General features: G+C 44.2%; 4 protein-coding genes across 14 annotated transcripts in view; 3 read left to right on the top strand and 1 right to left on the bottom strand.

Annotated features, from left to right (window-relative positions):
* Positions 1–926: 926 nt before the first annotated feature.
* LOC123755297 (zinc transporter 6) lies at positions 927–71,230 on the top strand (the record flags this gene model as incomplete). The annotated part of the gene is given in 7 exon segments (XM_069327907.1): positions 927–969; positions 14,584–14,766; positions 15,299–15,442; positions 21,770–21,889; positions 34,861–34,963; positions 50,326–50,595; positions 66,499–71,230. Coding segments are annotated over 7 exon segments (1,514 nt in total), but the record flags the coding sequence as incomplete, so codon positions are not given.
* A 4,491-nt stretch (positions 71,231–75,721) lies between these two features.
* Dhpr (dihydropteridine reductase) lies at positions 75,722–132,269 on the bottom strand. Its single transcript, XM_069327913.1, has 6 exons — positions 131,997–132,269; positions 119,082–119,184; positions 95,533–95,619; positions 84,943–85,083; positions 82,746–82,938; positions 75,722–76,992 (listed from the first exon to the last, which is right to left on the bottom strand). Exons 1-6 carry the CDS (start codon positions 132,078–132,080, stop codon positions 76,893–76,895), a joined length of 708 nt encoding a protein of 235 aa, XP_069184014.1. The 5' UTR covers positions 132,081–132,269; the 3' UTR covers positions 75,722–76,892.
* Positions 132,270–132,763: 494 nt separating this feature from the next.
* Positions 132,764–189,415, top strand: Kcmf1 (Potassium channel modulatory factor 1). Of its 11 annotated transcripts, none has more exons than XM_069327911.1 (9): positions 132,764–132,978; positions 138,251–138,418; positions 143,565–143,704; positions 147,437–147,544; positions 150,119–150,213; positions 153,749–153,938; positions 173,500–173,601; positions 175,227–175,519; positions 182,939–189,415. In XM_069327911.1, exons 1-9 carry the CDS (start codon positions 132,963–132,965, stop codon positions 183,576–183,578), a joined length of 1,752 nt encoding a protein of 583 aa, XP_069184012.1. In that variant the 5' UTR covers positions 132,764–132,962; the 3' UTR covers positions 183,579–189,415. The 11 variants fall into 11 exon arrangements, with proteins under 11 accessions (XP_069184012.1, XP_069184009.1, XP_045593732.2 ...); XM_069327908.1 differs by having other exon boundaries at positions 175,206–175,519; XM_045737776.2 differs by having other exon boundaries at positions 132,765–132,978; positions 153,749–153,845.
* A 14,111-nt stretch (positions 189,416–203,526) lies between these two features.
* LOC123755300 (Myosin binding subunit) overlaps positions 203,527–244,497 on the top strand; it is a 358,923-nt gene continuing 317,952 nt past the window's right edge. Inside the window, exon 1 of the mRNA XM_069327906.1 lies at positions 203,527–203,851. Within this exon, the coding sequence (XP_069184007.1) occupies positions 203,603–203,851 (249 nt within the window). The 5' untranslated portion in view covers positions 203,527–203,602. The remainder of the gene's footprint in view (positions 203,852–244,497) is intronic.

Below are 244,497 nucleotides of genomic sequence, written 5' to 3'. Positions count from 1 at the left end.
CCTCCGCTCCCCCCTCCTCCTCTTTTCCCCCCCCTTCTCCTCTCCCCCTCCTCCCCCTCTCCCCCCCCTCCTCCTCCTCCTCCTCTCCCCCTCCCCCCCTCCATATGCCAAAAAGTCATCAATAAAGGTAAGCTATAACTTGTACATACTCTAGTATAAAATGTGTGTGTATATTATGAATGAAATGTGTTTTGAAGTTAATATTTTTGGGAGTGTGGAACGGATTAATTGAATTTACATTATTTCTTATGGGAAAATTTGTTTCAAGTTACGAATTTTCATGTTACGACTCGTCTCTGGGAACGAATTAAATTCGTAAACGGAGGTAGTACTGTACCACCATATTCCTAGCTGGTGACGGTGGAATTGTCAGCCATTGGCACTGCTACTAACTTCAATAGTTTGTTCTCATCCACAAAACTAGGTTTTCCCTAATGTTGTGGTTGATCTCTGATCCTCTGCTTCCCTAGCCTCATAGCCAGATTCTAGTCCTAGTTCCCAGAAGGTGAGGGATGGTTATCTTGAGATGATTTCGGGGCTTAGTGTCCCCATGGCCCGGTCCTCGACCAGGCCTCCACCCCCTAGGTAGCAGCCCGTAGCAGCTGTCTTAACTCCCAGGTACCTATTTACTGCTAGGTAACAGGGGCATCAGGGTGAAAGAAACATTTTGCCCATTTGTCTCCGCTTCCACCGGGGATCGAACCCGAAACCTCAGGACTACGAATCCGAAGAGCTGTCCACCCAGCTGTCAGGCACCCTCAGAGGTTCTCAGAGGCTTGGTGTGTTGGGCTAAGACTAGGTCGCACTAGAGGGGGAGCTTGGGAAGCTACTGGGGCCCACTATAAAAGGGTAATTCATTACATGCAACATTTGGTTTCTTTATACTGGTAGGTCTGTTTTAACCAAATTTCTTTTGCTCTTTACAGCACTTTTGGCATACACATACCTGTCATGGTTCAGTCTCTTGAGGTAAGTTAGCTCTTTTTCTGTTCTTAATAATGTTCTATTAATAACTACTGTATTGCAATATAGTTATTATATAAGGAATATTAATATTGTCTCTCAAGATAGAATTTATATAGAATTTTATTCCTGTTAATCTTTATTGAATCTCTTTTTTTTTTTACTTGACATCTGTATTCTCTTGTCTAATTACATTGATTTTTTGTATTTCTTCTCTTATTATTTTATTGTAGTGTAATTTTAGTAATTTTGCCAGGTTTATTTTATTACAAATCATATGTCTTATTTTTGTATTCCATTTACATCTCAATATGACTACAGTATCTTTTTAATTTGAATTTTTATTGTAATTTACTGTCACACACCATCCCCATATTTATTTATTTATTTATATATATATATATATATATATATATATATATATATATATATATATATATATATATATATATATATATATATATATATATATATATATATATATATATACATATATACATATATACAGAGCACCACTTGGTTTCCGAACCTCTTGGGGACAAGACCCGTCGGTTAACATGTAAGTTCGTATACGAGAAATAGAGGGGAAAAATAAACTAGAAATGTAAAAAGAAATTTTTCCGAAAAATTTATGAAAAAAACTCTAGGGAAAAAAATCGTCAGGTTCATGGCGTAAATGCGACCGTGTTTTGTTTGTACTCATCAATAAGTGAAGTCCTGATCCGCTTTATAAAAGTCCTTAATTGTTCCTAACTGATTATTAAGACGTCTGGCAAACATCCTCTGGATGTTTCCTGCCAGCCTGCAGGCACATCCTGCCTAAAATATACGATGATGTACTGTACATTTAAGAAACAAATCTGGGTCACAGGTCTGTGGAGTGTGGTTAGGCTTACGGAGTCAGCCGGTCCCTCCCCCACCACCAACACACCCCCCCCTCTCCCCCCACCACCGACACACCTCCCCCTCTCCCCCCACCACCGACACACCTCCCCCTCTCCCCCCACCACCGACACACCTCCCCCTCTCCCCCCACCACCGACACACCTCCCCCTCTCCCCCCACCACCGACACACCTCCCCCTCTCCCCCCACCACCGACACACCTCCCCCTCTCCCCCCACCACCGACACACCACCCCCACCCCCCACCCCAAACCCATACACACACACACACACACTCTCAAAGGTCACGTGGTTCACAGTTCACTTCAACACCCATATATCGCTTCCTGCCTGCCTGCCTCCTTCCCACCCTGCCAGCCTGCTTCCTTGCCAGCCTGCCTCCTTCCCAGCCTGCCTGCCTGCCTCCTTCCCAGCCTGCCTCCTTCCCAGCCTGCCAGCCTGCCTCCTTCCCAGCCTGCCAGCCTGCCTCCTTCCCAGCCTGCCAGCCTGCCTCCTTCCCAGCCTGCCAGCCTGCCTCCTTCCCAGCCTGCCAGCCTGCCTCCTTCCCAGCCTGCCAGCCTGCCTCCTTCCCAGCCTGCCAGCCTGCCTCCTTCCCAGCCTGCCAGCCTGCCTCCTTCCCAGCCTGCCTCCTTCCCAGCTTGCCAGCCTGCCTCCTTCCCAGCCTGCCTGCCTGCCTCCTTCCCAGCCTGCCTCCTTCCCAGCCTGCCAGCCTGCTTCCTTCCCAGCCTGCCTCCTTCCCAGCCTGCCAGCCTGCTTCCTTCCCAGCCTGCCTCCTTCCCAGCCTGCCTTCTTCCCAGCCTGCCTCCTTCCCAGCCTGCCTCCTTCCCAGCCTACCAGCCTGCCAGCCAGCCTGCCTGCCAGCCTGCTTCCTTCCCAGCCTGCCTCCTTCCCAGCCTGCCTGCCTGCCTCCTTCCCAGCCTGCCAGCCTGCCTCCTTCCCAGCCTGCCAGCCTGCCAGCCAGCCTGCCAGCCTGCCTGCCAGCCTGCCTGCCTGCCTGCCAGCCTGCTTCCTTTCCAGCCAGCCTGCCTCTCCCCCTGCCATCATGCTAATGGGTAGTGTGTGTTAGGCTTATCTTCGGGAATGAGCCGGTCTCGCCCCCACCACCAACAAACCACCCGCCCCCCTACATCCCATCTCTCAAGGTCACGCGGTTCAACCTCGTGACTACCACTCACTCCCTGCCTGCAAGCTAGCCTGCCTGCCTGCAAGCTAGCCTGCCTGCCTGCCTGCCTGCCTGCCTGTGCCTGCCTGCCTGCCTGTGCCTGCCAGCCTGCCTTTCCCTCCCTAATTCTCACTACTTCCATCCCTTCCTGCCTACCTCCTAGCATCTCTCCCTACCTCCCCCTCCCTCTTAGCATCTCTCCCTACTTCCTAACATCTCTCCCTACCTCCCCCTCCCTCCTAGCATCTCTCTCCCCCCTCTCTCACTGATTCTCCCCCCCCCCTCATTCATACTGCCTCCCACCTAAGCTCCATCGTCCATCCACCCACCAGTCAGCCATCACTGACGCAATGGGTGCATTTGGAGCCAACATGGTGCACAGATGTTTCTTGATTGTGCAGATATGTAAAACAAAAGCACAGAATGAACATTCCAGCCTTATGGCAATTCAAAATAATAGGAATAATAGGCCGTGAATCTGTGAAGTCACAGTGGGCAAACTGGACCATCGCCCACCCACCACCACAAGCCGGCGTGACGCTTGGTGGACCCCTTCCTACCCGAACTTTGTTCGGGTAGCATGACTCCCCAACCCCAATCGGGAAACTGGAAGTTTCGGATAACTAAAGTTCGGAAACCAAGTGGTGCTCTGTATATATATATATATATATATATATATATATATATATATATATATATATATATATATATATATATATATAATAAATAATACACACACACACACACACACACACACACACACACACACACACACACACACACACACACACACACACACACACACACACAATAGGTTAGGCAAGGAAATTCAACTGGAGAAACAGCTTTTGTCAGCACAGATGGAGGAAGTTACACAGGGAATAGAACAGTGCAAGAAAGATATGCAACTCACTTATGCACAAGTGGCCAAGGAGAAGGAAAAAATAGAAGAAACAGTGAAGGAAGTCAAACACTGCAGCAACCAAGATAAAACAAACATTAGGCTAGAAGTGAGGAAAGAATTGGCATCTAACCCGAAGTTGGTGCAAAACACAGTTGATCGGAGTAAGTCCCTGATCATTTTTGGCTGCAAAGAAAAGGCGATAACATCTAGGTCAGAAAGAGCTGTAGAAGAAGCTAAAGTAGTAGATAAAATTGTTGGCCTCGTGGAAGGTCTTACAAACAGAGAGAATGTGTGCGACTACAGGAGAATAGGCAGGTACGTAAAAGGGAAAGATCGACCTTTGAGGATCACCCTAAACGGTGCCAAACAGATGGAAGAAGTACTAAGGAATGCTAGAAAATTGCAAAGGGATGAGGATGGGAAAGGGTGGTCGTTAAGACGAGATCTTTCAAAAGAAGATAGAGATAAGCTGAAACTGAACCTCGCCGAGGCAAAACATTTAAATGAGAGCAGGAATGAAGAAGAAATAAATTCTTTTTTCTACAAAGTGATAGGGGTAGGCAAACCAGTAAAGTGGTACATAAAGACAAACCAACAAAATCAATAGAGAGAGGGGGAGTGAAGAATAAGGAGAGGGGGAACAAGTTCCTGAAGATTGCATACACCAACATAGATGGAGTGAGATCGAAGATACTGGAGTTAAGTGATGTAATACAGCTGCAGACACCAGACATTGTTGCACTCACGGAGACAAAACTTGAAGATGTAATTTTAAATGAGGTCATATTCCCAAGGGGCTACTCAATTTGGAGACGGGACAGAAAAATTAGGAAAGGCGGTGGCGTTGCTGTGCTGGTAAAAGAACACCTAAAGGTGAAGGAAATAATGACTGCCAATCCACAAGAAGTTGACATAATAGCACTAGAGATCTGCTATGAGGATGATAAACTAATGATGATAAATGCATATAGTCCACCGCCAAGCAGCACGTGGTCAAAGGAGGAGCTGGATAGTAAACGTGAAGGTCTTATAACAATAATGAGAGAGATTATAGCGAGAGCGGATAACGATAGATCACGACTGTTGATAGTCGGTGACTTCAACTTGAAATCCATAGACTGGGAAGCATATGAAGCTAAAACAGAAGATTTTTGGACCTGTAAATTTGTAGACCTCATCCTGGAAACATTCTTGTATCAACATGTTAAACAAGCTACGAGGATGAGGGAAGGGGACGTTCCCTCCATGCTAGATTTGATATTTACCAGGAAGGAGGAAGAGATATTTGACATTCAGTACCTTCCTCCCTTGGGTAAAAGTGACCATGTCTTTTTGGGAATAAAGTATGCAATGCGTTATAAGCTGGAAGAAAATAAGGAGGTTGAAGCAGTTGAAAAACCAGACTTCAGGAGAGGACATTATGGTGACCTTAGAAATTTTTTTAGTGAGTATAATTGGACAGGCGTGATGCTAGGCAAGGAAGTGAATGAGATGTATGGCAAGTTTTGTGAAATATATGATAAAGGCACAAAAAAATTTATACCAAAACAGAGATGCAGAACTAGGAAACAGGATTGGTTCAATAGAAATTGCGAGAGGGCTAGAGACCGAAAGACACAAAAATGGAATCAATACAGGAAGAGGCCGAACCCCCAAACATACCAGCGATACAAAGATGCGAGAAACAACTACACGGCAGTGAGGAGAGAGGCAGAAAGAAATTTTGAAAAAGGGATTGCGGACAAATGTAAAACAGAACCAGGTCTATTCTATAAATTCATAAACAACAAATTGCAGGTAAAGGATAATATTCAGAGGTTGAAAATGGGAAATAGATTCACGGAAGATGAAAAGGAAATGTGTGAAACACTAAACGAAAAGTTCCAAAGTGTGTTTGTACAAAATGAAATCTTTAGGGAACCAGATACAATAAGAATTCCAGAGAACAACATAGAACACATAGAGGTGTCTAGAGACGAAGTGGAAAAAATGCTCAAGGAGCTCGGTAAGAACAAAGCAGCTGGCCCAGATGGCGTTTCACCATGGGTTCTGAGAGAATGTGCATCTGAGCTCAGCATTCCACTTCACCTGATCTTTCAGGCATCCCTGTGTACAGGAATCGTAGCAGACGGGTGGAAACAGGCTAATATAGTTCCAATCTACAAAAGTGGCAGCAGGGAAGACCCCCTCAATTATAGACCTGTATCATTGACAAGTGTAATAGTGAAAGTATTGGAAAAACTAATCAAAACTAAATGGGTAGAACACCTAGAGAGAAATGATATAATATCAGACAGACAGTATGGTTTTCGATCTGGAAGATCCTGTGTATCGAATTTACTCAGTTTCTATGATCGAGCCACAGAGATATTACAGGAAAGAGATGGTTGGGTTGACTGCATCTATCTGGACCTAAAAAAGGCTTTCGACAGTTCCACATAAGAGGTTGTTCTGGAAACTGGAAAATATTGGAGGGGTGACAGGTAAGCTTCTATCATGGATGAAAAATTTTCTGACTGATAGAAAAATGAGGGCAGTTATCAGAGGCAATGTATCAGAATGGAGAAATGTCACAAGTGGAGTACCACAGGGTTCAGTTCTTGCACCAGTGATGTTTATTGTGTACATAAATGATCTACCAGTTGGTATACAGAATTATATGAACATGTTTGCTGATGATGCTAAGATAATAGGAAGGATAAGAAATTTAGATGACTGTCATGCCCTTCAAGAAGACCTGGACAAAATAAGTATATGGAGCACCACTTGGCAAATGGAATTTAATGTTAATAAATGTCATGTTATGGAATGTGGAATAGGAGAACATAGACCCCACACAACCTATATATTATGTGAGAAATCTTTAAAGAATTCTGATAAAGAAAGAGATCTAGGAGTGGTTCTAGATAGAAAACTATCACCTGAGGACCACATAAAGAATATTGTGCAAGGAGCCTATGCTATGCTTTCTAACTTCAGAATTGCATTTAAATACATGGATGGCGATATACTAAAGAAATTGTTCATGACTTTTGTTAGGCCAAAGCTAGAATATGCAGCTGTTGTGTGGTGCCCATATCTTAAGAAGCACATCAAAAAACTGGAAAAGGTGCAAAGACATGCTACTAAGTGGCTCCCAGAACTGAAGGGCAAGAGCTACGAGGAGAGGTTAGAAGCATTAAATATGCCAAAACTAGAAGACAGAAGAAAAAGAGGTGATATGATCACTACATACAAAATAGTAACAGGAATTGATAAAATCGACAGGGAAGACTTCCTGAGACCTGGAATTTCAAGAACAAGAGGTCATAGATTTAAACTAGCTAAACACAGATGCCGAAGAAATATAAGAAAATTCACCTTCGCAAATAGAGTGGTAGACGGTTGGAACAAGTTAAGTGAGAAGGTGGTGGAGGCCAAGACCGTCAGTAGTTTCAAAGCGTTATATGACAGAGTGCTGGGAAGACGGGACACCACGAGCATAGCTCTCATCCTGTAACTACACTTAGGTAATTACACATACACACAAAAGAAGGTACATTGGGTTTATGAGAGTACATAGCATTAAATGTTTTTATATTCTTGTAAAGCCACTAGCACGCATAGCGTTTCGGGCAGTGAACCACTGTCTGAAATATAATTCTAATTAGAATATCCTTAAAGTCTTCTCCATTCTTATTCTATGCAAACTACCATTGACCCTGAGTTAAATTTGCTATCACATATCTACAATAACCAGTACATTGATCATCAATATTGCAGTTACTACACAGTGCACCTTGCAAAAAACAAACTCCAAAATAACTCCAGCCTATCAGTATTTGTGAGAGTATGGTCTCTCAAGATTCTCCCACAGCTGACATGAATGGCTCATTGTAGTGCACAGTGCACTGCACAAATGCACAAAGCCTCTCTCTTCTTACCCTGGATGGAAACTGTCATGTCGGGTGTCTCCAGGATGCCCACAAATTCAGGAATACTTGTATCATGCAGAGGCTGCTGTATGCCCAAGGGGAGAATTAGATAAAAGAGGAATTAAGCATTCATGCCATAGCCAGGGATTACACAGCTTGAAGATGCCAAGGCATGAGAGAGGGGATGACAGTGAGGTGAGAGATAAGCTCTGACCTCTGGGGTCAATCTCAACTGGCGCAATGAAGAATAACAACAGTGACGTGGTCATGACGTTATTCTTCTACCCATCGTGTAATAATCAATATTATTGGTTCCGGCACCTACGCTGCAACACCATTGATCACTTGGTAGACCTGGTGTTTGTCCCCCAAGGAATTGTGCATCCCTTTGCAAGATTATTCTCGTAAGGAACTTCGTGCGTGATTGACGTGTCCGTCTGTATCGGCCAATAGACAGAACACCGTTCGTTCTTCACCATCAAGTTAAACTTTGCGTTCTGCTCGATATACCAGTGCTAACCTGGAATCGCGACAGTGACTATATTGTTTAGAAATCTTCTAGTGACAAAAGTCTGTGAATCAAAATAGCGAAACAGACTGGTATCAGGAAACATCTGTGAGATCGAGATCGTCTGTGGGTAACTCATTGGTCTAGAGTGAACTAAGTGCCACCGCTTAAGTAATCTGTGTGTGACTTTACCATCGTGTACCTTCATGGTACAATATAACCGTAGCCGCCGCTGCCGCCACTCATTCCAGAGAGTGTAACCAGCCGTTAGCTGCCCTGCCATCACTGTACTACGCGATGTCACTGCCCGTCACACCCTATATTCACGCACCAGTGCCATCAGGAGCGTGTGTTTTATGTGATAGACATACAGCACGCCCTCCTGCGAGTACCCCGCCATGTCAAGTACGGTCGTGTTGGGAAAGCCTGTCATCTGTGTTCTCACATTGTAATGAGTGAATCCAGCTGTCAGGCCACCTACGAGGTCTTGCATGAATGAGCATGAGTGAGTGAATGGGAGAGGTACCTATACCTGTAAGTACAAGATCTTGTTTCTTTATTGTCTGTCTTTGTGTTGATCTGAGTGGTCAACCACAGTTCTCACCTTCTACACATTTGACACAGGTATATATAGGTGGAGACCAAGATACCTGACGGTGTATGCGTCTTTATCTGTGTGGTATCATGACATTACACTTATCTGTGAATGTGAGCTTCACCGACATCATACATTTAGTTAATGTGTGACATAATTATTGTGCATGATGATTTCCTGTCCCATTGATGGTGCCATTGTTGATTTATTTTGCATCATCATTATCCGAGTATCCTGTTGGAACTCCTGTGACCCTTTGCACACCGGCAGTTAGGTTTGCCGTGTTAGTAATTGGCTGTCAGTTGTGTTAAGTTAGGTGTTTCTCCACGAGTGGATCAGAATTGATTAGTTAGACGTCAAGAGTCTTACTAATGTGATAATAGCCTTGCTGATGCCAATCTAAAGTAAATCAAGCATCCATTGCATTAATGGTTAAGTTTGTTAATAAACTACTGTTAAGCATTATGCAGTGTTTCCGTTGAACCACTTCTGAATACTGCCATTACATAAGCCTTCAGCCCCAGGTGTCTTTAACACCAAGTTCCCTATTATTCACTAAATTATAAATGTGATGAGGATCATAGGAGTCCCTTGAAGTGTTTCAAGTATTGAGGAGATTCCCACGACCAATGTGGATCAGGACCAGGTGAGGCTAGTCTGAGAAGAGACCGTTATCCCGTTTTGAGTACTGCTCAGTACTGTACTCGCTTTCCCCTTCAGAGCAGGAGAGATTGCTGAAATAGAGGGAATACAGAGAACATATACGACATGCGTAGACACGATAAAGCACCTAAATTATTTGGATCGTCTCAAAGCCCTCCAAATGTACTCACTAGAAAGACGACGAGAGAGATATCAAATAATATACACGTGGAAGATACTGGAGGGCCAAGTACCAAATCTACACAGTAAAATAACAACATACTGGAGTGAACGATATGGAAGAAAATGCAGAATAGAACCAGTGAAGAGCAGGGATGCCATAGGCACAATCAGAGAACACTGTATAAACATCAGAGGTCTGCAGTTGTTCAACACCCTCACAGTGAGCATAAGAAATATTGCCGGAACAACCATGGACATCTTCAAGAGGAAACTAGATTCTTTCCTCCAAGGAGTGCCAGACCAACCGGTCTGTGGTGGATATGTGGACCTGCGGGTCGCTCCAAACAACAGCCTAGTGCCACCAAACTCTCTCAGATCAAGCCTGGCCTCGGGCCAGGCTTGGAGAGTAGAAGAACTCCCAGAACCCCATCAAGCAGGTATCAACCAGGTAATATGTAGCCATCAATAACATAACTTCCCCCACTCTATCATTAACAGTAGGAGTGCGACTGGGCAGCATCTTAGGACCTATCCTATTTCTTATATACATCAATGATTCGCCAAATGTTTAACATTCTTAAACCTATAATATTTGCTGATGATACTACCTTCATCTATTCTGACCCCAACCCCCACACATTAAATAACATTGTCAATAATGAATTAAAAAAAGTCCACTAATTTTCGATGTCACCCAACAAACTCGCACTAAACATAGAAAAGACCTACTACATTTTATTTGGTAGTAAATCATCAAATCAAATTCAACTTCAGATAGATAATGTTAACATTAGCAATAAAGTTGAGGGAAAGTTCTTTGGCCTATACATAGACAAGAGACTTAACTTCAGCACCCACATATAGCACATAGTCAAAAAAGTCTTAAAAATGGTCGGTATACTCTCTAAAATCAGATATTATATTCCCCACTCTGCTCTCCTCTCATTATACTATGCGCTAATCTATCCCTATCTTACATACGGTATCTGTGCATGGGGTTCAACCATTGCAAGTTATCTCGAGCCCATCATCACACAGCAAAAATCTGCTATCAAAACTATGACAAATTCTATCTTCAGACAACACACAGCCCCTCTGTTTAAGTCCCTTAACATTCTAAACATAAAATCACTCCACACATTCTCATGTGCTATTTGCATGTACAAAACCTTGTTCCTAAATACTTATCTTGATCTGAAACTTTTCCTTCATAGGTGTAATAGAACCCATGAGCACCACACTCGAAATAAGTACAGTGGCACCTCGACTTACGATTGCCCCTACTTACGATAATTTCGAGTTATGATGTAAATTTCATCGAAAAATGCGACTCGACATCCGATGGCGTCGTCGACTTGCGATATTTGTTGGTACACGTTCGGGTCGACCGAGCGCGTGGTTCCCGGTCACGCGGTCGACCTGCCTCAGTTTACTACAGCTGCCCACTTAGTGACGATCGTGCCTATAAGAAATTTCGCTTTTGTGGTGACTTTTTGCATTTTGAACATTAGAGAAATTATTATATATCACGCCATGAGTCCCAGGAAAGTCAATGGTAAGGCTCAACATATGAGATCCCATGTAAGGATGACCATAGAGCAGAAACAAGAGATCATTCATAAATATGAAGATGGTGTGTGGGTTGTTGGACTGGCTAGGCAGTACAACAAATCTCAGTCAACGATATCCACCATACTGGCTAAGAAAAAGGATATTATGGGTGCTAAAGTGATGCATCATTACAGACAAATGTTAAAATGAAGGGAAAAACAAATGTCTCTTGACAAATTTGTAGTGAGACAAACAAGCACTGAACCACAACCAGGTCCTAGTGGTATTCAGGCAAAACGTAGGAGAGAGAGTACCCCAGAGAAAACATCACTGCCTGATGTGATAATGGAAGGGGACTCCCCTTCCAAACAGTAACAACTCTCCTCCTCCCCACTCATCACCATCTTCCATCAAGAGCCCTCCATAAAGGTAAGATAAATTTAGGTACTGTATTGTAGTTAGAAAAAAAATATTGTATTCAGTATAAAATGTATTTGTATGTTAATATTTTGGAGGGTGGGGAACGGATTAATTCAAATCCCTTTATTTATTATGGGAAAAATCGCTTCGACTTACGATATTTCGACTTACAATCCGTCTCTGGGAATGGATTAGCATCGTAAGTCGAGGCCCCATTGTATCTGATATTCCCAGAGTCAAGCTAAATCTATGCAAACACTCCATGCAAATAAAAGGACCAAGTCTATGGAACTCATTCCCTGATGAATTAAAAAAAATTTCAACCTATGCCTTATTCAAAAGTAAAATTAAAAAGTACCTAATTTCATCCTCATAGCTTCTCACCTTGTGCTTCAAACTCACTGTATCTTGTACTGCCCACTTCCCCAATATTAGTACTTAAGACATATCTCTCTATCAGTGTAATCATCTCTGTCAATTTATATTGTAGTTATTTGTTGATATAAAACCTTTTCATCTTACCTGATATATTAGATTAACCCTTAAACTGCGCAACGCGCCTGCAGGCTCACGTCTGGTTTGCGCAACGCGCCTCCGGGTATTTGTATTTTTCACGTTCCATTCAAAACTCCCGCGGCTACATGGGGTTCACATCAGCTTCCTCAGGGCTCTTGTAAACAGACGCCATCTTTAAAAAAAATCGTGGTCCACATTCCCGGGTGTGGGAGCCTCAGTAGTGTGTGAGCAACCAAGGCTGGCGCTCGCAGCATGAGCGCACAGCACTGCTGTTCAGCATGTGACCACAGCATCGCCTAATAATGTCAAAATATATATATAACTTGTATTATTTAGCTATGATAGTGTTATATTAGAGCCTGAGTGTGATAATGACTGGGTACAAGTTCAAATCTCCGTGATTCTATGCTGTTCACGATGTTCACAGCGCTAGCCACAGCACCACAGCATTATTTCGTTCATCTAGGAATCTTCAAATGATTCCTTAGGTTCCTTTTCAAAATAAACGTGTGGTCAATTATTCATTTACAGGAATTAGTGACCAGGATTGTGATAATAGCAGGATTGTGGTTATAATTAGCGTTGTGCGTAGTATTGTGGAAGGAGGAATTTCGATGAGGGAGGGAGGGAGGGCGAGAATTGAGGTAACCTCATCGTGTGTGTGTGGCTGCCACTCTTGCTTTGCTCACCATACTAGCTTAGTTGTTCACTATGGGCAACACATATGTACATGGGTATATATAGTGTGTGTATATAGTGTAAGAACAGCAACAGGAGAATGTTGAGAGGAGCTATTTTGGTGAGGGAGGTGACGTAATCGTAGCGTCGTCTGCTGTGTGATTTTTCATGCAGTGTATGGTGGCCACTGTACTGTTTGGACACAATACCGGCTTACTTGCATAGTTCTGGTAAATAAAACATGTAGATAGGTATATAGACCATGTGTAATAAGAACTATAACAATATGGTGGGAGGAGCAATGTTGGCGAGTAAGATGTTGGAGTGAGGGAGACTGACTGGGTGTGGCTGCTCTCACTCGAGGTGTTCTGAATGTGTTCATGGCCAAATGCTCCTATTGGACCATACGAGGCAGCTGCTATTGGCCCATACGAGGCAGCTGCTATTGGCCCATACGAGGCAGCTGCTATTGGCCCAAATGAGGCAGCTGCTATTGGCCCATACGAGGCAGCTGCTATTGGCCCATACGAGGCAGCTGCTATTGGCCCATACGAGGCAGCTGCTATTGGCCCATACGAGGCAGCTGCTATTGGCCCATATGAGGTAGTTGCTATTGGCCCATACGAGGCAGCTGCTATTGGCCCATACGAGGCAGCTGCTATTGGCCCATACGAGGCAGCTGCTATTGGCCCATACGAGGCAGCTGCTATTGCCCATACGAGGCAGCTGCTATTGGCCCATACAAGGCAGCTGCTATTGGCCCATACGGGGCAGCTGCTATTGGCCCATACGAGGCAGCTGATATTGGCCCATACGAAGCAGCTGCTACGCTGTGTTCTGAATGTGTTGATGGTGAATGTATATAATGTGTGACAGTGTATAGTGTGTAAATAGATTGTATATATACACAAATTAGCATGATACATAGTAAATATGTGCTGCATATGTGTACTCAAGTTTCATGCACGTAACACAGTGTCTACGGACAGTACGGATGTTGTACTGCGATATTATAGTGTACGTGTTCATTATACATTGGATTGGCACATAAAAACAATGAAAATGTATTTGGAAAGGTGCGCAAAAAATGAACGAAAATATATTCGCGGCAACTCGCGCGCCCCGCCCCGAGCGCCCCACCGCCCCCGAGAGCTTATGGCACAGGCGCACGGGGAATGATGACGTCACGCCCCAACTTCCGGACCCCATAGCAGCCAAAGTAAGTACAATTTCGACTTTTTTTTTACATACCCATACTGAGGGAAGGGTTTTTGACACTTTAAAAAGAAAAAAGAATTTTTTCCAGAGAATTTATTTCCTGCGCACTGCGGGGGTGTCACATTTGGAGGCAACGCAGTTAAGGGGTTAAGGACCTGCCTGAAATGCTGTGTGTGTTAATGGCTTTGCAAGAATGTAAAAATACCAATCTTATGTAATCTCACCAACCCATTGTACCTTCTTGTCAATAAATTATTATTATTATTATAATTATTGTTATTATGCAAAATACACATTGCAGCACCTTGTAATCATTGTAATCTCTGCAACTATTCATTACATCACTCTACGAGCCATGAAATACTTGGCTTGATTGGCTACGATTAAAATACCTCCAGTTTTATGTTTTTGTTCCTTCTGTGCAGTTTGATTACCTGCCTGGTGTGTGTGTGGGCAGAAGGTCAACGTGCATCTCATACATTCACATATGGCTATTTAAGATGTGAGGCCCTTGCAGTATTTTCTTCTGTCACTCTCTCTCTACTTGGTGCAGTTATCATTGTTAAAGAAAGCATTGAGAGATTATTTGCACCAGAAATGGTTCATACGTAAGTACAGTACTGTACTTCAGTGTTGTGTGAATATTGTTCCGATTGAGGGACTTCATACTCGTTTAAAATGTTGCTAACTTGTCAGTATCAAATGCAGTTGCTCTACAGGGGATTTCAGGGTACCTATAATGCTTATTCCATTCTCATTATACATTTGTTTTCTCTATCAGTAAAGTTTAGACATGCAGACTATAGCATGTATTATTAGGTCTGTAAAAGCAAGAGTTCTTTACAATATATGCACATTATTTCCATGTACAGATCTGAGATAGATAAGTGGAGTGATGTAGAGACAGAATATTACTATTAAATTTTATTCCTTTAAGACTACCTCTCATTGATCAATTGGGACTTCACCAAATATGTTGGGCAGAGTTTTCTGGTGTACAGAGACTTAATTTTGTTATTTAACCAGATAAGTAAAAAAATTAATACTTAAACTGTATGTTGTATATATTGGTCATGCTTTATTAATCATTGTTATTTAATTATTTTATTTTCAAAATAAACAAAAAAGTAATTCTTTCAGAGGAATGTTAAGTATTGGTGGTATGATTGGTTTGGTGCTGCACCTGGGCATGACCAGCCTGGCCCACAACCCTCCTCTTACACAGGTGTTGAGAGCGTCCCAGTCATCACTTCTTCAAGAGCATGTTGCTGATATGTGCCAGAGGTTAGCAGCTGAATCAATGTTTGAGCTAAATATTAATTAAAGATTTGAGGGAGCAGCTTTATTTCTGGAATAAAATGAAAGACCTACGGTTTCTGCATGGATAATATTTATTCAATAAATACAGATTATATTGGTTAGCAATTACAGAAGATTCTTTATCTTCTGATAATTGCTCAGTCATAATTCTGATAATTTATCTTTATCGGACCCTCGCCGCCAGGGGCAGTGGGGTCCGTCCTTCCATTATGCTCACAGCACGGTGCAAGAGTTGGCGGTGTTTTGGCTGTCGCTTTTGAGGGTTTGGGTCACACGGGGGCTCCATGACCTGGCTCCATTCGGACTGTTCTCCAGTGGTTCATTGTCTGAACTGCGGGGGGATTCCTTTGGTCCTTGCCTCTTTGGGGCTGGTTGCTTCAAGTGGCTCGCCTGCTGGTTTTTGGCTCTCCATACGGTTCATATCCGGGGAGTGTTCAGTATCCTGGCGGACGGCCTGTCTTGGTTCATTTCCCTGTCCACGGAATGGATGGTTGACCTGACTCCTTTCGTTAGCTCTGCCGGACGTACGGTCTCCTGATCTACGTGGTGCCCTCCCGACTGTGGAGCCTTCACGGTGGACGCTTTTCGGCAGAACTGAGTGAGGTGGTACCTGTACTCTTCCTTTCCCCGGTCCAACTGTTGCTTCAAGTTCTGGCTCCTTGAGGTTACCTTGAAATGTTTTCGGGGCTTAGTGTCCCCGCAGCTCAGTCATTGACCAGGCCTCCTCGTTGCTGGATTGGTCAACGAGGCTGTTGGATGCAACTGCTTGCAGCCTGACGTATAAGTCACAGCCTGGTTGATCAGGTATCCTTTGGAGGTGTTTATCAAGTTCTCTTGAACACTGTCAAGGGTCGGCCAGTTATGCCGCTTATGTATAGTGGAAGCGTGTTGAACAGTCTCGGGCCTCTGATGTTGATAGAAGTTCTCTCTCAGAGTACCTGTTGCATCTCTGCTCTTCAATGGGGACATTCTACACATCCTGCTATGTCTTCTGATCTCGTGTGATGTTATTTCTGTGTGCAGGTTTGGGACCAGCCCCTCTACTGTTTTCCACATGTAAATTATTATGTATCTCTCCTGCCTGCGCTCAAGAGAATACAGATTTAGGCATTTCAGTCGGTCCCAATAGTTTAGATGTTTTACTGAGTGGATTCTAGCAGTAAAGGATCTTTGCACGCTCTCCAGTTCAGCAATTTCTCCAGCTTTGAAAGCGGCTGTCATTATGCAGCAGTATTCCACTCTAGAAAGCACTAGCATCTTGAAGAGTATCATCATTGGTATAGCATCTCTAGTTTGAATAGTTCTTGTTATCCTACCTGTCAATTATCTTGCAGTTGTGACGGCTACTTTATTGTGTTCTTTAAAGGTAAGGTCTTCCAACATGAGTACACCCAAGTCCTTTACATTGCATTTTTGTTATATGTTATGATTTGACTGCATTTTGTACGGGGTTTCTGCTTTTATACTTGCATCTTTTTCCATAGCACAAGAGCTGGAACTTATCTTCATTAATTATCATATTATTTTCTGTAGCCCATTGAAAGATCTGATTTACATCTGATTGGAGGTTTGCTGTGTGCTCTCTGTTGTCTACTCTCATAAAAATCCTAGTGTCATCTACAAAGGATGATACAGTGCTATAGATTGTGTCCTTGTCTGTGTCCAATATGAGGATGAGAAAAAGTACTGGAGCAAGCACAGTACCCTGGGGGGACTGAGCTCTTTAAGGTTGATGGTCCGGATTTCATTTTGTTGACTATTACACATTGGGTTCTATTAGTCAGGAAATTGTAGATCCATCTGCCTATTTTTCTGGTAATTCCTTTTGCACGCATTTTATGTGTAATAACACCATGGTCACATTTGTCGAAGGCTTTTGCGAAATCTCAGGCTCAGTTGGAGTCTTACCATGGGAGAGTTGTCTTCATGGCCCCATGGTGGCCGGCCCAGCCTTGGTTTCAGGTGCTGCTTGCTCAGTATGCGAACCTGGGGCGTTTTTCACGGCTCCGCCTCATTTTAGCAGGTCAGACCGGTCCGGTACGTGGCTTGTTCAGGCTTCTCCTCCACTCTTCGCGTCCAGTCTTTCTGATGCAGGTTTATCACCACTTGCATGGTGATCAGGTGGCTTCGTTGATGGTGCCCCACCTGAGAGCTTCGTCTCTGCGACAGTATGAAGTTTTCTGGCGTTCTTTCAGCCATTTTCTCTCTCTCTCTTCGTAGGTTGTCTTCTATTTCTGATTGGGTTGTCTTGTACTTTCTTTCTTGGCTTTTTTTCTGGACCGTTATCCGATGCAAAATAGTGTCACTTCGTATTGTGCGTGCTGGCAGAGCCGCTCCAGCTTGCATTTGGGGTGAATGTCTCTTCCGCCCCATTCCGTAAGCCTTCTGATTCTTTTTCACCTCCGGCTTGCTCATGCACTGCCTGGCCCATCATAGTCTTTGGACAGATTGCTCTCCTTTCTCTATTCTCCTGGTTCATGGTGGCCTCTTTGGTTCAGGATTTTTTTCCAAGGGTTTCCATATAGTCGTAATGGCTTGGCACTTTCTCCTGATAGTTCCCTTTCCTTTCCAAGGGTCTCTTTCTGTTGGCATTGGCCTCTGGGGGTTGGGTTGGTGAGCTTCATGCTCTCCTCATGGACAGGGGTTTCTGCTATTTTCGTCCTGGTAGTTGATTTGTTCGGTTGCAGCCTTCTCCTTCTTTTCTGGCGAAGAACGAGACAGCCGCTTTCTGGAGGGGTCCTTGTGTCATTGATGCTTGGTTGGTCTAGCCAGCCTGCAGTCTATCCTCGTGCCCATGACTTACATAAGTTTGCTGCTTTGGTTGCCGTCTTCGGCAATATGTCTTGGGTTGATATTCGGGCATGGGGATTTTGGAGGTCGAACGGGGTCCTGGCTGCCAGGTATTTGGTGAACATTCCTGATCCTGGGCATTCGTGTGTGTGTGTGTGTGTGTACTCACCTAGTTGTACTCACCTAGTTGTGTTTGCGGGGGTTTAGCTCTGGCTCTTTGGTCCCGCCTCTCAACCGTCAATCAACTGATATACAGATTCCTGAGCCTACTGGGCTCTGTCATATCTACATTTGAAACTGTGTATGGAGTCAGCCTCCACCACATCACTTCCTAGTGCATTCAATTTACTAACTACTCTGACACTGAAAAAGTTCTTTCTAATGTCTCTGTGGCTCATTTGGGTACTCAGTTTCCACCTGTGTCCCCTTGTTCGCATCCCTCCACTGTTGAATAGTTCATCCTTGTTTACCCGGTCGATTCCCCTGAGGATTTTGTACGTTGTGATCATGTCCCCCCTTACTCTTCTATCTTCCAGTGTCGTAAGGTGCATTTCCTGCAGCCTTTCCTCATAACTCATGCCTCTTAGTTCTGGGACCAGTCTAGTAGCACACCTTTGGACTTTTTCCAGCTTCATCTTGTGCTTGACAAGGTACGGGCTCCATGCTGGGGCCGCATACTCCAGGATTGGTCTTACATATGTGGTGTACAAGATTCTGAATGATTCCTTACACAGGTTCCTGAACGCCGTTCAGATGTTAGCCAGCCTCACATATGCCGCAAACATTATTCTCTTTATGTGGGCTTCAAGAGACAGGTTTGGTGTGATATCAACTCCTAGATCTTTCTCTCTGTCTGTTTCATTAAGTACATCATCTCCTATTCTGTATCCTGTGTCTGGCCTCCTGTTTCCACTGCCTAGTTTCATTACTTTGCATTTACTCGGGTTGTGTGTGTAATTACCTAAGTGTAATTACCTAAGTGTAGTTACAGGATGAGAGCTACGCTCGTGGTGTCCCGTCTTCCCAGCACTCTTTGTCATATAACGCTTTGAAACTACTGACGGTCTTGGCCTCCACCATCTTCTCACTTAACTTGTTCCAACCGTCTACCACTCTATTTGCGAAGGTGAATTTTCTTATATTTCTTCGGCATCTGTGTTTAGCTAGTTTAAATATATGACCTCTTGTTCTTGAAGTTCCAGGTCTCAGGAAGTCTTCCCTGTCGATTTTATCAATTCCTGTTACTATTTTGTACGTAGTGATCATATCGCCTCTTTTTCTTCTGTCTTCTAGTTTTGGCATATTTAATGCTTCTAACCTCTCCTCGTAGCTCTTGCCCTTCAGTTCTGGGAGCCACTTAGTAGCATGTCTTTGCACCTTTTCCAGTTTGTTGATGTGCTTCTTAAGATATGGGCACCACACAACAGCTGCATATTCTAGCTTTGGCCTAACAAAAGTCATGAACAATTTCTTTAGTATATCGCCATCCATGTATTTAAATGCAATTCTGAAGTTAGAAAGCATTGCATAGGCTCCTTGCACAATATTCTTTATGTGGTCCTCAGGTGATAGTTTTCTATCTAGAACCACTCCTAGATCTCTTTCTTTATCAGAATTCTTTAAAGATTTCTCACATAATATATAGGTTGTGTGGGGTTCACGTTCTCCAATTCCACATTCCATAACATGGCATTTATTAACATTAAATTCCATTTGCCAAGTGGTGCTCCATATACTTATTTTGTCCAGGTCATCTTGAAGGGCATGACAATCGTCTACGTTTCTTATCCTTCCTAGTGTGTGTGTGGCTTGGGGTCGCAGGTTGCAGCCGGTTATCTAGACTTCAAGTTGATGAGTGAATGACGGCTGCCTCCCGGGTAAGTCTCTCTCTTTTCCTCATCTTTGGTTATGTAACTCCAGGGAGCCAAAGGGGGCTCCCCTCAGAAAACCAGCGTTGAATGTAATGAAACGCCATTTTCTGGGTGAGCCTCCGGGAGGCTCCCTGGCACCCTCCCTCCCTCCTGTCGACATTTTTTTTGCATTGTTTTGATGCTAAGCCTTCGAACTGGAGTTTCTGGATTGCTGGTGTGGAGGGTCTGGTGCTCCCCCCTGCCCCTTCGGGTTTATGAGGGGGGCTGCATGGACGAGCAATGCGGCAGCGATGCGTGACGTTTGCGTGTTTCCTTGAGATTTGTGGAAGTTTTGACTGTTCGGTTTTCGGTCGCAATTTTCTTACCATGTGGGGTCTGTTTTGTTATGCCTACCTTTCTGGGTGCCTAACCCCAGTTGATGGCAGATTAGGAAAGCCCCCATCCATGGGGGTTTTTCAGGAGCTATTGCTTCCTGTGCCTCTCTCAAGGGACCAGGTTCTGGCTCGTGGTCCCCGGTAGGCTGAACTCCATTGACTAATGCCCTAGTCTACTATATCGCTTATTAGCCCGATAGCTACAGGGAACCGAAGGGGCTCACCCAGAAAACGGCGTTTCATTGCATTCAACACTTTTTTTTTTTTTTTTTTTTTTTTTTTTTTTTTTTTTTTTTTTATCCATTTTGTCATTATTATTTTACCTAATTAATTTATATGGCAAGCATACTCCATCCTTGGGTTTCAGTTAGAAAGTTTTAAATGAGTAATAATTTGCAACTGCATTATAACCCAGTGGCAAGTCACCTGTTGCAAAAGTCACGTCACATCCCAAGGACTATTCACCTTCCATGATCAGGTCTGTCCTATCTACCCTTTTCCATGTAATTCCTCACTTCTTCAAATTCAGCCTAATGGTAAACTGATGCTTCAACAAGTTTTCTCTCACAACTTTTCCATGCTCTATTAACTTTAATTCCCCTGTGATGACTCTTCACTAACTTCTTTTCTATTTTAATGATTCTTATTTGTGTGTGTTGGCTAATACTAAGTCAAATATTATTTTCCTGTGTTATCTCCATATGTTATATATGCACTATGCAGAAGCACTCAACAAATTCTAAAAAACTTATGCTTCTCTATTTCATGTTTGTTAATCAAGTTTATTCTTTTAAAATTTGAGTTGCCAAGAATGCAAACAGTATAGATATTTCTTCCCAGATATGCCTTCTTCCATTCTGTCAAAGTTTGGTTCCTATATGTATAAGACTTTCAATAAGTTATTATTATTTTCAATGAATTCTATCCAAATAGTTTGCATCTTGATTTTGATTTCCTCATTGGCACTACATTGTTAAATTTTTTCTGACATACCTTGCTTCTTCCTCTTCTGTATTAGCTTGAAGTGTTTTGAAAAGTTCAGCACAACAAAGGTCAGCAGCAGAACAACTTTTCCTAAAACCATATTATCCTTCTCTCCCTTCTCCCTCTCTCATCTTCCCTTTCCCCTCCTTCCCTTTGACCTTCTCCTCTTCTCCATAATAATCTTCTCTTTCCCCAGTATCATTCCCCAGTTCTTTTTTTATTTTAGCCAACGAATATGTTTTCCATAATAATAATGTAATCATTTGTTTCAGTCTCTGCAACTATGTTCCAGCTTTAACAAGAATCCTTCTACCAAGAGTGGATCCAGTTGTTTTAATATCAATTGCTGGATTTCTAGCAATATTAACAGATCATCTAATTCTTCAGATGTAGTAAGTTGATTATTTTTGCCTAATAAAGCATGTGTGTGTCTGTTTTGCAAAATCCATAGGAAAATGACTTGGACAGTATTACATTTTAAGCATAATCCTCTGGTTTCAGTCTATACTACAAGGGAGAGAATGTCTATCTTTGTTCAAAATTGGATGCCCCACACTTGGGGCTAGATTCTCCCAAAATGGCATTGGTGTCTGGGATACGGGATGAACATAGGCTGGTTGAGATTGCAAGAATTCAAATGGGAACAGTGTGCCAGGGTCACATTTAGACCGTCACAATGATTTTTGGCACTACCTGCCGGCTATACAGCTAAATATTTTCAAAACAAACTTTTTGAAAAAAAATCTTTAATGACCTCCGCCTGTCATCCGCCTGCTATTATTCACAGATTTCTGGAAAATTAACTTAAATTTCCTTCTGTCAATAATTTGCCCTTACTCGCATAAAACAGATAATTCTTCCACATCTTCAAAGGTTTCTCAAGTAACTGCCCTTTATTAGAGTAAGGAGATAAACTTATCTTTTCTGTGGGGAGCCCCCATCGGCTCCCTAAAGCTATCCAAACTGGTATACAGTAGTGCTATATTAGTTTGGGATCATCAGTCACAGGAGTCCTTAACCTACCGGGAACCAGGAGTCAGAACCTGGCCCCTTAAAATAGGTGCAGGGATTAATGGCCTATGAGCACTTTACATTTAAAGTATAGTATGTCATAATTGCCATCGACCAGGAAAAGCACCTAGAAAGATAGGCGAAACAAAACAATCTACAGTCTGGTGAAAATTGAGACCTACGTCTGGAAAGAGCAAAAGAACTTTCCCAGAAAGAAAACAAACAAGCAATACTTCATACGACTAGCACTCCCGGTCGTTAGTGCTCCCCCTACCTCCTCCCCCTCCCCAGAGTGGGGAGGGGGTGCCGGCAGCCCACCACTCCAGTCACCTCTGGCCTTAAATTCCTGTTATGGAATTTCGTCCTGTGTGACTGTTCCAGCTGTGTGTGTGGTGTAGTGTGGTGGCCAGGTGTCTTAGTGTACAGGAGCAGCATGAGCCTAGGTGCTCATGTTAGTACTTCACCTTCCTACGTACGCACTTAGGGAAGTACGTCACCTTCCCTAGGTGCTCTGTTTGTACTAACTACCCTTGCATGTCAGGGTCATCTTCCCTGGGGCGTTAGAAACTCGCTCCCTGTTTAAGACTGACTTGCTTGAGGTTGTATTTGCCCTTGGGGTGCGTCGGGGGTCTTGGGGCTTTCCGTCTTGCTCTGGGTAGTAGTGTGTTTTTGCTGGTTGGGGCGCATTGCGGCTGGCGCAGTCAGCTTTACTTCCAACACGACGGCTGATGTTTCTCTCTGACTGCTAGTTTGCTAGCTATGTGATTTTGGGAGCTTTGTTTTTAACTTTCTGCCATTTACGCCTGTGTGAACAGAGGTGGTCTGATTAGCCACTTAATAGACATGCCTAGATTTGTGGTGGTAGTTTTCCTCGGTTGCTCCCGAGGTTTCATGTCTGCTGAAACGGATTGCCTGCGGTTGCCTGCTAATAGACAGGGTTCTACCGGCTTAGCTGGCCCCAGTGCCTGGGCTTGCTGTAGGGCTCATTCACTCTACAGGACCTGGAAAACCCCTGTGGGCTCAGTCGTAGCATGGATACTTCTCCCGAGCCCACTCCCGCCTTGTGTCAGGTTGAAGGTTTTTCGTCTCCCCTGCCTCAGGGAGACGGTCATCTGTACTGTCTCCGTCAGGCTGCCAGTGGGGTTGGGGACACCTACGACCCAAAGTCTTGTGGGATTAGTTTCCCGCTTGTACTTCACATTCCTCGTGAAGTACACGAGTGTTACGGCCCTACTGGGACGCAACCGGGTTCTTCTCTGATGGTAGTAGAGTTTGGGAATCCGGTCCCAAGTTAGTAGAGGCTTTCAAGGGGTGAGCCCCGTAACGCAAGTTACAACAATAGGGGAGGTATACAAGTACACTAAATTATGAGAATTTTCCTTCAAATATATTTGCCACCACCATATATATATATATATAAAACAGGTCACACACGGGGATTATAACTACACTTATATACAGTTCCGTCTTCCTCCGAAGACACTGGATATTTGGCGATGCTCACTCTGGGTAGCCCTGGTTCTTTCTTCCGTGGCCCACGATGAATCCACGCTGACTACCCCGAATCTACCCTGGCCACAGGCCAGCCAAATCAGTCCCACTGGATGCTTCGTCGTGGAGGCCTTCAACCACAATCCAGCCTGTAGCTGGCAGGTACCGATCAGCTCCGCTGTATAGGCCACTCCACGACCGATACTAGGGTTGCGAGCCCTAGCCAGGAGCCTCGTGTGACTCGCTGGTCACTCTCCTCATACAGCACCCCAGTGGGTGGTCTCTTCCACCAGCCAACCCCGGGTAAGGCGATTCCCGACACTGCCAGTCTTTAGGCAGGCTATTATACTCTCAACAGAGTTCGTCCGGGGGTGGCTCACAGCTTCTTCAAAGCAGACTGGTGAAGAGACCTTGGCTGCCTTGGGTAGACTGCCCCATCGTCCAACACTGCAGTCCCAGGTCGACTCTGAAACCAGACACGTCATCAGTACTGGGGACATGACCTGGGGCCACCAGGAAACATCACTTACAGAAACGCCCACCTACTTAAAGAGTTAGTGCTTTTTCGGCCCATTTGCTTAGATATAAGTGCTTATTGTACCTGATTTATATAAACCAGACACGTCATTAATACTGGGACGCTCTAGGGAACATCGCTCACAAGCTTAGACAGAAACGTCCACCTCTTAACTCCATAGATGGCGTTCACTGTCTAAGCACTACCTCACCAGAGGTCAGCAGCGGCTACTCCACTAGTCAATTAAGACGGGAATCCAGCGCCTATTGCCGGCATATCCTGTCACCACTAGATGGCGTCGTCCATTTGGAGGGGGTTTCGGGAGCGGACTCTCAGATGGCGTTGTCGTCACTGCTCCATGCTCCGACGATGGACTCGGGTCCATAACAACGAGGAATGCACTTGTCGATTGATCTCAGGGATCAGGCAGCGGCTGTGTTGCATGCTCAGTTCTCATTCTTGCAACGGGTCAGGTTGGTTGCCTGGTTGGAGACTGCAGAACTGCCACGCTTGGGTTTTGGTGGCATTGGTCGCTTCGGCCGTGGTTCAGTCTGTGCCCCCTCTTCCTTCCCAGTTGGGTGTTGTTCGCCCTGCTCCCCCCTGCCCCCTGCTCCCAAATGTCTTTGGGTTTCAGAACCCTGTCGGGGGCAGGGTTAAGTTTGAGATGAGGCTCTGGTGACTTCAGGGGCTGCTCCTTCCGATTTGGCTGCAGAGGTGATTGAGTCCATTTTCCCGCCGGTGCTTCTGGGTCGAACCAGCAGATTCCTTTCTTGGAAGTTTTTCCCCCTGGACTCCGCCTTTTCTTCATGGGTGGCGGGCATGGATGGGGGCCTTTGTCTGGAATTCCTGGGGCTCTTGAGGAGTCCACTTGGAGCTCTTGGGCTCCTTTTGACCCTGCTTGGGCCCTTGTGACCTCTGGACAGGTCGGGTGGGCGGCCAGCCAGCCAGCCAGCCAGGCAGGCAGGTAGGCGGGCGGGTGGGTGGCTGGCCGGCCGGCCAGGTGGACGGCCCGGCTGACCCTGCTCGGCTACTTCCTCCCCATCCCCAAAAAGTGGAGAGGTGGATCTAATTACAGTATCGAGGTTTTTTCCTTACAATACAGATCTTGAATTTCAAATTTTTCAAATGTCTTATATGAGTCTAGATGAAATACTGTATACCTGTTGCAGTAATCATGTACAGTGTCAGACCTTTGCTGTTGACCTAAAGATATAGCATGACTGACTATAGATGATCTGACAATAGATAATACTTGTGAGGACTTTGAGAGATGATGTACTGTACCTGCAAGTATAGATGATGTCTCACTGGATTATACTGTAGATGAATATTGTAACAGGTATACAGATATACTGTACTACCAGGGTATTAGTATTACAGTTGGGTTCATTCTTGACCCCAAAATTGAGAATTCTGGGATTGAATCCCGAGCGGGACAGAAATTGTTGGGCACATTTTCTATCGCCTAATGCTCCTGTCCACCTATCAGTACATAGGTACCCAGGAGTTAGTCAGCTTGTTACGGGGGTTGCATCCTGGGCAGGGCCAGTAAATCGACTCTTTGGGGGGTGAGACCTTCATACAAGTCTAACATGGACTGTATGTATAAACTGGCTGCCTTTCCCTCGACACAATGAATATCCTATTTAAGCTTGTGTGAATGCCTGGGTCCTTGGTATATTAAAAACATAACATATAGCATAGTTTTGTTTATTATAACAAACCTGCTTTTACTCCCTAACATTATTTAAATTCATAGATTGTTCCTAAAGTTATTAATAATAATTTCTGGGGGGAGCCCCTGCGGCTCCCCGGAGCTATCCATGGCTGATATGGATATCCTAACTACTTTGCATCAGTCGATGTGGATGGAGTTCTAGGCCTACCGGGGACCACGAGCCAGAACCTGGCCCCCATAGAATGGAGCAATGGCCCATAGAATGCACATGTGATTTGGAGCATTCTATATCTGCCATCGACCGGGACAGGCACCCAGAAAGGTAAGTGCCCCAAAACAAACCCCTATTCTTGTTAACAACAAAATTGACAAATGAGTGGACAGAACTCCCCCCAAAAAAAAACAAGCAAACCAGCATGACGTCACACGAGCCGCGCTGCATGTCTGCGCAGCTCCCCCCTCCCCGGGAGGGGGAAGGGGGAGCCCCAGACCCCTGAGCCGGCGATCCACACCCCAGTTCCTCGGCTGATGGGATAGTGCATGGTCGTGTGGCTCCAGCTCCAGTCTAGTTTCAGTGCTGTGACTTGTTTTCAGTGCTGCTCTTACGGTGGTCGTGTGAGCTGGGAGTAGTATTGTCAGGTACTCGGGCTGCATGTGCTTAGGGTCACCTTCCCTGAGTGCCCTGTAAGTACCACCCTTGGGGCTTGGGGTTGCCTTCCACAAGTCACCTTGGGTCTACCTCTGTTGGCTTTTCGCTGCTTGGCGTTTAGCCGCCCTGAGTGTTTGGGGGTTTTCCTCCCTTGTTTACCTTGGGGTAAATGGTAGTCATTGCACTGGTGGGGCGCAGGGTACTGCGTAGCTAGTTTTCACCTATAACAGCGGCTGGCTCTGTTCCCTCTGGGTACGTTGTCCACTTAGGTGGTTTTTCTTTTCTTTTTCTTTTTGCCTGGTGGGGGGGGGTCTGCCTTGTTTTTCCCTTCCCTTATATTAGGGTCGTTTGTGTGGTGGCACCCCCAGCCTTGCCCTCGCGAGTGGACACGTCCCGTGGGTTCAGCTTTTAGCAGATTGCTTGGTAGTTGGGACGCCGGTTAGCAGTGCCCTGCCTGGGATAACCCTTAGCAGACCCAGTCTAGGGGCCCTGGGAAACCCCGCAGGGGCTCTTGGGTCCGATGGAGGAGACCCTTGCGTCTCCTCTCGCTGTGTGCAAGTTTGAGGGTTGCTCTGTGCCCTTGTCTCAGGGTGACTCATTGTTTTTGCCTCCGTCATGCTGCCTGTTGGGTCGGTGACACATTTGACCCTGAGTCCTGCGAGCTGTGTTGCTTGTTTGTGACTCAATTCACCCAGTCTGCTGACGAGTTACTTCGGGTGCAGGCAGCTCGTGCGTTGCATGGTAGGTTTAGGTTATTGCAACGCGCGCGGGTTCTTGCTTCCCCGGACGCCCCGCAGCTGCCCCGCTTTGTGTATAGGGACCCTGACTTGGGGGTGTTGGTCGCTTCGGCCTTGATTCCGTCCGCGCCCTCTTGTTCTTCCTCTTCGGTGGTTCATTCTGTCCCCCCCCCCCCCCTGCTTCCGGCCCCTAAGCGTCTGAGGGCTTCGGGGTTGGGTGGGGTTTAGCGGTTTCTGAGACTTGGGCAGTTTCAGGGGTTGCCCCGTCCGGGGGGGGGCTACAGAGGCATTCGAGTCTGTCCCTCCGGGCGATGCTCCGGGGTCTGACCAGTGGGCCCCTTCTCTTCCGGAGCTTTCGGCTGCCCCGTCTTTTTCTTGTGAGGCCGGGGCTTTGGAGGACAGCTCGGCCCCGGGGCCTGGTGTGGAGGCTCCTGGGGTTGGGGAGGAGCTGACTTGGGGCCTTGGGCTCCATTGGACCCCGCCTGGATTTTCCGTCCTTCTGAGCGGGGCTTACTGTTGCAAGGAGTGGGGTTTTCCTTTCCCCCCTCTGCGTACGATTTGGACTTGGGTTCTGCTCCTCTCCGGGTTTGGTTCCGTGTCCCTGTGGGCTCTTCGGTTCCGTCTTTCCGGAGGTTTTCGGCTTCCCGCATCTCTCCAGACATAGCCCCTCTACACAAGGGAGGGAGCAAAGCATTGGCAAAAAATTATAGACCAGTTGCACTAACATCGCACATCATAAAAGTATTTGAGAGAGTGATTAGGAGTCAGGTCACCAATTTCATGGAGACCAATGACCTTCATAACCCAGGCCGACATGGATTTCGAGCGGGAAGATCGTGCCTCTCACAGCTACTTGAGCACTACGACAAAGTCACCGAGGCATTAGAAGAGAAACAGAATGCTGATGTGATATACACGGACTTCGCAAAGGCCTTCGATAAATGTGACCATGGCGTGATAGCACACAAAATGAAGTCAATGGGAATAACCGGTAAAGTAGGACGCTGGATACTCAGTTTTCTGTCAAACAGGACTCGGCGAGTAACTGTCAACCATATAAAATCTAGTCCAAGTGCAGTGAAAAGCTCTGTACCTCAGGGTACAGTCCTTGCACCACTGCTTTTCCTTATTCTCATATCAGATATAGACAAAAATACAAGTCACAGCTTCGTATCATCCTTTGCAGATGACACAAAAATCAGTATGAAAATTACCTCGGCTGAGGACATTGAAAAACTTCAAGCTGATATTAATAAAGTTTTCGACTGGGCATCAGAAAATAACATGATGTTTAACAGTGATAAATTCCAGGTACTCAGGTACGGTAAAAATGAGGACCTTAAACATAATACAGAGTACAAAACACAATCAAATGTACCCATAGTAGGAAAACAGCATGTAAAGGATTTGGGAATAATAATGTCTGACGACCTAACTTTTAAGGAGCATAACCAAGCAAATATTGCGACAGCCAGAAAAATGATAGGATGGATTACGAGAACTTTCAAATCCAGGGATCCCATCACAATGGTTGTACTCTTCAAGGCACTTGTGTTGTCCCGTCTTGAGTACTGCTCAGTACTCACTTCCCCCTTCAAAGCAGGAGAGATTGCTGAAATAGAGGGAATACAGAGAACATATACGGCACGCATAGACGCAATAAAGCACCTAAATTATTGGGATCGTCTCAAAGCCCTCCAAATGTACTCACTAGAAAGAAGACGAGAGAGATATCAAATAATATACACCTGGAAGATACTGGAGGGCCAAGTACCAAATCTACACAGTAAAATAACAACGTACTGGAGTGAACGACATGGAAGAAAATGTAGAATAGAACCAATGAAGAGCATAGGTGCCATAGGCACAATCAGAGAACACTGTATAAACATCAGAGGTCCGCGGTTGTTCAACGTCCTCCCAGCAAGCATAAGAAATATTGCCGGAACAACCGTGGACATTTTCAAGAGGAAACTAGATTTATTCCTCCAAGGAGTGCCGGACCAACCGGGCTGTGGTGGGTATGTGGGCCTGCGGGCCGCTCCAAGCAACAGCCTGGTGGACCAAACTCTCACAAGTCGAGCCTGGCCTCGGGCCGGGCTTGGGGAGTAGAAGAACTCCCAGAACCCCATCAACCAGGTATCAACCAGGTATCTCCGTCTGAGGTGCGGTCGGCCTTGGCGGTTTCCCTCCTGCGTGACCCGGAGTACGCCTCCATAATGGATCCTTCTTCCTTCAGGTTTAGATCTTCATGTCCTTACTGGGTTCGTTATGAGGTTCCGGGGTCGTCCTGGCTTGCAGACTGCCCCTTGTTTTCGCTGGATGCTTGGGACTCGTTCTGTCGAACCCGCACGTTTGAGTGGCACGAGGCGTTGACGGAGGTCCAGGTTTACCTGGGGGGCGATTTTGAGCACCTTAATGAGTGTCTTTTTGCTCCTGCCCTTCTGCGGGACGTTGGTGCGGTGCAGCTCCATGTGCAGGTTCCTTCCCTGTCGGCTGCTCTTGTGGCGGAGGATTTGCACGCTCGTGGCTTTTTGGCTTTGGTCCTGCGTTTCTTTTCCCTCCTGGAGCTATCTGTGGATTGGCTTGCGGAGGATGTTGAGGCGCTTGGGGCCGTTCCGGGGTCTGATGCCTTGGTCTCAGCTGCTCGGGTGTCGTCTGCCATGTTGAAGCTTTTTGTGCCTATCCTGCGGGAGGCGTTGCTGTGGTTTTTCGCTGCGAGCTTCGCGTGTCGTCAGGCGGTCCTGACTTCCTCTTTGGAATCCGCTTGGGCCCTGGTTCTTAGGTTGTCTTCTCCCTTTTGTCCTCTGCTTTTTGAGGCTTCTGCGGTAGAACGTTATATTCAGGCGGCGGCTTCCTCTTGCCGCCCTATGTCTGAGTTGTTGGTTCTCCGGGGGAACCGGGGGGGTTCCTTCCCGGCGGGGTCATACGAGGGCACGCGGTTCCGTTCGTCGGGGTGGGCCACAGGTGTCGGGTTCGGTGCCGGTGCCGCCTGCGGTCCCATCTGTGCTTGGTCGGCGCAGTGTTCGCTCTTCGCGCAGGTCGGGTTCTCATAAGGGGCAGTGGCCCTTTCGCGGTTCGCCCCATTGACAGGGTGATGAGGGGGGAAGCTGTCTCTGTTCGCTCATGCCTGGTCTCACGATTTGTGGGCTTTTCGGGTCGTTTGTCGCGGCCTGAGGTGGCGTTGGGTGGCTCCGCCTCCTGCTGGGGATTCGGGGCTGACGGGGCAGGTTTCCTCTCCTGCGCTCCGTCAGGTCATCTTGGAGTGGGTGCGCTTGGGCGTGGTCGAAACGACTCCGTCCCTCAGGTGGGTTTCTCGCCTGTTTCCAGTTCCGAAACGGGACTGTGCGGACCTGCGGTTCATTCTGGACTTGTCCCGTCTGAACCCTTGGGTTTCTTGCCCCTCGTTTCGGATGACCACTCTGTCCCAGGTCCGGCTTCTGTTGGAGCCAGGCTCTTGGATGGTGTCCCTGGACCTCAAGGACGCGTATTGGCACGTCCCTATTCATGTGGGGTTCCGGGATTGGCTCGGTTTTGTTGTGGGGCGTCAGTGCTACTGCTTTCGTTGTCTTCCCTTCGGGTTGAACCTGGCACCTCGCGTGTTCACACGCCTTACCTGGGTCGTGGTGGCCCGTCTGCGTCTCTTAGGTGTTCGGGTGTTGGCTTACCTCGACGACTGGCTGGCTTGGGCTCCCAGTCGGTCCACGTGTCTGCTTGCCAGGGATTTGGTGCTTTCCCAGCTTGCCGGGTTCGGGTTCCTGGTGAACTGGCGGAAGTCCCATCTGGTGCCCTCCCAGGTTCGGTCCTGGCTGGGTCTTGTGTGGGACTTTCGGACCGCTTCCTTGTCTCTTCCTCCGGAGTCTCTCCTTCGGCTGCGGTCTCGCCTGGGTCTGTTTCTGGGGGGCTCCCGGGTCACCTGGGTCACCCGGCGGTTGCTCGAGAGTTTGTGCGGCAGCCTGAACTTCGCGATGTTGGTCTACCCGCCGGGTCGGGTTTGGCTTCGTCGGCTGTTCTGGTTCCTTCGGGGACGTCCCTTCCGCCTCTCTCGCGATCGCTGAGTTCGACCCCCGGGGGCTTTGTGTCGGCTGCTGCGTCGCCGGCTTCTTCTTCGGGTTTTTCGGGGTTCAGTGCCTTGGCGCCTACCCGAGCCCTCGCTCGATGTGTACACAGACGCGTCGTCTCTAGGCTGGGGTTTTGTGACCAGTGCTCACCAGGCCGGCCAGGGACGGTGGGGTCCGTCCTTCCGTCGGGTCCACAGCACGGTGTGGGAGTTCGCGGCGGTATGGTTTGCGCTTCGGAGGATTCGGGTTGCCCGCGGATCGACGATCCGGCTCCATTCGGACTGCTCCCCAGTGGTTCATTGTCTGAACCGAGGGGGTTCGATGCGGTCCTTGGCTCTTTGGGGTTGGTCTCTTCGGGTGACTCGTCTGCTGAGTTCTCTGGGTTTGGCTCTCCTGGCGGTTCACGTCCAGGGGGTGTCCAACGTCCTGGCAGACGGCCTGTCCAGGTTCGTTCCCCTGTCCACGGAATGGACGGTCGATGCCGGCTCCTTCCGTTGGCTCTGCCGGACGTTCGGGCGCCCGGAGGTGGATCTCTTCGCGTCGGCGTGGTCGAGGCGTCTTCCGGTTTACGTGGCGCCCTTCCCCGACTGCGAGGCCGTCGGGATCGATGCCTTTCGGCAGGACTAGTCGAGGTGGGGGTTCCTGTACCTCTTTCCCCCGGTTCGGCTGCTGCTCCGGGTCTTGGCTCGCTTGGAGACTTACCAGGGTCGTGTGGTCCTCTTGGCCCCTTGGTGGCCGGCCCAGCCATGGTTTCAGGCGCTGCTTGCTCGGTGTCCGAACCCGAAAGTTTTTCCGCAGCTCCGCCTTTGTCAGGAGATCGGGCCAGTCCGGTACGAGACTGGTTCGCTCTTCTCCGCGAGTCTTCGCGTTTGGTGTTTTTGACTTGCGTTTATCACCATCTTTATGATGAGCAGGTGCTTTCCTTGTTGGTTTCTCACCTGCGAGTTTCCTCTCGGCGGCAGTATGAAGTTTCCTGGCGGTCCTTCCGGTTCTTTTTGACCCTTCGTCGTTGCTCCTCGCTTTCGGTTCGGGTGGTGGTGTCCTTTCTCTCTTGGTTGTTTCAGGACCGTCATCTGATGCCTAATACTGTCGCCTCGTATCGTGCTGCGCTGGCAGAGCCGCTTGCTTTTGGTATTGATGTTACTTCTGTGCCGTTTCGCAAGCTGTCTCGGGCGTTGTTTCACCTCCGTCCTGGTCCTTGGACAGAGTGCTCTTCTATCTTTCCACTCCTCGTTTTGTGGTGGCCCCTTCGGTTCAAGATTGCTTTGCTAAGGCTCTTTTTTCTGTTGGCATTAGCCTCTGGGGGTCGCGTAGCGGAGCTTCATGCTGTTCTCCGGCGCAGAGGTTTTTGCTCCTTTGGTCGTGGTCTTCGGTTTGTTCGTTTGCAGCCATCTCCCTCTTTTCTGGCGAAGAATGAGACTGCTGCTTTCCGGAGGGGTCCTTGGGTTGTTGATGCGTGGTTTGTCAGGCCGGGGGTTCACCATGTGTTGTGTCCGGTTGCGGCCCTCCGCCGTTATCTGCGCGCCACGGCTTCAGTGTCCGGGGACGCGCTTTGGGTTGATCCGGTTTCCCTTCTTCCCTGTTCACGGGTTTGGGTCTCTCAGGTCGTCCGCAGGGTTATTAAATCCAGCCAGCCTGTGGTCTATCCCTGTGCCCATAACGTTCGTAAGTTTGCTGCTCTTGCTGCCGTCTTCGGCAATATGTCTTGGGCTGACATTCGGGCATGGGGATTTTGGCGGTCGAACAGGGTCCTGGCTGCACGCTACCTTGTTAACGTTCCTGGGCCCAGTCGGGCCTGTGTTGCCTTAGGTCGGCAGTTGCGGCCGGTGGTCTCGGCTTCGTCTTGAGATGTGGAGCACCGACCGCCTCCGGGTAAGTGCCCTTGGTTTTTCTTGGTAGTCTTTGGTGAGGTAGCTCCGGGGAGCCGCAGGGGCTCCCCCCAGAAAACCAGCGTTGAATGTAATGAAACGCCATTTTCTGGGTGAGTCCTGGAGGCTCCCTGGCATCCCTCCCGCCCTCCGGTCGGCGGTTTTTCGCGGTTTTTGATGTCCAGCCTCAGAACTGGGTTGTGGATCGCTGGCTCGGGGGTCTGGGGCTCCCCCTTCCCCCTCCCGGGGAGGGGGGAGCTGCGCAGACATGCGGCGCGGCTCGTGTGACGTCATGCTGGTTTGCTTGTTTTTCTTTTGGGGGAGTTCTGTCCACTCATTTGTCAATTTTGTTGTTAACAAGAATAGGGGTTTGTTTTGGGGCACTTACCTTTCTGGGTGCCTGTCCCGGTCGATGGCAGATATAGAATGCTCCAAATCACATGTGCATTCTATGGGCCATTGCTCCCCTTGCCTCTCTGAGGGGGCCCAGGTTCTGGCTCGTGGTCCCCGGTAGGCGTAGAACTCCACCCACATCGACTGATGCAAAATAGTTAGGATATCCATATCAGCCATGGATGCCTCCGGGGAGCCTCCGGGATTCGCCCAGAAAATGGCGTTTCATTACATTCAACGCTGGTTATTTAAATTTAAAAAATATAGCTGAAGTAGTAGAGGACTTGACTTCGTCAGGTCAACAATTTCTTCTGAGTGTATATAACTTCTAAAATTTATTTGCTGCCATATTATAGACATAGACGAGATAAAACACCTAAATTATTGGGATCGTCTCAAAGCTCTCCAAATGTACTCTCTAGAAAGGAGACGAGAGAGATACCAAATAATATACACATGGAAAATACTGGAGGGTCAGGTCCCAAATCTACACAGTAAAATAACAACGTACTGGATTGAACGATATGGAAGAAAATGCAAGATTGAACCAGTGAAGAGCAGAGGTGCCATAGGCACAATCAGAGAGCACTGTATAAACATCAGGGGTCCGCGGTTGTTCAACGTCCTCCCAGCGAGCATAAGAAATATTGCCGGAACAACCGTGGACATCTTCAAGAGAAAACTGGACGGTTTTCTAAGAGAAGTTCCGGATCAGCCGGGCTGTGGTGGGTACGTGGCCCTGCGGGCCGCTCCAAGCAACAGCCTGGTGGACCAAACTCTCACAAGTCGAGCCTGGCCTCGGGCCGGGCTTGGGGAGTAGAAGAACTCCCAGAACCCCATCAACCAGGTATCAACCAACCAGGTATTATACAAAAAATATGATATTGTAAACTTAAAATACATATAAATATATATATTTTGATTATGCAATAACATATTTGTACTTTATTCCTTACAGCAACTATCAAGCAGCAGATAGTGTGGCAGCATTAATCATTGCCATCCTCACCATCACCACAATGTTTCCACTGTGTGTGTGCTCGGCCAGCATACTGCTCCAGGTACTGTACTAACGTACTGTAGTTTGTAAATGTATTCTTGGAAATATTAGGTACAGGTGATGGTACTACATGGGGGATGCATTGCTGGAAAATACTGGGTATACGTTCTGTGGAGGGCTCATCTGGAAATTCCCTGCTGCTAACTACCAGGGGCCTGATTCACGAAACAGTTATGCAAGTACTTACGAACATGTACGTCTTTCCTCAATCTTTGATGGCTTTGATTACATTTATTAAACAGTGTACAAGCATGAAAACTTCCCAGTCAACTGTTGTTGTTATTATAAACAGCCTCATGGTACTTCGGAGCTCATTAACTGATTAACAATTGTAAACAAAGCCGCCAAAGATTGAGAAAAAACGTATAGGTTCGTAAGTGCTTGCGTAACTGCTTTATGAATTGGACACTAGAGGTCAAAATTTGGACTCATTTACTTCCTTCCCTAACATTTACTTCCATTTACTTCCTTGCCTAACAATAAATCTTTCCAATCAAATTCATTAAAGATCTTGCCAGGTTCCCCATATTGTTCTCTCATGAAATCAAGGTTTTCAATTGTTTAATTTTTTTCCCATTTTCTTCTAGATTATAACATATTGCATATTTGATTTCCAAAAGGACATGGTTGCTCTTGTCCAATGGAGTAAGATACTGAATGTCAAATAATGTCAAATATCTCCTTCTTTTGTAGTAAAGACCAAATTTAGCATAGAGCATACTCTTATCACAACATAATTACTTAGGACGAGAGCTACACTCAAGGTGCCCCATCTTCCCAGTACTTTGTCATGTGATGTTTTGAAACTACTGATTGTTTTGGCATCCGTTGCCTTCTCACTTGATTTATTTCAATTTTGTGTTTTTCAATTTTTTAATTTTTTGTCTGTTGGGTGTTACTATGGAAGTGTACTTCATATTCCTCTGTATTTACTTGCCACCTTCCCCTTTCCCCCGAGGATGGGGTGCCACTTGCTCCATGTGATATTAGCCAAGGCACATCAGCTTTTTGATGTCAGTGTTGACAAGTTGCTCCGGGGAAATTTATTTGGGTTCATGTAAATCACTTGTACTGTATCTACATTTTCCAGTTTCTTCCTAGCATCAATATGACTGGACAGGGACAGTTTGAAAAGTTTCCTGCCTTACTTGGTGGGGAGTGTTAACCTGCTCTGTCTGTGGAAGATTGTATCTGGAAGTGGGATGGATCTTATTTTAGGAAGTGACTGAGTTGGATAGCTTAGAAAAGTTATATAAATTTTTATTGATAATACTGTATTTGGTTAACTGACCGTAACTCGCACTCAAATTTTCTACATCAACTTAGCAGTTAGTAAACTTCACAAAGTAAGAGAACTTTTATTTTTGGCTATATTTCTCTTAATTATGTGTATACTAGAAACATTAACATTATACAGATGCTAAAGGATGCAAGAAGGGGATGGGAGAATACATTATCATGTGATAGTGCCATTTTGAGCCAGAAATGGTGGTGATGGAGGCAATGTGGATCCCTTTCACCCTTCCACACCCAAAGTCACTAATAGTGAGGTTTGTATATTCTGCACATTTATGTGTAGTATTTTTATCTAAGAACTCGCATACAAGTTTTGAATGTGTGTTGCTGCTACTAGACACAGGTAAAGGTTGAGGGAATCAATTAACAGAAATTAGTCGGTAAGAACAGACATGTTGTCCTCTTGTTTTCATATATGTAGTGTACTGTGCCGTAAGTGTTTTATTTAGCCTGTAAGAGTTGAGATTACTGTACATGAATACAGAAGTGTAAAACAACTATAGAGATGTATTATAGCCATCCCAGCACCAGTTCCTTCAGTCATCATTCAAATGATCATGTCTACATGACATCATGACATCATAGAAATTTTGGGGTCAGTTTTTTTTCCATATGTGTACAAAAGGTTATGATAAAAGTTCTTTGCATCCCATATTATATATTTGCTTTATATACTGTACCATATAATGTACATAGTTCTTGACAGTTGATATTTGCATACCCTCCGTTATCTTCGGCATCCAACTATCTCTGTTTTAATTGATAAATTTAATGTTTAAAAACAGCTTTTAATATAAGATATCTCTGTAAATTCTTTTTCATTTCTGCAAGTTTTGGAGGAATTTCTTCATATTAATAAGCATAGACATGGGCAATGATTCGTTATATTTACTAATATTGTATACTGGTACAGAGCACCACTTGGTTCCTGAACTTTAGTTATCCGAAACTTCCAGTTTCCCGATTGGGGTTGGGGAGTCACGCTACACAAACTAAGTTCGGGTAGGAAGTAGTCCGCCAAGCTTCACGCCGGCTGATGTTGGGGTTACCCTACACGAACCAAGTTCGGGTGAGGAAGTGGTTTGCCAAGTGTCGCACCGCCGCGTGGTGGTGGGTGGGTGAGAGATGGTTTAGTTTGCCCACTGACCGTGTCGGGCACCACTACTCTGGTGCCTGCTACCCTGTGACGTCACAGATTCACGGCCTATTGTTCCCATTGATTGAATTTGTCACAAGACTGGAGTGTTCATTCCGTGACTTTGTTTTACATATCAGCACAATCAAGGAACATCCGTGCACCATGTCGACTCCAAATGCACGCATTGTGTCAGTGAAAGCATCTACAAGCGGGTTACATAAAAGAAAGAGGTCAGTGATGACATTTGAGAAGAAAGTTGAAATAATTAAGGTGGAGAGCGGTGTCCCGAGAAGTATCGTGTGCGCTGAATATGGCATTAGTAAAAGTACTGTTTTTGATCTTCTTAAGGCTAAACCTATAATTTTTTACTATTTCTCTAGAAGTGAAAGTGATAAGGCCATATGAAATAGAAAGGTAGTAAGTAAAGCAAAGGTGGAGAGTGTTGATAATGCAGTGTGGGAGTGGTACAAACAGAGATGTGAGGTGATGAAGAAGCCAGTGGCAGGCTGGCTGCTCGTGGAAAAGGCGTGTGAATTTCACCAAGCAATGAAAATTACTCAAAAGTTACAGCGAGTATGAAACTAAGGACATGAGAAGTCAGTACAATTTGTATATGAAGTTTTTAAAAACAAGAGCCAAGGGAATGAAACAAATGTCAATTAAAGAGTCTTTTGCAATGGCTTCCAAGAAAGCTCGCATTGCATCACCTGCACCTGACTCATCGCATGCTGACCCAGTCAACCCCAACAACTTCAACATCCACCACCACCTCTTCCATGTAAATAACTATGCTTCATCAACATCGATCATCAACATAAGCGGATCAGGATTTCAATTATTGGTGAGTACAAACAAAATACGGTCACATTTACGCTATGAACCTGTCGATTTTTCCCCTAGAGTTTTTTCATACATTTTTCTATTTTTTTTTCTCCATTTCTCGTATACGAACTTACATGTTAACCAACGGGTCTCGTCCCCAAGGGGTTCGGAAACCAAGTGGTGCTCTGTACAGTGCATCCTCGCTCTATCAAACCCCACTCTAACAAATTCACGGATGATCCGAACAAATTGTATTCGGAAAAAATTATTCGGTGGAACATTCAAATGATTGATTGGTCGAGGTGTGTTCGTTCAAGCGGTCACTGAAGCCGCGATTCATCTAATTAAACTGTAAACAATTGTAGTGTTTTATTTTAGACTTACCCATTGTATCCAAGGAGGAAGGGGGATACAAGACACTCCGTACATTGACAACATCGCACACTAATATTTTTACCACTTCGGACACCAGCTTTCGACGTTTCGCATATGTGTACGTGTTCCATATAAAAACGACAATATAATGCTATTAGCAATTAAAATCTTATACTTAACAGGCATATAGTTATTAAATGAAATTTAGTGATGTAATAGACATAATCCGGAGTTGGTAAGGACGCCGCCCGCCAGCGTAAACACAACACACCCGAATGCCCACAAACACGATACAACGCACAAAACACAACACTTCTGTCAGTTTTTGGATAAACTCCTTTTATGTTTATTATGTGAGAGTTATACTTGTATAAAATGATAACTATTATAGGTAAGCGCCTAATATTTAATATTAATCAATAAAAGCGAAGTCAGAAGCCACACGCCTGTCTGTACATGTCTTTTGTGTAAAAGTATTTTGGGCGCTCATGTACTTGTGCGCTAGCTGGCATTCACAACTGTTCTCGCCTACAAGCATTAGAATTTAACAAACGAATTTATTTATTCATTTATATACAAGAAGAGAAGGCTACCCTTGAGCCTATAATATTCATCTGATCACTGGTCTCCCATTTGGTCCTCATTGCTTTATCTTACTATTATTGAATGTCAATAACCGTATTATGCAATTTCAATTTCTTCTATTTCTTTCTTTATTATGCACCCCATACCCATCCCGTGGGCGGTGGTGTAAAGGATTACAGAGGCACATAATCGGTTCAGGAACTGAACCCTCTAGTTCGTTTAGCTAAGCAAATAACAATGTTTTATTATTATTTATATATTATTATTATTATTATTATTATTATTATTGTTTGACGCTAGTTACAAAATTATTAATGTTGTATACACATGTACTACACAAGAGGCTCACAACAGTCACTATAAAAGGCACTTTACATCTATAGTGAGTCACACAGTTACTAGTCTTGCTCCTCACCCACCCAACTGGGCGGCAGCTTTACAGTCATGTGCTCCATACCCACCCAACTGGGCGGCAGCTTTACAGTCATGTGCATGCATTACCTACAGTAAGCAAATTTTGGATACTTCGCTAAGATTTCGGGCAGCACATCATTATGAATGAAGTACTTACACATTTCATTATGCAACTTTAATAAAGTTGTCCTTCAGCATTTTGTGGTGTTCAGCTACCCTTATCTTTTGTATGTTCCTCACATTACCAGTATACACAAACATTGACATGTAGGGATATAGACTCTCAGGTAAGTTAGTAATTTAAATGCTCAGTAGCAGTCCTAGGCGTTCAATCCCCGACCGCCGTCCAAGTGGTTTGGCACCATTCCTCCCCATCCAATCCCAAATCCTTATCCTGATCCCTTCTCAGTGTTAAATAGTTGTAATGAACAGGCACTATATATTATATATACATTATATATATATATATATATATATATATATATATATATATATATATATATATATATATATATATATATATATATAATTATGCCAGTATAATCTAATAATATATACTGGTCTAATAAAATAATTAGACCAGTTAATACTCTCACTCGTTGTGTTAGCATATGTTAGCTTGATAAAACTAACTGTTCATTGTTGAGAAATGTGTTAACAAACAATATATCTGACTTTATCAAGACTGTAGCTTGCTTAGCAAAAGGAACTTTATTAAATTTGGGTTCAGTTTAATTACCTCTCAATGGATGAGTAATTGGGGCATAATAAAGGAACTAAGCTCATAAAATGAAAGATGGGAAAGCAACATTAGAGAGATAAACTCGAGAGACGTTTTCATGTTAACCCGAAAATTATTTGAGGAGCAAGACGGACTGCGGGTCAGGCAATTGGTCTTCATGCTATCGTTATGGGGGATCAGCCATTACACGTGTTAATGACTCTTGTATAGTTGTGTAGTTAAGGACAACAGGGTAAAGGGGTAATGGGCATTGTGGTTGATTGTTCTACCTGGGAATCCTCCACTGTTTTATATCTTATGTATGTATGTATGTACTCACCTAGTTGTGTTTGCAGGGGTTGAGCTCTGGCTCTTTGGTCCCGCCTCTCAACCGTCAATCAACTGATGTACAGATTCCTTAGCCTACTGGGCTCTGTCATATCTACATTTGAAACTGTGTATGGAGTCAGCCTCCACCACATTACTGCCTAATGCATTCCATTTATTAACTACTCTGACACTGAAAAGTTCTTTCTATAATCTCTCTGTGGCTCATTTGGGTACTCAGCTTCCACCTGTGTCCCCTTGTGCGTGTACCACATGTGTTAAATAAATGTATGTATGTATGTAGGTAAGGAGAGAGAGAGAGAGAGAGAGAGAGAGAGAGAGAGAGAGAGAGAGAGAGAGAGAGAGAGAGAAAGAGATGGAGACCGAGATAGAGAAATAGATATAGACAGAGTCAGGGAGAGAATGTTAGACACAGAGACGGATAGATAAGGATATGCAAAGTCAGTGAGAGAATGACAGAGATAGAGCGAGGAAAGAGACAGAGAGATAGGCTGACACAAAGAATGGCAGAAACGAGGAGAGGCAGAGACAGAGGGGGACAGGGACAGGCGGACAGGGACAGGAGCAGAGGGACAGGGACAGACGGACAGGGCCAGAGGAGGGACGGGGGAACAGAGGGGGGGGGCAGTGGGACAGGGACAGAGAGGGGGACAGGGACAGAGACAGAGGGACAGAAACACAGAGACAGAGGGACAGGGTCAGAGAGGGGGACCGGGGGACAGAGGGAGGAGAGGGGGGCAGGAGACCAAGAGAGAGGGGACAGAGGAGAGACAGGGGATAGAAAGAGTGGGCAGGGGGAACAGGGACAGACAGAGAAGGACAGGGACAGAGGGACAGGAACAGGGGGGCAGAAAGGGCGGACAGGGGGACAGGGGGCAGAGATAGGGACAGGGGAACAGAGACAGGGACAAGGGGACTGGAGGAAAGGGAGGGGGACAGATGAAGGACAGCGGACAGAAAGAGTGGGCAGGGGGACAGAGAGGTACAGGGGACAGAGAGAAGGACAGGGGGACAGAGTGACAGGGGGGGACAGAGTGACAGGGGGGACAGAGAGAGGAACAGGAGGACAGAGAGGAACAGGGGGACAGAGAGAGACAGGGGGACAGAGAGAGGGACAATGGGATAGAGAGGGACAATGGGATAGAGAGGGACAGGGGGACAGAGAGATGGAAAGGGGGGACAGAGAGGGGGACAGGGGGAAAGGGATCGGGGACAGAGGACAGAAAATGTGGGCAAGGGGACAAAATGAGGGACAGGGGGACAAAGATGGACAGGGGGACAAAGATGGACAGGGCGACAAAGATGGACAGGGGGACAGGAGGAAAGGGGGGAGATGTATGAGGGGGGATTGTTTGCGAGAGATGGAGAAGGGGTATTTAGAACGGTAAGTTAGAGAGGGGGCAACTAAGGCGCATCATTGAAAAGCAAATGAGCATCATTGCAATAGCAGGAGCCACGCACATCTTCAGCCTGCGTTGTTGAGACATTGTCAATTAAGCGGTGTCCAATAACAGTATCTTCGGTATTTAAGCGATACCTTAAAAAATACTGGAAATATTGAAAGCTATTAATCCAGATATTAATCCCCTTGTGCAACGTACACAAGAGGCAACAGCTTCTAGCTCTGCAAGCGGCAATATAAAATAGAGAATAGGCGATTGTTTTCACTCATAGTGTAATAAACCCACGGACCCACCCACCCGCTGAAGCCGTAAATACCAAGACATTACTTCCGTTTAAAATTTAGCCGGAATAATCCTCAGGTATGTGGAGGATGTGGGAGGCCTTTGATCAACCGCCGACTTCCTGCCCCGTCGACGGGGCCATCAGCCCTCAGTCTGCCCTCAGCCAAATTCATGTGAAACATGTATGTGTGTGTATTAAATATTTTAATTTATTATTTCTAAGATTTAGCTGTTAGCTCTTGGACCCCGCCTTTCTAAGCGTCTGTTGTCTAATGTACCGACTCTCGCCCTCTTTTCCTCCATCATATCTAAACAACATGTATTTTTATCTAACACACACACACATCCCCAAGATGCAGCCTTTAGCAGCTTCCTGACTTTCAGGTTCCTATTTACTGCAAGGTGAATAGAGGCATTAGTGTGTGTATGTTTGTGTCTGTGTGTGTGTGTGTGTACGTGTGTGTGTGTACGTGTGTGTGTATGTGTTTGTGTGTGTGTATACTCACCTAGTTGTGGTTGCGGGGGTTGAGCTCTGGCTCTTTGATCCCGCCTCTCAACTGGCAATCAACTGATGTACAGATTCCCGAGCCTACTGGGCTCTATCATATCTGCATTTGAAACTGTGTATGGAGTCAGCCTCCACCACATCACCTTACCTTGAGGTGGTTACCTTGAGGTGCTTCCGGGGCTTAGCGTCCCCGCGGCCCGGTCGTCGACCAGGCCTCCTGGTTGCCGGACTGATCAACCAGGCTGTTGGACGCGGCTGCTCGCAGCCTGACGTACGATCCTAATGCATTCCATCTATTAACTACTCTGACACTGAAAAAGTTCTTTCTAACATCCCAGTGGCTCATTTGGGTACTAAGTTTCCACCTGTGTCCCCTTGTTCGCCTACCACCCGTGTTAAACAGTTTATCTTTATGTACCCTATCAATTGCTCTGAGAATTTTGTAGGTAGTGATCATGTCTCCCCTTACTCTTCTGTCTTCCAGTGTCATGAGGTGCATTTCTCGCAGCCTGTCCTCGTAACTCATGCCTCTTAGTCCTGGGACTAGCCTATTGGCATACCACTAAACTTTTTCAAGCTTCGTCTTGTGCTTGACAAGGTGTGTGTGTACGTGTGTAACACACACGTACTTATGTGGTACGTGTGTACTACATAATTGTAAGGCGTTTGCTGAATTAGAAAAGTCGGCTAGCAGTTCACCCTTAACGACACAATTAACTCGTTACATAAAAAAATACGTGGCTGTGCAACAGTGTGTGGGAATTGGGGAACTGGTGTGCATTTAGACGACTGGTGAGGACCAACAATGACGTAGAAGGATGGCACCAGCGTCTGAATCAAAGGGCAGTGAGGAACAACTTGGCTTTATATATTTTAATCCCCTTACTGTACCGTGAGGCGTCCCTGGTAACCTTGCAATACCAACTGGTTTCTGGTCAAAAGCTAAAGTCTAGTCGCCGTGTAGCGAGTAGATTATCCCAATAATATACTCGCTCCAAATATAGTGTTAATATTCCTGTCAACCTTTGGAGATGAATGAGGTGAGGCATTGCTCGGGCAACACCTCACCGTGTTGCCCGGGCAACGCCTCACCTCATTCATCTCCAAAGGTTGACAGGAATATTAACACTATATTTGGAGCGAGTATATTATTGGGATAATCTACTCGCTACAGCCACAAGGGCAATAAAGAGAAACATGAACATTTGTGGAAGCTTTGGGACCGTTACGAGGAAAAACAGATAAGCACCTCACAGTTCCTTAAGGAATGTTCGCGTTTTATCCCAGGAAGTGCCTGAACTAGAATTAGAAAACAGCAGTCTGTTTACTGGTTGTTATTTAACTTAAGTTAGTTGTAAATGATAATGTAAAAATAGCCACTGAGAACTGATGAGTTGGCCAAGACTTTTGCTCGTAAAGAGGGAATTGATTGCCAACTTGGACTGCCTTTGAGCAGCCTGAGGGCAGCAATATCCCAGGAACATCAACTAAATTTCGGAGACTTGAGGCAAAGTTAAATTCACACCAGTTACTCCATCTATCATCATTCTATTATGCAAAAAGAACCGCACGTCTATAGGTCATCCAATAATGTTAGCAGACTTCTAGACCACTGCTAGCCTTATGCTCGGCTACAAGTACCTGTGGGAGTTTGTAACATCTGCTGATGTAGATTTGACTAAATGTAAACTCTGTCAGCAGAACTATTCGCATACTTTGCGTCATTATATAATGGAATGTGAAAAAATCGCGGAATTTAGAGATAACACCATCAATAGTGTCCAATAAATGTGTAAGTACTTCATTCATAATGATGTGCTGCTCGAAATCTTAGCGAAGTATCCAAAATTTGCTTACTGTAGGTAATGCATGCACATGACTGTAAAGCTGCCGCCCAGTTGGGTGGGTGTGGAGCAAGACTAGTAATTGTGTGACTCACCATAGATGTAAAGTGCCTTGTATAGTGACTGTTGTGAGCCTCTTGTTGATCACTTGTGACACAAAGATTATTGATGTGTGTATTTGTGTAGGTGATTAGATATGTATGTGTATGTATATATGTATACGTATATATATATGTACATGTATGTATGTATGAGAGTGTGTACATGTATATATAATATTAAAAATTTTGTAACTAGCGTCACAAATTGTTATTTGCTTAGCTAAACGAACTAGAGGGTTCAGTTCCTGAACCGATTATGTGCCTCTGTAATCCTTTACACCACCGCCCACGGGATGGGTATGGGGTGCATAATAAAAAAAGAAATTGAATTGAATTTTTTTTATTTTTTTGCAGGGATATTCCTGCGCGGGCCCTAAGCCTCTGGCTGGCCCACTAAGTGTTGCTTGTTTCTGTTTTACATGGGTGGAGTATGAGTATTTATGACTCGTATGATCGCTTCAGTAAGATTTTGCCATATGTGTTTAACAACTTCTTCTGCTCTGTTGAATCTAAGTTGAAATCTTAATGGGTTTGTGACTGTGCACTGTGTTAGATAATGTTCCAGTGGTCTGGCGGGCATTTCTCCACAGTGTTGACATTTCCTCTCATCTTCCGGAACCTGTAAGCCTATTTCCCATGCACATGGGTATCCAAGCCTGATGCGATGTAAGTGTACTTCTGTTGTTCTACTGCTCCCTTTCATCAAACTAAGTGGTTCATAGTTGGTTGAATTCTTGTACCATGAATTGAATTGGTCTGATTAAGACTTTATGACCATGTAATCTATGTTTTGCTCCACTACTTACTGGTTGAGTATGGGGTGCATAACAAATAATAGCCTCCTTCGGGGGCGCCTTGTTTCTAAACGTGTTAGTCTTAAATCCTTTAATCTCAAATCTTGCTACAATGTACCTCTTAATATATGTTATGTACTCTCGCAACCCAATGTACCTTCTTGTATATAAATAAATAGATTTCAACTGTAAGGGGGTATGGTTTGCACCTTGTTATTCTAATAATGGATAAATAATTCTAATAATGGAAGCGCTAATTATATGAACAAGTGCCATATATTTATTCAGACGAGAACAACAGCGAACACAAACCAGCGCATATACGAACGGAATGGTTTGTATGTACAAACTTCTCAGTGAACGAAGTTGTTTCTAGCCCGGTATCCGAAATTGCAGTATACGACTTGACCAGTCCCCAGGAAGGGTTGTGGGATGACAAAATGGTGTCAGGGGAGGCAGGTGCTGTCAATTGTAGGGGCTGGTGTCAGTGGTGGGGGATGGTGTCAGAAGTCTGGTGGTGTCAGTGGTGGGGGGATGGTGTCAGAGAAGTCTGGTGGTGGAGGATGGTGTCAGAGAAGTCTGGTAGTGGGAGGTGGTGTTGATGTCTGGTGGTATCAGTGGTCGGGGATGGTGTCAGAAGTCTGAAGGAGTCGGTGGTGGGGATGGTGTCAGAGAAATCTGGTGGTTTCAGTGGTGGGATGGTGTTAGAAGACTGGTGATGTCAGTGATGGGGGATAGTGTCAGAAGGCTGGTGGTGTCAGTGGTGGGGATAGTGTCAGAGATGTCTGATGGTGGGGGATGGTGTCAGAAAAGTCTGGTGGTGGGGAATGGTGTCAGAAAAGTCTGGTAGTGGGGGATGGTGTCAGATCGGTGGTGTCAGTTGTGGGGGATGGTGTCAGAAGTCTGGTGGTGTCAGTGGTGGGGGATGATGTTAGACGTCTGGAGGTATCAGTGGTGGGGGATGGTGTTGGAAGTCTGATGATGTCAGTGGTGGGGATGGTGTCAGAGAAGTCTGGTGGGGGGATGGTGTCAGAGAAGTCTGGTGGGGGGGATGGTGTCAGATGACTGGTGGTGTCAGCGGTGGGGGATGGTGTCAGATGACTGGTGGTGTCAGCGGTGGGGGATGGTGTCAGATGACTGGTGGGGTCAGCGGTGGGGGATGGTGTCAGATGACTGGTGGTGGTGGATGGTGTCAAAAGATCAGTGGTGTCAGTTGTGGGGGATGATGTCAGAAGTCTGGTGGTGTCAGATGACTGGTGGTGGGGGATGGTGTCAGAAGTCTGGTGGTGGGGATGGTGTCAGAAGACTAGTGGTGTCAGTGATGGGGGATGGTGTCAGTGGTGGGGGATGGTGTCAGCGAAGTCTGGTGATGTCAGTGGTGGGGGGGGGGGGTGGTGTCAGAAGACTGGTGGTGCCAGTTGTGGGGGGATGGTGTCAGAAGTCTGGTGGTGTCAGTGGTGGGGGATGGTGTCAGTTGTGGGGAAATTGAAATAAGTTTATTGATGTAAAATACACACAAAGGGATGAGGTAGCTCAAGCTATTCTCACCCCGTTCAGTACATCGTGTTAATACATACATACACACACATCACAAACAATAAACATATTACCAAACATTCTGAGAGATAAACATACACATTTCCTCCTTCACAAGTAGTATGGTATCAGACGTACACACAAATACTTTTATGACCTAGGTATACTGTATAGACAATTTGCAAGAGACATGCAGATAATTCAACAAAAAATTACAGTCTTGGTGCAAAATTCTTATTTTCTGACCAGGGGGAGAAAGATACTGGCAGTATGGGGCGTTAAAGTTTATTGAAGATTAAATTCTGCAGAACATGTAAATATATAAAGTTCACATAAAGTAAGTAATTATATAAAGTTTATATTAAACACGGTTTATATTATAGACTTAACAAAGTTGATATTATATAAAACTTAATATTGAACATGTAAATATATAAAGTTTCAAATATAAATTAAGTAAATATATAACGTTTATATTAAAATATATAAAGTAAATGTATAAAGTAAATATATAAAGTAAGAATTAACAGTAACAATTCCAAGGACTAGATTTAACTTAAAAGGTACACCCGTAGTAAGTATGAGACCTTAGCCTATAGTGACATGGAAACTAATTCTGCAGAAACCTAAAGGTTAACTGGTACTAGAATTAAGGCCGAGTGCAAATGTGTAGTAATTATATAACACTAGGATATAACAGGCAGGACACAAAGAATAACTAATAAGTGAGAGACCACATAACACGTAATGTACCCGGCCAAGAGGCCGTAAAAGACTTCCTATATCTCTCAAGAATATCATCAACCTTTCCTTTGTGACACATCCAGGTTATTTGCTCAGGAACAGTCCTTATCTCAGTGTTTCTATATACATTAATCAACGGACAATCAAGAACATAATGGGCAAGGGTGTGAGACCTTAACATACCACATAGTTTACACTTCGTGTCATTATCATGAACATCTATCCCATATTCCCAGTAATATTTGTACCCAAGCCTGAGCCGCATGTACACAGTCACTCCAAGCATTTCTCCTTTTACCATAAGTGAAATGGGCTTAGCTTTAGCTTTGATGTCCAAAGAGCTTGGAAAGGATGTGGGAGGAAGAAGGATGGGGCGGTGTTTTGACTCATACATGTAGTGTTGCATGGTTTGACTTCTCTCATACATTATATCTCTCCTCTCCACTCCTGCCTGTGCCTGAATATTTCTGATTTTGCTTCGTATTTGTCTCATTGAGTTGTGAGGAGGGTGTCAGAAGGCTAGTAGTGTCAGTGGTGGGGGATGGTGTCAAAGATGGCTGGTGGTGGGGGATGGTGTCAGAAGACTGGTGGTGTCAGTGGTCCGGCCCCCTAATAATAAAAACTAATGTGCATTATACGTAATTATTTATATATATATATATATATATATATATATATATATATATATATATATATATATATATATATAATATAATATAATATAATATAATATAATATACACACACTCAAAGAAGGTACATTGGATTTATGAGAGTACATAGCATTGATGTATTTACATTCTTGTGTTTACATTTTTGCCTGAAATGCTATGCGTGCTAGTGGCTTTACAAGAATGTAAAATCATTATTATTATTAAGTACTTTCTTAACCCCAATGTACCTTCTTGTATATAAATAAATAAATAAATTCTTGTAAATCTACTAACACGCATGGCGTAATATAAACCATGTGCTTTAATACACTATTGTACTGTATAAATTGCATAAAAACTTCCAAACAAACTCAATATACTAATTATAACAAAAAACAATAATATTTTCAATAAAACCATTTGTAAGAGTGAATATTGAGGTTAAATGTTGAGTGTGTGTGACTGTGTACAAGACGGTCAGTGGTGTTGTGAAGGCGTGGCCGGCACCACGTGCTCCTCCTCCGCCACTTGGTGTAAATAAACAACACGTGGGGCTCGCCCGCCAAGCATATCCCTGATCAATTTGACCAATTTTGACTGTTTGCACTCAGTCAATCTGTCAAGATGGCACAGAGCAGCATTCATGGTAGTGAAGGTGTAAAACGAAACAGAAAATATTTGTCAATTGATCAGAAAATTGACTTGATAGAGAAAGCAGAGCGTGGATACTCTGTCACTAGACTGGCCCAAGAATTCAACATTGGTAAAGCTACAGTTTGTGATATAACAAAGCAGAAGGATAATATTAGGAAATTCGTTGCTGATGATCCAGGTTATGTTGAATTATCTGATGATGAGATTATCCAGACTGTTACTGGTAACGCTGACGAGGAAGTGAAAAAGAAAGATGATACCGTGTTACCTATTTCATATGCCACTGCATTACAACACGTTGATAATCTGCTCGATATGATTGCTGTAACTGATGATGAAGAGTTGGCAGATTATTATATACACCTAAAGGGCCTGAAAAATATTCTAAAGCAGAAGCTCATTAAGAATAAACAAACCAAGATTCAAAAGTCTTTGGTACGGTTTGACAGTAGGCCTACAGGCCCAGCAGCCAGCACTAGCCAGAACCTACCTGGGAGTGCTAATTGAGTTGCATAGCACAGTTCTAATGACAAAATGTACAAAGTGTTGCTTAAGTGATATAAGTGTACTGCAGTAGTGTGATTTTAGTGGTATGTACTTTATGTACACACTATAGTGGATAATGTACATTTGTTAGAAAAGTTACTGTTCTTTAAAGAATTTATACTATTCATGTCGTGTGGCACTGTCAGGGTATTGAGGCTAACAAAGTCTGCACTACACAACTCGACTGGTAATGTAAGTACAGTACTGTAAAGCGCAATAACAATTTATTTCATTACAATACAAATTCTTTAAGTTTTTCATGAGGCAAATGTGTGCTGGCATATGTATTAATGTGGTATTAATATAATTTTGGGGGAGAAGGGGGGGTTGTTAGGGGCAGGACGGATGTAACGAATTCCTCAATAGAATGAATTGGCTTCGTCCCATATAGTTCATTCAAGCGAGGACACACTGTATATATAATACAGGAAATGCTTTTAATTTGGATGCACATTACTGGAGTATTGGTTACATTTAAACCAAATTATTATTTTAAAATCTTTGAATAATTGATTCAGTACTTTGGGTGATGCATGAAAGATATGGAAAATGGATAGTTATGTGATTGATTACCTTATGATACATTTCTTATCTTTACAGACCACCCCAGTTAGCATTTTTGCTCAGCTGGATAAATGCTTACGTGAAGCACTTACCTTGGATGGAGTTTTAGAATTTCGTCATGAAACTTTTTGGACACTGGGTGTGGAAAGTCCACGCTGTAGAGTATCACAGCTATGTAAAGATCCCAGTGGGTTCATACTAACTGGCAGCCTTCATGTAAGAATTCGTCGTGATGCTAATGAGCAAATGGTGTTAGCTCATGTAAGAGAAAGAATATCCCCTTTGGTTCCATTGTTGACAGTGCAGGTTAGTGTATCTTGTTCTTTGCTTACTTTATTTTTTGTGGACATGGAAAATATAAGTAAATTTTGCACTGTTCCTCAGAAGTAGAGAGTATAGTAAATTTTAATGTAACCTTATTAACTCTTCCTCATATCACCAAAGATAGTTAACATCCCTCTAGAAAAGAGAAGTTACATTGTCAGGTTTGCCTCCTGCCTCATCTTTTATCAATTCCATTTTTTTTTGTCTTGTTCTCAGGCCTCCCCTCGTAATTTCCTTTGAACCAATCTTGTTTTGTAGTTTTGCATGTTTAATATGAAAATTGTGTTTTCATCATATATATCTTGCAAAACTTCGCATACAACACATTTACTTTGTTGCCTAACAAATCTTTCCTATCAAATTCATTAACAAAAATTCTAAATACCCCATAGTCTCCTCTCTTGAAGTAATTTTTTTTCATCTGTTTCATTTTCACCCTTTTCCTCGGGATTATGACGCATTGCGTATTGGATTTCCAATAGCACATGTTTGCACTTGCCCAGTGGAGGAAGGTACTGAATGTCAAATATCTCTTCTCTCCTGGTAAATTTGAAATCAAGAATAGCTGGTGCATACCCTACTCTTATTCTCATAGCCAATTTAACTTATTGATATTATACAGTACATGAAAATCTCCGGGATGATGTTTACGAATCCAATTCTCTTCACATTTTTTTCTGACCGAGTCCTGTAGCACTTGGGCAGGCAAGGACCAAATGAAGTTGACTTGTTTCATCTGGTTAAATTGTTTTCTTGTGCATTGGGTTCATGCTACTACAGTATGATAACACTTTACATATGTCTAAAATAAAAGCCATTTCTGTGGGAAGCCCCTTCGGCTCCCTGGAGCTATCTGGCTAATAAGTGATATATTAAACTAGGGCATTAGTCAATGGAGTTCAGCCTACCGCGGACCACGAGCCAGAGCCTGGCCCCCCCTCAGAGAGGCACAGGGAGCAATGGCCCTTGGAAACCCCCCAGTAGTTGGGGGAATTCCTTATTTGTCATCGACTGGGGTTAGGCACCCAGAAAGGTAGGCATAACAAAACACACCCCACTTGGTAAGAAAATTGCAACCGAAGACTGAAAAGAGAGAGGCAGAACTCCCCCAATTCCTAAGGAAACGAGCAAATGTCACACGCCGCCTTCGTGCCACTTGTCCGGACAGCCCTCCCCTCCCTGGAAGGGGAAAGGGAGGGCTGGTATAGGGTATTTTGCAGGATTAACAGGCACGGAAGGTCTGGGGCCCCCCCCCCCCAGACCCTCCACACCAGCTACCCAACCTCATTATCAGGTTGACAATGAACTTAAGGCTACCTGACCTAAGTGCCCTGTAAGTACTACCCATAGGTGCTAGGGTTTTCTTCCCTTGTGCCTTCGGGACGCCATTTCTGTAGGGGGTTTCTTACTGCTCAACATTTACCCCTGCCCTTAGGGCCAGCTGGGGTCTCGTGGCTCTTGTTTGGCCTTGGGTAGGGAGTGGTATTGCTGCTGGTTGGGGCATCAAGGTGTTGCGTAGCCAGCTTACATATGCAGCAGCCAGTTCCTATTTCCTCTGGGGACGTTGTACTTTTGCGGGTTTTTGTTTTTTTGTTTTGTTTTCTTTGCCTGGTGGGGGTCTACCTTGTGTGGCTGTAGGACTGCTTATATGAATTTGATGGCTCCGTGCTAGGTCCCTGTAATTGTACACGTTGCAGGGGGTTTCAGTGGTTTGATCATCCCCCGTGTTAGCTTTTGGGTCTAACCAGTTAGCAACACCTTGCCGCTTCTGTATATTATTACCTCAGTCTTGTGTTCCCAGGGCAGCCTTGTCGTGTGTATGAGACTGGAGTACTTTATTATTACCTCAGTCTTGTGTTCCTAGGGCAGTCTTGTCTTGTGTACGAGAGTGGGGTACTTCTGTATATTACCACCTCGGTCTTGTGTTCCCGGGGCGGTCTTGTCTGGTGTACGAGACTGAGATACAGTACTTCTGTATATTATTACCTCAGTCTTGTGTTCACAGACTGTGGTCCTTGTCTTGATTTCATTATTTTATTATGGGCACTGATTTTGTACCTAGCGACCTTGCTCTGAATGAATGACATTCAAGCTGCAGAAAATATAACAGATATTAACACGAGCTCGGAAGACATTGAAAGAGAAATTGACAATATGCCCAGGCACTCGGCTCCTGGGCCTGACTCATGGAATTCAATATTCATAGAGAAATGTAAAGTACCAGTAGCGTGAGCACTCGGCGTAATATGTAGAAAGAGCCTGGATACAGGGGAGATACCAGCTGCACTTAAATCTGCAGATATAGCTCCTCTGCACAAGGGGGTAGTAAAGCCTTGGCAAAAAATTATAGACCAGTTGCACTAACATCACACATAATGAAAGTTTTTGAAAGAGTGATTAGGAATCAAACTATTAGTTTTTTTTTTAAATAATGAGCTACACAACCCAGGACAACATGGATTTAGAGTGGGCAGATCCTGTCTGTCACAGTTATTCAACCACTATGACAAAATCACAGAAGCTCTAGAAGAAAAGCAAAATGCAGATGTTGTATACACAGACTTTGCAAAGGCATTCAACAAATGGCACCATGGAGTGATAGTACTCAAAATGAGGTTAATAGGAATAACTGGTAAAGTACGACGCTGGATACTCAACTTCCTGTCGAACAGAACACAACGAGTAACAGTCAATCAAATAAAATAGTCCAAGCGCAGTTAAAAGCTCTGTACCTCAAGGTACCGTCCTTGCACCACTGTTGTTCCTTATTCTCATATCAGATACAGATAAAAATACAAGTCACAGCTTCGTGCCATTCTTTGCAAATGACACAAAAATCAGCATGAAAATTACCTCTGCTGAAGACATTGAAAAATTATAAGCAGAAATCAACAAAGTTTACGATTGGACAGCAGAAAATAACATGTTTAACAGTGATAAATTTCAGGTACTCAGGTACAGCAAAAATGAGGATCTGAAACATAATACAGGGTACAAAACATAATCGAATCTGCCCATAGTAGGAAAACAGCATGTCAAGGATTTGAGAATAATGATATACGACAATCTAACGTTTAGGAAGCATAACCAAGCAAATATTGCGTTGGCCAGAAAATGATAGGATGGATTACGAGAACTTTCAAATCAAGGGATCCCATCACAATGGTTGTACTGTACTCTTCAAGTCACTTGTGTTGTCCCATCTCGAGTACTACTCAGTACTCGCTTACCCCTTCAGAGCAGGAAAGGTTGCTGAAATACAGGGAATACAAAAAACACATACGGCACGCATAGACACGATAAAGCACCTAAATTATTGGGATCGTCTCAAAGCTCTCCAAATGTACTCACTAGAAAGGAGACGAAAGAGATATCAAATAATATACACGTGGAAAATACTGGAGGGCCAAGTACCAAATCTAAACAGTAAAATAACAACATACTAGAGTGAATGATAAGGAAGAAAATGCAGAATAGAACCAGTGAAGAGCAGAGATGCCATAGGCACAATCAGAAAACACTATAAACATCAAAGGTCCGCAGTTGTTCAACGTCCTCCCAGCGACTGTAAGAAATATTGCCGCAATAACTGTGGACATCTTCAAGAGAAAACTAGACTTGTTTTCTAAAAGAAGTTCCAGACCAACCGGGATGTGGTGGGTATGTGGGCCTGCAGGCCGCTCAAAGTAACAGCCTGGTGGACCAAACTCTCACAAGTCAGGCCTCAGGCCGGGCTTGGAGAGTAGAAGAACTCCCAGAACCTCATCAAGCAGGTATCTGTATGCTCGTCTAGCTTCCTAGCCTCTGGCACCTGGTATCTTGGACCTTATTATGGCCCACTTAGCTGTGGGGCATATTTTTATTTTATTTTTTTTTTTTTCAATTACAGTACTGTACTACCATTGTGTATCTTATCTGCCAACAAATGCGGTAAGTTGCCCCAGCCCCCTTTGGTTTTGTTTCTGGGTGCCCTTGGGCTCCTCAGATTTGTCTTTCCTGAGGTTTTCTACCTCTCGGCTTTCTCCTGCAGAGGTTCCGAAAGCTCTTGCACATACCACCTTCGAGCCCCAGTTTGTGCCTCTGTGTTGGATCTGGTTTTGTTTGAGTTTGGTTCCTCTGACACTCATCGGGTGCGTTTGAGTTTGGTTCCTCTGACACTCATCGGGTGCGTTTGAGTTTGGTTCTGGTGTCTTCCTGGCTGGCAGCCTGCCTCAATGACAAGTTGGTGTGAGCTCCCTGCCAGTCTGCTTGTCTGGTGATCTGGCTCCATTCAGACTGCTCCTCTGTGGTTCATTGTCTCATAGGAAGGGATGGGTCTCTTCGGTCTGTGACTTTGGGGCTGGTTGCTTCTGGTAGCTCTTCTGCTAAGTTCTTGGGGGTTTAGCTCTGCACGTCATTCACATTCAGGGTCTGGCCAACGTCTTGGCAGAGGGCCTGTCGCTCTTCATTCCTCTTTCCACAGAATGGATGGTCAATGTTGCCTAATTCCTTTGGTTTTATCAGGTGTACAGGCGCCTGGAGTTGGACCTCTTCACTTTGGCGTGGTTTTGGCATCTCTACTTGAATGTGGCACTGTTTCCCGACTGCGAGGCCCTCGCGGTAGACGCTTTTCAGTAGGACTTATCGAGGTGGGGGTTCCTGTACCTCTTTTCCCCAGCCCACCTATTGCTCTGGGTTCTGGCTTGGCTGGATTCATATCAGAGGTGAGTGACTCTATGGTAGCTGGCCCAGAGTTGGTTTCAGGCACTGGTTGGTTGATGTCTGAACCCTGGCATTTCTCTGCGGCTCAGTCTCTTTCAGCATGTCAAGGTTCTGTTTGTTTGGTCCTGGTAGTTGTTTTGTTCCTTTGCAGCCTTCTTTTTTTCTGGTGAAGCATGAAATTGCTCACTTCTGGAGGGGTCCGTTGATTGTGGATGCTTGGTCGGTTAGGCTGGGGGTGTGTCACATGTTGTGTCCGGTAGCAGCTTTATGCTGCTACCTGCAGGCCACTGGTTCTGTGATGGTGGACGCTCTTTGGGTGGATTCGGTTTCCTTGGTTCCCTGTTTCAGAGCTGGTGTGTCTCAGGTTGTCTGCAATGTCAAGTCTAGCCGGCCTGCAGTCTACCCTCATGCCCATGATGTTAGGAAGTATGCGGCTTCTGTGACAGTTTTGGCACCATGTCTTGGTTTGCCATTCGGGCACGGGGATTTTAGAGGTTGAACAGGGGTCCTGGCTGCCAGGTATCTTGTGAACGTTCTGGTTCCCTTCCGGTCGTGTGTGGCTTTGGGGCGCCTGTTGTGGCCATTTGTCTCTTCCTAGTCTTGAGATCTGCATTGTTGCTGCCTCCTGGGTATGTCCCTCTTTTTACTTACCTTTGGGTAGTTAAGTTAGCTTCAGGGATCAGTTGGGGCTTCCCACAAAAAACCAGTGTTGAATGTAATGAAACTCCATTTTCTGGGTGATCCCCGGAGGTTTCCTGACACCCTCCCTCCCTCCGTTTGGCGGTTTTCATTGTTCAAAAACTGAAGTGGTGGGCTGTCAGCTCCCTGTTCCCCACCTATGGGTGGGGGTATCACTAATGATCAAGAGTGCTAGTTGATGAAGTGTTGCTTGTTGGTTTTTTTCTAGGGGAGTTACTTTGATCTTTTGGGATGTAGATGGCACAGGTTATCCAGACAGTGGTCCATTTTGATTCACCTACCTTTCTGGGTCCTTTCCCGGTCAATGGCAATTATGACACACTTTAAATGTAAAGTGCTCATAGGCCATTACTTCCTGTGCCTCTGAGGGAGCCAGGTTCTGGCGCGTGGTTCCCGGTAGACATAAGGACTCCTGTGACTGATGACCCCAAACTAATATAGCACAACCCTCCAGGGCTCACCTAGAAAATGGCGTTTCATTACATTCAACGTTGGTTTTCTGTGGGGTGCCCCTACGGCTCCCTGGAGCTTATCGGGCTAATGTATGTTATATTAAACCGGGACATTAGCTAAGGAGTTCAGACCTACCAGGTACCAGCACCAGAACCCGGCCCCTTCAGAGAGGTTTTAGGGAGCATGGCACTGGAAAACCCTCTTGTGGTTGAGGTTTTCCTTATCTGCCATCGACCGGGGTCAGGCACCCAGAAAGGTAGGCATGACAAAACAAACCCCACATGGTAAAAAACTAAAACAAAAAATTAAGAGAGGTAGAAACTCCCTACACTCCCAAGGAAACAAGCAAACATCACACTTTAATGCCGCGCCGATCGTCCGCGCAGCCCTCCCCGCCCCGAGAGGGGAGCCCCGGACCTACCGCGCCGGCTGCCAAGCTTTAATTCGTAGGCTAATGTCAACCGGGATAGACGCTTCTCTGGCCTCAGTTTCCTAGGCGGTGTTTGATTTGTGTGGCGTTCACTGCCGTGTGTTGTGTTGTGCGGTGGCCAGGAGTACCTCATCAGTGCCAGGGCTGCATGCGCTTAGTGGCTGACTTCCCTAAGCGCCCTGCGAGTACTGCCCTTGCATAACAGGGTTATCTTCCCTGGGGCGTTCGGGAACAATTCCCGTAGAGGTTCTTGCTGCTCGGCATTTGCCTCGCCCTTGGGGCCAGCTGGGGCTTGGGGCCCTTGTTTGGCCCTAGGTAGGGATTGGTATTGTGCTGGTTAGGGCGTCAAGGTGTTGTACAGCCTGCCACCTAAGCGGCGACCGGATCCCGTTGCCTCTGGAGACGGTGTTCTTTTGCAGGGTTTTTCTTTTGTTTTTATTTTCAATTGCCTGGTGGGGGTCTGCCCAGTGTGGCTATAATTCCACTGGTAGTGTTTGGCGGCCCTCTGCTAGGCCCCCGTGATTGTACACGTCTCGGGTTTTCAGTGCTATCCCCAACCGGTTTAGCAACACCTTGCCCGGGCTTCCCGTAGCAGTCAACCTACGGGCCCTGGAAACCCCTGTCTGGGCTCGGGGGACCATTGAATGTGTCTTCCGGGTTCCAACCTGTCTTGTACGGGATCGTTGGTTGTTGTACCCTTGTCTCCGGGTGACAGTTGCCACTTTTACCTCCGTCATGCGGCCTGTTGAGTCACTGACACCTTGACCCGGAGTCTTGCGAGAGATTTTCTCTGCTTGCTCTCCAGTACTCTCCTGATGTTATTACTGTTCAGAGTACAGGCGGCATCCGTGTTGCAAGCTAGGTTAGGTTGCTGCAACATGCTAGGTTGGTTTCCCACTCGGATGCCCCAAGGCCGTCCCGTTTTGGTTAGGTGCTGTTTGCCCCTTTCCCTCCCTGTTCCCGGCTCCGGACCATCTGCGGGTTTCGAGGTCGGGGCTGGGTTTAGTTGGGGCTGAGACTCGGGCGGTTTTCGGGGGCTGCCCCGTTCGGGTTGGGGGACGGAGGTTCTCGAGCCGGTTCCTCCTGCCAAGGCTTCTGTGTCTTACCAGCGGCCCTTTCTTGCTGCCTTTCCCATGGACTCTTGCTTTTCTTTAAGGGCGGAGGGCTTGGAGGACGGCTCTGCCCTGGGGCCTCTGTTACTGGTTCCCGGGGCTGTGGGGGATGCCTGCTAGCAGTTCTGGGGCGGTTTGCCCCTGCCTGGGTTTTCTGCTTTTGGGCGGCCTTTTTTGCCCATCCAGTCTGCTTGCTTCCCACTTTTGCTGGCGTGTTTTTGTATCTTTAGCGTCAGTCACAGCCCCTGCTGGCGGCCATTTTCGTCTGCTGGTTTCCCGGCGTGGCCACCAGGGCGGTGTTGCGGTTTGTTTACATGCAACTGGGTGTGCGAACGAGCTTCTTGGGTGAATTTTCACCTTTTTTCAGGGGTTTTTATTCTCCTGTTGTCGTTTCTTTGCTTTTCTGGTGTTTTCTGCCCGTTTCCTGTTCCTCTGGGAACGTCTGAGTGTTGATTTTACACCGGGTTTCCCATTTTTGTCAGTTTTGGGTCTGGGCCTTGGGCTCTGTCCTTGGCTGTTATGCTTGCTCCCACACCTTGTCCTTCGGTTTTCAGTCTGTTATGGCATTTTCCCAGGGGGTTCTGTCTGGGGGCTGTGTTTTGTCTTCTGTGGTGTTTCTTCGCCGGCAAAATGTGGTGGTTTGGCTTCCCCCTGGTTCGATTCCGGGTTCCTTTGGGTTCTCTGGTTTCGTTCCGGAGGTTTCTTCCTCTTCGGCCCCCTTTGTGTGTTCTGGGGGCTTTGTTTCCTCGTGTGTGACCCGGTGGTTTCTGCCTTCTGGAGTTCAGGGGTCTTCCTGGCTTGCAGATTGATCTTTTTGGGTCTTGGCACGTGTTGTGGTCGTGCTGGGACTTTGAGGTTTTGTCAAGCTGGGCCTTTAGATGCAGTTTTGTGCCTTTTTTACCTGACCGGCGAGTGCTCTGCCCTCTGGTCGGCGGCTTGTAATTTTCTTTTCAAGTGTGTGTGTGTGTACGCATGTACATGTGTACACTGTGTGTGTGTGCACATTTGTATGTGCATATGCGCGTGTATGTCACATACGTTGTGTGTATGTGTATATACATATGTATATATGTGTATGTGTCCCTTTTTCTTTCGGAAGGGGCTCTGTTCCCTTCTCTGTTGATGGGGCGCTGGGGGAGCAGCTTGCTCTGTTGACTCTCGGATGGTCCTGCTGTTGGTGGGCTCTTTTGGTTGTCTTCTGGCCTCTGGTGGCGGCGGTGGACGGCTTCTCCCCTTTTCGGGACGGTTCAGAGCTGGAGGGGTGGGCTTCTTTCCCTGCACTTTGTCATGTCATCTTGGTGGGTGCGTTGGGCGTGGTCGATCCGCCCCATCCTTCTGGGGTTCCCGTCTGCTTTTTGCAGACATGGGCCTTCGAATCTGCGGTTCTTCTGAACTTCTTCAGTCTGCGCCCTGGCTTCTATGCCCTCCTAGGGGGGACTGTTGTCTCCTGTCCGGCTTCTGTTGGGGCTGGGTGCCTGGTTGGTGGCCCTGGACCTCCAGGTCAATTATTGGCACTTTTTTTTTTTTTTCATCTTTACCGGATCTTGGTGCCCTGTCTGAGTCTGCTTGAGATTCGGTTTCTGGCCTACCTCGACAACTGGCTGGTGTGGGCTCCCAGTCGGTCCACTTGTCTGCTCGCCAGGGGTGTGGTTCTTTCCTGATCGCCGGGTTTGGTTTCCTGGTGATCTGGAGGCCATTCCATCTGTTTCCATCATGGGTTCAGACCTGGGCCTTGTTTAGGGCTATTGGGCCACTACTTGTCTTTCCCTCCAGCAGTGTTACTGTGGCTGTGGTCCTGCCTTCGGCTGTGCATGAGGGGGTCCCGGGTTGCTCGAGCGGTTGTGCGGGAGTCTGAACTTCGACGTGCTGGTCTGCCCGCGGGGTCGGGTTTGGCTTCGGCGTCAGTTTGGTTCCTTCGGAGACTCCCCTTCCGCCTCTTGCAATCGTTGGGTTCGTTCCTCCGGGTATCTTGTGTTGGTGCTGCGTCACCAGCTTCCTCTTTGGGGTTTTCGGGGTTCCGTGCTTTGGCACCTCCCCGAGCCTTCGCTCGATGTGTTCACGGACGGGTCATCTCTCGGCTGGGGCTTTTGTGACCAGTGCTCACCAGGTTGGCCGGGAATGGTGGAATCTGTCCGTCCGTTGGGCTCACAGCACGGTTCGGGAGTTCGTGGCTGTCTGGTTTGCACTTCGGAGGGTTGTTTGGGTCACTCGGTGCTCTACCATTCAGCTCCATTCGGACTGTTCTCTGGTGGTTCTTGCCGGAACCACAGGGCTTTTCTTAAGTGTTGACCTTTGGGGTTGGTTCCTTAGAGTGGCTCGTTTGCTGGATTCTCGGGGTTTGGCTAACCGTGAGTTTCATGTCCGGGGTGTGTCCTGTGTCCTGGCGGGCAGCTGTCTCGGTTCATTCCTCTGTTCGCGGATTGGCTAGTCATCGCCGAATCGTTTCGTTGGCTCTGCTGGACGTATGGACTCCTGGCCATGGACGTTCTTCGCGTCGACGTGGTCTAGGCGCCGCCCATTTTATGTGGCGCCCTTACTCGCCTGCGAGGCGTTCACGTTGGATGCTTTTCGGCAGAACTGGTAGAGGTGGGGGTACCTGTCCCTCTTCTCCCGGTCCAGCCGTTGCTTCGGGTTCTGGCTTGGTTGCAGCCCATTCCCACGAGAGCAGTCCTTATGGTTCCTTGGTGGCCTGCCCAGTTTCTTTTCAGACGCTGCTTGATAGGTGTCCAAACCCGGAACGTTTTCCCGCGGCTCCGCCTCTTTCGGCAGGTCGGATCGATCCTGTACGTGACTGGTTCGGCTTTCTCCTCGGCTTTTTGTGTCTGGTATTTTGACGCGGGTATCACCATCTCTGTGGTGTTCAGGTGGACTTGTTGACGGTGTCCCACCTGCGAGCTTTGTCTTGGCGACAGTATGACGTTCCTGGTGTTTCTATGCACTTTTTCTTGCTCTTTGTACGTTGTCTTCTCTTTCGCATCGGGTTGTCTTTTCCTCTCTTGGGTTTTTCTGGACTACAGTTATTTGATGTTTTCTTTTTGTTGCCTCGTTTTATGCGGTGCTGGCGGAACCACTCCGGCTTGTGTTCAGGGTAGAAGTCACATCTGCCCCATTTCGTACGCTTTCTCGTGTTTTGTTTCACCTCCGGCCTGCTCATGCGTCACCTGCGCCGTCCTGGTCCTTGATCAGGGTGACTTCTTATCTTCTCCTCAGTTTGTGGTAGCCCCTTCGGTTCGGGTTTCTGCTCTTTGGTACTGGTGGTAGATTTGTACGTGTGCAGCCTTTCTCCGTCCTGGCGACGGTCGAGACGGCTGGTTTCCGGAGGGGTTCTTGGGTTAATAAAGCTTGATTGGTTTGGCCGGGGGTGGGTCCTGTGTTGTCCGGTTGCGCTCTTTGCAGTTACCTGCGTACCGTGTCTGGGGATGCGCTTTGGTTTGATCCGGTTCCCTTCGTTTCCCGGTTTCAGGGCTCGGGTCTTCCAGGTCGTCTGCAGAGTTTTTCAGTCTTCCAGCCTGCGGTCTGTCTTTGCGCCTGGGCTGTTCGGACATTTGCAGCTTTTGCTTCTGTGTTGGTGACGTCTATGGCTCATTTCGGGCGCAGGGAATTGAGGGTCGCACAGGTTCTTGGCCGCCCCTTCTTCCTGTGCGTTCTTGTTGCCTTGGTCGCAGGTTGCTTCTTGTTGTCTCGGCTTCGCTTTGCGGAGTTTGTGGCGGCCGCCTCCCAGGTCAGCCCTTTCTTTTCCTTCTCTTTGGGTATGAAGCTCCAGGGAGCCGTAGGGGCTTCCCACAGAAAACCAGCATTCAATGTAATGAAACGCCATTTTCTGGGTGAGCCCCGGAGGCTCCCTGGCAACCCTCCCTCCCACCGGTCGGCGGTTTTTTCACGTTGGTTGAAGCTTAGCTTCCGAACTGGAGCTTGGCAGCCGGCGTGGTAGGTCCGGGGCTCCCCCCTCCCCCTCTCGGGGCGGGGAGGGCTGCGCGGACGATCGGCGCGGCAGTAAAGTGTGATGTTTGCTTGTTTCCTTGGGAGTGTAGAGTTTCTACCCCTCTGTTCGTTTTTTTGTTTTAGTTTTTTACCATGTGGGGTTTGTTTTGTCATGCCTACCTTTCTGGGTGCCTGACCCCGGTCGATGACAGATAAGGAAAACCCCAACCACAAGGGGGTTTTCCAGTGCCATTGCTCCCTGAAACCTCTCTGAAGGGGCCAGGTTCTGGCGCTGGTCCCTGGTAGGTGTGAACTCCTTAGCTAATGTCCCGGTCTAATATAACATACATTAGCCCGATAAGCTCCAGGAAGCCTCCGGGGCTCACCCAGAAAATGGCGTTTCATTACATTCAACACTGGTTTTTTGTATGGCATTCTGGACTCTTCATTCTGTGGTTCTGGGCAGAAAACTTTGTAACTTGACATTGGCCTGTTGAGCACCGTGGTGAAGTCTAGACGAATTCTGTTTGTACTTTTATCAACCCCAATAATAATTCCTTCTGTTTTTGTCATTCACCCTTTAGAGCTTAGGCTCAGTTCCACCCTAGAGCATGTGAAACCTGTCATGCAACTATGGCTTATTGAGACTAAGCCATAGTCTCAATAAGATGCTTACTTAGCAGCTTCAAAATTGAGAGCTTTTGTGCTCAGCACTAAAGGTCTCGGTTTACAGATTGTCTAGGTCATCATAGGTCATATCGTCATCATAGAGGAGATGGCCAACCTTATCCATTTGACATGAATCAAGACAGTACAGATAGAGCACTGCTTAATAACCTCTAACATAACACAATCCTCTTACGCAATCTTTTTCCACCACTACACACTCTGTATTGTCTTCAGTGAGGTGAGAGAACTTTGACTTCCTGAATCAGGCCTTGCTTTTTCCCCCCAATTCTTTCTTGGGAGGTGTTTTCCAGGTTTTGCCTTTGCTGAAGCATCACATTACGACAAGTTCATGGATTCTCAAGAACTGTCCTCCATGTTGGGAATAGAGATTACCAAGTGATGAGTAAACTGGCTTTTTCTTCCATGGCAGCAGCAACCGAGGCTCGGTCAAAAATATTTGCACCCGTCTCATAAAACTGTTCTCAAACTTCTTCACTGCACATCTCGTTAGCAGGTGCTCGATTTCGGCAGTCCACCAGGACTGGGCAGAAAAGGACAGTCTCTTTATTGATTTTCACACCCTTTTACTTCTTGAATGGCAATACAGGGTAGAGTGGAAGCTTAAGAGACACAGTGACTAGTCTTGTAAGACACTGAAGATTAATTTGACTCGCATACTTGCAGGAAATACTACCAGCTATAACAAGTGCACAAGTGTCTTACTGTATGTCATTTGAGAGAATGCTTGGTAATTGCCCCCCAGTTAGCAGATGCCTGGCTTTCAAAGTACCAAAGGAGCTTTCTGGTATTCCAGCCTATGGAAATTTTGAACCAGTTAATGGAGGTTAGGCATTGATGTATGTACAGGTATAGATGGGGTGACCACAGGTCATGGCTACTGTAAACATGCTCCTATTGCCCTTTTCTTCCAGAAAACTCAGACACCAGTGCTATCTAGGATTTTGTCATTTCAAACCTGTAGTGGAATCCTGCACAAAATGGATCAAATCCAGGGTTTCGGCCAGTATCCAGAAACACACACACGGGTAAGAGTACCAAAGTTAAACAAGATTAAGAAACAAGTTTAAATGTAACAAAGGAAAAAGAAACCCCTCTACATTTCAAAACACCAACCAACAACACAGGCACCAACTCGGGGGCATCCAAGCCATTCTGACACTGCGAAACCCCACCTACAAGCGGAAGCTTCGTCGGTATGAAAGAGGTTGTCTACACCTCATGAACAAAGGTCTGGTTAGGGAAGGGTTGTGTTGGGCTTAAGGCCCATCAATTCTTGGAGGGATATCAAAGCTGCCAAAAAAAAACTGGCCAACCAGCAAGGATACATAGAGCCAGTGCATAGTTCACAATGTATGTAACTCCTCACAGGTCCAGATTCGACCTCTACATGGGGTACGGCTCAAACCAAAACAAGTTACGACTTACGGAAAAGTGACCAAAGCAAGGGAATGCAAACAAAACCCAGAGGCAGCCCAGTGAAGGAAGTGATGATAAGCAGCAAATATGATAAACTGTAAACACCCCAGAAAAAGCACAAACAATGTGAGTAGGCTGGGTGGGTAGGTTCATAGCCAAACTACACCAGAGACCCAAGGGGCTTTCTAGTTTTAGCACGAGCAAGCTGAAAAAGTATCACCATATGTGATGAATGCTTTTCAGCAAACACTGAATGCAACATAGGAAGAACTCTCCTTGCAGTCTCCGTGGTGTAGTGGTAAGACACTCGCCTGGCGTTCCGCGAGCGCTATGTCATGGGTTCGTATCCTGGCCGGGGAGGATTTACTGGGCGCAATTCCTTAACTGTAGCCTCTGTTTAACGCAACAGTAAAATGTGTACTTGGATGAAAAAACGATTCTTCGCGGCAGGGGATCGTATTCCAGGGACCGTAGGATTAAGGACTTGCCCGAAACGCTATGCGTACTAGTGGCTGTACAAGAATGTAACAACTCTTGTATATATCTCAAAAAAAAAAAAAAAAAAAAAAAAAAAAATGTAGCTGAGGAGTGTGGCAGTATGCCACAAATAGGCAGTGTGCCACAAGCCGAGCACGTGTACATACTGTGTGTCCCCCAAACAAAAGAACCTCGTCTGCCCCAACCCCAGAGCCTTCCAAAAAAAAACCTTGTGCTACCCAGGCGGACCCTTCAAGAGGAGAAATGCCTTTAAGGAAGAGACACCTAACCCTCCCCCCTCCTCTTGGGTAAACAACTTTGGTCAAGCAGGATCAGTACCACCAAGTGCCTAGGGAAGGCAACCATAAGTACTTGTAGCTCAAGGCAAACAAATCCATTCAATAGTGAGGCTTAAAAAGGATGCACATGAACTTAGCACCAAAAATGGAACAAACACCGGGGGAGCCGGTCGGCCGAGCGGACAGCACACTGGACCTGTGATCCTGTGGTCCCGGGTTCGATCCCAGGCACCGGCGAGAAACAATGGGCAGAGTTTCTTTCACCCTATGCCCCTGTTACCTAGCAGTAAAATAGGTACCTGGGTGTTAGTCAGCTGTCATGGGCTGCTTCCTGGGGTTGGAGGCCTGGTCGAGGATCGGGCCGCGGGGACACTAAAAAGCCCCAAAATCATCTCGAGATAACCTCAAGAAGATAACACAAGCACAAGCTCTCAAAGTATACAAACTCCTGAAGGACAAAGTCCAAAGGATAGCCAACACTTGTCTTGAAAAAGCAGGACTTGGAAGGTGGCAATGACATGAGCAGTAGTGGACAGGTCCCACGGCGGGTGAATGGCTGATCAGTTGTCCCTTGGCGGACCTCAAGCTCCCAGAGCTGCCACCTGGTGGGATGGGGCACAACTAGCAGGGGTAGTGACATGTACTGTGTTCATAATTGTCAGGGGGTGATGACATTTTCTTTGCTGTTGTCTATTAAGGTTTGCTCTTCCTTTCTGGTGGCTTTTCCCTCTTGGTTTGAGTGATCTAGTATCCCCTGCTCCTTGTGACCCTTTGAGTGGACTAGGTTATGGCCTCTTTTTCTATGGTATGTTTTCTGTGACAGTACATGAGTTTGTAGCAGTATAGATGACACTCAAGCCCGTCAATCTTTTGTGGGGCTCTGCATTCCATCTACATGTGGATTGTGCTTTAGGTGTCCATTGCAATAACAGTGATGGTAGTATACATTCACTTCCTCTGTGGGTATGGACACTGAGGATAGTCTCGCTTCTGGCTTCTTCAGACTGTCATCAGTGCAACTTGGATTCAGAATGTGTCGAATGTTTTCAATGAAGTTGACCTGTTTGCCACAACTTGAAATCAACAGTTTCCAGCCTATGTGATGCCATTTCTGAAACACAAAATTTTCATAGTGGATGTATTTTTCCTGGACTGGAGTCAGTGAGGGTCATACATACACCACTTTCTTATACTTCAACTGTAGTTTCACATGGTGGAAAGGTTAGAGACCTTTGAAGACCATGTCCTGGCTATGTGGTATCAGGTCATGTGTGTATACAATTTTTAGAAGATATAATTAACTGATTTCAAAATTTTGCTAAGTCTCCCCCAGGCTGCCCTAACAATGCATTAAAATGTTTTTAAAGTCTGTCATCAGGGGGCTACATAACTCAGTGAAATGGTCAGACTTCATCTTGTTTGCAATGGTGGAAACATTTCGATGCGAGTTCAAAATTTGTATGTCTATTTTACAGACTAAAATATATCTGCCTTTTTGTACTAGGAAATAAAAATGTATAAATTTGAGTTAGAATATTTCTGTGAGTCATGCGCATAGATAAAAAGTTATAATTTTTCCTGCAAACTTCTTGCATTTCATTATTGGACTTAAAGATCCAGTTACGGAACTATTCTTTTCCCTGTAGTGTCTTACAAAGGATGATTTTTAAGTTGATGGCTTTTCCAGGTCTTCAAGGATGACTGGACACGTAGTTCAACCACTCTGCAGCTTTTGAACGACTCAGCACGAACTTTAGCCACTTCGCCTACACACTCGCCGCACTATGTCAATGTTACTTACCCCCAAGTTTATGCACCTAATAAAACTCCTGGAGGTAGCTCCTCTTTGCAAGCTCAGGCAATTTATCCATCCCTTCCATTCACTCCATATTCCCCTTCAGTAGCTCAGGGACAAGGAACATACAGTTCACCTTCCCTCGTGTTGTCTCCCAACATCCCTGAAACTTCCTTTGTTCAAAATTTTACTGAAGAAATCAACAGGAATCCTTTAGACATGAGAAGTCCCATAAAGCATGATCAGAACCATATAGAGGAGGAATTTAACACATCAGTTTCTGGGTTATATGGGAAATTGAATTCAGAAGGTTGCAGAAACTCTCCTGCCTGGTTAACAGGAAGATTGGGAAGAAACTCAATTAGTTTACAGGACTGGAGATCTGAGAATAAAGCATATTTAGGTAGGGAAGTTCACAGTCAAAAAACATCTCCATATTATGTGAATGTAGATTTCTCTAGCAGATCAAGTATGTTGTGTACTGCCAAAGAAATGTCAGAAAATAGTATTAGTAGTAATAATGTAAATCACAGTCCAAGATAATATTTATTCTTAGGTTAGCATTTTATATTTTGTATGGTAATGTATTTTACAAGTCCCCATAATTGAATGGGTTTCCTTTATATTCATTGTACCATTGTTGTATGCATTTTGTAACGATGATACTGGTTCCTGAGTAATTAAGGTTTTAATTTGTAAACAAAAGATGTGAGTATATGATATATAAAGGGGTAGAGCTGTACTAGTTCAAAGCAGGTGGAGTGATTGCTGCTGTGTGCGCATGTATCGGAATCATGGTAATGACCATCGACCCCTCTGTATAATACTGCAAGTGCAACTTGCTTCACTCTAGGCCAAACAAAGAAAAGATACACTGTACATTTTGTATTTTTCTTGTTCTTCAAGTACTGTATTTTTATTACTAGAAGTTACAATACAAAATAAATATATATATATATTGACAGCAATTTTTAAAAGCAAAGATGACATTTTTTCTCTATCCCCACTATTGAAACTATTTAAATACTGTATTTTATAAAAGGTACAATATACACATTGTTTGAATTGGTCTCACTGCAAGTGATTTAAAATGTTCATGTAATTATGTTTTGTACAAGAATGATATTTTTGTGTGTTCAATATTTCTCATTAGCAATTAAACATTTTATTGACATTTTAGTTGCACATTACCCAATGTTGCTCAGATTTTATGACAATATAATTTAGGTTTTTAGTGATAGTATTACTGTATATATGATATAAGCCCAGTTCACACTCAAATAATGCTATTTCTTGTCCTGCTCAGTTCTTGAAAACAAATTTGTTTAGTTAAGTTTGTCAATTTTGTTGTGCTGGAAGGACAGGGTATCTGAACTCATTGTAGCAATGGTTTCCTATTAGGATATATTTACTGTTCTTACTTTCAACATTTATTATCTGTCCAAGTTGTAAAAAGTAGCAATTTGTTTGCTGAAGACACGTGTTTGATGCTACGTCTTCCTTGTCTGGCATACAAATGTTAAACTTGGTAACTTAGAATCTGTGGATGATTATATGCTGCAGTATTTGAACCTGGCTTTTATTATTTGGCATACAAATATAATTTTGTGTTAACTTAATATAAAGATAAACTTGAGCATGCTGCATGACTTGGTAGATAATGTACCTGATAGTTTATGCATGTGTATCTGTATTTATTTGTGTACAATAATTTTTACCTGAGAATGTTTATGAAGAACTATTTTCATATTCTATGCCCACTTAGGAGTGTAAATTTGTTTAAACCTTAAATATAAAGCATTGGAAGTATATTTTTAATCTGCAAACCAAAATAAATCTTTACCCCCATGTTAGTACCTGTGGGTGTCCAAACTTCATTAGTCTCTGGACTGTTTGCTCACCCAAACAAAATCTTGAGTCTGTATTAAGTTTTTCTGGTATGTAATTACCGAAGTGTAGTTACAAGATGAGAGCTACACTCCTATTATTCCATCTTCCCAACCCTCTTTACTATATAACTCTTTGAAACTACTGACGGTTTTGGCCTCCATTACCACCTCACTTACAGTGTTCCAACTGTCTACCACTGCAAAAATGAATTTTCAAATATTTTTTAGGCAGCTTCGTTCATTTAGCTTAAATCTATGACCTTATTCTTGAAATGCCAGATTTCTAGAATTCTTTATAAATTTTGTTGATTCTCGTTATCTTCTACTTTTGGGCTATTTAATGCCTCTAACCTCTACTCGTAGCTCTTGTCTTACAGTTCCGGAAGCCATATAGTTGCATGTTTTTGCACCTTTTCCAGTTTGTTGATGTGTGTCTAAATATATGGGCACCATACAACCACTGCATATTCCAACTTTGGTCTCAGAAAGGTTATGAACAATTTCTTTAGTATTATGCCATGTGTGTACAGTATTGTATTTAAAAGTACCGAGTAACTGAAATTGGAAAGCATAACATTGGCTTCTCGCACGATGCTCTTTATGTGGTCCTCGGGTCATAATTTTCTATTTAGAAGCACCGCTAGATCACTTTCTTCATCAGAATTCTTTAAAGCTTTTTCACATAATTTGTAGGTTGTGTGGGGTCTATTTTCTCCTATTTCACAATCCATAATGTGGCATTTATTCACATCACATAAAATTCCAGGTCATCTCAAAGAACATGACAATCATCTAAGTTTCTTTTTTTCTCTAGTATCTTAGCATCATTAGCAAACATGTTCATATAATTCTGTCCTTTTTCTGGTAGATCGTTTATGTAGACAGTGAACATTACCAGTGCAAGAACTGAACCCTGGTGGTACTCCACTCGTGACATATCTCTAATCTGATACATTGACATTACTGTCCTCATTTTTCTGTCTGAAAATTTTTCATTCATTTTAGAAGCCTCCCTGTCACTCCTCCAGTATGCTCCACTTTACAGAACAAACTCTTATGTGAGTGAACTATCAGGGGAAAGTGCCAAGCTATTACAACTACATAACAGGGAAGGGAGTCAGTATAAGGATTTGAGATGGGACGGAGGAAGGAATGATACCCAACCACTTGGACAGTCGTGGATTGAACGGCGACCTGCATGAAGCGAGACCAAGATTTTTTTTAGATCCAAATAAATGCATTGAAACCATCCATCTCCTTACTGTAAAATTTGTGGCTATCATAGAAATCATAGTGGCTATCTTATTGTGTCTGGTTGTCTGAAAATTTCATTCTGTACAAAAACACTTTGGAACTGTTCGTTTAGTTTTCACACATTTTCTTTTCGTTCTTTGTGAATCTCGTTCCCATTTTCAACCTCTGAATGAGTGGCAGTTTGTTATAGGAGCTGCTAGCCACAGCTTCCCCACACTTGCTGCCAAGTGTATGACTCCATCAACCTTACACTAGAATAATCAGCAATTAACGAAGGTTTCATAACACAGTGTCATGTTATTTTCAATTTATTTATGACCGAATTCTGAACATTCATTAAATAAGAGACAAAACTAGAGGTTTCTTGCTGTACAATAGTGACACAGTCCCTCCATTCAATGTTGCCATGAGCCCCCACTGCTCTGAATTTGTGTGTGTATGTGAGCTATGCTTGTGGTGTCCCGTCTTCCCAGTATTCTTTAATATAACGCTGACAGTTTTGGCCTCCACCACCACCTCACTTAACTTGCTCCAACCGTCTACCACTGTTTGCAAAAGAAATCATTCTAATATTTTTTTGGCACCTGTTTCCTTATCTTGAATCTATAACCTCTTTTTCTTAAGGTTGCCAGTTTCAAGAATTCCTCTTTGTCAGTTTGGTCAATTCCTGTTATTATTTTGTAAGTGGTGATCTTCTAACTTTGGCATATTTAACGCCTCTAATATCCTCATAACTCGTTTTTCAGTTCCAGAAGCCATATTGTAGCATGCCATTGCACCTTTTCCAGTTTATTAATGTGCTTCTTGAGATTTGGGCACCATACAACTGCTGCATATTCCAGTTTTGGTCTCACAAAAGTCATGAACATTTTCTTTAGTATTTTATCATCTATGTAATTAAAAGCTATTATGAAGTTGGAAAGTGTAGCATATGCTCCACACACACGGTGTCCTTTATGTGTTCCTCTGGTGACATTCTACTATCCAGAACACCCCTAGATTTTGTTCTTTGTTAGTGTGTGTGGTACTAGACAAATCAAGAATATCATTGTTGCTGAAACACCCAAACATTTTTTGGATGTTTCAAACACCTGAGATTACTAACATAGGGGTAAAGGAGAGAACGCACACTAGAATTGCAATGTACAGTATTCCCAATGAAAATGGGATGCAGTGTGATAGAAACTTGCTCATTATAAATTATAAAAAAATGATCAAATACTCTACTGTCTTCCTAGAAACTTTAGCCAGAACTTTAAAGATAAAAAAAAGTATCACAGATCAGGATTGGATCTTCTGGTTGAAAGAGTAGTTTAAAAACAGAACCCATCAAGATTTAGAGCATGCTTGAATCTTTCACTAATGTCTTAATCATTCTTGTAGCACTAGATATTTTACAGTTTAATATCAGTAGTTTGTGTCCAATATTTAATGTTCATGTGTAGTGTAGTGTAGTGCAGTACTAAATTTTTGTTTTTTTACTACTAGTTTTATTTAATGCTATGCCTAGAATCTGCCACTGGGCAGTCTGCTCCTTTTTCCTCCATATTGTCCTTGAATGAATACTATTGTCTCAAACTAGATTGTTTTCCCCTTTCATGTTTCCACTCCAGCTTTTCTGTTGCTTATGCTTATCGAGGAAATTTGCATTTTTTCACAGTCAAGCATTCTTTCTAAAGTATTCAAGACATGGAAGCATTAGAAATGTGTGTTTGGGGCTGGGTAACGTACAGGAAGCTGCCCCATGTTGGAAGTAGGGGTAATGGAAGGAACAGGCATCAAAAGTTGCAATTACTGACAAGTTCATAGATAATGTGTGTTTCAATTATATGCTAATGGGGAAACACTGGTGTTATACCAGTGCTCAGCAGGGGGTGACATGTTTTCTTGAAGCTTTATGTACAATTATCATACACTTCTCCTTCATATATTCCTCTTACCAGCATATTCCCCGACATTGTCCATTCATCAATACCTGGAGAGGGTTTCAGGAGGAGTTCTACTCCCCAAGCTCCATTAATGTTAAACATGATTACAGTGAAAGACGATGGTGATTTTTTTTGTGTGTGTGTTCACCTAGTTGTGTTTGCAGGGGTCGAGCTTTACTCTTTTGGCCCGCCTCTCAACTGTCAATCAACTTTTTTTTTTTTTTTTTCTCCGCACACCACACCCCAGGAAGCAGCCCGTGACAGCTGACTAACTCCCAGGTACCTATTTACTGCTAGGTAACAGGGGCATTCAGGGTGAAAGACACTTTGCCCGTTTGCTTCTGCCTCGTGCGGGAATCGAACCCGCGCCACAGAATTACAACTCCTGCATGCAATCCACCAGGCTACGAGGCCCCCTCTCTGTGTGTAAGTAATATATATTAAATGTATAAATATATTTTATTAAATAAATATATAATATATATATATTATAAAAAATAATGATGCATTTGTTAGCACATAAATTTATTTTATATTTTACAGAAAGAATTTAGTCCAAATTGGAAGGAAATGAGTAGGAAAAAATAATTCCACACAATATTGTGTTGTACACCAAATGATAGTTTTGACTAGCAGGACTTCTCATACCATTTTAGCTGCTGGCAGAGGAGTCTGGTACCACTACAAGTGCAGATTCTGGTATAAAAAATAATTAAAAGAACAGGTTTTGGAATTCAGTCAAATCAAAATATTTGTAAATGGTTATGTATTTATACATACACCACATTTTAGTGCATTGTTTCCACAAGAGAAAATCATAATAGTGTTCCTCCGCAAGGAAACGAGCAAACGTCATTAAAGGCAGCGGTGGTTTTGGTGGTTGCAATGGGCTAGGTTGGTTGGCTGCCCGCTCGGATGCCCCTGGGCTGTCCTGTTTTAGTTTTAGGGACCCAGACCTGGGGGCGTTGGTCGCTTCAACCTTGGTTCCATCCGCACCTTCGGGTCTTTCCCCAGTGGGTGTGGTTCTCCCTGCTCTCTTTCCCCCCTGCTACCAGCTCCCAAACACCTGATTGTATCGGAGTTGGGGCAAGGTTTAGTTGGTGATGAGTCTCTGGCGACTTCGGGGGCTGCCACATTTGAGCCTGATCCACATGCCGAGGCTTCTAGGTCCTACTGGCAGACCCCCTTCTTTGCTGCCTTTCCTCAGCCCTGGGGCCTGGCTTGAAGGCTCCCAGGGCTGGGGAGGAGTCGCCCTGGGGAACTTGGACTCCCTTTGATCCTGCTTGGGTTTGTTACAGGGAGCTGTAACAGGGATTGTTACCTTCCCTGTATGAGTTTGATTTGGGGTTGGCTCCTCCCCGGGTTCGGTTATGGGTTCCTTGGCTCCTCCTTTCTGGAAGTTTTCTGCCACTCGCTTCCCACCAAAGGATGTTCTGGAGGCTCTTGCGACTTATTTCCTGTGATACCTGGATTGTGCCTCTGTGATGGATCTGCCCTCGTTTGAATACGGTTCTTCCCCGTATTTCGCTTCTTTTCCCTTCTCGTGATGTCCTTGGATTGGCTTGGGAAGGATGTGGAGGTGTTGAGTGCCGAGTCTTCGTCTGGGGCGCTGGCATCGGCTGCGCTGTTGAAGCTGATACTCACGAGACTTACCTTGAGGATTTTTTGCCCCACTGCTGTTTGCAAACCTTTTTAAAATATGGTCAATATGTCTAATGTGAGTCTTAGAACACATTGCTACTTCTCTTCCTCTCAATTTGGCTTTCGTAAGTGTCATAGCATAACTGATATCTTAGTGGACTTGGAGGTTTGCAGACATCCTTTGTTGTCTTTCTTTTTTACCAGAAAAATGCTTGACACCACTAAGAGAATCAATATTTAATTCAAACTACTGTACATTCTTTTTGCATTCAGGGAAATCTGCTCCTCCAAGTTTCTTCACCAGTCATTCGTTTAAAGTGAGATTTGTTACTACTTTCTCCGACTCAATATGAAGGCGTTTCCCAAGGTAGTGTTCTGAGCACTACTCTTAGTTGCCCTAAATGGTCTCTCTAGCATTTACTCGGCTCTTTGTTGATTATATTTCTGCTGTTGGGGTGATGACTTCCCCTTTTCTCCAACACCAACTTGCAATTGGAGCCATGTAATCCTGGACCACCATTCATAGCTTCAAGTTCTCTGATGTACTATGACTGTACTCAAAAGCAGGTCATATTTTGTCATCCCTTTATGGTAATCCCCCTATATGAAGATTCTGCTAAACTTTCGGGGATGATCTTTGACACTCATTTGTCTTGGTTGCCCCATATACCCCGCCTCCAAGTTGAATACTCTAAGGCCTTTACCTAATTATATGGGAAGGACCCCCTGCCAGATAAATCAGACATTTGGAAAGCAGAATTCTTACCGGGGAAGTTAAAAAACGACTATACTATATTTACAATATTTTGTACTATAACCACCATAATTCTTATTTCCCCACACACACACACACACACACTATAAATCAAAAGTATAATTTAAAAGAGAAACTGCCGCTTACTTTGTTGTAGTTTGTCTTGTGTGATACTGTAGGTCTTGGAATGTGTAGTTCTTGAAAATTTTGTAACCTAATCTCCAGTTATCTTAATTTCTGTTCAGAAATGGCGAAGTTTTCCAGAAAATTATCTGAACCCGATTTTGGCCAGATTACCCAAATATGTATTCGGTTCAGCGGGCTTCGGGTGACCAAGCTCATACAGTACTTTGTGGCGAGCTTAGATGCACTAATTGCACTATTGTGCTATCTGCACTGCTATTGATGACTGCTTACTCCTCTGCCTCTTCCTTCAACCCTTTTGCAATCTTGATGCTCTGCACCATACTGGGTTATGCCTCAGCTCTTGGTACCTTTCGTCCATCCCGTACCCAAAACTTGTACAGTATGTTGAAATTGGTGTCCCGTCTGTACAGAATAGTCTTGATTGTTAGTCTTCACTGCCTTGCAACATCCTCACACTCACTTGTGCCGTGTTTTCACTTAACTCTCCTGTGGGCCCTGTTTCCTTTTTCTGTACGGATATCTCAATTACACTTCCCTCTTGGTTCATACTTGCAATCTCTCCTTATGTTCCATTCTTGTCCCTGTGAAAGATGTAACTTGTAAAGTTTTGCTTTCCCTTTCAAGTCAGGCTTCTATGCCTCCTAGTGAAAGTTTGCTGGGTTTCCAGCAATATTGGTACAGTATTGCCTTAAATGAGCAAGATGATGCTGCTGCTAAGGCGGCTAGCCTCACTTGTATTTTCCTCTGGCTGTGAGCCAAGGTTACCTTCCCAGACGTCCGGCTTGTGTTTGTCTTGCTCAATCATAGTCTCTGAAGGGGTCAGGTTCCTCCTTTACAGATATGCTCTTTTTGAGTCGTTGTTGTCTCTTCTGGATAACGCATGTCTGTAAGACTTGTTGATAGCTCTAATTTGCATATTTTGGTGCCTTGCACTTTTTTCAGTCACAGTTTTCACTTAGGGTCAGTCATTCTTCCATTCCTTTGGCTTCCCGTATATGGTAAATAGGTTAGGATAAGGTGTATAATTTGCAGAGTGCTTCCCTAGCATCTGGCACGCCTACCTTTTTGTGTACTGGTCTGGTCATTTAGTACCTGATGGCCCCAGGAGATCTGCACTGTTAGTCAAGTCAAGGTGAATACTTATTGTTCCAGATGGAAGCATTTTCTTATCCCCCATCCTAGTACGAGTTAGACTCTTCTACAGGTACCATATCATGGCCTGAATACACTTTTCCTCTGCAGATTTTAAGGTTTCCCAAACTAAATCTAGATAGAGGAAGGCATTTGCTACAGGAAGCCACACTCAACTGTCCAGGAGTGGTATGCATAACCTCCCCTCATCCTTGCTAGGCCGTGTCAGTGAAGGGAAATCGAGGAAAAGTGGAAGCAGATAACACTGCTTTATCAACATCTGTTTTAAGAAATTAAAACAAATTGCACACAATATATTTTCTGTATAATAGCAAGCCGACTTGATTTCGTGGATTCATGAAACAAACAAATATATTTTTAAATTATATTTCGGTAACAATTTAGATATTTGGAATGTAAAGCTGTGCTGAATACAAATTAGTTTTTACTCGTAAGCAGGTATACTGTATATAATGTTTTGAAGCTATCTTGGATGGTGTTGCATAGACTTTTTGGGTCCTTGGTACATAACATTTCAGATTTAATATTCTAAAGTACACTAACAGGAAATGTGAAAAACCCAGATGTGTATAGGGAAGCACACAGAGTAACACACCCAAGTTTTTACAATTCAAACTAGTATACAATGTTAAAAAAACATTGCACTAGATGCATAAATTGTAATGGATGCCACGCCGCCTAAAAATACAAGGCATTAACAAATAATTTCATAACAAAACTTTATATACAAATAACTTGTATAATTGCACAAATAGAGTAAATATTCCATTGATTTCTTGCATTATTAGGGAAGCACATTACTGTCCTTTTCTTTCATTGCTGGAAATATGACTGCACTTTTTATTCTGGTAAGTAATTATCAAAATAAGGCACCAAGCCAGGAAGGTTAATTCTGGTGAAAAATGACAAGAAATGCAATTACTGCAGTGCTAAGTATCCTTTATGTTTAGAAATAACATCCATGAATATTAAAAATGCCAGTGGGTTGCTACTTACCACTTACTACTAGTGGGTTACACTTACTACTAAAAAAGTGATACCATTTGTCATTTTTATTTTGCTCTTAAAGATCAATACTAGTATACTGTACAGTGAATAAAGCATTTTTAACTTTTTGTTGATCTAGGAAGCACTTTCATTGGTTTACCGTCTTCTTGTTTAGTCAAAATATGGTATAAAAATATAGTAATCTGTTACTCTGAAGCTAGGTAATTACATACAGGACTCATCACCTTAACTAGACCATCATTGCACACTTTCATCCTGTATGTTGCACTGAAAATATTTGCCAATACAATATGAATATTTACTATACTGTATTATTTAAGCAGCAAGCATCAGCACTTGCACAATAAAGAACAAAAGCTAATTGCCAAAATATTTTAAGCACTTAAAAACCAGACTGTCGCAACTTTAAAAACTAAATACAACTATTAAAAACTAAACCCTGGAAACATTTGCAGTAACAAAAAACAATCTAAAACATTAACAAAATTCCTCGTCCCATTATGTGACAAAGACTTAAGCCACAACCAAGTCTGTCTTGTTATCCTTGGTGATGAGCTGCACAAGACTGCCAGATGCTGGTCGGTCACTCCCAGTTGTCCACTTGTGGAGGAGCCTGTTTGCAAAAGTATTATTAATTTTAGTAATAAAATTTATTAACTCTTTTAAAGAGTGGGTTATTGTCATATGTTGATCGCTGGATTAAGGTGACCATCACAAAGAAAAGGCACAGCAAATATGACTGTCGATTTTCAGTTTCATGCACATGAGGAGGAAGCTGGGTGAAGGAGCTACAGAGATCATGGAGATGCAATTTTGCCAATTCGTCATATAGGGGTGAGAGGGTTGTGATGTTAAAGTCAAATGAACAAATCTACAAGGGCCGTCAAACAAACCACGTGAATTCGTGGTTCGAATCCACAAGGGATTCGAACCTACGTCTGGGATGATCTCGGACGTAGGTTCGAATCCTCATCACGGCCCTTATGGATTTGTTCATTGATGCATCACGTTATTGTGATTTCTGTGTGTAATAAAGTTAAATGGTTCATACATATTCGCTTTAGTTTTCACAATGTGTGGAATAATTCAATTCATATACAGTACACAAAAATTACAAATGGTGATTGACCCCTGGGCTGCTCGTGATTATAGCCTGCAATACGCCCAGGTGCAAGAAATAAAAAATCCTCTTAGAAGTGTTTATTTGTGTTCCCTGACCACGTAAAAAGTAAAAAAAAAAAAATCGTAGGCGACATTTTGGCTGCAATAGTGTGAGGAAGACTGGAAAAATTGAGGCGTTAACAGAACAATTGTCAGAGGCAGTCAGCTCCTCCCGAACTGTCAGGTGGGAGTTGCCACAAAGATATCCTAACCTAATTATTTCATCAATGTCTCTGATTTGTTCTTTGTTTTTTTGCAGTAATATTTAATAGTGTGTAGTGCGATATATTTATATAATAAAATGTGTGAATCATCGCTATACTCAAAATTATGGTGTGCTTATTAGTGACTCAATTATTATGTTCATATAACAATAAACAAATAGTTTTGCTGTTATTATGCTATATACACAGGTTATGTATAAGTATCTGCATGTTTTGTTCACCATAACAAACCACTAAGTTGGTATGGCGAGCTAAAACAACGAGGAGTGGCTGCCACACACCAGCCAGCCAATGCCACCGTCTTTCCTCCTTCAACAGCTCACTCACCACCATTCCTATTCCACCAAACAGTTTTTGCTTTTATTCACTATATACAGATGTTATATATAAGTATCTACGGGTACATGTTTTGTTCACCATAACTGTACAACTAAGCTGGTATGGCGAGTGCAGACAGTAACAGAGGTCGCACCACAGTCAGCTGAAGCTGCCTCCCTCCCTCGCGCTTTCAAGGCCAAATGCACTAACATTCCTCCAACATACTGTTTGTGGTGTTATTACACTGTATACTCACATTATATGCAAGTATCTACATGTTTTATTCACCAGAACTGTTCAACTAAGCTGATATGGTGCCCAAAAAGCATAGTGGCCACCATACACTTCATGACAAGTTATGCAGATGCCACCACCTCCTTTACTAAAATGGATCCTCCCAACATACAGCGTACTCCTTTTGCTGTTATTACACTATATACTCATGTTATATATAAGTATTTACAACTGTGTTCACCATAGCCAACCACTAAGCTGATATGGTGATTCTAGACAATAACAGGTGGTCACACAGTGTTAGCAGACGATGCTACCTCCCTCCCTCCCTCAGTATTACTCATCCCACCATACTATGCACAGTGCTAATTATCACAACAATCCTGCTATTATCAGAATCCTGGTCATTTTTATCAGTCAGGGGGGAATTTTTCTTCTGTAATACTATCATCACTAAATAATACCAGTTACATATATATTTTGAAAGTTTTGGGCAATGCTGTGGTCACGAGCTAAACAGCAGTGCTGTTAGTTCATGCTGTGTACATCAGCCTTGGTTGCTCACTCAGTACTGAGGCTCTCACACCTGGTTATATTGCCCACAATTAAAAAAAAAAAACATCTATTTATAAGAACCCTCAGGAAGACGATGTGAACCCCGTGTAGCCACGGGACTTTTAAATCTTACATAATACTCCCAACTAATCATAGCTGTGGTGTGTACTTCCGCAACAGTTACTCACCCGAGCTATAGATGTATTGGGCAGTTTAAGTCTTAAGTACTATATACAGGCCTATAATGTAATCTGGACACATATATAGTGAATAAATTTGTTTCTGGCACAGCTCAAATGAAGTGTCTAGCATGGCACAGCTCAAATGAAGTGTCTAACAACCCACACCTTTGCTTTTCTTTGCTATTCTACAGGATAAGAAGTGAAAGTGTATTTAAAATAACAAAACTGTAGTAATACTACTCTTCTGAAGGAAAGGCAGCATAAAGATTTTTACCAGAAAAATGACAGAAGACAATGCCACCAGCAGATTGCAACCCATCCACAAAATGAGCACTAGCATGTGAATAGCAGTAAAAATATTTTAGGAAAAGGCTTTTCAGAACAGTAGGGAAAGTATAAGCCTACACAATATAGATCAGGGCTTTATAAAATTTAAGAAGCAGAATTCTCCATGGGGGTAAGGTAGGCACAATATGAGGGGAACACTTTCTAGATGTAAACAAACCTGCAAGGTGGCAATCCTTTAGGAAAAGGCCGTAAAGTAAACAAGGTTTTCAATTGGGGTGATGGTACAAGCATGAATGGAAGCTTTGTAGGGTATTGAAAATAATACTGATCACTGTGGTCTTATAGCAACAAAACACCACTTTCTACATATAAGCTCTGGATTGGGGAAGAACAAAAGGCTCGAGACATGATCTGTAGTCAAGTTTCGATGACAGCAACAAAGGAGCATATAAATGGGAGTGTTAATCTATTCACCCCCCAGGAGGTGTGTGATGAGACTTTAATATGGTAAGGCCTTTGAGCATAAAGTTCACAGGCAATAGACATGTGATGTCCAAGGCAGAATGGTATCGAAGATTAAGAAACAGTTTCACATGATCTTCATAATTATTGACTTCTGTAAGTGGAGTGCAATCAGTGGATATCTTTCTTAGCAAGTCACAGCACAAGTTCTCGTAGTAGAGAACTTAAGTTAGTTAACTCAAAGAGACAGTTAACCCCAGCAGAGTATCACAATCAGTATTTTCTACAACATTTATCAATGTAAAATAATCACGGTTATTTATTTCAGTCAAATCAAGTGACACTGTAGGCACAAGCTGCACAGCAGTGTTATGAGGTGCTGCAGCAAGTGCTACCCATGGTCACCCTCTCAATAACAAAGCCCTCATACCAGGAAGGGTGACCACTTTTTTTTTTTTCCCAAGATGGCACCTGTTTACTGGAGGCCTGAAGAAGAAAACGTGAGCCCCATGTACGCAGGGGAATTTTAAATATTCTGCGGTACTCTAAATTATCTTTGACTTGCACAGTAGGACAAGATATGGCCCATTTAACATTTGGTAAAGGTAAAGGGCAACCAGTGCTTGAAATACTGCCTTGGGGGATGCCGTCATATAGGTAATGAAGCAACCTGTCCTCTTAAAAAGAACGTCGCTTTTGGCCGTTTGCCCGTATGGCCGAATATGGACGTAATTTGAAAATAAAAAAAAATTGAAAATAAATTTGGGATTTTTTTTTTCAACAACAGTAAGTTAAGGGTCCTCTGATAGGTTAGGTGGGCAGGAAATTCTCATAAAGTTTCAAAACAGTATGAAAAACGTTATTAGAAAGAATCCTTTTCTAAGCTTCCCGAGTAAGTCGGACGACTCAAACAGAAAACGGAACAGTACGTCACTTTTGTGAGTGGATTTCATTTCAAATTACGTCCAAATTTGGCCATAGTGCACATACGAGCGAAAAGTGACGTTATTTTTAAGAGGACGGGTTGAATGAAGTGGCAGAGAAAGCAGTCCCTAGATGGATGCAATAATATAAATGAGAGTAGTGTATGTTAAGATTATGGAAAGCTTCAAAAGACAGTATGACAAAGATTATAAGACGGGACACCACGAGCACAGGTCTTGTCTTAACTACACTTAGTTAAGCACACAAACACACACACACATTTAATAAACACAATTTAGATATACCATGAATGCACCTAAATATTTACACCGAAACAGAGATGGAATACTAGAAAAGACTCTCTGGCTCTCTCTTAAAAATATTAACAGAGGGTCAGAGAGTAAATTAAAAAAATTAAAAAAAAAATGGAATTAATATAGGAAGAGACCTAACCCAGAAACATTCCAGCAACACATAAGCAAGTAACTACACAGCAATAAGAGGCAGAAAGAAACTTAAAAAAAAGGGGATAGCAAAAAATTTAAAACGGAACTCAAACTATGCTATAAACTCTAAAGCAAATTACATGTCAAATATAAAATCCAAAGAATATAATGGGAAACAAATTCACAAAGAATGGAAAGTAAATGTGAAAATCCTAAACCAACAATTCCAAAGTGTATTCTTGCAAAATGAAGTTTCCAGCAAAACCCCATTATGCAAAAATACTAATGATATATATTGTATGAGAATTGCATAGGAAATAATAGTCACTAGTAGGGGCAATACCCAAAATACTGTACTAATAAAAATTACATAGGCGATCAGATATAAATTGAAGTTCAAAGTTTCTGAACACCCTGGTGTCAGTATTCACAGTGAGTCATCACCCATTTTTAAGGAAATTTACCTAGTAATGTATACCGAAGCGCTTTGCGTAATAGTGGCTTTAGGCATTGTATGTACTAGCTCTATAAATCCCTCAATGTTTGCATCTCACCTTGTATGTTTGTACTTTACCTGAATAAACATTTGAATTTGAATTTGAATATTGTAACAATGTGAATTATGATCTGTACCATGTCCTCCTTCACTTCAATACTATCATATATTAAGTATAGTTACTTGTGGTTTGGTCCCCTGGAGGGTCCATCACGAACATCTGAGCTGAATGTACTAGCATTAGGTACAGTACCACTTGTTTTGTACATTTCTTGCAAAACCGTTGAGCATCAACCTCTTGATATTATTGAACATGGATGTCTGTAGTTGTTTAGTAGAGCTCTCGTATTGTTTGGCAACTACTGCCTCACCCCTATATTATCAACAGCTCATTGCCCGGGGAACCATTTAGTATCGGGGTCTGATATTAGAATTCAAGGTAACGTATGCATTTGGCACGAGTTGGAAAATCGAATGTTATGACACTGAGAACACCTTTATACTGGGTGTACTGAAAAGATCAAAACTAAATTCTAAATTCTGAGCAGTCTCCGTGGTGTAGTGGTAAGACACTCGCCTGGCGTTCCGCGAGCGCTATGTCATGGGTTCGTATCCTGGCCGGGGAGGATTTACTGGGCGCAATTCCTTAACTGTAGCCTCTGTTTAACGCAACAGTAAAATGTGTACTTGGATGAAAAAACGATATTTCGCGGCAGGGGATCGTATTCCAGGGACCATAGGATTAAGGACTTGCCCGAAACGCTACGCGTACTAGTGGCTGTACAAGAATGTAACAACTCTTGTATATATCTCAAAAAAAAAAAAAAAAAAAAAAAAAAAAAATTGGTTCTGGCATCAGGGTATTTATATTGAAAATTAGTATAGATAAGCAACCCGCCAACAATTGAATAGAAAGGTTCTAAAGCTGACACCAAGGGGACCACATGGTCTAATCAAAATAATCTTCCATGCACTGCCATATATGTTATCTTACATTAAAATAAATCCTTAACTTAAAGAATGCTACCACGATTAATGAATTATAAATTATAACACATCAGAAAGCATTCACTTACTCGGCAACAAACTCAAGTGAGGTCCAAGTGGAGAAGTCTGCACTGGACATCCACTTCCTATTCATAGGTGTATCCAAGGTGACTGGAAGCAAGGCAACTGCTGTGGCCCCCTGTGGTAGTCCAGACTTTTCCTCACCAAGACTCTTTGTTAGCTGATGCACAGCAGCCTTGGCCATACCATATCCAATCATGCCTGAAACACATACACTATTAGCAAGAGACAGGCAAGTGTTATTAATTACTACATGGTTATGATTCAAATGAACAACATGAAGTATCCTTGGTCTCTGCATGTCTCGCATATTAAAATACAAACAAAAAGTTTCCTTTGTGTTAATAACCCAACAACAATACAACCTTAGTTTTATACTTAATATAAAAGTGAATACAATTCACCCAAATATTCAGTACTAAAGTATGTACAAGTTATTACTTACCTTTTCTGATGACTCTTGTTGGCGTATGGAAGACAGAGAGGAGGGAGGAGGAGGAGAGGTGATACTGTTTGCAAGGGGAGTCCCCTTCCATTATAACATCGGGCAGTGATGACTTCTCTGGGGTACACACTCTGGCACATTTTGCCTGTATACCACTATGACCTGCTTGTGGCTCACTGCTTGTTTTTCTCACTAAAAACCTGTCTAGCGACACTTGTTTTTTCCTTCCTTGTAACACTTGTCTGAAGTGAGACATCACATTGTTATTAAAAAGGTTAACACAATGGTCTGCTACAGCTTGATTTGGGAGACACTTTTCAGCAAAACTTTGCACTTCTTCAAATAATGCACAGATTTTCTTAATAAATGAGGAAGGGACATCCTCTACTCTACATCAACAACCCTTATACCATTTTCATGTTTACGAATGATCTCGTTTTAAAAATGGTCATTCTCACATGTGATTTTTTTGGCTCGAACCTTACCACTGGCTTTCTTGGGACCCATGGCGAGATATATAATAACTTACGTTCAAATACCCAAAAATCTGAACAAAAAAGTAAATCTTTACAAATAATTCAGATGCGATTGTCACTAGGTGAGAGGCACTGGTAAACTGTGTGGCGATTGCTGTGCCACCATGCACTAGGTCAGCCATACGCGTATCAACAACCTTCGTTTTCCGAGGCAAAGCTCGTAACCTGATTTGGATTTTACGAAAAAATTGGGCTCGTAACCCGAAAAGTTCGTAAATAGGGGCATTCATAAGCCAAGGTGTTACTATTATATTTATATTATATTTCCACACCTAAGTCTCAGGAGATGTACCAGCTGGTTGAACTGTACATGTAATTACCTAAGTGTAGTTACAGGATGAGAGCTATGCTCGTGGTGTCCCGTCTTCCCAGCCCTCTTTGTCATATAACGCTTTGAAACTACTGACGGTCTTGGCCTCCACCACCTTCTCATCTAACTTGCTCCAACCGTTTACCACTCTGTTTGCGAAAGTGAATTTTCTTATATTTCTTCGGCATCTGTGTTTAGCTAGTTTACATCTATGACCTCTTGTTCTTAAAGTTCCAGGTCTCAGGAAATCTTCCCTATTGATTTTATCAATTCCTGTTACTATTTTGTATGTAGTGATCATATCACCTCTTTTTCTTCTGTCTTCTAGTTTTGGCATATTTAATGCCTCTAACCTCTCCTCGTAGCTCTTGCCCTTCAGTTCTGGGAGCCACTTAGTAGCATCTCTTTGCACCTTTTCCAGTTTGTTGATGTGCTTCTTAAGATATGGGCACTACACAACCGCTGCATATGTGTGAATATACGGATGATGATTAAAGCCCCAGTCATGTTTTGTAATTTAATCATCATATACTCTAGTTACTTTAAAGTTATAATAAATTCTATGTCAAATTCAACTACTGTTACTCAACTACTCTTCCCAATATTCACACTGGACCCATCCAGTCACCATCCATAGTTCTTCCAAACATCCTATACCCCTAACTCAAAGTTATCACCACTACACACCCGGTTAGTCTTCCATACTATACTCACACACTCCAGAATAACCTTTCAAATATTTTTAAAATGTGTTCCCTGATCATGGTAAAAAAATAAAAAATATAAATAACAATAATAATAATAATAATAATAATAATAATTATGTAGCTTATTTTGGCTATGGTAGGGTGGAAATATTGTAATGTCACTGATTCACGATCCTGGTCACTACATCCTATCAAGTTTATCCTTACCTGGCGTTCCATTGATTGCAGGTTGTGCACCAGGGAGAGACACCAATCCCCCTTCTTTGAGAAAGCGTGAAGCAGCCTGGGCTGTGATGGTAGATGACCACACACTCTGGGACCACATTAATTCGCAGTTCTTCAGAAAATCTTAAAAAAAAATTATACATAATATGAAAAGCAGCATATTCATAATTAAGTACTAATTCACAATTTTAAGGAAAATGGCCCATTGCAATACTGTATAGTAAATTAACTAACACAAAATAATAAACAAAAAACCAGCGTTGAATGTAATGAAACGCTATTTTCTGGGCGAGACCCGGAGGCTCCCCGGAGCTTTACCGGCTGATATGCTAATGTCAGACTTTGGCATCAGTCATGTGTATGGAGTTCTAGGGCCTACCAGGGACCACGGCCAGAACCTGGCCCCCTCAGAGAGGCAAGGGGAGCAATGGCCTATAGAAACCCCCGTGTGGTTGGAAGCATTCTATGTCTGCCATCGACCGGGTCAAGCATCCAGAAAGGTAAGCATTCCAAAACAAACCCCTATTCTGGTGAAAATTGCTACCTAAAGCCGAACTAGTGGATAGAACTCTTCAACAGAAAACAAGGAAACTAGTATGACGACATACGTCACTGCGCCGCTGTCTGCGCAGCTCCCCCCTCCCCGGGAGGGGGAAGGGGGAGCCCCAGACCTCCCACGCCGGCTATCCACCCATCAGTTCTGAGGCTGGATGTCAAAACACGAGAAAAACCGCTGACCGGAGGGAGGGAGGGTTGCCGGGGAGCCTCCGGGTCTCACCCAGAAAATGGCGTTTCATTATATTCAACGCTGGTTTTCTGGGGGGAGCCCCGTTGGCTCCCCGGAGCTAACTACCCACAGAGGAAGGTCAAAGGGACAGAACCGGGAGGCGGACACTGTTACGTACCCTTATAAGATACGTAAGTAAATATATTAATATGTACATTTATAATTGTGTATAAATTACAAGCATGTATATTGTTATACTTATATGTTCTATGAAAATGCACATTCATGTTACAGTGTTGGCGTTAGGCCCAACGTATCGTGGGAATGATTGTTTTATTTCTTTGTGTGATCAGTTTTCCCACGGGAACTAATGATTTATATGTGATCATAAGTGGGTAACAGAGGTGAATAATAATTGAGTGAACTGTATCTGGCAAATTGTCGTGGGATCGTCCGTTGCTGGGGTGCATGCCATTATTCTCTTCTGTATGCATATTTTAATTACTATGTAAAGAAACACTTACTTTATTTGTGTATATCAATATGTATTAATTATTCATTAAGTTAGTTTAAGATTACTCTTGTCACAATGTATTGCTCCATTGTTGAAATAATAAATATTGTAACTTTGGCAATTTATTCGCGGGGCAAGGCGAATAATGTTTTGACTCTCGCGTTTTTTTATTCAGTAGCTGAACGGGAACCAGGGAGATAACATCTAGTTGGAGTTAAGTTATATATTTTGTTCTGTCATAGCCATACATATAATATTTTAATTTAATGTCTGGAAGTTACAGTGATATTTTTAATGTGATATATTGTGACCATATAATCATCTGTTTGCTATTGAGATTTATTTAATATATATATGATAAGATTGTTTTATCTATTCTTCAGTCCTAAAGAAGATTTATTATTGTGCTCATTACTTATCAAGGGGTTATACTGGTGATTCGCTATTGAGAACAGCAGTTGTGTCGTATCCCTAGACGTAATTAAAGTTTGGCTGCTGTAGAGTCACGAGCCTTAACGTACGATAGGTAACAAAGAGTTATGGGGGCCTGTCCGGGATATATCGTTCCCACTTTAACTTAACTATGCTAATCTAACCTTGCCTTCCTAGGTACCAGTGTGTCAAGTGTCTGTGTTTCTTAAGAACTATTCCATGTGCCAAGCAAGCCTTCCTGTGTGTCAAGTAACAACGTTTCACGATTTTGAGGTAAGTCATCCTATATATTTTGTTTGTGCAGTGAGGCCAAGCGAATTTTCAGTGTGGTGACAATTTTACAGTGAAGTGTAGTGCAGTGCCATTGTTTTAATTATTTTTGTGAATCAAGTGCCAAGTGTTAGTAACGATGGAGGAGAAAGTTGCAGCGTTGTTGGCTCACCCAGACTTTGAAGGGATTCAGAACCTTAAAAAGACTGAGTTAATACAAATGGCAAATCAGTTGGATTTGACCGCCAGCAATAGAATGGTTAAAGCCCAAATATTGAAAGTCATTGTGACGCATTTTGTTGAGAATGGGGAGTTAGAAGAAATTCTAGAGGAGTTAAGAGAGGAGTCGAGTGATCAGATGACGTTAAAGCGTCTTGAGTTAGAAGCACAAATAGCCAATGCTAAGCTTGAAGCTCAAAGGGAACAGAAAATATTAGAGGCTGAAGCTCGTCAAAGAGAGATTGAAGCTCAACAGCAACAGCAAATATTAGAAGCTGAAGCTCAGCAAAGGGAGCTTGAGACTAGGCGTTTAGAAATTGCGGCACAGTTGCAAATAGAAGCCACAAAGAAGCAACAATTAGAGATTCAACAACAAATGGCTAACACTAACTTCAGGCTTGAATCACAGCGTATGGCAGCTGGGCATGGAAATACTAGTAATGTTTCAACAAATAGTGATAATAATCCCATCAGGATGAATAAGTATATAGAGTTGCCCAAGTTCAATGAGGAGGATCCTGAGGTTTTCTTTGCACATTTTTATAAAATTGCCATCAGTATGAACTGGCCAAGGGATCAGTGGGTAGCCATTATGCAGTCTCAATTTAAGGGGCGTAGTCAGGAGGTTTTCACATCCCTACCCGACGCTCATAGTTTTGATTATGATTTTGTAAAGAAAAGCATCCTAAATGCGTACCAGCTAAATCCAGAGGCACACAGGCAAAAGTTCAGGAACCTAAGGAGAATCAGGGATCAGACAATAGCAGATTTTACTCGTCAGAAGACGAATTTTTGCAACAGATGGTTAAAGTCACTTGCAGTCACTGATTTTGATGCTCTAAAGAATCTTCTTATAATGGAAGAAGTATTGTCATGTCTCCCAGACCAGTTGTCTACTTTTATGGCAGAACAAAAGAATGTAACAGATATTGATGAGCTGTCAAAGCTCGCGGATGAGCGTGAGTTGCTGACTAAGGCCCCGTTTACGGCCACTTCACCTAAGTCTAGTCGTAGAGTAAATTTCAATGCTCACCGAACTCCTTATCAGTATAAGTCTCCTCCTGGTGCGACAGTTACTCCCGTGAACTCTTCTCTTACTAACCCTAAGATGGTTACTCCATTGCCAGGATCATCTAAGCCTAGTAATGCTAATTCTAAACCGGCAGTTGGTTCTACCAGTGTGTCCACTGTCAAACATTGTACCCATTGTAAGAGAAGGGGGCATGTGATTTCTTCATGTTTTAGTTTGCATCCTGAACTACGACCAACTGGTCTTATTATGAGTAAAGGAGTGCAACCTATTAATTCTTCATGTATTACAGTCAGTCCCAATTGGATGGCTGAATTCAAACCCTATATTTCCACAGGTACCTTATTATGTAATAATGGTAGACATAAGACTGTTCAATTACTCCGTGATACTGGAGCTTCACAGTCTCTTATTACCCAGAAGGTACTTGATGATGTTGACACCCGAGATCTGGGTGAAGTTGTGCTTCTCCAAGGTATTGCCGGAAGTGTGCAACCAGTGTCCTTATTGCAAGTTAACCTTGATTCTAAATATACTTCAGGATGGTGTAATGTTGGTGTAAGTAAACAACTGCCCATTCCTGGGGTAGACATTATTCTAGGTAATGATTTTGGCAACCAAATGGTTGTAGGGCCCAAGTGTCCCATCATGTTAACTAAACCCCATACTGTATTAGCTCAACCAGAAGCAGATGATGATATTATTTACCCTGCTTGTGTTGTTACTAGATCAATGGGAAAAACAGGTGAGAGTAATCCTGTCTTCACTGAGGTTGCTGTTCCCAAGACCAGGACCCCTTCAGTAAAGGAGTGGGAGGTGGATCTTGAGGATTCTTTTATGACTCGACTGGATGATGAAAGTGAGGCCGTAGTAGAAGCCCCGCCGAACCTAAATCACAAGGAAAGTGAAGGTGAGGAGGCTGAACTATCTGTACCTTGCCCGCTTGTCTCCAGTGCGCCAGTTGTCGAGAGTGAGGCCGAAGTAGCTATGACTCCATTTTATTCTGATCAATCGGGAAAAGAGATCAAGCTACTAGGTTCTTGCCCGCTCGCTGCTGAGTCTGAGTCATTGCCCTTAAGTGTTGTACAGACTACTGATCCTAGTTTAAGTAAGTGTATTTCTGAGGCTCCTGATAATATTGATGCATTGGAGGAAGGGACGGGTTTCTTCTTCAAGGATCGACTTCTGATGAGAAGGTGGAGACCCAAGGGAACTCCCTCTTCAGAGGATTGTGAGATTAGAACCCAACTCGTTGTCCCCAATGATTATCGTAGGCAGGTCCTGCAGGCTGCACATGATGACCCCATGGGAGGTCATCAAGGTATCACGAATATGTACCATAAGATAAGTAAATATTTTTTCTGGCCAAAGTTAAAGAAAGACGTGGTCAGATATTGTCATAACTGTATACCCTGTCAAATTGTTGGTAAACCAAATCAATCTGTACCTAGAGCACCATTGCAAGCTATTGTAGTTCCTGATGAACCATTTACTCATGTTGTAATTGATTGTGTGGGTCCTTTACCTAAGACTAAATCGGGTAACATGTTTTTGTTCACTCTCATGTGTATGACTACTAGATTTCCTGAAGCTTATGCTCTACGGAATACCAAGGCTCATAATCTCATCAAGTGTCTTGAAAGATTCTTTTCGTTGTTTGGAATGCCTAGAGTTATTCAGAGTGATAATGGGGGAAATTTTGTTTCTAAAGTTTTCAGAACTTTTTGCGAATCCCGAGGGATTCGGCACAAATTATCCAGTCCATATCATCCCCAAAGCCAAGGTGGACTTGAACGTTTCCACCAGACTTTGAAACAAATGCTGAAGACAACCGGAGAAACTCATCCACGTAATTGGGATGAGAATCTCCCCTTTGTGTTGTTTGCTGCTAGAGAAGGGCTACAAGAGTCATTGGGCTGTTCACCCTTTGAACTAGTGTTTGGTCACCAAGTAAGAGGTCCTCTTAAAATGCTACAAGAAAAGTTGTTGGGAGATGTCTCTGTTCATCAGAGTGGATTGTACTTGAGTGAGGTCAAGGCAAAGTTGTGTCGGGCTCGTGAGTTGGCGAAAGAACATCTGGGAAGGACTCAACAAGCCATGAAAGTAAGATATGACAAGAAGTTCAAAGCTAAGCTAAGGTCGTTTGATGTCGGAGATTTGGTGTTGGTGTTGAAACCTCGTATGGGGACTTCCATGTCCCATAAGTTCGCAGGACCCTACCAAGTGGTAGACAAGGTGGGAGACCTAACTTATAAACTAATTAACCCTAATCTTTCAGAACCCCAAATGACTGTGCACATTAACAGATTAAAAGCTTATGTTGGACCTGGTGTAGTAGCTTGTTTTAGTCGGGAAGAGTTACCACCTGAGGATAATTGTAGTGAGAGACATGATGTTAATATCCCACTTCTCAGTTCCAGTTCCAATGGCAGGGAGATGCTATGTCATTTACAGGAGGAACAACGTGATGAGTTCCAGGTTCTGCTGGACAACCATACATCTCTGTTTGGGGAGGTTCCTACCCAGACCCACCTCATCACACACGACATTCAGCTCCTGGACAGCACCCCCATTCGACAACATCCGTACCGAGTGAATCCCGAAAAGAGGAAAATTATGCAAGCAGAAGTGGAATATCTGCTCCAGCATGATTTCATTCGGCCAAGTCAAAGTACTTGGAGCTCTCCGTGTTTGTTAGTGCCAAAACCAGATGGAACCTGGAGATTGTGCGTGGATTATAGGAAACTGAACAAGAACACTACAGTGGACGTTTTTCCTTTACCCTTGTTGGAAGAATGTATAGAGTCCATAGGTCATGCCGAATATGTAAGTAAGCTTGATTTGTCAAAAGGGTATTATCAAATTCCATTAACAGAGTATGCTAGAGAGGTTACTGCTTTTGTTACACCTGATGGTGCGTATGAATTTAATGTCATGCCATTCGGTTTGAGAAATGCACCTGCTACTTTTCAAAGATTCATGAATTTCTTACTCAAGGATGTGCCAGATTGTAGGGCCTACCTTGATGACATTGTTTTGTACAGTAAGAATTGGGCCGATCATCTCTTAGGCCTTAAGAACTTGTTTACAGTGTTGAAAAACGCAAAGTTAACCATAAACATGAATAAGTGTAGTTGGGCAAAAGGTACGATAACTTATCTTGGACACGAGGTAGGACAAGGTAAGATTATCCCCTTACAAGATAAGATTCAAGCCATTGTGGACTACCCAGTGTTAACCAATAAGAAAGGAGTCCAACGGTTTATTGGTATGTGTGCATACTATAGGCGTTATTGTAGAAATTTTTCAACAGTAGCTGCTCCTTTGACAAACTTGTTACGCAAGCAAGTAAAGTTTCAGTGGACACAAGATTGTCAGAATGCTTTTCAGAACCTAAAGGGCATATTGTCCACCTCACCTATTCTTGCTAGTCCCCAATTTGATAAACCATTTATATTACACATTGATGCGTCAGATGTTGGAATAGGTGCTGTGCTTATTCAAGTTGGTTTAGACCAGATTGAGCATCCTGTGTATTATTATTCTAGAAAATTTAATGCAGCTCAGAGAAATTATTCCGTGGTAGAAAAGGAGGCGTTGGGTCTTATATTGTCAATCAAGAAGTTTGAGATTTACTTATCAGGAAATAAAGTGTTAGTATTTACAGACCACAACCCCCTTATCTTTATAAATATGATGAAAGTCAAGAACCAACAAATTCTGCGCTGGTCATTGTTTTTGCAGGAATTTAATGTAGAAATCAAACATATTCCAGGCAGGCAAAATGTTATTGCTGATGCTTTGTCAAGAAGTTTTGATGTACCATAAATGAAATGTTTCTTTTTACTTAACATTTTTACTTCTGAAAAAATGCCATTGATCTTCAATCCATTGCATTTTTTTTCTTGGAGGTGGAAGTGTTACGTACCCTTATAAGATACGTAAGTAAATATATTAATATGTACATTTATAATTGTGTATAAATTACAAGCATGTATATTGTTATACTTATATGTTCTATGAAAATGCACATTCATGTTACAGTGTTGGCGTTAGGCCCAACGTATCGTGGGAATGATTGTTTTATTTCTTTGTGTGATCAGTTTTCCCACGGGAACTAATGATTTATATGTGATCATAAGTGGGTAACAGAGGTGAATAATAATTGAGTGAACTGTATCTGGCAAATTGTCGTGGGATCGTCTGTTGCTGGGGTGCATGCCATTATTCTCTTCTGTATGCATATTTTAATTACTATGTAAAGAAACACTTACTTTATTTGTGTATATCAATATGTATTAATTATTCATTAAGTTAGTTTAAGATTACTCTTGTCACAATGTATTGCTCCATTGTTGAAATAATAAATATTGTAACTTTGGCAATTTATTCGCGGGGCAAGGCAATCTGTTTTGACTCTCGCGTTTTGTTATTCAGTAGCTGAACGGGAACCAGGGAGATAACATCTAGTTGGAGTTAAGTTATATATTTTGTTCTGTCATAGCCATACATATAATATTTTAATTTAATGTCTGGAAGTTACAGTGATATTTTTAATGTGATATATTGTGACCATATAATCATCTGTTTGCTATTGAGATTTATTTAATATATATATGATAAGATTGTTTTATCTATTCTTCAGTCCTAAAGAAGATTTATTATTGTGCTCATTACTTATCAAGGGGTTATACTGGTGATTCGCTATTGAGAACAGCAGTTGTGTCGTATCCCTAGACGTAATTAAAGTTTGGCTGCTGTAGAGTCACGAGCCTTAACGTACGATAGGTAACAGACACCACGCACCCCCCAAGGAGGCGAGACAACCGGCAGCAAACGCCAACCCAAGGCGCCACAGCCCCGAAAAGTCCCAGGAACAACACAACACGAGAAGAACGAGCAGCAAGGCCCCTGCACGAACACCAAAAATCCATGCCCGAAAGACCGCAAGGCCACGACGCCCAGACAGCAGCGAGAGCAGCGAAGCCACGAACGCCACAGGCATGAGGGAATAACACAGGCAGCTTAGCCGCAAGAACACGGCTGACCACCCGGGACACTATCACCCGTGAACCGGGAAGAACAGTAAGTAAGCACCCACACACACAATGGGCACACGGGACGTGGGTCTATTACTACTACGTAAGTATACGACGTAAGTATATTACTACTTAATATAGTTGCTACAAGAAGCTGGGTCCATCAACATAAAGCGGTCCAAATTCCACATGTGGTACCGAAGCAAAACCAATGCGAGCCACCGAAGAGGAAATGAGGGAAGACAACCTCTGGAAATCTGACTCTTTTGAGGCACCAAACCCAAAGGAAAGCAACCAAATGATCATACCGTTTCATAATATTAAGTTATAAGAAGTTATCATCCCTAAAGCAAAAGATCCTCTTGAGAGGGGAACCAAGGTCCTGGAAGGATTCAAGGACACCCATGGACACTCCTCGGGCTCCACCCTCAGCCCAGCCCCAGAAGTATGCCATGAAGACTCCAGGGCAGAGCCGTAGTCCTCTCTCGATAACTGGCACAGAAACGTGTCCTTCCAAGAAGAAGGCTCAGAGTGAGGAGGCAGTTTTGAAGATAATTGCCCAGAAACCCCTGGCAGGAACAGAAGGCTCAACTGCCTTCACTATTGATGTCAATGGGGGCTACCTCCAGAGAAGGTCGAGCATAACTCCTAGCTAAATACAGCCCCAACTCTGAAACCTTTGGATGTTTCAGAGCCGGAACCTTGGGAAAAGAGGAGGGTGGGGGTCATGAAATAGGGGAAGGCAGCAGAGGCACAGACTTATCCAAGTGGAGGACACCAACACCTCCAATTCTGGGTCCCAAAACACCATAGGGCCAACTCTGGGGCATCCAACCCATCACAATTCCATGAACGCCTAACCTTAGAAAACCTACCTTGCAAAGCCGCAGCTACCTGAAAAGCTTCTACATTGAAAGCTGAATCAGTCAAAGCAGAGAGAGATCCAAAAGGAACAAGCCACACAGGGTCCAACATTGACCTAACAGGCAGCATGAGTGAAGCAGAAAGAATGATCATCTGGTAGCAAAGATGATAAGCAACCTTTAAACTCCCACATGGCAAGTGCAAGCTCGACGGGCTGAACCAACCATGCCAAAGACTCAAGGGGATTACCAAGACCTGAAGGCAAATAACCAAGCAGTGCCCCCAAGCACAGAGGCCACTCGCAAAAAGACAGATGCCAAGCACAGCAAAAACAGCTAAGTTCCAATTGCCCCCCCCCCATGGTGTCTTATAAATAAACAAGACCTACGAGCCCCACAAGCCATCAGGAGGCCTGGTCAGACACTGGGCTGCAGGGACCTTGAACCCGGTAACCACCGCAAGGTAACTAGCACACCCAACAGAACACCCCCAGCTTAGGGACCCAAACATTGAAGTAAAACATTTTTTTGAATATCACCTAATAAGAGGCTATCCACCTCAGTGGTCTGACCTCTCAGGGGCAAACTCCTGAACACACCAGAAGGGATATATGTCAATGCAGGGACAGGGCTAGTGGGAATCCTGTGAAAAAAAAGTGCATGCAGCCTAAAGCACAACACGCTGGAAAGAAAACTCGCACATGAAGGCAAATACTAAAATATTGAACAGTGCCCCCACAGGAACAATTCAAGGATGGTTGGCACCTCGCTTGAAGCAAAGGGGCTTGCCACATCTGAAAGACCAGAACACTACTGTCCATGTGGACATCAGTGAAAAAACTGACCAAGGAAGATGGCTATATGTTGAAACCGGGCCGCCTGTTGTTGGTATTTGGTACTATGAGTTTTGCGCTAATTTTTAATGTTGCTTTTGTTCTGTGCGAATTGTTTGTGGAGTTGTTTAGCAGCTTGAATGCTACTGTCTTTGTGAACCTACCAGTTGTCCAAGCTTTGCCGACATTCTAGATGCTTTCCCAGTGGGGCAGTGGTTTGTCCCTTGCTTTCTGTGCCTCTGTGAGAGGGGCCACAATTTGACTTGGGTCCTTGGCAAGCCAAAGAGATACTCCCATATCTGACGTGACCCATTTACATGGAGCAATTTCAGCAAGACAGCTTCAGGGAGCCACCACGGGTTTCCCCAAAACAAGCAACAACATGGTTTGTGCTTCAAATGATGATACAAGATGTACAAACCACCATGGTATTGAATGTTGACCAAACCACACACTAAAAAGTTAAGGGACAACGACGTTTTGCGTCGTCATTCACAATCGACTTGAGAATGGTCCAGGACAGACCGAAATGTTGTCGTCTTCACTTTCTAGTGTGTGGTTTGGTCAACATATTTTAGCCACATTATTGTGACTCCTCGTCTGCACATGGTATTGAATATTTGAATAAGATTAATCGTTACTTACCCTTACTGCTAGCATTGCCACCAGCCCAACCACCAGCAACATTGATGATAGCATCTACCTTGCTTTCACCTAATGCAGCCTCCAATCCTGCAAATAGTTTATAAGACTAAAATTGCATCTTTTGAAACGAAACACTAAACCAGGTTATAATACTGAAATGGGCAATATATTGTTCCAGAGTTCAAATCTTCACTGAACTAGAGGCATTATTTTTTTTTTATTTAGCTTAAGTTAATTTTTACTATGTAACAGAATCCCAACTAGTTTCTTATTTAGTACAGTTGTATATACAAAACTTATCTAGTTTAAAAATCTAGCAATTGGAATATTTTTGCCTGCAATATTGGCTCATCATTACAGCCTTTGAAATATTGATTAAAAAGTTTAAAATACAAATCCATCTTGCATAATACCTTAATAAATTATCAGAGTTGCAAAAAACCAGCGTTGAATGTAATGAAACGCCATTTTCTGGGTGAGCCCCGGAGGCTCCCTGGAGCTTATCGGGCTAATGTATGTTATGTTAGACCGGGACATTAGCTAAGGAGTTCAGACCTACCAGGGACCAGCGCCAGAACCTGGCCCCTTCAGAGAGGTTTCAGGGAGCAATGGCCCTGGAAAACCCCATATGGTTGGGGGTTTTCCTTATCTGCCATCGACCGGGGTTAGGCACCCAGAAAGGTAGGCGTAACAAAACAAACCCCACATGGTAAGAAACTACAACAAAAACCGAACAGAGAGGTAGAAAACTCCCTACAATCCCAAGGAAACTAGCAAACAAGCAAACATCACACTTTACTGCCGCGCCGATCGTCCGCGCAGCCCTCCCCACCCCGGGAGGGGGAGGGGGAAGCCCCGGACCTACCGCGCCGGCTGCCAAGCTCCAGTTCGGAAGCTAAGCTTCAACCAACGCGAAAAAACCGCCGACCGGTGGGAGGGAGGGTTTCCAGGGAGCCTCCGGGGCTCACCCAGAAAATGGCGTTTCATTACATTCAACGCTGGTTTTCTGTGGGGAGCCCCTACGGCTCCCTGGAGCTTCATACCCAAAGGGAAGGAAAAGAAAGGGCTAACCCGGGAGGCGGCCGCCACAAACTCTGCAACGCAAAGCCAAGACAACCGGTCGCAAACCTGCGACCCAAGGCAACAAGAACGCCCAAGAACAGACGCACATATGGATGGGCGGCCAAAAACCTGTGCGACCCACAAATCCCTGCGCCCGAAATGAGCCCGAGACGTCACCAACACAGCAGCAAAAGCTGCAAACGTCTGAACAGCACGGGCGCAAAGACAGACTGCAGGCTGGAAGAAGGAATACACTGCGGACGACCTGGGAGACCCGAGCCCTGAAAACAGGGAACGAAGGAACCGGATCAACCACAGCGCATCCCCAGGCACGGTACGCCGGCAACAGCAAAAAGCACAACCGGACAACACAGGACGCACCCCCCGGCCAAACCAAACAAGTACCAATACCCCAAGAACCCCTCCGGAAAGCAGCCGTCTCGACCGTCGCCAGGACAGAGAAAGGCTGCACACCAATAAAGCTACCACCAGTACCAAAGAGGAGGAAACTGAAACCGAAGGGGCTACCACAAACTGAGGGGAAGATAAGAAGGCACCCTGAACAAGGACCAGGATGGCTCAGGCGACTCATGAGCAGGCCGGAGGGGAAACAAAACTCGAGAAAACGTAATAAACGTCATACTGTCTCCAAGACGAAGCTCGCAGGTGGGACACCGTCAACAAAGCCACCTGAACACCATAGAGATGGTGATACCTGCGTCAAAATACCAGATGCGAAGAGCCAAGGAGAAGGCCGAACCAGTCACGGAACGGACCGATTCGGCCTGCTGAAAGAGGCGAAGCCTCAGGAAAAAACGCCCCGGGTACGGACACCCATCAAGCAGCGTCTGAAAAGAAGGCCGGGCCGGCCACCATGGAACCAGAAGGACTGTTCTCGTGGGAATGGGCTGCAACCGAGCCAGAACCCGAAGCAACAGCTGGACCGGGAGAAGAGGTACAGGTACCCCCCACCTCGACCAGGCCTGCCGAAAGCCTCCACCGTGAAGTCCTCGCAGGTGGGAAGGGCACCACAAAACGGGCGACGCCTAGACCACACCGACCCGAAGAAGTCCATGGCCAGGAGTCCATAAGCCCAACAGAGCCAACAAAACGAATTGGCGACGACTGGCCAACCCACGAAGAGGAATGAACCGAGACAGCTGTCCACCAGGACGCAGGACACACCCCGGACACGAACCACACGGTTAACCAAACCCCCAGTGGTTCCGGCAAGAACCACCAGAGAACAGTCCAAACAGAGCTGAATGGTAGAGTACCTAGTGACCCAAACCCTCCGAAGCGCAAACCAGACAGCCATGAACACCTGAAATGGGCTGTGAGCCCGACGGACAGACAGACTCCATCAACCACGGCCGACCTGGTGAGCACTGGTCACAAAGCCCCAGCCGAGAGACGACCCGTCCGTGAACACATCGAGCGAAGGCACGGGGAGGTGCCAAGGCACGGAACCCCGAAAACCCCAAAGAGGAAGCTGGTGACGCAGCACCAACACCAGATCCCCAGAGGAACTCAAGGAATGCAAGAGGCGGAAGGGGAGTCTCCGTAGGAACCAACCGACGCCGTAGCCAAACCCGACTCCGCGGGCAGACAAGCACGCCGAAGTGCAAACTCCCGCACAACCGCTGAGCAACCCGGGACCCCCTCCTGAACAGCCAAAGGCGGGACCACAGCCGCAGTAACACTTCTGGAGGGAAGACAATGAGGGGCCCAAGAGCCTGAAACAAGGCCCAGGTCCGAACCCGGGACGGAAACAGATGGAAAAACCTCCAGATCACCAGGAAACCAAACCCAGCGATCTGGAAAGAACCATCCCCTGGCGAGCAGACAAGCGGACTGACTGGGAGCCCACTCCAGCCAGTCGTCGAGGTAGGCCAGACACCGAATCTCAGACGCAGACAGGGCACTAAGATCCGGTAAAGATGCAAAGAGTATACAAAGTGCCCTTTACAAAATCGGGAAGGCAATAAAAACAGCAAACCTGAAGCCCCACCACCAAAGCATTATATGACAATCATATTAAGACATATTATGACATATGACAATCATTATATGACAATATGACAATTATAATCAAAGCAGTATATGACAGAGTGCTGGGAAGATGGGGACACCACGAGAGTAGCTCTCATCCTGTAACTACACTTAGGTAATTACACATAGGTAATTACCAACCGTGCTAGCCCCAGAAAAACTGGAGAGGAACGTGCCAAGAAGTGACCTGGAGGTCCAGGGCCACCATCCATGCACCCGGCCCTAACAGAATCCGAACAGGAGACAACAGTCCTCCGAGGAGGGCAGAGGATCCAGGGCGCAGACTGAAGTAGTCCAGAAGAACTGCAGACGGGAAAAGCTCATGACTGCAAAGAGCAGACGGGAAGCCCAGAAGGATGGGGCGGATCGACCACGCCCCACGCACCCACGAAGAGGAAATGACGAAGCGCAGGGAAAGAAGCCCACCCCGCCAGCTCTGAACCCCCACCCCCCAAGGGGGAGAAGCCGTCCTCCGACGCCAGCAGAGGCTGGAAGACAACCCAAAGCGCCCACCAACAGCGGGACCAAGCGAGAGGCAACAGAGCAAGCTGCTCCCCCAGCGCCCAGTCAACAGAGAAGGGAACAGAACCCCTTCCGAAAGAAAAAGTACACTACCGAAGTCATGAGGAGAGACCACGGGAATGAAACCACACTTCGCTGGAAGATGAAGTGAGGGGAGACCTAATCACCACATTCAAGATACCCAAGGGAATCGACAGGGTTGATAAGGACAGGCTATGTAACACAAGGGGCACACGCACTAGGGGACACAGGTGGAAACTGAGTACCCAAAAGAGCCACAGATAGATTTTTTTTTTTTTTTTTTTTTTTTTTTTTTTTTAGTGTCAGAATGGGAACGGGAAAGCACTAGGAAGTAATGTGGCGACTCCTCACACAAGTAACGAGGCTGACCCCCATACAATGTCACATGTAGACATGACAGAGCCCAAGAGGCACAGGAACCTATACACCTGTTGATGGACGGTTGAGAGGCAGGACCAAGGAGCCAGAGCTCAACCCCCACAAGCACAACTAGGTGAGGACATATATTGGAAAAGCACAAGCCGCCGACTAGTGGCAGAGAGCACTATGCCGGCCAGGCAAAGAAGGCACAAAACTGCATCAAAAGGCCCACCTCGACAGCAAAACCACAAAGTCCCAGCACAACCACAACATGTGCCAAGACCCAAAAAGCTCAGTCTGCAAGCCAGGAAGACCCCGGAACCCCAAAAGGCAGAACCGGGTCACACGAGGAAACAAAGTCCCCTGAACCCACAAAAGGGGGCCCAAGAGGAAGAAACCTCCAGAACGAAACCAAGGAACTCAAAGGAACCCAGAATCGAACCAGGGGGAGCCCAAACCACAACATTTGCCGGCGGAGAACACCACTGAAAGGCAAAGCACAGCCCCCAGCAGAACGCCCTGGGAAAACGGTCCCAACAGACCGAAAACCGAGGGGCAAGGTGTGGGAGCAAGCATACCAGCCAGGGGCACTGAGCCTAAACCCATAGGCTCAGATCCAAAATCAACACCCAAACGTTCCCAGAGGAACAGGCAACGGCAAGAAAACACCAGAAAAACAAAGAAACGACAACAGGAGAACAAAAACCCTGAATTTTTTTTTTTTAAACTCACCAGAGACGCTCGCTCGCACACCCAGACGCATGTAAACAAACCGCAACACCGCCCTGGTGGCCACGCCGTGAAACCGGCAGACGAAAATGGCCGCCAGCAGGGGCTGTGACCGACGCTAAATACACAAAAACACGCCAGCAAATGTGGGAAGCTAGCAGACTGGAAGGGCGAAAAACGCCGCCCAATAGCAGAAAAACCCCGGAAGGGGCAAAACCGCCCCAGAACTGCTAGCAGGCAACCCCCACAGCCCCGGGAACCAACAACAGAGGCCCCGGGGCAGAGCCGTCCTCCAAGCCCTCCGCCCTTAAAGAAAAGTAAGAGTCCATGGGAAAGGTAACAAGAAAGGGCCGCTGGTAAGACCCAGAAGCCTTGGCAGGAGGCACAGGCTCAAACCTCCGTCCCCAACCCGAACGGGGCAGCCCCCGAAAACCGCCCGAGTCTCTGCTGCAACTAAACCCCGCCCCGACCCCGAAACCCGCAGACGGTCCGGAGCCGGGAACATGGAGAGAAAGGGGCGAGCAGCACCTAACCAAACGGGGCGGCCATGGGGCATTCGAGTGGGAAACCAACCTAGCATGTGGCAGCAACCTACCCTAGCTGCCAACATGGATGCCGCCTGTACTCTGAACAGTAATAACATCAGGAGAGTACTGGAGAACAAGCAGAGAATCACTCGCAAGACTCCGGGTCAAGGTGTCAGTGACCCAACAGGCAGCACGACGGAGGTAAAAATGGCGACTGTCACCCGGAGACAAGGGAACAGCAACCAACGATCCCGTACAAGACGGGTTGGAACCCGGAAGACACATTCAATGGTCCCCCGAGCCCAGACAGGGGTTTCCAGGGCCCGTAGGGTAACAACTACGGGAAGCCCGGGCAAGGTGTTGCTAACCGGTTAAGAAACCCAAACATAACAAGAGGGTAGATTATAGCACTGAAAACCCCTGAGACGTGTACAATCACGGGGGCCTAGCAGAAGGCTGCCAAACACTACCAGTGGAACTATAACCACCCTAGGCAGACCCCCACCAGGCATGAAAAATTAAAAACCAAAAGAAAAACCCCGCAAAAGTACACCGTCACCAGAGGCAACAGAAACCGGCCGCCGCTTAGGTGGCAGGCTGCGCAACACCTTGACGCCCTAACCAGCACAATACCAATCCCTACCCAGGGCCAAACAAGGGCCACAAGCCCCAGCTGGCCCCAAGGGCGAGGCAAATGCCGAGCAGCAAGAACCTCTACGGGAATGGTTCCCGAACGCCCCAGGGAAGATAACCCTGTTACGCAAGGGCAGTACTCACAGGGCGCTTAGGGAAGTCAGCCACTAAGCACATGCAGCCCCGGCACTGATGAAGTACTCCTGGCCACCGCACAACACAACACACGGCAGTGAACGCCACACAAGGCAAACACCGCCTAGGAAACTGAGGCCAGAGAAGCGTCAATCCCGGTTGACATTAGCGAACGAACTGGAGCTTGGCAGCCGGCGCGGTAGGTCCGGGGCTTCCCCCTCCCCCTCCCGGGGTGGGGAGGGCTGCGCGGACGATCGGCGCGGCAGTAAAGTGTGATGTTTGCTTGTTTGCTAGTTTCCTTGGGATTGTAGGGAGTTTTCTACCTCTCTGTTCGGTTTTTGTTGTAGTTTCTTACCATGTGGGGTTTGTTTTGTTACGCCTACCTTTCTGGGTGCCTAACCCCGGTCGATGGCAGATAAGGAAAACCCCCAACCATATGGGGTTTTCCAGGGCCATTGCTCCCTGAAACCTCTCTGAAGGGGCCAGGTTCTGGCGCTGGTCCCTGGTAGGTCTGAACTCCTTAGCTAATGTCCCGGTCTAACATAACACACATTAGCCCGATAAGCTCCAGGGAGCCGTAGGGGCTCCCCACAGAAATCATACTGAAAACACTCTGAAACCAAATACATGAAAAGAAAGCTATGAGGATAGGTTAAGGGAACTCACCCTCACAATCTTAGAGAGAAGAAATATAGAGTGTAGGATCACTACATGCAAGATCGTGAGAGGAATGGACAAAGTGGACATCAACGGAAGCTGGACACAATGAAGGAAAATGACAGCGATTTTCGAAGAATAGGAAAGTACAGTATGTAAAAGGCAAGACTCACCCCTTAAGGGTGATATTGAGCGGAGTGAAGCAAATGACGCACTAAGGATAGCCAAGAAATTGCAAAATGATGAGGATGGGAAACAATGGTCATTAGGGTGAGACCTTTCTAAGGAAGACAGAGGTAATGAAACTGAACCTTGCTGAAGCAAAACACTTAAATGAAAATGAAAATAAAAATGACCGAAATTCTCTTTTCTACAAGGTGCTAGGGATCGGGAAGCTGACAAGACGGTACACGAAAGTCTGCTAATACAAGCAGTATTATTATCTGCTTGAAGTTTTTTAGTGTCTTCAGCCGAGGTAATTTTCATACTGATTTTTGTGTCATTTGCAAAGGATATGAAGATGTGACTTGTATTTGTGTCTATATCTGATATGAGAATAAGGAAAAGCAGTGGTGCAAGGACTGTACACTGAGGTACAGAATTTTTAACTACACTTGGACTATTTCATGTGATTGACTGTTACTCAGTTTTCTGTCGAACAGAGCATACAGAGTATCCAGTGTTTTACTTTACCGGTTATTCCCATTAACCTCATTTTGTTTGCTATCTTTCAAACTCATTGCACACAGTCCACCAGCAAGCAATACATGGACTAAAAAGGAGCTCGATGATAAAAGAGAGGGCCTAATAATTATCATGTGAGAAATTATTGTAAAAGCAGATAAATCACGATGGTTTATACTTGATGACTTTAATTTAAAATTGATAGACAGGGAAGACTACAAAGCAAGAACAGAATTTTTGGACTGGCTGATTTGAAAACCTCACATGGACAAGAGAAGGTGATGCTCCATCATTGCTGGATTTGGTATTTACCAGGAAATTTGACATTCAGTTCTTTCCTTCCTTGGTAAAGAGTGACCACGTCATGTTGGAAATTAGATATGCTATGCGACAATCTAGAAGAGAACTCATTAATTGGAATGGTTGACAAGTTTGATTTTAAGAGAAAACACTATGGGGAACTTACAAGGAAATAAATGTTTGCCAAAATCTGTGAACTATACGATGAAGGTATAAAAAATATATAATAATACAGATACAGAACTAAAAAACCAGCGTTGAATGTAATGAAACGCCATTTTCTGGGTGAGTCCCGGAGGCTCCCCGGAGCTATCCCAGGCTGATATGCTAATGTCAGACTTTGGCATCAGTCATGTGTATGGAGTTCTTAGGCCTACCAGAGACCACGGCCAGAACCGGGCCCCCTCAGAGAGGCAAGGGGAGCAATGGCCTATAGAAGCCCCCATGTAGTTGGAAGCATTCTATGTCTGCCATCGACCGGAACAGGCACCCAGAAAGGTAAGCACCCCAAAACAAACCCCTATTCTGGTTAAAATTGCTACCTAAAACCGAACTAGTGGATAGAACTCCCCAACCGAAAACAAGCAAACTAGTGTGACGTCATACACTGCCGCGCCGCTGTCTGCGCAGCTCCCCCCTCCCCGGGAGGGGGAAGGGGGAGCCCCAGACCCCCCGCGCCGGCTACCCACACCTCAGTTCTTGAGGCTGGATGTCAAAAACGCGAAAAACCGCCGACCGGGAGGGAGGGAGGGATGCCGGGGAGCCTCCGGGACTCGCCCAGAAAATGGCGTTTCATTACATTCAACGCTGGTTTTCTGGGGGGAGCCCCGTCGGCTCCCCGGAGCTAACTACCCACAGACAGAAAAAGAGGGACTTACCCGGGAGGCGGTCGTCGCTCACCCCTCAACTCGAAGCCGAGACAACTGGCTGCAACCGCCGACCCAAAGCAACACAGGCCCGACGAGGCCCAGGGACATTCACAAGGTAACGAGCAGCCAGGACCCTGTTCGACCGCCAAAATCCCCGCGCCCGAATATCAGACCAAGACATATTCCCAAAGACGGCAGCAAGAGCCGCGAACTTACGAACGTCATGGGCACGGGGATAGACCGCAGGCTGGCTGGACCTAATAACCCTGCGGACGACCTGAGAGACCCGAACCCGCGAACAGGGAAGAAGGGAAACCGGATCAACCCACAGCGCGTCCCCGGACACAGAAGCTGTGGCGCGCAAATAACGGCGAAGCGCCGCAACCGGACACAAAACATGATGCACCCCCGGCCTGACCAACCAAGCATCAACCACCCATGGACCCCTCCGGAACGCAGCAGTCTCATTCTTCGCCAGAAAAGAAGGAGACGGCTGCAAACAAACAAAACTATCACCACGACCAAAAGAGCAGAAACCCCTGCGCCGGAGGAGAGCATGAAGCTCCCCTACCCGACCCCCAGAGGCCAAAGCCAACAAGAAAAGTGCCTTGGAAAAACAATCCTGGACCGAAGGGGCCACAACGAAACGAGGAGATGAAAGGAAAGCGAGCACTCTGTCCAAAGACCAGGACTGCTCAGGCGACGCATGAGCAGGCCGGAGGTGAAACAATGCACGAGACAGCTTGCGAAACGGCGCAGACGTAACATCGATACCGAAAGCAAGCTGAAGCGGCTCCGCCAGCACCGCACGATACGAAGCGACAGTGTTAGGCATAAGATGACGGTCCTGAAACAACCACGAGAAGAAGGACAAGACCACCCGAACAGACAAGGAGCTAACACGACGAAGACGCAAAAAGAAACGGAAGGACCGCCAGGAAACTTCATACTGCCGCCGAGAAGAAGCCCTCAGGTGGGACACCAACAAGGAGGCCACCTGATCACCATAGAGATAATGATAGACTCGAGTCAAAAAAACCATACGCGAAGACTCGAGGAGAAGATCGAACCAGCTACGTGACGTACCGGCCCGATCTGCTGAAAGAGGCGGAGCCGCGGGAAAACCCTCGGGTTCGGACACCGAGCAACCAGCGCCTGAAACCAAGGCTGGGCCGGCCACCAAGGGGCCAGAAGGACAACTCTCCCCCGGTAAGTCTCTAAGCGAGTCAGGACCTGGAGCAACAGCCGAACCGGGGGAAAGAGGTACAGGAACCCCCACCTCGACCAGTCTAGCCGAAAGGCATCGACCCCGACGGCCTCGCAATCGGGGAAGGGCGCCGCATAAACGGGAAGACGCCGCGACCACGCTGACGCGAAGAGGTCCACTTCGGGGCGCCCGAACGTCTGGCAAAGCCAACGGAAGGACTCGTCGTCGACCATCCACTCCGTGGAGAGGGGAACGAAGCGAGACAGGGCGTCGGCCAAGACGTTGGACACGCCCCGTACGTGAACCGCCAGGAGAGCCAAACCCCGAGAACTCAGCAGACGAGTCACCCGAAGCGACCAACCCCAAAGAGACAAGGACCGCATCGAACCCCCGCGGTTCAGGCAATGAACCACCGGAGAGCAGTCCGAATGGAGCCGAATCGTCGATCCGCGGGCCACCCGAATCTTCCCCAGAGCAAACCACACTGCCGCGAACTCCCGCACCGTACTGTGAGCTCGACGGAAGGACGGATCCCAACGCCCCTGGCCGGCCTGGTGAGCACTGGTCACAAAACCCCAGCCGAGAGACGACGCATCCGTGCACACACCGAGCGAGGGCTCGGGTAGGCGCCAAGGCACTGAACCCCGAAAAACCCGAAGAGGAAGCCGGTGACGCAGCAACCGACGCAAGTCCCCCCGGGGGTCGAACTCTGCGATCGCGAGAGAGGCGGAAGGGGGAACCCCGAAGGAACCAGAACAGCCGTCGAAGCCAAACCCGACCCGGCGGGTAGACCACCATCGCGAAGTTCAGGCTCCCGCACAGCCCCTCGAGCAACCGCCGGGTGACCCGAGGGCCCTCCAGAAACAGACGAAGGCGGGACCGCAGCCGCAGGAGAGACTCCGGAGGGAGCGACAAGGAGGCGGTTCGAGAGTCCCACACGAGACCCAGCCAAGTCCGAACCTGAGAGGGAACCAGATGGGAATTCCTCCAGTTCACCAAGAACCCGAACCCGGCGAGCTGGGAAAGAACCAAATCCCTGGCTAGCAAGCAAGCTGACTGGCTGGGAGCCCAAACCAGCCAGTCGTCGAGGTAGGCCAACACCCGAACACCTAGGAGACGCAAGCGAGCCACCACAACCCGTGTAAGGCGTGTGAACACGCGAGGTGCCAGGTTCAACCCGAACGGGAGACAACGAAAGCGGTAACTCAGACGCCCCACTACAAAACCGAGCCAGTCCCTGAACCGCGGATGAATCGGGACATGCCAATAAGCGTCCCGGAGGTCCAGGGACACCATCCAAGCTCCCGGCTCCAAGAGGAGCCGAACCCGAGACAGTGTAGTCATCCGAAAGGAGGGGCAATGAACCCAGGGGTTCAGACGGGACAAGTCCAGAATGAACCGCAGGTCCGCGCAGTCCCGTTTCGGAACCGGAAACAGACGGGAAACCCATCTGAGGGACGTCGTCGTTTCGACGACGCCCAAGCGTACCCACTCCAAGACGACTCGACAGAGCGCAGGGGAAGAAGCCTGCCCTGCCAGCCCCGACCCCCCAAAGGGGAGAGGGGCCACCCAACGCCACCGCAGGCCGCGAGACACGACCCGAAAGGCCCACGAATCGTCGGACCAGGCGCGGGCGAACAGCGCAAGCCGCCCCCCCATCACCCCGTCAAGGGGGCAAACCGCGAAAGGGCCGGCGACCCTTACGAGACCCAGAACCCCGCACAGCGCGAACACCGCGCCGACCAGACGAGGGAGGGTCCGCAGCAGGAGCCAACCACAAACCTGACACCAGAGGCCTACCACGACGAGAGGAACCCCGAGCCCTGGCACGACCTTTCCGGGACCCCCGGAAAACCAACAAGTCCGACATCGGACGACAAGCCGCCGACGCAGCCTGAATAAACTGCGCCACGGCCGACTCCCCAAACAGGAGAGGAAAAAAAGGTGAAGAACGCCTAAGAGCCAGAGCCCAAGCAGATTCCACGGAGGAACCCAGCACCGCCTGCCGACACGCGAGACGGGAAGCATAGAACAGGGAAACCGCATCCCGCAAAATCGGCGTGAACAGCTTCAACAAGGCAGCCGACGAACGCGCAGCCGAGGACAAGGTGCCGGACCCCGGGACGGACCCAAGCGTCCCCACATCCTCCACGAGCCAATCCGAAGACAGCTCCAGGAGAGAAAAGAACCGCAAGGCCGAACACAAAAGGCCCCGGGCGCGCAAGTCCTCCGCCACGAGCGCCGCCGAAAGGGAGGGAACCTGCACATGGAGCTGAATAACGCCCTCATCGCGGGGAAGGGCAGGGGCAAACAAGCACTCATTCAGGTACTCAAGTTCACCCCCCAGGAAAACCTGAAGCACCGTGGAAGCTTCCCGCCACTCCAGCGTGCGGGAACGACAGAAGGAATGCCAGGAATCCAGACCAAACAAGGGGCAGTCTGCTAGCCAGGACGACTCCGGAACCTCGTAACGGAGCCAGAAAGGGAACGAAGTCCCAAACCTGAACGTGGACGGATCCATTTCCGAGGCATAATCCGGGTCACGCAGGAGGTAAGCTGCAAAGGCCGCTCGCACCACACCAGGTTGGATGCGATAAGCCGAAAACCTCCGGAAGGACGGAACCGACGTACCCGGGGGAACACGGAACCGAACCCGGGGAGGGGCAGACACCAAATCCAACTCGTACGCAGAGGGGGGAAAAGAAAACCCCACTCCTTGTAACAATAAGCCCCGCTCAGTGGGAAGAAAAACCCAGGCGGGGTCCAGCGGGGCCCAAGGCCCCCAAGTCAGCCCCTCCCCAGCCTCGAGGTCCGTCACCACAGGACCCGAGGCCGAGTCCTCTCCCCAAGCCCCGACCCCACAAGACAAGGACGGAGCAGCCGGAAAAGCTGGAGGAAGGGGGGCCCACCGGTCAGACCCTGAAGCTTCGGCCGGGAGACAAGACTCGAATGCCTCTGCCGCCCCCCCGGAAGGGGCAACCCCCGAAGCTGCCCGAGTCTCGAGATCAAGTAACCCCTGCTCCGACCCCGAAACCCTCAGACGCTTCGGGGCCGGAAGCAGGGGCGGGGGACCAGAACGAACAGAAGGGGAAGGACGAGGAGGTGCGGACTGAACCAAGATCGAAGCGACCCCCACCCCCAAGTCCGGGTCTCGAAAAGCAAAGCGGGGCAGCCCCGGGGCATCCGGGGAAGCAACCAACCGAGTGCGTTGCAACAGACGAAACTTAGACTGCAACGCACGTGCCGCCTGTACCCGAATAGAATCATCAGAGGATTGGGTAAATTGAGTCACAAGCAAGCAGCAACACTCACAGGACTCAGGGTCGAAAGTATCACCGACCCAACAGGCAGCGTGGCAGAGGCAAAAACAATGAGGGTCACCCTGAGACAAGGGGACCGAGCAACCCTCAAACTCGCACACAGCGAGTGGGGACTCCGGGGTCACATCCATCGGACCCACGCGCCCCCTAGGGGATTCCCAGGGTCCTGAGCGTTTACTTTAAGAGGACTCGCGCTCAGGTAGTCCCAGGCAGGGTGCTGCAAACCGGCGCCCAAAACTACCAAGCAAACTTCTAAAGCTGAACCCCAGGGACGTGTACACTCACGGGGACCTAGCAGGGGGCGCCACCGAGGAGAACAGTGGAAGGGCAAAAACAAACTGAATAAAATGACAGAACCCCCCACCAGGCAAAAACAAAAAGAAAAACAAAACCCCGCAAGAGGACAGCGAACCCCAAGGAACAGAGCCGGCCGCGATGTCGGGAAATACAAGCTGAGCAGCACCCTGCGCCCCTACCAGTGCAAACTGCCTCTTACCTGCCGGTAACAAGGGAGAACAGAACACCCAAGAGCCCAACAGGCGGCCGAAAAACCGAAAGGTAAAACGGACCAGCAGAGGCAGACCCCGAGGAGCCTGTGGAAGGTGGCCCCAAGCCCCAAGGGCAGTACTTACAGGGCACCTAGGGAAGGCAGCCCTAGGCGCATGCAGCCCAAGTACTGAAGATAACTCCTGGCTCTCGCACCCACAAAACTAGCACCACACGCAAAGCACAGTGCAGTAGCGAAACCGGAGCCAGAGCACACGACCATCGCCTATAGCATCAGCCTCAAGAACTGAGGTGTGGGTAGCCGGTGCGGGGGGTCTGGGGCTCCCCCTTCCCCCTCCCGGGGAGGGGGGAGCTGCGTAGACAGCGGCGCGGCAGTGTATGACGTCACACTAGTTTGCTTGTTTTCGGTTGGGGAGTTCTATCCACTAGTTCGGTTTTAGGTAGCAATTTTAACCAGAATAGGGGTTTGTTTTGGGGCGCTTACCTTTCTGGGTGCCTGTTTCGGTCGATGGCAGACATAGAATGCTTCCAACTACACGGGGGCTTCTATAGGCGATTGCTCCCCTTGCCTCTCTGAGGGGGCTCGGTTCTGGCCGTGGTCCCCGGTAGGCCTAAGAACTCCATACACATGACTGATGCCAAAGTCTGACATTAGCATATCAGCCTGGGATAGCTCCGGGGAGCCGACGGGGCTCCCCCCAGAAAACAGGGTTGGTTCAACAGAAATTGTGAAAGGGCCAGAGAGGAAAAGATAAGAAAATGGGTAGAATATAAGAAGAGGCCTAACCCACAAACATACCAGCACTACAAACAAGCAAGAAACAAGAACACAGCAGTGAGGAGAGAGGCAGAAAGTAGTGGATAAATGAAAAACAAATCCAGGCTTTTTCTATAAATTCATTAAAAGCAAGCTGCATGTAAAAGATAAAATCCATTTATTGAGTGAGGAATAGGTTCACTGAGAATGAAAAATAAATGTGTGAAACACTAAATGAATAGTTCCAAAGTGTGTTTGTGCAAAATTAGGATTTCAGAAACTCAGACCCAATGTCAATTCCAGAAAACACCAGATTACATACAGGTGTCTCAAGATGAAGTGGAAAATTTACTCAAGGGGCTAGGAAGAAATAAAGCAGTTGGAGCATATGGAGTTTAACCTTGGGTGCCGAGGGAATGTGCAACTGAGCTAAGCATCCACTTCAACTGATATTCCAGACATCTTTGTCACAGGAATCTTAGCAGATACAGTGGCACCTCAACTTACGATTACCCCGACTTACGATAATTTTGAGTTATGAAGTAAATTTGATCGAAAAATGTGACCACTTACGATAGTGTCGTCAACTAACGATATGTGTTGATACAAGTTTGGGTCGACCGAGCATGTGGTTCCCGGTCATGCAGGCCGACCTACCTCAGTTCACTAAAGCTGCCCGCTTAGTAACGATCACGCCTACAAGAAATTTCGTTTTTGTGGTGATTTTTTGCTTTTTGAACATAAAATTGATTATTATATATCACGCCATGGGTCCCAAGAAAGTCAGTGGTAAGGTTCAACATATGAAAACACATGTAAGAATGACCATAGAGGAAAAAACAAAGAGATCATACATAAACATGAAAATGGTTCTAGTGTTGTTGAACTAGCTAGGCAGTACAATAAATCTTCAGAGGAGGTGGCGGCATTTGAGGATGTCCCTTCCTCATTAATTAAGAAAATGTGTGCAGTATGGGAAGGACTGCAAAGTTTTGCTAAAAAGAATCACACAGATATAGCTGTAACAGCCCATTACATTGATCTTTTTAATGACAATGTGATGCCTCACTACAGACAAATGTTGGAAAGAAGGGAAAAACAATCTTCAATGGAATGATTTCTAGTGAGAAAATCAAGCAGTAAGCCAGCAGCAGGTCCTAGTGGTATGCAGGCAAAACGTGCCAGAGTGAGTACCCCAGAGAAGTCCTCACTACCTGATGTTATAATGGAAGGGGACTCCCCTTCCAAACAGTAACACCTCTCTTCCTCCCTCCTCCTCACCATCTTCCATACGACATCAAGAGTCCTCCATAAAGGTAAGATAAACATATGTACTGTATTGTAAGTAGAGAAAAAAAAATTATTCAGTGTAAATGTATTTTTAAATTAATATTTTTGAGGGTGTGGAACAGATTAATTTAATTCCCTTTATTTCTTATGGGAAAAATCGTTTTGATTTACGATTCGTCTCTGGGAACAGATTACCATCGTAAATCGAGGCCCTACTGTATTTTGAAAAACGCAAACAGTTCAATCTACAAAAGTGGTAGACAAGACAACCCTTTAAATTATAGACCAATATCATTAACAAAGTGGTGCTCAAAACACTACAAAAAATGGTTGAAACCAAATGGGTACACCACATGGGGTATTGATAAATTGGTTTTGGAGACATCCAAGTGGGTACCGACAAAACTTGCCAAAAATACTTGAAAACTGCAACTTCAAGAACAAAATTACATGTGTTCAAGCTAAGAAAACAAGACTGCAGAAAAAAACAGCATTGAATGTAAAATAACGCAAGTTTCTGGGTGAGCCCCGGAGGCTCACTGGAGCTTATCGGGCTAATGTATGTTATATTAGACCGGAACATTAGCTATGGAGTTCAGACCTACCAGGGGCCAGTGCCAGAACCTGGGCCCTTCAGAGAGGTTTCAGGGAGCAATGGCCCTGAAAAACCCCCTTGTGATTAGGGGTTTTCCTTATCTGCCATCGACCGGGGTTAGGCACCCAGAAAGGTAGGCATAACAAAAACCCCACATGGTAAGAAACTAAAACAAAAAAACGAACAGAGAGGTAGAAATTCCCTACAATCCCAAGGAAACAACCACACAAGCAATTATCACAATTTACTGCCGCACCGGTCATTCGCGCACCCTCTCCTCCCAAGAGGAGGAGGGGGGGGGGGGGGCCAGAACTCACCATGCCAGCTGCCTTCAGTTTGGAAGCTAGGCTTCAACCAACGTGAAAAAAACGCTGATCAGAGGGGAGGGAGGGTAGCCAGGGAGCCTCCGGGGCTCACCCAGAAAATGGCGTTTCATTACATTCAACGTTGGTTTTCTGTGGGGAGCCCCTACGAGCTACATACCCAAAGAGAAGGAAAATACAGTAGCGACTTACCCGGGAGGCGGCGGCCACAAACTCCGCAACGCAAAGTCAAGACAACTGGCTACAACCTGCGACCCAAAGCAACACAAGAACGCCGAGGAGCAGGTACGTTCACCAAATAACAGGCGGCCAGGACCCTGTCTGACTTCCAAAATTCCTGCACCCGAATATGAGCCCAAGACATGTTACCAAACACGGCAGCCAAAGCTGCAAACTTCCGAACGTCATGGGAGAGAGGATAGACCACAGGCTGACTAGACTTAATAACCCTGCAGACAACCTGGGAGACCCGAGCCCCGGAACAGGAAATGAGGGAAACTGGATCAGCCCAAAGCACATCCCCAGCCACCCCAGCCGAGACACGCAGGTAATGGCCAAAAGTCACAACCGGACACAACACACGATGTACCCCTGGCCGAACCAACCAAGCATCAATGACCCACGGACCCCTCCGGCAAGCAGCCGTCTCGTTCTTCACCAGAAAATATGGAGAAGGCTGCAAATGGACAAACCTACCCCCCAGGACCAAAAGAGCAGAAACCCCTGTGCCGGAGGAGAGCATGACGCTTCCCTACCCGACCCCCAGAGGCCAATGCCAACAAAAACAAAGCCTTGGAAAAACAATCTTCAACTGAAGGGGGCCACCACAAACTGAGGAGAGGAAAGATAGAGCACCCTGTCCAAGGACCAGGACAGCTCAGGCGGCGCATAAGTAGGCCAGAGGTGAAAAAGCACAAGAAAGCTTATGGAATGGGACGGATGTGACGTCCACCCTGGCGGATGTCCCTGGTGAGCAGACAAGCTGACTGACTGGGAGCCCACACCAGCCAGTCATCAAGGTAGGCCAAAACCTGAATCCCTAAGAGACGCAGACGGGTCACCACAACCCGGGTCAAGATGCGAGGTGCCAGATTCAAGCCAAAAGGTAGGCAGCGAAAGCGGTAAGCATGACGCCCCACCACGAAACCTAACTAGTCCCTGAACCCTAGATGAATAGGAACATGCCAATAAGCGTCCCTGAGGTCCTGGGACACCATCCAGGCACCCGACTCCAACGGAAGCCGGACCCGAGACAATAGTCATTCGAAAGGAGGGGGCAAGGAATCCAGGGGTTCAGACGGGACAAGTCCAGAATGAACCTCAGATCCGCACAGTCCCGTTTTGGTACTGGAAACAGGCAGGAAACCCATCTGAGGAACGGGGTCATTTCGACCACGCCAGCACACCCACTCCAAGATGACTTGACGAAGCACAGGAGAAGAAACCTGCCCTGCTAGCCCTGAACCCCCCAAAAGGAGGACGGATGACACGATTGAAAAGGACCACAAATCGTGGAACCAAGCGTGGGCAAACAGAGGGAGCCTTCCCCCCATCAAGTGGGGGGAGGCCCTTTCAAACCGCGAAAGGGCCGACGCCCCTTACGAGAACCCAAACGTCGTACAGGGCGATCACTGCGCCGACCAGACGACGCCGGCATCGAAGGTAACGTCGGCTCAGAAACTGGCATCAGTGGCCCACTTCGACCAGCGGAACTCGGAACCCTGGCACAACCCCTCCGAGACTGCCGGCATCAATGGCCCACCTCGACCAGTGGAACTCAGAAACCTGGCACGACCCCTCCGAGACTGCCGAAAACAACCGCCCTGAAGAATCAACAAGTCCGACATAGGACGACAACTAGACGAAGCCGCTTGCAGAAACTGCAAGACCGCAGTCTCTGCAAACAGCAACAGACAAAACGGAGCCGAGAACCTAAGAGCCAGGGCCCAAGCAGATTCCAAAGAGAGAGCGAGCACAGCCTGATGGCATGCTGGGCGAGAAGTAAAAAACAGAGACACCGCTTCCTTCAGGATGGGTGCAAAGAGCTTCAACAGTGCAGCCGACACCTTAGCTGCCAAAGTCAGCACCCCAGATGAAGGCCCTTCACTCAACGTTTCCACATCCTCCTCAAGCCAGGCAGAAGACAGCTCGAGAAGGGAAAAGAAACGTAAGATCGAAGCCAAATGCCAACGGGTGCGCAAATCCTCCACAACCAACGATGCTGAAAGAAGAGGAACCTGCATGTGAAGCTGGAAAAGGCCAACATCTCGAGAAAGCACGGGAGCAAACAAGCATGCATTAAGGTGCTCAAACTCGCCCCCCAGGTAAACCTGCATAAATGTAGAAGTTTCACGCCAATCAAGCATGCGGGTCAACAGAACCCATGCCACGCCCCCAATGAAAAGAATGGGCAGTCTGCCAGCCAGGAAGACTCTAGAACCTCCAAACGCACCCAAAAGCGGGTAGAAGAACTGAACTCAAACGAGGATAGATCCATCACAGGCATAAACCGGGTCTTGCAAGAGGTATGCAGCAAGAGCCTCCCGAGCCTCCTTCACAGAGATACGGGAAGTAGAAAACCTCTGGAAAGACGGAGCCGAGGTACCCAAAGGAGGCCGGAACCGAACCCGGGGAGGAGTCGAACCCAAATCATACTCATACAGGAAAGGAGGGGGGGGAGAGAAAACCCCTCCCCCTGCAACAATAAGCCCCGCAAGGAAGGCAAAAGCACCCAAGCGGGGTCAAAGGGGGGCCCAAGGCCCCCAGGTTGACTCCTCCCCAGCCCCAAGATTCCCCCACGTCGGGACCCGGGGCAGAGCCGTCCTCCAAACCCTCTACCCCTGAAGAAAAGGCAGAGTTCAGGGGAAAGGGAGACAAGAAAGGGGGTTTGCTGGTGGGACCCAGAAGCCTCGGCAGGAGGAACTAGCTCAAATGCCTCCGTCTCCGACCCGAATGGGGCAGCCCCCGAAGCCGCCCGAGCCTCAATACCAACTAAACCCTGTGCCGAAGCCGAAACCCTCAGATGTTTTGGAGCCGGACACAGGAGGGGGGGGGGGAGGGAGATGCAGGATGAACCACAGGGAAAGGACCAGGGAGCGCGGAAGGAGCCAAAGTCGAAGCGACTAACGCCCCCAGGTCCGGGTCCCGAAAACCAAAACGGGGTAGCCTCGGGGCATCTGGATGGGAAACCAACCTAGCGCATGGCAGTAACCTAAAGCTAACATGAAACACGGGTGCTGCCTGTACCCTAACAGGAACATCCTCAGAGTAAAACTGGAGCACAAGCAGAGAACACGACTCGCAAGACTCCAGGTCAAAGGTGTCGTTGTCCCAACAGGCAGCATGACGGAGGCAAAACAGGTGACTGTCACCCTGAGACAAGGGCACACAGCAACCTTCAAACCCGCATAAGGCAGGCTGGAACTTGGGAGACGCATCCATGGGTCCACCGAGCCTTGACAGGGCTCGTAGGGTAACAACTACGGGAAGCCCGGGCAAGGTGTTGCTAACCGGTTAAGAAACCCAAACCAACAAGGGGTAGATGATAACACTGAAACCCCTGTGACATGTACAAGCACAAGGGCCTAGCAGAGGGCCACCAAAACAGTATCAGGGGAATTATAGGCCCACGAGGCAGAACCTCCACCAGGCAAACAAAAACAAAACAAAAGAAAAACCCCGCAAAAGTATACTGTCCCCAGAGGCAACAGGAACCGGTCGCCGCTTAGGTGGCAGGACGCGCAACACCTTGACTCCCTAACCAGCACAACACCACTCCTTACCCAAGGCCAAACAAGGGCCCCAAGCCCCAGCTGGCCCCAAGAGCGAGGCAAATGCCGAGCAGCTCGAACCACTGCGGGAGCGGTTCCTGAACGCCCCAAGGTAGATAACCCTGACACGCAAGAGTAGTACTCACTGGACGCTTAGGGAAGGAAGCCCCTCAGCGCATGCAGCCCTGGCACTGATGAGGTACTCCTGGCCACCACATACCACACTAAGACAGCAGAGAATGCCACACAAGGCAAAACACCGCCCAGGAATTTGAGACCAGAGAAGTGTCTGTCCCGGTTGACACTAGCTTACAAACTGAAGGCTGCTGGCGCAGTGAGGTCCGGCCCCCCCCTTCCCCTCTCGGGGAGGGGGAGGGCTGCGCGGACGACCAACGCAGCAGTAAATTGTGATAATTGCTTGTTTGCTTGTTTCCTTGGGATTGTAGGGAGTTTCTACCTCTGTTCGGTTTTTTGTTTTAGTTTCTTACCATGTGGGGTTTGTTTTGTTATGCCTACCTTTCTGGGTGCCTAACCTTGGTCGATGGCAGATAAGGAAAACCCCCAACCACAAAGGGGTTTTCCAGGGCCATTGCTCCCTCAAACCTCTCTGAAGGGTCCAGGTTCTGGCGCTGGTCCCTGGTAGGTCTGAACTCCATAGCTAATGTCCCGGTCTAATATAACATACATTAGCCTGAAAAGCTCCAGGGAGCCGTAGGGGCTCCCCACAGAAAAACATTAGAAAGTTCACCTTGCAAACAGAGTGGTAGACGATTGGAACAAGTTAAGGTAGGTTGGAGGAAGCCAAAACCATCAATAGTTTCAAAGCTTCATATGACAGAGCACTAGGAAGATGAGACACCATGAACATAGCTCTCATCCTATAACCACACTTAAGTACTTACACTTACTGGTACTTACATCTGGACCTAAAAAAGGCTTTCGACAGAGTTCCACATAAGAGGTTGTTCTGGAAAATATTGGAGGGGTGACAGGTAAGCTTCTAACATGGATGAAAAATTTTCTGACTGATAGAAAAATGAGGGCAGTGATCAGAGGCAATGTATCGGACTGGAGAAATGTCACAAGTGGAGTACCACAGGGTTCAGTTCTTGCACCAGTGATGTTTAGTGTCTACATAAATGATCTACCAGTTGGTATACAGAATTATATGAACATGTTTGCTGATGATGCTAAGATAATAGGAAGGATAAGAAACTTAGATGATTGTCATGCCCTTCAAGATGACCTGGACAAAATAAGTATCTGGAGCACCACTTGGCAAATGGAATTTAATGTTAATAAATGCCATGTTATGGAATGTGGAATAGGAGAACATAGACCCCACACAACCTATATATTATGTGAGAAATCTTTAAAGAATTCTGATAAAGAAAGAGATCTAGGGGTGGTTCTAGATAGAAAACTATCACCCGAGGACCACATAAAGAATATTGTGCGAGGAGCCTATGCCACGCTTTCTAACTTCAGAATTGCTTTTAAATACATGGATGGCGATATACTAAAGAAATTGTTCACAACTTTTGTTAGGCCAAAGCTAAAATATGCAGCGGTTGTGTGGTGCCCATATCTTAAGAAGCACATCAACAAACTGGAAAAGATGCAAAGACATGCTACTAAGTGGTTCCCAGAACTGAAGGGCAAGAGCTATGAGGAGAGGGTTAGAGCCATTAAATATGCCAAAACTAGAAGACAGAAGAAAAAGAGGTGATATGATCACTACATACAAAATAGTAACAGGAATTGATAAAATCGATTGGGAAGATTTCCTGAGACCTGGAACTTTAAGAACAAGAGGTCATAGATATAAACTAGCTAAACACAGATGCCGAAGAAATATAAGAAAATTCACTTTCGCAAACAGAGTGGTAGACGGTTGGAACAAGTTAGGTGAGAAGGTGGTGGAGGCCAAGACCGTCAGTAGTTTCAAAGCGTTATATGACAAAGAGTGCTGGGAAGACGGGACACCACGAGCGTAGCTCTCATCCTGTAACTACACTTAGGTAATTACACTTGGGTAATTACTTAAAAACCTAAAACAGGCCTTCGCCAGAGTTCCACATTAGAGTTTGTTCTTGAAACTGGAACATATTGGAGGAGTGACTGGTAGGCTTCTAGCATGAATGAAAAATTTTCTGACAGTAAAATGAGGGCAGTAATCAGAGGCAATGTATCGAACTGGAGAAATGTCACAATTGGAGTACCTCGGGGTTTAGTTCTTGCACCGGTAATGTTTATTGTCGACATAAATGATCTATCAGATGGAATACAGAATTATATGAACATGTTTGCTGATGATGCTAAGATAATAGGGAAGATAAGAAACTTAGATGATCATGCCATTCAAGAAGATCTGGACAAAATAAGTGTATGGAGCACCACTTGGCAAATGGAATTTAATGCAAATAAATGCCATGTTATGGAATGTGGAATAGGAGAACATAGACCCCCCACAACCTATAAGTTATGAGAGAAATCTTTAAAGAATTCAAATAAAGAAAGAGACCTAAGGGTGGTGCTAGACAGGACATTAACACCAGAGGATCACAAAGAACATCGTGCGAGGAGCCTATGCTACACTTTCTAACTTCAGAATTGCTTTTAATTATATGGATGGTGAAATACTAAAGAAATTTTTCACAACTTTTGTTAGACCAAAGCTGGAATATACAGCAGTTGTATGGTGCCCATATAGAAGCACATCAACAAACTGGAAAAGGTGCAAAACATGCAACTAAATGGCTCCCAGAGCTGAAGGGCAAGAGCTACTAGGAGAGGTTAAAGGCATTAAATATGCCAAAACTAGAAGATAGAAGAAAAAGAGGCGATATGATCACTATGTACAAAATAGCAATAGGAATCTATAAAATTGATAGGGAAGAATTCCTGAGACCTGGTACTTCCAGAACCAGAGGTCATAGATTTAAACAAATTAAACAAAGCTACCAAAGAAATATAAGAAAATTCACTTTAACAGAGCGGTAGATGGTTGGAACAAGCTAAGCGAGAAGGGGGTGGAGGCCAAAACCATCAGTAGTTTAAAAGCATTATATGATAGTGCTGGCAAGACAGGACACCACAAGCTTAGATCTCAACCTGTAACTACACTTGAGTAATTACACTTAGATAATTACTTGGGTAATTACACATAGCACATAGTTTTGTAAATATTTATGCTGGCATAATTTAAAAACTAATTAAATTATCTCACCAGAAATAACTTCTGCTGCTTGTGCTGACCAATTTCCATCCTTGGAGACTATGATACTCTTATCTGCTTCATCATTGGCTACCAGGTCAACAGTTCCAACCCACTGGAAAAATAAACAAATCTCAATAGACTTCATTCTGAAAGAGTAACCATGAAAATAATACAACACATAAAAAGTAGTGATGAACATAGCTTTGATCACAGTATTTCAGACAAAAATTATCAGGTAATGTGTTTGCAATTGCTCCTTTACAAAATGGACACATCTAAAGATATGATTAACAACCACATGTAAATCTGTAGATATCGCCAATAATTGATTGCTTCAAACCAAAATACATGTACAGTATAGTAATTATATATACAGAAGACTCCCAGTTCTAAATGTTCTAAATGACAAAGCATCCCTCAACACCATGTAGTAAATATTTTGTTGAAAGTTCTTGTTGGAAAAAAGAGGATATACCTGGTTACCTGGTTGATGGGGTTCTGGGAGTTCTTCTACTCCCCAAGCCCGGCCCGGGGCCAGACTTGACTTGTGAGAGTTTGGTCCACCAGGCTGTTGCTTGGAGCGGCCCGCAGGCCTACATACCCACCACAGCCCGGTTGGTCCGGCACTACTTGAAGGAAACAATCTAGTTTCCTCTTGAAGATGTCCAAGGTTGTTCCTGTAATATTTCTGATGCTCGCTGGTAGGACGTTGAACAACCGTGGACCTCTGATGTTCATACAGTGTTCTCTGATTGTGCCCATGGCACCTTTGCTCTTCACTGGGTCTACAGTGGTACCTCGGAATGCGAGTGTCCCTGTATGCGAGTTTTTCGGAAGACGAGCAGTATTTACTCCAAAAATTTGTCTCGGAAGGCGAGGGTTACCTCGGGACGCGAGTTTGTTGATACGCGTACAGGCCGACCTAGCGCGTGGTGGTTCGGCGATCGTCGCCCCTCTGCCCCGCCACCCCTCAGTTTACCATTGTCTCGCGCTCAGTGACTACCCCTACATCAATTCTTCTCGCGGATTTTCAGTGTTTTGTTGGATTTTTGGTGATTTGTCTATACAATTTGTTATTATATATCTCACCATGGGTCCCAAGAAAGCCAGTGGTAAGGATAAAGGCCAGAAAGCTCATGTGAGGATGACAATAGAGGAGAAACAAGAGATCATTCGGAAGCATGAGAACGGTACACGTGTTGTTGAACTTTGTAGGCAGTACAACAAAGCCACATCAACAATATGCACTATACTTAAGAAGAAAAATGAGATTATGGGTGCTAAAGTGGCAAAAGGAGTAAGAACAATAACGAAACAAAGACCACAAATACTTGAAGTGGAAAAGTTGTTATTAATTTGGATACACGACAAGGAGTTGAGGGGTGATAGTGTTTCGGAGGCCATTATTTGTGAGAAAGCCAGGGTGTTGCACGAAGACCTTCTAAAGAATACCCCTGCAACGAGTGATGCAGATACGAAAGAGTTTAAGGCAAGCAGGGGCTGGTTTGAAAAATTTAGAAAGAGAAGTGGTATCCATAGTGTTACAAGGCATGGGGAGGCAGCCAGCTCAGACAAACCAGCCGCTGGACGATTTATTGACGAATTTAAAGAGTTTGCAGAGGCTGAGGGATACCTACCGCAACAAGTGTTTAATTGTGACGAAACAGGACTGTTTTGGAAAAGAATGCCTAAGAGGACATACATTACCAAGGAGGAAAAATCCTTGCCTGGACACAAGCCTATGAAAGATAGGTTTACGCTTGTGCTGTGTTCAAATGCGAGTGGCGATTTGAAAATTAAACCCTTGCTAGTGTATCATTCTGAAAATCCAAGGGTTTTCAAACAGTATAAAGTGCAGAAAACGCATTTGTGTGTGATGTGGAAGTCTAATAAAAAAGCATGGGTGACTAGGCTTATTTTTTCGGAGTGGGTGAATGAAGTGCTGTGCCCTGCCATAGAAAAATATCTGCAGGAGAAACAATTGCCACTCAAAGCCGTGCTTCTCCTTGACAATGCTCCTGCTCATCCTTCAGGCTTGGAAGATGATTTGTTGCCTAGATACAATAAATTCCTCACAGTTAAATTCCTTCCTCCTAACACCACTCCTCTAATTCAGCCTATGGACCAGAAAATCATAGCGAATTTTAAGAAACTTTATGAAAGGGCACTTTTCCGGAAATGTTTTGAAGTGACTGAAGCCACAAACCTCACCCTCAAAGAGTTCTGGAGAGAGCATTTTAACATTTGTAGTGCTTTAAAACTCGTTGACAAAGCCTGGCAAGAAGTGACTCAAAGAACCCTGATCTCTGGCTGGAGAAAATTGTGGCCTGAATGTGTGAGAGAACTAGACGTTGAGGGGTTTGAGCCTATAAATGATGCGCCTATTGTTGAGGAAATTGTTAGTCTAGGCCAGCAAATGGGCTTGGAATTGGATGGTGATGATGTGGAGGAGTTGGTGGAAGAACACAACGAAGAACTGACCACCGAAGAACTCCTAGCCCTTCAACAGGAACAGCAAGCCAACGCAGCAGCGAATGATTCTGCAGTGGAGGAGGAGGTGGCAGCAGCACCAGCGAATGTCCCTTCTGCAGTAATTAGGAAGGTGTGTCAGATGTGGGAAGAGATTCAAACAACTCTTGAACAGACTCACCCAGAGAAAGCTGTAGTAGGCCGTTGTCTTAATCTTTTCAATGACAATGTGATGCCTTACTACAGAGAGAGCTTGCGAAGAAGGGAAAAGCAAGCTTCCATGGACAGATTTGTGGTGAGGAAATCGAGCAGTGAGCCTCAACCAGGACCTAGTGGCACTCAGATAAAACGTCCCAGGGAGAGCACACCAGAAAGGTCCTCACTGCCTGATGTGATTATGGAAGGGGACTCCCCTTCCAAACAGTAACTCCTCTCCTCCTCCCCCCTCCTCACCATCTTCCATACGCCTACAGCACTCGACAGCAAGGTAAGTAATAACTGGAACATAGTTTTGTAGGTTTATTTAGATGAATTAGGTAAATTAGGTATAAAAATTTAGTTTGATGTGGGGTTTTTGGGGTAGTCAGGAACGGATTAATTCATTTCCCTTTATTTCTTATGGGGAAATTAGCTTCGGAATGCGAGTTTTCGGAATACGAGGCGTCTCCAGGAACCAATTAAACTCGTAAACTGAGGTATGCCTGTATTCTGCATTTTCTTCCATGTCGTTCACTCCAGTATGTTGTTATTTTACTGTGCAGATTTGGGTCCTGTCCCTCCAGTATTTTCCATGTGTATATTATTTGGTATCTCTCTCGTCTCCTTTCTAGTGAGTACATTTGAAGAGCTTTGAGACGATCCCAATAATTTAGGCGCTTTATCTCGTCTATGCATGCCGTATATGTTCTCTGTATTCCCTCAGTTTCAGCAATCTCTCCTGGTCTGAAGGGGGAAGCGAGTACTGAGCAGTATTCAAGACGGGACAACACAATTGATTTGAAGAGTACAACCATTGTGATGGGATCTCTGGACTTGAAGGTTCTCGTAATCCATCCTATCATTTTTCTGGCTGACGCAATACTTGCTTGGTTATGCTCCCAAAACGTTAGGTCATCGGACATCATTATTCCCAAATTCTTGACATGCTGTTTTCCTTCTATGGGCAGATTCGATTTTGTTTTGTACCCTGTATTATATTTAAGATCCTCATTTTTGCCTTATCTGAGTACCTGGAATTTATCACCGTTAAACATTATGTTATTTTCTGCTGCCCAATCGAAAACTTTGTTAATATCTGTTTGTAGTTTATCAATGTCTTCAGCAGAGGTAATTTTCATGCTGATTTTTGTATCATCTGCAAAGGATGACACGAAGCTGTGACTTGTCTTTTTGTCTATATCTGATATGAGAATAAGGAACAGCAGCAGTGCAAGGACTGTACCTTGAGGTACAGAGTTTTTTACTGCGCTCGGACTCGATTTTACTTGATTGACTGTTACCTGGTTGATACCTGGCTGATGGGGTTCTGGGAGTTCTTCTACTCCCCAAGCCCGGCCCGAGGCCAGGCTTGACTTGTGAGAGTTTGGTCCACCAGGCTGTTGCTTGGAGCGGCCCGCAGGCCCGCAAATCTAGTTTCCTCTTGAAAATGTCCACGGTTGTTCCGGCAATATTTCTTATGCTTGCTGGGAGGACGTTGAACAACCGCGAACCTCTGATGTTTATACATTGTTCTCTGATTGTGTCTATGGCACCTCTGCTCTTCACTGGTTCTATTCTACATTTTCTTCCATATCGTTCACTCCAGTACGTTGTTATTTTACTGTGCAGATTTGGTACTTGGCCCTCCAGTATCTTCCAGGTGTATATTATTTTATATCTCTCTCGTCTTCTTTCTAGTGAGTACATTTGGAGGGCTTTGAGACGATCCCAATAATTTAGGTGTTTTATTGCGTCTATGCGTGCCGTATATGTTCTCTGTATTCCCTCTATTTCAGCAATCTCTCCTGCTCTGAAGGGGGAAGTGAGTACTGAGCAGTACTCAAGACGGGACAACACAAGTGACTTGAAGAGTACAACCATTGTGATGGGATCCCTGGATTTGAAAGTTCTCGTAATCCATCCTATTATTTTTCTGGCTGTCGCAATATTTGCTTGGTTATGCTCCTTAAATGTTAGGTCGTCAGACATTATTATTCCCAAATCCTTTACATGCTGTTTTCCTACTATGGGTACATTTGATTGTGTTTTGTACTCTGTATTATGTTTAAGGTCCTCATTTTTACCGTACCTGAGTACCTGGAATTTATCACTGTTAAACATCATGTTATTTTCTGATGCCCAGTCGAAAACTTTATTAATATCAGCTTGAAGTTTTTCAATGTCCTCAGCCGAGGTAATTTTCAAACTGATTTTTGTGTCATCTGCAAAGGATGATACGAAGCTGTGACTTGTATTTTTTTCTATATCTGATATGAGAATAAGGAAAAGCAGCGGTGCAAGGACTGTACCCTGAGGTACAGAGCTTTTCACTGCACTTGGACTAGATTTTATATGGTTGACAGTTACTCGCCGAGTCCTGTTTGACAGAAAACTGAGTATCCAGCGTCCTACTTTACCGGTTATTCCCATTGACTTCATTTTGTGTGCTATCACGCCATGGTCACATTTATCGAAAGCCTTTGCGAAGTCCGTGTATATCACATCAGCATTCTGTTTCTCTTCTAATGCCTCAGTGACTTTGTCGTAGTGCTCAAGTAGCTGTGAGAGGCACGATCTTCCCGCTCGAAATCCATGTTGGCCTGGGTTGTGAAGGTCATTGGTCTCCATGAAATTGGTGACCTGACTCTCACTCAAATACTTTTATGATGTGCGATGTTAGTGCAACTGGTCTATAATTTTTTGCCAATGCTTTGCTCCCTCCCTTGTGTAGAGGGGCTATGTCTGCTACTTTAAGTGCATCTGGTATCTCCCCCGTGTCCAAGCTCTTCCTCCACACTATACCGAGTGCCTGTGCTACCTGCACTTTGCATTTCTTTATAAATATTGAATTCCATGAGTCTGGACCTGGGGCCGAGTGCATGGGCATGTTTTCAATTTCTTTTTCAAAATTTAGTGCGCTCGTGTTTATATCAGTTATATTTACAGGGGTTTGAATATCCGGCATAAAGAAATTGTCTGGATCTTCCACCTTCATGTTGTTTATTGGGGTGCTAAACATGTCCTCATACTGCTTTTTTAGGATTTCACTAATTTCTTTGTCATCCTCCGTGTATGAACCTTCACTTGTACGAATAGGTCCAATACTGGCAGTGGTTTTTGCTGTTGATTTCGCATATGAGAAGAAATATTTTGGATTTTTCTTTATTTCCAGAATTGCTTTCTGTTCTAACTGCCTTTCTTCAGTTTCATATGAGTGTTTCAATTTCCGCTCGATTTCTTCAATCTCCCTATTTAAATTATTCCTTCTTTGACGGGAAATTCGTGTCTGCATAAGCAGTTCCGTTATTTTTTTCCTGCGTTTATAGTGTCGTCTGCGTTCTCTTTCTACGTTAGATCTCTTTCTGGCTTTCCTCAAAGGAACATGTTTCAGACAGACTTGATACGCTTTTGAAGTCAGTTTTTCTATTCCTTCTGTAGGACTTGTATTATTTAGAACAGTTCCCCATGGAATGTTTGTAAGTTCCCTGTTTATTATCTCCCAGTCTATCCTTTTATTATTAAAATTGAATTTACTGAATAGCCCCTCTCGCTTTATCAACATTTTAGGTCTATTCTGAGTATTGATGGTCGTTTGCACTTACTCTTTGTGTTCTGTTCGATATTGAGTATCCAGCGTCCTACTTTACCAGTTATACCCATTGATCTCATTTTGTGTGCAATCACTCCATGGTCACATTTGTCAAATGCCTTTGCAAAATCTGTGTATACGACATATATATATATTTTGTCATAGTGGTCAAGTAGCTGTGAGAGGCATGATCTTCCTGCTCTAAATCCATGTTGGCCTGGATTGTGGAGGTCATTGGTTTCCATGAATCTAGTGACCTGACTCCTGATTACTCTTTCAAATGCTTTTATTATGTGGGACGTTAGTGCAACTGGTCTATAATTCTTTGCCAGTGCTTTGCTACCAGCCTTGTGTAGAGGGGCAATGTCTGCTGCTTTAAGTGCATCTGGTATCTCCCCTGTATCCAAGCTCTTCCTCCACACTATACTGAATGCCTGTGCTACTGGCACTTTGCATTTCTTTATAAATATTGAATTCCATGAGTCTGGACCCGGGGCTGAGTGCATGGGCATATTGTCAATTTCTCTTTCAAAATCTGCCACGCTCGTGTTGATATCAGTTATATTTACAGGTGTTTGATTATCATTCATAAAGAAATTGTCCGAATCTTCCACTTTCATGCTGAGTATCGGAGTGCTAAACATGTCTTCATACTGCTTTTTTAGGATTTCACTAATTTCTTTGTCATCCTCAGTGTATGAACCTTCACTAATACGAATAGGTCCAATACTGGCAGTGGTTTTCGCTTTTGATTTAGCATCTTGAGGTTATCTTGAGATGATTTCGGGGCTTTTAGTGTCCCCGCGGCCCGGTCCTCGACCAAGCCTCCACCCCCAAGAAGTAGCCCGTGACAGCTGACTAACACCCAGGTACCTATTTTACTGCTAGGTAACAGGGGCATAGGGTGAAAGAAACTCTGCCCATTGTTTCTCGCCGGTGCCTGGGATCGAACCCAGGACCACAGGATCACAAGTCCAGCGTGCTGTCCGCTCGGCTGGCCAGCTTCCTATGGCATATGGGAAGAAATATTTTAGGTTTTTCTTTATTTCTTGAATTGCTTTCTGTTCTAGTTGTCTTTCTTCAGTCTGATAGGAATGCTTCAGTCTCTGTTCGATTTCTTCAATCTCCCTGTTTAAATTATTTCATCTCTGTATGGAGAGTCGTGTCTGCTTAAACATTTCCTTTAATTTCTTCCTCCTTTTGTAATGTCGTCTGCGTTCTCTTTCTACATTGGAACTCTTTCTGGCTTTCCTCAAAGGAACATGTTTCAGACAGACTTCATATGCTTCAGAAGTCAGTTTTTCTATTCCCTGTGTAGGATTTTTATTTCTTGGAACATTTTCCCATTGAATGTTTGTAAGTTCCCTGTTTATTTTCTCCCAGTCTATCCTCTTATTATTAAAATTGAATTTATTGAATAGCCCTTCTCGCTTGTTGTTTCTCTTGGGCCTACTACCGTTATTAATGTTAGTTTGCACTTCAATGAGCTTGTGGTCCGAGTACGTAGTGTCTGAGACAATAATGTCTCTGATTAGCTCATCATTGTTCGTGAATATCAGTTCCAGCGTGTTTTTGTTCCTAGTTGGTTCTGTAATCTGCTGATTGAATGATAATTTGTCACAGAATCTCAGTAGTTCTCTGACCTGTGGTTGGTTATTTCCAGGTTGACTTCCTGCTATGATGTTATTGTTTACTATTCTCCATTTTAAACTGGGTAGATTGAAGTTTTCAAGGAAGATGATATCTAGTACTGGGTTTGCTGGGTTATCAAGGATATTCTCTATTTTGTGGATCTGTTCAGTGATTCCTCAACTGTTGCATCTGGCGGTTTGTATATTAAAATAATAAGTAGATTCATATTTTCTACCTTGATTCCAAGTACCTCTACCACCTCATTGGATGAGTTCAGGAGCTCTGTGCATGCCAGCTCCTCTTTAATACTGTATACAGACCTACTCCTCCACTTGACCTAATTACTCTGTCACATCTATATAGATTATAATTCGGAATCCAGATTTCACTATCCATGTGGTCTTTTGTGTGGGTTTCTGTAAATGCACCAAATATTGAGTTCGATTCTATTAGGAGGCCATTTATGAACTTGACTATTTCTTGATTTTGGTTTCAAGCCTTGTATGTTTGCAAATATGAATGATTTACCACATTGCGTGTCAACTTTGGTGGGCTTTGGTAGTTCTCCCCCCACTCTTACCCCGGTCCAGGGTGTGTTGTTTTCGAAGTGATTCGTCCAGTTTTGGTAGTAGGACTGGTGTTGTGTGGTGTAGTACCTGTGTGCTTGTTGATAATTTGTATTCCAGTCTTGTGGGTATCTCCCTTCCCCTCTGTAATCCTGTAGTGGTTCCATCTGACTCTTCCTCTCTCTTATATTTACTACTCTGTTTCTGCCTTTGATATGTTCCAGGACAAAGCCTTATTAATATTAAGAGAAGAAAGAGGTATACATGAAGTCAGGCAGATAACCTAAACAGGGAAAGGAGACAGAATGAAAGGAAGAGATGAAGGGCAAGAGTAATTGTGTGTATGCATACTGTACTGTACTGTACTTTTGGTACTGGCTCGCTTCATTGTTGCAAATTTTTACGAGTAGTCTTTGAGTTGAAACCTGTATTTTATTACAAGGAAAAAGTGTCTTATTCACTATTTTGTAATGCAAGTTCTTGTACAAACTTACCAACTGGAACAGTTACTTATGCATTACTGTAAACAGTACAGTATATAATTTTGTATGAACATGTTCTACTTCTGGTCTAGAGGACCAATCCGAGTTACTTCCCTGGCTCTTATTATTATGGTAACAAATCTGTACTCAATAGTTTACAGCTTTGCATGGGTAGTATTTGCTAATCATGACTCCAATCCCTGTGTATCGTGACTAGTCCTCAGCACATGGGCCAGTGTCCGAGTGTTAGTATCTGACCTATATCTGTACTATACATCTTTACCTATGAATTGTGTGTCAGTTGTACATCTTAAAGACAGTGACAGTAAATGCAATCTTGATTCCTAAACAGCTTAAAATGTACTAACTCGATCCTAAAGTTATGACAGAACAGTCTGAGGATTGAAAGCCATTATGTGCCCAAAACCAAATGAGCTGTCACTCATTGTTGCAACGAGTGACAGTGATGCTCACCTACCCAACCCATTCTCTTGAATACTACATAGCATTTTTACATATAAATCCCCCAAATTCAAGAAATGATGTACTATACTAAAAATCATAGCAGTGTGCAAAATTGATGTGATGTCCTGTTTTATATTAGTCACCAAAAAGTAGCATCACTGTGTTAACCCCTGGTACCTACATCAAAATTTTTATACTGTACTTAAAAGGCCCAGTGCATGTGGAGACTTTTCCAAATATGAAAAATAGTGAAAAATGTTAAACAAATATTTGGCATCAGCGTTGTGAAAATTTCATCCCAATATGTTAAGAAATAGATTATTTTACGATTTTTTTTTAAATAAATGCATGCGCAACGGGCAGCAACCGGTACTGATAATAAGGATAACACCTCCTATTTACTGGCAATCAGGGATAAAGAGATGCAAGCATCTGTCTGATGCACAAAGATGATAAGCAGTAGTAAGGAGGGACCACAAAGTGGATATGCAGCTGGTGCCACCTGGAGGGCCAGATTTTACACATAATAAGTTAGTACTGTATGTTATTATGCTGTATTCTATTAAATATCATATAAATACATTGCCCAATGGCAATATTTCTTATGTCCCTATTTGAGACCTATTAAAAAATTCAGTTTCTGACCGATTCTCACCATTTTTACATACTGTATGTGCAAAGTTCTTAGTGCTAAGGTTCCTTGTGAATCATTTAGTCATAAAGCCATAATGTTTGGAGTTATAAATATTTTGCATATAAATTTAGCACATAGTTGGATGGCCAGATTCATAAAAAGTTTTACAGTAAACTATACTCTTAAACAATAATTTTCCCAGTAGCAAATGAATGTTACATGCCATTCTGAGACCATAATGAATAAAATAACAATTGGTGACATTATAACGTATTTCATACCTCATTGCACTCTCTCATAGATTCGGTCTCTCAAAGGTAAGGTACTTACTTCATTGCCAACAAACCGACTGCTGTAACCCTGACTATACTAAATATATATAAAAAAACACTAAACTCTTTGAGCCTTATTACCCAAAAATGTACATGTTTACATGTTTCAGTAGGATAGTGGTCAAATGTTTTATCAGTGATTATACTAGAGGCAAGGTGGGCTGTGGTGTTAGTCCATGTGTGGTCAAAGGTTGTAGTGAATATTTTAGTGATTCAGGTGGACTTGGTGATCATGGGGGTTAGCACACTAATAGTTCATGCTGTTTAGGAAGTACAATATTTGACTTGGAGGCTATTTTGTTGACAAAGGTCAATGCTGAAATCACCTATCTTGAGGTTATTCCGAGATGATTTCGGGGCTTAGCGTCCCTGCGGCCCGGTCCTCGACCAGGCCTCCATTTTGTTACACACCCCCAGGAAGCAGCCCGTAGCAACTTTAACTCCCAGGTACCTATTTACTGCTAGGTGAACAGGGTGATAGAAACTCTGCCCATTTATTTCCGCCTCTGCCAGGGATCGAACCTGGAACCTTAGGACTACAAGCCCTGAGCACTGTCCACTATATTCAATATATCATTTATTCAATGTTATATGATGTAACTATATAACCTGAGCTTGTAAAAGCACCTTCATCACCTTTAGTGATTAAGTGCTTAATTGCACACTAGTTTCTTTATCAGCTATCTCACCCTGTCAGAGTAAATGAGACAGATGTATGTGAATGCATGTGTGTGTATATATGTATGTATATGTATGGGTATAAAGTATATATGGAAGCTGATCAGAATTACATTTCACCTTTGTGAATGTACATTAATGACACTATGTAAAAGACACATCAAACACTTTATGTAGGGCATACGTAAATCTGTGTATCTATGTATTTACGTATGTAGGTTAGCTTAGCATTTTAAAAGCACCGAATCACCTTCTGTGGTTGAGTGTTCAATAAACCCTTGAACTCTATGTTTAACATTTCTCTAACCCTGTCCATGGAGGACAGAAGAAAATGTATATATGCTGGTTAGCATTGTAAATGTGTGGCCACGTCTGTGGTAGAATAATAAAAAAAAAAAAAAAAAAAAAAAAAAACTCAGCTGTCAGGCCCTCATCATCCTATGATGATGTCACCTCCTAAGACCCTTAATTACTAGTTACTATTGTTAGATGGCATAGTTATAGATTAAGTCTCTGAACATTTTGTAGTACAACTATCAGAAGTGCACACTGTAGTTTGAGTGGGGTCCCCCACCAGTGCTACATACAACTAGAGATGTATTATAGATAATACAGAGAATAGTGATAAAACAGACCTAATTCCAGAGTCTTGAACTAAAACGTCTGAATTTGCACTCGTTAGACAGGTGCCGTGTTCAATTCCTGTTACAAGACAGATATCCTTTCAAATGGTGCCCATGTTCACCTGGTCATCAACAGGTACAGTACCCTGTTTATGGTGTCTACCCTATTTATGACCACCCAATCCATGCGATTGGGTGGTTATAAATAGGAGCCGCCTCGTATGGGACAATAGGCCCTCTGCAGTTACCTTTATTCTTATGTTCTTACGTACCCAGAAATCAGACAACTGTCGTGGTTTGCATCCTGGGGAAGGTTATTCACTGGGCCGCTTTCCCATCTCCCACTATGGGAGCCCAACAAACTACACCAGTACATTGGTGTACCACTACACCAGTCTCCGTGGTGTAGTGGTAAGACACTCGCCTGGCGTTCAGCGAGCGCTTTGTCATGGGTTCGTATCCTGGCCGGGGAGGATTTACTGGGTGCAAATCCTTAATTGTAGCCTCTGTTTAACTCAACAGTAAAATGGGTACTTGGTTGTAACAACGATTCTTCGTGGGGGTCGTATTCCAGGGACCTGCCCGAAACGCTATGTGTACTAGTGGCTGTACAAGAATGTAAAATCTCTTGTATATGGACGGTCTCGCTTCATGCTGGTTGGCGTTCAATCCTCGACCGTCCAAGTGGTTGGGCACCATTCCTTCCCCCCGTCCCATCCCAAAGCCTTATCCTGAACCTTTCCAAGTGCTATAGTCGTAATGGCTTGGCACTTTCCCCTTACCCTCCCACTATGGGAAATCATATTCAATCCATAAATTAGGTATGGGAGGAAAGAAGGTTGCAAATTAAGACGCTTTTCTAATGCCAAAACCATAAACTGCCCGAAACGCTTTGCGTAATAGTGGCTTTAGGCATTGTATGTACTAGCTCTATCTATTAATCCAACAAACTTTGTAACATCTCTTGTATGTATGTACCTTACCTAAATAAACATTTATTTATTTATTTATTATTTATAACTTCAATAACAAAACTGAGTTTTTCCCATTAATATTCCAAGTGTCATATATGCTGATGTAGACATTCAAAACTAACTTTCTTAGCTAAATGAATTTTGATTAGGATTAATTAAAGACCTGCCCAAGACGCTATGCTGCTAGTGGCTGTACAAGAATGTAAGAACCAACTGTGAAGGCAGATCACTACAAGATGGGAGAGAACATATACTGTTGTAAGTGTACTGTACAGTACTTACAAAACCCTTCTGCTTGAAGTGCTTGACGACAGCGGCCCCGAGGGCGCCCCGGCCACCGTAGACCACAACCTTACCAGCAGACATTGTTGGCCTCACCCTCAACACTGCCTCAGGCACACACACACACTAACATGGATTTTCCACCCCCCACACCCCCTCTCTCCCTCTACATCCCCCCCTCTCCTAGTACAGTCCTCTCCCCCCACTAATACCCTCCTGGCTCTCCCTCACCCCTCACCCAGCCTCTCACCTCTCACCTCCCTCACCCCCCACCCCAAGAATTACCCCTAACACCCTCCCTCACCAAACCTTCCCAATTATTTCACCAAAACAGGCATGTTCTTTTTTACTGTTCTTAAGTTGCACATACAAAAATAGTTTATAAAAGTGCCAGTCACAAGACTTGTTAAAATTATGCCTGTAATAGAGGGAGTGTTTGTGGCTTTTAGTTTATCGATGAGCTGATCGGCAATATCGCTTAATTAATTAAAACAAAAATCTTTAGCATCTGTAAGAAGCCTATTAGGGCTTAAACAGTTGGATTATAAGAGAAAAGATCATTCATCAACTCGTTTGTGCAAGTGCATCTCTTGTGCATCTGATTAAAAATACATATTAGACACAGGCAATAAAAATATGAATCATTTATAGCACTAAATCTTGTGCACTTTGAAAAAATATGCAATAACAAGTTTAATTGAGGAAGGAGAATGTAAGAGTAGATAAATATTAAGGTTCTAGCAGATGCAGTCTCGAGGAAGTTCCAAGTTCCAAGATCGAAGTTTGATGACGTCATCATGGCCTAGTTGAGATAGTGTAAACTAAATATTTTACTGAAAATCTTGGTCTGTTGATGGTCGTGGGACACTGTGATATATTCATGATAAACACTGATATTCATAGAGCGTATAGATAACGCCAAGGGAAGCGTAGCAAGGCTGAGTTAAGGCCCGTGCTGGTGAAATAATGTCCCGTCATGAAGGTAGGTCTCTACAACTGGTTCACAGCCAAAACAGGAATGAATTGTCTTTTATTTTGTACGGATTTGCGTCTTACTTGAGCGGCTTCCTGCACACATCCACCTCGAGGATAATGAGCCAGAATGCAGGTAAACGTTAAGGGAGTGCAAGGCTCGCCTATCTAAGGAGAACAATGAGTACGTTGTGTGAGGTCTATTTTGGACACATTAGACAGCAGATTTCTTATTCCATTAATGCAGATATTTTGAGTCTGGTATTGAAATTGACCAGTCATACAATGTGTACAATGTTCACACAACAAAAATGTTTAGGGACAGGAGTTGCATACTGTTGAACAATGTTGAACGGGTAATACCCAGTTGGAATTGATAATACCATGGAACTTAACAACATTACTCTCGGCACACATAGCAAATGCTGTACTGTACTGTACTGTGCTATTAACGGTACAACGTTTAACGTAATGTTATCACCACAAGTTAACTAGACATAAAGGCCATACTTATATTAAAGGCACAGTTTTATAATGGAAGTTTTCAGGCTGGAATTTCACTAGTTTCCCAAAGCACCATTGTTGTTCAATATACTGTACTGTACACTACAGTATAGTTCAAGTGTATTCTTAATGACAGTGGGTATATATACCCAGTTGAATGTGACCTCAACATACTTTAGCATATTGCCAAACAAATAAACAATAGATTGATTAACCCAGGTTGTAGATAACTGAATTTTATCCAATTAATCTCTTGATTAAATCATTGTGATAAAAGTGCTCCAAGATGCCTAAGGGAGATAGATAAGCATGCAGACAGCCCTGGCATTGGGTACTGAAGTTGCAATAGGCCCTAAGTTTAATAGGTTTCCTGATCTGAGAAATGGTGTACTAGTGCAAGTTATTGGTCGACTCCTAGATTAACAGTTAACTATTCTAACAGATCCAATGATAGCCACGTACGGTCAACATAACCGTCTTCCATTACTTCATAAACAACGTGTACTGTTAAAACATACACAGGTCTGATGCAACTTTAGCATTCAGTCTTCTCCAGTTGCCTCACTCGGGATGGTGTTTTTCCATTGTTAGGCAAGGATACCTATTAGGTTTATAGAGGTCCCTCTAGGCTAGCTACTGACCCTGTGCAGGGTGCAACCTACAACACTTGAGTAACTCCCAGGTACCTGTTTACTGCTAGGTGAACATAAGCATCAGGTGTAAGGTGGCCAAACATGTTGTCCTGCAAGAAATCAAACCCAGAGCCACTTGGTTATCTGCTGACTGCCAACCACTAAAGGAGTTTTTCTAAAGCACTGTTTTGTTTGGACATCATTATACACCTCTCATCAAAACAGTATTTTGACATTTCTTGTAACATTGCTAAGTATGGTCTTAACGGTTCTTGGAAATTGCTCAAATCTACTCGGTTAAAATTTTACAGTACAGTATGTAGAAACTCCCAAACCAAAATGATATAACCCTTACCTAACCTAAGTACAGCATATTGTGATTACTTAGGATACAGACCTCAGGGTGCTGCATGAGATTAATATAGGCCCATAGCAGGCTCTGTTACCAGTGCTAGTTTCCCAGATCGTTAACTGCACTGGAAGTTGATGATCTGTGCTTCCTCTATTTTGTTTGAAAACAAATTGCATTACATTAACATTGGAAGTACTGTATAATATTAATACTATTTCATTTGAATTTTATTTACACAACTTAAATTTGCTTGAATTTGAGTAATCAAAATAGCATGATGTGTTTGTCAAGCATTGGTGGCAGTTTGAGTTGATTTGGATATACAGCACTTAGTGCTTAGTTTTGGTTTCTGGATATCAGCAAAGGTCTGACCGTGGTACTGACAGGACACTTTATTACCCATGCTGCACCTTTCTGCATGTCTACTTCAATGTTACCTTACAGTTTTAAGTACTGTACTTCCACTTGAAAATGAAATAATAAACATTAATTCATACATAACCCCTTAAGTATGACTATAAAATAATTAATTACATATGATTTTTAAGAACAATAGACTTGCTGAACATGAACATCTAAATACAGTATAGTACAGTACTGGATATTTATTATAAGTTTTGTATTGACTATACAGTATTTTACATTTTAATTTATTGATCAGTATATTTAAAGAGTTCCTCGCATTTTTTGTGGTTTCCGTCTATGAACTGGTGCACATGTTTTTTCAGCACCAGTGTCCGATTACCAGCAGCCATCCAAATTCGAGAGCTTTAACCCTTAGGCTGCGAACAACATCAATTGTTGATTCACAGGGGTAATGCAGTTATCATCATATGAAGATTTAAACAATTATTGTCTGGGTTTTTAATTGTATGATGCAAATATGGATATAAAAGGTCTGTGGATGTAAATAAAGAAAAACAAGTGACAAAACAATTGGTGAAACATCCGAGGATAAAACGGGAAGCATCGACAAAGTGGAGCACCGGTTGTTGACAAGTGCCAGACACAGCCTATCAGAGCGCTTCCAACCAGTGAAACAATAAATATTCACTTATTTTTGTGTTTTTCTTATATTTTTCATACAAATTAATAATTCTATAATGCACAATTATTTTTTTAAATTTTTAATTTTTTTGTGCATAGGTGTGTATGACCTCTTCTCCATAGCTGCTAAGGGATAATGTTAACTGTGCTTTGTTACCATATGTAAACATGAAGAGAAGGGTGAAAGACAGTTTGGAAAGGAGGAGGCAATTGTAAATACAGTAACTAATTTTTGTGCAGTTGTTTAATCTTGTAATGTAGAGTATGTTGTTGCTTCCCTAAAAGCAGACCTTTTATTACTGAGATTACAGTATTAAAGTTTCATCATACAGCCACAGTTTGTGAATGTTTTCGTGCATCCATGTAATACATGTTCCGTTAACTGAAAGATTCCATTCCAGTTGTAAGTTCAGTGGCAGTAGAAAAAGTATAGAAGAATTCTGGTTGATGTACCAAAATAAAGCTTCTAAGTTGTTTTTTTTTTTTTTTTTAATTAAAATCTGTACCTGCAGCTTTCCTGCAGTCAACTTCGAGAGCTTTTCTACTCGTAAATCCAGCTTGGAGCCAGACTTGATCAATCACACTGTTGCTTGAAGTGGCCCACATGCATATATATTCATTACAACCTGGACATTCCAGTACTTCCTGCAGGAATTTATGAGCTTCTTGAAAACGTCCCCCATTTTGTTCTGAAAGTGCCTACTACATTTGGGCAACATTTTCATTGACCCAATACCTTGACAATAAAAGGTATAATATACTGCTCATTTAGCAGTATATAGGTAACTGAGAATAGGGCAACTATAGAGTTGCATTTTTGGGGAAGATCAGCATTTGGCCTAAGGGAACCTTGATAAGCCAAACAGGATTCCTTTCCCTGACTATGGGAAATAATAAGGTGAACCACTTTGGGATTAAGGTTGTTGATTTATGGAATAAATTGGTGGGTGATACAGACATGGAATTGGTGGATCATTTCAAGCATAAGTTAGTTCTGTACAGTATTAGTGTTTGGTTGGGTATAGATAATAGCTGCCTCATATGGTCTGCGGTTTTATATTCTTATGTTCCACTCACTTAAGTACAGTATAAGCATGTGGCAACTATTTCACTTGTTGTATAACCAAATCAGCATGTAGAGTTTCTGAAGTAAGTTTGTACTGTACTGTACATTACAGTTTGACAAGTTCTCCATCAGAAGTCTTAGTGCATCTGTAGGTTAAGTAACGTACACAATACCCAAGTGACTTAACGAATCCTAGATTAATATAGTCAATATGAACACTTCAAGTTATAACATCTGCCTAACAACACTGCCATATGCAATGCACAATTAGCTCAGAATGCCCTCCTCTTTCCAAGGATCCACCTAGCCCAAAGGATCAGATGGCATCGCCTGCCTCTGGTTCATGGCTTTCTGCTGATCTTTGCATAGGGAGTTCCTCTTTGGTGTTGCATTTGCATCTTCAAGACAGCAGTATGAAGTTTCCAGGCATGTCCTCTGTTTCTCTTTGGTATATATATCCTCTCTATCTTTGGCTCTTTTTGGATAGCAGGTTGATGCCATAAAACTGTTGCCTTATGCTGTTCACCCATGACAGTGTCTTTTACTGGCATTTGGGATGGTTAAGCTTTCTAGAGCAGCATTTTTTCAGCTTTGCCAGGCTCATACTCCTTCTGAACTGTACTGATCCCTGACTCCTTTGTTGTTCTTTTCTTCTCACTTTTCTTCTTGCTTATTCTCTTCTCTTCCAGCTGATTTCTTTTTAAGACTGGTTCTTCTTGTGGACCTTACTTCTGGCTGTTGGGCTTGGGAGTTTCATTCTCTTTGCTGGAAGCCTGGGGTTTATTCCTTTGGGTAGGGCTGTAGTTGTCTTCACCTTCGACCTCATTCATTTCTGGCTATGACTGAGGCGTCTGTCATGGGGGTAAGAGATGGGAGGGGAAGGGGGACGATAAAGATGGGAGAGGGAGGGGGATGATAGAGATGGGAGGGAGTGGGTGGGGGGGGAAAGAGAAGCCACTATGAAACCCAAACATAGTAATCTTGAAGTTGTCATTGAAGTAATACTGCAAAAGTAAAAATTTATTGTGAACACACAATCCTCTGATAAACAACACCTAGACAGAAATGGTGTGAAAATAAGCAGGAAGGGCTTTTATCCATCCTGAATGATGCTGTGGTTACTTATGCTTTTGTAGTTTGTCTTTTCTTGTTTTCAGGCAGATTGTTCTGGCTTCCCCTTCCCCCCCTCATCTAATTCTGTTCTTTAACTGCTTTTTGCAGTTTCTCAGGATGTGCTTCAATGTATTTAGACTACCAATGCCCATTCTTGGTGCCTCCGTAATGCTTCTTGCTGAGTTCCAGGGTCCTTTCACCCATGTGTGCAAGCCAGCCATCTATTGGCTAGACTGGGCTTTATGGTACTAGTATAAAATTTTGTAGCACATATCGTGGTTGGTGCAGCTCCCAATCCATCACTGTTTTTTTTTTTTTTTTTTTTTTAAGGGGCCGAAAGAGGTAGCTCAGTTGAAGGCATAGCAAGGTACTTTTGAGGGCTTGGCTATTTGTTTTAAAAGTACCGTACAGTACAACTCAATTTTGTTTTGTCTTCAAACAACAATTTTGAATAGCTTATGGTTTGTCAATAATGAAGTTGGTTATTATTACTGCACTGTACTGTAGATTAAAATTTTAATCTGCATGTAATTTTAGTTTTCAAATAAAAAAATGTTGAATTTTGCAGGTGTAAGCTGTGATGCATGTTTGAAGGCAAATTTCCGTGGGCGGCGCTACAAATGTTTAATATGTTACGATTATGACCTTTGCTCTGCGTGTTACGAAGGTGGAGCTACAACAACCCGCCACACAACTGACCATCCCATGCAGTGTATCCTAACCAGACATGATTTTGGTAAGTCAATGGATTTTGAATTGATAATTTTCTGCATTTTGAAGGTGTTGGACACTGTAAAATTCGGTCTGTAGAGCAATAGAAAAATGTTCCGGGGTTCTAGGTTTATACCTTTTCATGTACTGTATACGGATGTTTTATAAAAATTTATATAATTTGTATAAAATCAAGCGATATTAATTCAAATCGGCAAAGTACAATAATCCCATAGCGTTCAGCACATGACATCTGATCTTTAATTGTTAAGTACTGTACTGTACTTTTGTAATAACAGGTTTCTCTGTTGAGTAATAATATCCAAAGAAATGCCAATTCTTTATTATTACTGTACAATATAGGGATTTTAGTGCAGAACATAATTTTCCTAAATTTCAAAATTTACAATTATCAAATGACTTAAGCTGCATGTACCTTGAATGAATCATTGCACCTCATATGTAAACATAAGAATTAAGTAAACTGCAGGAGACCTGTCAGCCCACATGAGGCTGCAGGTGTCTTAAGTGTTAACCTTTAACCCTTAAAGGTCAGTTATTGTTATATATTGATCCCTGGGCCAATGCAGTTATTCATTTGCTGATTTTAGTTATCATTTGGTTTTTATATAAAATGTTGTAAATATGGTTATAATACATCTATATGAACTTGACAAAGACCCCCATGACAAAATTCTGCTTATGTTTCATTGTTGCTTGCTATGCAGTGAGGGTATGTACTAGAGCCTGCAATTATAGTCAAATAATGATTTGGTTTATTTTTTAACCCATGCCTGGAAAATGTTCCCAGACAGAATTGCAGCAAAAGAGTGGATTGAGTCACTTCCTTTGTGCTGTGCCAGGAACAGTTATATGTGCAATAAATGTACCTATATTATTACATTGTACATTGTAATCTCTCTACAGTACTCATTCGTTGTTTTGTCAATGTGTACAGTACATAAATTAATTTAGTCAATGCAAACACTACTTTGTATAAACTAATAAGTGAAATGACAAACCAAAAACATTCAGGGTAAATGCTTACGTCCTTTTCCTCAAACCACTGTGTCAGCAATCGTCATAGTTGACACCAAAAGGCACAGTGACCCTGCCACCCAGTTTTCTTCTACAGCTCGCCAAACAAGAAAAAGCATTCATTTTATATATAATATTGTGTGAGGTGACAATTCTAAAGTTAGCTGCATTTTCAAGTGTTAAAACAAACTGTTTATGCTTTGTTGGCAAAACTTTAATTATATTGTTAGTAATTTTACAAATATAAAAACCAGCACTGAATGTAACGAAACGCCATTTTCTGGGTGAGACCCGGAGGCTCCTCGGAGCTTACTAGACTGATATGCTAATGTCAGACTTTGGCATCAGTCATATGTGTATGGAGTTGTGGGCCTACCGGGGACTACAAGCCAGAACCTGGCCCCCTCAGAGTGGTATGGGGAGCAGTAGCCTCTAGAAACCCCCATGTGGTTGGAAGCATTCTATACCATCAACCAGGTCAGGCACCCAGAAAGGTAAGCATCCCAAAACAAACCCCTATTCTGGTGAAATTATTGCTACCAAAAGCTGAACAAGTGGATAGAACTCCCCTAAAAGAAACGAGCAAACGATCATGATGCCACACGTCGCCGCCCCGCTGTCTGCGCAGCTCCCCCCTCCCTGTGAGGAGGAAGGGGGAGCCCCAGACCCCTCACGCCAGCTATCCACCTGTCAGTTCTGAGGCTGGATGTTAAAACATACGAAAAAAAACACCGACCGGGGGGAGGGAGGGATGCCGGGGAGCCTCCGGGTCTCACACAGAAAATGGCATTTCATTACATTCAATGTTGGTTTTCTGTGGGGAGCCCCTCCAGCTCCCAGGAGCTAACTACCCACAAAGAAAAAACTTAGTGACTTACCCGGGAGGCGGTCGTTGCTCACTCCACAACGCGAAGTTGACACAACTGGCTGCAACCGCTGACCTAAAACAACACAGGCCTGTCGAGGCCCCAGGTAACGAGGTAACGAGCAGCCAGGACCCTGTTCAACTGCCAAAAGCCCCGTGCCCGAATGACAGCCCAGAACATGGTGCCAAAGACGGCAGCAAGAGCAGTGAACGTACGAACGTCATGGGCAAGGGGATAGACCGCAGGCTGGCTAGCCTGAAGAACTCTGCGGACGATTTGGGAGACCTGCACCTGCGAACAGGGAAGAAGGGAAACCAGATCAACCCAAAGCGCGTCCCCGGAAACAAGCCGTGGCACAAAAACAGCAAAGAGCTGCCACCGGACACAAAACATGATCACCCCCGGCCCAACCTACCAAGAACCCAGGAACCCCTCCAGAAAGCAGCAGTCTTATTCTTCACCAAAAAAGAAGGAAACGGCTGCAGACGAACAAAACCAACTTCAAGACCAAAGCAGAAACGTCAATAAATGCAGCTACCGAAGAAGGGACAAAAGGAAAAGGAAGGACTGCCAAACAGACCGCCACTGCCTCCAAGAAGAAGCCCACAGGTGGGACACCATCAACGAAGCCACCCAACCACCAACAGAAGGCGAAGACTTGAGACAGAACCGAACCGGCCCCGCCATGTGCCAATCGAGCCTAGGAAGAGGCGGAGCTGCACGAAGATCTCGGGTGCGACCACGGAGTCAGCAGAGCCGGAACTCCAAGCCAGCAAAGGAGGAGGTGGAACGTCCGCCATTCAGAAAAACATCCCAACACCGGCGATCCCGCCAGGAGATCAGAGACGACAGTCCTGACACGCAATTCTAGAGAAGGGAAACCGTGAAAACGCCAACTGGCCGGGTAAGCCAGGAAACCTGGAACCCAAACCTGGCAATAGGAGAGCCAAAAGGCATAAACAAAACACACAACCATGTGTAGGATAAAATAAGAAAACAGAAAAACACAAGAAAAGACCAGAAGAAAAGCCCCAGCACCAATGGCCAGGGACAAGAGCGTAGAAGGAAGAGGAGGAACGAAGAAGGCAAGTAGTAAAACGGAAATGAAAGGGACTCGACCAACAACACACAGAGCCGCTGGTCATGTCCCAACAAGCCACGCCAACACAGTTGTGTGACACGTCCTAGCACAAGACGAAAAGGAAAAAGGTGCAAAGGTACGCCACCAGACCGGCACCTGAACCAAGGAATACGAGCTACGAGGAGATGATCACCACATTTAAGATTCCCAGAGGAAGGGATAAGGTAAATAAAGACCGACTACGGGACCCCAGGGGCACACGCACCAGGGGACACTGGTAGAATGAGAGCCCAAATGAGTCAAAGAGACATGGGAAAGTATTGCAGTGTCAGAGTAGTATACAAGCAGAACTCATGAGGAAGCGATGTGGTGGAGGATGACTCTACACACGGCTTCAAGCCCAGATGTGATAGCGCCTAGCAGGCCCAGGAACCTGCACGTGAGCGAACGACAGGTGAGAAGCAGGACCGAAAGCCACAGCTCAACTCCCGCAAACACAACTAGGTAAGGACAACTAGGTAAGTACCGTACAGAGAAGCCAATGTATATGGAAGGGCTAAGCCAGGCACTGCAAGACGTGCAAGGAAAGAGTGACCCAGATAAGACTACGAAAAATGGGGCCATGACCTCCCCTTGCAACCATTAACCCAGAAGAACAAGTAAGGCTCCAGGAAGCACAGAGTGGCCAAACAAAAATCCACAACCAATCCCCAACATGCATCTACAGCATGAAAACTGCAACAAAACATCACCTACTAGCCTCCAGCTGTTTAACTATAGGATGATACTGAATATAATTTTTAGCCCATTTTGCTACATGTACAGTACCCAATTAGCAAACTCGGTCAATTTATTTTTCAGACACTCGCTCGTTACTGACCACTCCAAATTTTCCAGAAATATAAACTTAATTATTGGAAAAAACAACATAAGAATGAGTGATATATAATGGTGCAATAGATATACGGGATAGAAAAGCAATTAGTCAGCAGAGATGCATTCCCAAAATGCGTCAACAGCGGACACCCATCAATTTATCTATTGACGCAGACTGCGTCGCCATAGAACAAAAGTGTTAAGACTCCCCAGCCTGATAGTTAAAATTTTTAAGGAATTGCTGTTTGAGAGAGATGGCTTACTAACAGGCATTTTGAATCCTATGGAAGTTATAGCCACGTTGCATGAACTGTGCGTTGGGAGGGAAGGAATTATCAAGGGAAAGTGCCAAGCCGTTACTACTATAGTACTTGGGAAGGGGTCAGGATAAGGATTTGGGTTGGGACAGGAGTGAATTTGATCTGGAATAGATTTAGAATCTGTTAATTAGGAGTGCAGAGGGTGTGAAAATCATTTGTATCAATTCATTGAATGAGTTCGTATTAATTCTTTAAATCATGTTCTCGTCATCAGATATTTGTGTTATATTGTGACTTTCTCTTAGGTCAATTATTCACTGTAAACTTGTGTAAACTAACAAAACTATATTCAGAAATGTCTGTTTAGTAAATTTAAAGTACTGTCTAAGCTCACTTATCTGGAATATGTGGGAAGTACCCCTCACCAGGTAAGCCAGACATCTGCATAAGCAGAATTCTTGTAGGGGAAGTCCAAAACTGACCATGTTCAAAATTGTTTGTACCTTAACCAACTCAATTCTAATTTCCACATGCAAACACTATAAATAAAAAATATAATTTAAAACAAACTTCAGCGTGTTGAAGTTCATCATCTTATTTGATGTTGTGGATCTCGAAATTAGTAGTTCTTGAAAATTTACATAACCTAATGTCTGGTTGTCCAGATATAAGAAAGTTTTGCCAGAAAATTATCCGGACTTGTCTTAGATTCTGTGCCAGTCTGTGTTATCCGGCCAAATCTCAGGTTATCCAGATTTCTGTCCAGATATGGCAGAAAATATCTGGATGCAATTTTGGCCAGATAGCCCAAATACATGTACTGTATTCGGTTAAGTGGACTCCAGATAACCAAGCTCATACAGTACAGTATTTGAATTTTATTTGAAATTGAATTTATTCACATTAAATGTAAATATTTTCAGAAAACCTGTTCTTTAGAAATGTTACTACATTATACACCTGTATAAGCAATTTGACAAAAAATCCCTATTATCATAAAACTTATCACTAAATAATTTTCTATATATTTTCTATATATTTTTCTCTTAGATGTGTACTATGGGGGAGAGGCACTGTCAGTGGAACAGCCTCAGAGTTTAACATGTCCATTTTGTGGCAAGATGGGCTACACAGAAACATCATTGCAGGATCATGTCACTGCTGATCATCCTGACTCGGCTTATGAAGTGGTAAGTGTCTTGATGGTATATTTACAAGTGTGTGTCAGTGGTATATTTATAGGCGTGTGTCAGCCCACCATCAAAACAAAGGGCGGTTGAGTTCACAATGTTCATTTATAAAATATGAACTACTGTATTGCAATTGGTGAGGGTTTATATTCTGAACATTTATCAACCCTGACTTTGTTATAATGAAAGACATGATTATTTTCCTCCAGGCTATACTGTTAACATTTTCTAAATTAATTTAACTAATGCATCTTACCTAATTTAGGCCTAACTATACTATATGCACTGTACAGTATATAATCATTTATAATTGAGAAAATTGCCATGGAGTGAAATCAGTGCTGCTTCCTTATGTTGGCTTTGTGGGATGTTCATATTGCCACAAAGTAGAACCTTGTAGCATGGAACCAGCAGCTCCTATTTTATGTGGCTGTGTTTCCCGATCACCAGACTCTTGTGGTAGATGCTTCTCAGCTGAACTGGAGTCAATGGAGTTTTCTCTATCTATCCTCTGATTCAGCTGTTGCTCTGGTACTTTGCAGACTGAAGACATTCTCTGGCAGAGTTTTGCTCCTGACTACCTTTTGGCCAGCCCAGCCTTAGTTTCTGGCCCTATAAGTCCTTTGTCCAAATCCATATAATTTTCCAAGACTCTGCCTCTTTTAGCAGATCTGCCCGAGTGATGTTCCTCAATGGTTCAAAATTCCACCGATTTACCCATCTTAAGTTTCTGACTCTCATGTGCCTCTTGTAGTACAGTTTGCAGGTGACCAATTTCTTGATGTGTCACCTTCTGCTTCTGTTGCGACAACTATTTGAGGTTGCTTGGTGCTCCTTCCATTTCTTTGTCTCTTGGTTGCTTATCTTCAGTTCCTGTTTCTGTGGTCGTTTTACTCTTATCTTGGGTGTTTGTTGAACAACTTTTGTCAAATACTGTCGCTTCATATGGATCGGCCTTGGTGGAGCCAATGTTGTCAGCCTTCAGTGAGGATGTTTCATTGGCTCTGTTTTGCCAGTTGTCTTTAACATTTTTTTGCCTTTGCCTTTCTCACGCTTTTCTTTAGCCTTCCTGGTCTTTGGATAAGGTTTTGGTTTTCTCTCCTTTCAGTTTTCTGTTGACCATTTGCTCCAGGGTTCCCCCCTCTCCTTTCTGGTTGTAGTGTTGGGGAGTTTCATGCATCTTTCTCCTTCTTTCCTAGCTGAAAATGAGACAGCTGGTTTTCTTTGGTAAGTAATTGGGGCTTGGCTAGTTCAACTGAGGTGCATTATTTGTTGCATTCATTTGCACTGTTCATCATTATCTCTGTACCACTGGTGTGTGTGTGGTGGTGGCTAGTGGTGTGTAGTAGGTGGATGCTGTTGACCTTGTGTCCCTGGTCCCCTGTTCTCGGGCCCAGTTTCCTTGGATCGTCTGCAGTGTCATTAAGTTCAGCCAGCCTGTTGTCTACCCTCAAGCTTCCTTTTGTTTTCACCTTCCAGGTTTTGGATTCCAGGCTGCATTTAGCTGTGTATGTAGCTCGGCCCTCTCTTAGGTATCAACTCATTCTGTGTCGGCTGTAGAGAGAGTTGAACCATTGCTTCCTATTAGAGATCCATAGCCTTCTGTTTATATGAAGGATGTATTTGGCTCTTAAACAGCTACATTGGAAATATCATGGCTGCTTAAATTACTGTATCCTCAAGAACTCCACATTTACAGGAATCCCATACCACTAATAACATCTGTAACATATTCTTAGGGATTCCACAAAATACTGATGACATCTGATAAATACCAGGCAAGTTTCCCCTCAACCAATTTATGAGCAACCTCGCCCTAAAACACACAGGTGAATTGGAATATAAGGCCACCAAAAATCAAGCATTGGCTGTCACACACCGGGTAGTAGCAAGTAACATCTTGCAACTCAACTTGTCACATTGCTGTCATGCCATTCAAACATCAACCAGTGTAACTAAACTGTCAAATATACATATAAAATTACCATATTGTATGTTCCTTGTCCAACCCTGTCATAACTTTACAGTTCAAATCCTTTAGAGTATGGAGATTGTTTCCTGTCTGATGAGGCATGGAACTTTGCTCTGCCTTGGGTCTTCATTTAAGGCTTGAAGGAAGGAGTCCAAGGTGGATCCCTGGGTGCCATTCAACCTGTCATGATCTCTGATTCCCTCAGCAAGGTTTGCAAGCTTGGATGGAGGATATTCCATATCTATCAATGTTTGTATATTCCCATGGCTTGTTTGGGTCCTTGTTCAAGTGTTTCAGGTGGTTTCTGATATCCTCCTTTGTGTTCAATCTGGTTAGTTCTTTTTTGGTTCCTCCTGAGGACTGGGGCCTTGCTTCCTTCTTTAACCCTTGTTTGCATTCTAGTTGGCTTTGGCCTTAAGGTTGTAGTTATGAGGTCCCTACTTCATCCTGGCTTTTCGACAACCTGATCTTTTTCTTGGGAAAATGGCCATGCTTGTGCCATACCTGTACATTTGAGTGGCATGAGATGGGCTCCGTCTTTCAGGTTTTCTTGGGCTATGCCTTGTTTGCTCCACTCGAACCTTCCCTGTTTGTTCATCCTTCCCTGAGTTATGGGCATATGGCAGCTCCTTGTGCAGTTCCCTTTGCTTCTGAATAACGTGCTGTGGAGATTAATTAACAGGTATCATGTTCACTTAGCTTCTGTTTTCTGCATCTAGCATATGGTTGAGTTATTCTGTCTTATTCTGGGTCATCCTGAATGTTTTGATTTCAATGCCAGGGGTTGCAGCCATGTTACTTGAAGTTCCCTGAAGCTCAAAATCCCACTTAGTGTCTCAGAAGTATTCCTTTAGTTACATACACTTTACCCCCCCCCCCTTGTAGTTTAATTTCACATTCTCATGCTTCCTCTGCTGCAGTCTCATACTTAGCAACATACTTTATTACAGCCCATCCTCTTGTTTTGGTAGTACAGTACTTATACAGTAGTAATGATGAGGACCATAGTATATATACCGACGAACAAAGAAATTAATTAATGTCTATTGACAATCGTCACAATAGGTACTATCTAAACAGGAGGATGGGTTGCTTTATTAACATCTGAATGTGATCAATCTTTCCAATAAGAGTTAATAGTCTCTGAAATATTTCCTTTTCCTTCCTTCCAGTATTGATGGGTCATTGCCACCTCTCACTCTTGTTACCTGTCTTAACATACGGCTGCAAAAATAGTTCTCCCAATTTTTTAAATAAAACTGTCCACTTCTCCACATTCTTCCTTCGTATGATTCCATACTGCCTTTGGTTTACAAGTATTGTATAGTTTTATGTATAATTCAATGGCCTTCATTGCCATACTGTAAAACACTTGACCCAACAATAATTGTGGGGCCTAGTTGTAAACTGATTGGTAAATCATGTGCCCTGGAAAACCAGTAAGGTAACGTTACACTCTATGCCCATGTGCCCTGGAAAACCAGTAAGGTAACGTTACGCTCTATGCCTGGTAACAACATTCACATGTTATCTTTTTTGTCCTTTATTCATCATGTGTATAAAAAAGTAGTTATGGCAATTTATTAATGTGTTTTCTATTGTTAATTTTTTACTGTTCAAAAAATCTTAATTTCTTTTATTTCTACAAGTACCTGAGTCAAGATTCGAGGATGTTGGGATTTAATTTTTATTCATTTATTGCTGTGTTTTTAAGATGTCCAGATGTATATTTAACCCCAAACAATGTGTTGTATTTACAGGTTTGTCCAATATGTGCCTCTGTGCCTGGAGGGGACCCCAACCATGTAACAGATGACTTTGCTGCTCACCTCACATTGGACCATCGCTCAGGTGCCCCAAGAGACCTCATATCCTTTTATGCAACATTTCATACCTATGATTTTATGTAGCATTTTCTTCATTTGTTCTTATTTTAAAATCAAATTTTCCAATATCTATTGTGTAGAAAAAAAATCTGGAAGGCTTCCATTCAATATCTTGAATGCATCGTATTAACTGAAAACTAGTAACACTTCTTTAAGATTGTTATAGAATCATTCCATTTGTTATTGGGGAATATACGACACTGGCCTTTTTTGAGCCGGTCGGCCGAGCGGACAGCACCCTGGACTTGTGATCCTGTGGTCCCGGGTTCGATCCCGGGCGCCGGCGAGAAACAATGGGCAGAGTTTCTTTCACCCTATGCCCCTGTTACCTATCAATAAAATAGGTACCAGGGTGTAAGTCAGCTGTCACGGGCTGCTTCCTGGGGGTGGAGGCCTGGTCGAGGACCGGGCCGCGGGGGGACTAAAGCCCCGAAATCATCTCAAGATAACCATCTTAGTGATGTAGTAAATTTTGTAGTACTGCACAGCAGTAGGTTAAGTTTGTGATGTGCTAGAGTTGTTCAGTACCTACTGTAATTTCCAATCTCCGATGGCTTAGATTTTGAAGGGGAAAGGGATAGCAATTGGCAAAAGACTTTGTCTGTGCTTATATTATGAGACATACTGGCATAGGGAACTGGAGGTACATTGTTGAGTGTACTTTGATATATCTGAGCATAACAAGAAATGTAAGTTGCACACTACTTGGTATCTGTTGACCATGAAACCATTAACAAGGGATTAAAAGATAATATAGTACTCTAGCCTTTCCTGTTTCTCCAGAAGTAGTACCAGGAAAGATTGGTGTTCACCTCTTAGTTCATAATTCCTATTGGTAAGGCAAGTTCAGTGTGTGAGAAATCTAATCAATCGCCATAATCTTTAACTCTCATTCATTAAGGGTTTGCCAACCTTTAAGGTACAGTGTAACCGATAATTAAAAAACATTTGCTCTGCCACGTAAACTGTTATTTTATTATGTTTAAAGTTTTTATGAGGCCTGCTATTCCTGCTCCATTCCATTTAATTGAAAATTTAATATTGTATAGAGATGGGCAGCTTTAATATTAATGAAACTGTACAAGTCCATATATCTAGTTTATAAAGTTTAAGTGTGTGACATACCACAGCACACAGTCAGTTGTAATTAGGCATAGAAAAATTATTTGCTCATTATTATTTTTGTAACTTACTCTAAGTTAATGTATGGGGCCGAACTTATATGACTTCATTGTATTTTATATATGTGCACTGTATACGAGTTCTTACATTCTTTTAAAGCCACTAAGATGCATAGCATTATGGGCAGGTCTTTAATCCTAATTTTACCTGGAATGCGACTTGCCAAATTGCTTAATAACCGGGTACCCATTCACTACTGTGTGAATAGAGGCTACAGTTAAGAATTGTTCGTATATGTGGTCGGTCATTCTGAAAATCTGGGGGAAAAAATCTACATTTTCATAGTATAAATTCAACCGTATTTTGTTTGTACTCACCAATACGAGAAGTCCTGATCCACTTTCTAACTTCAGTCTTATTGTTGATGGAGCATTATTATTATTTACATGGACGAGGTGGTGGATGTTGATGGTGCTGGGTTGAACCTAATACCATGGTAGATTTTAAAGCTTCTGAGTCATCTATCACTGTATAAACACTTATCAAGAATTTTAATTGATTGGTGAAACTCGCACGCCTTTTCCATGAGCAGCCAGCCTGCTACTGGCTTCATATTCTCCTTATGCTTCTGTTTGTACCAGTGTCACACTGCATTATCAACTCTCCACATTTGCCTTACCACCTTTCAATTACTTATTGACTTGTCCCTTACACTTGTAGAGAAATATTAAAAAATCGTAGATTTAGCCTTCCGAAGATCAAAACCGTACTCTTATTAATAGCATATTTAGTGCGCACAACATTTCTCGGGACTGCTCTCCACCTTCTTAATTACTACTTTCTTCTCAAATGTCATCACTCTTTTGCATATCCTGCTTGTTGAAGCACCCACTGACACAATGGGTGCATTTGGAGCTGACATAATGCACGGATGTTCCTGTTTGTGACAATATATCCAACAAAGTCATGGAATGAATACTCCAGTATCATGACAAATCAAAACAATGGGAACAATGGCCCATGAATCTGTGAGGTCACAGGGTAGGAGGCACTAGAGTGGTGCCTGACAGTCAGTGGGCAAACTAGGGCCATCTCCCACCCAAGCACCCTCCCACCACCCTGGGCCACGTGGCCTGGCGGATGCTTGTCTGATGCGCTACCTGAACTGTTTAATACAAACCTTGCACTACCTGAACCATTTTATACGAACCTTGTGCTACCCAAACTTGAGTATTCGACCCAACCAAATTGGAAAACTGGCATGTTTAGATAAATGGCGTTCGTAAAAACGTGACTGGCTGTTTTTAGAAAAGAGGCAGAATGGTAAGGAGAGGGGGACATTAACATTCATAAATTGCAACTCTGGAAGATTTACACTTTTTGACAACTTTTAATATATTTTATTATTGTGAAACTTCCTTAACAACTTTTTACGATGAACCATCTGGATCTAGGCATGGAGTTCGCAGAATACCTCATCAAGGTCGTGGAATTAGTCGGGGTGTTGCAAGACGTAATATGACCTTCGGGTAAGTGTTTTATTCTGACAGTTTTCTTGTCTGTGTGTGTGTGTGTGTGTGTTATTACCTAAGTGTAGTTACAGGATGACAACTATGCTCCTTGTATCCTGTCTTCCTAGTAATTTGTCATTGTAGGAGAATGGTGTTCTCTCAGCTAGACTTGTACCCCATGGCTGTTGAGCTGTGCAATGGTGTACACTGAGCATTGGTTATTGCCTTTATCCAAGGAAACTGGTACCTTGTGTAAGGTGACTATGGATCAGGGATCACATGAGCAGTACAGACATAGTGTGTGTGTGGTGACATACAACATCTGGTATCAGATAGCAGTTTATACATCTCGCCTGTATAATCATGGATGGCTCTCGCTGACATGAGTTGAGCTGTAGAGTGTAGGAAGTAGCAAGAAAAGATAACAGCTGACCTGACCTTTGCCAATGGTTTTGATAATCCATCCTTCCAACTCCTAGTGTGGTCAGAGGAGCCCAGAGTTTATCCTGTCAGATGTATGTGTATAGGGTTAATCTTTGGATTAAGATGTGAACTCCTCCAGAGCTCTCTAGTTCCATCACTTTGTGCCACAGTAGACTCTAGAGTTACTCCTGAAACTGTAATCTCCTGTGCATCTGTCAAGAAGAAACAGCGATGGTGTAGGCTTCATTCCTGAAGATAGGCCATATGTTGAAATAGATGCTGGGTCGCAAGCACTTCTTTCAGCCAGTTTGTCTTTGTCGAGTCTGAGCTGTGCTTGCTCCATTCAGAAGGTTTCAGTGGCTTGTGGGTCTTTTCAGCCCTTTTTCCAGTTTACCTATTTAATGGAACGTTTGAGGGGTTGCTCAACCAGTTTGCAGCCTCCTGGTCCCATGATTCATGTGCCTTTTGGGTCGTTTCATGCACCCAGTAATGGAGTTGGTCAAGTCAATCCCTTCCCCTTTTGGGGCTCGTATCTTTCTGGATGGATCTCCTCTCCTTTGTTGGATTATCTAGGAGTGGGTGGTTTACGACCTGGTTGAAATGTTACGTCGCTTCTGTGGGTTTCTGCCTTTTTCCATTTCTGGAGTGTGTTTTAGCTAGTTTTCCAGTTCATCCTCAATCATTTGTGGCTGCACTGGTACATTCTTTGGTCCTTGTTCAAGATGACCATTATGTGCCAGGTTTTTCATTCTCAAGGCAGATGCTTTGATCATATTCCTGGGGCCTCTGGAACATGTTTTGGCATGTACCTATACATCTGAGGTTCAGGGGTTGCCTAGGTTTTGTCATGGGGTTATATGCTTACAAAAACTGGGGCTCAATCTGGCTCCATGCGTGTTCACTTGGCTCGGGTAGTTGTGACTGGTCTTCGTTTGTTGGGTGTTCAGGTTTTGGCCTACCTCAAGAACTGGCTGGTGTGGGCTCCCAGCTGTTCTATGTATCTGCTGGCTAGGGATCAGGTTCTTTCTTAGCTCACTGGCTTCGGGTTCCTGGTGGGCTGGCAGAAGTCCCATTTGGCTGGGCCTTGTGTGGGGCTCACGTTTGGCTTTGCTTTCTCTTCCTCCAACAGCCTTTTCTCCCAGCTGCAGTACCACAATCTGTCGGCTTTGAGCTGACCCCCTGATGATTCGCCAGTTGCTTGAGCAGTTGTGAGGAAGCCTAAACTCTGCCAGTATAGTTTATCCTCTGATCAAAGTGTCTTCAGTGGTTGTTCTGGTACCTTTTGAGCAGCCCCTTTTTGCCTCTGCCATGATTGTTGGGTTTGGGACCCCTTTGGCTCTTTATTGGCTACTGTGTTTCCAGCTACATGGTTTAGGCTTTTCAGAGTTCGGTTTCGTGACACCTTCCTCCGACTTCACTCCGAGTCTTCACAGATACCTTGACCCTGGGCATGAACTTTGTGACTGACACTCGCTAAGCTGACCAGGGTCGTTGGGGCCCTACCCTTCATTGGGAATGCAGTATGGTTCTGGAGTTTGTGGCCATGTGGCATGCGCTGCAGAGGATTCAGACTCCCCCGGGCACTGTGCTGTGGCTCTGGCTCCACTCGGACCGTTCCTCTCTTAATTCATTGTCTCGACTAGGGAGACAATGAAGTACCTTTCTCTTCAGTCCCTCTTTTTGGAGCTGGACACTTCGATTTGCATATCAGGGTTTGGCTCTCCACCCTGTTTGTCAAAGTAGTGTCCAACGTTCTTGCAGTCAGTCTCTGTTCTGTCCCGTTTTCCACAATGGACCATTGATGCCATCTCCAAAGTTTCAGAGACCACAAGGCGCTCCCACCCCAAAAAAAACAGCATTGAATGTAATGAAATGCCAATTTGTGAGAGCTCTGGTGGCTCCCTGATCCACCCTGGAAGTCCCTCTCTTCCAGGTCATCAGTTGGTTGCCTATATCTGCTCTAGAACTAGGGCTGAGGTGCCGGCTGACAGTGAGGTGCCTCAACCCTTTCCCCAAATGAGTGGGGGGGGAAGGTGGGACGAAGATGCTCACAATGGTTCCAAGAGAATGTAATAGTTTTATATAGTTGGGGGAGTTCTTTAGGTGTGTTATGAGGTGTCATTCTCTTTCTGAAGCCAGCAGTGTCTTGTTTGGAGTCTAACTTTCTGGTTGCCTTTCTTGGTGAGGTGGCAAAAATAAATGTCGCTGCTCCCTGCACTTCTTTGAGTGGGCCAGGTTCTGGCACCGGTCCCTGATAGGCCTATAGAACTCCATGGTTGATGTGGCCTAGTAGATGGTACCATCTCAGCATAATAGCTTCAAGGAGTCACTGGGACACACTCAGAAATTTATATTTTATTACATTCAAAGTTAGTTTTTTTCATGTTTCTTGTACGTACAGCATATAATTACCAAGAGATGTCCACATTCTTTTAACTCGCTCTTGTTTCTTGGTGCAAGACAGCTGTGACCACTTGATTTGTGAAAGTGAAGTAACAAATGTTTAGGTCCCACTCCTGAAATATTAAACACCAATATTGGTTACACTATGACCAAGTACATTGATATGTCCATGTAATCAGCAGAAAACATTAAATTCACATTACCTTGCTTTCCCTTCTCCTTTCATGCCAGTTCAAATTTTGGTCACAGAAAATGTTGTAGCTTATAATAATTATATCATGCTGTAGAAAGAAAAAGAATCAACTACTTCTAGAAAAAATTAAATGTACCTACTGGATTTTTGTGCAATATTAAAACAAATTTGAGAACATCACTCTTCTACTTGTCATTTATGCCTTATCACAACAAGAATGGGGATATGTTCCATTAATGTATTTGGGTGTTTATATGTATGTCACAGATAGTAAACAAAATTATAAATCATGTAGTTATATTTATAAATAGTGTGCCCCTTTAATTACTCTTGTATCCCAAAGTTCTATTTTGCAACATTAAATTCTGCCATAGTTTGTGTAATTTAAATATTAATGCTATAAATGTCTTATAAATGATTTCAAAAAATGTTTTCCAACGATCCCAACAACCTTAGCTACACAAAGAGTACTATAGTCACATAGGTAATCTGAGTTTTGTTGGTAAATTAACTTTTTCTTCTCGTTTTTTGAAGGAGCGTTAGCAGTGGCCTGTTTTCTCCATCATCACGCGAGTCAATGGATCCCATTGCAGAGCTCTTATCTCAGCTATCGGGAGTGCGTCGAGCCACGGCAAGTGACAACAGCTCTTCTGCTGCCTCTCAACTGCAACAGTTGCAGATTCAGTTAGAACGGCAGCAGGTTGCCAGCCAGCCAACCAGCCAGGTCTTTAGACCCTTTAGTGCTCTGAGCTTGAGGAGTTGATGGTTTTGATCCCTTGCAACACGTTTGATTTTCCTGAATATCCTCTGGACCTCCCATGTGCTGGTTTGGGTGTTGCTTTTATTTAGCTAATTCTTTGGGGAATATTGATGCCCCACAATACAATTAACTATCCATCTTGCAATCTTCAAAATTGAGATATAGATAAATGAAGAATATATTTTTAATACTGTATATCATATTCGATGTGCAATGATTTTTTCCATCCAATGAACGCAATAAATTAAGGAATATTGTGGTGCACTGTTAACCGTTAAGTTTTCACATACATAGTCTACTATTTATTTGAAAGTTGGAGCATAATTAAGCTGTTGTAAGCTACTTACAGATAATAAGCAAATAGCTTGAGTCAAAAACACATTTTGTAGACTTCAGTGATGTATATACAGTGTTTGCTTATCACCATATACTGGTGTTTTATATTTATAATTGTTGATTAATATTGGGGGCTTTTTACAGTACTGTATTTCAAAAATTACTGTAAAAATAATTGTAAATGTTACATTTGTAATAGCATTTAAGGGTTAATTGTTCTGACAAATATTCAGCTGCTGGTTTTAAGCATGTCTTGTGAGGTTTTAACTTCCACAGAGGTTGAAGGTATTGTTTAGAATAGAAAAGGCACATGTTGGAAGGGTGGAGTAGGATATGTAGCTCTTAACAGACATACAATTACCATAGCTCAGTTTTCATATTGTAGGGAGGCATCAGCCCAAAGAAAAAGATGAATAGTATAGTTAAAAGTTTGTAGATATTAAAGAATAAGGTGTTGAATCACTTTCATTCATTATATCATTCACACTATTCTTTTGCATCATTGATAGAAAAGAAATACACCACTCCAGCAGTCATCCTTAACAGCATCCCACTACTCCTTATGACAAGGCTCCTTGTAAATTGTCCTATACTGTACAGTATATATAAATATTTGGTTCGTTTTTGTAAATCGGTTCCATCCATTCACCTGCCACGCCTCCACACTTACCATGTCTGCCTGTGTTATTCTCAGCCTTCCTTTACTCTTCCTATCCTCAGATACACTTGAATACCCTCTCCTTACCAGTCTGCCTTTATCACTTTGTTGAACATCAAACCATTTTGGCATTTCTCCTTAATCCTTTAGTATATTTTTTGCACACCATATCTCACAATGGTACTTTAATTCCTTCCTTTTATTGATTTTTGTAAGACCACATGATTCTCAGATTATCCATTTATGCTGTTCTAATTGTTGATTTGTTGTGATCATCTTGCAGCCAAACATAAAGAGTCTACACTGCTACTCCTTCACACAGCTCTGGGAGCATCTATTCCAATCTTGCTTTTCTAACTAAGGATTTTATTGCACTTGCCATTTTCTTTTCTTGACTGTTCCAACCTTCAACTTGAATTGCACCCATTTCTTTATCAATAATACATCTCAGATGTTTTGACTGATCAGCCTCTTCCAGTACTTCAACCATTATTACTTTGCTTTGTCCACATTCACTTTTAACTGTCTTCACTCCCACTCCTCAATTAAATTTTCTAGTCTAAATAACACCATGTGAATCTTAGCTTAAAGATCTATCATCTGCATGCTGTGCATCAAATTCGACATTGCCATTAATCTTAGTAGGTCTATAAGTGAGATTTATCCCTCCTCCCATGCCTTTTTAACATTCTTACTTTGACATTCATCATGACCCCTTCCATGTGTGTACTGTACAGTGGAACATTAATTTAAGCAAGTACAAGAATGCATGAATCGCTTTTATTTGCAGTACAGTACATAATTCACAGCAAATTGTGGTTCATAATTGTGCAAGTTGGCAGAAGTGTTGATGTGACGGGAACTGTTGTTTTGGCAGACAATGTGTAGCCATGGGGTGTATATTTGGACTCTGGTGGTTTCCCCCCCCCCCCCTCATTATTTTGCTCACCTCTCACCTTTGTTATTGTTTATTGTTTTGGTGGCTGCTTAAATACCACATTTCTGTACGACTCCTCACAAAGTGTATTCTCACTTTTTGTATTATATTCCTCCTTTGTGTTTTGTCAAGCATCTGGCATCTTTTAGTAAGAACAGGGGACCCCTACCCTAATGAAGAGTCTAAGGTCATTGACGCTTTCATTGTGACATAATTTTTGCCCCTTAAAACTTAGTTACTAAAATTTAAGTTTTATTGTGACAAAAAAAAAAATTCTGTTAGTAAATAAAACAGTAAAACTAAGTAAACATAAAACCATGCTGTGTGTTTCCAGGCATGTTATATCATTTTACAGTAAATAAGCAGAATCGTCAAAAGATTTTTAAGGGGTAGTTTTATTTTGGAGTAATCTATTTATATTATATTACTGTACTGATAGAAAAGTAGTACTCTTTTAATATATATATACCGTTTAAAATCATAATTTTTATTTTTTAAACTTACTCTTTTGTTTAGCAATACAGTGGTACCTTTGGTTTTGTTCAAATCATAATCCATTCCCAGACACACGTCATTCAAACATTCATCAACCAAAACGAATTTTCCCATAAATAATGTAAATTGAATTAATCGTTTCCACACACCCCAAAAAATTAACTTAAAAATACATTTTATACAGAATACTACAGGATACTTATATTATTCATACACTAAACAATCAGGTATAAATATAAACCATGAATTAAATAAGTGAGTATTTAACTGCACTTTACCTTTACTGAGGACTCTTATTGGCATATGGGAGATGGTGAGAAGGGAGGGAGGGAGGAGCAGTGTTGGTGTATGGGAGGGTGACGAGGAGGAGGCGAGACCGTCCCATACTCGCCTTAAACGCATTCATATCTTCATCACTGGTTTCAGATTTTCTTTTCACACATTTCACTGCCTCTGTTATGTGGCAGCCAGTCAGAACCAGTCACTTAGTCACAAGTCAGTCAAGCATTCGCAGTCAAGACCAGTCACAGGCAGTCATAACCAAGCCGGTCGGCCGAGCAGACAGCACGCTGGGCTTGTGATCCTGTGGTCCCGGGTTCGATCCCGGACGCCGGCGAGAAACAATGGGCAGAGTTTCTTTCACCCTATGCCCCTGATACCTAGCAGTAAAATAGGTACCTGGGTGTTAGTCAGCTGTCACGAGCTGCTTCCTGGGGGTGGAGGCCTGGTCGAGGACCGGGCCGCGGGGACACTAAAGCCCCGAAATCATCTCAAGATAACCTCAAGATAACCAAAGGCAGTGTAGCATTCACAGTTGTGGTAGCAACCGGTTAGGCATTTAGTCATTCAGCCATTTACAGTAAATCGGGCTGCCAGCCAGAAACTTAGCGCCCGCACAGGAGTTTTCCTGAAAAAAAATTAGGCTTTTACAGTCAGTAAACAAGAAGTTTAATGTCATGCAGTCTGCCTCATGATCCACCAGCTTGTAGCAACGAAGCTTGTATTAATACTGTCCAGATGTGGCTGGTGGAGGTAGCGGGGGGGGGGGGGTTGGCAGGAATGGTACGGTGTGGGGAACAGAAGTTCATCTCTCCATCCATCCAGTCTCCCTCCACCATCCATCCATCCAGTCTCCCACCATCCATCCATCCATCCAGTCTCCCACCATCCATCCATCCATCCAGTTCCCCCCACCATCCATCCATCCATCCAGTTCCCCCCACCATCCATCCATCCATCCAGTTCCCCCCCACCATCCATCCAGTTCCCCCCCACCATCCATCCAGTTCCCCCCACCATCCATCCATCCAGTTCCCCCCACCATCCATCCATCCAGTTCCCCCCACCATCCATCCATCCATCCATCCAGTTCCCCCCCACCATCCATCCACCCATCCAGTTCCCCCCACCATCCATCCATCCATCCTTCCAGTTCCCCCCCACCATCCATCCATCCAGTTCCCCCCCACCATCCATTCAGTTCCCCCCCACCATCCATTCAGTTCCCCCCACCATCCATCCATCCACTTCCTTACCCCAACCATCCATCCATCCATCCACTTCCCCCCACCATCCATCCATCCATCCACTCCTCCTCACCACCACCATCCATCCATCCACTTCCCCCCCCCCACCACCACCATCCATCCATCCACTTCCCCCCCCACCACCACCATCCATCCATCCACTTCCCCCCCACCACCACCATCCATCCATCCACCCACTTCCCCCCTCCCCCACCACCACCACCATCCATCCATCCATCCACTCCCCCCCCCCACCACCACCATCCATCCATCCATCCATCCATCCACTTCCCCCCCCCCTCCACCACCACCTCCATCCATCCACTCCCCCCCCCCCTCCACCACCACCTCCATCCATCCACTTCCCCCCACCACCACCATCCATCCATCCACTTTCCACTCCATCATGCATCTGTCCACTTCCCCCCACCACCACATCCATCCATCCATTCTCCCCCCTCCATCCACCCATCTACTTCCCCCCACCATCCACTTCCCTTCCACCATCCATCCATCCATCCACTTCCCCTCCACCATCCATCCATCCATTTCCCCCTCCACCATCCACTTCTCCCCACCATTTATCCATCCATTTCCCCCACCATCCATCTATCCCGCCAGTTCCCCCACCATCCATCTATCCCGCCAGTTCCCTCACCATTATATATCGCCCATGGTGTGGTATATAATAAGATATATAACTTACATATCACTTTACGGTTTAGAAAACAATAAAGCAGAAAAACAAGGAAATTCTTTACAAAGAATTTAAGATCAGTTGTCGGAATAGACTTGTAAACAAACTGAGAGCGCCTCGTCCCCTATGGTGCCCCCATCACCACAAGTTCGTTCGACCCATAAGTGTATGAAAAGACGTCTTCCAAGTGGAAACCCCCCCTCCCCATCCCTGTCTGGCCCGTTGTCGCCGTGAGAGGGGGTTTACCTGCTTGATGGGGTTCTGGGAGTTCTTCTATTCCCCAAGCCCGGCCCGAGGCCAGGCTCGACTTGTGAGAGTTTGGTCCACCAGGCTGTTGCTTGGAGCAGCCCGCAGGCCCACATACCCACCACAGCCCGGCTGATCCAGAACTTCTCTTAGAAAACAGTCCAGTTTTCTCTTGAAGATGTCCACGGTTGTTCCGGCAATATTTCTTATAGTCGCTGGGAGGACGTTGAACAACCGCGGACCTCTGATGTTTATACAGTGCTCTCTGATTGTGCCTATGGCACCTCTGCTCTTCACTGGTTCAATCTTGCATTTTCTTCCATATCGGTCACTCCAGTATGTTGTTATTTTACTATGTAGATTTGGGACCTGGCCCTCCAGTATTTTCCATGTGTATATTATTTGGTATCTCTCGCCTCCTTTCTAGAGAGTACATTTGGAGAGCTTTGAGACAATCCCAATAATTTGGGTGTTTTATCTCGTCTATGCGTGCCGTATATGTTCTCTGTATTCCCTCTATTTCAGCAATCTCTCCTGCTCACTGCCCTTAGTGGGTGACTGCCCAAGTGTGATGCTCCATGGGTCAGTCCTCTGCCCTTTTGCAGCCTTATGCTCCTGCTGCTTTCTTTACCAATTGTGCCAGACATCTTTTCCTTTTCCTTGTGTTTCATTTTTCTTTCCCCCCCCCCCTTCTCTTCTCCTTTCAAATTGCCATTTCCCGCCGACCTTTTGCCTGTTTTAATCATTCTTTCGGCCTTCTTTTGTTTTGACGCCCGGGTGTTTGAGGAGGCATACTCTTGCACCCGTAGAACTGTAGTACCCAACGTCTTGAGCGAGGGGACCCTTTTATTGTCAATCCTCCATTGGCACTGAACCCGATCTCGACGGACTGACAGTTCTTAAGATGGCGTTTGTGGGGCATATACTCACGATGCACCCCTGGGGAGGGCCCCGGCAAAATCTGCAATACGTCTCTTGTTGGGTGTCCTACCTCTAATTGTGGCTCTGTGGTGGGTGTGGGGGCACATTGAATGAAAGTCTTTCCTCGTTTGTATGTCGATTAATGTTCCTCTTACACCTTCTCAGGCTCGTGGGGTGGGCGACCAAGCCCCCAACTCGGCCTGTGTTGGAAGACCGGGCTCTGTAGCCCCCGCTGCATTGGGTCCTGACCTTGCTCCTCCTTTGACCTTCCTGACTACTCCCCTCGGTTCCCCTCCCTCCCTCTGTGGTTGAGTCAAGCCCCAAGCCCCCAGCGGTGACCACCTTGTACCCTGGCACGGCTCAGTCTCTAGTTGTGACTACTGCGCCTTTCAACTCTTCTCTTTCTCTCTCTGGGGGTTCTCGATGCCGTCCTCGCCACGGCCGCACTCGCTCGATTCCTTCCCGTACTGATGCGTATCAAAGCCTTGTTTGGTCCCGCTTCATGGGCCAAATGCTTTGATCTCCTCCCTCTTGATTCTACACCTCCTGATGATTTCTCCCTCCATAGGCACCTTGTTCTATCAGTAGATGCCTCTGTTACCTTCAACCCCACCCGTCTCGGTACACGTGTCGTTGCTGCTCCTTCTCGGGATGCAGCCTCCCACTTGGCCGCCTTATCCTGTCTTGGCGAGACCCCTGTTCGGGTCTCCAAGAACACTCGGTTGAATGCCAGTGTTGGCACTATTCTCCTCCCACCCCATGTTGCAACCGGTATTCGGAATCTACAGGACTGCCACAAAGATATTCGGCATATCCTCGAAGCCCAGGGCCATTCTGTCCTCCAGGTAGACTCGTTTACTCGTCCCCCTCGTGGTCGTCGTCATCAATCCCTTCGGGTTGTGAAGATTACCTTTGATGGTAGATTACCTCCGTCATTCTTGCTGGTACCAGGTGCTCCGTCCAGGAGTACCTTCCCTCTCCTCGGCTCTGTAATAAGTGCTGGAGGTTTGGGCATGGAGTCCTCTGCTGCTCCGGTACTGTTTGTCTCTGTCCTGTCTGTGGGGACGCAGATTACTTTGCCGGAGTGCACTTCTCCCCAGGCTCGCTGCCTCAATTGCGGTGAGGCCTACCCTACCTTCTCCTGCGTGTGTATACATTACAAGCTTGAGGCAGCCGTCCTCAACTTGAAGCACCGGGAACATTTGTCTTTTCCTGAGGCGAGGCGCCTAGTTCGCCGTCTCCCACCTTATGCTAATGTCTCTTATGCTCGCGTGTTGCGTTCTTCCTCTCCTCGTCCTTCCCGCCTTCCTCAATTTCACAACCGTTTCCAGGCCTTAGACCCAGACACGCCCACCGCTGCCGCCTCTGTTCCTTTGAGTTCTGTCCCGAAGGGTTCCCCTCATGGCTCTCTGTCTGAGGTTCCCCTTCTTTCTACCCAGTCTGTCATGTCTCCTGTGTCTTCTTCCTCATCTCCCTCCGATCCTCCTTCCCATCCTTCACCTCCGTCTCTTAGCTCTCCACAGCGCCTGTCAGTGCGGGCTGATGTCTATCGCTCTTCCAACGGCCATTGTATTTGCTCTCGTTCTGCTTCTCCTGTTGAGATGCTTGAATCTGTTGCCCAGTACATTGTTGCTGGGACGCCTGTCTCTTTGAGTCAGAAGCGAAAGCCTGGCTCCTCTCCTTCCTCCTCCCCGGCAGGTAAGAAGGCTTCACTTTCTTCCTCGCCCCTACCTCTGACTCGCCTCACTGCATCCCCTCTCGTTTCGGTGTGTGCGCCCCCTGTTCCTGCTATGGAGGTTTATTTGGCGGCCCCCGCTTTTCCCGTCGGTTGCTGCCCTTGCTGAGGTAGACTCCCTGGTTTCTGCCCCCTCCTGCTGCTGTCCCTGACCCTCAGTTGTACCTCCTCCTCCTGTCTCTGTGCATCCGCCTCTGGCCTGTCCTCCCGCTACCTTCCCTCCATCTTTACACAGTTTACCCATGCCCCCTGACCCTGACTTCGCTGACCCTGATCCTGCGCTTCCTTGACATGCTGTGTTCCCTTTTCACCTTTGTTTCTTGTTGTTCTCTGTTGCTGTCTTTTTTCCTCTTGTCGATGTCTATTCTTCAGTGGAACGTTCGTGGTTATTACTCTAATTTCCTTGAACATCTCATTCTGATTTCAACTTCATTTCTCAGTTTTTGCCCCTTTGTTTCTGTCTCCAGGAGCCAATGCTTGGTGCTTATCATGGTTGCTTCCTTAGCTATTCCTATTCTGTTAGGAGCCCCCCCTTGTTGCTGGGGCTCCTAACTCTTCTGCTCTCTTGATTCGCTCTGATGTTCCCTTTGTCCCCTTACTTTTTCCATCACTTCTCCATTGTTCTGCTGTCCATATCTTTGTGAGGAAATGGTACACGGTTTGTTCCATTTATCTCTCCCCCCCTCCCCCCCCCCCCCCCCCGAGTATCCCGCTTTCTCTTCCCGATCTTAAACACCTACTGGACTCCTTGCCGGAGCCTGTGCGCCTGCTAGGTGATTTCAATTGTCGTCATACCTTTTGGGGTGATGTTCTGACAAACACCCGGGGTCGCTTTCTTGAACCATTCATCCTCGCTTCTTCCCTGTCTCTTATGAATTCTGGTGAGCCCACTCATTTGGACTCTCGGACTCGCACCCTTTCCTGTCTTGATCTTTCTCTCTGCTCGTCGTCTCTTTACTTGGATTTCATGTGGCAAGTTCTTGATGACCTCCATGGCAGTAACCATTTCCCCATCCTTGTTACCTTTTTCTCTTTTCACCCTCCCCTCTCCTTCCGAAGGTGGCAGTTTGCTAAGGCAGACTGGAGCCTATTTACCCTCAGTGCTACTCTCTGATCTCCCTTCTACCTCTCCCTCGCTCTCTCTTCCTTTTTCATAACACCATCTTTGACGCTGCCCTCTGCTCTATTCCTCGCTCTTCGTCTCGAAGACCACAGAAATGAATTCCCTGGTGGAATGCAGACTGTGCTCGGGCTGTCCGCTGTAAGCATGCAGCCTGGAAGAGACACCGCCGCCGGTTCTACCGGTTCCCGGTAGACCCAAAGAACTCTATACATATGACTGATGTCAAAGTCTGACATTAGCATATCAGCCTGGATAGCTCCAGGAAGCCTTCAAGACTCGCCCAGAAAATGGTGTTTCATTACATTCAACGCTGGTTTTTTATTAATCTGTTTTTTTTTACATTACTCTTGCATTCCCTTGTCCCATTAAACTGTTCCTCTTATTCCCCTACTTAGTTGTCCAACTCCACATACAGTACTTTCATAGCATTCTTGACCAGACTTGTCTTCTATACATTCCACATGGCATTGGTACAGTCAACCTTTTATTACGACATATCTTGCACAGCCCCAACATGTCATCAAACAAACCTCCAGATACTCCTCACTGCTCTATCACAGCTTTGCTTTAAACAGTTTTCTCAAACCATATAATCAAACCCATCTATACAATTTTATAATTTACCTTTTTTCTGTACCACAGAATTTTTCTTGTCAACTGTGAACATTTCCAAGGCCTTGCTTGGAATTCTCCATATACAGTAATATTCTCATAGCAAAATGTTTGACATTTATATTTAGCTCAAAATATATAAGCTAAAAATTATTAGCGAAATTCAATGTCGAGATTCAACATTGGCCGTTTCTTATTTCCAGTAAATTTAAATCCGTAGAGTATTGCTGGGTTCCCAGCCATATTGGTTTCTTTAAATGAGCGTGCGGATGCTGTCGCTAGAGAAGCTATCCGCTCTTGTTCCATCTCCCATAAAGGTATTCCTTATTCCGACTTTTAGCCGGTTAATCATTCTTCCATCCTTGCCCATTAGCAGGGCTGTTGGTCTTCTGTTGTTGGTAATAAACTGCGTACTCTTAAGCATAGCGTGTTCCCATGGCCTACCTCCTACCACCATAACCAGCAATGGGAAACGGCTCTTAACAAGGTTACGTATTGGCCATACACGCTTAACTCACGGTCACTTAGTGGAGTGCCGCCCTGCTCCTTATTGTCCAAATTGCATTGTCCCTCTTACAGTCGTGCATATCCTTGTTGAATGTCCTGACTTCCAGGACGAGCATGTGTTTTGCTTTCTGACCGTCCCTCGTGGTCACTTGTCCCTCAATAGAATTCTTGGTGAATCAGATACTTTTGATATCGTTCACCTTACACATTTCTGTTCTCATATTGGCATCCTTGGTGATATTTAACGCCCTCTGATTATTCCGCACATTTGATAGTGCTACATAGCCTTCCCGGTTTGGTGCCTTCTTTTGATAATTACTTACTTATTTTGGTATTTTTGTTTACTTTATATATGTATCATGTGGAAAGAGGTTTACTAGTTAACCCCTTCCCTTCGATACTCTGGAGCATTTTGTTCCCACTGTGGGAACAGTGGGAATCTGTTTGTAAAGCACATACAATATTAACATTTTTTCTGTGGGGAGCCCCTACGGCTCCCTGGAGCTTATCGGGCTAATGTATGTTATGTTAGACCGGGACATTAGCTAAGGAGTTCAGACCTACCAGGGACCAGCGCCAGAACCTGGCCCCTTCAGAGAGGTTTCAGGGAGCAATGGCCCTGGAAAACCCCATATGGTTGGGGGTTTTCCTTATTGCCATCGACCGGGGTTAGGCACCCAGAAAGGTAGGCGTAACAAAACAAACCCCACATGGTAAGAAACTACAACAAAAACCGAACAGAGAGGTAGAAAACTCCCTACAATCCCAAGGAAACTAGCAAACAAGCAAACATCACACTTTACTGCCGCGCCGATCGTCCGCGCAGCCCTCCCCACCCCGGGAGGGGGAGGGGGGAGCCCCGGACCTACCGCGCCGGCTGCCAAGCTCCAGTTCGTTCGCTAATGTCAACCGGGATTGACGCTTCTCTGGCCTGTTTCCTAGGCGGTGTTTGCCTTGTGTGGCGTTCACTGCCGTGTGTTGTGTGCGGTGGCCAGGAGTACTTCATCAGTGCCGGGGCTGCATGTGCTTAGTGGCTGACTTCCCTAAGCGCCCTGTGAGTACTGCCCTTGCGTAACAGGGTTATCTTCCCTGGGGCGTTCGGGAACCATTCCCGTAGAGGTTCTTGCTGCTCGGCATTTGCCTCGCCCTTGGGGCCAGCTGGGGCTTGGGGCCCTTGTTTGGCCCTGGGTAGGGATTGGTATTGTGCTGGTTAGGGCGTCAAGGTGTTGCGCAGCCTGCCACCTAAGCGGCGGCCGGTTTCTGTTGCCTCTGGAGACGGTGTACTTTTGCGGGGTTTTTCTTTTGTTTTTCATTTTTCTTGCCTGGTGGGGGTCTGCCTAAGGTGGTTATAGTTCCACTGGTAGTGTTTGGCGGCCCTCTGCTAGGCCCCCGTGCTTGTACACGTCTCAGGGGTTTTCAGTGCTATAATCTACCCTCTTGTTATGTTTGGGTTTCTTAACCGGTTAGCAACACCTTGCCCGGGCTTCCCGTAGTTGTTACCCTACGGGCCCTGGAAACCCCTGTCTGGGCTCGGGGGACCATTGAATGTGTCTTCCGGGTTCCAACCCGTCTTGTACGGGATCGTTGGTTGCTGTTCCCTTGTCTCCGGGTGACAGTCGCCAATTTTACCTCCGTCGTGCTGCCTGTTGGGTCACTGACACCTTGACCCGGAGTCTTGCGAGTGATTCTCTGCTTGTTCTCCAGTACTCTCCTGATGTTATTACTGTTCAGAGTACAGGTGGCATCCATGTTGCAAGCTAGGTTAGGTTGCTGCAACATGCTAGGTTGGTTTCCCACTCGAATGCCCCGTGGCCGCCCCGTTTGGTTAGGTGCTGCTCGCCCCTTTCTCTCCATGTTCCCGGCTCCGGACCGTCTGCGGGTTTCGGGGTCGGGGCGGGGTTTAGTTGCGGCAGAGACTCGGGCGGTTTTCGGGGGCTGCCCCGTTCGGGATGGGGACGGAGGTTTGAGCCTGTGCCTCCTGCCAAGGCTTCTGGGTCTTACCAGCGGCCCTTTCTTGTTGCCTTTCCCATGGACTCTTGCTTTTCTTTCAGGGCGGAGGGCTTGGAGGACGGCTCTGCCCCGGGGTCTCTGTTGTTGGTTCCCGGGGCTGTGGGGGTAGCCTGCTAGCAGTTCTGGGGCGGTTTTGCCCCTTCAGGGGTTTTTCTGCTGTTGGGCGGCGTTTTTCACCCTTCCAGTCTGCTAGCTTCCCACATTTGCTGGCGTGTTTTTGTGTATTTAGCGTCAGTCACAGCCCCTGCTGGCGGCCATTTTCGTCTGCCGGTTTCACGGCGTGGCCACCAAGGAGGCGTTGCGGTTTGTTTACATGCGTCTGGGTGTGCGAGCGAGCGCGTCTGGTGAGTTTTCAAAAAATTTTCAGGGTTTTTGTTCTCCTGTTGTCATTTCTTTGTTTTTCTGGTGTTTTCTTGCTGTTGCCTGTTCCTCTGGGAACGTTTGGGTGTTGATTTTGGGTCTGAGCCTATGGGTTTAGGCTCGGTGCCCCTGGCTGGTATGCTTGCTCCCACACCTTGCCCTCGGTTTTCGGTCTGTTGGGACCGTTTTCCCAGGGCGTTCTGCTGGGGTCTGTGCTTTGCCTTTCAGTGGTGTTCTCCGCCGGCAAATGTGGTGGTTTGGGCTCCCCCTGGTTCGATTCTGGGTTCCTTTGGGTTCCTTGGTTTCGTTCTGGAGGTTTCTTCCTCTTGGGCCCCCTTTTGTGGGTTCAGGGGACTTTGTTTCCTCGTGTGACCCGGTTCTGCCTTTTGGGGTTCCGGGGTCTTCCTGGCTTGCAGACTGAGCTTTTTGGGTCTTGGCACATGTTGTGGTTGTGCTGGGACTTTGTGGTTTTGCTGTCGAGGTGGGCCTTTTTGCTGCAGTTTTGTGCCTTCTTTGCCTGGCCAGCGTAGTGCTCTCTGCCACTAGTCGGCGGCTTGTGCTTTTACAATATATGTCCTCGCCTAGTTGTGCTTGTGGGGGTTGAGCTCTGGCTCCTTGGTCCTGCCTCTCAACCGTCCATCAACAGGTGTATCGGTTTCTGTGCCTCTTGGGCTCTGTCATGTCTACATGTGACATTGTATGGGGGTCAGCCTCGTTACTTGTGTGAGGAGTTGCCACATTACTTCCTAGTGCTTTCCTGTTCCCATTCTGACACTATAAAAAAAAAAAAAAAAAATTAATTCTATCTGTGGCTCTTTTGGGTACTCCGTTTCCACCTGTGTCCCCTAGTGTGTGTGCCCCTTGTGTTACATAGCCTGTCCTTATCAACCCTGTCGATTCCCTTGGGTATCTTGAATGTGGTGATCAGGTCTCCCCTCACTTCGTCTTCCAGCGAAGTGTGGTTTCATTCCCGTAGTCTCTCCTCATGACTTCGGTAGTGTACTTTTTCTTTCTGAAGGGGTTCTGTTCCCTTCTCTGTTGACTGGGCGCTGGGGGAGCAGCTTGCTCTGTTGCCTCTCGCTTGGTCCCGCTGTTGGTGAGCGCTTTGGGTTGTCTTCCGGCCTCTGCTGGCGTCGGAGAACGGCTTCTCCCCCTTGGGGGGGGTTCAGAGCTGGCGGGGTGAGCTTCTTCCCCTGCGCTTCGTCATTTCCTCTTCGTCATTTCCTCTTCGTGGGTGTGTGGGGCGTGGTCGATCCGCCCCATCCTTCTGGGCTTCCCGTCTGCTCTTTGCAGTCATGAGCTTTTCCCGTCTGCTCTTTGCAGTCTTGTGCTTTTCCAGTCTGCAGTTCTTCTGGACTACTTCAGTCTGCGCCCTGGATCCTCTGCCCTCCTCGGAGGACTGTTGTCTCCTGTTCGGATTCTGTTAGGGCCGGGTGCATGGATGGTGGACCTGGACCTCCAGGTCACTTCTTGGCACGTTCCTCTCCAGTTTTTCTGGGGCTAGCACGGTTGGTAATTACCTATGTGTACTTACCTAAGTGTAGTTACAGGATGAGAGCTACTCTCGTGGTGTCCCGTCTTCCCAGCACTCTGTCATATAATGCTTTGATTATAATTGTCATATTGTCATATCATGATTGTCATATGTCATGATATGTCTTAATATGATTGTCATATACTGCTTTGGTGGTGGGGCTTCAGGTTTGCTGTTTTTATTGCCTTCCCTATTTTGTAAAGGGCACTTTGTATACTCTTTGCATCTTTACCGGATCTTAGTGCCCTGTCTGCGTCTGAGATTCGGTGTCTGGCCTACCTCGACGACTGGCTGGAGTGGGCTCCCAGTCAGTCCGCTTGTCTGCTCGCCAGGGGATGGTTCTTTCCAGATCGCTGGGTTTGGTTTCCTGGTGATCTGGAGGTTTTACCTTCTGTTTCCGTCCCGGGTTCGGACCTGGGCCTTGTTTCAGGCTCTTGGGCCCCTCATTGTCTTCCCTCCGGAAGTGTTACTGCGGCTGTGGTCCCGCCTTTGGCTGTTCAGGAGGGGGTCCCGGGTTGCTCAGCGGTTGCTTGGGCGGTTGTGCGGGAGTTTGCACTTCGGCGTGCTTGTCTGTCCGCAGAGTCGGGTTTGGCTCCGGCGTCGGTTGGTTCCTACGGAGACTCCCCTTCCGCCTCTTGCATTCCTTGGGTTCCTCTGGAGATCTGGTGTTGGTGCTGCGTCACCAGCTTCCTCTTTGGGGTTTTCGGGGTTCCGTGCCTTGGCACCTCCCCGAGCCTTCGCTCGATGTGTTCACGGACGGGTCGTCTCTCGGCTGGGGCTTTGTGACCTGTGCTCACCAGGTCGGCCGAGGTTGATGGAGTCTGTCTGTCCGTCGGGCTCTCAGCCCGGTTCAGGTGTTCATGGCTGTCTGGTTTGCGCTTCGGAGGGTTTGGGTCACTAGGTACTCTACCATTCAGCTCTGTTTGGACTGTTCTCTGGTGGTTCTTGCCGGAACCACAGGGGGTTTGGTTAACCGTGTGGTTCGTGTCCGGGGTGTGTCCTGCGTCCTGGTGGACAGCTGTCTCGGTTCATTCCTCTTCGTGGGTTGGCCAGTCGTCGCCGATTCGTTTTGTTGGTTCTGTTGGGCTTATGGACTCCTGGCCATGGACGTCTTCGGGTCGGCGTGGTCTAGGCGTCGCCCGTTTTGTGGCGCCCTTTCCACCTGCGAGGACTTCACGGAGGAGGCTTTCGGCAGGCCTGGTCGAGGTGGGGGGTACTTGTACCTCTTCTCCCGGTCCGGCTGTTGCTTCGGGTTCTGGCTCGGTTGCAGCCCATTCCCACGAGAACAGTCCTTATGGTTCCATGGTGGCCGGCCCGGCCTTCTTTTCAGACGCTGCTTGATAGGTGTCCGTACCCGGGGCGTTTTTCCTGAGGCTTCGCCTTTTTCAGCAGGCCGAATCGGTCCTGTCCGTCACTGGTTCGGCCTTCTCTTTGGCTCTTCGCGTATGGTATTTTGACGCAGGTATCACCATCTCTATGGTGTTCAGGTGGCTTTGTTGACGGTGTCCCACCTGCGAGCTTCGTCTTGGAGACAGTATGACGTTTATTACGTTTTCTCGCGTTTTGTTTACCCTCCGGCCTGCTCATGAGTCGCCTGAGCCATCCTGGTCTTTGTTCAGGGTACCTTCTTATCTTCCCCTCAGTTTGTGGTAGCCTCTTCGGTTTCAGTTTCCTCCTCTTTGGTACTGGTGGTAGCTTTATTGGTGTGCAGCCTTTCTCTGTCCTGGCGACGGTCGAGACGGCTGCTTTCCGGAGGGGTTCTTGGGGTATTGGTACTTGTTTGGTTTGGCCGGGGGGTGCGTCCTGTGTTGTCCGGTTGTGCTTTTTGCTGTTGCCGGCGTACCGTGCCTGGGGATGCGCTGTGGTTGATCCGGTTCCTTCGTTCCCTGTTTTCAGGGCTCGGGTCTCCCAGGTCATCCGCAGTGTTTTCCTTCTTCCTGCGGTCTGTCTTTGCGCCCGTGCTGTTCAGACGTTTGCAGCATTTGCTGCTGTGTTGGTGACGTCTCGGGTTCGTTTCGGGCGCAGGGATTTGTGGGTCGGCCAGGTTTTTGGCCGCCCATCCATATGTGCGTCTGTTCTTGGGCGTTCTTGTTGCCTTGGGTCGCAGGTTTGCGACCGGTTGTCTTGGCTTTGCGTTGCAGAGTTTGTGGCGGCCGCCTCCCGGGTTAGCCCTTTCTTTTCCTTCTCTTTGGGTATGAAGCTCCAGGGAGCCGTAGGGGCTCCCCACAGAAAACCAGCGTTGAATGTAATGAAACGCCATTTTCTGGGTGAGCCCCGGAGGCTCCCTGGAAACCCTCCCTCCCACCGGTCGGCGGTTTTTTCGCGTTGGTTGAAGCTTAGCTTCCGAACTGGAGCTTGGCAGCCGGCGCGGTAGGTCCGGGGCTCCCCCCTCCCCCTCCCGGGGTGGGGAGGGCTGCGCGGACGATCGGCGCGGCAGTAAAGTGTGATGTTTGCTTGTTTGCTTGTTTCCTTGGGATTGTAGGGAGTTTTCTACCTCTCTGTTCGGTTTTTGTTGTAGTTTCTTACCATGTGGGGTTTGTTTTGTTACGCCTACCTTTCTGGGTGCCTAACCCCGGTTGATGGCAATAAGGAAAACCCCCAACCATATGGGGTTTTCCAGGGCCATTGCTCCCTGAAACCTCTCTGAAGGGGCCAGGTTCTGGCGCTGGTCCCTGGTAGGTCTGAACTCCTTAGCTAATGTCCCGGTCTAACATAACATACATTAGCCCGATAAGCTCCAGGGAGCCTCCGGGGCTCACCCAGAAAATGGCGTTTCATTACATTCAACGCTGGTTTATTGTGTTTTCTATTAAATTGTTAGTTAGAAAAGTCTTGTTCTTTCCATTTACATACCATTAAATTAAAAAAATGACAAAAATCCATTCGGAGAGGTTTGAGATGATCCCAATAATTTAGGTGCTTTATCGTGTCAATGTATGCCGTATATGTTCTTTGTATTCCCTCTATATCAGCACTCTCTCTCCTGCTCTGAAGGGGGAAGTGAGTATTAAGCAATACTCAAAATGGAACAGCACAAGCGATTTAAATAGTACAACCATTGCGATGGGATCCCTGGATTTGAAGGTTCTCATTTGTGAAGAGAGATTGTGTGTGTGGTGTGAACACTTGAATTATATCCACTTCCAGATTCTTCTCTCTTTCTGATCCCTATAGCTACCTTCCCAGTATGGTGTAGATGCCTTCTGGTCTCATTTCTCCCTTTCCCATCTTTAGTACTCTTAACACTTGTTGGGATTGATTTACAGCAACCGTTTGTCTGACCACCCCAGAAGTTTGTCAAGGTCCTCTTGTAACTTTCTGCACTCGTCTGTTTTCACATTCCTCATCAGCTTTGCATTATCTGCAAACATTGACATGTCTGAGCTCACTCTCCTGGTTATGTTATTCACATAAATTAGGAACAGCAGGGGTCCCAGGATACAGCCTTGTGGGACCTCACTTGTTACATTCCTGCAGCTGGAAACCACCTCTCAGACTGTGACTCTTTACTTTCTGTACTTTAGATACTCCCTAATCCACTTCAGTGTTTCCCAGCTATCCCAGCCTGGTTCTCCATCTTTTACAACAATCTTTCATGCGTAACTGTGTCAAATACTGTTTGACAGTCTAGAAACATACAGTTGTCTACCCAGCCTTTCCTGTCTTGTTTTAGTAACATTGTCAAATGTGACTCGATCATATTTGTTGGGCATGTCTTTCCATTTCTAAATCTATGCTGACTGTTTGTCACAAAGTCGATCCTATCAAGATGCTCCACCATTCTCAACCTGATTACTTTCTCTGGAACTTTACAATAATACTTGTCAATGACACTGGTCTGTAGTTTAGTGCATCCTTTCTATCCATTTTTGAATATTGGAACTACATTTGTCTTTTTACAGACACCTGGGAGACTTCTTGTGTCAAGCATTTTATTAAAAATGTTAGACGAGTGACATCCTACTTTAGCAGCCATGGTGAGATTAGGTCTGGCCCCATTAATTTTGTTACATCTAGTTTCCCGTGAATTTTTTTCCTCTCTTTCACAGTGACTGCAATGCCACCCGGTACTTCCACTGGCCTCTCATCTTAAAACCTTGGTCTTCACATTGGTTCCAAAATAAAAACCTCAAATCTTGCATTGAATTCCTCGCATGCCTTCTTATCATTATCTGAGAGCTCCACCCTTGTTTTCTCAATCTTAGTACATGGTCTCGCACTGTCTTTTTTCTCCTTATATGGCTGTAATTCAGCTTTGATTAGATTGTTTTATGATTCATTCTTCCGTGTTCTATTTAGTTTTTATATACACGTATTCCTAACCATATTAATATACAGTACTGTATATGTTTTTACTATTTATCCACTTATACACTTCAGTCATGCCACCCCCTAACTCTTTGCCTTTCTCTAGAATGTAAATTAGGGTTTTTTTGTTTCTATTGAAGAATTTGCATTTGTAGCAATGTCATTTTCAAATTGCCTCTCAGCTTCGCTTCTAATTCAGGTGTATTTGTGCATTGTTATCTTTAGTGCCTCACTATTGATCTGTTTCCAGCTCTACTTTTTCCGGGCATTTTCTGTCCTTTCTTTAGCCTCCCTGCATTGCCTATTGAACCATGGGTTTACAATACTGTTTTCATCCACCTCCTCCTTGAGTGGTACAGTGTATTAGTTTTTTTATTGCAGCGGCACACTTCTTTCTCAATGGATTTCCCACAAAGTCCCTCATCCTGTTGTAGTCCCCACATCTGTGATCTCTCATATTCTTCAATGGTTATCTTTATGTAACCAATTTCTTCAGTTCCACTAAGTATTCCAGCTTGACAAATGCAGTGGTCGCTAGCTCCTAGACCTAGAGGCATCTCATACTCTATTTTTTCAACATATGCTTCATTTTGGGAAAACACCAAGTCTTGTGTGTGTGTGGCATACTGCTCCCCCAACACCCTCCCACACACACCAGTCTAAATTCTGCCATATAATTTAAGTTCACTGTATTTTCCAAGTGTCAAAACTAAATAATGAAATAGGTAAATGTATAGAGTGTATTAATGCAAAACACTTTATAAATTAAGAAGATAAATTATAATGTCAAAAAAATAGGCTATGACTGTTTGGTATTTCACCTATTACACTGATCCGCCACTGTATTCATGCACTATTTATACACAAATGTGACTCCAGCAACCGATCAAAGCTATTTTTTTTATTATAAAATATGTAAAAAATTTTAAGCTTGTTAATGAAACACTGTAAATAAAAGGAAAAATAAGCCGTTCATGTGTGAAGAGAGGTAGATGAGCTGGCTCAGCCTTACATTCCTAGTTGCCAGTCAAGTGCCATAAATAATCACTCCAACTTATCCATGCTATTTTATCATAATTAAAGAAAAAGATATGGTAGAAGAAATAGTTTATTAATGTGATAACTTATAAATAATATTTAAAAACTATACAATGTCAGGATTGGTGATCCCCAAACCTATAGTAGTTAGCATGTCGTCTTGTGCACCAAACAGGTGTGTACAGAAGTTAGTTTTTAATTAAGCCAGAAGTTGTTTGCAGTAAGTGGCAGTTTGCACCAGGAAGCTTCATTCCACTGAGCTTCTAGTTTGTTTATTTTGTGAAAATAACATTGTTACAGTGCCAAAGAAATTCATTAATCCATCAGTAACCTTCCTTTGTTTTTCGTTTAGCACGGTAGTTCATGAATGTCATATCGTATTGGCATTAAATACTTATGAAAGTAGAACATGGCTTCTTATTGAAAATGTTCAGTGTAGCCCTCTAGTTGCCATTTTGCGAACCAATTATTTTTTTCACCAGGGTTCTTCATCTACAGAGTTGGATCAATTATTTCTGTGGATTCCCCCTGAAATGGAACCTGCTCCAACAGAAAATTGGAGGCTATGGCAGGATTCTTATCCGGTTAGTGTCCGATGCAATGGATTAGGTGTTTGGATAATCGAGAAAAAATAACACTAGCCCAGAATTTATTTATTCGTTATTTATATTTCCATTTGATTTTGGTATCAGTGTATATGCAGTGCATGTTCTATCATTTGCACTAATAAAAACAAAAACAAAAGTTGGAAATAAAATTGTGAAATGGCAAATATTGGATGGACTGGGGTGATTTGACCAATCTTTTCAAGCGGTAAACTTCACCCAACTTACTACACATGTTCTCTAGTAAGTTGCCAGATGTGCTGCATAGACTGGGAAACTTAACTGCTTAATTCAAATTATAATGGTTATATATTTGTTCACTACAGTATGCCAACTTTTTGTATAATATCTCTAGAACAGTGAAAAATAATCACTTCAGATTTGGTAAATATATACATTAGCTACGTATATGCTGACCACTTGAAAATTATGGGGGCCTTGGCTGACTACTATGATAAACATAAAAATTGAATAAACCACAAGTGTTTGTAAAGTATTTGGAATTCTTACAAGATTCTATTTTCATTTTTTCTCCTTCCCTTCTCACAAGAGAACCCCAAGAGTAGCTGACCGTAGCTAGCACTGAGGCTACAAAATCTTGGATACTAGGCTTTTAAGACGCACTCAAGGTAGGCAGAAGCCAGTGCCAGAATCTGGTGCTCTCTTAGGTATGAGGCAAAGGAAGCATGGGGATCAGAGAGAGGTGGTGGGTAGGAGGTTAGAGAGGATACGGTTATAGGCAGTCCTCATTCCTAAAAAATCTCTTCGAAAACAAAATTAATTTTATACGGAAAAAGTGGAATTGTTCCAGAGACCTCCAAAAGTAAACCTTTTACTGCTCTTCTCATACACATACTGTAACTGAACATTTTTATTAAATATTGTCCTACCTTCACTCTCCAGCACAAATACAGTACATAGTCAAGTGTAGAGCACATTGAAGGTACTATGATGCAAAAATATAATATAAAAAAGTGTAAAGCTCAAGACATTTGTGAGGAATTGCGAGATTGGAGCATCCTTGAATCTTGTCCAACAATTTGCATGCAAATGTGACCATTCTCCTACCATTTCAATGTTGTTGTTTAAACCAAATTATTTAACCTCCTGTACAGTGAGGGGCGACTGTATTTCATGTAAAATACAGTAATTGTGCATATTATGAGATGTACCTAGTTGCCCTTTCCCCATTCCCATTCCTCACCCTCTTGTCATGCAAGTTTTAATTTTAGACAAGATATTCTATTTATTTTTACCAAATAAATTCCAATAGGTATCTATTTTTACCAAATAAATATCAATAGGTATTTATTTTTACCAAAACTGATTTATGCAAATGTACAAAGAATAAATGTATTTTGTCACTTTCTGTTAGGAAATTTAATAAAAATAAATTATTACTGTACAGTATATATTTGTGCATTTGGGTTAAAGATCTTTTATTTTTGCAGCTTTTCTTTAAGGATATGTATTTGTATATGAATTGCCATATAAGTATGAAAATTTAAAGTTTCAATGCTAATTCATGGTTTATCAATAGTTTAAAATGTTTCATCCAAAGTTGATGTGACAATGACTTACAGGCTGCTGGTCTTCGTCAGCAGCTGGAGCGACTACCAAGACGTGGAGGAGCCAGTAGTAGTGGAGGTGTTGGTAGTGGAGGAAGTGGCAGTGGAGGCAACAGCAGTGGGGGAGGTGGAGGAAGTGGTGGTGGCGGCGTTGGGGGTGGCGGTGGTGGTGGCGGCGGCGGCAGCAGCAGTGGTAGTCACAGTGGTGTAATGGTGAATATTGGGTCTAGCAGCACAGCAAATGTTGTAACAACCCATCATCAGCCCCCTCCACTTCTTGTTCATGCTGGATCACATTCACAACCTCAGTCACAATATCTCCTGGCAAGGTACGTCTTCTCATTGTCAATAAGTATAATTTGTTTCAAGCTATTATCTGCAGTTCTTTTTTCTTTTGAATTGGGTTCACTAAATACACATTATTCATCTTCAATTAAAAGATAGGGAGTGAAGTTTTGTAATAATGTTACATAAATAAAACATTCATCGTAATTCACTGAGCATTCATGGTGGTTCTTCAGATAAAGCCTGTATCTCCATTGACATGCACAATTTTTCTCTGAAATTCATAAGAAAAAATTGATTGCACAAAATTGGAAGGTTATATAGGTAATGTATGTTATACAGGTAATATATACGTAATGTGCAAGTGTGTTTTAACATGTAATGAACACACTAGTATAAAGGAATTCATCTCTGTATTCAGGGTTTACAAAACACCATTGTTCTCCTTATATGGAAGGGAAGACTGGGGGAACTTGTTTACTTAATATCCAGGAGGAATAGTGTATACTGAGGCACAAATTGAGAGTGCAAGAGAGAACTGAATGGAGAAAAATGGATGATCCGAATGGATTTAGTAAGGGAAATGGTTGTACATTTCAAATTTTAACCGAAAATAGTTGTTGAAACGTTTTTAGCAATGGAGTGTGTTGTCTAGTACCATTATGGATTTAAGAAGTGTATAACTAGATTTATTGTGAAGCTCTGTGGTAACTTGTAAATATCTATGTGGTTGGGGAAAATTTAATAACTCCAGCAAAATCCTTTATATGTATAGAAAAGCAAGTAAGAGAGTTAGGCAATTAATAATTTGTAATGTGGTGGTGGGGGATGAAAGAGGGTTGTATAAATCCCTATCTTTAGGATGTATGTGAATGGGTTAGAGAGGCAAAGGCAGACTGATTGTGGAAGTACTGTCCCTGGGATAAATTGTTGATGCTTGCATTTTGTATGCAGATGGTGTGGCAGTCTTTGCTAAGAATAAGTATACAAGAGGAAAACGTTGTAGGAAAAAGTAAGGTTATGGTGTTAGAGAGATGGAAATGGAATGTCATTGATTTTGTAGGTTTTACAGAGAAGGAAGATAGTGATTTGAACTATAAAATAAATATTGGGGGAAGATAAAATATTTTAAATATTTGCAGGCATTTATGTAAAAGTAAGGGAATAGGAGGTGAAATGATAGAGTAATAAGTGGGAGAAGTGGTAGGAAAGGTGACTAAAATAAGAAAAGTAGTAATGTTAGTACAGTACTGGAGTTGAGAAAAGACTGAAAGATAGTACTGTATACTTTCCCCAGCCCTAATGTGGAAGTGAAATGTAGTTATATAAAGGCATGCTTTACGGGGCCAATCCATGCTAACTCCTGAACATGTTCTCAGATTTATGTCTTTGATATTTAGCCTTTAAAACACAAGCATGGTTACTTTTAATATTAAAAAAAATTGGTTGTTTTATTTTGTACACTTGTTAAACAAATATTACTGCAAAGTCCTCCACTGGGGGACTACCCCAACCAAAAGCAGGCAAAGCCCCAATCCTACTGGACTGCCTCCAAGCAGAGAAGCCAAAATCCCTCTGGAAAAGTACCTGACTGAGGATGAAAAGCAGCAGCTGCAGCTGAATTAACATTAGAAACAACTTCCTTGGGAAAGAGAAGAGATGAAAAGGGGGGGGGGGGGAAGGGGGAAGACAAAAAAGTTAAGGACCAGGCCAAATCTAAATACTGATCCAGCACAGCCAACCTTCACATAAGATGGACCAAGTAAAAAGCCACCACTGCCTCCTGAAAGAGGAGGGGGTAGGGGGGGCAAGCAACTTGGACAGAGCCTCTGGAACTGCAGGCAACAAGGCAGCCACACCAGTGGCCAATGCCAGTATATCCAAGCCATCACAGAACTGGTCAGAGGAATAGCTCCACAACTGCCCAAATGCGCATGATGACTGCCAAGTTGGTATGAGTGTTGTGTTTTCTGCAGTAAGAACTCTAGAGAGCACAGGCAGCTGCACAAGGCCACTGACCCATGTACATGAAGAGCACTGGAACATACAGGCAATCCTCAAGCTGCATTTAAGGAGCATAACCCAAGAACACATGACAACACCTACCTCTCAAACATTCAGGTTTGACAGAACCTATGCCTAGGCCCTCAAAGAGAGGAGGGGGTTCTCAGCCTGCCATTATTACTCTGGAACCTCATACCATAGCTAATAGGCAGCAGCAGACCCGAACTCAGACAAGGCCGGGTCCAGCAAGGAAGCGAAGCCCAAATTCTGCAGTAGAAACTGTTAAAGTTCCACCCACGCCACAGAAGGCTAAAGGCAGGAAGCTGGAAGCTTCTGGAAATAAGACTATTCCGTGGACCCAAATGGTACATGGAAACGCACTCTAAGAGGATCAGCCAAGTGATCGGGCTTGTGCATCTGAGGGGGAATAGGTAGAGACATCTTCCTGGTGCAAAATACCATCTGCAGACAGAACTAAAGTCCAGGAGTAGTTGAAGAGCACCCATGGACTCTCCAGGCTCTGAAGCCAGCCATAATGGCATTTTGTGCCAGATGCACACAGAAATCACAGTAACGTGATGTATCAAATGAACAAATCCACAAGGGCCGTGACGAGGATTCGAACCTGCGTCCGGGAGCATCCCAGACGCTGCCTTAATCGGCTGAGCTACGACATGGTAAAAGAGTTGAAACCGAAGTCCTACTGAACTTACTGGATCCTGCAGCCTCTCCGAGACACAAACCAGGGTTTTACACAACTTTCCCATGCACTCGAGCTATGTCGATAGGCCATTCTCCCTCTTCGCCCTTACATCATTACACGAGAGGGAGAACGGCCTGTTGACATAGCTCGAGTGCATGGGGGGAGCTGTGTAAAACCCTGGTTTGTGTCTCGGAGAGACTACGGGATCCAGTAAGTTCAGTAGAACTTCGGTTTCAACTCTTTTACCATGTCGTAGCTCAGCCGATTAAGGCAGCGTCTGGGATGCTCCCGGACGCAGGTTCGAATCCTCGTCATGGCCCTTGTGGATTTGTTCATTTGTGCCAGATGGCTTTGACAAGAAGACACTATTCCATAAAGAAGGATTGGAGCTACAGTACAGTATTCATCGGAGGTATGCACTGCCTGCTCAATGTGGCAAAAAGAGAATGATAGTCTTGTGGGTGAAAGATTATAGACAGAAGTATGCAATGGCTAGATGTCATGGCAGGCATTAGCTCTGTACCAGCCATAATACCAGAGCAAGTGGCCTCCTGGCTATCTTCATGAATGGTTATGTACTGCATTTTGCTCCATGGTCATAGGTGTTTGTTTTTCTTCCTCTATTAGTGGTTTATGTGGTATGACAGTGTTGTTATGGCACCTACCAAGGAACTAAACAAAGAACCATTGTTGAGATTGTTTTAAAGAAAGCAGGCCACCAAAGTAAGGAAATAAGTTATTTGTTGGGTATAGCCAAGTCGACATGAGGAAGTATTAGGCATGTTTTCGATGGGGAAACAGTGGTGATGCACCATCACAGAAACATTGGTCTAATCATTCCTGGAAGATTTCTTCAAGGTGTACCCTTGCTGTAACAGGAAGGGTACTCTCCAGTGAACACTTCAGAATGTACACAGACCTGGAAGACATCTTCCTGGGATGACCAGACCGATGTTTTTGTGATGGTGTGTCACCTGTTTTCGCCTTTAGAAATGCACACAATATTTCCTCATGTCAACTTTGCTACACCCAACAGTTAACTTGAAGCAGGCCACCAAAAGGAAATAAGTTACTTGTTGTGTGTAGCCAAGTTGAAAGTCCTCGTGCAGACTTATCGGCCCTCCAATATATTTCACCCTCTCTGGATTTCCTGTCTGACCTTCTGTATAATCACTATAGCTTGGGTTTGCTTCACTTTGCAGGCAGATTCCTGAACGGTGATCCTGGACCATAAGGATGGATACTGGCACAGCTTTATTCATTCATTCTAGATTCTGGGACTGGTTAGGGTTTCTTGTAGATGTCAGGCTTACCGTTTCAGTTTTTTGCCCTTTATCTTGAATATCGCTCCTTGGATCTTTTACCCAAATAATGTGGGTTATTGAGACCCGGTTATATCTCTTGGGGGTTTATGTTTTGGCCTATTTTAATGACTGGCTGGTTTGAGTTTCCAGCCAGTCCATGTGTCAGCTAGCCAGGTTTCCCAGTTTTGGGTTCTTGATGAATTGGTGGAAGTCTTGTTAGTTCCATTCCAGGTTCAGACTTGTTTGGACCTGGTTTGGGATTCCTGGTCAGCATCTTTTCTTTCCCTTGCTCCCCTCAGTTTCGTTCTGCCAGCAGCAGCATTGCTGTGTAGTGTTGAACCAGCCTTGGGTGGACCCAAGAGGTCCACGTCATCAACAGGTTGTGCAGGATCCTGACCATTGACTGCATGGCTTAGTATTTTCCCTGGGCAGGATTTGGTATTGGTTCCTCTGGTGCCACCCATTTAGCCATTGCCAGGACTATCAAGTTCGGGGCCCTGTATGCCCTTTGTTGCCTCTTGCTTTGCCAGCTTCCTTGTTAGGCTTTTTGGAGTTCAGTTCTGTGGCAACATCCTCCCCAATCGCTCGATGTGTTCAGACGCCTTGGCTGGGGTTTTGTGACCAGCACTCGCAGAGCTTCCTGGGATCATTGGTTGGGTCCACTTTCAAATACAAGCATACCTCAGTTTAAGAGTTTAATTGGTTCCTGGAGACGCCTCGTATTCCGAAAACTCATATTCCGAAGCTAATTTCCCTATAAGAAATAAAGGGAAATGAATTAATCCGTTCCTGACTACCCGAAAACCCCACATCAAACTAAATTTTTATACCTAATTCATCTAAATAAACCTACAAAACTACGTTCAAGTTATTACTTACCTTGCTGTTGAATGCTGTAGGCGTATGGAAGATGGTGAGGAGGGGGGAGGAGGAGAGGAGTTACTGTTTGGAAGGGGAGTCCCCTTCCATTATCACATCAGGCAGTGAGGACCTTTCTGATGTGCTCTTCCTGGGACGTTTTTATCTGAGTGCCACTAGGTTCTGGTTGAGGCTCACTGCTCAATTTCCTCACCACAAATCTGTCCAAACCCTGGCTTTCTCACAAATAATGGCCTCCGAAACACTATCACCCCTTAACTCCTTGTCGTGTATCCAAATTAATAACAACTTTTCCACTTCTTCAAGTATTTGTGGTCTTTGTTTCGTTATTGTTCTGACTCCTTTTGCCACTTTAGCACTCATAATCTCATTTTTCTTCTTAAGTATAGTGCATATTGTTGATGTGGCTTTGTTGTACTGCCTACAAAGTTCAACAACACGTGTACCGTTCTCATGCTTCCGAATGATCTCTTGTTTCTCCTCTATTGTCATCCTCACATGGGCTTTCTGGCCTTTATCCTTATCACTGGCTTTCTTGGGACCCATGGTGAGATATATAATAACAAATTGTATAGTCAAATCACCAAAAATCCAACAAAACACTGAAAATCCGCGAGAAGAATTGATGTGGGGTAGTCACTGGGCGCAAGACAATGGTAAACTGAGGGGCGGAGGGGCGACGATAGCCGAACCCCCACGCGCTGGGTCGGCCTGTACGTGTATCAACAAACTCGCGTTCCGAGACATATTTTCCGAGGAAATCCTGCTCGTATTCCGAAAAACTCGCATACAGGGACACTCGCATTCCGAGGTACCACTGTACAGGCAAGGGAAGTTTGAGCTATTTTCGAGAGAATCAATTTGGTTTCGATGAATTGTTTGGTCATTTCAGTGCTTTCTTTTATTTAAACCTTGCCATTGTTTGTATTGTCTCGCTTACTTTCTGGATGGTTTATCTGTGTGAGTGATCATAACAATCCCCCAGATCCTCGTGCCTATGTGAGGAGGCCAGATTCTGTCTCTGGTACCCGGTAGGCCAAACAGGGTTTCTATGGCTGATATGACTCTGTAGGAAAAGCTATCTTAATGAGATACATCTCCTCCAGGAAGCCACAGAGGAAGAATGAGACTTTTCATTAACATTCTATGTTGTCTCTTTTTAATATATGTAAATCCTTGTTGCGCCTAGCATTGCCTTCTCATTAGCAGCTTGCAATCTATTTATCTGGCATGCTATGAATGTGTGCACGTGAGTGCGTGCAAGTATCAGATTTGGTGCCAAACCAATAACAAGTGTATCACATAACATAAGAATAAATGAAACTGTAGAGGGCCTATTGGCCCATTCAAGGCAATTCCTATTTATATCTACCCACACTCATTCATATATTCAGTATACATCTAACTTATGCTTGAAACAATCCAGTAATCTCGCATCTATTATAATACCTGGTTATTTGTATATTAAATCAACAATCGTGTTTCCAAACAGTAAGGAATGAAAGTAAGGTTGATGGCACTTAAAAGGATTCAGTAGATATATAACAAAAATTAAGACATTGCAAAGGCTAAGGGAAAACTTTCCAATAAAATCAAGTTGGATCTGGAACCTGCTTATGAAACAGCTCATGAGTGAGTAATAAAAAATTATTAAAAATCAAATATTCAGAAAAATTTTAGTGAAAACCCTGATTAAAGAATCGTAAATCAAATTGAGAGTAACATACATATAAAAAACATTTTGTTCATTTTAGAGGTACCTAAGCAAATCGTGGAGGAAATAAACATTAGCTTGAAAAACTGAACATGGGTAAGTGATTTGTCTTGACTTGTGCACCAAGACAGGGAGTGAAACATTCAAAGATGCCATTGAAGATTTCACAAATACCTGTAGTGGGAAATTAATCATGAGGTTGGAAGCTCTAATGCAGGCAACAGAAAGGAGGGAAAACCTATAATGCTTATTCTAAAAGAGGGATGAAGAAGAATGTGCTGAAAAACATTTAAAGCTGTATGCTAAGTAAAATAAAACTTTCTTGTGGTTTGACAAACAGGAACAGAATAAGGGATGAGGAGGACAGACTAAGGGGTTAAGAACTTTACAGATGAAGCATGAGCTAAAATTAAGGAAAAACAAGATTGTTCTCTGTAGTGTGGGATGGGGAACCCATGGGAAAGTTGCATATTGAAGCTCAAGTGGAAGGAAAACAGCATGGCAGGTACATAATAAAATAATCTTAAATATAATGTAGTAGGAAACTGGAATACTTTCCTTAATTTTCCTTGTGCAGTTCTGCATTGTATTTGTATTTTTTTTTTTTTTTTTTTTTTTTTTTTTTTTTTTTTTTTTTTTTTTTTGCTACCTGTATAGAAATCACCAGTACTTATATTTATACAAACAAATACAGTATCTGAAAATGCCTGGTAATAAATTATGCATTTAATAAAATTTCAAGGTTTTGATATTTTCCCATTGTAAGTTAAACAACTATTCTTTTGTATAAATGAAAATGTTGATAGCCTTTCACATTATGTTGGTCATTGCTCTTTTATTTATAATTACCATGTTTCAGGCTGGGAGACAGTGAGAGTGATATAGATGGCAGTAGTGGGAGCAGTGATCGGGCAGGATTTGTCCAAGAACTGTTACTCTCCACACTCTGTGATCTCAGTGTTAGCCCAGGAGCCTTGGGAGATGGAAGTTTATTACCAGCATCACTTGCAAAGCGAGGTGGAGTGGCTCATGAGACAGATGTTTCTAAAGGTGATAGTGAGAGGGCTTTAAAAGTTGTAATATCATCTGATGTAGGAACTCAGACCAACTCAAGTACTCCTCCTATATCCAGCACTACTACAACAACAACTACGCAGACTAATATGCAGCATCCAGCCATGCCACAGTCAAAGACCCCTAATACCATGAAATCTGTCAAAGGGGCGAAGGGTGTTGTTGTTGGTCGATCTAGTCCAGGAAGTCAGCAACAGCAGCAGCAGCAGCACCAACAGCAGCAGCAACAGCAACAGCAGCAGCAGTCAAATGGAGGAGGGGTGGTATCTCGGCCACTGACGGGGACGGGAACAGTGGCTGTCTCCCCTGTGGGGGGGCCAGGAAGGGGCCGAGCATCGGGGGGGTCAGTGTCTCCCGGTGCAGCCCGCCGGAAACTGGTTCGCGGAGTAGAAGGCCGAGCTACAGAGCCTCCTCCTCCTCACTAGTGCCCGCAGAATCTAGTCCAGCACCAGAAGGTCTTCCCAATGCCAACGAACCTTGCCCCTGCCATCCTTGTCCTTGCCACCCTTGTACCTGCCTGTAGCAAGCCAAACCAAAGAGGAAGGCAGGAGCCAAGATGTTTTGACAGTCCTGCAAACAGTTTGGCTTTGGTATAAATGTTGGTCAGAGGATGCGCTTGGAAGATAATTGTATATGGTGTGCATGGATATGTAAAGTTGTGTGTGCCGCAGTAAGATGAAAGGAAGCAGGTAGGCAGGCAGGCAGGCAGGCAGGCAAATTAGCAGAAAAAATTGGGAGGAGGCTTTTGGTGCCAAGATTTAAATTGTACATAGCACATGCTGTTTAAGCATGTCATATTGCTGTGTATAAAATATGTTCAGGCCTTCATAATACTGCATAGCTTTACCCTAACCATTCATGAAATCACATTATTGGCATTGTACTCAGTACTGTTTCCTTCCCTCACCCTTGATAACCAGAATCACTCACAACTATTTCTTGTATGATATATATTTCAAATTGATAATAGGTTTGATTTTTTCAATGTGGTTTTGCCAATACACATAGGTTTTGAAGATTTTTGCCCAAATAGTGTTTGAAATATTTATAAATTGTATTTTTTGTTGCAAATGATATAACAGTAATTCTTATTATAGAGCTTCACTTTGCTTTGGTAAGATGATTTTGAATCACTTACCTGCAGCCTAGCACAAGACATATTATGTAGAGTTATCTAGGGGACTTGTCTGTATTTTATTGAGCCTCTCAAGAAACTTTTTCAAATAAAAATTAACTGGAATGGGGAGGGGTGATGGACAGCTCCATAAGCAAACTACCATCTCTTACCAGCAGTAGTTAAGCACCATGCCATACATCACTTAGACAATTTTAGCAAGGTTCCTGTATTGTCACCCCCAGCTGTTCTAAGCCATGTGCATTTAATGAATGCTGTATTTCACCGTGATACTTGGGAATTTTGAGCCTTATTAAAATATTGTCCCCCTGGGTGTAATTGGAGATGCATCAAAATTATTGTCTCCTGTTAGGCTGCACAGTGATGTTTTCTTAGTGCACTTGACTGATTCTTCATATGATGAACAAGATAGACTGAGAAGCAGTTTTTCAGATTTACATTGCAGCCCAGATTGAGCTGAAATATGTTAACATTTTTGGGAATGTTTATGGAATCAAAGTTGTATGTTCTTTAAGCTCATCTCTTTTTATAAAAGCAGGTGTATTTTGTGACAAGATCAGCAATATGGGCTATATTTGTCTTCATTAGAAACTTTTCCAGCTGTAATACATGGAACTGTACACTTAAGGGAGAATACATGAAGCACACAGTGGTGGATTCATTACATTACATGTGCAGCATTAGAGGGCTTCTGGCTAGCAGCAGGGTTCCGACTCCTGTATGTTTGATTTATTTATATAACTGTTTGGGTGTTAAGCATTGTGTGTGAAGAAAACTTACACCCTGCTACTTCAACTTATCTCAATATTTTCAAGTTTTGTGAGAGACGGCTGTTAATATCTTCAAGTTAAAAAAAAATTAAATACTTTTTGCCATACATAGTGAAAGATAATGATAAAAGATTATTAACTAATTGTCTAACTTTATGATTTACTTAATGATTTGTGATGCTAAACTTGATATTTAGTGGTTAACTCAAAAGCTGAGAAATTATTAGTTTTGCACAAATTATGAAAGTGAAAACTCGGCTTAATATCTATTTTGCCCGGTGTCTCGGATCTGTCTCAAACCCTTGGCATTGTACAGTAAGCATGCAAGCCTTTGAACCAATTACAACTTAACAGAATAAAAGCTCACATTTGCCCTGTTTTTCATCATATTGGAAGTGTAATAAAACTCAAATTGTAACTTTCTCTGCTTGTTAGTAGCGTGCTTGTATTAACTCAAGGGCAAGAGTCGAATCCATAGCAGTGAATTAGGTATTGCAATGTTCTCGTGTATCACACGACACTTGTTGGACTTTCATCTTGGGCTCTGGACTAACATACTTGGGAGGCTGCTAACCTGCTCAGCAGAAACTAGTGTTCGGGATATTACTTTGTAGCTTTGTAAATTTACTTATAAGTAGTGCTGTAATTAATATGAATGCTAATATCTGATGGACCATTTCCTGGTGGCAACTTTGTTTATAGAATATTATCAGGCCAGGGCTCAAGGTAGAGAGGAGCACAACTTTTCCTCATGTTTAAATATGAATCTTTGGTATTGTTTCTGGATTAATGGTGAAGCAGAAACTCATGAGTCTCAACACCTGCAGTATGCTAATGTGCCAATGTTTTACTAACATGATGTACTTCTACCATACAAGTCTGTTCTTGTGATGACAGCACCTTTAAGTTGAAAAAATATTGTGTTGACCATTAATGATAAGAGTTTTAATGCCTCTAAAGGGTAACAGATTGATGAGTGATAATCTACATGTATATATATATATATATTAAACTAACAATGCCAATATATGACCCATATAATATTTAGAAATTTGACTAGCTTTGTCAAGTATTACTTGAAAGCAAAATTTAATGAAGTATTGCAAGATAAATCTGTGGTCAATAATACCACATTTTGCTCTGGTGGGATGGTATAAGTAATTTATATTTAGGTACTGGATATTAAAATGTGATAAAATCCTTGCACTTGAATTTTGTGGTGGCGTTGTAGATGATGATGACAGATGCTGCTACTAGTGCACCAATACTTTGATTATCTGGCTCACTCACTCACTTGAAACCTCAACATCAGGTTTTTGATTACTAAGCTTGCTTTGTGATACCACTTGAATTCCTGGACTAGTGTAAATACTAAACCCTGCTGTACTGGTTAATCAAGGAATTGGTGCAGCTGTCCAACTGATGCTGCACAATTCTGTGGTTGGCCTTACATCAATGGTCTTTCATAAGAAGTTTATTCCAGACAATTTTGGAAAACAGTCGTTGGCTAATTGTGTAATTTATAATACTGTATTGCTAATTGGAGACCCTATATGCAATACAGTTGTTATGATTTAAAAAGTATGGCCATGGATATAGATTTCTAGAAGGTGCCTGTTTAAAAAAACTAAAGATGTGTGGGGGGCGTTTGTGTAAATATTTAGCCATACATGCATCAGCACACACTGACTTTGCATAGATATGTATATATTTATTATTATTACTAGTAAATCATAGTTTGTTTACACATATTTTGTCATTTAAGTAGGGTCATATTTATAATAGCTCCTTTTTTTTCTTTTCTTTTTTTAGTATTTGCAATGGCACCCAGTCTGCATATTTAGGGATCAAAATCTCTCTATATACAGTGTCTTGAAGAAAGTGTAGGAAGCGTCAAAATGCCGTTATCATCTGTGTCCTCCTGGCATGTAGGATGAACCAATAGTATTCATGATATACACTTTGAGTGTTAATTATTTTTGCTTGTCTACCAGTGATCTTGGAGATTGTGGATGTTTACTGAAACAACATTCATATATTGCAGTCGAATTTGATTAATATGGTAGATTATCTTTTGCTGTTAAATTTTTACCATCTTGCGGTACTGTTTATGGAAAATGTCTAAGACAGATTTTTCTAAAATTAAATAATTTGATAATGGAGGACAGTTTGTGTTTGAAAATGAAATGGCATCATTGCAGTTCATTGTACTGTACATCAGTTTAATGGAAAAAAAATTGATGATTTTAGATGTAAATAGTAATTCAGATTAACTTCATTATGAAATGGTAGTACAGTATTTATACTCAACATTGTAGAAATAATTTCACTTTGATATCATTGTACTTAATGCATTTGAACTATTAAGAGATGCAAAAATTATACACAAGCAGTGTTTGTGACCAGTATAAAATTAGGAAATGGTAGTTATTAAATTTCTTGCATGAAAAATTTGGAAATCCATGTGTACAAACTTTTGTTGAGCCATTGCTGTGATAACAAAAAAAAACTGGGAATGATGCCAGCTTTTGTAGGTCACTGGAAAAATAGTTCTTTTGCAAAATGTAAATTATGGTAAATGTCTCAAATTACAAGTGACCATAAACCATGCTAAGTGTTTTTTGTGATTTTCCTAAATCCAAATAGACAAGACTTGAATGACACATTGATGCTCCTTAGTCAAGGAAGAGCTGCATGTGTGAATTTCATAATTCTAAGTTAAAAGACAGGTAATCCTGAGCATGTTTAAAGATATCTTTTGCAGAATCAATCGTCTGGAAGCTCTTAGTTGTACATTACTATTTATGCAGCAGGTTGATGATCAAATGGCACTATGTGATGGCATAATTTTCATAAAAATGAATGCTGCAAAATTGTCTCAAATTATTGTAACTGAATATGATTACACAATAATGCATGTAACAAATTTGATTTTAGTCTAGATGAAAAGTATAGTAGTATTGCAACAAATCTCATATATTCATCTTTAAAATATAAATCCATATTTTGTAAATGGAAATGAACAAATCTAAATTGCTTAATAATATTCATGTGCTATGAAGTCCTATCTGGGTTACGAAAGAGGAATCCTCTCACGTCACGTAAGAGCAAAATTAGCTGCAAATTTTATCCATCATCATCCATTCTAAAGTTCTACCCATACAGTTTTTTGCTGTCGGTTAAAGTGAAAACTTCCAACGTTTTGAAGTCTGTAATTTTAACCCTGGTTTCTTTAACCAAAACTACCAAAAAAATAATAAACGTAATCTGACACATGAGAATAGTTTGACTGTTCGACCATGACTTGATAGTGCTCTAGAACTGGTGACCCAAAAGGTATCTCTATTGATCAGAGAATTTGCTTATTGGGTTACTTGTGCATGGAAAGCAGGTGCCTTCTAATTGCACTTAAAAAAAGCATTGGAAAATTAATTAGGTAACTTGGGTAAACTAAGCAAAGGGTAAGGGAACAATAATAAAATAAACGAGACAAACAAGTTTTTTATTTATATTAACATCTGTCAAATGTTAAATGACTGCAATGTGGCTGCAGCCAAGAGAAAACTTCCTAAGAAAAACAGATCCAAAAAGAACATTTTCTTTAGAAAATATAATAATTATTTTTATTGAGAAAATCCATAGAAGCCTTGATGAGGATTTTAACTTGTGCAGTGGGTAGTCCCACGTAAACGCCCTAGACAAAGGTGGGACTACCCACCACATAGGTTTAAATCTTCAAGACTCCTACGGTGTTTCTCATCGATACATAACATTAGTGTGATTACTGCGTAGTCTATTCATTATTATTATTATTATATGCATCTTACAAAATAACAAAATAGTGCTTTGCTAAACAACATAAGTAGTAATTTGTGTGCGAAGTACAATAATATCAAGTGGGGCTTGCAAGACAAAATTTGCTAAATTGGCTAGTATGAAACTTTTATCATGCTTAAGCAGTTATTTTCTCATATTGATTTAAAAGTGTTGCCCAGAAATAGTTATACACAAATAATATTTGTTGGATCATCCAGTGGTTATTCAATTTGGTGTGGCTTCTTACCATTGATATAAGCTGACAGTGTTTGCAATGATCGCTCTGTATGTAATGACGCCAGCAATTCTAAGCTTCAGTAAGGCTCTTCCGCAGTAAGGTTTGTCTCCATTGTCATACTGGAAAATGAGCCTTATTGATGAATTTTTAAGGAAAATAAACTCATGATTGCTGATCTCGCATATCTTAAAAATATTTTTTAAAAGTTGCTGCAGAGGCAAGTTGCTCCATGCCCAAAACAGTACTTGTGTTATACTGTATCATAGGTTTATTGATGGAATAATAAAAATGTTTTTTGGCAAATTGTGTTTATTTTCAGTCGTACGTACTACTGTAGAGAAATGTAAGCTTGTACTTGTACTTGACTTACAAATGCAGAGAAGTGGCTTTGCATAACACTGATGATGTTTTTATAATTGTCACTTATTTAAACAGCATTACAAAAATACCGCACATCAATGGCCAGTGTCTAACTGAACAATAATGCTCAGCACACCAGTTTCCTGGATAATGTAATCAGTGCTTTTAAAGGCGAATTCTGCAATGTAAAGATAGGATCAGGTTTCACCACTATATACTAATACCTGGTCTCTGATCTAAAATACCATGTTAAATTGCTATACAGTACTAATAGTAATGTAATAATGGTTATGGATTGGAATGTGAGTGATTAAAGATGTGATGAACACCTAAAATATATTGGCATTAATATATTTACATTACATTACAGCATTAAAGGTGCTGAACTTTCTTGCAGTTTTTTTTTTTTTTTTTTTTGGTGGTGGTGTTTTAACTGATGCTTAAATACCACTTGGTAACCTGCCACACAGTTTGATTTTACTCCATTATTTATTTATTATTTTATTTTACATTTTCACTTGCGGGAATTTTTTTTCATGCTTTTGACCCTGTACACAGGTGCAGCAATTATATATTTATTATTTTTTTACTTTGTTAAAAGGAGTGCCAACTGCCTCTGCAATAGATAAAACAGTAGCAAGTTTTTTTTAACTTTTAAAGTATAAATTTAATTGGTAAAATGCTTGGGAAGATAGTTCTTCAAACAGTAGGAAACTCCTTTGCCACACACAGTGCATGAAAGTATAAAATGTTAGAAAATAATTACATTAAGTACATATTCAAAAAGGGTGGAAGCATTGTTATAGGTGAAGACACCATTTTAAAATTGGTAAAGATTACCAGATATGATTATATTCCCAATCAGTGCATGTCAATAAAATTGGCTTTTATCTATAGGATGAAGGCAGTCAAAGTGGTTGTTTTGAGCAGGCAAATTGTTTTGGTATATTAAATACAATTGTTTCATACTAACTGCAGGGAACTGATGTATTTTTAGTTTTGTTTTATTAAATTTTCAATAATTAAGAGGGAGATGAGTTGGATGGTTATGTACATTTTTTAATAGACATTACTGAAAAAACATCAGGAAACATGAAAAATAGATTAATCTTTTCTAAATATTGAAAGTGTGTATATTGCTGTAAATGCAGCTTAGGGAATGGCTCCTCACTTGTGCACAGTAAACTACCACTCACAGGATGAGTATGAGGTGCATAATAAACTACCACTCATAGAATGAGTATTGGGTGCATAATAAACTACCACACAGGATGGGTATAGGGTGCACAATAAATTACCCCTCAGGATGAGTATGGGGTGCACAATAAACTACCACTCGGGATGAGTATGAGGTGCATAATAAACGTCTGCTCATAGGATGAATATGGGGTGCACAATAAACTACCACTCACAGGATGAGTATGGGGTGCACAATAAACTACCACTCACAGGATGAGTATGGGGTGCACAATAAACTACTGCTCACAGGATGAGTATGGAGTGCACAAACTACCACTCACAGGATGAGTATGAGGTGCACAATAAACTACCACTCACAGGATGAGTATGAGGTGCACAATAAACTACCACTCACATGATGAGTATGGGGTGCACAATAAACTAGCGCTCACAGGATGAGTATGGTGTGCACAATAAACTACCACTCACAGGATGAGTATGGGGTGCACAATAAACTACCGCTCACAGGATGAGTATGAGGTGCACAATAAACTACCAATCACAGGATGAGTATGGGGTGCACAATAAACTACCACTCACAGGATGAGTATGGGGTGCACAATAAACTACCACTCACAGGATGAGTATGGGGTGCACAATAAACTACCGCTCACAGGATGAGTATGAGGTGCACAATAAACTACCACTCACAGGATGAGTATGGGGTGCACAATAAACTACCACTCACAGGATGAGTATGGGGTGCACAATAAACTACCGCTCACAGGATGAGTATGGGGTGCACAATAAACTACCGCTCACAGGATGAGTATGGGGTGCACAATAAACTACCGCTCACAGGATGAGTATGGGGTGCACAATAAACTACCGCTCACAGGATGAGTATGGGGTGCACAATAAACTACCGCTCACAGGATGAGTATGGGGTGCACAATAAACTACCGCTCACAGGATGAGTATGGGGTGCACAATAAACTACCGCTCACAGGATGAGTATGGGGTGCACAATAAACTACCGCTCACAGAATGAGTATGGGGTGCACAATAAACTACCGCTCACAGGATGAGTATGGGGTGCACAATAAACTACCGCTCACAGGATGAGTATGGGGTGCACAATAAACTACCGCTCACAGGATGAGTATGGGGTGCACAATAAACTACCACTCACAACAATAAATCAAACTAAACACACAGTACAACTCGCGTATGTAGGGAGTTGTGACCCTTGGGAGTCAGTTTGTCTTTCATTTACACACACACATCACATAAATTAGTTTATAAATACTATACATTATAAATACCAGCTTATACAAACACAACGTCCTGGTGGATATGCTTTAAACTGCTAAATTGTTCGCACACAAGATGAGGAGAGACTTTCTCAAGTCAAAATGAGCAGCAAATTAGAGCTCTGGTAAAGATTCAGGTTCCCGAGACTTCGAGACTTTCATACTTTAGTTTGGATCAACACTGAAGCCTGAGCAACTGTGACGTCACTAGTTAGCCAAAGAAAATGGACGCAATATAGAAAACTGTAAAATTCAGAGATGAATATGGGGAGATTGTTGTAATATATCATTGTTTCGCAGGGTTTACCTGAAGTCTTTGCCTGAGAGCCACTAACACTAGTGATCTCGACTAGGACAGGAAGTGGCTGCTTGTCGAGAGGGCCCTCCCCTTTTCCTTGATTATTTTTTCCTGCTATACTTTAAAAGTTAACAGAGTTTTGGCATTTACGGCTTCAGCGGGTAGGCAGTTCCATGAGTTTATAACCCTATGGGTGAAAAAGCATCTTATGTTCTCAGTCCTACAATTTGGCTTGTTGAGCTTGAACCCGTTGTTCCTCGTTCGTGTTACATCTGACCTTTTGTAAGATGTCTGTATCAACATCCTCCAAATTGTTCAGTATTCAGTATTTTAAAAATTTCAATGAGATCAACCTTGTCATGTGTGGTTTGTAGTGGTTTGCCCTGTGGTTTTGCCTGGTATGACAGTCGTCTTAGTTCTAGAATGATTTTTGTTGCACGGTGTTGAACTTTCTCCAAAGCAACTATATTAGCACACTATCTTGTGCTTCCCACTCACCCATTTTAGTACTTAAGACCTGCAACTTCACCGTTATAATCAATGCGATCAACTTATAATGTAGTTATTATAATGAACTCAGATTCTGCTACAATGTACCTATTATTACTTGTACTTTTATTAGTTAGATTAAGGACCTGCCTGAAACTATGAGGGTCAGTGGCTTTACAAGAATGTATTGCTGAAACACCAACGTTATGTACTCTCACGACCCATTGTACTTTCTTGTACATAATTAAATAAATAAATTAGTTAATTAATTAATTAATAAGTAAATACAAAGAAAATATGGGCGCACGTTAAATTAATGGAACTCAAAAGGTGGGTTGCCAATTCCAGATTTGGTTTCTCGACGAATTTTCGTCGAGCCCACTAGTGAGATAATGGCGCTGAGGTAAATTCAGGTAAAATTCTATATATTTTTTTTTTTTGCATTTTTATATTGTAGATCATTATCTAATTTTTGCCTTAGTTCTTTTTTGTCCACACTCTTTCTTACATTAGTCTAATTTATATATCCACAGCTAGTATTCCCCATTTTTTATGCATGCAGACTGACATTGACCCTGAAGTACATCTGTTATCATATACCTACAATAACCAGCACATTGGTAGTCATTACTACTACACGGCAAACTATGCCAAAAGCAAACTTCAAACTAACACTAGCCTATCAGATTTTAAAAATGACAGATCACTCAATAAAATTATCTGCTGATGTAGACCTCACCAAATGTAAACTGTGTCAACAAAATTATTCGCACACCCTCCGTCACTATGTGATGGAGTGCGAAAAGATACGAGAATTTAGAGACAATTCTATAACCAATGTTCCAGCGATGTGTCAATATTTCATTCAAAATGATCTGCTACCAGAAATTTTAGCCAAATATCCCCAGTTTGCTAACTGTAGGTAGTAACTAAGTGATTGTAACCTATCCACCGCTGCCCACTGGATGGGGGGCGGTGTGCAGGACAAACATATAAATTTTGACACTAGCTCTCCACATATGTCAGTTGCTTAATTTAGAACCTGTACTTGAGGTCGATTTCGAACCCATTGTTGATGTGATGACTTATATTGAATTTTGTAACTAGCTCATCAAGATTGTAACTTGCTTAGCTAAATGAATTGTGGGATTTAGTCCCTGAGCCCATTATGTGCCTCTGTAACCCTTTCCACTACCGCCCACAAGATGGGTATGGGGTGCATAATAAATGAACTAAACTAAAAAAAAAAAAACAGTTTGGTGACTATGAGCCATTAGAAGAAGCACTAGGTACTAAACTTTCTTTCATTGACTTAACAGAAATATGCTAAATAAAAACCTTACCTAATTTTAGGTTTAGCCAGATATTTAGCCATTCATAACTGTTATCAAGATAACTTTACCTACATTCGAGACATCAATAGAGACTACTGTTATCAATATACTTTTGCTCAGTTCTCGCTCTAACCCTTTGAATCCCCTACGTGTTCCTCGTTAATTGCCATATACGAACTGTGAAATATTTTATTCTCTCTTTATATACTGCTGCTGCCTCTTAGTCATCTTCTCTACCACAGTCGCCGTTGAGCCGCGTTCGTCTCCTGCTATCCTATGATGGGATCTAATTCATCAGTGAATAATTAGTGTTCAGTTCAACATACCTAAACCAGTTTAGGAATTTTACGATTTACCGCTGTTTGTAGTCCACGTCTTTCATTAATGTGTTCATCTTGTTCTCTTGTTCTTCCTTAGACACCACGCATGCCTCTCAGTGTTCATCTTGTTCTTCCTTAGACACCACGCATGCCTCTCAGTGTTCACTTGTTCTTCCTCAGACACCGCGCATGCCTCTCAGTGTTCACTTGTTCTTCCTCAGACACCACGCATGCCTCTCAGTGTTCACTTGTTCTACCTCTGACACCGCGCATGCCTCTCAGAGTGTTCACTTGTTCTTCCTTAGACACCACGCATGCCTCTCAGTGTTCATCTTGTTCTTCCTTAGACACTGCGCATGCCTCTCAGAGTGTTCACTTGTTCTTCCTCAGACACCACTCATGCCTCTCAGTGTTCACTTGTTTTTCCTCAGACACCACGCATGCCTCTCAGTGTTCACTTGTTCTACCTCTGACACCGCGCATGCCTCTCAGAGTGTTCACTTGTTCTTCCTCAGACACCACGCATGCCTCTCAGTGTTCACTTGTTCTACCTCTGACACCACGCATGCCTCTCAGTGTTCACTTGTTTTACCTCTGACACCGCGCATGCCTCTCAGAGTGTTCACTCGTATTGCTATAATTGTATATTTGTTTACATAGCGGATACGAAGGAGTGAGTCACTACCACTTCACGGAGCGTTCCTAGGCTTTTGTTGCACCATTCACCTATCCCCCAGGACTCCCCCATATTGGCTCCACCCATTCTTCATCATACACTAACTGATTGTTGAAGAATGAAATATTGAAGCTAATCAACCACTTCTCCACTCAAACTAATTTGTCCTCTCTTCACCACATTAACTACAATTGTGGTGTCATTCACTAACGTTGCATATAATATATTCAATTAATAGGTATAATTGTTCTCACTCCCACACATCAATAAAACATTGAAATTATCTACATAAATCTCTAACTCTGTACAGCATCATTTGTATTCATTTAGTTTTGACATACAAAATTTTATCCTATCATAATTCGATTAAGACACTTCTGATATGATTAGATACTGATATGATATGGTATTCTTTATTTTTAAAGATACGTTGGGGTTTTGTGACAGTTTTGGTGCAGACATATAATAACGTTAAATATAGCATTTATGTCATTAATAATGATGAAGTAATGCTGGTTACTTTCTGGCCCAGCCAGCCACTGATCATACGAGTGTTGTGGTGTGTCTGTCTGTTTGTCTGTCTGCCTTTGTTTGTCTGGCTCTGTCTGTCTTTTTATGTCTGTCTGTCTGTCTGTCTGTCTGTCTGTCTGTCTGTCTGTCTGTCTGTCTGTCTGTCTGTCTGTCTGTCTGTCTGCCTTTGTTTATCTGGCTCTGTCTGTGTTTTTATGTCTGTCTGTGTTTTTATGTCTGTCTGTGTTTTTATGTCTGTCTGTCTGTCTGTCTGTCTGTCTGTCTGTCTGTCTGTCTGTCTGTCTGTCTGTCTGTCTGTCTGTCTGTCTGTCTGTCTGTCTGTCTGTCTGTTTGTCTGTCTGTCTGTCTGTCTGTCTGTCTGTCTGTCTGTCTGTCTGTCTGTCTGTCTGTCTGTCTGTCTGTCTGTCTGTCTGTCTGTCTGTCTCTCCCTTTTCCTATCTGTCTGTCTCTGCCTCTCCCTCTTCCTACCTGTCTGTCTGTCTGTCTGTCTGTCTGTCTGTCTGTCTGTCTGTCTGTCTGTCTGTCTGTCTGTCTGTCTGTCTTCCTGTCTGTCTGTCTCTAACACCACGCATACTTCTGTCTGTCTCTCCCTCTTCTTGTCTGTCTGTCTGTGTCTCCCTCTTCCTGTTTTTCTGTCTCTTTAAGTCTAACGGTATAAAATCCAATACGCCCAGTCCAGTCTTATCACTTGAGAATGAACCATGTAGGTTCGAAACATTGTGTAAAATTATAATAAGTGCAATACATTCTATAGTTATTTACTTTTTCTTCACCTTACAAACGAATATGACTTTTGGAGAACTCCTCTTCCAACTAAACCCTGATGCAAGAACACTAGTTAGAGGAATAGAAGCCCTAAACCAGAAAATAGTTAATACAGAATATGCTGTCATATTCAATTAGACATATATAAATAGAAACCTGCTGCCAGTATACACACCAATATATATATATATATATATATATATATATATATATATATATATATTGGTGTGTATACTGGCAGCAGGTTTCTATTTATATATGTCTAATTGAATATGACAGCATATTCTGTATTAACTATTTTCTGGTTTAGGGCTTCTATTCCTCTAACTAGTGTTCTTGCATCAGGGTTTAGTTGGAAGAGGAGTTCTCCAAAAGTCATATTCGTTTGTAAGGTGAAGAAAAAGTAAATAACTATAGAATGTATTGCACTTATTATATAATTGCACAACGTTTCGAACCTACACGGTTCATTCTCAAGTGATAAGAAAGGACGTTGTTGTTGTTTAAGATTCTGCTACTGGGAACAAAATGTTCAAAGTAGCACGGGCTATAGTGAGCCCGTAGTGAACTTACCTGGCACAAGAGCGGGGCTGTAACTTGATCGAAGAAATCAAGATTTAACCTGAAACAACAACACAAAACTCGTGTAGAAACGAAGACACTCCGAAAGTTAACAGCTGTAAACGATGGACAGTTAAAGATCCCTCGTCCAAAAGATGGCAACATAAAGCTTACTTCTCATGATCTTACCCAGGACCAACGAGGCCTCTTGAATCTTGGTCTAAATTGTCAATTCATATCTAAACCAAGGCAGCATAAACAACGTAGGGGATGATAGGAGAGTAAAATACTTAAGTGTTCAGGAAGAATCTGGAAGGCCTTCTCTGAGTACCCTTTGTTCTCTTCTCCGAGGCTATGGGTCCTTACAATTGCACCTTACTATAAGTAAGTTAAGGCACTGTTGAAATATTTAGTTTATTAACTCATGCAGTCAGAGAATGGGCTGAGGCAATAAAACTGAGGTTCGATAGTTAAGGAAATGTGTGATTAAGTTACATGAGCAGTAGTCTACAGCTGTACAGTACGGTAGTTATTATTACACAGCTCATTAAGCAAACAAGTAAAAAACTTGCAGACAGTGCACGTTTACAGACAACATCCGCAACGCCACATGGCTTTGTTATAAATAAATCCCGCCTTACACACCTGCTCACATGTTTGGAAACGGTAACCAGCTATTCAGACGAAGGACTTAAAGCTGATATAATATATATATGGACTTCTCTAAGGCTTTTGAGAAGGTACCACAATGAAAGACTAGCAAGGAAAGTACAAGCACGTGGAATAACTGGTAGAATACTAGCATGGATAAAACAATGATTAAAACGAAGACAACAAAAGGTCGTTCTCAACGGAAATGAATCTGACTGGAGAAATGTGGTGAGTGGGATACCGCAATCTGAGAGCAGCAGTACACCAAGAACTTCAACAAGATCTTGTAGATCTGAGGCAAAGTGAAATTGACACCAGTAATTCCATCTATCATCATACTATCATGCTAGAGGAGCCACACATCTATGGTTCATCCAATAAAATCAGCAGATTTCTAAATGTTACTACTGCTCGGCTTAGACTCGGTTATAAGTATCTCTGGGAATTTTCATTTTCTGCCGATGTAGACCTGACCAAATGTAAACTGTGTCAACAAAATTATTCGCATACCCTCCGGCACTATGTGATGGAGTGCGAAAAGATACGTGAATTTAGAGACAATTCTATAACCAATGTTCCAACTTTGTGTAAATATTTAATTAAAAATGATCTGCTACCAGAAATTTTAGCCAAATATCCCCAGTTTGCTAACTGTAGGTAGTAACTGAGTGATTGTAACCTATCCACCGCTGCCCACTGGATGGGGGGCGGTGTGCAGGACAAACATATAACTTGTGACACTAGCTCTCCACATATTCATGCAAGAAACGCTTTGCGTAAAAGTGGCTTTAGGCACTGTATGTACTAGCTCTATCTATAAATCTATCAATTTTTGTTAAATCTCTTGTATGTATGTACCTTACCTGAATAAACATTTATTTATTTATTTATTTATATGTCAGTTGCTTAATTTAGAAATTGTACTTGTGGTCGAGCTCGAACCCATTGTTGATGTGACGACTTACACTGAATGTTGTAACTAGCTCATCAAGATTGTAACTTGTTTAGCTAAATGAATTGTGGGGTTCAGTCCCTGAGCCCATTATGTGCCTCTGTAACCCTTTCCACTACCGCCCACAAGATGGGTATGGGGTGCATAATAAATGAACTAAACTAACTGGGGTACCGCAAGGATCCATTTTAGGGCCAACCCTTTTTGTCATATACGCCATTCACATAAATGAGAATATTACAAACCACATCATAAAATTTGCATATGACACAAAGATTTATGGTAAAACGGGAAGTTAAAGTTATATTGAGGCCTTATAGAGTGATCTACATCATGAGCTCCACAAGAGGTCGGATGATTGAGAGGTGTGTTTTCATTTCGAAAAATGGAAGACCTTGTAAGTTAGTTGGGAAGCGGCTGCGGTCAAGGGCGAACAGAGGTCACGACCTGATTGATAAAGATTAAGCCACCCAAAAGGTGGCACGGGCGTGAATAGCCCGTGCCTAGCCCGTGTCACGACATCCGCGGGCGCGCTTTAAGTACCCCTGATCGTTGTGTAGCAAAAACGTTTGGCCCCAACCAAGAGTCTCCTCACCTACCAAGACAATTGAAAGGCTGCCAAAAGCGTATCAAGTGACTATTGTTCCAATGGTTGTTGCCTCCCTAACAGAGACCTTCAGCAAGATGCTTGACAAAACATTCCAAACATTGGAACAGACCAACCCTCAGTCAAGAAAGAAAATAATAACAAAGTTCAAAAGACAATCTACTGAACTTATTTCTTCCACACTTCTACAAGCCCTACCTGAAAAGGTTGACGAAGTAGAAGTCGAAGAAGGTGACGAGACTGAATTGTTTCAGCACCCAATAGCAGTCTCCACTCCAGCCAAGAAGACACAAGCCGTCGGGGAAATCAGCTCTTTAGAATCTACCATGGACTCAATGGATTCACCTCTAACAGAATAATGGACAATATCAAGATTATACAATGGAACTTTCAAGGATTCAAAAACAAAGCTCAAACACTCGGAGCAGTGATTCTCAAGGACAACACTGATATTGTTTTACTTCAAGAAACACTCACCAGGACTGGCAGATATATCAACATCCCAGGATATCAAGGTTTCCACTACCCAATTGCACAAGGTGGCACCATAGACATTTCAATTCTAGTCAGAAATCATATCAATGCCACGGCAATCACGGACCTGCCTAACTGTGGTGAGAACGTCGAAATTATGGGTGTTAATCTCACTATGAGGAATTCAATGCTGTCCATCTTCAATGTATACAGGAGCCCTAGAGAACACGACATGGATCTCTCTGCAGTCTTTAAAATAGCAGTCACCACATCTACTATCATCTCTGTCGACTTCAATGCTCATAGTGAATTACTACTTGATTCACCAAGAACCGACGCCAACTGAAGACATTGAACACCTTTTGGATGAAGTGCCGGAAATCAGTCTGCTTAACTCGACGGAACCAACCCACATTGGTGGTGGGAAGCGGGATCTCACGTTTGTCTCCATCAGTATTTATGAGTTGTGTCATTGGTCAGTTGACTATGTACTGACCAGTGATCACTTTGCTACAAAAACAGTTATTAATATAGCATTACCTCCCAGACCTCCAGCTCCCGAGCCCGGATGGTACTTTATCAAAGCTGATAAAAAATGGAAAATGATTATTTTCCATTTATAAATGGAAAATGATTTAGTAAATGCAATACATAGAGCAGCGAATCACGCCATCCCCAAGAGGAAAACAATTACCCAACAACATATTTATTTATTTATTTATTTATTTATTTATTTATTTATTTATTTATTTATTTATTTATTTATTTATTTATTTATTTATATACAAGAAGGTACATTGGGTTTGTGAGAATACATAGCATAGTACAGTAATTGCACTCTTGTAAAGCCACTAGTACGCGCAGCGTTTCGGGCAGGTCCTTAATCTAACAGATAATTTTAAGTAGGTAAATTCTATCAGAAATAATAAAATGATAATAAATACATTGCAAGAAAAAAAATGAGATGAGAGAGATTAGTAAGTATATTAAAGCACATTGGTATATTAAAGCTCTGATTGATTACATTGACAGCTTGATTGGTAATTTAAACAAGATTAATAGACACCATACAGCAGATTGACAGTACATATAAGAAGACAGCAATGATCGCAATGATAAAGATGTTCAGATTGGGTACATAAAGATTGGGAGATTGGGTAGCAATAGATACAGTGCAGTTTTAAAGCAAAAGGTAAAAAACTATGAAGATGAAATTAGGTACTTTTTAGTATTGTTTTTGAATGATGCAAAAGTTGGACAGCTTTTCAATTCAATAGGGAGTGAGTTCCATTGACTGGGTCCCTTTATTTGCATAGAGTGTTTACACAAATTAAGTTTGACTCTGGGGATATCAAAGAGATATTTATTTCTGGTGTGGTGATAATGGGTCCTATTACATCTGTCCAGGGAGAGTTTCAGAGCAGGATTTGCATTTAAGAACAGGGTTTTGTAAATGTAGTTGACACAAGAGAATGTGTGGAGTGAGATTATGTTTAGCATGTTTAGGGAGTTAAACAAGGGGCCTGAGTGTTGTCTGAAAGCAGAATTTTTTATTATTCTGATAGCAGATTTTTGCTGGGTAATGATGGACTTGAGGTGGTTTGCAGTGGTTGAACCCCATGCACAGATACCATAATTAAGATAGGGATAGATTAGTGCATAATATAGAGAGATGAGAGCAGAGTTAGGTACATAATATCTGATTTTGGAGAGTATACCAACTGTTTTAGAGACTTTCTTAGTTATGTGTTGTATGTGGGTACTGAAGTTGAGTCTCTTGTCTAGGAATAGGCCAAGAAACTTTCCATCATTTTTATTGCTAATGTTTACATTGTCTATCTGAAGCTGAATTGCATTTGTAGATTTGCTTCCAAATAGGATGTAGTAGGTCTTTTCTATGTTAAGTGTTAGTTTGTTAGTTGACATCCATAAGTGGACATTTTTAGTTCATTATTAACAACATTATTTAGTGTATGTGGGATGGGGTTAGAGTAGATGAGGGTAGTATCATCAGCAAACAAAATAGGTTTCAGAATGTTAGAGACGTTAGGCAGATCATTGATGTAAATAAGAAATAAGAGAGGTCCCAAAATGCTGCCCTGTGGCACTCCAACGGTTATTGGTAGAGTGAGAGAGGTTATATTATATTATATTACATAAGAACCATTGGTATTACTGTGATAGGATCAAAGAGCTACATAACAGACTAAATTGTGCACGAACGAATTTCAGAAGAGATAGAACCGAAGCTAATCTAGGACTTCTTAGAGCTGTCCGAGATTATGTGCACCAAGAAACAGCAAAAATCAAAGAAGGAAAATGGCTCGAGTAGTGTGCCAAACTAAATCAGCATACATCCTTGGGCGACATTTGGAAGCAGAGCAACAAGGCCAAGGGAAAATCACCTCCTGCTCCGCCCCATCATGTTCATCCAGAGCAAGAAGCAGAAAGATTAGCAAATCTATTTGCTTCATGAGCCAGTTCCACTCAACTTCCTCAAGCAACTCTGACTCACCAACAAAGACTTCAAGCAGCAAGATGGAAAAAAATAGATGATGCTTTAGTCTTACCTGACGAACTAGACCAACCTTTCAAGCTGAAAGAACTCAGAAGAGCTATGAAGAAAACTAAAAATACAGCTCCAGGTGAGGACAAAATCACTTACAACATGCTGGCCAAACTAGGAGAAAAGGGTGAAGAAGCCTTCTTGAATCTCATCAACAGAGTATGGGTGACAAGAACCCGACCACTCTCTTGGAACAGTGCAATTATAGTTCCCATTCCAAAACTTAAAGACCCAGGAAATCCAAGACCCATCTCATTAACAAGCTGTCTGACCAAAACTGTGGAAAGAATGGCTCTTAATCGAATTGAATGGAAAGCCAATCCACTGCACCAAAATATGTTTGCTTACAGAAAAGGTGTTGGAACCACAGAATGTCTTACCTCCTTCCTGGATCAAATCAACAAGAAACCTGGAATCCTTAATTTTCTAGACCTAGAAAAAGCCTTGGAGTTAGCCAGTGCTCCAGCTACACTGTGCTGCTTTGTGGATAAGGAAATCAAAGGACACGCTCTTGCCTTTGCCAAAGGAAGCCTGCTTAACCGAGAAGCTACTGTCAAATTCCAAGGAAAAACATCATCCTCAAAGAGGCTGGAAAATGGAACTCCGCAGGGAGGAATACTGAGCCCCTTCTTCATCAACTGTCTCATGGGACAATTCATGAAGCTCAAGTTACCAAAAGTCAAACTGCTTAACTATGCAGACGACTTTGTGGTCATCATCAATGGCAAAGGCGCCAGGAACCATGCACAAAAATGCCTAGATATTATCAGCAGGGAAGCGGAACGCATAGCAGTGAAAATAAACAGCAATAAAACCAGAGCAATGGAAACTCAAGACATCACACTCGCAATACAAGGACATACAATTGAGTGGGTTAACTCTTTTCAATACCTAGGAGTCATAATATATACAGCCAGCTGAAATTCACTCAAGAAATTGAATACCTTCGACAACGTTATAAAGCCAGAAACTCAGCTTTGCGCTTCCTGACAAGTCTTAGAGATGGTGCATCTCTACCAGTACTCAACATGTACTACGTTGAAGCAGTTAGGTCATTCATCGACTATGCTGCTCCTGCTCTTACATCCCTCAGTGATAACCAATGGGAGAAACTGGAAGTGTCTCAAAATGATGCCCTCAGAACAATGCTGGGAACACCTATATGGACGCGTCAAGAGAATCTGAGAATGGAAACCAACTTATATATAAATAAGTACGAGCGTATATATGTATAAAAGTGCGTGTGCGTGCGTGTATGCGTGCGTGCGTGTGCGTGTGGTGCGTGAGGCTCGGCGGCGGGCTGGCGGGGTGTCGGGGGCGGGGCCGGGGCGAGGAACGAGTCCACCGCCCCGGCCCGGCTGCCGTCCACCGCCAGTATAGGGAGAGAGTCCCATGGTGTGTGACCGAGGCCGCTATGGCCGTGGATAACCGCTCAACCTCCTCCCTATTTAAAAGGGCCGAGCAATTAAGGCGTTGGCAAGAGAGTGAAACCAATAAACAGGAAGTGTTAGAGAATAATAGGACCCGAAAAGTGAATTTCAGTGACGGCTGCATCTTTTTAGCAGCATGTTCTGCAGGCGACAAGCAAGAAGTGCTTCGCCTCCTGGAGAAGGGCGCCGATATAGACACGGCTAACGTCGACGGTCTAACTGCTCTCCATGCGGTAAGCTCATCACCACCACCCACTTGCCCTTCCATTTGTGTTTCACAGGCTTACAATGATCACCCCAATTGCATCTATAGGTGAAAATAATATTGGAAATGAATGGGGCCAGGGGCATCTGATTTCAAGATGGCTGCCACCCATCCGTTTTCAATGTATAAATAACATCTTTCTTCGGTACAAAGACCCCGGCTGGGCCAGGTCATTCCCCACAGCCATAGTTCCATACGGCGCTCTGAGCAAGAGGTCTCTAAGGTGACATTTGGAGGAGATATATAGATGGGTGAGAGGCTGAGGTGATTGTTATGGTACTTGCCTGTTGCTGGAGCGAGGTGCCAGTTGCTAATATTATGCACAACTCCATTTCACTTAATCCCGCATAAGGGCACAGTTTGTTTACTTATGGCACTAACGACCGTTAAGTGTGTGGTGAGAGAGAGAGAGCACAGTTTCGTATAGCAAGTGATTAATGACAGTTGAAGGCTGGGCTTGTACGTTGATCAGGATAAATTGTGGTTGTCATAGGTGAACACATGAACCTGTGACTCATTTAGGACCTTGGTATCCCCCGGAGGTGGCACCCTCACTAGTGTGTACCTTGGTATCCCCCAGAGGTGGCACCCTCACTAGTGTGTACCTTGGTATCCCCCCGGAGGTGGCACCCTCACTAGTGTGTACCTTGGTATCCCCCAGAGGTGGCACCCTCACTAGTGTGTACCTTGGTATCCCCCCGGATGTGGCACCCTCACTAGTGTGTACCTTGGTATCCCCCCGGAGGTGGCACCCTCACTAGTGTGTACCTTGGTATCCCACCGGAGGTGGCACTCACTAGTGTGTACCTTGGTATCCCCCAGAGGTGGTACCCTCACTAGTGTGTACCTTGGTATCCCCCCGGAGGTGGCACCCTCACTAGTGTGTACCTTGGTATCCCCCCGGAGGTGGCACCCTCACTAGTGTGTACCTTGGTATCCCCCCGGAGGTGGCACCCTCACTAGTGTGTACCTTGGTATCCCACCGGAGGTGGCACTCACTAGTGTGTACCTTGGTATCCCCCAGAGGTGGTACCCTCACTAGTGTGTACCTTGGTATCCCCCCGGAGGTGGCACTCACTAGTGTGTACCTTGGTATCCCCCAGAGGTGGCACCCTCACTAGTGTGTACCTTGGTATCCCCCAGAGGTGGCACCCTCACTAATGTACCTTGGTATTCCCCAGAGGTGGCACCCTCACTAGTGTGTACCTTGATATCCCCCAGAGGTGGCACCCTCACTAGTGTGTACCTTGGTATCCCCCAGAGGTGGCACCCTCACTAATGTACCTTGATATCCCCCAGAGGTGGCACCCTCACTAGTGTGTACCTTGGTATCCCCCGGAGGTGGCATCCTCACTAGTGTGTACCTTTATTATCCCCCAGAGGTGGCACCCTCACTAGTGTGTACCTTAGTATCCCCCCAGAGGTGGCACTCACTAGCTGAAATAGAGGGAATACAGAGAACATATACGGCACGCATAGACGAGATAAAACACCTAAATTATTGGGATCGTCTCAAAGCTCTCCAAATGTACTCTCTAGAAAGGAGACGAGAGAGATACCAAATAATATACACATGGAAAATACTGGAGGGTCAGGTCCCAAATCTACACAGTAAAATAACAACGTACTGGAGTGAACGATAAGGAAGAAAATGCAAGATTGAACCAGTGAAGAGCAGAGGTGCCATAGGCACAATCAGAGAGCACTGTATAAACATCAGAGGTCCGCGGTTGTTCAACGTCCTCCCAGCGAGCATAAGAAATATTGCCGGAACAACCGTGGACATCTTCAAGAGAAAACTGGACGGTTTTCTAAGAGAAGTTCCGGATCAGCCGGGCTGTGGTGGGTACGTGGCCCTGCGGGCCGCTCCAAGCAACAGCCTGGTGGACCAAACTCTCACAAGTCGAGCCTGGCCTCGGGCCGGGCTTGGGGAGTAGAAGAACTCCCAGAACCCTATCAACCAGGTATCAACCAGGTAAGTGTGTACCTTGGTATCCCCCCAGAGGTGACACCCTCACTAGTGTGTACCTTGGTATACCCCAGAGGTGGCACCCTCACTAGTGTGTACCTTGGTATCCCCCCAGAGATGGCACCCTCTCTAGTGTGTACCTTAGTATCCCCCCAGAGGTGGCACTCACTAGTGTGTACCTTGGTAACCCCCCAGAGGTGACACCCTCACTAGTTTGTACCTTGGTATACCCCAGAGCTGGCACCCTCACTAGTGTGTACCTTGGTATACCCCAGAGGTGGCACCCTCACTAGTGTGTACCTTGGTATCCCCCAGAGATGGCACTCACTGGTGTGTACCTTGGTATCCCCCCAGAGGTGGCACTCACTAGTGTGTACCTTGGTATCTTCTGGAGGTGGCACCCTCACTAGTGTGTAATTTGGTATCCCCCAGAAGTGACACCCTCACTAGTGTGTACCTTGGTATCCCCCAGAGGTGGTACCCTCACTAGTGTGTACCTTGGTATCCCCCCAGAGATGGCACCCTCACTAGTGTGTACCTTGGTATCCCCCAGAGGTGGCACCCTCACTAGTGTGTACCTTGGTATCCCCCAGAGGTGGTACCGCAAGTGTGTACCTTGGTATCCCCCCAGAGGTGGCACCCTCACTAGTGTGTGCCTTGGTATCCCCCAGAGGTGGCACTCTCACTAGTGTGTACCTTGGTATCCCCCAGAGGTGGCACTCACTAGTGTACCTTGGTATCCCCCAGAGGTGGCACCCTCACTAGTGTACCTTGGTATCCCCCAGAGGTGGCACTCACTAGTGTGTACCTTGGTATACCCCAGAGGTGGCATCCTCACTATTGTGTACCTTGGTATACCCCAGAGGTGGCACCCTCACTAGTGTGTACCTTGGTATACCCCAGAGGTGGCACCCTCACTAGTGTGTACCTTGCTATACCCCAGAGGTGGCATCCTCACTATTGTGTACCTTGGTACACCCCAGAGGTGGCACCCTCACTAGTGTGTACCTTGGTATACCCTAGAGGTGGCACCCTCACTAGTGTGCACCTTGGTATACCCCAGAGGTGGCACCCTCACTAGTGTGTACCTTGGTATACCTCGGAGGTGGCACCCTCACTAGTGTGTACCTTAGTATCCACCAGAGGTGGCATCCTTGCTAATGTGCACCTTGGTATCCACCAGAGGTGGCACTCTCACCAGTGTGTACCTCAATGTCCACCAGGATTGCACCTGGATAGGGTGCTGGGAGTTCTTTTCTCCACAAGGCTGGCCTGTGGCTTGACTTGAAACCAACCGGCTGTCACTTCCCACCAAACGCACACCAAAACTACGATGTTGGTACAATGTTCGAACAAGTTTTAACGTCACCTAACCAGTTATAACAACAAATATAGCAAGTTGTGACAACGTTCTAATACGTCATAAAGATGTTAAGCCAAGATGTAACAACGTTATTACAAGTTGTAACAAGTGGAGAATAGAGAAATTTTTGGTTTGTGTTTCCAGGGTTAGAGTGGCCCACAAGCCCAACTTTCTGCTACATTCTGGATGGACCGGCACTTCTTGCAGAACTGTTCGTTTTTTCCCTTGAATACGTCCACTTTCATTCTGGCAATACTGTCTCCACTTGATCATCCGAATTATATGGGAAAGACCCCCAGCCGGATTATCACATTTTTCGGATAATGGTACTTTTTCACCACCTGAGTCCAAAAGTGACCATTTCCAACTATTTTTATACTGCAAACAACATAATTTGAATTGCCTTGCCACATATAATTATTAAATATTCAACTAGAAACCTCAACTTACCTTGTTGGTGTTCGTCTTCTTGATTGATGCCACACGTCTTGAAGTTAAGAATTCTTAACAATTTACATAACCTATACTAACAGAACACTAAAATTAACACTTAAAATTACTGTACAGTTCATTAAGCAAAGTTAGTTTTAACTGCCAGCTGCTGAAGCCTCACTGGTTGAAGGCATTTGGGTTGCCTATGAGGCCTCACTTGTTGAAGGCACTTGCATGCGCCTCACTTGTTGAAGGCGCTTGGATTGCCTGTGACGCCTCACTTGTTGAAGGCACTTGCTTGCGCATCACTTGTTGAAGGCGCTTGGCTTGCCTGTGAAGCCTCACTTGTTGAATGCATTTGGCTTGCCTGTGACGCCTCACTTGTTAAAGGCGCTTGCTTACGCCTCGCTTGTTGAAGGTGCTTGGCTTGCCTGTGAAGCCTCATTCGTTGAAGGCATTTGGCTTGCCTGTGACGCCTCACTTGTTGAAGGTGTTTGCTTGCGCCTCACTTGTTGAAAGCGCTTGGCTTGCCTGTGGCGCCTCACTTGTTGAAGGGATTTGGCTGCCTGTGACGCCTCACTGGTTGAACAACACATAACTTGTCTTTAATTGCTAGGACAACCTTCTTCCTCTTAACACCTCCAGAAATATTTATGCTGCTACCAGACATAGTCTTGGCCAAAAATGTTCAAAGTTACTATGAAAATAAAAAAGTTATTTAAAAAAATATTTTACTAATAGTGCAGCACTGTGATATAACACGAGGGACGGGAGCACATGGGTTGACCAGTGTTGGACGGGTCCACTTGGGGCAGCTATAGCACGTTACGTAGGCCGCTAGGAGGAAAAAACTCGCAATATTTTTTATGGAAACTTCAGCCAGTGCACATTGCTTTTAGGAAACTTATTTACTGTATTTGTTATTACATAATTACTAGTACTTATTTCATTTGTTTTTGGCTAGGATTAATTGTTCTAAAAATAATGGTAATTCCTGTACCCAGGTGGTCTCTCCCGACGCTCCCCTCCCACCACCTCCCACCCACCCCACCCCCTCCTCCACCATGTGTCTAGGGCCACAGGCAGACGGGATTAGTACGGCCAAATTTTTATCCGGCCAAACCAGCTTTTATTCGGTTCCTGTGGCCATTTTGGCTGGATATTGTGATAACTTTATCCGGTCACGATTTTGGCCGTATAAGGGCGTTTTCCGGATGTTCGAATCCTGGATAATTGCGGGGTTACAGTATATCAAATACTGTAGTTGCTGTGAGGATATTGAACAGCTGTGGGCTTTTAATAAATTTAGATATTACAGTGCTCTCTGATTGTGTCTGTGGTACCTCTACTCTTCACTGGCCCACATATCCACTACAGCCTGGTTGGTACCCCAGTTCATCAGGTACCCTTTGAAGTTGTTTATCATGTTCTCTTTTGAACACTGAAAGAGTTAGGTTAGTTATGGCCTTATGTTTAGGAGGGAGGCCTTTTTTGTTTATAGAGTGGTCTGTGTACCCATTGAACCAAAACGTTTAAAAAAAGGTTATTTTGCACATTATGCCTTCTGGTGTCATAGTGAATTACTTCAGCATGTGGATTTGGAACCAGTCTGTTGATTATTTTCCAGGTATAAATTATCTCATCTACAGTACTCTCAAAGAAGTAAAGTTTGAGAGATTTTAAGCTGTCCCAATAATTTAGATATTTTGTTGGATGGATTCTGGCAGTGAAAGTTCTTGTCATGTTTTTCAGGTCAGTAAATTCACTAGCTTTGAATGGGGCTGTTAGTGTGCATAGTATTCCACCTTAGATAACACTATTGTCTTGAAAAGTACCTTAATTTCATTGGCATCTCTTGTTTGAAAGGTTCTTGTTATCCAGCTTTTCATTTTTATTGCAGTTGTGAAGCTACTCTATTGTATTCTTTAAAACTATGGTTGTCCAATATGGTTCCTCCTAGATCTTTTACACAGCAGCTTCTTCAATTACAGTAGTGTGGTTTGATGAAGTTTTTTTATATAGCATTATTTTGATTCTACCGTAGAACTCTACTTCACTGATTCTACCGTAGAACCCAAGAGCTGGAACTTGTCATCACTAAATGTCACCTATGGCATTCTCAATGTACTATGTGAGGTGTTGGGGAATCCACTCCTCCACTTTTTCAACATATCATTTTTAAGTGGAGTGTTGCCCACATAATAGAAACGTGTAATAATTGTCCCCATACCAAAGTCAATAGCTCCTGGTAATTACTGTAGAGACCTATTAGTCTCATATTATGCACTAGCAAGATGCTTGAAAGAATGATTTTAAACCACTTGTCACATAAAGTAGGTAGACTAAAGGAATGGGTTAATGGATTTGTTGAAGGATGGGGCACAGCAAATTGTTCAGTTAAATACCTAGCTAATGACACAGCTAAGTACTCTGTATTTATTGACATCAAATGAGTCTTTTCTAACATAGCTACTGTATAATGTATCTCAGGTGTTATCACCACTGATACCACCACCCAAGCAAGTTGTTACTAATTATGACTTAAACTTAGTTACTTAAAACTACTTAATGCTTCCTCCACCTCCGTCTTTGCTGAACATAAGTACTATACAGTGACCGGCGACAAAGGATACTGGCCACGGGAGAGTAAAAGGAGCGAGTTAAGGATGAACACGGTCGACTCCACTATTCACTGGTAACTCTGTGAATGAATATCAGGTACAAATGGACACACCAGATGGACAGTTTAGCATTATATATTTATGTAATTAGTACAGTATAAAAATCCAACTCTATCTTCAATATCAAGGCAATAGAATGATCAACACTTGTGATGTTAGAACATAAGAGACCAGTACTGTACTCAAACAAGATACAGCAGTGATGAAGCTCCCGTGTTAGACACCAGATCGTTAGTCTCCCTCCCCCTACACATTAGGGGCATAACTGGCCGACCCCTCACAGTGTTCAAGAGAGAACTGGATAAGCACCTCCAAAGGATACCTGATCAACCAGGCTGTGACTCATACGTCAGGCTGCGAGCAGCCGCATCTAACAGCCTGGTTGATCAGTCCAGCAACCAGGAGGCCTGGTTGACGACCGGGCCGCGGGGACGCTAAGCCCCGGAAGCACCTCAAGGTAACCGCAAGGTAAGGTGATGCCCAACACTATGCCCCAGACTCCTGTCTCGTCTGAGGCACAGAACACAATTCTTCTCTCCCTCTCTCATAAAGAGCTTTTATACCCGTATATCCCCAATTTTCCATTGAATGGACGGATTTGAATCTAGTAACAAGGAATAGCCTTCCAACTCTAGAAACTACCGGAGGTGAGGTTTGTGTAACCTTACCTCACCTCCCTGTGAATGTCTCGTAAGTCAGGTACCATCCCAAATCTCTATTCAAGTCACCTCAACAACTGTTACACTTTGATAAAACACAAATGTATTGAAGATTCTCACATGCAGGCAAGCCATGGTCTGTTTTGATGGATCAGTCTCAAGAACAATGAATGTGGCACTTTGGACCCCCCTCAAGGAGGAGTGTTAATTGCATGCTTTATTGCATGCTTTAAATGATCTATCTTGAAGTTATCTTGAGATGATTTCGGGGCTTTTAGTGTCCCCGCGACCCGGTCCTCGACCAGGCCTCCACCCCCAGGAAGCAGCCCGTGACAGCTGACTAACACCCAGGTACCTATTTTACTGCTAGGTAACAGGGGCATAGGGTGAAAGAAACTCTGCCCATTGTTTCTCGCCGGCGCCTGGGATCGAACCCAGGACCACAAGTCCAGCGTGCTGTCCACTCGGCCGACCGGCTCCCTTTGATGTAATGATGTACACATTACAGTATATGTGTGCACCGTTTTAGATTATGCCTCACCATTCTTGTGCACTTACATGACTGGTGTACTCCCAGAGTGACATGAAAAGATTTGAAAGCATACAAACTGAAGTCATGGCACTCATTCTTGGAGTCCCTAAAACACAAAATGTCGAATCTGACAAGAATTGTCTCCAGTGTCAAAAGCAGAGTTAGGGAACTGAATGCTAAACTTACAATTAAGATAGCCAGAGACCCTCACTATAATGATTTTGCCAAAAAATGACTGGGCTTTGTGCTAATTATAGGAGGAAATGGGAAAAGAAAAAAAAGTGTTACAGTATGATGTCAAACCTACTCCTGGTTGAAGCCTGGGTGAGATATCTTTTAAGCCAATCAGGATTAGGCATTTTTATTGGCTTCCATGCTTAAGGTTAGTGATAGGCTCATTCTGGTAACATAGGTCTTGACATCACTGCAACATCACCCATTTCTGTTGAATGTAAGTAGATGACCTGACATGTTAACCTTATCACCTAGGCCTGAGGCATGAAACCACAGCTTGAAGCTTCCACGATGGGTAACTTTCTTGATGTTCTCTATTCGTAATGTTTCACAATGTCCTTGGCTAATCGCTCAATGGGTAGCTCAATTACATAGAGGGCCATTTTATAATCACACGTAGTTGCTTGAGCTTCACAAAAACACCAGACACTTGATCTGCCCCCATTATTATAGATTCCAGAACATTATACACTCTTTGTGGCTGCACTCAAGGATGGACAGTGTGAACTCAACATGTCACACTAAGCAACTGTGGAAATGCACTTCCTCTCATTCTGGTCTACAAGGCTGATAGATGTTGCTGCTCGCAGTCTGACATGTAATTCTCCTTGGTTCTAAATTTTACAACTTCCCTAACATCCTCTTCTCATACTGTTTTCGCATTTGCTTGAATTTTGTTTGTATGTTTTTCCCTTCATTTATTCTTGTACTCCCATGTGTTTTTGTGGTGTTTGACATACAATACCTGTACTGTACTTTTGTCTATGGTGATATTTGCCCATTCTGCATAGATCCTTAGTAAGCTTTCCAAGAATTTATTTGTATTATCCTAAGGAATATCTAAAATAATTGATCCCCCACTGGCTTATCTTCAATGAAAATTCAAATAAATTTAGATTGTCTAATACCATTTCTCGGATTGATTTCCACACAGACAAGGTGGAATATCTGCATTTACTATACAGGGGTACCTCAGTTTGAGTTTATTTCGTTCCTGGAGACGGCTCGTATTCTGAAAACTTGTATTCCGAAGCTAATTTCCCCATAAGAAATAATGGGAAATGAATTAATTCATTCCTGACCACCCCAAAAAACCCACATCAAACTAAATTTTTATACCTAATTCATCTAAATAAACCTACAAAACTATGTTCAAGTTATTACTTACCTTGCTGTTGAATGCTGTAGGCGTATGGAAGATGGTGAGGAGGGGGGAGGAGAGGAGGAGTTACTGTTTGGAAGGGGAGTCCCCTTCCATTATCACATCAGGCAGTGAGGACCTTTCTGGTGTACTCTCCCTGGCACGTTTTATCTGAGTGCTACTAGGTCCTGGTTGAGGCTCACTGCTCGATTTTCAACTTTGCAGTACTTCCCATACTTCACACATTTTCATAATCAAGAAGGGACTTCCTCTACTACCTCTACTCACAGCTATTTTCTTACGTTGAACCTTATTAATGGCTTTCTTGAGACCCATGGCCAGATATACAGGCATACCTCAGTTTAAGAGTTTAATTGGTTCCTGGAGACGCCTCGTATTCCGAAAACTCGCATTCCGAAGCTAATTTCCACATAAGAAATAAAGGGAAATTAATTAATCCGTTCCTGACTACCCCAAAAAACCCACATCAAACTAAATTTTTATACCTAATTCATCTAAATAAACCTACAAAACTATGTTCCAGTTATTACTTACCTTGCTGTCGAGTGCTGTAGGCGAATGAAAGATGGTGAGGAGGGGGGAGGAGGAGAGGAGTTACTGTTTGGAAGGGGAGTCCCCTTCCATTATCACATCAGGCAGTGAGGACCTTTCTGGTGTGCTCTCCCTGGGACGTTTTATCTGAGTGCCACTAGGTCCTGGTTGAGGCTCACTGCTCGATTTCCTCACCACAAATCTGTCCATGGAAGCTTGCTTTTCCCTTCTTCGCAAGCTCTCTCTGTAGTAAGGCATCACATTGTCATTGAAAAGATTAAGACAACGGCCTACTACAGCTTTCTCTGGGTGAGTCTTTTCAACAATTGTTTGAATCTCTTCCCACATCTGACACACCTTCTTAATTACTGCAGAATCATCCGCTGCTGCGCTGGCTTGCTGTTCCTGTTGAAGGGCTAGGAGTTCTTCGGTGGTCAGTTCTTCGTTGTGTTCTTCCACCAACTCCTCCACATCATCACCATCCAATTCCAAGCCCATTTGCTGGCCTAGACTAACAATTTCCTCAACAATAGGCGCATCATTTATAGGCGCAAAGCCCTCAAAGTCTAGTTCTCTCACACATTCAGGCCACAATTTTCTCCAGCCAGAGATCAGGGTTCTTTGAGTCACTTCTTGCCAGGCTTTGTCAACGAGTTTTAAAGCACTACAAATGTTAAAATGCTGTCTCCAGAACTCTTTGAGGGTGAGGTTTGTGGCTTCAGTCACTTCAAAACATTTCCGGAAAAGTGCCCTTTCATAAAGTTTCTTAAAATTCGCTATGATTTTCTGGTCCATAGGCTGAATTAGAGGAGTGGTGTTAGGAGGAAGGAATTTAACTGAGGAATTTATTGTATCTGGGCAACAAATCATCATCCAAGCCTGGAGGATGAGCAGGAGCATTGTCGAGGAGAAGCACGGCTTTGAGTGGCAAATGTTTCTCCTGCAGATATTTTTCTATGGCAGGGCACAACACTTCATTTACCCACTCCGAAAAAATAAGCCTAGTCACCCATGCTTTTTTATTAGACTTCCACATCACACACAAATGGGTTTTCTGCACTTTATACTGTTTGAAAACCCTTGGATTTTCAGAATGATACACTAGCAAGGGTTTAATTTTCAAATCGCCACTCGCATTTGAACACAGCACAAGCGTAAACCTATCTTTCATAGGCTTGTGTCCAGGCAAGGATTTTTCCTCCTTGGTAATGTATGTCCTCTTAGGCATTCTTTTCCAAAACAGTCCTGTTTCGTCACAATTAAACACTTGTTGCGGTAGGTATCCCTCAGCCTCTGCAAACTCTTTAAATTCGTCAATAAATCGTCCAGCGGCTGGTTTGTCTGAGCTGGCTGCCTCCCCATGCCTTGTAACACTATGGATACCACTTCTCTTTCTAAATTTTTCAAACCAGCCCCTGTTTGCCTTAAACTCTTTCGTATCTGCATCACTCGTTGCAGGGGTATTCTTTAGAAGGTCTTCGTGCAACACCCTGGCTTTCTCACAAATAATGGCCTCCGAAACACTATCACCCCTTAACTCCTTGTCGTGTATCCAAATTAATAACAACTTTTCCACTTCTTCAAGTATTTGTGGTCTTTATTTCGTTATTGTTCTTACTCCTTTTGCCACTTTAGCACCCATAATCTCATTTTTCTTCTTAAGTATAGTGCATATTGTTGATGTGGCTTTGTTGTACTGCCTACAAAGTTCAACAACATGTGTACTGTTCTCATGCTTCCGAATGATCTCTTGTTTCTCCTCTATTGTCATCCTCACATGAGCTTTCTGGCCTTTATCCTTACCACTGGCTTTCTTGGGACCCATGGTGAGATATATAATAACAAATTGTATAGACAAATCACCAAAAATCCAACAAAACACTGAAAATCCGCGAGAAGAATTGATGTGGGGGTAGTCACTGAGCGTGAGACAATGGTAAACTGAGGGGCGGCGGGGCAGAGGGGCGACGATCGCTGAACCACCACGCGCTAGGTCGGCCTGTACGTTTATCAACAAACTCGTGTCCAGAGGTAACCCTCGCCTTCCGAGACATATTTTTGGAGGAAATCCTGCTCGTCTTCCGAAAAACTCGCATACAGGGACACTCGCATTCCGAGGTACCACTGTATACTGTAATAACTTTTATGCTCAAATGGCCAAAAAACCGACATAAAACTGTAAATCCTTGTGAAGAATTCAGGAGGGATAGTCACTGGGCGGGAGACAATGAGGGGCGGAGGGGCGACGATCGCCATACCACCACGCGCTAGGTCGCCCTGAACCCGTATCAACAAACTCGCGTTCCGAGGTAACCCTCGCCTTCTGAGACATATTTTCCGAGGAAATCCTGCTCGTATTCCGAAAAACTCGCATACAGGGACACTCGTGTTCCGAGGTACCACTTAGCAAGTGATCCCTTGTGTGTAGGTTTTGAAGGATTCTTGGTTTTCTTCATAAACTTATATATTCCTTGTTTATAGGCCTATGCCTGTAATAGCTAGTGATAATTGCCAATTTCCCATGTTAAAATGTTTATTATGCTGCTCTCATTTTCCCTCTTTGAATATTACTACACTTCATCCTTTGTAGCATAGTATTTGTAATTATTACCTAGGGTCTGGTTATTAGTACATATTTGTACTTTAAATATATTTGTCTACTTGTAATTTTCTTTTCTACATAAACTGTTTAAACACTCCAGTACTGTACATGTTTGTTGTAAAGACCAGAGGGGGCAGGGAAATTGTTTGAGGATAGGATGTGGCAGGGGGTGGGGCTCTGCTTATAACAGTGACACTGGCCTAAGCTGGGTTCTACCTACTTATGTTATTGGTTCTGGGGATCAACATCCTTACAGCCTGGTCTCTGATCAGGCCTCCTGGTTGGTGGTCTGGTCATCCAGTCTATTGGATGCAGCTGCTTGCAGCCTGATGTTTGAATCACAGCTTGGTTGATCGGATATTCTTTGGAGGTGTTTATCGCATGCTCTCTTGAACACCATGACAGGTTGGCCAGTTAAGACCTTAGGTGTAGAGGGAGTGTGTTGAAAAGTTTTTGGTCTTTGATGGTGATAGTTTCTTTCAGCGTACTATTGCACCTCTGCTTTTCTATGGGGCTATTATGTATATCTTGCCATGCCTTCTGGTTTAATGTAGAGATATTTTCCTGTGCAGATTGAAAACTCCCCTCCTAATACAGTACTGTATTTTCCAAGTGTAAAATATTATGTATAGTATATCATTCATCTGAGATTTTGATATCTACCTTGCCTTCTCCTGGGAAATAAAAATTTAAAATTTTTAAGCGGTCACAATAATTTAGATGTTTAACCGAGTGGATTCTAGCTGTAAAAGACCTTTACACGTACTCCAGGTCAGCCATTTTTCTGGCATTGAATGGGGCTGTTTTACCAAACTTCCACTTTTAGGTTAGTTAAGACTAGTGAAGACTTGCACCAAGTGTTGCAACAATATTCCTCCCTAAAAAAACACTTGAAGTCTTAACAATTGGTACGACATCTCTTATTTGTAAAGTTTTTATTATCCAACCTGTCATTTTTCTTGCAGTTGTGGAGCTGTTTTATTGTGTTCTTTAAAAGTAAGGTCTTTTGTATCCAAAATCTTCTATTTTTCATCAACCGTTTGGTTTGACAATTTTATGTTGGTTTCTATTTTGTTATTTTTATTTTTTCCATAGCACAATTGTTGGAACATCATTAAACTGCATGATATTTTCTATGCCCCATTGAAAGCCCTGATTAACATCAAATTGGAGATTTGCTGTGTCCTATATTGTCTACTCATGAAAATCCTAGTGTCATCTGCAAAGGTTGATGCAGTACTGTAATTTGTATCCTTGTCGATACTGTATTTGAGATGAGCATGATGTCACAACTACGCGAAAAATGACATCCCCTTTCAAAGCTGGAGAAATTGCTTACCTGGAGAGCATGCAGAAATTTTTTACAGCTAGAATCCACTCGGTAAAACATCTTGACTATTGGGACCAACTGAAATGCCTAAATCTGTATGCTCTTGAGTGCAGGTGGAAGAGATGCATAATTATTTACACATGGAAAATAGTAGAAGGGCTGGTCCCAAACTTGCACACAGAAATAGCACCAGAAAGCATGTGCAGAATACACAGATTATTTACACTGATGGATCGTTGCACCAGTCCTCTGGTGCAGCTGGAAGTGCAGTTGTGAGAGAGAGAGAGATGGTTCCTTCTCCCATGAGTGTGGAGTGCATCTAAGTAACTGGGCCTCCACTCTTCAAACAGAATTGGTTGCCATAGTCCTTGCACTTGAGCGCGTACAGTATATGAATCCAAAGTTGACACGCTAATTGTAAGTGACTCCTTGTCATCCTTGACTGCCCTCAGCTCCCCAAGGCATAACTGTGACGTGCTTATCTCTGAAGCTAGACACAGATATAGTAATCAATAATGGAATCAGAGTCTGTCTCCTGTGGATTCCTTCCCATATTGGTCTCCGAATGCATGATAGAACTGATGAGTTGGCCAAGACTTTTGCTCATAAAGAGGGAATTGATTACCAACTTGGACTGCCTTTGAGCAGCCTGAGGGTAGTAATATTCCAGGAACATCAACTAAATTTTGGAGACTTGAGGCAAAGTGAAATTCACACCAGTTCCTCCATCTATCATCATTATATTATGCAGGAAGTACCGGATGTCTATGGGTCATCCAATAAGGTTAGCAGACTTCTAGATGTTACCACTGTTAGGCTTAGGCTCGGCTACAAGTACCTCTGGGAGTTTGTAACATCTGCTGATGTAGATTTGACTAAATGTTAACTGTCAGCAGAACTATTCGCATACTTTGCGTCGTTATGTGCTGGAATATGAAAAAATCGTGGAATTTAGAGATAACACCATCAATGGTGTCCAAGAAATGTGTAAGTACTTCATTCAGAATGATGTGCTGCCTGAAATCTTAGCAAAGTATCCAAAATTTGCTTACTGTAGGTAATGCATGCACGTGACTTTAAAGCTGCTGCCCAGTTGGGTGGGTGTGGAGCAAGACTAGTAACTGTGTGACTCGCCATAGATGTAAAGTGCCTTTTATAGTGACTTGTGAGCCTCTTGTTGATCACTTGTGATAAAAAAGATTATTGGTGTGTATTTGTGTAGGTGATTAAATATGTATGTGTATGTATATATGTGTATGTATATATGTATATGTACAGTATATATATGTACAGTACATGTATGTATGAGTATGTGTACATGTATATATAACATTAATAATTGTGTAACTAGCGTCAAAAGATTATTTGCTTAGCTAAACGAACTAGAGGGTTCAGTTCCTGAACCGATTATGTGCCTCTGTAATCCTTTACACCACTGCCCACAGGATGGGTATGGGGTGCATAATAAAGAAAGAAATTAAATTTCATGGCATCTAAGGCCATGTCATCCACTTGAGAGCCAGGAGCACCCTGTTCTAAACCAGTGTTGTTCAGGGTTATGTAAACATTAATTCCATGTGTTTTGTGATCTTAATTCTTAGCACTTTTCAGAGAGTTTTATGATGTGTGATATTAGAACTTTTAATCTATTCTTTTTTGCATCTGCTATACTACCTCCTTTGTAGAGTGGTGCAACCTCAGTCTTTCACATTGTATTGTAATTGCATATGATGCTGCATAAATCCCACACAAACGACCTTACAACCATACAGCCTTACGACCATACGGCTTGTCGTATTACTTGACCACAATGTTTATTACTACTGTGCTTCTTTTGCCACTACTTTTCCAATTATTGACAAACTCCGTGATTGCCTTCCTTTGCTTTTTAATCTCCAAAACAATACTAATGCGAATGCCATACTCCTCTGCCAATCTTTTAACTGTCATATCATGATTGTTTTTTTTTTAACTCTGCTTTTTGATCTGTGGTAAGCAAATTTCTCTTAATTTTATCTGCTCCACACTAACAACTACTGCCAGATTTTTTAAATCACAGATAATTATACATACAACAAAAACTTGCTAAAAAGTCTCGAGTAGCAACAGGTCACACTGCTCTCACTCTCGCACAAAGGGAATACTGTTCACACAGATATGAGCACTATGTATGTATGCACTCAGTAAGGCTACGGATGCACCAGAAAAAAAGGGGAGGTTAGGTAATTATCAGGAGAAAGCACTAAGCCATTACGACTGTCTAGCACTTGGAAGGGATCAGGATAAGGATTTATGATAGGACAGGAAAGGACTGGTGCCCAACTATTTGGAAGGTTGAGGATTAAAAGCTGACCTGCAAGAAGCGAGACCGTCGCTCTACCATCCAGTCCAAGTGGTTAAGAAGAATGGCAAACAAACTTTTGTGCAATAGAATACAAGCTCAGTGAAAAATGATAATACTGTATAGTACAAGCTCAGTGAAATTGCTGAAATATAAGTGCATTATTTTGAATAATACTTATAAATAAAAAATCAAGTTCAAGAAAACAAGATAAAAATTAAATTTGATGAATTATTATATTGTATGGTGAACTGATGATCCAGATTTCACTGCATCTTAGCTAGTAGGCAGATTTTCGTTTTTTTCTTTTAAGATGTGGCAGGAAGCTAATAGGTGGAGGCAGCCTGTACATCAAAGAGACTAATCTGCACTGAGCTGCTAAACAACAAAAACTATATGATGGAAGTGCTGATAATCAAATTAGTTCATAAATGTGGTTATTGTTCTTATACATGTGTCACTAGGGGAATACCCTCATCAGTTTGAAGGCCCACTTATGAAAATAGAATACTGCTTAAAAAACCTCCCAAACCCAGCCACAAACATCTTGCGTGAGGACTTATACCTACGTTTTCTAAAATGGAAGACTGTGGCAAATAGTTACCGGTATACCTTGAGGTGTTTCCGGGGCTTAGCACAATTGTGGTATAGTGACATGTTCTTTCAGGTATACCTGAAAGAATCTCAAGAAGTGGTCTGAATGAACAGTCACACATAACTGATATCTTAGGAATGTGTTAATAGATTCATCTTAAACCAATATATAGTAGAACCAACTAGAAAAGAAAACACTAGAGCTTACTTTCACAAAGATAAATTGATCAAAATAAATAATTTCATATACCTGTTACTTGGAAAGCACCCTATGGTAATTGAAGTTCAGATAAGCATTGGCTATAAACCTGCACAGTCAGTCCCAGATTCTAAAGAGGCAAATTCAGTTTTAATAAAAAACATATTAACTATGAGCTGTGAAAAGTAGCTAGAAAATACTAACCTAAATCAATGCCTCAAAAATTGACTCAGTGGCTCTGGAAATATGCTTCAGACACAACTAAGAAAAGAGAGAAAAAGATGCAAATTGGGACAAGAACGGAGTTCCCTCTGCAAGGGGAAGAAAAATCGAGGAACAACTTCAATACTCCACCCCATACCAAGAACAAAAAGGAAGGCTGTGTAGAGAAATATTAATAATTGAGCTAAAACTACAAGAATCATATTAAATCCAGGAGGCAAAGAGAACAAAGCGCCATCAATGAAATACAGAGGAATCCAAAATACAGTACTTTCTCCTGTGCAAAATCTAGAACAAAGCACACCTAGCACTGGGCCCCTGCACAAGAGAGCTGGAACTTTTGCAAATGACAAAAAAAGAAATGAGTGAAATACTGAGGATACTGTATGATAATGTTTTCAGTGAACCCCTGAAAACACTGAAGATTAAAAACGCAAACGAATTATTCATGAATATGATGTATCAGATGCCACTAACCCCATTTACCAATGATATTTTCCAAGACGTTTGTGCTCTATAGAGTGGAATACTATTGCACAATGACAGCCCCTTTCAAAGCTGGGGGAAATTGCTGACCTAGAGAACATGTAAAGATCCTTTACTGCTAGAATCCACTCAGTAAAACATCTAAACTATTGGGACCAACTAAAATGCCTAAATCTGTATTCTATAGAGCTCAGATGGGAGAGATACATAATAATTTACATGGGGAAAATATTAGAGGGGCTGGTCCCAAACCTGCACACAGAAATAACACCACATGAGACCAGAAATCATGGCAGGATGTGCAGAATACCCCATTCAAAAGCAGAGGTGCAATAGGGGCTCTGAGAGAGAACTCTATCAACCTCAGAGACCCGAGACTGTTCAACACGCTTCCACTACACATAAGGGGCACTCGATAAACACCTTCAAAAGGATACCTGATTAATGTTGACCAACCCACACTAGAAAGTGAAGGGATGACAATGTTTTGGTCCGTCCTGGACCATTCTCAAGTCCATTGTGGTCAAGTCGAGGATGGTCCAGGATGGACCAAAACGTCGTCGTCCCTTCACTTTCAAATGTGTGGTTTGGTCAACATATTTCAGCCACGTTATTGTGACTCCTCGTCTGCATACCTGATCAACTAGGCTGTGATACATCATGCTGCAAGCAGCCACATCCAACAGCCTAGTTGACCAGTCCAGCAACCAGGATTGGTTGGGGACTGGTCCGCAAGGTCTTTGAGCCCCGAAATCACTGCAAGGTAATCACTAGACTGAAGCGGCCATAGGCAGTATGTTCATGCACTCCTCCCCTTATTTCTGGAATTCCATGTTCATCAAAAATTAAAAAAAAAAAAACACTATCACATGCCCTTAACATTATTTAAATAAATATAAATAAATAAATAAATAAATGTTTATTTAGGTAAGGTACATACATACAAGAGATTTTACAAAGTTTGTTGGATTAATAGATAGAGCTAGTACATACAATGCCTAAAGCCACTATTACGCAAAGCGTTGCGTTTCATTTGAAGATGAAGCCTAGATACTGGATTACTGGTGTTATCCATGTGGATAAAAAGTGGAGATAACACCACTCCAGAAAGGAGGAAATATAGCAGAGGCAAAAATTTATAGACCAAGAGCAGTTGTATCACAGCACAACCCTGGACAACAGGGTGCTCCTCTATCTCATAATTGTTAGACCACTGTGACATGACCTTAGCTGCAGTGGAAGACAAGCAAAATGCTGATGAAATATACATAGATGTTCCTAAAGCTTTCAATAAGAGTGACCATAATGTTATTGTACATAAAATGTGCATAAAAGGAATTACTGGCAAAGTAGGAAGATGTATCTTTAATTTCCAAACAGAACTCACTTTGTACTAGTCCACAAAGTAAAATCTTAATCATCTATCATGTACGTACCTTCTTTCATCCTTATATCAGACATAGACAACGACAAACTATAGTACCATGTACTGTATCATCCTCTGCAGATGTCACTAGGATTTTTATTAGAGTAGACAATATTAAAACAATATATGAGTCGGGAAGTAAAAACTCCCAGAACCCCCTCCTTGTATACTCTTCAGGACACACAACCTACAAACTGATGTAAATATATAACATGATTAATGAAGATAAATTCCAGCTCCTATGTTATGGAAAAACGAAAATGTAAAACACATAAAACAGAGTCAAATTACATTGTACAATGAAGAAGCAATATAAAAGATCTGGGAGTTATCATTGAATTGAAAGAACCTTTCAAACAAGATGATAGTTTTCAAGACATTAGTTTTAGAGTGGAGTGCATTTTAGTGGGGTGCGTTTTAGAGTGGAGTATGTTTTAGAGTGGAATACGTCTACAAGAGAAAACTGGATAGTTTTCTTCAAGAAGTGACAGACCAACCGGGCTGTGGTGGATGTAAGGGCCTTCGGGCCGCTCAAAGCAACAGCCTGTTGGACCAAGCTCTCGTCAAACCTTACCTTGGGCCGGGCTTTGGGAGTAGAACAACACCCAGAACCTTATCCAGGTACAATCCAAGTACCAGCATGGGTTCAGGGATGGTAAATCATGCCTAACGAGAGATTAGAGAGATATCAAATAATATACACGTGGAAAATACTGAAGGGCCAGGTAAAAAATCTACACAGTAAAATAACAACATACTGGAGTGAATGATATAGAAGAAAATCCAGAATAGAATCAGTGAAGAGCAGGGGTGCCTATGGCACCCCTGCTCTTAGAACCCTATCAAGCAGGAGATATAAGGAATGCAGCAGCCAGGTTTTAATCGGCTTAGGCGTAACTGATATCAAGGCAAGTGATGTTTGAATGGCAAGATTTGAATGGAGATAGAACATAACGAAGTGGAAGATTGTTAGTGAACCAGGAGAAAATCAGGGTAGCATTTAGCCATTCAAAAATAAATAGAAAAACCTTAACATATTCAAAACATTTTATATAGGTTTCAAATTTGCAAAGCTGATGAAATTGGATTATATTAGAGGAGTTTGTGCAATTATTCTTGATGCAGAAGAGATGTGACTGTGAGAGACCATTAGGTAAGTACAGGTAATGACATTGCCAGCCATGGTATTTTTTATTTACCCAAGTTTTTACTTAAGTGTAGCTACAGGATGAGAGCTATGCTCGTGGTGGCCCGTCTTCTCAATACTCTTTGTCGTATAACGTTTTGAAAATATTGACGGTTTTTGTCTCCACCACCACCACCTCACTTGTTCCAACTGTCTACCACTCCGTTTGCGAAAGTAAATTTCCATATACTGTATTTCTTTGGCAGCTTTGTTTAGTTACCAGTATTTTTAAATTTATGACCTCTTGTTCTTGAAGTTCCAGGTCTTTGGAATTCTTTGCTGTCAATTTTGTAGTTTCCCGTTACTATTTTGTACGTGTACTCACCTAGTACCACTGTTGTGTGTGCGCGCGCAAATGCAGATGATGCACACACACATAATCATTGAGAAAGCTGCAAAACCAAGAACTTTACAAATTTGTTCGACCAATCTGCTTCTAAAATATACTGTAATATTTAAAAAAATGCATGGTTTACACTGATTTTTTTTTTTTGAGATATATACAAGAGTTGTTACATTCTTGTACAGCCACTAGTACGTGTAGCGTTTCGGGCAGGTCCCTGGAATACGATCCCCGCCACGAAGAATCGTTTTTACAACCAAGTACTCATTTTACTGTTGAGTTAAACAGAGGCTACAGTTAAGCATTTACGCCCAGTAAATCCTCCCCGGCCAGGATACGAACCCATGACAAAGCGCTCGCGGAACGCCAGGTGAGTATCTTACCACTACACCACGGAGACTGGTAGCTCCAGTCGCAGATATAGCTCCATTGCACAAGGGGGGGGGGAGTAAAGCCTTGGCAAAAAATTATAGGCCAGTTGCACTAACATCACACACATAATAAAAGTGTTTGAAAGAGTGATTAGGAATCAAATTTCTAATTTTATGGAAAACAATGAATTATACAATCCAGGACAACATGGATTTAGAGTGGGAAGATCCTGTCTGTCACAGTTACTCAACCACCATGACAAAATCACAAGCCCTAGAAGAAAAGCAAAATGCAGATGTTGTATGCACAGACTTTGCAAAGGCGTTCGACAAATGTGACCATGGGGTGATAGCTCACAAAATGAGGTCAATGGGAATAACTGGAAAAGTAGGACGCTGGATACTCAATTTCCTGTCGAACAGAACACAAAGAGTAACAGTCAATCAGATAAAATAAGAGTTCAAGCGATGTTAAAAGCTCTGTACCTCAAGGTACAGTCCTTGCACCGCTACTGTTCCTTATTCTCATATCTGATATAGACAAAAATACACGTCACAGCTTCGTGTCGTCCTTTGCAGATGACACAAAAATCAGCATGAAAATTACCTCTGCTGAAGACATTGAAAAACTACAAGCAGATGTCAACAAAGTTTTCGATTGGGCAGCAGAAAATAACATGCTGTTTAACAGTGATAAATTTCAGGTACTCAGGTACGGCAAAAATGAGGATCTGAAACATAATACAGGGTACAAAGCACAATCGAATCTTCCCATAGTAGAAAAACAGCATGTCAAGAATTTGGGAATAATGATGTCCGACGATCTAACGTTTAGGGAGCATAACCAAGCAAATATCGTGTCAGCCAGAAAAATGATCGGATGGATTACGAGAACTTTCAAATCCAGGGATCCCATCACAATGGTTGTACTCTTCAAGTCACTTGTGTTGTCCTGTCTCGAGTACTGCTCAGTACTCACTTCCCCCTTCAGAGCAGGAGATATTGCTGAATTAGAGGGAATACAGAGAACATATACGGCACGCATAGATGAGATAAAACACCTAAATTATTGGGATCGTCTCACAGCTCTTCAAATGTACTCTCTAGAAAGGAGACAAGAGAGATACCAAATAATATACACATGGAAAATACTGGAGGCCAGGTCCCAAATCTGCACAGTAAAATAACAACGTACTTAAGTGAACGATATGGAAGAAAATGCAGGATTGAACCAGTGAAGAGCAGAGGTGCCATAGGCACAATCAGAGAGCACTGTATAAACATCAGAGTTCCGCGGTTGTTCAACGTCCTCCCAGCGACTATAAGAAATATTGCCGGAACAACCGTGGACATCTTCAAGAGAAAACTGGACTGTTTTCTTAGAGAAGTTCCGGATCAGCCGAGCTGTGGTGGGTATGTGGCCCTGCGGGCCGCTCCAAGCAACAACCTGGTGGACCAAACTCTCGCAAGTTGAGCCTGGCCTCAGGCCGGGCTTGGGGAGTAGAACTCCCAGAACCCCATCAAGCAGGTAAAAGATCTTAATCCTTGGAGACCTTAATCTCTTCTGATGGTAAAATAGGATGTATGGCATTACTACCTAATATCACTTCTCTCAATCAATGAGTTACCTGTTCCACAAAAAAGGTGTACACCAAAACTATGTTGAATGAGGTTTTGGTGGGTTAACTTCTAGATGAAGATATAGAAGGAAGACAGGATACCAGAGCACGAAGAACCCTTGCAAATCTAACCAGTTAATAAACGAGACCATATATATAATAGGCTAAAGTTTGGAGTGAGGTTAAGGAGTTTATTTTGAAGTATCTTTGGAAGAAAATCCTAAAATTTTCATTTAATGAGGTCCATAATATTTTTGTGCAACAATATTCAGTATCGACAGCTGGAGGAGGTTGTGGAGACTTGTGTAAAGGGAGGGAGATGGAGGAAAGGGGGTGGATGTAGTGTTGTAGCAGATAACCTATGTAGTAGAAGGGTAAAGAAAAAAGGTTGTGGAGGCATGGGAGGAGGATTGATAGGTTGAGGAAGGGGGTAGGTGGATGGAATGACAGTTGTAGAGCTATGTGTAGTGGGAGGGAGAGGGAGCCAAGTAGGTCGAGAGAATGTTTATTGTGGAGGGAGGTGGATAGGTCTAGGGAATGATGGTTGTGGAGGCATGTGTAGCAGAGAGGAGGGGAAGGAATGTTTGAGATGCTGGCAGCCTGCTCTTGGCTGCCCCCCACATACACATACACTCGTTTATACGTCACAAGTAGCTTGTATTCTCGTACTACCACCCCTTGCCACGTTGTATGTATTTTGAGCCAGACGTTGGTAAATAAAAGATTACACCTGGCATGGCCACCCTTGCCACTCTCCCCTCCATACTGCCTTTACCCTCTGCTCTTGCTATGCTCCTACTACACTTCCTGTTCACACGTTGTGTATTCAACTGGAAGTGCATGGGTAATTTTTAATTTTCAAACCCAGCAGCCAGATTGTGTGAACCGGATTGTGCCTATGGTACCTTTACTTCTCATTGGCTCTATTCTGCATTTTCTTCCACATTGCATGTTAATTAACATGAATTCTGTTAGTTTCAACGCTTCTTGATTAATTACTTTATTCCTCACACACACACACACACACACAAAGATACACATGTACAAGTTAAGTGAACTTAGGGAAAGGGCACAAGAAGCAAACCCGGATGTAATCGGAATCACAGAAACAAAACTCTCAGGAATCATAATTGCGATGTTTCCCCCAGAACTACACTGAAAAAGGAAAGAAAGGGAAAGAAGGGGAGGAGGTGGAGTGGCCTTACTGATAAGAAAGGAATGGAGTTTTGAGGAGAGGGTTATCCCGGGCTGTGGGGGATTCAGAGACTACAGAACAGGCACCATGACGATGGGAGGACCAAGAGTACTAGTAGCAGAGATATATAACCCTCCTCCAAACAACAGAAGACCTAGGCAAAAGTATAACAAACAACATGGCAATTAACACTTTCTCTCTTTGGGCTAGCAAGCACCAGATCACCCCAAGGTGTGCTTGGCATTCCACGGGAGCGCGAGGTTTTCAATTTTGGTTTTCACTATTTTCAATTTTGTCACGTCAATTCTCGTCCTAGGTTTTTCATTTTGGTATCAACGTGTTCACAGTAGAATTCCCTACAGGAATATATGCATATAAAGTCCACAAACAAGGCGTATCACCCGCACCAAACTGAGAAATTTTCAGCGCATTTCACGTGAATGCCCAAGAGCAAAAAATGTGTATACTCTTTCACTTTGGTCACCTCAATTCTCGTCCTAGGTCTTTCATTTTGGTATGAATGTGTTCGCAATAATAATCTCTACATGAATATATGCATATAATTTCCAAAACTGCGGCGCACCCCACCCCACAACCACTATCGGTAGTGGTTTGTAAAAAACCACTATCGCAGGCCCTTCACATTCTGTGGAGACAAAGCCTAGATACTGGCGTTATCCCTGACATACTAAAAACAGCAGAGATAGCACCACTCCATAAAGGAGGAAATAAGGCAGAGGCAAAAAATTACAGACCGAAACATCATAAAAATTTCTGAGAGAGTGCTAAGAAGTAAGATCACAAAATACATGGAATCACAGCATCTCCATAACCCCGGACAACATGGTTTCAGAACAGGGCGCTCTTGCCTGTCGCAGTTGCTGGACCACTATGATATGGCATTAGATGCTATGGAAGACAAACAAAACGCTGATGTAATTTACACAGATTTCGCAAAAGCTTTTGATAAATGTGACCATGGTGTTATTGCACATAAAATGCGTTCAAAAGGAATTACCGGGAAAATAGGCAGATGGATCTACAATTTCCTGACTAACAGAACCCAATGTGTAATAGTCAACAAAATAAAATCCAGCCCATCAACCGTGAAGAGCTCAGTCCCCCAGGGTACTGTGCTTGTTCCAGTACTTTTTCTCATCCTCATATCGGACATAGACAAGAACACAACCTATAGCTATAGGATAGGATGGATTACGAGAACTTTCAAATCCAGGGATCCCATCACAATGGTTGTACTCTTCAAGTCACCTGTGTTGTCCTGTCTCGAGTACTGCTCAGTACTCACTTCCCCCTTCAGAGCAGGAGAGATTGCTGAAATAGAGGGAATACAGAGAACATACACGGCACACATAGACGCAATAAAGCACTTAAATTATTGGGATCGTCTCAAAGCCCTCCAAATGTACTCACTAGAAAGAAGACAAGAGAGATACCAAATAATATACACCTGGAAGATACTGGAAGGCCAAGCACCAAATCTACACAGTAAAATAACAACTTACTGGAGTGAACGATATGGAAGAAAATGCAGAATAGAACCAGTGAAGAGCAGAGGTGCCATAGGCACAATCAGAGAACACTGTATAAACATCAGAGGTCCGCGGTTGTTCAACGTCCTCCCAGCAAGCATAAGAAATATTGCCGGAACAACCGTGGACATCTTCAAGAGGAAACTAGATTTATTCCTCCAAGGAGTGCCGGACAAACCGGGCTGTGGTGGGTATGTGGGCCTGCGGGCCGCTCCAAGCAACAGCCTAGTGGACCAAACTCACAAGTCAAGCCTGGCCTCGGGCCGGGCTTGGGGAGTAGAAGAACTCCCAGAACCCCATCAACCGGGTATCAACCAGGTATAGCACTGTATCATCCTTTGCAGATGACGCTAGGATTTTCATGAGAGTTGGCAACATAGAGGACACGGCAAACCTCCAATCAGATGTAGATCAGGTCTTTCTATGGGCTACAGAAAATAATATGGTGTTTAACGAGGATAAGTTCCAGCTCATGCGCTACGGAAAAATTGAAAATATAAAAACGGAAACCACGTACAAAACTCGGGCAAATCATAACATAGAACGAAAAGGCAATGTAAAGGATCTGGGTGTACTCATGTCGGAAGACCTTACCTTTAAAGAACACAATAAAGTAGCCGTCACAACTGCAAGAAAAATGACAGGTTGGATAACAAGAACTTTTCACACTAGAGATGCTATACCGATGATGATACTTTTCAAAACGCTTGTGCTCTCTAGAGTTGAGTACTGCTGCACAATGACAGCCCCTTTCAAAGCTGGAGAAATTGCTGACCTGGAGAGCGTGCAGAGATCCTTTACTGCTAGAATCCACTCAGTAAAACATCTAAATTACTGGGACCGACTGAAGAGCCTAAATCTGTACTCCCTTGAGCGCAGGCGGGAGAGTTACATAATAATTTACACGTGGAAAATAATTGAGGGGCTGGTCCCAAACCTGCACACAGAAATAACATCACATGAGACCAGAAGACATGGCAGGATGTGCAGAATTACCCCCGTTGAAAAGCAGAGGTGCAACAGGTACTCTGAGAGAGAACTCTATCAACATCAGAGGCCCGAGACTGTTCAACACGCTTCCACTACACATAAGGGACATAACTGGCCGACCCCTCACAGTGTTCAAGAGAGAACTGGATAAGCACCTCCAAAGGATACCTGATCAACCAGGCTGTGACTCAGTCAGGCTGCGAGCAGCCGCGTCCAACAGCCTGGTTGCTCAGTCCAGCAACCAGGAGGCCTGGTCGACAACCGGGCCGCGGGGACGCTAAGCCCCAGAAGCACCTCAAGGTAACCACCCACAGCCAAGCCGAAAGCAGGCTGAACTTGTTAAATTTTTGACGCCTGACAGCTGGGTGGACAGCGCGTCGGATACGGAGGTTCTGGATTCGATCCCCAGTGGAGGCGGAGACAAATGGGCAAAATGTTTCTTTCACCTTAAGGCCCCTGTTACCTAAGAGTAAATAGGTACCTGGGAGTTAGACAGCTGCTACGGGCTGCTACCTTGAGGAGTGTGTAACAAAAAGGAGGCCTGGTCGAGGACCGGGCCGCTGGGATGCTAAGCCCCGAAATCATCTCAAGATAACCTCAAGATAATTGCATCGTGGTCGCACATTGGTCAAATTGTTAACGCTGTGCCAAAGTGTTAACACTATAATTGAGAGAACAGCTGTTGCTGCCTGTAGAAATCAATCCCATCTGCTCATCGTGGGGAACTTCAATCATGGAAGGCTAGACTGGGAAAACAAGGAACCACTTGGGGATGAAGAAACATGGAGAGCTAAACTGTTGGAAGTGGCAACAAGAAACTTTTTAAGTCAGCATGTCAGGGGACTCACAAGATGAACCAGCGAAACTACCTAGTCTTCACTCTGAAAGACTCCGACATAGGGAAATCGGTTTCTAAGCTCCCCCTGGTAATGAGCAATCACAGTGTACTTACTTTTGAGTATCTGGTTGAAGTAGGGTTAATGTACTCAAGGAAGGGTCCAGAAAACTAAAGGCTGGCGTTCCGAAAGGAAAAATGAGATAAGAAAATTCCTTATATATGTAACTTGGGAAACAGCTCAGGGGAAAGACAGCCCTAGACATGATGAACTATATCACACAGAAGTGTAAGGAGGCAGCAGACAAGTTCGTCCCAATCTAAAAGAAAAAAAATGAAATGCAAACGAGAAACCCATAGTTTAATCAGAGATGAATGCTAGCATAGCAGCTAAGTGCAAGTGTGTGGAGAAACTATAGAAATAACATGGCACTAGAGAGCAGAGAAAGATACCAGAGCGTCAGGAATGAATACGTCTGGGGGAGAAGAGAGGCAGAAAGTATGAAAATGGCATAGCAAGCAATGCAAAGACTCAAATTATTGCACAGTTTCATCAGGAGAAAGCAATATTGAAGGAACAGGTAATGTAACTGAGGATAGGGACAGACAGATTCACTACAAACGACAAGGAAGCGTGTGTGAGGAACTCGATAAGAAATTTCAGGTCTTCACAGTAGAGCATGGAGAAGTCCGAAAGATAAGAGAGCGAATATCTAACCAGACACCACTAGATGAGTTTGTGATTACCAGTGGGGAAGTAAGGATGTGACAAAAGCTATTGGTCCAGATGGAATCTCACCATGGTTACTGAAGGAAGGAGCAGAACCTCTGTGCCTGCCACTCGTTATGGTGTATAACAAATCACAGGTAACAAGTGACCTGCCAAAAATTTAGAAGATGGCTAATGTAGTCCCGATATTCAAGAAGGGGAATTGTCAGGAGGCACTGAACTACAGGCCAGTGTCCCTAACCTGCATATCATGCAAGATGATGGAGAAGATTGTGCGAAAAAATCTAGTGGAACACCTGGAGTGAAAGAACTTTGTAACACAACATCAGCATGGGTTCAGGGATGGCAAATCATGCCTCACAGGATTAATTGAATTCTATGACCAGGCAAGAAAGAAACGGGTAGGAAGACTGCATATGTTTGGATTGCCAGAAAGCCTTCGACACAGTACCGTGTAAGAGACTAGTGCGCAAGCTAGAGATGCAGGCAGGAGTGAAAGGGAAGGTACTTCATTGGATAAGGGAGTACCTAAGCAACAGAAGACAGTAAGTCACAGATAAACTGGGAGCAAATGAACAAAGACCTCACAGAAATAAGCTGGGAAGAATAACTAGAAAATGCAAACCTGAACCAGTGCCTGGAAAAATTAAGTTCAGTAGCACTAGAAGTACAGTATGCTCAAATCGCATACCCCATGGAATCGCAGCATCTCCATAACCCTGGACAACATGGTTTCAGAACAGGGCACTCTTGCCGATCACACTTGCTGGAACACTATGACATGGCATTAGATGCCATAGGAGACAAAATGCTGATGTAATTTTCACAGATTTTGCAAAAGCCTTTGACAAATGAGACCATGGTGTTATTGCACGCAAATGCGTTCAAAAGGAATTACTGGAAAAATAGGCAGATGGATCTACAATTTCCTGACTTGACAGAACCCAGTGTGTAAGTCAACAAAATAAAATCCGGTCCATCAATCGTGAAGATGAAGAGCTCAGTCCCCCAGGGTACTGTGCTTGCTCCAGTACTTTTTCTCATCCTCATATTGGACATAGACAAGGACACAGTCTATAATACTGTATCATCCTTTGCAGATGGCATTAGGATTTTTATGAGAGTAGACAACATAGAGTGCACAGCAAATCTCCAATCAGATGTAAACCAGGTCTATATATGGGCTACAGAAAATAATATGGTATTTATTGAAGATAAGTTCCAGCTCATGCGGTACACAAAAAATGAAAATATAAAAACAGAAACCACGTACAAAATGCAGTCAAATCATAACAGAATGAAAAGGTAATGTAAAGGTTTTCGGTGCACTCATTTCGAAAGACCTTACCTTTAAAAAACACAATAAAGTAGCCATCACATGGCTGTGATGGCAACTGTCAGGCACATGGGCGCCTGACAGCTGGGTGGACAGCGCTTCGTATTCGTAGTCCTGAGGTTCTGGGTTCGATCCCAGGTGGAGGTGGAGACAGATGGGCAAAATGTTCTTTCACCCTGATGTCCCTGTTACCTAGGAGTAAATAGGTACATGGGAGTTAGTTAGCTGGTATGGGCTGCTTCCTGGGGGTGTGTAACAAAAAGGTCTGGTCGAGGACCGGGCCGCGGGGACACTAAGCCCCGAAATCATCTCAAGATAACCTCAAGATAACATCTGCAAGAACAATGTCATGTTGGATAACAAGAACCTTTCACACTAGAGATGCTATACCGATGATACTTTTCAAGACGCTAGTGCCCTCTAGAGTGGAATACTGCTGCACAATGGCAGCCCCATTCAGAGCTGGAGAAATTGCTGACCTGGAGAGCATGCAGAGATTCTTTACTGCTAGAATCCACTCAGTAAAACATCTAAACTATTGGGACAAACTAAAATGCCTAAATCTGTATTCTAAGCGCAGGTTGGGAGAGATACATAATAATTTATATGTGGAAAATAGTAGAGGGTCTGGTCCCAAACCTTCACACAGAAATAACACCTCACGAGACCAGAAGGCATGGCAGGATGTGCAGAATTTCCCTGTTGAAAAGCAGAGGTTCAATAGGTACTCTGAGAGAAATCTATCAACATCAGAGGCCGAGACTGTTCAACACGCTTCCACTACACATATGGGTATAACTGGCTGACCTCTCATAGTGTTCAATAGTGAACTTGATAAGTACCTCCAAAGGTTACCTGATCAACCAGGCTGTGAATCATACGTCCGGCTGCAAGCAGCTGCGTCCAACAGCCTATTTGACCAGTCCAGCTATGAGGCGGCTTGGGCAAGGACCGAGCCTGGGCGGACGCTAAGCCCCGAAATCATCTCTAGGTAACCTCAAGGTTACCTTGGGGTACCAAGGGGTGAGGTCTCGGAGTGGCGAGGCATCACCATTGGAGTCCCACAGGGATCAGTCCTTGGACCTATTCTGTTTCTGATGTATGTAAATGATCTCGAAGAGGGAATAGACTCCTTCCTCTCATGTTTGCTGCTTATACAAAAATTATGAAGAGGATTAAGACAGAGGAAGATAATAAGAGGCTACAAGATGACCTAAACAAACTGAAAGAATGGTCCAACAAATGGCTACTAAAGTTCAACTCAAGTGAATGTACGGTAATGAAACTAGGCGGAGGAAATAGGAGGCCAGACACTGGATACCGAATGGGAGTTGAAGTTCTTCACAAAACGGACAGAGAGATATAGGAGTTGATATCATGCCAAACCTGTCTCCTGAAGCCCACATCAAAAGAATAACATTGGCGGTATATGCAAGGCTGGCTAACTTCAGAACACCCATCAGAAACCTGTGTAAGGAATCTTTCAGAACCTTGTATTCCTCATGTGTAAGACGAATCCTGGAGTATGCTGCTCCAGCATGGACCCCGTATCTTGTCAAGCACAAGATGAAGCTGGAAAAGGTTCAGAGGTATGCCACAAGGCTAGTCCCAGAATTAAGAGGCATGAGTTACGAGGAAAGACTGAGTAAACTACACCTCACCTCGCTGGAAAACAGAAGAGCTCGGGGAGACATGATCACCACATACCAAATACTCGGGAATTGCCGGGGTAGACACAGATGGATTATTTAACATGGGGTACACGCACAAGGGGACACTGGTGGAAGCTGAGTACTCAAATGAGCGACAGAGACATTAGAACGAACTTCTCAGTGTCAGAGTCATTAGTAAATGGAATGCACTAGGAAATGATGTGGTGGAGGCTGACTCCATAGACAGGTTCAAATGTAGATATGATGGAGCTTGAGAAAGTCAGAAATCTCTACTCCAGTAGATTGACGGTTGAGAGGTGGGGCCAAAGAGCCAAAGCTCAACCCCTGCAGAACAACTGGGTGAGTACATCATTGTGTAGTGCACCATACACAATGCTTTTATCTTAATTAAGACTAACCTAAAGTTTGGTTTTGAGTGCTACAGACAATTACCGTATTTAGTGTGGCTGCCCTGATGCTTTCCTTCTCATGTCTGTGAAATTATTGTTATAAAGAAGAAACTTGATAAGTTTGTTTGATTCATCCCTGACTAATTATGCTGTGTTAACTAAGGGCAGACACGTGTTGATCCCAGTGTTGGCATTGACAGTTAACATGGACTGGAACTTGACAAAATGACAAGAACAAAATATACCCTCATGAATGTACCACATGGACCACTAGATGTGCTGTAAAAGAAACTTTTGCTGCATAGAAATCAAAGTAGCAAATTATGTAAACGTGTCTAAATTTAGAGCCTATTCATATAGTTTCTGAAGCGTGTGTACTGCATACCTTACATCTCTCACTACCACCTGCTACATCAGCTTTGATTCAGGGTTTTCTTTCCTGACCCTATCTGCAGAGCTGGTCTTCCACCAGAGTTCTCTTCACTGAGGAGTCTTATTTTTCATTCATGAAGACTTCTTTTGAGTTGATCTGTCAAATGGGAGAAAGGTAATTTGTGTTTATAGGCTAAGTTTAAGGCTCGTCTATCACCAGCTCAGTTGGGTAATCATCATAGTAAAATGCTACATCAACCAGTGTTCTGAAGAACAGCAGGAGCAGCAACGACGACGACGATGGCAGAGAGCCTAACATGGTATACAGTTTTTGATTCGGGGGCAAAGCACAGGGTCTGTGATCACTAGGCAACTTCATGTCCTAGTAACTAGACCCCTGTTCCAATTGCAATCACAAGGGGGCATAATCAGTCAAGTGTAACTATTGTCACAGGAGAGGTCATCAGGAAGGACACCTATTCAAATTTTATTTGGATAAATATCAAATATTTAGAAAATCTCTGAACAGCTCAAGAAATATTCATGTCTGGTGAGTGCACACATACATCAACAGTTTAGCTGTCTGTACTCAAGTTCTGTAGGTGACCTTGTCTCATACATAAGACAAAAAAGGGCCTATGAAACATTAGCCTACAAGGATCAACCAGGCTGTGGTGGGCCTGTGGGCCGTTCCAAGCAACAGCCTGTTGGACCAAGCTCTCACAAGTCGAGCCTGGCTTGGGGAGTAGAACAACTCCCAGAACCTCGTTGAGCAAGTATCTAGCAGGAACAAAGGCAGCCACCATACACAACTGCATTGTCATAAAGTCTGCTAACATTGGGGGGCTTCACTACTAATGTTGCCAATCTCACTCACAGTATCCTGAAAATTTCACCCCGATAAGCTTATTATAATGGAATAAATTGACTACAGGAGTCCTGAGAACTTTGGTAAAAATACTGGCTGTATCTCATGGATGTGTCATGACAGGCAGGGGCAAGTTCACTTCATCAAATCTGTAAATACCTTGCCTAGGCATAATGATGTAATCTCTGATCTTGACATTATATTCTTTAAATTACTGTATATATAAACCCCTTTCTCTATTTCTCTCCCACACCCTCCCTCCCTACATCCTCTCTACAAAGGATTCAAATCTGGTTCCAGATCTGCACACAAAAATAACTCTTACGAGCTCAAGATGCATACCTTACCTTGAGGTTACCTAGAGGTACTTCGGGGCTTAGCGTCCCCGTGGCCCGGTCGTCGACCAGGCCTCCTGGTTGCTGGACTGGTCAACCAGGCTGTTGGACGCGGCTGCTAGCAGCCTGGTTGATCAGGTATCCTTTGGAGGTGCTTATCCAGTTCTCTCTTGAACACTGAGGGGTCGGCCAGTTATGCCTCTTACATCACAAACAATGATGAACTAATGAGAGACATTACAATCTCTGATACTACATACTCACACCATAAGCTCATTGAAGTGCGAACTAGCATAAATAACGGTTGTAGGTCTAAGAGACCCAACAACCGAGAAGGAATATTGAATCAATTCAATTTCAACAATAAGAGGATCGACCGGGAAAAAATAAATGTTGACTTTGCAACCATTCAAGGGAGACGGTCTTAAGCAACAAAACTCCCACACAGGCAATAGATCATCTGACAGTTGAAGCATACAAGGTCTGCCTGAAGCACGTGCCTGTGAGGAGTCAGAAAGAGGACAGCTCTAGAAAGAGAACGCAGACGACTGTACGGGAGAAGGAAAAAAAATAGCGAAAATGTTTAGGCAGACACGACTATTACAAGCAAGGGAAATAAGCCTAAACAGGGAGATCGAAGAAATAGAACAAACGTTGAAGCGATCATACGAGGCTGAGGAAATGAAATTGGAAAAGAAAGCTATACAAGAGATAAAGAAAATAAAACATATTTTTTCACATGCAAAATCAAAATAAAAAACCTCCACCAGTATTGGACCTTTAATTACAACTGAAGGTACGTACACAGAGGACAACAAAGAAATTAGTGAAATTCTAAGAAGCCAGTATGAGGCTATGTTTAGCTCACCAATAAACAACATGAAAGTTGATTACCCAGACAGCTTCTTTATGAATGACATTCAAGCTGCAGATAATATAACGGATATTGACACGAACTCGGAAGACTTTGAAAGAGAAATTGACAATATGCCCATGCACTCGGCTCCTGGGCCTGACTCATGGAATTCAATATTCATAAAGAAATGTAAAGTACCAGTAGCGCGAGCACGTAGTATGGAGAAAGAGCCTAGATACAGGGGAGATATCAGCAGCACTTAAATCTGCAGATATAGCTCCTTTGCACAAAGGGGGGAGTAAAGCCTTGGCAAAAAAACTATAGGTCAGTTGCACTAACATCACACATAATAAAAAAAATTTGAAAGAGTGATTAGGAATCAAATTTCTAGTTTTATGGAAAATAATGAGTTACACAACCCAGGACAACATGGATTTAGAGCGGGAAGATCCTGTCTGTCACAGTTACTCAAGCACTATGACAAAATCACAGAAGCTCTAGAAGAAAAGCAAAATGCAGATGTAGTATACACAGACTTTGCAAAGGCATTCGATAAATGTGGCAATGGAGTGATAGCACACAATATGAGGTCAGTGGGAATAACTGGTAAAGTAGGACGCTGGATACTCAATTTCCTGTCGAACAGAACACAAAGAGTAACAGTCAATCAAAAAATCAAGTCCACAGTTAAAAGCTCTGTACCTAAAGATACAGTCCTTGCACCACAGCTGTTCCTTATTCTCATATCAGATATAGATAAAAATAAAAGTCACAGCTTCGTGTCATCCTTTGCAGATGACAAAAATCTGCATGAAAATTACCTCTGCTGAAGACATATAAAAATTACAAGCAGATAACAAAGTTTTCGATTGGGCAACATGATGTTGAACAGCGATAAATTCCAGGTACTCAGGTACGGCAAAAATAAGAACCTGAAACATAATACAGGGTACAAAACACAATCGAACCTGCCCATAATAGGTAAACAGCATGTCGAGGATTTGGGAATAATGATGTCCGACGATCTAACGCTTAAGGAGCATAACAAGCAAATATTGCGTCAGCCAGAAAAATGATAGGATTGATTACGAGAACTTTCAAATCCAGGGATCCCATCGCGGTGGTTGTACTCTTCAAGTCACTGGTGTTGTCCCGTCTCGAGTACTGCTCAGTACTCACTTCCCCCTTCAGAGCAGGAGAGATTGCTGAAATAGAGGGAATACTGAGCACATATACGGCACGCATAGACGCGATAAAGCACCTAAATTATTGGGATCGTCTCAAAGCTCTCCAAATGTACTCTAGAAAGGAGACGAGAGAGATACCAAATGGAAAATACTGGAGGGCCAGGTCCCTAATCTACACAGTAAAATAACAACATACTGGAGTGAACGATATGGAAGAAAATGCAGAATAGAACCAGTGAAGAGCAGAGGTGTCATAGGCACAATCAGAGAACACTGTATAAACATCAACGTCCTCCCAGCGACTATAAGAAATATTGCCGAAACAACCGTGGACATCTTCAAGATAAAACTAGACTGTTTTTTAAAAGACGTTCCGGACCAACCGGGCTGTGGTGGGTATGTGGGCCTGCGGGCCGCTCCAAGCAACAGCCTGGTGGACCAAACTCTCACAAGTCAAGCCTGGCGTCGGGCTGGGCTTAGAGAGTAGAAGAACTCCCAGAACCCCATCAAGCAGGTATGTGTAGTGGAAGCGTGTTGAACAGGCTCGGGCCTCTGGTGTTGATAGTTCTCTCTGAGTACCTGTTGCACCTCTGCTTTTCACAGGGGGTATTTTGCACAACTTGCCATGTCTTCTGGTCTCGTGTCATGTTATTTCTGTGTGGAGGTTTGGGACCAGCCCCTCTGCTATTTTCCACGTGTAAATGATTATGTATCTCTCCCGCCTGCGCTCAAGTGAATACAGATTTAGGCTCTTTAATCGGTCCCAGTAGTTTACATGTTTCACTGATTGGATTCTAGCAGTAAAGGATCTCTGCACGCTCTACAGGTCAGCAATTTCTCCCGCTTTGAAAGGCGCTGTCATTGTGCAGCAGTACTCCACTCTAGAGAGCACTAGCGTCTTGAAAAGTATCATCGCATGACAGGACAATAAAAATGTATGTCGAGACATTTTTACCAACATTAAAGGGCCCTGGACTTCATAACACCCACCCTCTATGCAGGTACATTAACTCCTGGAAGTGTAACAAGATACAAACAAGGTAGGTAGGCAGGCCCCACCCTCCTCTCTGCGTACCATCCTCCTCCTCCCCCCCCCTTCCCCCTCCCATTTTTTTTTTAACTAACTAACTATTTTTTAACTAAAACTAGGCTTCATCATGGATGGTATTAATGTTCCTTATAAAACTAAAGGTAAGAGCCATTGTTTTTTTTCATAGTTCATCTGAGTCCTGGCACACGGAACCCATTTATTTGATGAGCTTAATAGTTTCTGTCAAGCAAAAAGATTGTCATGATAGTGAATGAAAATGGAACCAACTGTGTGTTGACTTCATTTCACAGCTGTGTTGAGCGAATGTTCCAAATGTGAGTCGGCCCAGAAATGAATGAATGGTTGCTGATGTGGAGATGTGTAGAATGGCACACCCAGCACGAATCTGTTGTGGCTGCCAAATTCTGCTTGTATACTAAGTCTGGGCCTGGCGGGAAATCTTGAGAACATTGCCCTTCTGTATAATAGTAAGGTCTCCCACATCTTTGCAGTGTTGAAGGCTCTGATGTACTGACGAGTAGAACCTCTCTCTCGCCCTCCTCTCTCTCGCCCTCCTCTCTCTCGCCCTCCTCTCTCTCGCCCTCCTCTCTCTCGCCCTCCTCTCTCTCGTCCTCCTCTCTCTCGCCCTCCTCTCTCTCGCCCTCCTCTCTCTCGCCCTCCTCTCTCTCGCCCTCCTCTCTCTCGCCCTCCTCTCTCTCGCCCTCCTCTCTCTCGCCCTCCTCTCTCTCGCCCTCCTCTCTCTCGCCCTCCTCTCTCTCGCCCTCCTCTCTCTCGCCCTCCTCTCTCTCGCCCTCCTCTCTCTCGCCCTCCTCTCTCTCTCTCTCTCTCTCTCTCTCTCTCTCTCTCTCTCTCGCCCTCCTCTCTCTCTCTCTCTCGCCCTCCTCTCTCTCTCTCTCGCCCTCCTCTCTCTCTCTCTCGCCCTCCTCTCTCTCTCTCTCGCCCTCCTCTCTCTCTCTCTCTCGCCCTCCTCTCTCTCTCTCTCGCCCTCCTCTCTCTCTCTCTCGCCCTCCTCTCTCTCTCTCTCGCCCTCCTCTCTCTCTCTCTCTCCTCTCTCTCTCTCTCTCTCTCCTCTCTCTCTCTCTCTCCTCTCTCTCTCTCTCTCGCCCTCCTCTCTCTCTCTCTCTCTCTCTCTCTCTCTCTCTCTCTCTCTCCTCTCTCTCTCTCTCTCTCTCTCTCTCTCTCTCTCTCTCTCTCTCTCTCTCTCTCTCTCTCTCTCTCTCTCCTCTCTCTCTCGCCCTCCTCTCTCTCTCGCCCTCCTCTCTCTCTCTCGCCCTCCTCTCTCTCTCGCCCTCCTCTCTCTCTCGCCCTCCTCTCTCTCTCTCTCTCTCCTCTCTCTCTCGCCCTCCTCTCTCTCTCGCCCTCCTCTCTCTCTCTCTCTCTCTCTCTCTCTCTCTCTCTCTCTCTCTCTCTCTCTCTCTCTCTCTCTCTCTCTCTCTCTCTCTCTCTCTCTCTCGCCCTCCTCTCTCTCTCGCCCTCCTCTCTCTCTCGCCCTCCTCTCTCTCTCGCCCTCCTCTCTCTCTCGCCCTCCTCTCTCTCTCGCCCTCCTCTCTCTCGCCCTCCTCTCTCTCTCTCTCTCGCCCTCCTCTCTCTCTCTCTCTCGCCCTCCTCTCTCTCTCTCTCTCGCCCTCCTCTCTCTCTCTCTCTCGCCCTCCTCTCTCTCTCTCTCTCGCCCTCCTCTCTCTCTCTCTCTCGCCCTCCTCTCTCTCTCTCGCCCTCCTCTCTCTCTCTCTCGCCCTCCTCTCTCTCTCTCTCGCCCTCCTCTCTCTCGCCCTCCTCTCTCTCTCTCTCTCTCGCCCTCCTCTCTCTCTCTCTCTCTCGCCCTCCTCTCTCTCTCTCTCTCTCGCCCTCTCTCTCTCTCTCTCTCTCTCTCGCCCTCCTCTCTCTCTCTCTCTCGCCCTCCTCTCTCTCTCTCGCCCTCCTCTCTCTCTCTCTCTCGCCCTCCTCTCTCTCTCTCTCTCGCCCTCCTCTCTCTCTCTCTCTCGCCCTCCTCTCTCTCTCGCCCTCCTCTCTCTCTCTCGCCCTCCTCTCTCTCTCTCTCTCGCCCTCCTCTCTCTCTCTCTCTCGCCCTCCTCTCTCTCTCTCTCTCGCCCTCCTCTCTCTCTCTCGCCCTCCTCTCTCTCTCTCTCTCGCCCTCCTCTCTCTCTCTCTCTCGCCCTCCTCTCTCTCTCTCTCTCGCCCTCCTCTCTCTCTCTCTCTCGCCCTCCTCTCTCTCTCTCTCGCCCTCCTCTCTCTCTCTCTCTCTCTCGCCCTCCTCTCTCTCTCTCTCTCGCCCTCCTCTCTCTCTCTCTCTCTCGCCCTCCTCTCTCTCTCTCTCGCCCTCCTCTCTCTCTCTCTCTCGCCCTCCTCTCTCTCTCTCTCTCTCGCCCTCCTCTCTCTCTCTCTCTCTCGCCCTCCTCTCTCTCGCCCTCCTCTCTCTCTCTCTCGCCCTCCTCTCTCTCTCTCTCGCCCTCCTCTCTCTCTCTCTCGCCCTCCTCTCTCTCTCTCTCGCCCTCCTCTCTCTCTCTCGCCCTCCTCTCTCTCTCTCGCCCTCCTCTCTCTCTCTCGCCCTCCTCTCTCTCTCTCTCTCTCTCTCTCTCTCTCTCTCTCTCTCTCTCTCTCTCTCTCTCTCTCGCCCTCCTCTCTCTCTCTCTCTCTCTCTCTCTCTCTCTCTCTCTCTCTCTCTCTCTCTCTCTCTCTCTCTCTCTCTCTCTCTCGTCCTCCCCTCTCTTTCTCTCTCTCTCGTCCTCCCCTCTCTTTCTCTCTCTCTCGTCCTCCTCTCTCTCTCTCTCTCTCGCCCTCCTCTCTCTCTCTCTCTCTCTCTCTCTCTCTCTCTCTCTCTCTCTCTCTCTCTCTCTCTCTCTCTCTCTCTCTCGTCCTCCCCTCTCTCTCTCTCTCTCGTCCTCCTCTCTCTCTCTCTCTCTCGTCCTCCTCTCTCTCTCTCGTCCTCCTCTCTCTCTCTCTCTCGTCCTCCTCTCTCTCTCTCTCTCGTCCTCCTCTCTCTCTCTCTCGTCCTCCTCTCTCTCTCTCGTCCTCCTCTCTCTCTCGCCCTCCTCTCTCTCTCTCTCTCGCCCTCCTCTCTCTCTCTCTCTCGCCCTCCTCTCTCTCTCTCTCTCTCTCGCCCTCCTCTCTCTCTCTCGCCCTCCTCTCTCTCTCGCCCTCCTCTCTCTCTCTCGCCCTCCTCTCTCTCTCTCGCCCTCCTCTCTCTCTCTCTCTCTCGCCCTCCTCTCTCTCTCGCCCTCCTCTCTCTCTCTCTCTCTCGCCCTCTCGCCCTCCTCTCTCTCTCGCCCTCTCGCCCTCCTCTCTCTCTCTCTCGCCCTCCTCTCTCTCTCTCTCGCCCTCCTCTCTCTCTCTCTCGCCCTCCTCTCTCTCTCTCTCGCCCTCCTCTCTCTCTCTCTCGCCCTCCTCTCTCTCTCTCTCGCCCTCCTCTCTCTCTCTCTCGCCCTCCTCTCTCTCTCTCTCGCCCTCCTCTCTCTCTCTCTCGCCCTCCTCTCTCTCTCTCTCGCCCTCCTCTCTCTCTCTCGCCCTCCTCTCTCTCTCTCGCCCTCCTCTCTCTCTCTCTCGCCCTCCTCTCTCTCTCTCTCGCCCTCCTCTCTCTCTCTCTCGCCCTCCTCTCTCTCTCTCTCGCCCTCCTCTCTCTCTCTCTCGCCCTCCTCTCTCTCGCCCTCCTCTCTCTCTCTCTCGCCCTCCTCTCTCTCGCCCTCCTCTCTCTCTCTCGCCCTCCTCTCTCTCGCCCTCCTCTCTCTCTCTCTCGCCCTCCTCTCTCTCTCTCTCGCCCTCCTCTCTCTCTCTCTCTCTCTCTCTCTCTCTCTCTCTCTCTCTCTCTCTCTCTCTCTCTCTCTCTCTCTCTCTCTCTCTCGCCCTCCTCTCTCTCGCCCTCCTCTCTCTCTCTCTCGCCCTCCTCTCTCTCTCTCTCGCCCTCCTCTCTCTCTCTCTCTCTCTCGCCCTCCTCTCTCTCTCTCTCTCTCTCGCCCTCCTCTCTCTCTCTCTCTCTCTCTCTCTCTCTCTCTCTCTCTCTCTCTCTCTCTCTCTCTCTCTCTCTCGCCCTCCTCTCTCTCTCTCTCTCTCTCTCTCTCTCTCTCTCTCTCTCTCTCTCTCTCTCTCTCTCTCTCTCTCTCTCTCTCTCGCCCTCCTCTCTCTCTCTCGCCCTCCTCTCTCTCTCTCGCCCTCCTCTCTCTCTCGCCCTCCCCTCTCTCTCTCTCTCGCCCTCCCCTCTCTCTCTCTCTCGCCCTCCCCTCTCTCTCTCTCTCGCCCTCCCCTCTCTCTCTCGCCCTCCCCTCTCTCTCGCCCTCCCCTCTCTCTCTCGCCCTCCCCTCTCTCTCTCTCTCGCCCTCCCCTCTCTCTCTCTCTCGCCCTCCCCACTCACTCTCTCGCCCTCCCCTCTCTCTCTCTCGCCCTCCCCTCTCTCTCTCGCCCTCCCCTCTCTCTCTCTCTCGCCCTCCCCTCTCTCTCTCTCTCGCCCTCCCCACTCTCTCGCCCTCCCCTCTCTCTCTCTCGCCCTCCCCTCTCTCTCTCTCGCCCTCCCCTCTCTCTCTCTCGCCCTCCCCTCTCTCTCTCTCGCCCTCCCCTCTCTCTCTCTCGCCCTCCCCTCTCTCTCTCTCGCCCTCCCCTCTCTCTCTCTCGCCCTCCCCTCTCTCTCTCTCGCCCTCCCCTCTCTCTCGCCCTCCCCCCTCTCTCTCTCGCCCTCCCCTCTCTCTCTCTCGCCCTCCCCTCTCTCCCTCTCTCGCCCTCCCCTCTCTCTCTCTCGCCCTCCCCTCTCTCTCTCTCGCCCTCCTCTCTCTCTCTCTCGCCCTCCTCTCTCTCTCTCTCGCCCTCCTCTCTCTCTCTCTCGCCCTCCTCTCTCGCCCTCCTCTCTCTCTCTCTCGCCCTCCTCTCTCTCTCTCTCGCCCTCCTCTCTCTCTCGCCCTCTCGCCCTCCTCTCTCTCTCTCTCTCGCCCTCCTCTCTCTCTCTCTCTCGCCCTCCTCTCTCTCTCTCTCTCGCCCTCCTCT

This window comes from Procambarus clarkii, chromosome 20 (assembly GCF_040958095.1).
Source record: "Procambarus clarkii isolate CNS0578487 chromosome 20, FALCON_Pclarkii_2.0, whole genome shotgun sequence".
Classification (NCBI taxonomy): domain Eukaryota; kingdom Metazoa; phylum Arthropoda; class Malacostraca; order Decapoda; family Cambaridae; genus Procambarus; species Procambarus clarkii.
Note: the sequence above shows the minus strand (reverse complement) of the source record. Positions and strands in the feature narration are given on the sequence as shown.

Excerpts from the sequence above, each read along its gene's own strand:
- Dhpr (XM_069327913.1), bottom strand. The coding sequence starts at position 132,080 with ATGTCTGCTGGTAAGGTTGTGGTCTACGGTGGCCGGGGCGCCCTCGGG. Across the intron at positions 95,620-119,081 it reads AGCAGCAGAAGTTATTTCTG|GATTGGAGGCTGCATTAGGT; the intron begins GTGAGATAATTT and ends AACTATTTGCAG. Across the intron at positions 82,939-84,942 it reads TGCAATCAATGGAACGCCAG|GCATGATTGGATATGGTATG; the intron begins GTAAGGATAAAC and ends TATGTGTTTCAG.
- Kcmf1 (XM_069327908.1), top strand. Across the intron at positions 173,602-175,205 it reads TATGGCAGGATTCTTATCCG|GCTGCTGGTCTTCGTCAGCA; the intron begins GTTAGTGTCCGA and ends AATGACTTACAG. Across the intron at positions 175,520-182,938 it reads TCACAATATCTCCTGGCAAG|GCTGGGAGACAGTGAGAGTG; the intron begins GTACGTCTTCTC and ends ACCATGTTTCAG.